Source organism: Alligator mississippiensis, chromosome 4 (genome assembly GCF_030867095.1).
Source record: "Alligator mississippiensis isolate rAllMis1 chromosome 4, rAllMis1, whole genome shotgun sequence".
In the NCBI taxonomy this organism is placed as follows: domain Eukaryota; kingdom Metazoa; phylum Chordata; order Crocodylia; family Alligatoridae; genus Alligator; species Alligator mississippiensis.
Genome location: NC_081827.1, coordinates 221,039,930 through 221,267,076, shown reverse-complemented (window position 1 = coordinate 221,267,076; position 227,147 = coordinate 221,039,930). Strand labels below are relative to the sequence as shown.

The 227,147-nt window shown below is 44.3% G+C and overlaps 2 protein-coding genes and 1 long non-coding RNA gene across 6 annotated transcripts; 1 reads left to right on the top strand and 2 right to left on the bottom strand.

Moving 5' to 3' along the window:
• Positions 1 to 1,786: 1,786 nt before the first annotated feature.
• On the bottom strand, positions 1,787 to 14,354 carry LOC109281348 (uncharacterized). The gene is made up of 3 exons (XR_002087962.2): positions 13,756 to 14,354; positions 2,334 to 2,466; positions 1,787 to 1,991 (listed from the first exon to the last, which is right to left on the bottom strand). It is a non-coding gene; the product is annotated as an uncharacterized LOC109281348 (long non-coding RNA).
• Positions 14,355 to 14,435: 81 nt separating this feature from the next.
• Positions 14,436 to 50,184, top strand: MARCHF7 (membrane associated ring-CH-type finger 7). Of its 4 annotated transcripts, none has more exons than XM_006273815.4 (11): positions 14,438 to 14,531; positions 25,216 to 25,372; positions 31,852 to 32,010; positions 33,916 to 34,087; positions 38,268 to 38,435; positions 40,933 to 42,043; positions 42,285 to 42,454; positions 43,738 to 43,847; positions 45,415 to 45,528; positions 46,932 to 46,980; positions 49,257 to 50,184. In XM_006273815.4, exons 2-11 carry the CDS (start codon positions 25,226 to 25,228, stop codon positions 49,280 to 49,282), a joined length of 2,226 nt encoding a protein of 741 aa, XP_006273877.1. In that variant the 5' UTR covers positions 14,438 to 14,531; positions 25,216 to 25,225; the 3' UTR covers positions 49,283 to 50,184. The 4 variants fall into 4 exon arrangements, 3 of the variants coding, with proteins under 3 accessions (XP_006273877.1, XP_059583333.1, XP_059583332.1); XM_059727350.1 differs by lacking the exon at positions 14,438 to 14,531 and adding an exon at positions 14,717 to 15,445; XM_059727349.1 differs by lacking the exon at positions 14,438 to 14,531 and adding an exon at positions 16,143 to 16,262.
• A 4,391-nt stretch (positions 50,185 to 54,575) lies between these two features.
• Positions 54,576 to 189,690, bottom strand: LY75 (lymphocyte antigen 75). The gene is made up of 43 exons (XM_059726274.1): positions 189,588 to 189,690; positions 177,565 to 177,945; positions 172,466 to 172,639; positions 170,414 to 170,578; positions 169,630 to 169,740; positions 166,205 to 166,348; positions 164,302 to 164,505; positions 163,245 to 163,402; positions 161,738 to 161,848; positions 160,322 to 160,410; positions 159,758 to 159,930; positions 159,418 to 159,614; positions 155,921 to 156,063; positions 145,873 to 145,954; positions 143,342 to 143,410; positions 138,076 to 138,199; positions 134,204 to 134,239; positions 133,774 to 133,949; positions 130,696 to 130,754; positions 129,828 to 129,904; positions 127,147 to 127,283; positions 124,260 to 124,365; positions 120,652 to 120,812; positions 119,882 to 120,011; positions 116,522 to 116,754; positions 114,143 to 114,311; positions 112,708 to 112,872; positions 111,411 to 111,533; positions 106,198 to 106,392; positions 105,370 to 105,590; positions 104,631 to 104,805; positions 102,616 to 102,783; positions 101,341 to 101,463; positions 99,191 to 99,358; positions 96,942 to 97,122; positions 95,464 to 95,633; positions 91,873 to 92,181; positions 73,474 to 73,587; positions 71,375 to 71,497; positions 67,960 to 68,130; positions 67,152 to 67,343; positions 62,402 to 62,428; positions 54,576 to 55,768 (listed from the first exon to the last, which is right to left on the bottom strand). Exons 1-43 carry the CDS (start codon positions 189,688 to 189,690, stop codon positions 55,566 to 55,568), a joined length of 6,540 nt encoding a protein of 2,179 aa, XP_059582257.1. The 3' UTR covers positions 54,576 to 55,565.
• Positions 189,691 to 227,147: the final 37,457 nt, after the last annotated feature.

The window sequence follows — 227,147 nt, the reverse complement described above, 5'->3', positions numbered from 1 at the left end:
CTCTGGCTGGTGGGCCAAATGTGGCCTATAGAGTCCTCAGATCTGGCCTGTAGGGTACGCCAGGGTTCAGGAAATTTGGCAGCAGGGGAGCAGTGGCAATAAATGTGGCCACCCTCCCCCCTGCCAAATTCCCAAACCCTGCACAGATGGTTGGAGCCTGGCCACATCTCCTTCCCCGCATGGGGCTGAACTAAGCCCTCCCCCACTGCAGCTGGATAGGGGCCTGTGAGGCTGTGTTGGGGCCAGATCATGTCCGTCCCCCCCCGCCCCGGGCTGGGTTGAGGCTGGGCCATACCCTCTTCCCCCATGGGAGCAGTTGGGGCTAGGCTGCCTTGCTTCACACGGCTGGATGGTTCCTGTCACGTTTGCCCTGGGTGCCAGATTGGGACCATTGGCTGGATTTGGCCCACAGATGGACCGGGCACTGCCCATTCAGTCCACTGGGGAAAAATATTGATAAAAAAACCCTAGTTACATCTGATGTGATTTGCATTTCCTAAATGCATCATTTAAATAACAGGCTAGTTTTGCATTACTCTGATCTTGTAGAGGTAAAAGCTGCAGACAGCTCATGGAAAGGTTAAATGATTTGCCCAAGGATGTCACATAAATCTGTAACACAGCTAAGATTAGAAGTCAACACTGCTTGCACAGTCCTGTGTTCAGTCTACAAAACCTAGCTCCCTTAATATTTGATTTCTTAAGTGTGCCACGTACAGGAACAACTGGCACATTCCATTATTTTGATTTTTGAAAAGCATAGCAGGTCACATTTGTCCACCTTGACTTTTTCTTATTTGAGTCTCTAGCAAGAAGAATTATCCTGTCATCAGGTATGACGGGTAAAAACTAGAGGCAAGCATGATGTATATCAATTGTTGGAAATACCTATTGATTGTAATTTTTGCCCCGATATCAGAATGATAGACAAAATATAAATGAAAGAAATAAAAATCAAAGCATTTTTACTGTACAGCTGCAGACACTACAGTATGTCAGTTGCAGGAAAAATTGAATGTACATACAACTAATAATTCCTGAAGCCTTGCTCCTCTCTCTTCCTGATCTCCTTAGAGTCAAATTTTAGACCATTCACTATAAACAAAGCAACAATCATTATTCTGTCATTAGAAAATACACCAATGTGTTGTGTTTTCTACCTTCTTACATAGTGGAAAATTTTAAGGCTCAAAATAAAACTCTGCCAAAATCCTAGATTGCTATTGAGCACATCCAGAATTTTTTTGTTTATAATTATATATACTTTTCCCAATACCACTAGGAAACTGTTCTTCATGCATGTCAAGTTTTTAAAAACTGTGGAGTTGTTTCATTCCCTTTAAGTCAGATTGGATACTTTAGGGTAGGCCAAATTCCTGACTAAAAAAAAGCAAGGAGATTTTCAATTTCAAAAGAGCACTTTCCATTTTTCAAGTGAGAGTTAAATAATACAACTTGACTGCCCCTGAGGCTTTTCTCAATCTACAGCTGAGATCACTGTCCCCTTTTTGAGGATGTTACAAGATAAAGGAGGTTATTATGTAGAGGAGTCTGCTGTGAAAGCAGCATTACAAACTGACCTGCTGTACACCTATGTCGAAGAGCACTGTCTGCTTATTTAAGACATCACCAGGGAAAAAATGGTTGAAAGAGAAGACTGGTATGTGAGCAAACCTTATTTTCTTCTTGATAGTTTATTACTTTTAGTTGTTAATGTTATAAATGAATTCTTATATATCTTATATCGGTCTATTTAATAGAATTGAAAGATTTTGTATAACTGTGTTTAACTTTTATTTGATATATAATTATTTTGGGGGAAGCATACAAGATTCCTTTTTTCTGTTGTGAGATTTTCCAGGTCCCAAATAATTTATTTTTTTTTAGTGTGTGTTGCTTAAGTCCATTTGTAGGTTGTTTTAGATTTGTATTAGATTTACAGGGAATGCTAGTTATCTTGGAAAAAATGAGTCGAAGACAATACGGGTCACCTGAGAAAAAAGAGAAACAGGAGCAATTTGATTAATATATTTAATGTAATGTTTCCTTGGTGAATGAAATATTGCTAGGGACTGCAATCTGCATCATGGGCAGATTGAACCATCCTGCATGTAGCTTAAGGGAAATGGATGTAACATTAAAAACTTTACACGGGGTTTTAAAAAAAGATTATTAAATATTTGGCTATTCTCCCAATTATTAATACAACCTGGAAACAATAATACAACCAATGGAAAGGAAACTATTTTCTGTAAAAAGTGCAGGACATATATTAAGATTTATTTGAACAAGTCTAAAATGTTATAAAGCATGTTAAGATAACCCTTTATTACCTCATAGGTTTCAGGTCCCCAGAGGCTATATTTGTAGTCTCCAAACATCATTATTTAAGGTGTAAAGAACCTGCAGATGTGGATGATCCTCTGCTCCTTAGCTGAAGAATTATGAAGTGACTAGTTAGATCCGCTATAAAAAATATAATGTGCTTTTAAATGACCTCTTCCTTATACTTTTGTATAGTAAAAAGGGGCATTGAGAAGAAAAAGTGTGTAGAATATTTCAGGTTACTTTTAATCTGTGGCAGACTGAAATAAGTATTTTGAAGGTGATTCTAAACATTATCAGCAATACTGAGTTATAATTTTTCCAGATGCTGCAAAGGAAAGAGAGACATAAGGAAAGAGAGACATGTAAGCTAGAGCAAATCTTAAGTAGAAATTTCAGTAAAGTAGGTGCTCATTACAATGTTTTATCCCAGAAGATTTATTGGAAAAAATTAGGTCATCTTGAGTTTGATAAGTTTTTCAAGATTTTAGATCTCAAGCCTGCTACAGCAACATTAGTTAAGGGCTAAAGTTTGGGAGCAACAACTTTGACTTCACTAAAAATTCTTATATACAAATGTTTTAGTAGTAAAATGCTAGATATAGAATTTGAGTCTGGACAGACCTTTTTGATATAAGATTATTTCCATTGGGATTATGTAATGTGTCTTTCTAGCAACATCATGGTTCCTTAAAGGCCACACCTGCTGTAAATTATTTTATGTTGCTTCTAATTATTTTTATTATTACTAGTCACAATGACAGCCTATATTTTAATTGATAACACAAGTTCATATGTAACCTTAAGTAAGACTTTTATAAAGCAAAATGAAAATAAAAGGGAATATTTAAGGCTTAACTGATATTTGAGTCATCAAGATTTTGGCTGTTCTTACAAAACCTTCAGCTTGCTTCCTCACACACGCATGGAGCTGGGAGTGTGCACCAGGGACTCTAGCTAGTTTAAAGTTGCACATTAAGAGGCTGAACAGGTTGCACTATGGATGGAAGTTGCATTCACTTATCCCTAGGCTATGTTACCTGCTGTTTACTAAGTTCCTGTTCTTGTATGGGCTTAACTTTACACACAAGATTTATATATTGAAGTCAGTGCGGCTACTTATATATGAAGTTAAGCATGTTCATAATTGTTTCTGTATTGGGGCCCAAATTACTGCCATCACTTACTGGACCTGGAGGGTAAGCCCCAAAATTAATATTTATTTGAAATGTAGAGTAGATATGTAAACATTCCAAAATTCATAAAAGGGATGGAGCTGAGCACCCTCTAATAAAAATGCTTACAGCATGAGACAGACATAAAAAAAATCTGTTGGGAAAATGTCTACTTCCATATACTTATTAAAAATAAATTTGCAGCAAAGACATTTAAAGAAAGTGATGAGATGGAAGTACTCCTACTTGTCATTTACCAACTTTAAAGCATAATGCTACTTTAGGCTTTTTTATGACTTCACTCAAAAGCAACCCACTATTTCTGGTGTTATTCTTGGACCAGATCCTAAATAAGATTTAGGTATATGAAACAACATCCCACAATGATGATTCAAAAGGTAATAAAATCTTGGTGCAATGTAGTGATATAATAATAGAACAATATTAGATTTTGCCTTTTCACTTGGAGTCCTGATGTTTCTATTGTAATATGTTGGCATGCCATAGGTATGCTAATGTTTTATTCTACCTAACAATATTACAAGAAATACATTTGTTCCATTGGATACACTTACAAAGGTCATAATCTTAGAATCTCATGTGATCCTTAGTAGAATTTTCTTGTCCCCTAAAGAAGGAGAGTAAAAGAGTGACAAAACCATGGTCAACAGAAGTCTCAAGGATTAGGGCTGAAAGAAAGATTTTGGTGTATCTGAACATTAACGGATGGGCTCCAACTGAGAACACAGGGTACTAGTCATGCAGAATCAAGAATGAAAAACTTGGTAAGAGCTTTAAACCAGGAAATAGAGGAAGAAAATTGGAATAAAGTTGAGTCGGTTCCATGCCTGTTTTTAATACAGAAAAAATCATGTAAATATAGATGATAGCCAGATAGAGGAACACTAAAGGGCAGGAGGTTGAATAGACAGAAAGATTAGATCAGGGGTCAGCAACATTTGAGCAGAGTGCCAAAAACTCCCACAACTTTGACTTGGAAGATGCTGGCGTGCCAGGGGCAAACAGTGGGGGAGCTGTGAGAGTCCTGATCCTTGTTGTGGCAGTGCAACCCTGGCCCCTTCCCCATCATCTGCCTCAATGTGTATGTACCAAGCAAAATGCCTCTGAATGCCACACTCTGGCACCTATGCCAGGAATTGCCAACCCCTGAATTAGACTACTAGTACTGATAGAAGTAGGAAGTAGATGCAAAACAGTTATTGGAAGGATTGAGCCTAATCGAACTAGGGAATTGCGTTTGATCATTGAGAAATAACTAAAAGGGTTGTAAACTTATTCAAGAAGCTTGGGCAACAAGACACTCTTCACCAAACCATTTCAGATCATCAAATTGCACACTACGATCTTTCATCTCTGGAAGATGAGAAACAATGCACAATGTGACTGTTAATATCAGTTGCAAACTACAGACTCCACTGTAAATTGTTGCTTTGATCACTGGCGAATGGTATCTCAGACACATACTAAACTACTTCTAGAACTATACACTTGCATATTAATCTGGACCTTGTTATTTGTACTTTGGTTATCACTTCTGCTATTCTAAAGAAGAGTGACAAAATGAAGGGACTGGAAATATTGATGTGGGATATGAAACCAGGTACTATTAAAATAACCAAGATTGTGCAATAGCAATCATAAATACAACAGTAGTATTGAAGAGTATGCACTGCACAGCAAAGAAAGGAAAAGAGAAAAGTGGACGGGTCATACTCGACCTGGGGGGAAGTGGGCAGCAGAGTCCCCCAGGGCTCGGTCCTTGGGCCCGCGCTGTTCAGTTTCTTTATCAGCGATTTGGACGATGGGGTGAAAAGCAACCTGTTCAAATTCGCTGATGATACCAAAATCTGGGGTGAGGTAGGCACGCTAGTAGGGAGGGAAAGACTGAAGCAAGACCTGGATAGGTTGCAAGGTTGGGCTGACAAAAACAGGATGCGTTTTAATACGGACAAGTGCAGGGTACTGCACTTGGGCAGTAGTAACCGGCAACACACTTATAAGATGGGAAACTCCCTTCTTGAGAGCAGGGAGGCAGAAAGGGATCTTGGAGTCGTCATTGACTCCAAGATGAACGTGGGCTGACAATGCGAGGTCATGGTCAGCAGGGCTAACCGGACCCTATCGTGCATCCACAGGTGCATCTCAAGTAGGGCCAAAGAGGTGATCCTCCCCCTCTACGCAACACTGGTCAGGCCACAGCTGGAATACTATGTCCAGTTCTGGGCGCCCCACTTCAAGAGGGATGTGGACGACATTGAGAGGGTCCAGAGGGGGGCCACCCGCATGATCCGGGGACAGCAGGGCAGACCCTACAATGAGAGACTACGGGACCTGAACCTGTTCAGCCTTCACAAGAGAAGGCTAAGAGGGGACCTTGTGACCATCTATAAATTCACTAGGGGGGACCAGAAGGGTTTGGGGGAGACCTTGTTTCCCCCAGCGCCCCCCGGGATAACAAGAAATAATGGCCACAAGTTGTTGGACAGTAGGTTCAGATTAGACATCTGTAGGAACTACTTCACAGTTAGGGCGGCTAGGATCTGGAACCAACTTCCAAAGGAAGTGGTGCTGGCTCCTACTCTGGGGGTCTTTAAGAAGCAGCTCGATGCCTACCTGGCTGGGGTCACTTGAGCCCAGTTTCCCTCCTGCCCAGGCAGGGGGTCGGACTTGAAGATCTACAAGGTCCCTTCCGACCCTACTTCTATGATTCTATGGAGTAGCATTGTATATTCATTATATGCAAGATAGCCAAAAAATAAGACTGGTAGTGCCAAGAAAGAGTATGATAAAACAGCAACTCTTGAGCTCAAAATCATTTTGAAGAAGGAAAGTGGTTCTACTGTGGTAGGACTGAGGTCATTTAGAGATCCTTCATATAGAAATCCAATCTACTGGATTCCTATACGGAGAGATTTCTGTAAGATTTCCAGAGAAATTAATACTACCAGATATTGCTATTTAAGGAGGCGAAATTCTTATATAGGTTAAGGACAAAAATTACACATAAACCAGTATAAGTGATCAGAAACTGGTTCAAATATGTAACACAACAGAAGTTCAGTGCACATAAACTGTTTTCAAAATGGCTGAAACCAGTTTAAGATAACCTGAACGGATGTAGTATCAGACTTAACTGATTTAGGTCAAAACAGTTTATTGAACTTCTGTCCAAGATCCCCTCCAGCTTTAAGTTAACTCATAGTCCCCCAGCATCCCAAGATGCTTTGCAAGACCCCAGCATTCCAAGTCCCCCAGCATCCCACGATGCTTTGCAAGACCCTGTCCCCCTCACAGGGTGGGTGGGTTAGCCTTAGCTCAAGGGCTAAATACAGAGAGTCAAGGCTGAATTGATTCAGTCTTTGCAGATTAATCAAAGCTTCAGAGATAAATTGAGAAGTGAACACACATTCACTTTTGATTCAGGAAATGCAGCCACATACCTGCAGTGGCTCAGGCCAGAAGCTGGGGGCAATAAAAAACACATCCCAGCCTGCCAGATACTGCCAAAGGGAAGGGACTGAAGCACCAAACGCTTTTCCCCAATCCCTACTTGGGCAGAGGGGGTGTAGCCAGGCTCCAGCCCTGAGCTAGCACGCTGAGGCCAGGGGGAGGGGTGCTTTAAACCTCCACCATGGCCTGCATGACACCCCAGCCTGAGTCCCAAAGCATCAGCTGTCAAGGCACTAGCTGCTCCTGCCCTGCACCTTTACTACCTCTGTTCTCCCCTCTTCTTCCCCAACCAAATGACTGTTGCTAGCTACTGCAATGCTAAATCTTGCACCCAAGCTCTCCAGCGACCTTTTGGCTGAAGGGGGAAGTGTGAGGAAGGTCATCTTCAGCCTGCCCCAGGTGCTCTGAGTCAGCCAGGCTCAGCCTCTGTCTCATCAGCACCACTTTATCAGCTTTAGCTAGGCCTAAGGAGGCTTGAGGCTGGCAAAGATGAGAGGAGAGGGGTGAGCAGATCTCTTGCAGGGGCAGCTGGCAAAGCCTAGGCTGCAAACCTCCCTGGGAAAGGAGTGGGCAGCTAGTCGGACCCACTTCATTTTCTGTTTTGAAGTGAAGCATCGGGTGGGGGAGGGGGGGAGCAGAAAGGAGGCAGGGGGAGATGGGCTGTGGGGAATGCTCAGCCTGTGTGATTAGGCAAGGGAGGATTTGGGTGGTATGTGTGTGTGTGTGGGGGGGCAGTGGGTGTGTGTGCAGGGAGTATGTGTGTATATATGGAGGGGTGTGGGGGAGCATAGAGGTTGTATGTGTGTGCATGTGGGGGATGTGTGGGTGTATTTGTTTGAATGAGTGTGTGCACATCTGTGCATGGGTCTGGAGAGGGGTCTGCATGTGGGTGTGTGAGCATGCGTATGCACATGCATGTTTCCAAGCATGGTTCGGGGGGGGGGGGTGTGCACATGTGCGTATCTGGGGGATGAATGTACACGTGCATGCATGCAGTGGTGGGTGTGCAGGTACCATACTTGCTTCCTGAGTGCCATAAAGGTGGTGCTGATGGTGTGCACGTGGATGCACATCAGGTCTGCTGCAGGGTTTGAGTGTGGAATGTATGTTGTGGGGGGTAACAGCATGTGAGGGACTGCTTCTCCCAGACAAACCCCGGATGACAGACTAATGGTTCCAGGGGAAGAGCTGGGTCCACCTGCTGGTCCAGCTGGGGTAGGGCTGTATGTATGTGCCTGATTGGGGGTGGGGATGGCAGCGGTGACCTGCGAGGGACAGAGAGCTGGAGCGAGCCCCGTGCCTGGCCGGCAGCATGAGGAACCTGCAGCTGGCAGGGGAGGCAGTGTGGGGCAACCTGTGCGTAAAGCAGTTCTGCTGAAGCAGGAGGTTGAAGAGGAAGAGCAAGGCACATGCCCTAATGGTCCTGGGACCCCAACGCACACAGGCAACAGCTGGCTAGGCAGCAGCATGCAGGCAACACTGCTGCAGCTCTGGGCAGGTGCCCTGGTAGGCCGGACTGGCCATGCAGGACACGCTCTTTGTGCCTGCTGCTGCCTGAGCTGGTTTCGTGTCCATGGGCATGAAGGGCTCATCCCACACAGCCAGTCCAGCTGCCAAGGCACCTGCCAATAGCTGCAGCAGCAGTGCCTCTGTGCTGCTGCCTGACTGGCCACCACCCGCACGCGCTGGGGCCCCAGAACCTGATGCTGCAGAGTTGCTTCATGCACAGGTTGCCCGATGATGCTTTCCCTGCCAGCTGCAGGTCCCTCATGCTGCCAGTGAGGCACAGGGCTTGATTCCATTCTCTGCTGCTCTCAGGTCACCACTGCCACCCCTGCCCCACAGCCAGGCACACACATACACTCCCCTTGCTGCCTAGCAAGATGAGCAGGCAGACCTGGCTCTTCCCCCTGAACCATCAGGCTGTCAGCTGGGGTTTGCCTCAGGGTGGCGGGGGGAAGTCCCTGCTGGGCTACTGCCACCCCCGCTGCTAGCGAGGAAAGCAGGGGATGTGGCCACGCCCCAGCTTGGGGTCTGCGCACTGAGGTGGGGAAGGGAGTTTAAACCCCGGGCCAAGCTCTGCCGAGCCCAAACTGGCCCTGCACCATTGGGGGAGCCCCCTGCTGGCACAGGAGCGGTCCATGCATGTCCACTGGTGCTGTGTCGAAGGGATCATGGGGGGGGGGCACATTCCCCATTCCCAGATTTCTGTGCTGACAACAGGACGCGGAGCTGCAGCCTGGCCAGATCAGTATTTGGCAGGAGCTGTTTCCATGGCCCAGCAGGTGGGACCCGGCATGGGAGGGTGGAGCAGGGCAGAGAGACTCAGTGCTGGCACCACCAGTGCTAGGATGACAGGGGGTGACTTACCATGCCAGCATGGCTGATGCAGGGCACCCAGTGGCGGCATCACTGAGTTTCCCTGCCCTGTTCTGCCCTCCTGTGCTGGGTCCTGCCCACTGGGCCCTGGAGGTGGCTCCTGCACAATGTTGGTCTGGCCAGGCTGCAGCCCCATGCCCTGCTGTTGATGCAAAAAACTGGGGGAACGTGTGCCTGCCCTCCCATGACCCTTCTAAAACCTTGCCAATGGGGGTGCCCAGATTGCCCCAGTGCCATTGTGGGGGTTCCCCCAGTGGTGCAGGGCCACTGTGGGTCTACGAGAGCTTGGCTCTTATGGCTCGGATTGGCCATGTGCCATCGGAGCTGTGCACCAAATTGTGGTGTGCCCGGACCACCCTTGTGCCATCAGGGAGCCCCTTGATCTGCAGGGCCAGATCAGGCTTGCCAGAGCTCAGCCCCTGGCCCTGATGGCAAAGGCACAGTCCCCTAGCCCTGGCCCTCCAACCCCACCCCATCCCATAGATTTACCTGCATCTAGCTGCTAGGGCTGCTCCCACCACCCTGCCTGGCTGTATTGCTGCCCGTGTGTGTGTGCATGCTCACATGCACGTGGTACCCCTTATCTCTGATCACCTTCCCCCCACTTCCCCCAGCTGCAGGCATCTCTTTGCAGGCTAGAACTCTGCCAACCTGCAAGGGGAAACCCACAGTTTCTCACTTCAAAGGGTAAAATCCATATTTTTCCATGGGATATGTAACATCTGGATCCCTGTTGATCAGCAGAGATAGCTATTTGTTACTGGTTAGAAAATGTCAGGGGAAAAAAAGGGAGAAGTGCCAAAAGCCAAGCTGAGTTACAAACTGCAGATTAAAACAAATGGCAAAAGATTATTCAGGCATATAAAAAAAAAAAGTGAGCAAAGAAAGATGAAAGAGTGGCTTTATAGTGGTGATGGTACTGAAATTAAATGACAGTATTAGAATGGCCAAAAACCCAAAATGTTTTGCCTACATTTTAAAGAATGGTGATACTATATATCAGGCCAAAGGCTGGATGGAAAATTAGACTGATACTGTCATGGAGTGCTGGGGGGTGCTTGCTCAGGAAGTCTTGTCTGGTCTCTAGTACACCTTGAAGCTAGCTCAAGCTTGGTTTCTAGAACAATGGGGGAGCCTGAGCATTTTTCCATTCTGCGACCCTGGCCGTGCGATTCCTCAGCCTCCCAGGTTCTCTGTAACCCTTATCCAAGGAACTAGCATCCAGTTCTGCTCCCAAGAGACAAAACTTCACCTCCTCTTGGGGTGACCCAGTGTAACTCACTGTTCCAAGTAGCACAAAATAGTCTCTTTGGTAATGAGACAATGGCCAGCCAGCCAAGGTCCCTCTAACTCCAAAGTCTCTCCACTCCTGATCTAGCCTGCACAGCTTGACCACCGCCAAAGATACTCAGCTATTCCCTTCCAGTCTTTTCCAGCTCCCCATTGCTCTTCCAGCTTCTCTCATCCCTCCAGACTCTACTGGTCCAAGACTTGCCAGGCTACTTTTTCCAGCCTGTTCTCCCTTTTGCCATGTTTATCTGCCCACCCACTTCTGGGTACTGGCCATCTCACCTGTGTTGATAAGCCAATACAGCCATTCCCAACTGCTGATGCTAAAGGGCCATGTCTTCTCTTCTGTGGCCAGCTTTGGCACTTAAATCCTCCTTCTCTGTACACAGGCTAAGAAGGTAACCAGAGCCATACAATATTATAACAACGTGAATATTGTGATATTTTTATTAACTACAAAGCATGCAGTCCATCACAGGAGCAAAGGTAGGATGGAAAATTACAATGACGGTATGGAAATGGAAATGACCCCATCAGAAGCAAAAACAAAACTGGCTGAACCTTATGTGCTTAACTGGAGAGAAATAGGTGGAATGGGATAATCTCCCTGCCAGTACTGGAATAAATTAGCACATTAGATCACAGGTCAGGTAGCAAGGATTTTTAATAAACCTATCGAGCCTTGTGTTATTGGAGAATAGCAAATATAGTACTGATACTTGATATGGTACTTAAATTGTGAAAAAAAGAGATCTGGGGAACTACAACCCCACCAATTTGACTATAACATTAGGTAAATTTTGAAGGGAAAAATAAGTAAAGGCATGAAAATGAATAAAAAATAGGATCAAATACAACATAAATTTACCAAAGGTAGATTTACACTAGACTAATCCAATCTGTTTGTTTGATAAAAGGAGATACAATTGATTGAATATGTCTAGACTTCATTAAAACCATTATTACAGTTCCACATGAAAAGTTATTAGTTTAAACTGGAGAAGATGGAGATTATTAAATAGCTTAAAAACTGGTAAAAAAGGAGATGACAACAGTTCATGTTTGAAAAAGAACTATCTTGCTGACTGACATTTAATAGTGGAATTCCTCAAAGATCAGCTTTGGGACCAATCTTGTTTAATATTTTAATTAATGACCTTGGCACAGAAAGTAATCTACTAATTAAATGTGCTGATGACAAAAAATTGGGAGGCACTGTCAATGATGAGAAGGGTAAAAGTACCATACAGGAGGAACTGGGCAACCTTGAAGGCTTGGAATAGAAAGTTTGGTAGTATAAGGTCAGGCATTTGGGGAACTAATAGCAAAATACTGAGCTATCAGTTTGAGAGCTCATCTTTTGGAAATTACAGAGAAAACATAAGGCCTGTATGTGTACTGGTCAATTACAAGCTGTCTATGAATGTAACAGCCATGAAACAAAGCAAATGTGATTCTAGGATGTAAGAGGTGAGGTATTCCCAGGACAGGTAGGGAAGTATTAATAGCATTGTACCAGGTCCTGCGAGACATCATTTAAAATACTATGTACAATTGTGGTCATGCAGGTTATAGAAAAAATGAATTCAAATTTGATCAGGTACAGAGAAGGTATACTAAAATAATTTGAGAAGTGGATGGTCTATCTTGTGAGAAGATATTGGAAAAACTTGACTTAATTAGCTGCAAGGAAAAAAGTTGTCTATAAATACACCCAGGGGGTAAACACCTAGGAAAAAGAACAATTCAAGCTGAAGGACAATATTGGCACAAAACCAAATAGACATAAACCAGCTGTGCACAGATACAGGCTGCAAATTGGTAAAAAGTTTCTAGCCATCACAGGACTGAGATTCAGAACAAAAAACTAGAGACAAAAGATTAACTAGTTTTAAGATGGAACTTGACCAGTTTATCAAAGAGGTTGTGTAAAATGCGGTTGTCTTTGACAAGGACTTGGGCTTCATGAAGCAGGAGATTCCTTCTAGACCAACCTTTTTGGACTTGAGGCACTCTACATTGGACTCAAGGAACCCGTCCATAACGTCTGTGAACTTCAAAAACTAATTTATTGTATTTACTCAAATCCAAAATGAGGGTTTTTTTCTCCATTTAACATGGGGGGAAAAAGCAGTTTGTCTTGGATTCAAGTACAAAGTGGTGGGGCAGGGAGAGAGGGAGACCTGCTACAGCTCTGACTTCAGCTGTGACCTGGAGTCAGGGCTGCAGTTGCAGCCTGCCACCCCCACTGCTACCACCTCCACCCCTCTACCTGCTCCCTTTCCCTGCTGCTTACCCTCTGGCCCTAGCTCTGTCCAGTAACCTGCCCCCACCTCCCACCTTCCCCACTTCAGCTGCAGCGGTGGGGCTGGTAGCAACTGGAAAATGACCCTCCGATTTTATACATGGAAAATTATAACAAATTTATAATTTTTCCATATACAGAATCTAATTACTGGGGGGTCACCTTAAATACAGAGCTGTTTTGAATTTGGGTAAGTATGCTAGATATAGATAACAGTCTATATAATATATAAATATATCAGTGTTTACTTCCTTGTAGAGGGACTGGGCAGTGGGGGTGGGGAATCAGCCAGGCAGGGACACGCCTAAGCCTTCACTTATTTGCTTATCTCCTCACACCTCATGCTGTGAAACCCTGGCTGAGAATGCTGTTCTAGGCCTATGATGTCATTCTATCAAACAGGAATGAGATGAGCAGTCGGGCTCCTTGGCAGGTCACAGCTCACCACACCCTAGCTACAAAATTCTCTGAAAAGGAAAACAGGTGTGATCTACTTCGTGCAAAGGGGTTTGAATCCAAAGAGGAATACAGCATTATTTCCTGTTCAGAGCTGGAACAAAAGCTCAGAATTGTGTTGTTGCTAGAAATGGCAAAAAAACCCCAACCCCCAACAACCCCAAAACACTGGTTATCCACCTCTCTTTCAAAGTCAGCACTCTCTTAAGAAACAGTTACTATATCCCACTCCTTTCCTCCCTTCTCTCTCCAGCTGTATTTTTAACTCTCCGGTTCATTTCCCCATGCTTATTTTCAACCTGCTGAGAGACTGGCTTTATTTTGTTGGATACTCCTTTTAAGAGCATTTTCTACCTGAGCATTTTTCCCTGCAGCAATGTCACATCCTGGTTGCTCTTTGTCTGCTTTTCTGGGATCCTTCCTTTCTCAGTTCCTTCTCCAGTCCACACCACCCGGGCGATCCTTGCCTCTGCGTGCGCCTGTGGGGCAGGGGCAGGGGCAACAGGCCCTGTTCGCGGCCCCAACGCAGGTGAGCGCGATGGTGAAGTGCGCAGGGCCCAAGTGAGAACAGAGGGACCTGGAAGGGCACAGCAAAGGCTGTTTTGAAGCAGTGTCTGCACTGCTGCTTGGGACATGGCTACTCTGCTATCCCTCTTTTAACACCCTCTCTCCTGCGTGGGACCCGAGGGAAGAGGAGCTCCCTCCCACGGCTAGGGGCGGGTGCTACAAGCATAGGGGCTGAGAAAAGGCTGGGGCTGGAGGCCAGAGGCTTGCCCCAAATGAAGCCAGGCTGCAGGGGGCCCCCGGGAGGAGCTCTCCCGGGCCTGCCCAGCCTCTACTTCCCTCACAGCCCCTCCCCGGGGCTGAAGGCGGCGGACAAGGTGCTGTCCGCCTCCGCTGCGGTGGGGCGGGGACTTTTTCCTCTCGCAGCGCAACACACACGGTACACAACACGAGCAGCAGAAGACGGAGGGCGGCACCTTATCCCTCCGCCGTCCCGCCCCGTTCTCGCGAGAGCCGCGCCGGGGGCGGGGCTTCCGGGCGGCGACCACAGCTGCTGCCGCTCGGCGCCGCCGCCATTGTGCCGTACGGGCGGAGGCGGCCGTGCTTTCTGAGACGCGGGCCCTGACGTGAGTAGCGGGGCCGGGGCCGGGGCCGGGGCCTGCCGCGGGGATCCCTCTCGCCTGGGGCGGCGGCGGCAGCTTCGGGTCGTGGCCTCGCCCGGCGCGACCTCGGCGGCCAGCGCCGCCCCTGGGCGTGGTCCTGCTCCCCAGTCGGACCGGATCGGACCCTTCGTGCGGTGCCGTCGCGGCCCGTCGGAAGGAGTCGGGCCTCCGCTTCCCTCTCACCCGCGGCCTCGCAGGAGGCACCTTTGGCCTCTAGTCCTGACGCTTCCGGTCTGAGCCGAGCCCAAGCTGCGCCCTTCTGCTTTGGCAGCATCGAGGCTTCAGCTCGCCCGCCGGGCCTAGGGGTGCCGAGCAGGACGCTCAGCCCGATCCTCTCGGGCAGGCGTGTGAGCACGAGGTGACCCCAGAGATTTGGAGCAGGAGCCCGCAGTGTCACTGACCTTCGGACCTGCTGCGTGGCCGTCTGAGGGCCTTGCAGGAGAATTGCCCAATTGTTTTTCTGTAGTAAGAAATAAATGAAAATAAAAAAGAACAAGTGAAAACTAAAAGGTGGCATTTTCCTAGAGGTACCTTGAGAGCCACTGACTTAGCGTTTTCAGGGTTCGGTCGAATCATGCTTTTTGGCTCTTTTTCCCCTCCAATGACCGAATACAAAAGTTGAGCATTTTTCAGATTTAAAAAGATGTAGCTCCTCTTCCCCCCCCCCCCTTTTACACACTACTCCAGTGGTTAGGACTTCAAGAAAATAGAGGTGCACTGATAGATCAATCCCAGTTGGATTGGCACCGATAAAAGGAAAATTGACATTATCGGGCGTCGGCTGTTCTTCCACGGTGTAGCCGATAATGTCACTGATAAATGCTGCGTGCACACAGCCAGGAGTGCAGCCTAGCAGCATGGGGAGCAGCATCCGACTGGTAAGTCTGGGGGGGTGGGTGGGAATGACTGATCAAGGCCTCCCATGGTGAGGAAGGGAGTGGGGCCGGGGTCGGTGCTGCCCAGCTGGGCCAGGGTGGGGTGTGGGATGAAGCCATGGGCAGCTTGTTCAAGAGGGTGGGAAGCAGGGGTTGGCTCCCCATTGCTGCACACGCCCCAGGGGAGGCGTGGGGGACATGTGCCCCCCTGGATTTATGCTCAGAGCAAGGGCAGGCTGCTTGCTGTGGGCTCAGAGGCTGTGCTGGCCTCTTCCCAGTGCCCAGGGCAGATGGGGGTGAGGTGGGTGGCAGTGGTCCTGGGAGGCAGGGCTACTGAGAATTTTGGGGTGACTAGCATTCTCTCCCCCCCCCCCCCCGAACCTCCTTTCCCAGTTTTGCCACCCACCACAAGTACAGCCCTGGCCTAGCCCCCTTGCTGGAAAAAGGCTGGCACAGCCCTGCAGCAGGCAGCTCGCCCTCACCCTGCCCATAGATCGGGGGGCACATGCCTCCCCTGGGGTGTGTGCTGTAGCAGAGAGCTGCCCCTCCGCTTCCCACCTTCCCTGGATGAGCCACCTATGGCTCTATCCTATGCTCTGCCCCTCCCTGGCTGGGCAGTGCCTGCCTCTGTGCCAGCCTCACTCCCTACCACACCATGGGGGCCTCATTCTGCCCCCTCCACATCTCTTCCCCACCACAGACTTATTGGACAGATTCTGGCCTTCAAACTAGGATTTTGGGGACTAATACTGATAGCAGATTTTTAAGGAGGCATACTGGCTGATACCCATCTGATTTCTGATACAGCTGCATGGAACTGGTAAGTCTGTTGTGGAATGGGAGAGGGGAGGGAAGGGGTGTGGAGGGGCAGATCAACACCCCCTGTGATGAGGGACAGAATGGGACGGGTAGAGGCTTCCCAGGTGGGGCGGGCATGGGACAGAGCCGAGGCTTGTCTGGGTGGGGTGGCTCCCACCACTGTGCACTGCTCTTCTGGGGGGGCGGAGGGGTGCCCCAGATGTGTGGAGCGGGCAGCAGCTGTGGGCTGGGGCAGTGCTGGGAGAGGGCTCCAGCAAAATTTGGGGTGGCTGCAGCCCCCCCCTGCCCTCCTGGACAAGTGGTGCACAGCAGTGGGAGGCACCTGCTCCAGCCCCACTTCCTCCGTCACTATGGGTGGGGGGCATTGATCTGCCCCTCTATTCCCCTTCCCTTACCTTCCACCTCAACAGACTTACCAGCTGGAGGTAGCTCTCCAGGCTGTAGAACTGTGCTCCTCGCTGCCTGCATGCTGCACTGCAGCTGCGCACATGCATGGGCATTTATTGGCCACTTCAGTCTGATTTCCAGTATAGTCAATTTTCTTTATATTGGTGTCAATCTGATATCAGACCAACGCATCAGTGTACCTCTACTTCAAACTGCTAGCCTACACATTGGCAGTTTGATTGGTATCAGCTGATGTCTGGTTAATAATCAGCCATTGATATTGGACAAAAAATCTTTATCTGTGCACCCTTATAAATTAAAAAAATAATGAAATTGTGGGACTCATAGGTGCTACTGCTCACCTTGTTTTATTGCACTCCCATCTGTAACTTCTCACAGTGGAGAGGTGCTGTTATTTAGACACCTCTTCCTTTTTCCCTTCATTTTCCCTTCCTAGAGCTGAAAACTTCTTGACTTGGAGCCATTTCCAGAATTTAGGTCTTCTCCCATTAGTTCTATCTGTGCCATTACACCACTCTGTATTTAAATATTCAGTGAGCTTTTGGATCACTTCTGCAAAGATGGCTTATTTAAAGCATGCTTTTCCAACTTCGAGACTTAAAATACTAGTTTTGCTTCAGCTTAGGTATTTGCTTGTAGCAATGCCCTTTAGTGACAAACTTCAAGTGCTCCTATCTTGTAGGAAATCAAAAATCCAGAACTCTTGATTCAGAACCAGAAGTTCTAGATTTTTGCATTTCTTTTAGTCTCAGACCAACATGGCTGCCAAATACATCCCTATCTGGTAGAGGCTTTCAGTTGGCATAGGCAGCTCTCTGCCTTTCCAGGTGGTAAGCACTAAGTTGGCTGTTTTAGTTTTGGGCTAGGTCTAGTCGCTTAAAAGTTAATGTTGCCTGACATACAAATTTAATTAAATTAGTTCTGTTGCATTTCAGATTTTGAACTTTTCCCCAATGTTGAGGCACATCTCAAGAATACTTTTTTTTCCAACAGAGGCAATTCTAACTTCTCTGAGCATAGTTGTGCCTCCAACCTTTTGTAAAAGTGATAGAATTCTTAATTCCTTCCTCAAAATGAAGTAACTTTTATGTATATTTTTAGCCTCACTTGCTCTTACATAAATGGGGATCACCACTATTTTGGCACACGTTCCTTTACACGTCATTATAATACTAGCCAATTGCCCTTCAAGAATGATGGGGGGGTGGAGTGCTGCCACCTAATGCCCCATGCTGCCACTATTCCCTCTTGCAGGGAGTGGGGCGGAGGAGCCCTGCAAGAGACCCTCCCTCTGTCTGGTCCTCCGCACAGCTTCGAAATCATGGCAGCGCTCCCCACCATGCTTGGAGCACTCTGATTGGCTGTTTCCATCAGCCTATCAGAGTGCGAATAAAGTGTGACAAACAGACTTAGGCTTTTATAATATTAGAATGGAAATTGGTGAAAAAGCAGCTTTGGGGCAGAGGCAAGAGTAAAACTCAGTTCTCCAAGGCAGTACTCAATAGTCTTAACTGTAAAACATTCTTTTTCAGTACAGTCCAATCTCTGCAACAAATAAAGCAGGGTTCTTATAGATAACTGCCTCTTACTACACAACACTGATTAATCTCTGGTCTGCAGAAACTGAGGCCAGGTCTGTGAAATGTGTAGTTGTTGAAATTAAAGATTGATTGAACAAGGGGATTGAATTTGGATTGTGCATCACATAATTCTGGTAGTTCAAAACCTTTGAGTGCTTGATTTTCAATATTAATGTTCTTGTAAGCATTGTTCTTTATATGTATTTTTATTTCTTTAAAAAAACATAGGGAAACAAGAGCCATATTGAAACCACATGGTTCATTAATAGAACTGAAACCTTTGGATCCATCACTTAATGCTTTTTTTTAAAGTAACTCAATTAAATAGTCTGTTGTAATTCTTTGGACCAGTGCAAAGGATAGGATACTGTCTCAGTGAGTTTCATAAATTTGCTGGCAGTAGAGAAGTACCAAAATTTGGTAATCTTCATTTCCATTCCAGCCTCTCAGCAACTCCCTTTTGCCCCATCTCTTCCATTTGGTGACAGTCCTGTCTTTTCTCTTATGGTATTATGTCTTGGTCCTATTCTCCCAGCTGAACTGGGTCCACTCCTTTTGTTTCTCTTCCCAGCAGTCTCTGTTCTGGTGATATTAATGGCCCTGCCACCAAATTTCCTGACCCATGGTGAAGCCCACAGGCCAGATGCTATAGTTCTGTGAACTGTATTTGGTCCATGAGCTGGAGGTTGAGCACCCCTAATTTAGATGGTCCTTCTCTTCCCAAGCCCAAGTATTTTCTGCTTCGTTCACTGGCTCCTAGTGTCTGCCTTTCCAGTTTCCATCTCCCCCTCTGCTCATTCCTTCATTCAGAATGGACTTCTTTATCCCTCATGTTTGTGCACAACTAAGGTTAGGGGACATTATTGAGAGGACAGGGGAATCAGGTTTCCCACTCAGGTCTGGTGTTTGAACCCACTTGAACACAGAGAAGTCATCAGCTAGGGTTGGAGCATACTTATTTGCTTAGTGGTCCTGGAAGTTGAAAGGGGAAGGAGCACGCTCTGAGGATGGATTTTAGGAAATGTACCTATTAAAATAGCATAATTTGTATTGCAGCTTTGCAGTTGCATTGTTAGAATAATAATTAACCATGCAAATCGTTTGGCCCTCCTTTTGGTAAGAGGCAAAGTATTAGTTGTGCCATTTTTTTTAAACTACTGCATTCTGAAGACAATAATTAATTAATCTACACTCTCCTCTAAAACAGTTAAGTGTAATCTTGTTAAGTTTCTTCCTCTCAAGTTTTTACTTTTTTGCTGACTAGAAAAGTAAGAATCTTTCCCTGCTTAAATTAATCCCTCCTTTCCTATCTCCCTCCACCACCCTTCCCTCATATCTCAGACAGGCATAGCTCCCATACATTACTTTTCCTTTGGCTAGAAGGGAAGGGACTTCTATCCTCTACCCCTTGTTGTGCCAAGAGCCCTTTATTACACCTAGAGCTATCAACGCTAGTTTGTTTCATGCTGAGTAGTGTCCAAGTGCTCCCTAACTGAGGGAGATAAGTAAACCAACCTATGCTGTCTCGCTGTTCTGATTTACCTTTCCACTTGAAAAATAAGTCTCCTTTAGTTTTAATCTTTTCAGCCCTACTTGGGAATGTCTTTATCCATAGTTTCAAAGCCCCAGTATGAAAGTAGCTGAATTTTGTCAGTTCCTTTGTGATGGGCTCATCAATATAAAGATTTGGGGTGCTGAGAGAGAGGAAGATAGGAGTCTGATTCTCCAGCACCTAGTGTACTCGCATCAGATCAAATGAAGGCAGCCAGTATCTAGCATATTAACTTAACATGGGGGTTTACTGGCCATATCCCTGCATAGTGACCTTGCCGTCGGGCAGCTGATTTCAAAATTCACATGAATGGGAAATGTCACATCTTGTTTCATGCCATTGGCAGCTTCAGACAAGCATTGGATATACTATTTGCATTCTTAAGGGTTTTTTTGCATCAGGGGCTTGAAATGTGCTCTGATTTGGTAGTGTTTTATAACACTTCTTTGCATAACTGCACAAGTTACAAAAGCAGGCCCATTATCTTTTTCAGGCCCAATAGCAAGTTGGACCTGCTGCACCAGTTGTGTATCCAAATTACAATTCCATGCAGCTGGTGCTGTTTGAGACGTGCTGTATTTAAAAAAAGAAAGAAAGGAAAAAGCAGAGGGTGATACTGTCCTTGCTTGCAGCATAATTGGGGTATGGAAAGAAAGGGACGAACTTGAAACTAAGAGAACTTGGAGACCAAGTAAGCAAGTGAGGAATTTAAGTCGTAATCAGGGTCTATAGCAAAACCTTTGAAAGCACCAGTGGCTGTGTTAGTCCTGGTTGATATACTGAAGGTAGTTTTAATATACTTAGAAGAAGTGGTATTTCTATATGGTTTCAGTTCATATTTTGATTTTACAACTTTAGGGTTTGTTGATGTGCAGAAGTTATTTCAGAACAGAGTAGGTCATAAATAAGTATCCATATGCTGAATTTTAAGTGGCAGAGGTGAGGCCATTAGAGAATTGTCCAGTCTAAAGCTGGGGTTGGCAGCCTATGTATGGCCTACAGGAGACTGAATCTGGCCCATAGTTAGGGACCTATTTAAGTTGCGGTTTTGTGATTTTTGTGGAAACCTTGAAACATGGCATTGGCTGCAGTTTCCCAGGAAATCAACCAAATCCTCCCCCCTCCCCCTACCCCCATCATAAAAATAAAGTGCTGGGTCACCAGTGGGAGGAAGCAGTTCTCACTGCTACTACGGCCTTGCCTTGCAGCCTGCCCAGGAAGGGACAGCACGAAGCGCAGCCAGCAGTCAAAATGGCCTTGTCCTGCTTCCACCCAGGGCCTCTACTGATCAGTGCTGAGGGGCGGGGCTGCTGCAAAATTGGCTCCAGGCAGAGACCAAGCTGTAAAAATTGCTTTTTCTTGCTGCAAGTTAGGTGGGCCCCTACCACACAGTGGCTTAGGGAATTGGCAACATGCTCCAGCCATACCTGCAAAGGAGTTGTTCCTTGGGTCCTAGCACCTTCTGTGTTCAGTTTATTCCTACTGCTGCCACAGAGGCAGCATCCCAAGAGGTCTTAGTGCCTGCCTTTATCTAGTCCCCTTGCAGCATTTGCATATTGTTGGGAGGCATGGGCTATGGTCTGTGGTGGGGCTGGGTCTTAGGCGGTGGTCCGCAGTAGCAAAAAGGTTAGACTAGGGGCTGGCAAAGTAATAAAATTAATAGATGAAGTCAAAAGAGACCATAGGACTTTGTTCGAACATGAACTGCTTGCAAAAGAAGCATCTAATATAGATTAAAAAATTGCTTGGGTAGAGAATCCACTACAACCCTTTGCAGCTTATTCCAAATTCTGGTCAACTGGAACTTCATATATAAGTATTGCTTTATTACAGGTATTATTTCAAAAGCCATGCAAGGAAGTATATTGGCTGTAGTTATATACTTAAGCGTTCCTTTGGCTTCTAGTATGATGATTACTAGGTTTGACCATACTTAAACATAAAAAGAGACTCCATTGACTGACAACATTCCTGTCTCCTGAAGCACTCTGAAGTACTTTACTAGGTAGAGCAGTATCTACAAGCTCCAAACTTACATAGCATTATATACGTGTTTACTTGACAAACTACGTTAAGTGTAATTTTAATTGACAGATTTAAGTATCAAACTAATTTGGATTCCTAGTCGGGGAGGGCCACTGAGACTTTTTTTGTCACTCAAATATAGGTTGCTACTGCTCAGAGTTGCATTGTAAGCTACCTCCTGGATTGATTTAAAACTACTCAGTATAATGTTGCAGTCTTTTGGGGTCTTAAAATCCATTCATACATTTAAAGATTAGTGGAATAGTCAGCCCACTTAAAAACTTGAACTTTATTTTAATTGTTAGTGACTGGCCCGTCATTAAAACCATGGTTTCATGCAGCAGATTTTATTCTAAACATTTTTGCAACATATCACTCATAGTTGCATCTTTCTGTGGGACTTTCATCTGTGTTTGCATGGTAATTTGTAATTTTAGCAGTTTAGTAGACTATTCAGTGCAGTGTGACAAAATGTACTCCCTCACTGAGCTAAGTTTAAGAATTCTGATGTACATAGACTCAATCCTTAACTGCAAGAAGTCACCAGCTTGTTACAAGACTGTTCAAACTTTTTCTAGGGATGTTTCTATTGATATAGGTCAGTGGTGCTCAACCTTTTTCTGTGGCAGGCTGGATGGACAGTGCCCCATCCATCTGTGGGCTGGATCCTGCCTGTGGTTCTAATCTTGTGCTGGGGACAGCACAAGGGGTACTATCCAGCCATGCAGAGGTGGGGAGCTCAGCCTTGGGTCTGGAGGGGAACGGGAGCATGGTTTCTCCCCAACTCAGACTTGCGGGGGGGGGGATGGCCAACCCCCAAACCAGCCCTGTGGGGGTAGAAGAGGGCATGGCCCAGCCCTGCAGGGAAAAGAAGTTATAGCCTGGTCCCAACCCAGCCCAGTGTGGGGGTGTCTGGCTCTACAGGGAAAGTGTGTAGAAAGAATGCTCTGATCTCGTAAGTAGGGACCTACCCAAACTAAGGAGGCCAATTTTGTGGGCAGATTGTGGAGACTAGCTGCTGTTTTTGTAGGTTTATTGCAGTAGGGCCTCCCCACACTGCTTATTGGCTGAGGGGCCCTGGTGGCCCTGCCTCTTGCTGCTGATTGGCGGAGAAGAGTAGGGCCACATGATAGGCAGCCCTCTCAGCTGATCAGCCATGGCAGCCAAAGCTGCCATCTTGGCTGCTCCCCTTCATGCCAGCAGCACATCATCCACTCACTGGGGAGCCAGCATTTTATTTTTAATAAGCTTTTTTTTTTTTCTTCAGATTTCATAGACATTGCCCAGATTTCAGATTTCCACAAAATTGTAAATTGAATCAGTTCCTACTCTTAAGTCTTAAGTCATTCTGCATCCTGTCCACAAAAAGGATGTTGCACACCCCATTCATCAGCTGGTAGTCGGGAGTACCTGGCTTAAAGTGGCATTACTAGCCCAAGATTCATCACATAAGGAGCAAAAGGGGGAACAACTCTTTATGTGGATAAGATACAGGTCTTAAAGTTATAGTGCCACACCAGAACCAGTGCGTGCCAGTTCCAGTGACCTTTGTGAAAGCAAGAGGACCCTGGATTCTTCTGCATCACTGGAGTTTTTGGGGGATGGAAGGGTGGAAATGGGAAGAAAGGGATTAGCTTAATGCATATCAGGGCCTGTGGAGGAGGAACATAGGAAAGTGACACAGATGTTGACTGCCTAATTAGAGCCCAAGGCAAGCTTTATGTGAAAATTATACATTTTTAAATATAAGCATTTTGACACACCACAGTGCTGATGTGGAGCTCCCAGCAAATTTCTTTTTTTAAAGAAAAAATGTTAAGCCTCTGTTTTGAAATGCCTACACTGGCTAGAAATGCCTTCAGAGTTAACATGGCTGTCATTTCAAGGGATGCCACTTAGCCTATGGGCATAAATCTACTAGGGATGTAAATATTGATTTTAAAATACCTATTTAACTTGTAATTATGATGTTCAGATGATTAATTGGCTTGGCAACCCCCTGCCTGGCCCACATGGAGCTGCTCTGGCTCGGCCTACAGGCTTCCCAGGCCCAGCTTCTAGCCCCTCCTGTGCCCCCCAAATGCAGCATGGACTCAGCAGTTTATAGGACTGCACCTCATGATGAGTCAGGCCGGTGGCCAGGTTGTTTCTGGGTACGGATGTGGTAGGGCACCCTTGGGGCTGAAATGCAGGCCTGGGGAAGCCACCCCATACCCTCTTACTTCCACTGTGCCCCTGCCAGGCCCTGCAGCTGCTGCGAGTCCGGCGGGGTGGGGGGGCGCATGTGGGTGCCACCGGCAGTGGCAACTGCAGCAACAGAAGGCTGCACTGGGGTCAGCAGAGCCCAGGTATAAATACTAGTCCCTCCTGCCTGCCCTGCTGCATTTTAGTTCCTGCTGGGATACTGTGCAACTCTCCTTCCCCCACTTTCCCTGCCAGACTGTGCCCTGCCCCTTAAGTGATAATTGGTTGGCTATAACTGGTTATCACTGGGCTTATCAGTTAAATGATTAATTGTTTAACGATTCACATCCCTACAGTAGTAGATGTTAACTCTTTTGCAGTAGAGCGGAGATTTTCATCCAAGGTGCTGCAAGATCTTTTTAAGGATGATGTGGGGTGCCATGCAATATTATTGCTTGTTAGGTGTGCAGACACCTACACATGATTCACAAATCCAGAGATTTCAAATAGGATTTCATAGTGTCAAACACATTCTGACCTGTTGTGGTTTCTGTGTGTTTTGCAAAAGAAGAATTGCACTATTAATTTTCCATAGCCAAAAAATGAGTGAAAGTTAAGATTTGATATTTTTTGAGAGTTGCCTTGTGTTTCACAAGGTTGAGAACTACTTCACTAAAGCATTTAGATTTAAAAATGGGTGAAAGATTCTGCCTTTAGGAGTTGGAGTTTGGATTTTATCCATATTAGGAGGTAGTTGAAGTTGAGGAAGACTGGTTTGCTGTGGATGTGCAACAATAACTGAATTTCCCGAGTTAAATAGCTGTGTCCCCTACCATGGCTTTCTCTTCTTCCCCTACTACTAATTCTTCTTAAAGGAAGGCTCTAATATTCAAGATTTCTTAAGGGAATCTCATTCATGTAAAACTTATGTAGGTCCTCAGGATCTTGGATTCCCATGCAAACCTAGGAAAGGGTTGCATTATTTGACGTTTTTAAATGCATGCAGGAACGGGGAGAAGAGGGTGGAGTGTGATTAGGAGACAGCAGAACTACTGCCTTCTCCCTACCTCTTGCTATTTCACAGTTCATCCCTACCTCTTACTATTTCACAGTTCACTAGTCTGACACTTGATGACAAACTTAAACAGATACATGTGCTTTCCATCTCCTGCTTTCTAAATAAAGGGAATTTTGTTCTCATGCAGAAGTCTGAGAATGGAGTCTAAACCCTCAAGGATTCCCCGAAGGATCTCAGTTCAGCCCTCCAGTTCTTCTTTAAGTGCTAGAACATTGGCTGGAAGCAGTTTAAGTGATACATATGATACAAGAGATTCTTCATTGAGACTGGAATCTGGATGTCAGGTAAAGCATTTTATATTAACTTTCAGCAATCACACTTTAGCCCTTCAGAATCAACTATCCATTTGGGCTCACTAAAACTTAAGTACATAGAGCAGGACTGTTCAGCTGTTAAGTGGCTGGGGGCTGCATGCCATGTGAGCTACACCAGCAGGGGATGCATTAGCACAGGCTCTGGGCCCTGGCTTCCCCCCTCCCACCTCCAGCTACTGTACCATGCCATGAGCTGTGCCACTCCACTCCCTGGGGTGGGAGGAGGAAGTGAAAACCAGAGGTGCGCTGATACATTGGCCCATATTGTATCAGTGCCAATAAAAAAAACATTAAATTATCTGCAGTTGGCTTTTTTTGGCTTCTGTGACTGATAATGCTGCTGGTAAATGCTGCATGCATGTGTGGCCAGGAACGCAGCCTAGCAGCTTGGAGAGCAGTGTCCAGCTGGTAAGTCTGGGGGGAGGGGGAAGCAAGGCCCCCCCCCCACAGTGAGGGAGGGAGTCGGGCTGGGGCAGGTGCTGTATGGGTGGGGCAGCAGGGTTGCTCATTCAGGTGGGGGGGGTTCTTGTGCTCCCCTGGGGGAGGCATGGGGGGGCACGTGCTCCCCAGATCTGTGCACAGGGTAAAGGCAGGCTGCCTGCTGCAGGCTTGGGGCCGGGGCTGCATCAGCCAATTGTCAGTGGTGGGGCTAGCCCAGGGTTTTGAGCGGGTGGCAGCAGTGCTGGGAAGGTGGGGGGGCTATGGCAAATTTTGGGTCGGCTGTAGCCCACCCCATAAACCCCTTCCCAGTGACACCACCACCATCTGCCCTGCCTGAGCATAGCCCTGGCCCAGCCCTCTTGCCAGGAAGAGGCTGGTGCAGCCCCAGCCCTAAGTGTGCAGCGGGCAGCCCGCCCTCACCCCCTGCACAGATCCAGGGGACATGTGCCCCCCATAACTCCTCCAGGGTGCACACAGTGGTGGGAACTAAGCCCCTCCCCCTCCCTGCGCCCTCTGGACAAGGTGTCCCTGGCTCTGTCCTGTGCACCACCCCAGTTGTGCAGCATCTGTCCCTGCCCCAGCCCCATTTCCTCCTTCACCGTAAGGGCCTTGATCTGCCCTACCCCACGCCCCTTCCCTCCAACAGACTTACCAGCTGGATGCTGCTTTCCAAGCTGCGGGGCTGCATATCGGTAATCGGATTGGTATCCGCCGATACGGCTGGTCAATAATCGGCCATTAGTATCGGCCCAGAAAATCTTTATCGGTGCACCATTAGTCAAAACTGAAAAAGGAAGGGGAGCCTAGAGATTCTGGCTGTAGCAGCCTGGCTCATGAGCTGCATGCGGCCCCCCCAGTTGGACAGCCCTGATCTAGAGAAATGTAAGGAGTTTAGACTCTCTAATCCTTTTTGCATCCTTTGAGACCCCCCCCCCCCCCGGAGAAATCTTAAAATACCAGGTTTTGACTATGGTAGTTGATGATGATGAGCAATGCTGTGCACTTTGTATTACCATCTCTCCATGCCTCCTTTTGTTTAGGTAAAACAAAGTTACTTATTGAAAAAGAAGCATCATTAAATAGTTCCAGATCTTTTGTCTGACAGGATGGCGATCCTGGTATATAGAATCCTAAGGTGACACATTTGAAGAATGGCAAATATGGGATCTTTAGGCTTAAGAGGGAGATGAAAATAGTTGGGATGGGTACAAAAAGCTTTGGTATTGTTGGATCACAGAACTTCATTTATGACATAAAGTGTCTTCTCTAAAACCAATAATAAATCCTAGTCTGTTACTGACCAGCAACATTTATCTTAACTAAAGATTGTAAGGGACACTGAATGTGCCAGTGGCTGTGCTGTCCTGAGATTTCATTATGGGAGAAGGGAAAGGGAAACAATTCTTTTATACCTCTTTAGGTGGATAAGTTCTAGGTCTTAAAGTTATAATGCCACACCAGAAACAGCTAGTGCCATAAGTCTGAGCTTTAGTAGCATGCCAACAGAAGTAGGATTTGCCTGCCATGAAGGTAAAGAAAGCATAAGGCTGAGTTGCAGTTGGAAGATTTTTTGTCTTGCTAACTAGAAAAAAAACTTTCTGCCAAGGACTAAACCTAAAGTGATTCGTCTTTTTGTGTGATTTCTCCAATACCTGTAGGAGGAAGTATTTGAATTTGGGCTGTATCTGAAGCTTTTAGTTTTAGTTTGAACCAATAAAAGTAAGACAGCATTGAGAGAGAGATGTGGGTCCCATGCAAAGGGCAGTTTCCTTATAGGAGTCTATTTTTGGTAGGGGGCGGGAGGGGAGGGCGAGGGTCCTTGGCAGCCATGCGTGTTATAGCAACATTTGTGCTATACACACGAGCCTGATTGTTCACCCCTTCCCCACCCCACCAATCAACCCAACTGTCATACAGTCATCAGTGTAGAAGCTATTGTTTTCTCTAATTTATTTATTTTGGTTGTTGTTTTTAATTCTGCAACACTGAAGGACTTCTGTATAGATACAGGCTGACAGACTTCAAATGGTGAATATTTCTCCTGTTCCTAAAGCACAACTAGTGTCTCTCACAAATTAAGCAAGCGTAAGAAATTATCATATGCATTTCACTGTAATATAGACAAAGAGGCTACACGAAGCCATCTTACAGAAACCCACAAAAGCAAGGAAGTTAAGCCACTTGACAGGATGTACTCTTTACTCCACCCAGCAATCACACCTAACAATTACCTAAACTTCCAAATACTGCAGTGTAACTAGGCTGTTACTAACTTACAGTACGAAGGCTCTTGCTTAAGAATGGCAACCATTCATCATCCCCTTTACATACAACCTTTCCAATTGTCTTTTCCTGAGAACAGCCAACTGCATCAAAGATCTACAGCTATTGTTGGGAAATGCAAAGGAGTGATCTGGACAAAGGGTGAATTATGTTCAGAAGGTCAGAGTAAACAAAAGTCTTAAGTCAGATGGTTTTGCCTCTCAGTTTCAGGTGCATCTATAGAGAGGTCTAACTACATCACAGATAAGGATAAGTTTTATATTGCAGTCATATCTTGCAGGCCTCATTTAGGGTTGTGTTGTGCAAAGGCAGACCACTTCACAAGAATTATCCTGAGGGTACAAACGGTACAAGGCTGCGGGTTTTTTTTGAATTTCTACTTTCTTCACATTCATTGCCACCCATAAGTTTGCAGTATACAGTACTCCTATACTGCTTGTCAGGTGCCCACAGAATTGCATTTGTCCTGTATGCATCTTTATTAAACTATCTCTGGGGTTTACAGTCAGTAGCATAACTCTCCTACCCCTGCTCTTAAGGGCTAATGGGTTTTTATTTTAAATGAAAAGGAGGTATTGTCTAATATGGGGAACTGCAGGGGAAGAATAACTATGGGTGCCAGTCTCTCATCTTTTGGTAACTTAGCAGCATAAGAAGTCTAAAAATAGAAGTACTCTAATGCTACATATAGTTAGTCTCTTGCTCTGAACAACTAAATCATTATATACGGTGGCAGTATTATGGGCTGTTCTTTCCTAAATTGCAGTAGGTTTTTTCAGGGCTGACTCATTTTACAAGAAATAATACATGCTTAGCAAGATGTCTGACCAGCACTAGATGTTGCAGGTAGCTGGTTAGCAGAAGATCTTTACACTTTCTAATCAAGCAAATAGTATGTAGAAAAAAGCAGTGCTTAAGAGTGACTGGAGAAATTCTGCTGACCTCTCTTTACAGCTGTGAAAGTGACATGGTTATTGCAGATCAAAATACTTCAACCATTTAAACTTTTGGGCTTGTAAACAGCATGCTTATTCAGGGTTATTTGACTCAATGTACCCTGGCTGTACTGATTCTGCTTCTATAAACAACACCGGTACTATTTCCCTCCCCCTTGTGTGGCAGGAATACAGAAATACCAAGCCACTTCAACCTTTGAGCCCAACAAATCTGGCCTTAACTGCCAGCAGAGGCTCATAATTTTAGATCCAGCAGTCAGGAAATCAGTACATGCTGATGTGTCTCATGGACCTTGTGTTACATGAAGAATTTTTTAAAATTTGGATCATATGGTTATATTTATCACAAACGGTATAAAGCCATGCATTATGCACAGAAGACTGGAATATACATGTGACTTTGAATGTATATTGGCTGGACAAAATGTTTAATTTAGGCTTAAATTAGAACATTTTAAAACACTTTCATTCATAGAAAGGCAGTGTGGTCCATGGTAGTAGGTCCTAACCTTTACCGGCCCATGGGAAACGGTACTAGGCAGGTAATGCATTGTTGACAACAGCATACATTCTTCTCCTTATAAGCCTCAGTTTTAACTTTCTAATTTTCTGTGGCTGTTAAAAACATGTTGCCTTTGAGCCACGGGTTGGAAACTGCAGGTCTGTGGCTTGGGACTGGAAGCTAGAATGCCCTTTTCTACTGTTAACTGCTAGCAATTCATGACAAAACTGTGGGTGGGTCACTTACTACATGCTCCTTTTTATTGGTATTCATAAATTGCTGTGAAGTGTAGTTATGGCTAATATAAAACGTTTACAGTTTACTCAAAGAAAATGATCACATTTGAATATTAACATCATTGCCCTTCCCCTACTTAAGTTTGAGTACTATTATTAGATTTTGCCACTACACAGTGTAGGCCCTACATATTCCAGGCAACATCTGTTATACATGGATAATGCTTTGTGCCAGTGAAACTTATCACAAATCGCATACACTTGTACTTGGAAATAGAGCCAAGCCCGCATAACAGAGTCAGCCTCTTGATCCTGATAAAACCACAGCTATCTACAAAATCTTAAGGAGCAAATTCCACCGTTGCCTGCAATTTCAAGATTTCTTTTGAGGGCTAACTCATAAAATATCATTAGAAGCTTCTGCAGTTACACACTATTTTTTTCAAAATAAATAATTTTGAAATAGGACAGAAAATGCATGTGCCCACTTAAAAAAACCCAACTAATCTCTGAAGCCAAAATATTTATAATTGAATAGCTTGACTTTGTCTTTATGAAGAGACAGAAAAAAAAAAAGTAAGTTCTCCTTAGGTTTCCACCCTGTTGACTACCTGGTAAAAATCTTTGTGCAAAATTGAATTCCTGCTTTAAATTTTACATTTCCTGACTCATGGTACCACCATCCTAAAACTTTGAGCAGCAGGACAGAGTAGAGACTTAAACCTACACATTACGTTTTAAATGGGAGTCGGTAATAAAAATAAGTAAGTCATTTTGACTTGGGTACTATAATTTCCTTAGTGTAGTATCAGAGAGAGCCTTCTAAATTTGTATAACGGACCTCTGAAATGGTTACCCTTAATTTGTCAGTGGAGAAGAATTGGAGAGTAAACAAAAAAGTGTGTGTAAGAGTTTGCTGTGTAATACAAAGCAAAATTAGTATGTTCTACTTTGCAGGTCTTTTATGCTCACAGCTTAATGATGCATTTTTAGGACAGAATGAAGAAATACAAGGAAAAAGATTTTAAAAAATGCTTCTGTATTCTGTAAAGTAATACAAACCCTTAAGAAACAGGTTCATACAAATTTAGCAAAAGATGATGAATCTTTTAGTTAGGCATTGCCTTACTTTCTTAATGAGCCATCTTTACTTAGAAGTTGACAAACTGCTCTCTGGCTGAAACTTGTTCTTCCTGATGTTAGGACAGGATTTCTTTTAATCCAAGGTCCACACTGCCATTAGTAGTCCTTGATGAGCAATTTTATGTTGGCCATAATACTCTTAATAGCATGTATAAAAAGCATGCTTTTGCCATCAGTTACTACTTTGATGCCAAAAGATTTTATTTTTTTAATGCTTGAAATGCGATCTCTTTGCTCTGTCTTACTGTTGCAAGATCTGACTAGCAATGTATCAAAATTCAGGCCTCAGCCTCAAGTTCCTCTTTCCTACTTGCAAATGAAGGGGGATGGGAGGTGTAGACTTGGACTTCCTCAAACTGAAATTGCTGCATTAGGTGATAATTGTGTGATAGTTGCATTAGACTTCATTCAGATCCTTCAGCAAGAGGAGAGAAACAAACCTAATTAGGTAAATTGTGAAATCTAATTTGTCTTTATGAAGAGACAGGGGAAAAAAAGAGAGTAAATTCTTCTTGGGTCTCTACCCCATATCCTACTGAGTACCTGGTAAAAAGCTTTGCACAAAGAATAGATGCCCGCTTTAATTCTTACATTGCTGACTCATGGTACCACCATTTTAATTTGCACCCAGTCTACAAAAAGCGTGCCTAAGAAGGCCACCTTGAGTTAGAACAGGGGTGGCCAACTTGTGGCACGGGTAGCCTCTGTGTCTGGCACACAGCAGGCTGGGGAGGGGACAGGCAACATTGATAGTAGATAGGGCAGGGAATCAGAGCATCAGATCAGGCAGGTGAAAGGGATCAGAGTGGCACTTGGGGGGGCATGTGGGGCTAATTTGTGGCATCCACTGACTTAGAAGATGCATATGATACATATATTGTTCTTTAGGACTCCCATCTGTTGCATGGTTCCAGTAGAAATTGGGGGATTGGAGAGAGAGAAGCCCATGAAACTCCTTGGAAACTTACTACTTCCTCTCCAACTCGCTACTCAGGGACACTTGATCGTCCATGGTCTGGAAGATTTTTGGGAAGCAGAAACAGATTGGTGAGAACTCTTAAATAAAATATCCAAATGCTTCTGTTGAAGAGGCCCTGGGGTTCTGCTCATCTACTAGCAGATTTTTCAGATCTGAGAGTTATCCTGTGTTAAGTTAAAACTGTTAATCTCAAGAGGAAGGGAAAGATAGGGGAATGATATAGTTAAGACCATTACTAATTACAATCATACTTTAAAATTTGTTTGCTTTGTATGATATGATAGGAGTGGAAGCTGAGCTCTTCCATCTCCCTGGGTTCAAGGAGCTGGGACCTTAAACCTGTGCCTAAAATGTCCTTTAATCCTGTCTAGTCATCCTGCAAAATATACAGATTGCTAGTTGCAATTTATTGTGCACAAAAGATTTAAAGAAAGACAGTTTTAAAATATTAAAGCTGTAAAAACCTAGGGTGGGGGGCAGGGACCAGTAGCAAGAAACTTGTAGAAAGGTCTGTGGTCTATTAAAATTGGGAGATGTTTGGAAACTTTGACAAGAGAACTTACACTTTAAACAGGTGTTTGTTTTCTTACAGCAATTTAAAAGGTGGAGGCACTTTCAAGGCAGTCAGTATGGGTGAGAAAACAAATAGTGTGGGGCTGCCAACCTTCAAGGGAAAACATGGTGAATGACTGCACATGTAGTCGGAATGCAAGCTGAGCCTCTGCTTATAAAAGGCCTATACCTCTAGGTAGTAGGCGCTGCAGGCTTTTCAAACTGGTACGTTTTCTTGTTAAGATTCGCTTTCTTTTCTAGCATATGACAAATATGTCCTTGCTTATAAAAGCTCATGCCTCTCTATCTAATCGGTCTCTAAGGGCATTTATACACCTGCTTTTTCATCCTGCAGTGCACTGGAGATCTGGTGGGTCAGAGAAGACTCAATTTAATTGAGTCTTCTCCGCACGTGAGCCGACGGGCACTGCAGGACGGGTGTCTGTCAGGTGCAAAAAATGCACCTTAGCCCTGATGTACATTTCGCTGCTTATACAACTGCATGCGCCACAGCACCAGACCCTTAATAATGCCTGGTGCTGCAGTGCAAGCATATGTACAAATGCCCTAAGGTGCCACCCTGCCCTTCTTTCTGCTTTTTTAATAAAGAGATTAAACTCCAGTACAAAGGAACATTGTACCAGACTTCCTGAAACTGTTGATTTTTGGAATAGTTTTTAGTTGCAAAGTATGAGAATCAATGTGATTTATTCAACAGGAAAATTAGGTGGTTTTTATACTTACTGCAGTAAGCTAGTTTTTAGCTGTGTCACAAGAAGTGTCTAGATCCAAATAAAAATCCAATTTTGGCCCAAAGCATGAAATAAATGTTGGTCCCCTGTTGATCTTACAAAGTTTAAATACTGTCCACATTTGTTATATTGAAAGTGACAGTTAACATCCAGTTAAAACGAACTTTAGGTTGTTAAACAGATAAGTGTTTTGAGGAAAAATACAATATGAATATTATTATGTATTTATTAAGTATAGAATTGATTAGTTAACGCAGTTTATGAACAATACAAGCAGTCCTAACATTATTGAAATTTTCCCTTAAAAATGAGGGGATGTGAAAAATCAGATAAGATGTTCCAGTAACATCATGAGGATTAGACACGGTTTCCCAGCGTTGTTCTCTGTCTTTGTTATAAAATAGTGGAAAAAAGAAAAAGTTCCCTGAGTTGGGCTACTAATTAGCAGTACTGGCATAAGTCCTAACATACACTAAGTCTTTTTACTGCTTAAAGATCCACATGCTTCCCTTGAAGTACATTATTTACTGACTTTATCAGTCTGGTTCCACATATGTCCTGGTAGGTATGTTGTATGTTAAATCTTTGGATTGCAGGTACTCTCTCATAAAACTACTTCCCTTACTAACTTTTTTCTTTTTTTCATTTAAAAAAAAAAAAAAAAATCAGTCTGCCTCTTCCTCCTCTCCTTTTACATCTACTTGGTATGGTGAATCTGAGAGAACTCAGGGAGCATATTCAAGAATACATAACCAGCAGCAGGATACTGATTCAAAGAGACCTAAGCTTTCATATACATCTACCTCTTCTGGGAGAAGTAATGGTTTGAATGGAATTTCAGGTAAGAAGTGCATTATTAAACAACACTTCTACAATGTCTTTAAAAAGCTTGCAGTTCAGAATAAAAATTAATACAAAGTTGAAAAGATTATTTACAATGTTCCAAGATAATCTCTTATTAATATTATATACTTTAATATCTTGAATACACAAATTCATTTTATGTAGTTAAAACAAAATGGCTTTGCCTTATCCAAAGCATCCAGAAGAACATTAACTGAATATTTTGAAGATAACACTGTATCCCAATAAGTTTAATAGAAATTCTCCCTACAGTTTTATGCTTGCACTAAAGGTGACCTAAGCAACTCTAACAGATAAAGTGTGACTTTTAAGAAATAAAATCACAGCTGTTTAGTAAATTGCAGCCTGGTGCTAAATTTAAATGGATTTTTTTTTGTGAGAAAATTCATACTTTATACTCTAGCTCTGCTGCCCACATAACTAAGCATCTCAGCAAGCTGAAGTACTGTGGGCAAGGGTGGGTGTGTAGGAGGAAAGTAATTTGTTAGTATGGACTAAAGATGGCTTCTCTTTACTGGCCAAAGTAGAGCTTTCCAGGTGTCACTGAGCTGACATTTTAGCCTCCCTGTTTTCTCTTTCAAGAGCAAACTAACCTATACTGGATTTAAACAGTAAATTCATACGTAGTGCACATGCTTTCTAGGGTAAGTATAAAACCTAGGAAACTGAGGTTTAATAAGCCTTTTTAAAATTAGAAAGTTATGGATATACACCATAACTAAGTAATACACAAAATTATGTTAGCCCAATCCATGCTTTACCAGGAAGTATGCTGGTCCTCTTCAGAACTGATCACCAGGGATCCTGGCTTTCCATGATCAAAAAAAAAATAATCACAAATTCTCTGATTAAAAAATTGTAAATTCTCTGATAAAAATCCCAAAATCTATGGTTAAAATTAAATGCCCCCCAGCCCTGCTGGTGGGGGCCCCCAGCCGCCAGGGCTATGGGGCCAGAGACCCAGGTCCGCAGCCCCCTACCCCCAATGGAAGGCAGTGGCAGCTACAGCAGGAGCACCAGCGGGGTGGGAGACCCCCCCCCCCCCCCCCCCCCCGCTGGCTTGGGCAGGGCCAGCTCCCAATGGCAGTATGCACTCCTGGAGGGGAGGGGGGATCCACACCCCCCAGATCTGTGGGGGGTGGGTGGGGGCAGGGCAGATGTGCACTGCCCCCATGCACGCAGAGGAACTGTGGCTAGGGCAGCACAGAGCTTGCAGCAGCAGGCAGCTTTCGTGCATGGCCCCGCTGTGCCCTGCCACACCAGTCGTACACGCTGCACTCTGGAGAGCCTGGGGGAGGGCAGCAGGGCAGGGAGCTCAGTGTTTGCGACCCAGGGTTTGCAGCTGACTGGGCACTCCGGCCAGCAGGGGTTTGCAGCCTGCCTGTTCCTGGCCAGAGTTCTCGGCTGGCTGCAGACCCCTGCTGCTTCCTGCCAGCTGCAAACTCCCACTCCCAGCCGGAGTGCCTGGCCCGGGAGTGCCCAAGCTGGCTGAGGGCAGAGGGAGTGGGGAGGCTTGCAGCCAGCTGGGAGCAGCAGGGGTTTCCAGCTGAGTGGAGAGGCTGCAAACCTCCTGGCCAGTATCTTGCTGGCTGCAAACCTCCCCACTCCCTCAGCCCCTAGCCAGCTGCCCCTCCAGACCTGCTTTACAACCCCCAAGCCCCACTTACCTCCAGCAAGAAGTGAGCCTGAAGCAGCCTCATAAGTGTGAGTGTTGGGCCCTGCCTCTCCCTCCCCACAGGGTTGAGGGTTTCCCCACCCTGTTTGCGAACAGCTCTTGTTGGCTGGAACTCAGCCAGCCTGCAGAAATCTTTTCAAAAGAGGGAAATCCATGGGTTTCTCTTCTAAAAGGCAAAAATCCGTGTTTTCTCTAATAAAAAAAATAAATAAAGGAAATCCGTGGTTTTCTCTGTTTTCCTGTGGGAAACAGAAAACCAGGATCCCTGCTGATCACAAATCACATACTCCACCCCACTAGGTAGAAAATAAAACTTACTCATGAACCACAATAGCACATACATGGAATTGTCTATCACTGCTCTGCCTCTACAAACTAATAGTACCAACAGATCTCTTCCTCTTCAAGTAAGTGCTAAGGTGAAATATGACATCCCAGTCTTCCCATCTATTTGCCTCATGTTAGTATTGGATTGCTTTAAAACAGTGTATGTACCCTTTTTGCCATGTTCATTGATTTGGTTCCTTACAGTTTTAGAAAAATTCTGCTAAATGCAGAATACTTCCTAACTTACTTAAATACTGTGCAATTCATGGGTGTGATTTTTAAGGTGGTAACAACCCCATGTAAAAGCTGTCATATAGATTTTAAGATCCCAGGAGCCAGGCACCCAGACCAAATCAACAAGATATCAGTGTCTGACATACTTACGCTTACCTAAGATGTAGAGTTACAGGACAGAGTTAATGTTGGTATTGGGATGGGAGAGGGGTTATGGCTTATTTAAGAAAAATCTAGTATCAAACAAGTCTGTTTAAAAAAAAAAAAAAAAAGCTAGAGACTATCATTGACACTTTAACTCAAGTTAATGGATTTATCTGCTGTATTCCAGATTGAATTTACCTTGTATGGTTAGTTCAACCTCTGGAATCGGTCATCTTTTTTGTGGTCTAAAGGTCACTAGAGGAAAGAGCCAGGAATTACAGATTCTGATGCAACTTTCGGCTGGATCCTACAATCAGTCTACAGAGAAATCTCATTTTCAATCAGTAGTTGCATCTCTAGTCATATGTTTTATTACTATGCTGGCTTGCTTTCAGATGGATGGCCTATTATTTTCATTCCGAAAATCCCAAATTGGCAGTGTATAATGAATAAATTCAGAAGGCTTAGGGTTGCGATAGTATATAGCAATGCATCGTTTCACACAAAAGAAAATTCACCTTTCATAATATAGCTTCAGAATATTTATAGTATTTGCTGAAACAGCTTCCCTTAACAGGATATCATTAGCTATCCAAGATATCTTTCCTTTGTTCTTGCTTTCTTGGATTACTCTGTTTTTCTTCAGTAATGTGGAATATGCATGCTGAAAAAATTGTATTTTTAAAATATCAGTGTAACTAATTACATTAGATTTCTATAGAGCTTGCTTGGAACCTAAGTGTCCATACCACATATGAAGTACATTTTATGTTCCTAGATGGTAGAGCTGTTACCTTTAAAATAAAAAAAAAAAAAGAAATAAAAAAAATTCTTAGTAAGAACAATTCATGTCAGACTACTTTCTAAAAAAAATTGATCATGGGTTGAGAATTAAGCTTGGAATAGCTCATCTTGTAAACTATAATAATAATAATCTAAGAAGCCATTTTTGAATGGAAACGCTTACTGAGAGTCACTTCCCTTATATTGTCATACAAGGGTGTTGAACTCAATCAGCCCCGTGGGCCTTTGGCTGGCCTATAGGCTAGTTTGGGCCATGTTGGAGCCAGCACAAGGTCCATCAGGCATGCAGCACACTTCCCTGTGCCAGCCTTCTATGCTGTAGGCAGTGTGCTTTGGCCTTGCCTGGGGCTTGTGTTTAAGGTGGTGTGTGGGCTAGACCCATCACTGTAGGCTAGATCTACAGCCCAGGGGGCCAGCATGGGAAGTGCACTGCATGTGGTGCCTTGCTGAACCAGCCCTGTGTCTGACTCTGACATGGCCTGATGTGGACCAGACCCTACGCTGCTCAGGCAGCATCTGCGGAGCCAGGTCCAGCCCATGCACCAGGATGGTATGCTGCATGTGGAGTCAGTCTCAGACATCAGGGGCTAGATCTAGCTCTTGGGCCTATGTTTTACACCTCTGTTGTAGTATGTTAAGTCAAGCTAGTTGTTTGAGTAAAGCTTGGACTGGTTTCAGTGATAACAGGTGCATCTACATGAGACACTTAATGCACAGTAGACTAATTCTAGTGTGTCATGGCAAAAACCAACAATAGAAGTAGTCTACTGCGCATTAAGCATCACAAGAAGACCATGAGCCATTGCTGCAGCTCATTACTGCCAGCTACTGCACATTTATGTAGTACCTCATATTAGAGGGACTAAACTTAATGTGCAGTAGCAACAGTGCATTAATGCACATATATATGCACATATTAATGCACCCAAGGCCATAAAAATTCTATTCGTCTAAGTTTTCTCTTTGCTTTCAGATTCCACGTGGCGGTATAGTCAAGTTCCCAGATCTTCATCAGTGGTACTTGGTACTCTGGGAACTGAGCTAGTGAGAGAGAGGAGAGAGTTAGAAAGGAGAACAGACCCATCTACTAATAGTCTTGTGGATTACAGTCACAGGAACAGTGACTTTTCATCTTCAACATGTAGGTATTATAGAGGTGAAGGCTTGCAAATGCATATAGGTTGCATATTTTTTTTTTTAGTTATTCCTTTCATGTTTTATGTCGCATGTAAAATCTACCATCTGTTTAAAGATGATACTTTCTAATCTCTTTGCTCTTTTACTCAGTTGACTAAACATTTAGCCAAGTAGAATTTAACTCTTCAGCAGTTAAGTTGAATGCAACTTTATCTAGATTTGTAAATGCTTTGGTATCTATTTAATGGTAGACATAATGGCAGACTATTTGTACTAAGCTATACTAATTCCCTTATTTGAACATTTAAATATCCTTTCTGTTCCTTACGCTTCTGAGCCTGGTTTTCACTGAGGTTTGACAGTGGATGGAGATTTAAAAAATGAACTGGGTCACTTGACTCCTAAAAAGATGTTCTCATGTAGTCTTCTGTCTCAGTTGTTTGTGACCTGAGTGGAATCTCTCATACAGCCCCTTTAGTTGCCAAGATTTTCAGCATGCACAACTGTAAGATTACAATGTATAGAGAAAAAATAGGGTGAAGCTGAAATTACAACTGTGGCAGTTGTGTGCATACTTAACCATGCTGAACTGAAGTTGGCTTAACAACAAACATAACAAACTCAGAAATCAAAGCTTCAGTCTTTGTCGACAAATGCTTTAGCACAGCTACATACTCCTTGTATTAGGCTTTTATAATTCCTGTTTAAACTGTTCTGGTCTTCTAAAACTGTCCCATCTGTTAAAAAAAAAAACAAAAACCTACTCACTTCCTTAACCTCACCTCTTCATAGATGGTTTTTATGCAGCTTAGATTCATAATGCTGAAGAATCCCTATTCTCACAGGCAGGGAAAGCTAAAAGGAAATGAAACCCTTAGCCCTCAATTCTGACTGTGATCTGGGTGGCCAGACTGCTGGGGTTACACCACTGTTTATTCAGGTCAGAGCAGCACTTGTGCAGAGAGAACAATTGAAGTTTGAAGGGCCATAGTACAGTTATGGACTCTTATTTACTTTTAGTGGGATTCTGCCTACAGTTTTTTCTCAGTGAGGAACCTATATGTGAGACTGGAATTCAGAAACTCCCCAAACAGTACAATAGTGTCTAATTGTAGAATATTTAGGGAAGCTAAGGCAGCTTTTTTTTGTTAACTGCAGTTAAATATCACTTTAAAACAGGAAGTAAAAGAAAACCTTTCTTACTTACTTACCCAATTGCTCAGCTTGTTGCTACTTCTTTTTAAAGAAGCTTTGTGGTCTTCCAAGCTGTTTCCAAGGAAGAGAGACTAACTTCTGCTGCTGATGCTGGTTTCCTTGGGCTCTGGCATAGAATGGGAACCATGTTGCAGCCATTGCATTGTCTGCAGAGTTGCTCTGAATTTTTAAGCATAGCACTTCAAGATAAGCTACAGAACCTGCTTCCAAGGAACCAGCATATCAGCAGGGTAACATTTAAAAGGTTAGCTGATTAGAAGATTCACAAATAACAATGTAATTGGCTGAATGGATCACATGACTGTTAAACTAATTGATGTTTAGGTGGGAGATTGAGTAGGTGAGAGCAGTAATACTAAATAATTGCTCATATGATCCTCTAAACTAAATTGGGAGCTGAAACATTGAATTGTGTAAATAAGTTATAAATTATCACACAACTTTAATAGTAATAAACTGCTGGATAACAATTCATCAAATAGCTTAAGTTAATTTTTATAGTTAGAATACTTGGATTTCTTTTTTGCAGTAGTAGAGTTATGTTAGGTCTTTAGTAAAAACAAAAACCATCCCTTTTCATTTAATCTAATTAGAACATTCAGATTAAAGCCCTAGTTCATTTTAAGATCTCGAACTGAATTGCTACTAACCTTAGATAACTGGTAACATGCAACTTTTAAGTAGCTTTTGTAACTACAACTTTTGTGTAATTTATTTCCTGTTTGTAGGTGGCCTTACAATTAACCAGTTTACAAAGCAATTTGCTGTCTTTTGAGGGGGTTTTGTTAGTAAAGTACCTGGAAAAGTAATTATCAAATGTCTCTATATTGGAGGAGAGGGAAGGAATGTTGATATTTTATTTGTAAAGTTGCATTTTGGATATGTTGATGACTGTTACAGTTTTCACTGAAATTATTTGTCTAATCAGGTTGGAAAATGAGGAACAGGTATTAAAAGTTTTTTTAAATGCAGCTTGCTTTTGCTAAATTTAAACATTGTGCTAATGTGACATACAGGTGGTTAATGTTGATTTAACTGGATTTGTACATAAGGGAATGCTGAATCATAACTTGATAGTTTTAATGAGATGGTTTCAGTTTATCTGGAATTTAACAATATAATCCTTTTCACTAAGACAACCTAAACTGAATACTATTCCATAATCTGTCAACTTTAGGCTTCAAAAACAAGTCCAACATAAACCTAGACTTGCATTATGTTTGATAATATTAGAATTGTCTGTGTGCATTTTGCCATTTTATTTTTCTTCAATCCTTTCATAATAGATCTTCAAGACAGATCTGCTTCTTCATATGCACAGGGAGCAAGACCAAAAGATAATTCATTGGGCACTTTGAGGCTGAACACATCCATGAACCGCCAGTTGCCTTCTGAACAGCAGCCATCTGTATTCTCCAGAGACTCTAGCAGGAGCTCTTCAAGATCCAGCTATTCTTCAAGGGAAATGGAGTCTCCTCAAAGGAATATACAGCCAGAAGTTACCCCTGTTGCCATTAGAGAGGAAACTCCTTCCACAAGCAGTTCTGAAAGGGTTACTGCTTCTCAGAGGTCACTGAGCGAGCCTACATCCGATACTGAAGGCAGGCGTACAACCAGACAGCTATTGTCTCGTTTAGCTTCTAGTATGTCATCTACATTTTTCTCACGAAGGTCTAGCCAAGAATCATTAAATGCAAGATCATTAGATTCTGAGGATTCACGTGTTGTCCCAAGAGTTCAGGCTTCTACCCCGTCAAGTACTAATGCATCTGCAATTCCTGAGGTTCCAGACAGTCAGACATCTGAAGCTTCTCAGGGATTTAGCTTTCTTAGACGAAGATGGGGTTTATCAGGGGTTTCACAAAACCATAGCTCTGATTCAGATGCTGAAAGTTACAGACAAGAGTCTGAAAACAGAAATACAGGGTCTTGGTTATCATCATCTTTAAGGAACAGATGTACACCACTGTTCTCTAGAAGGAGGAGAGAAGGAAGAGATGAATCTGCAAGAACCTCTACCTCTGACATACCTGCCAGGTCATTACACCTTTTCAGGAGAAGAGAGTTAGGTGAAGAAACTCCTCTTGAAGCACACAGAAGTTCTTCTGGAGGTGCTTCTAATAGACCACCAACACCTGCAGTATCTGGCAGCCCTACAGCTACTGCCTCCGCACCAGATTCAGCCCACAGAAGTAGTTCGGGAATGTCTGGAATTCTACCTGGCTCTCTCTTCCGCTTTGCAGTGCCCCCAGCCCTAGGGAGCAGTCTGTCTGACAATCTTATGATAACTGTAGATATTATTCCCTCAGGCTGGAATTTGTCTGATGGGCAAGAAAATGACAAATCCAAAATACCCCCTTCAAGAGATCCTGAAAGACTCCAGAAAATTAAAGAGAGGTAAATCAGATGTATTGTTTCCAAGCCATACAACCTACCTGGATGAATCTTACAAAATGGTTTTGTTTTAAAGTTTGAAAAGTGCAGTGGAGTTCCCTGCCAGCTATGATACCACCATTTTCTTAAATTGTTTGGGTCACTTTTATGTTTGTGGAAGTTTATTGAAAGGGTTAGCTTGGAAAAATACTAGGTATATATCTCTGTCACATGAATCTGATACAATCACTTTCTTCTTACTCAGCCTCCTTTTAGAGGACTCTGAAGATGAAGAGGGTGACTTATGTAGAATCTGCCAGATGTCATCTGCATCTTCTACAAACCTCTTAATAGAACCATGCAAATGCACTGGAAGTCTGCAGTACGTTCACCAAGAGTGTATGAAAAAATGGTTGCAGTCCAAGATTAACTCTGGTAAGGTAGACTTTAGGATGAGTGCTTTTTCAGATTAAATAGAAAATGTGGCGGGGATTCCAGTGACTTTCCAGTACGTACTGTTGCAGTAAAGTTCAGGCAAATCCTTGTTAATGTAAATGGACAAAGCAGTTGAAGACCATTCTTAAAGGGATTCCATGGCAACTCTTAAGTTTGTCTTTGTGCAAGTAAGTTTCAGTATATCACAAAATGCTGGGATTTTCTGATATAGTTCATTGTTGATAGGATTATCTGGTAAAATGTTAAAGTGCTCTAAATATATTTTTATTTACTTACGCATATCTTGGTATTTTGCTAAAGTAGTATACAATCGTGATTATTGTAAGACACAAACAAGGCACAGTGAGACAGAATAAGCAGAACTGTGGAACAATAACTTTTTTATATTATAAGCTTGCTAAAACATGGGGCATTTATACACACAAATTTGTCTGCTTCGACGTGCCAGAAATCCTGCGCATTGGAGCAGACTTGACTAATCAATCATGGCAGTAGTGTGCTTTTGAACTAAAACACCTGTGTGTTAGTTCAAAAGCACTCCGCCACCATTTTTTCAGTGCTGACATGCATTTCACTGTTTATACAAATGGATTTGCTGCAGCGCCAGGCACTTTTAAAAGTGCCTGGAGCTGTGGTGCAAGTGTGTACAAATGCCCATGATGCCCTCATCTTGTGGTATACTGGCATTCAGCATACTCCGAATTTTAAGCTAGTATTTCAGGTGCAGACCACACAAGTGAACATTTTAGGAAACCTTTCTGAAAAAGGGAATGTTCACAGTTTTCAATGTGGTATTGCTGTCCAGAGTTTTTGCTGCTTTGAAAAAACACTGCTGTATAAAACTTGTATTTTGATATTTACTATAGAATTATAGAATAATAACTATTTTAACTTTAGTTAGCAATCTGAGGGATGTTCTGTTTCACTACACTTTTCCATATTACATGTATATGGATAGCGTTGACAGAGTAACACTTTAAGGACTGTTTTTTGCTGAGTTATGAGAAAAATTATACTATAATATGAGATGAAACAAGTAAACTTTGCTAGAAGAGTAAGTATTCCATTAGAATTTAACTGTTGGCACCTGTTTGCTACAGGAACTTCAATGCTACTACTATCAGATTTGCTTTCTCTTTTTTCCTAAATTTGGTATAGAAAAGCAAATCAAGAAATGGTCACAGACCATATCATCAAGTTACATGCAACTGTCTAATTCTAAATCCTGTTATAATAGGGGCTGTCATTTTTGTTTCTGTCAGGTTCTTCGCTGGAAGCAGTAACTACCTGTGAGCTGTGTAAAGAGAAGTTGCATCTTAATCTTGAGGATTTTGATATTCATGAGCTCTATAGGGCACATGCAAATGAACAAGTTAGTATATTTTGCCTAATTTGGTAAGTGTCAGGTTGGTGCTGGGAGGACAGCTTTTTTTGTTTGTTTGTTTGGGCTTTTTTGGAAAGAAAATAAAATCGGATCTCTTTAAAATATCATGGGTTTAATGTAAATAAAGCTCACATGCAGAAATTGTCTCCTTTATTGTAACAGAAGGAATAGACCTTGGCTGTAGTTTCTTCTGATGTAGTCCTCAGTAGGTGTGTAGTATGTGTAATTCTTTTTCAGTTTTGTTGGTCTGTCAGTACCGTTGGTGAAACTGCAGAGGACAAATTATGAACCTAGGAGTGGTCTTGACAGGCTGGAAGTGGTGATCTAGCTTTTGGGTGTGTTTTTTTTTTAAGCCCAGGTATGCAGACTTAAATGGCCATATTTTGTGTCATATAAATGCATGTAGCTCCATAATCTCTTATTTGACTAGTAGAGATTAAACTGATATTAAATTTCACCCCAGTGCTGCTCTCTCCCATCTAGATGAAAGGAAATTAGGCCTTGAAATAACACACATTTTAGCCAGAGTATGATTTTTCTTCTTTTTAAAGCATCATGAGAATCTTCAGTGCATGGTTTCTACTACTACTAGGTATCCTAGTTATGGTTTAGAGGAACTGTTAGGAAATTACAACTTTGATCAGAGGTCTTTCTTGTTTTTTCTAACTTGATACTTTGTGATTATAGCAAAACTTCAGTTATAAGTATTTTATGAATATTAAAAAAGAAACTAGAACCCTCATTGTAATTTTAAATATGGAGGTAAAATACCCAATTTTTGGATGACAAGGAAACAGAGGATTGACATTTGAGTAATTCATACTCTGAATCAGATGTCAAGCTAGACTGTTATTTATCAACAGAATAAAAGCATACAGGATTATCAATGAGCCCCAAATTGCTTGGGTCAAATGAACCTATGACTGAGTGGTTGAGAGTAAGATCACCATTCAATTCAGTGATATTACTTCTCTGAGTAACTGAACATCAGCAGGCATAGTAGATCTGTCCTTACGTACTGACTCTTTAAATAGCTAGTAATTGCTTAGCAAGTAATATTTTAGATTTTTTTTATTACTTTGAAACTCTTTTCTCTACCAGTAACTACCACAAATATTGGGAAATAAATAATATAGTTTCCCCTCTCTGTTAATGTAATTGCATGTTTCTCCTATTATCTTTTAATGGCTTGGCAGTAGGGAGTCCGGAGGGCTTTTACTTTCTGCTCTTCAGCTCTGAACTTAAGCTAATAGTTTTTGGATCTGTGAAGGAGGCCTTTTAAGATGTAAGACTGATCCTCAAATCCTTTGACTTCAGTGGAAATAGTTGTGTGAGTAAAGTCTATTTTCACGAATAAAAGTCGACGTCAGGCCAAAATATAGCTTTTAATTACAATTTTTCGGGTATGCTTTGTCACAAGCACATTATGAGATCTCTGCAAGCTTCTACATCTATTATCCTTCCATGACACACTACCAGGAAGACTTGACAATAGTTATGCTTTTCAAGTTGCTTATGCAAAAAATGGGACTGACATTTTGGAATTTTTTTCTAGGCAGACTATGAATTTATCAGTTCTGGTCTCTACCTTGTAGTGCTTTTACATTTGTGTGAACAACGCTTTTCTGATATGCTGGGAACTGCAAGTGAGGCCAGTACACGTGTTAGGGTAAGTCTGTCTTGTTTTGTGGGAATAACTAATGGTGTCATATTGCTGTTCCTACAATGTGTTACCTAAGACATCCTTGCTCTGGTGATAAACTTACATTTGAAGCTCTTTTTATTTATTTTTATATATATATATATGCAAAAGAATAAATAACATTATTTGTGTGTGTGTGTATCTCTTAAGATTTTAATCTAAAATTTGGTCTAAGAGCATCTAGCAAAACGGTGCCACAATCTGATTGTAGCAGTGCTACTGTAATACAAATATGGAAACAATGGTATGATGTAATTATAGGTAACCCAGAAATTTTCTAAACAACATCTGATGGTAGGTTTACATTTCAGAATATCTGAATCTTGTGTGACCTGTATTGAATTACTACATTATACCAGAGTGATGATACCCTTGATTAGAGTGCTACACCTGAACCTCTAAACATTTTATAGAGTGCAATTCAAGAATTAATTAGAGGAAACTTTTATTGGTCATACTGTGGTCAAGCAAGAGTTTACTAGTAAGCCAGTGTCATCTGTAGTTATTTTTCCAATTAGAATATGTTTCATGCAGCAAACTAATATCTTGTTTGAAGTAGTTTGGTATTGGATAATAGAAAAACCAAATGAGCCAATGAACAGCTAATTTCTTCCTCTTTTCAGATATGTGCCCTTGTTTCAGGAAACATTCAAATTCTGAAAACACATGACAATATTGATTTTTATTTTGGACTAGGTTGTACTTCTACACACAAACCTTTGGGACAGGAAATTTATTTGTCCATAATGTGCTACTGTGCAGAGCCATCTACACTTACAGTGTTGTGTTATATGGACAGTGTTGCCACAACAGTTTTCAATTTCTGGCTTGTTGAATGTGGTTTTGATGGTAGTTGTTCTGTAATAGCAATGTAAATTTATTACTAAAAGCTTAGCCTGAGATTTTTTCAAAGCTGCCTAGGAAATGTGTGCCCACTTCTGAGAAGTAATCCCTTAATAACCTTTTTCTTAAATATTGAGTATTAAGGCTAGAATTGGCAGGTTATTTTACTGAATAGTTCAACCTTATATTTACTGTAGGCTAGATAATTCCTTTATCTACCCTGTCTTCAGTGAACTGGGCTCTACTTACCCATAAAATACCACCATATTCGCATGGAAGTATGTGGAACTGGTTCAAACCATGGAGTCATCGCTAATTAAATCAGCTTTTATCAAGTTACATTTTGCATTGTTAGCAACTCCAGGAAGCAAACATGTTTGTTTAGTTTTTGCTATTCCCGTTACTACTGATGTCTGTTTGACTCTTGAACTAGACATGTTTTACAGAGTATAGTGCATGAAGATTACATCTTTAAATTATGATGCAAATTTGCAATGTTTAATCTGCTTTTTCTGCCTTGTTTCCAGTTTATTAACCTTGCAAGAACTCTTCAGGCACATATGGAAGATATTGAAAGTAGGTTGCTTTTTCTCCTATTTGTTCAATTTCACTAAGGTTACATTAGCATAATCCTTTTTGCTGAATGTATAGTACCAAACTTCAATGCTGAGACCTGATTTTTATGAATTCATAGCACTGGGGTTTTTTGATCGAATTCTATTGGAATAATTTTGTAAAGGGAGCAGGAAGTGGGGGGAGGTAAATTGGCATCTAGATTAAAGGCTAACGTTGCTTTTCCAAAGGTGGTATACAGTCTTACGGGGAACAGTTATTTTTATAACTATGGAACTGACTTCTGTAACTGAAGTCTTAGCGTAACAACATTACCAGGTTTCTTTACTAAATAAAGACCTGTTGATCTCAATGGGTGCATCTATACATGTGCTTTACTGCGGAGTTGACTAAGTAGCTCTGCAGTAAAGCATCAGTCTACATGTGCTGGTATTAAGATGCAGTAAATTAACTCCACCACAGGCTTGTACTGTCAGGGACAGTACTATCTTATAGCAGAGTAAATTTACTCTGCTGAAACACGTATAGACAGTGACCAGGGCTGACTGGGGTATGAGGGTGCTAAAGTGATGGGGCTGCCTGCCACCTAGCCCTGCACCTTAGTACCCGTGTGCCTCACCCAGCCCCTCCACTGCCCAACTCTGCCACCCAGAGCCCAGAGCTGACGCCCTGGACCCTCTACCAGCCTTGTGTTACTCCATGCCAGCTCAAAGTTCTGTGGTCCTGGGCAAATGTGCAGATGCTTCACCCACAAGCATTTTGCACTGGAGTTTATCATGCTGCATTAATTGCATGTGTAGATGCACCCAGTAACTGGTCATTTGTTTGTTTCTGTATATCTAAATGTTGTGTTTAGCCATGATGGGGGAGAAGAAAATAATTTTCTGCAAATTAATGTATCAGCCTCACTATTTAAGTGCATGGCTTTATATAAAAAAACAAAATCTAGGTTATAGTACATAAATAGGATTGTTTCAGTTCAAGCCATACTCAGAGTAGAACAGAGATGTATTTCTTTTGTGTACAATAAACACATTTTAATTTTGTTCAGTGAGAATTAACTTACAAATGTACATGTTCATTTTTTTTAGTTCTTAACTAGCTAATGCTTTTCTGTAATATTGGTAACTGCAGGATGTTGGGCTTTTTAAAGAAATGTATGTATTTTTAGGATTCTTGTTCCCTGTTAAAGTACAAGTGAATTTTAGAATGAAACTTGTTTATGAGGTTGAGTTTAATTTAGAGCTAGTTAATCTGAAAGCTGATTATCATTTGACATACACATTGAGTTGGGAACACTGAAATTATGGTGAAGGAAAACCCAATTAATACCCCCTTTTCAAAAAGAGAAAAAAGAAAATGCAGTTTTTGAAGGCAAGAATTAACCCAGGCTTCCTTCTCTAACTTTCTTATAGCTAATGCTGAACAAGCTTCTTGAATGTACATAAATTACCCAAAAGAGTGCAGAATTCCAAATCTTGTATGCACAGGTTCCTAAGCTACCTTCCAGTGAGGATTTCTGAAAATAAATCTGAAGTATGCCCCATGGGAGCATATTAGCCAATAAACAATAACAGACAATTGTAGTTATGTGACTACAAATTAGTTTATCCCAGGTGGTTCAAGTGATTCCTGATCACAGGCATCCTAGACCACTCTCTGTTTAAACGTTAGGCAGTGCCTCTTTCTGTGTTTTTCATAACTGACATATATATTCTTCCACTTTTTCCATCAAGGAAATGCTACCTAAATTTTACTGTGGTTTTTTTACAGAATTTACTTAATAGTGGAGAAAAAAATGGGGAATTGATTACATCTAGTCAGTGAGACAGCAAGGCTGTGATTGGGCTTCATTAAATTACCAGTTTTCTAAAGCATCATTTCAATATTAGGATAACTGGTATTTTTCAAATACTTCAGAAATACTTGAGGGTTAGTTATACAGTAAATTTTTCTCTCCCTCTTGGGTCTCTAACGTGCACTTCTGTACTGTCCCTTGTAGCCTGCTGTTAAGTCAGAAAGAGCAATGAACAATTTAATCTGAGGCATAAGACAGTGCAGTTTCTTTTTGATTCTTTTAAGCCAGGGGGAGCTACACCTGATGTCTGTGCTGAATTTGTTTCTACAAGCCTGTATTTCAGATTGGGGGAAATATACATTGTAAAATCCATTTTCTTATCTGATTTTCTTTTCTTTGGGTTTAAACTAAAAACTGCGTAGATGCTACATTTTACAGACCTTTAATAAAGGCTTTTGATTGTATTGTATTATTCCAACAGCTTCTGAGGATGATTCTGAAGACTGATGCTGGTTGAACTTTTGATACTTCTTAAAGTTGAAAGAAACAAATGGAACTGCTGGAAAGATGGTGAATTGGCAAGAAAGTACCATCAATGTGCATTTATTTTTTGCTTTCTTTAGTAAAAAACACATTGAATATTACTATAGTTTTTAAAGCATTGTTGAATTCAAAATCTGCTGCACACTGGAACACAATGAATACAAAAACTATTCAGCATGTGCAAGTTAGATACACAAAGCTGTTTCCTCTTCAGGGTGACACTGAGGGATGCTATGCTTTGTCTGGAAAGATACCAGATTTTGAATGTTTGAGGAAGTCAGATCTTGCTTTATGTTACCTTCTTGCTGTAGTCAGATTTCTGATTTTGTCTATCAAGTTTTGCTTCTCTGCTGGCACTAAATGGTAATTGTGGGTTTTGGGGTGGAGGGTGGGGAGCCATGTACTTAAATAGCATACATTTTCCTTTTAAGAAATGCCTGTGTTAGTCTCTCTCAGTTGCTTCCAGTGTTAACATAGGATGAATGAGGGGATGAATGGCTACTGTAAAGCTACAATGTTTGGTTTCCAAATTTTATTTGAAGAGTGTTTAATTCAAACAGCAATAAGACTTGCAAGGGGCCTCTAATATTTAGTGTTGATGATGGCTTTTTTATGTACTGATTTGGAAATTGGAGATTATATTTGATATTATGTGGATATTCCAGTAAGGAATATTGCAGCTATAACCATGCATTTCAGCATTCCTGGCAGAAATGCAACTTGATAACATTTAAAATCTTAACTAAGCTGTTTAGTTTAACAAATCTTTTTTAGATCCCACATTCACTCTTAAAGCACTGGTTATCTATGTGTTTTCTAGTGTTGTCACTTCTTTATAAATAAAGATAATGATGAGATGCACACAACTGCTCTGGCATTTTCCTTTTTTAACACAGATATTTTGGAGCAGATATATGGTGCAGCTGTCTTGCTAATTTAAAATGGTAGAAAGTAGGAGTGCACCAATAAATCGGTTGGGTTATCAGATCAGCACCAGTAAAAAGAGAAATGACGTTATTGGCTATCAGCTTTTTTGGTCATTGTAGCTGATAATTAAGGCCACGTACCTAGAGCAACCTGGTGAGCATAGTTCTGTTGCTGGCCCAAACCTATGGCAGACTACAGGTCCCAGCAAGCAGTGGGAGGGGGAGGGGGACCTGGGATTCAGTCACAGGGCACTGTACTCTGCAACAAAGGGACGGTTACTGGCTCTTGCTGCTGCCACTGCCATGCAACACCATGGGTGCAGAAAGGGCATGAGCACCCAGGGCTGCTGTGGAGACATTGGGCTGTGTGCAGGCAGGGGGAGACACAGCCATGTGAGGGACATACTGCTCTGACGGGTACCTTTGCAAAAGTGACTTTGGGACTTTGGCTGTGTGGGGTTCGCCAGTGCTGAGACAGTGGTGTCGGTGCCGAGACAGTGGTGTGCTCGGGGGCTCTAAATGTACCTGGTGCCACTGTCCATGCAAGGGTCTGCCCTGCCTGCCCAGGACGGCAGCATAGGTTGCACAGGGAGTGGGGCTGTGGGTAGGAGCTGTGGGCAAGGGGGCGATGTGCATGAGAATAAGACCGTCACCACCTTCCTCATTCAGGACGGGAGCAGGCAGAAGGCGTGTATGCACATTATAAATACAAAACAAAAATAAGGTTTATTTATGTCAGTAGTTTAAAATGCCTTGCAATATTACTAAATATCCATTATTGGATTTGGCATCAGCCAGTATGGTTGGTTAATCATTGGCTATCAGTATCGACCAAGAAAACCTTCATTGTATGCATTTTCTACTAAGGGTGCACCAACTTTCCTTCCAAATCTGGTTTGAATATTCTGTGTATTAAATGTAGCTTTATTTGAGAAGTGTATAAAAAAAAATACTACTACTATCTACCTAGAGCTGCAAAAAACATACTGATTGTTACACAGATGTGGTAGCCTTTTCTGTAGCTGTGTTGCACTAAGCAAGTGAGTGGTACTCAATCACTGGCCCAAGGGGAACAGTAAAGAGCAAAGTAATGTGCTGTGGGCAACATCATACTTTGTTCTTCATGTCAACTTCTTTCCTATTTCTACTTCTCTTACCTTGTAGCTAATGATAGTAGCTTGGAGTTAAGATGTTAGTGACCCTGGGGTTGTAGACTACAAAGCTAAATTAAAATTATTTTGTATTTGATTAAAATCTAATCCAGTACTGGAAAAAATGGCACATTTATTGTCCACAAACCTGTCATCTTATTAGTGGTAGATAATCTTATTTCCATAATGAAAGTGTGTACACCAGATAGAATGGGGTGAATGCCATGTCCAGAGTGTATATGCTATAAGTCTCCCTGAGATAATATTACAAGTGGAAACTTTTCCTTCAAATTCAATTTTTAAGTACACCCAGTGTCTACTACTTTGGGAACAAGAGATGGAAAAATACCTGTTGGATCATTTTAGGAATCCTGCTGCTAATCCAAGATAATTCTTGATACCATTTAGATGAGTGACATGGCTTCTTCTGAGAGACTATAATTTGGTATCATGCCATTATTTCTGATAATCTGATCAACCTAGATTTCTCAATTTATTCCCTGACACACTTGTATGCTTCATTGACTAACCCTAAATTCATCCTCTTCCAAAATGATACCCAAGAAAGTGTCAACAATTTTACCATTTTCGTGGCTTTCTTCTTAAATACCCTCCAATTCATATTTACAATGAACACCACTAAATTATGAGTGTTGTAAGTCTTACTATAATGAATACTCAAAGGCCGTTTAGGACTTGGCACTATTTCATTGCTTTCCTACCACATGCTGCTGCTCTAAGCATCTCTTCTACTGATTATTTTAAACCTCATTAATCAATATATGCAACTACCATTTCCTGACATCATCGCATGCTTTTCTGTTAACCTGCCATTATCCAAAGGAAACACTTAAAATGATTATAGCCCAAACTAATTTGACAGTAGATTTAAATGTTTCTTTACCAGTGTTTTATCCAGTTTTAACAAAAATAAACATCTAGCTTTCATTTCCAGTGATTCTATATTTCACTCATCTTGAGCAGATTAAGTGTAGTCTACCTCTACTGAGGTTTGCTTTGTCTTGCTGTATGGTCATGATATGCTTCCCATAAAACAACATACCCTTTATGTTTGCAGTCATTCAACAAGAGTTGACTCTGTCACAGCCACTTCATGAACAACATGATAGAAGACACGGAACAGCATTCCAGGGTAATCAGGGTAATGGCACAGGAAGGGTTGTAGGAATGAGTCAGTAATGTTTATGCAGTCTAGATTTTGTAGCTTGATTTTTTTTTTTTGAGGAGACAGCTATGACAGTTGAGATTAGATTAAATCACTTAAGGAAGTTAATGGCGAGAAGGAGAGCCCATGGAAGACCAGGAATGGCAAAAGACTTGGAGATAACCAATCCACAGCCACTTACTGAACTTCCTACTACTGCCACCGTCTTCAGAAAACTTTTATCTAGGCACAAGGATTTCAACAGGTTTCCAGTATCTGTTAAAAGCCAATGATATTTAAGTCAGTGGTAGTCTAAAGAACGCCTAGAGTATGGCCATAGAAACATGCTCTTCTTTACTGACCTTTGTTTGGTGTGTGGCAAATCTACCTGCTCCAATGGTTTTCTAGCACCAGCTCCTTTGCTTCACAAAGATGTGGTCCTCTCTTCAGAAGTCCTGATTTAAGGTTTCAAAAAAAACTCAAGGTACAAAATCTAGACTGCACAAACATTACTGACTCATTCCTACAACCCTTCCTATGCCATTACCCTGGAATACTGTTCCATGCCTTCCATCATGTTGTTGCCTCACTTTTTCCACTCGGATTCCCTTTCTATTCTCATTATGCTCCTGGGGTTCATGTTATTTGCTGAACCTCACATGTCAGTCTCTCTCTCAAAACACACTGGTCTTTTTAAAACCAATTTAAAATGTTAGATGAAATGTTTTAAATATCACCATACCTGGCCCTATATAAATGCAGTCTGTTGCTCCACTTTTTTTTTTTTTTTAAATTCTGTACAGGACTTTATACCTTTGCAGAAACCATTGCAGTTTGTGTGTCAAGTGCAATGACTAGAGCACACAAAGAAAATGGTGGCAATACAATACAATAACCACAGTGTCACGGAGCAGCGTCCCCAGGGGTGGCCGTGGTATCCCTAGTGGATCCATGACTCTGCTAGTTCTACCCTGAGGGCACCCTCTTGCCTCACCTACCATCTTGTTGGTAAAATAAGCCAGGAGGCTGCCCATGGGCCTTTGCTTGGTCCCGGTCTGCTGAACCCTACTTAAGCTCATTGGTCTTCGAGTCCTTTTGCTGCGCCTGTCTTTAGTACTGTGCTGCATGGGGCACCTCAGGCCTTATGGGCCAATTGCATGGATCCAACCTCCCTTTTACCACACCCCATGCCTTGTGGGTGTTACACAGTTGTTATACCCTCTGTCGAGGCCTCTGCCTACTCAGCTTCTGCCCCTTATACAGCTAGGCTTTTTGCCTAGATCCACTATGTCAGGCCCGGCTTTGAGGCACTAGCTCTCATCAATCTCATGTCACCAGAACCCTGGCCCTTGTCTGCTGTTCCCCCCAGGTGCTGGGCTTCACACAATCAGGTGCCCCTCTCTGGGCACTAACAAGGCCTCCTCCTCCCCTTATAGCCTCATCCCAAAACCACCAGTACAAATAATACAAACATAAGCCCTGGGCTATAGCATAACCACAACCATAAAGGTAGTGCTCTGCCCCTTTAAGGGGGCAAACTTCAACCTTTAGGATTAGCCCTGGGTACCCTGTGAGCTCCTAGAGTCCTACTATGCTTGGAGATGGCAAAGCAGGCAGTACAATGTCTCAGGTAGCTCTCTTGTGCAGGAGCTCCTTCCCCTGGATGTGGCTAGGGAAAAAATGAACCTGCCAGCCTCAGCCCTGAGCTTATGTTCCCTGGGCTCTGACTCCTTGATTGCCTGCAGGTGCCAGCTAATTACCATGTTACCCTGTTACTCAGGCAACCTGCAGCTGTGGGGCTCTGTGTAGCCTGTCCCCCACTCCTTTGCTAAACTGCTTTTGCCCTTAAAGGAACAGGCACACCTTAGTGCCCTGAGACGCACATATTGCAGCGATCTGTTTATATACATTAAAATGGGTGGAAGTTAGCCAACAGAACACTAACAAATAGTTAATTCTATCCCTAAGAGTCCCATGAACAACCCTGTGTAGAAAAGGATAACCACACACTGAAGTGGGTAGAGACTGGCATATTTTCATTGGTTTCTATACAGTGCAAACTAGTTACTAATTCTGTAGTCACTGAAGATAAGCAGAAGGCATGCAGATGGCTATCCAGCAGCCAACAGCACTGAAACATGATCAACACAAATAGACCCTCTTTGCTGTCCAACTTAATATGGATTTAAGGATCTGACTACAAATATCAAATTTGAAGGTCGGGACCATGAATTACACTTCAATCATGTAGTTAGAGTCTAAATAAGAGACCTTTTTGAAAAGCTGGACTCAGAATTCTAACTGCAATCAAATAAAAATGTGATTTTTTTTTCCAAATTCTTTTTATAAGTTACCATCAAACAACTAAAATGTGTGTTGCTTAAAATTATTTACTACAATATTTGACTTATAGCTCATCTTTAACAAGCCCTGTAAGGCTAAATAGTTTCAAATTCAGACTGTATTTTAGCTGGCCACAAGTTAATATAACTTGTTTCTATGTAATCAGTAACTCTTTGAATTAGGACCAGTGCAAATACACTCAAAGTTTTCAGCAACATTAATTCCAAATTAACCATTTTTTCCAAATGTGTTTTACTAAAATATTCACAGGAATGAAAAAGGAGATCATGAACAAAGATAATTTTGTTTTTAAAAAAAACCTTCTTTATAGAAAACTGCAGAATTTGAAGTTTTAACATCTGTGATATAATTAAATGCTTACTCCTTTCAGAATGTCACATCACTAAATCATACAGTGAAATACTGCAATATACAGTCAGTATACTTTATGAATATGAATGCTTGACAGCCCCATATGAGATACTCTGATGTTTGTCTTAAACCATCTTTTCTATCCATTTCCTAACAACAGCCAGCACATTACCGACATGAGCAAAGTTATGCACATATTTAAGTAGTTGTACGTCTGAAACAAATCTGAAACAGATGACAGGTTGTCACTTTTTGGTATTTAAATATGAAATTTTACAGTGATTTTAAATTTAAGCAGAATATTCATTTTCTTCTGCATCTACAAGAACAGTTTCATCACTGTATGGTACTTGAGCTGTTGAATGGCGTGCTGTACATGAAGGTCCAGAAGCAGAAGAAATACCTCTTTTGCATAGGTACCAAACTGCAGCTGTAGAAATTATCATGACTATAGTAAAAATTACAACCACAGTGGTTGTTAAGGCACTTTTACCTGAAACAAAAAAAGATAATTTAAGTGGTCGTTCATATACAAGATTTTTATACTAACAGATAAATGAATTATGTAATTGGCAAATTTATTACAGTGCAGGTAATAAATGAACTGTATACCTATACCACATGTTCAATGGCATAGAAAGGACTGGGATTATTTTGAAAATTTCCTAAACTGTTGTCCTTTTCCTTATCTCTCATTAACTTTTTGCTTTAGTTGTAGTTTTTATTATCATTTGTTGTTCGTCCTCTGCGGGCAAAGATGACCGCATCCGGTGGGGAGGGGGAGAAGAGAGAAAAGAAATGGGAAAGAAACAGGGAGAGAGACCAGAGAAAAGAAGAAAAAAGGAAAAAGGAGAAGAAAGAGAAAGAAGGGGGGTGGAAGATAGGTCGCGTGGGTACGTAGGTGACTTATAAGCCTGATCTTTGCCTTGAATTTTACCATTTAATTGCTTCACAAAATCCTAATAATGAAACTTCCTTTTACATACAAATTCTCAATACAATTTTCTGAAGTTCTTTAAACAAGTCAGTATTTTGAAATCAAAAGGCATAATCTATGCTGGAAAAAAAATCAAACCTTTTCCTAAAATAGTGAACATTCCCTGTGGCAGAAGTATTTTCCAGCCATGTTTTCATTATCCCAGAGATAAACTAACATGGTGGAAGACTGGCTATTTGTTTTATGGTTTTTTGGTGTCCTCTCTTTGGGAAAGAAATTTCTTGGGAAACCTGTATTTATAAATTTATCAGTGAACTCAACCCATAATGTTGGTGCTCACTACCAAGAAATCTACTTTTTATGCAAGATGTAAAAAAAATAAATAAAATTAAAGCACCAGATCTTGTGCCTTTCTTGGTAAATGCAGTAGTCAGAGCACTGGACTGTAACTTGTGTCTCATGAATACTGTAGGCCAGGGGTATCAAACTCATTTGGCCCTGTGGGCACGGGACTGATTTGCGCACATAACATGCACCAGGCTATCTCCACACATCCCATGCAATGGGATGTGGGCCGGCATGTGCTGTATGTATGTAGCATGCAGAATTCAGTCCAAGAACCACAGGCAGCACTGTGGGCCTAATGACAGAGCTACCATCCAGCCCATATCTTTGACACCCCCTACACGCCATGCTATATGGAAACAGAATGAGTTGTTGCAAACTTTAGTCTAATTCTTTCCCTTCTATCCCCTTCCAAGCCTATCCAGAGTTTAGGTGGCCCCCAAGAGAAGAGAGTAGGGCCTTCCCTCAAGGGAGTTATTTGTCCTATCTCCAATGAGACTAATTCACTTGGGGTTTTTGGAGATATGGCTAAATCATGATCACACAGATCTAATAGGTTGTATTAAGGTTTCAGATCTGTGTAAATACAGAATAAATCCATTCAAAACAATGGAAGTTGCTTCAGTTTCACAAATATGCAAGAGGAGGATTTGGCTTTGATTAAAATCCCCACAGAGGACACATGAAAATAATTATACCAGGTATATTTAAGTTGCTGGCTAAATTCATACATAAAAAGTCCATTCCTCCCAGAAATACCAATGTGACTACTAGTTTTTTTCTGATATTTCTGTTAACTGTGACACATTTTTGTTATATTTTCAGGTCACCTACTTAGTCTGCAGAAAAGGCGGGGTTAAGTGCCAAGGCTGGCCCCTAGACCAGTGGTTCCAAAACTCTCACAGACTGTACACCACCAATTTAAAATGATACAACCTTATGTATCACCAGTAATTTTTTGTCATATAAAGTAGTTACAACAAATCTGATAATGCATACCACTGACAGGTTGTCTGCGTACCACTAGTGGTACCTGTACCACAGATTGGGAACCGCTGCCCAAGACAGATGGCTCTTTAGTATCTACAGCTGTGAATTGTGAATGGCTGTGCTGGCCTATCAACACCCAGGAGGGTAGGGATGATAAACATGACAAAAGGCAGAGCAGGCTGGACAAGGCAGTCTGGCAGGTTTAGGGCCAGAAGAGTCTTTGGGGAGCTAGAGAGACTAAAGGGAACAGTTGAGTATCTTTGGGGAGTAACTCAGGATTGCGCAGGCTGGATTGGGGACAAGAGGGACTGCTTTGGAAAGGACACAGAACTTCTGACTAGCTGGCATTTACCCCAATAAATGCTCTGACTGAAGAGACTGTCTGCTGTGCTGCATGGAACAGTGGGGTGCACTGGGTCACACTAAAAGGAGGTGAAGTCCCTCTCAGGAGTAGAACTGGATGCTAGCCTCTTGAATCACAGCACAGAAAACCAGGGAAGGTGATGGATAGCAAGACTGGGATCTCAGAGTGGGAAGGAGCTCAGGCTCCCCTCCTTGTTCTAAAAGCCAAGCCTGAGCTGATTTCAAGGGACTTCTCAGAGACTGGACAAAGCTCGAATGGCATCCCCTTGGAGGGCTCTCTGTGGCAACCTGCATAAATCATTTTAGTAGAACTTTCAGTGAGAGGAAGTAGCAGCTAACTTCCATCCTTTGGATTTAGGAAATGAATGCTTTTGGATATTTACATTTTAGAATGTGTTCAGCAAGTTGTTAGGGTTGTTGGTAGTTGTGTTGATCTAAGGACATACGCAGACAAGGTTCTTTGGGTAAATGTGATATATCTTTTATTAATCCAAATAAATAGTTGGAAAAAATTTTCTTTGCAAGCTTTTGGGCACAAACAACCTTCTTCAGGCATATCGAGACTCTCTGATCTCTTCTGAGTAGAATAGAAGCCCAAATGCAAAATGCAGGTCTGTGAAATGCAAATGCCTGGCAGTGAGGATCAGAAGGGTGGAAGACAATAGTGAGAGACAGGAAAGGAGGGGGGAAATGGGCAATGTTGAACTGGTGATAGAATGTAGCTTCTAAATTGCAGACAAGTTACCTGGGGTTATCAGATGTCAGGCAGGTTATAATGTGCCATAAATTCAACATCTATATTTAGCCCATGATTTTTTGCATCCAGTAGATTTATGAAGTGAAGTGTGTAGGCTAGTCTGTGAAAGGTGTTTTGTAAATTCCCTTTGAGGATTAGAACTGAGATTGAAGACAGAGTCATTGTCTTGTGAGAAGCCTGCACCCACAGATAGTTGGGTATTTGTGTCTTTGATAGATTTTCAGTGTGCGTTCATTCTGGTGTGCAGCTGTTGTTTGGTTTCTCCTACGTATTTTCCATCAAGGCACTTAGTGCACTGGATGAGATGTATTACATTTCTGGAGGTGCAGATGTAAGATCCAGGAATGGTGATGGTTCTGTTGTGGGGTGTAGTTATTGTAGGGGTGGTAGTGATGTGTTGGCAGGTTTTACATTCCCTGGCATGGTCTGGATCCATTCGGTGTGCTTTGGGCCATAGGAAGTTTGCTTCTGGTGATAAGGTTAGTGAGGTTTGGTGCTTGTTTAAAGTCTAGGATGGGTGGTTCTGGAAAGATCTCTTTAAGAACTGGGTCTTCTCCTAGTATGGGTTGCAATTGTTTGAGGATTTTCCATATAGATTCCAGGGAAGTATGTCATCACTAACGGTGTGCAATTCATAGGGATTTTCTTTTTGTACTGCAGTAATTCTTCACGTGGTATCTGGGTGGCTCTTTCAAAAGTGCAGTCTGTCTCTCTGGAGGAGTGTCCTTGTTGGTTGAAAGCCCTTTTGAGATTTGTGAGATGACAATCGTGGGTATTCTCCTCAGTGCAAACTTGGTGGTATCAGAGGGCTTGACTGTACATTACAGCTCTCTTGGTGCGTTTAGGGTCATTGATGGTTCTTTGTAGATATGTATATTGATCCCTGGGTTTCTTGTATATGGTGGTTTGTGTTTTACCATTCTGAATATTGATCATACTGTCTCAAAAGGAAATGCTTGTGCTGAAGTATTCAAGAGAGAATCTGCTGGAGTGGGGATGGTTACTAAATTTGTGATGGCAATCAATCAGAGACTGCAGGTTTTTGGTCCAAATGATGGAGCATCTATATATCTTAGATATAGCATGGGTTTGATGGTACAGTTCTTGAGGAATTCTTTGGGTCTTAAAGATATTACCCAATGTACCTGCTTCATCCTCACACACAACAACTTCTGTTTTAACAACCAACACTTCCTCCAGACCATGGGCACAGCTATGGGCACCAAAACAGCCCCAAAATACGCCAACCTTTTCATGGCGCACCTGGAAGAAGAATTCCTCAAGAACTGCACCATCAAACCCACAATTCACCAGCAGACTCTTGATATCCCTGAAGAAGGGTGTCTGTGCCCAAAAGCTTGCAAAGTACAATTTTTCCAACTATTTAATTTGTCTAATAAAAGATATTACATTTACCCAAAGAACCTTGTCTGCTTTCAAGAAGTTGTTACATTTATATTATGGTTGATTATGGTTAGTTGTAACCTGTTTGGCCTCACTGAAATAAGCAGCCCAACCCATATACTTGGTAGTAACAGTATTCATTTAATAGGAATAACAATTGCTTCAGAGCATTATTTTTATATCCTGAATCAATCCAGATACGATTAAAGCTAGGTGTACATTAGGAGCACACTTGCACTGACACTCAACAAAGAACTCCTGTATTATACAGAGTGGTAACAAACATGCTGATGTAAAGGGACAAAATAAATCCCCATTTTAAAACGCTTTAAGACATTAAAATTCTGTTTTCTCAACAGGTATAAAGTCATAGATTTCATAGACATTAGGGCTGGAAGGGACCTCGGAAGATCATCAAGTCCAGCCCCACTGCCCAAAGGGCAGGAAGTCAGCTGGGGTCATAGGATCCCAGCAAGATAAGCATCCAGTTTGCTCTTGAAGGTGTTCAATGTAGGCGCTTGAACCACCTCCGGTGGCAGGCTGTTCCAGACCTTGGGGGCTCGGACAGTAAAGAAATTCTTCCTTATGTCCAGCCTGAAACGGTCTTGTCATAGTTTATGACCATTCAACCTAGTCATCATCCCTTGGGGCGCTGTGGTGAACAAACGTTCCCCCAGATACTGGTGGTCACCCCTGATAAACTTATAAGTAGCCATCAGATCACCCCTGAGCCTGCGCTTTTCCAGGCTAAAGAGCCCCAGCCTGTCAGCGTAGGGTCTGCTTCCCTGACCTCTGATCATGCGCGTGGCTCTTCTCTGGACTCTCTCAAGCTTCTCCACATCCTTTTTGAATTGTGGAGCCCAAAACTGGATGCAGTACTCCAGCTGTGGGCCCTGGCCCTTCCGGCCAACCGCACGGGTACCCTCTCTGACGCCGGCTCACCGCGCTGCTACTCCCTGTCTTCTCAGGGGCAACCGCAGCGCCCTGCCTCGGTCTGAGGGGTGTTACCGCACTAGCCTGTGGCCAGGCTCGCTATGCCCGTCTCGGGCTCCTCGATATGGCCCCTCTAGGGCTCCTCAGTAATGGTCCCTCTCTAGGGCTCCTCAGTAATGGCGCTCCCCCTCTTTGGGGCTCGCCACGCCCCCACGGGGCTTCTCAATCATATACAACTCTCTAGCGGGCCTCCGGTCCTATGGGCCAACCGCACGGGCACCCTCTCTGACCCTGGCTCACCGTGCTGCTACTCCCTGTCTTCTCGGGGCAACCGCAGCGCCCTGCCTCAGTCTGAGGGGTGTTACCGCACTAGCCTGCGGCCGGGCTCGCTATGCCCGTCTCGGGCTCCTTGATATGGCCCCTCTAGGGCTCCTCAGTAATGGCGCTCCCCCCTCTTTGGGGCTCGCCGTGCCCACACTGGGCTACTCAATAATATTGCCCCTTTCCTGGGGCTGGGGTCTATGTTCCCCCCCACATGCAACCCGGGGTCTAGGTCCCCGTCCGCAACCTGCGGGTTGCACCCGCGACCCACTGGCCGCGCTCTTCGCCGCCAGCTGCTCACGCCCTGGCGTGTGAGCATAACTCATTATCATAGCTCGAGCCTACAGGGCTATCACGAGCTGTACTTGCAACTCAGGCTCCTTCCCATATCTCGGCTGAGGGAGATCCTGCCTCTCCAGCTGCCAGCAGGGAACTGCCAGCCTGGCTTCGGCCCTGGGCTTTATAAGGGCCAGGCCCTGCCCCCTACAGGCAGCTGGCTCCACTTAGTTGCTCCGGCAACCCGCAGCTGTGCTCACTTGGTTCTGCCAGGGCTCTCTCCCTGGCAGTTTCTCCTCTCTTAGGAGCAGGCACTAAGGTGCCCTGCGACAGGTGGGTTAGTATTTTGCATACAAAATCTATAGACATGAGGCAGTAGATCTTCAGGAGTCAGTTTCATCAGACACAATTTCACAGGCTTCATAGCTCAACAATGACCTATTTTGCAAGCAAATGTATAATTTAGTTTAGATGGCCATAGAAAATGGATCATGTTTTAGAATATTCTGTGCTAACAGAGAGGTGTCATAGCTGGTATAGTACTTCTACCAATCCTCCTGCCTTGTGAAGTTCAAATTTAAGTCATAAAGCTTTTCTGCTGTTTGAGAAAATGCATATATCTTAATGAGAGAACATAAGCTGATGTGATAGTTATGCACATTATACAAGAGGCGCTTATAGAAAAAGCATAACCAGGAAAACTGAAGTGTAAGCTGAGAGAAAAGTGAGACATTAAATAATATCTGGAAACCATCTTCAAACTGTTCATAAATTTCAAGCAAAGGAATGTAAACACTCACCTGGTAGATACTTCTTTTCATAAGCAGCTACAAGGACAAAAAAACAGGATCAGAGTTATAATTAAGAAAATGTTTCTTGTTTGTATTCAATATACAACTTAAAAAAATAGCTTTCAAAGTCTAGGCAATGGACAGAAGAACCCAGTCCTATAGGAAAAAGTGTACCAGTTGTACTCGCATATAAAGAAATGCTTCCCCCAGTCATATAGAGCTAAAAGCAGCCTGAACTAGAATGTCTGCCATAATGGAGGATAAAGGAAATTCAGAATAACGTGGCTGAAGTGAAGGCAAAGAGAAGTATCACTTAAGCATAAAACTAATAATATCGGCTCCCTAATTTTCCTGAGAGAAGTCACTTTGGCTCATTTCCATGCCATGGACCAATTATTTTCTTACTCACCAGAGTAAGTGCCCTGAATTCAACAATTTTTCCAACTATTCAGTTGGTCTAAAAAAAGATATTGCATTTACCCAAAGAACCTTGTCTGCCTGAATTCAACAGTAACTCTCAATTTACACAGGTGTAACTGAGAGTGGAATAGGGTCCTAGTAGTACCATTGTTAATGAAATGACCAGCTTTTACCATTCATTTATGGACAACTGGTTTGATGAGGCAGTAACATAATGTATTTTCATATTTTAGTAATACTGTTTTAGCTATAGAAAACTTCAGCTACTTTACGCACAAAAAAAATAATTCCATGAATAGCTATTCTGTTGGAAGAGACAGGGTAAGCTGCAGAGGGATTCCTACCTTGAGCCTGCTCACTCTCTTCTTGGCAGCTTCTTTCAGATTGAAATCATATGTACTGGCATATGGCTAACTATTCTGGAAGTGAGGAGACAATTCCTTTACAGGCTATACAAAGCAAGTCAGTAAATTAGAAAGATGATAGCGTCTCTAATACCATAGTTGGGACCGGGAGCAGTAGTTGGGAGCAGGAGCGGGCGCACATGTGCTGCAAGCACACGTGTGCCCTCAACACACTCACCCAAGACCAGCATCGGCAACGGTGGCAACAACAGCTGCTGAAAGGTAAGCAGGGCAGAGGGGCGGGCACAGCTGCAGCAGATCCAGAGGGAAAGCCCCCAGATCCCATTTAGCAAAAAGCAGCAGGGAACCACGCTCCCGAACTGCGTGCAAACAGGCGTACTCTGTAAGGGCGCGCCAGCGTTTGCGCTGGTGTTTGCACACAGCGGGCATGCAGGAGGAGCCAGGTCAGAGGCTTTGGCAGGGGAAAGAGGAGGACTCGTAGTTCTATGGACATGATAAGGACACAGCGCGTTGCTGCTAGGGACCCTGCCCCGGTGGTGCCGCCTACCTGGGGCTCTTCTGATGCCTCCACCCAGGCAGGGCCTGTGGGGGGGCGGCAGCACCCTGCCCCCATCTGTGGGGGCAGCCTGGCGGGGACCCTGTGGCCAGGGGGCAGGAGAGGGGAATGGGAGTCCCCCCCCGGCCCCGGGAGAGACCCGCTGCAGCGGTATACCAGACAGTTGCCTCCGGAGTCAGAGCTAGTCATACTACCAGTGTCAGCTCCCCCCCAGGTACAGCTGGGGAACAGTTAGAAGGCCCTGGCAGCTGTGGAAGAGGAGGTAGGAGAGGATGCCTCCAGAGGAGGCGATGCCACACCATGCACAGCACAGACTAAGTGGTGCCGGAACACCAAGAGGAAGTGACGCCAGGTCCTTGTCATCGGCGACTCCAACCTGAGAGAAACGGAAGGGCCCATCTGTCGCCCTGATCCCATGGCACGTGAGGTTTGTTGGCTGCCTGGAGCTCGGATTCAGGACGTCACAGAGATGATCCCAGACCTCATCTGACCCTCTGATCAATATCGCATGGTTCTCATCCGTGTGGGAATGAATGACATAGCCAGGGGCAGCCTGGACTGCTTCATGAGAGACTATAAGGCTGTAGGGGTCAAGCTCAAGGAGATGGGGGCGCAGGTGGTTTTCTCTTCTATTCTTCCAGTGAGAAGATGCGGACGTAGCCACGAGGCATGCATTGGTGAGGTCAACCGGCGGCTTTGGAGCCGGTGTTACCAGGTGGGCCTTGGGTTCTTGGACCATGACCCACATTTCTGCACAGAGGACATGCTTGGGCGGTACAGGCTTCATCTCTCTCCGAAAGGTAAGTGTGTTTTTTCTTCTAGGCTGGCTGATCTCGTACAGTAAGCTTTAAAATAGGTTCACCAGGAGACACGGACACAGAGGAACATGAGGACACTTTGCCGTCAAGCCAGGAGACGTGTGCAGGTAGTACCCAGGTAAGTGACAGGGGCCAGGGCAGGCTTAGGAACAAAGGGGCGGTATGTGCACCTACAGGAGGCCTCAAATGCCTCTACACAAATGCTCGAAGCATGGGGAAAAAGCAGGAGGAACTTGCTCTCCTGCTAGCTAGCAAAAACCCAGACCTAGTGTGGCTCACAGAGACCTGGTGGGATACTACCCATGACTGGGCAGTAGGCATCGAGGGCTACAGACTGTACAGGTGAGACAGAGCTGGGGAAAAAGCGGGGGGGTGGGTAGCACTCTACATCAAAGAGCAATACACGTCCTCGATGATCAGGATGTGGTCAGAGGAAGGGAAAACTGAGGTGCTCTGGGTAAAAATACAAGGGGATTGTGGGGGAAGGGACATGATAGTGGGCGTCTACTACAGACCACCTCACCAGGGGGATGAGCTGGACCTGGAATTCTCAGGTCAACTCACGGAGCCTATAAAGCAGGGGCGGGCAATTATTTTGGGCAGAGGTTTCGCTTACTGAGTTTTGGCAAGCCATCGAGGGCTGCATGATAGGCAGCCCATGGCAGATAAATATTAATTTTCTACATTTTTAGGGGCCCTGCGGGCCGGATAGAATAGCCTGGCGGGCCGCATTTTGCCCACTCCTCCTGTAAAGTCAAGGGATGTGGTTGTCATAGGTGACCTAAACTACCCAGACATCTGCTGGGAAGAGCAGTCAGCCAGGCCCGACTGCTCATGTAGGTTCCTAGCCGGGATACAGGACCTCCACCTAACCCAGGAGGTGCATAGTCCCACCAGGTGAAATGCCTTGCTGGACTTGGTCCTTGCCACAGGCGACAACCTGGTGAGGGGTCTGTGGGCACTCGACCACCTGGGCTACAGTGATTATTGCCTGCTGGAATTTACTATCCAGCACAGCGTGGTGAAAGCAAGCAGTAAGGCAAAAGTCCTTGACTTCAGGAGGGCCAACTTCAATGACCTAAGATTAGTAGGAGAGGCACTGAGGTCTCGGAGCTTCAATGAGATGGGAGTCCAAGACAGGTGGTTGTTCCTCAAGGAGGTGATCCTCCAAGCTCAAAAGGAGTCAGTCCTAATGCGTACCAAGGGGGGCAGGAGTGCTATAAAGCCTCCATGGCTCGGCAAAGGCATTCAGGAGGGCCTGAGAGCAAAAAAGGTGGCATACAAACAGTGGAAGCAAGGGGATATCACCAAGGAGGATTACACCTCCACTGCTTATGACTGCAGGGAGGCTGTTAGCAAGGCCAAGGCAGAGATGGACCTAGAGCTATTGACCAGAATTAGGGATAACAAAAAGTCCTTTTTCAAATACATAGGGAATAAGAAGGCGGCACCAGGTAACATGGGGCCCCTACAGGACAGGCTTGGCAATCTGGTGACTGCAGCAAACAAAAAAGCTGACCTCTTTAACAAATTATTTGCCTCCATATTCCTGAACAGGGACTGGGACATTTCCCCCACTAGGATTATCGACAGACCCAGGGGAGGCACCGCCATGCCTAGAGTCAGGGACAACCTAGTTAGGGAAATTTTGGAGGGGCTCGACGTGTTTAAATCAGCAGGTCCAGATGCTCTTCACCTGAGGGTGCTGAGGGAATTGGCAGGGGTCATAGCAGGGCCCCTGGCACAGCTTTATGAGCACTTGTGGGGAACTGGTCAGGTACCAGAGGATTGGAAAAGGGCCAATGTGGTCCCGATTTACAAGAAGGGGAGAAAAGAGGACCCCGGCAATTATAAGCCAGTCAGTCTTGCCTCGGTCCTTGGGAAGACCTTTGAGAAAATTATCAAGGAACATATCTGCAGGGGAGGTAATGCTCAGGGCAACCAACATGGGCTCATTGAGGGCAGATCCTGCCTGACTAACTTGGTTCCCTTTTATGACCAGGTCACCAAGTCCTTGGATGTGGGCGATGAGGTAAATGTCATCTACCTGGACTTCAAGAAGGCCTTTGACACTGTATCTCATCCCACTCTCATAAAAAAAACCTAGGCGACTGCAGCATTGATGCCTACATAGTCAGATGGGTGGCAAATTGGCTAGATGTTTGCACCCAGAGAGTGGTGGTGGACAGGTCATTTTTGACCTGGAGGGATGTGGGCAGTAGAGTCCCCCAGGGCTCAGTCCTTGGGCCTGTACTGTTCAACAACTTTATCAGCAATCTGGATGTAGGTGTGGAAAGCACGCTGTCCAAATTCGATGATGACACCAAGATGTGGGGTAAGGTGGGCACACTGGAGGTAAGGGACAGAATCCAGGTAGATCTAGACAGGTTACACGACTGGGTGGATGAGAATAGGATGGAATTCAACACAGGTAAGTGCAGGGTACTGCATCTAGGGAGAAGGAACCTGCAACACACCTATAGGCTGGGGAACACCCTTCTTGTCAACACAGTCGCAGAAAGGCATCTTGGAGTCATTGCTGACTCCAGGATGAACATGAGCTGCCAATGCAAGGATGTGGTCAGTAAGGCTAACCGCACCTTGTTGTGCATCTACAGATGCATCATAAGCAGGTCCAGGGAGGTGATCCTTCCTCTCTATGTGGCACTGGTCAGGCCGCAGTTGGAGTACTGCATCCGGTTCTGGGCGCCACACGTCAAGAGGGATGTAGCTAGCATTGACAGGGTCCAGAGGAGAGCCACTCACATGGTCAAGGGGCAGCGGGTCAGGCCCTACGAAGAGAGGTTAAGGGCCTGAATTTATTCAGCCTCCACAAGAGAAGGCTGAGAGGGGATCTGGTGGCCATTTACAAACTCACCAGGGGGGACCAGCAGAAATTGGGGGAGGCTCTGTTCCCTCGGGCACCACCCGGGGTTATTAGGAATAACGGCCACAAATTGTTAGAGAGAAGGTTCAGGCTGGAAAACAGGAGGCATTACTTTACAGTTAGGGCTGCCAGGCTCTGGAATGGACTCCCAAGGGAGGTTGGAATAGACTCCCAAGGGAGGGGGTGCTCTTTCCTACCATACGGGGTCTTCAAGAGAAGGCTGGATAGATATTTGGCTGGGGTGTTATGACCCCAGCACTCGTTCCTTCCTGGGGCAGTGGGTTGGACCTGATGACCTGTTTAGGCCCCTTCCAACCCTAAGCACTATGAAACTATGTAGACCTGGACAAAGCTAAGGGACTGTAGATTCTGGAAGCACAATTTAAAATCTAGGACTGTTATAGTTATTTCTTAGCATATCATGAAATCTAGTCTGGCAGCTCCTGAACACCTAATAAACAAATAGTGCAACAGAACTAATAAAATAATACCTGTGTGATGTAAAGCCATGTTATACTTACAGGCTGTTTTACAAAGGGTCCCTGTCAGAGGAAACTCTTCACAACTCTTTTTTTCCCATTTCCCCGACTTAGTGTTCATAAAAGCACATGTATTCATGAGCACTTCATCAATCTCCTCAGTCCACTTGGTAAAATTCATTTCTGACTCATCATACCACTTGAAAGAATTATCTGTGATTGAAAGAATTGCACTCGTGTTGTTCATGTAGAAACACTTTTTTCACATTGCCTAATCAAGTAACTGCCCTTAAAAGAAAATGGAACATTCTGAAGGTATTGTTTGGTACGTTGTTTAGAAATATGTTCAGAAAGTTGTTACGGCTATAGCTAATTATAGTTAGTTGTAGCCAGTTTGGTCTCACTGAAATAAACAGCACAAAAAACCATGCTGTGAATTTCATGCAATGAGGGCAGCAGTGCATAACCATAATATGCTCATAAGAAAGACCATCTGGGGCAAGAGACCTTTCTATCATATACCAGTACTTGGGCACTTGTTACTGCTGTTTTCCCAAGAGCAGAATACGCTCACTGTATTTGGACAGTGCCATCCATGGTTGCCAATTTGGGATAACCTTCTCTTTCCTTGAGACAGTTCTATTTAAATGAATGATGTAAGTCCAGTCACATTAGGTATGTGTAAGTATTCCCTTATATGCCATAAACAGTACACACTTATATGCCACACACACTAGGATATAATCTGTAACTCACCTAACTTACATTGCTGCTTAGACATCAGGATTTAAAGTCTTTTTTCTCCTCACACCCCTGCTTTCTGCTTACAATAGCAACAAAAGAAAAGGCTAACTTGAACAAATCTGGCATCAGTATACTAGGCTTTCCCATTACATCAATATTCCTTGAGCCCACATATTTTCTTGGAAGGAGAGGCTGTCACAGGTCTCAAAGTTCATCTTGAGTCTGTCCTCGGCTCTTTGTGGCTTTACAAAGCTCCTAAAGCAAGTAGAATATTCTTCAGGTACAGGGGCACTAGGACATCTGTTTATTTAGCACATTTATGATAAGCTCTACTTAATACAGGAAATGGCCCTGACCATCTCTGACCTAAAAGGTTTAATTGTAAGCTCAGCTGAGAGAGTTTTAATAATCTTCAGAGGGGACAGTGAGAGCTTCTGGCAAGGTAAATAAACAGAGCAAACAAGGGGATAAAATGCACCCTTAAGGCAGTGACCTTTTCTATTAAAGGCAAACCCACAATGCTGGTATTGGGAATTACAGGTGAGGAAAGGTGGTTTTGCGGTTAAGGCCTGAGCTTTGAGTTTCTGACCTAGAAACCCACAGGGGAATGGGGATATCAAATTTACTTCTGTGTCTTTAATAAAATCTTGATTTTTTTTCCTTTATCCCACATAGGAAAGATCACAGTTTAAATAAGGGTTGGAAGCTCATTATTACTCACTAATTGAAAGCATGCTCTCTCGTACACTAGAAGTACGAATGTTGCAAGATCTGTTATTCTGTTTTACAAATGCAAACCTGAAGCACACTATGAAGAGTTAACCAGGGTCACACAAAAACTTCCACAGGCATGCAGATGCCTGAGCACCTCAGCTGCCTGCAGTCATACAATCAGCTGATTGGCAGGAGGAGAGCATTCTCCCATGGTGGGGATCCTCCTGGTGCTCCCCTATAGGAGAATAAACCCACTCCTTGCACTCCCTGGGCTGACACAGAGGAGTGCAGGGAGATGAGAGCCTTGGCAGAGGGGCATGGCAGCCTGCTTTGCCCCATGTTGCTCTGGGCTGACCCAGAGCAGTGTGGACTGAGGTGGGGGCATTTTGCTGCAATTCTTTGCTGTTGTAACACAGCAGCCTGCTTCACCTCGCACTGCTCTGGGTCAGCTGGGGGGCACAGGCAGCAAGGGGAAGTTGGAGGAGCAGGGAGCCAGGTTTGGGAAAGCCTCCATACACCTAGATCCTGGTCCCTCTGGCTTCTGTTTGCCCCACCTGCCACTCAGCTAAGTGGCAGGAGTGGCAATTTAAAAGTGGGAAGCTTTGCCCAGCCTGATTCCCAGCTCCCTGGAGTCACACTCCCATCTGCTGGCCCTTAAATTGCTGACCTGTGGTTCAGCTGAATGGTGCGGGTGGTAAGAAGAAGCTGGCAGGAGCTGGCAACGCCTCTTGCCTCTTCCCAAAACTGGGACTGTCCAGTTTGGGGAAGAGGCAGGGACTGGTGGCTGCCTCACAACACCTTGTCAAGACTGGAGTAACCCCAGATTTGGGAAGGCAGAGAGCCTTTCCTCCCACTCCACAATTCCTGAATCCTGGGAGGAGTTAAGCTGTGGAAAAGTATACAGATGTTCAGTCTCCTGGGAGAAACTCTCTCAGGTGCGAATTAACCCTGGTTGTTGCTGGATTATTTTCTCCTGGAGTGTCCATTTTTGCTGTGGGTGAAAAGCCCTGAACATCTGCACACAGTTTCTACCAGGAGAATGATTCTCCCAGTAGAAACTGAACATCTGTACATGGCCTAAGAGAGTGACCAAATAATGACAATGGGTAACTTCATCAGGACCAGTCATCTCTAAGGCAAATAGTACAAGCAGTTCAAGGCCATAGTCCCAGTAGGAACAGCATAAGGAGATGGCAGCATACTTAGGGCTAGGACAGCACTAGTAGACAGCTATCATTAGGATACTACTATACTAAATAGTGGAAAACTTAAGGGCTTTTAACTTTTTCTTCTGCTGCTATGCTGGAGCAATGAAAGTAGCATACAGTAACAACCCTCTTTTTAATTAAATCACAATTTTACCTAGAATAATCTCTGGAAAAATCATGTTCCATTCACTGAGCTAAATTCTGTTCTTAGATATGAAAAGCCCAAAGTAATTTATCCATATCCAAAATAATTCATTAATGTGTTACTCTGGCTTTACCCAGTGCAGATGAATCTGGAACCTGTCCCTTTTGTATATGCATACTAGTTAAATCTTTCTCAGCCACTGATGTGAATGGAGGAAGGAAAGCCAGACTGTTTCCATAAATATGCAACCAACAAGCTGGTTTTACTAATTTTTAAAGCAAATATAGCACTTGTCAAAGCTGTTGGATTGACAAGCCTGGCCATCATTCTATACTGATCCTTGGCACAGGCACTACAGCACAAGTAAGGGCAATGCAAACTTTATATCTTCCTCTGCCCCGAAGTGGAAGAGGGTATTTAGGGATAAAAGTCAGTTGCATATCAGTCCTTATTCATTCTTTGACACTGCCAACCAATGTTCTGGTTAGCCTGCTGTTGGTTTTTCAATTTGGATACTTGTCTTACAAGAGCTGAACTGAGATGGCCACATAATTAAATAACTATTTCACAGACTGGTATTTTCTGAAATCATTACAATCAAAGTATTAAGACAACATCAACATGGTAAACCTCTCACTTCACTTACCATCTGTATCAAAAATCATGCCCAACAAAATGTAATCAGGGCCTTGCCAGTGAGTTTTGAAAGTTTCCAGTATAAACGTATTTTCCTTTTCATTTTTTATACTAATAATATCTGCACCAGAAGCTGTATTTAAAAAACAAAGTCACCTTATTAAATCTTTCTTTTAACATGCATTTCATATAACTGTTCTATATATAGTTAAAATGTTTAAAGTATAGTTTTTAAATATAGTTAAAATATGTATTACATTTAATGTATCCAATTAATTGTGTACATACATTACCCACTTCCTAGCACTGAGGTGGCACGCTGACAGGAAATAAAATATATGCCCATAGTGCCATATGGATGCAACTTAAGATGAGATTTAAAGTATGTAGGTACTTAGATTGATATATATGTAATTTGAAAAGAAATCTAAGAAATTTAGTTAATTTAATTAGATCATGGAACTGGTGTCTCAGATGTGTCATATTCCCTTGATGGGTTTCAGATTTTGAACACAACAATCATTTAAAAGAAACAGCAAGCAGTGCAAATTTAAACTCTTATTACTTGTGCATAACCAATCTGATCATGTACATGTTATTTATAAGTTGTTAAAAATATTAATAAGCAGTAAAAAAGTTATCTATATAGATACGCATAAGCCCAATCCGACCTTGTTTAATACATAAGCACTATTTTAAAATAAGTGTTGGCACAGCAATTTGCTTCTAAAATCCCCCTGTCAATCTTGAGTTTAATTTTCACAACCACTTTTTTCAAATAATGATTTAATATCAAATAAAATTCAAAATAGTAAATTGAAAGTTAAATTAATGCTGAATGTTACATCACATTCTCTTCAAGCCAATGGGAATTTTGCCTTTTTCCTTCAAAGCGAGTTGATTTTCCATTTTCTTTAAAAAAAGAATTATTTCTCTACAGAACAACTTGTTATAAGTGATAGGTTGCTTTTATAACCACAAAGACCAGATTACTACACCTACGGAGATGAAGGTCAAATAACAAAAGATATTTCCAAACCCTACTCAAAAATGTTTTACTCCATTCTAAAAGTTTCTTACACTTCAGAAAAAGAACTATAATTGTGTCTAGGCTGGGGCATAGGCACTACGGGAGGGGGGAGCGGGGGGGAGAGACTCTCTATGCCTCCACTGCCACATAGACCTGACGAGGGCTAAGTGGAACTAGTCGTATACATATAATACATATATAGTATTTTACCAGGTAGAAAAAAATAATAATAGAAAATGAGTTTGTGGCATCACATGTAGGCTTTACAGAGAACAGCAAGGTAAGGACAGGGATCTATGGGAACATAGTCCTGTATATAGAACAGCAATACATAAACCAATGGTTCTCAACCTTTTTTTGACTTAAGGTACCTGTCAATGGACCTAAGCACCTCTCCCTAACTTTTGAGCGTTGAGTGCACCCAATTTAAAAAATGATTTTATACATTACAGTGTTTAACTTGAAGTGCTGGGCAGAAGAGGTAGAGGGATAAGCCAACAGGGACAAGCCTGAACACGTGCTTATCTCTTCAAACCTCCTAGCATCTGGCAGCACCCAGGGTTCAAAAGTACTGGCATAAACTATGCCACATTCCTGTTTTCACATGGATTAGGAGAGTGTTTCCAGGGAACCTGATTGTCACTGTGGTCTACATTCACAGATAAATACCAATTAAACTTTAACATTGGGAAGATCATCTCCAGAGGTCAAATATGAAAAAAAATAATTGCTTACTACTGTACTTCAACTACTATGAGGCTCCTGCAGGCCATCAAAAACCTGCTGAAATCAGCTTACATCAAATGACTCTGTGTCTATCGCTTCACATGACAATATCAGTTACAAGAAATCCAGTATTGGATAAGAGCAGAAAAGTACCAGTACCTGATGTTTTAAGGGAAGACAACCACACGGGTATACAAGGGAGAAAACTCTTATGTTCTGCAGCATGAGGTTTAATTACTTTCCTATTTTAGTTTATGTAATAAGACTAAGGTAATACACTACACTTGTGAAATGCAGCCACAACATTTATCTCTTACTAATACATCAGAAACAAGAGAGACTGCTTACAGTACCATTGCCTTTACAGAGATCCCTGGCATCCTCAACACTCTCCACATTGTTTAATGTTCCTTGAAAAAAAGCATAGCAGTAACTTCCAAATGGAATCCAGACAGATGAAGGGCACTCTGCACAGTAAAGAAGAAAAATTATTCTAGGTCTTGTTGTTACAAAAGAAATTACCTTACTGGAGTTCTGCATTTTCCCCACACAGTATGCATTTTAGATTAATCACAAAAAACATTGCATATTCAGTAGTACCTGAAGTTAGCATACATAAAATATACATAAGAATCTAATTTAGCAAGTGAGCTAAAGAACAAGTGTGAGACACTAAGATGCGTGAGACAGATGAGAAAATTGAGACACAAAAGACTTAGACTTAGCCAATATTTTGATTTTTAAGGATTAGCCCCCTTTGATCTAGTCAGGTTAGCTTTTATTCCCTTATATTGACGTGGTCAACCTGCAACACAGGTGCTACAAGTGGCGCAGGCAGGCTCTATGTGTGGATCAAGGGCAGGACAAGCAGCCCAGCAGCAGAAAGCAGAAAACAGGATGCATCTACATGATGTTCATACATCTGAATAAACTCCAGCTTTGCACCAGAGTTTCTTGCTCATGGACAATGGAATTAATACGCATGTCTGGGACCAAAGCATGTTGAGCGAGAGCAGCACATCCCTGGCTGGCAGAGGGTCTGAGGGTCAGCCTGCCAGCTCTGACCTGACTCAATGTGCTGCGGAGCAGATGGGCTGGGGCATGATGGTGCTAAAGTGTGGGTCTAGCCAGCAGGCAACCCTGCACTGTAGCACCTTCATGCCCCAGCCAGCCCCAGTCACTGTCTAGACGTGTACTGTGGTGAGCTAAACAACTCTGCCATAGGATGGTACTTGTATCAAGTAGCACTAAACTACAGCGGAGTTAATTAATTTAATCTGGCCTAATAGCTCCACATGTGTTGATGGAGATGCTTTGCTGCAGAGCTAATTAGGCAACTCCACAGTAAGCATCACGTGTACATGCTCCCACAAAGTAGCAGGTCAGGCAGAAAGCAAAGGGCAGGAAGCAGAAAGCAAAGCAGCAGATTGGGCAGGGGAAGGGGCAGAGAAGGAGAATGGGAGGCTGCAGGGCTAATTTGTGGCATGCCTGCCAAAAAGCTTGGTCCCCGCTGTCCTAGGTAATAGGGCTTCTACCATTTCCATTAGACTACTGACAAATAATCTCACGTCACTGCTAGATTTTGTTTATTCAATTTATTTTGTCCTTTGCTTTTCTCCTACATGTTTAGAAAGCGTCTATCACCATTGTATTACTACATTATTCTTAGTTAAATCACCTTTGACTGCCTTCATTTATTTTTCTGGATCACTGGTATTTCTGTTTCTTCAGTTCTGAACAATGGCCCAAAATCATCCCCTTTAGCCATGAAATCAAGTGAGATATATATATATATATATATATATATATATATATATATATATATATATATATATATATAATCTTACATCCTTTTCTCTCTGGTACACAGGTACTAAGAACCAAACAGAGTAATCTGGGAGAGGTTTCATCAGTACCAAATGGGGATGGCACCTCTCAGCCTTATGATACACTGCACCTGTAAATGCAGCATAGGATTTTACTGACATCGGGGGTGGGGGGGTGTTCAAGTGTCTTTGTTTTTGGACTGTATGCTCATTTACTATCCAGTCTCACCCTCTGGGTTTCTTGCATCATTTCAGCTTACTAGTTACTCTCCATAACAGCTGCAGGAAAAGAGAGAAAGAGAAAAACACAATGAGAAATATATGACGGAGGACACACCATATAATAGATACATGTACATGCTGAATGGGCAAGAAAATAAAGGAAGGAAAGGCAAAGGAAATAGCACAGCAGCTAGCTAATTTTTTTTATTTTTAAAACATCATCTTCTCCTCTGGTCTGTGTCCTCTTAGGAGAGATCATACTCTACCAATTACATTGCTTTACAAATAATTGACACTATTTTGAAAGATGTGTGACTCTATGGAATCAAAGATGGCATGAACTTAGGGGAAACCCTCAGATCTGTTTGACACCTTCTAAGAACATATTTCACTCCTCAGTCTAGCAGCACAGGTCAATGTGAATAGCTTCATCCCACCAGTTCTACTCTCTATGTTGATTTCTCACTGACTAGAGATTCCAGTTCAAGGTCCCTGTCTTGATATTCAAAGGCCCCTCATTTGATTGGCCTCATTTAATAGAAATCACCTCCCTGTTCATGACTAGGCCAACATTATAATGATGCTGCTGACCAATAGCAGGAGGCACACGAGTATAGGTATTGGACCTAGACTATGGACCTTATTCCTGCAAGTGACGTGACTACAAATCTCAACATTTTCAGAACAAAGGGCTCAATATAAGACACAACTGGAGCCTTTCTACTCACTTGTGTCAGCTCTACGATTGATCTTTTTACAGTAGCTTACCTTCAATAAGTTACATTTCTCCCTGCATTCCAACTTGTTTCATACAGGAAACAATCATAAATTAATTTATTTTAAAACTGGAAAGGAATGTTCAATATTTCTGCTTCTTAAATGCTTGGGAAGTGCTCAGACACTACAATGATGAGGGCCTTCTAAATAGATTAAGTAAATAGTCATCAGCTTCAGAAAGGCTAAATAATGTTTCAAAACAACTGGATTTTTCTAAGAAAAGAACCAACATAGGAATAAATCATTTGAACCTTGACCTGAATGCTTACCTGGGGCCATGATATATGACATGAAAGACTCCCATCAACAAGGTCAGAAATTACTGTGTATTAAACTTTTGTTTCTTTCTAGACCTAGGTGTGTATGGTATTTGAGTAAATAGAATGTTATGCAATGTATAGAATTATTTTGCTATACACTATAGAACCATGTGACTGTTCTCATCCACATACTCATAAAAATGAGATTATCAAGATTTTTTAGTAAGAAAAGTTTCATAATTAAATTAAAGGGAGAAAAAGGAATGGACATGAGAAGCATGGGAAGCAAGAATGAATAAGTGTACTTAAAGTTGCTGACTTCAATAGGGCCTGTGTAGAAATATCAATACGTAGAATTTTCTCCAAATCAGACAAAAAAAATTGGATCAGGATTTGTCATAAAATAATGGGACATGATTTATAGTCTCTAAAACCTTTGAAAAGGCTTCAGAAGGCATTATACATTTAAACGTATAAGTGTGATATGTGAAATTATAAGATGGGCTTCAGAAACCCTTAGCTGGGCTTTTAAGCTGTTTTTTTTTCAGATGAGTGTGGAATGTTGATTTGGGTACATGTCATTTTGCTACCCATTTGTGCACTGACTAGCACAATGGGGCTCTGACCTGGAGGCCCTAATGCAGTACAATAAATAGTTTCTGTTGCAACCCTAAACTATGACATTACCCTAATTATTCCCCCCCATTGGTGGCTTAATTTCTATTTTTTAGAAGGAACTTTGGAATTCGGGGGTCAATCCTCATTCCCCAATTCCCATCACAGGATGAGGACTAAATACCTACCAGGTACTCCAGGCACTAAACACAGATAGAAAATTATTTTTGGTCCTGTTACTATACAAATCTTTTCTGCTCTTTACCAGGAAACTGCTTGTGAATATTTTATATACACACTAATTGTCATTATCTTACAATATTGCTTCAGGCTGTATAATTTTGTCACGCTGACCTTCATATGAGGCTTCTGAACTATACCAGAGAAAAGGGGAAGAACAAATAGACTGAACTCAATGCCAAGAAAATAAAAACAAGCTCCCTTATGAAATCCCCACCACAGAAAACTGAATTATTCTACTGCTATAGTAAATAGCATTTTACAATTACATATATATCTAAAGTATTAATACATTTTTGGAAGGTTTTATTTTGTACCCAAAGTTAATGCCCAAAGTCATGCTGACTTCAGTGATGAGCAAGATAAAAGAACCCAGGCAGTTACAGATAAATGCATTAAATATTGATTTCAATATTGACTAGTACTCCTTACCTTGATTCTTTTAAAAACCCACTTAAAGCAGTTGAATACATAGGAATCCTTAAATACCCAACTTTCAAATAAAGGGATCAGTCCTTTCCTCAGAGAAAACTCTTTATTTCACTTTTATTCAAGTTTTACTTAGACACTACAACAGGGGCAGGCAATTATTTTGGGCGGAGGGCCACAAGTTTTGCCAAGCTGTCGAGGGCCGCATGGGTAACCCTGCCCCTTGACAGGTGCCCCGCTCCTGGTTGCCATCTTGGGACTAGAAGTCCCGCCCCTGACCTTTGACCCTTGCCACCGGAAGTCCCTCCCCTTGCCCCTGGAAGTATTCCTTCAGAGAAGAAGGTTTTTGCTATCTTAGAACTGGGGAAAAAAAAACAAATTATGTACTAAAAATCAAATACCCATAATATTATATTTTAATTTAATTAAAAAATATATTTTTGTCCTGATACTTGTGTGTTTGTGCTTTATATGTAGAAGTGATTGCATAATAGCTTAAAATGTAGTCATACTCTTGTATAGCGTGTGGGGTGTGTTGCGGTGTTGGGGGCTATGGGTGGGTGGGTGGATGTGGGGTTTGTGGGGAGCTGTGGATGTATGTATGTGGTATTTGTTGGATGTGTGATTGTGTCTGGATGAGGGTGCGGCTGTGGGGTTTGCAGGAAGGGTTGCAAGGGGGGAGCCAGCTGGGCACTTGCTGCCCCAAGCCTCATGGTTACGTTTGCACTCTGGCAGCTGCCAGGGAAGGGCCTGTCAGGCTTGGGAGCAGTGTGGGGGGCTCCTGGAGCCACTGGGGGTGGCACGAGTCAGTGGGAACATGGCCTGGAACATGGGAAGCCCAAGGAGGCGGTGCAGAACTTGCATCGCATGCGTGAGGCTTGGGGTAGCAAAGGTTCGGCTGCCCCACCCCCCATGGGCAGCCTGGGGGTTGCCACCACCCTGGGGGGGATGGCCCAGCTCTCCCACACCCCACAGGGACACAGCAGCCTGACAGCAGCTTGCCCCCTGGCCCTGGGACAGACAGGGAGGCTGCACCAGGAGCCAGAGCAGAGCAGAGCAGAGGAGCGGCTGTTTTTGTGCTTTAGAAGCTCCTGCAGCTTCCAGAAAGCTGGGGGAAACTCCTGGCCGGCCCTGGGAGCAGTGCAGGGTGCCACCTGAGGCTGCTGGTGGCGGCACGTGGCCCAGGACACGGGAAGTCCAGGGATGTAGTGTGGAAGTTGCATCCTATGCCTGAGGCTTAGGACGGCAACAGCCTGGCTGCCCACACCCACAGGTGTCCCCGGCAGGTGCCACCACCCTGGGGGGAAGGCCCGGTCCCCCCTGCCCCACAGGGGCCCAGTGGCCTGGCAGCAGCTCACCCCCCCCCCCCCAAGGATGTGCGGGAGACTGCGCCAGAAGCTGGAGTGGAGCTGCAGCTTCTTTTTTCCTCTGAAAGCTCCTGCAGCCTCCCTGAGCAACCTGTGCCCTGGGCTGGGACCCTGCCAGGTTGTGCTACCCCCAGCAGCCTCGGGAGGTGACCCATGCTGCCCCCGGGGCTGGCCAGGAGCTTCCCCAGGGCCCCTGGGCTCCTCATGGCCACAGGAACTTCTGGAGCAGAAAAGCAGCTACGGACCTGCTCCTGCAGGGCGGGGGGGCCCAGGCCTTCCCCCCCGGATGGCAGCACTCACCGGAGTCTCCCGTGGGGATGGGGCAGCCAGGCCATTGCTGCCCCAAGCCTCAGGCGTGGGATGGAAGTTCCGCGCTGCACCCTGGACCACATCCCCACCGGGTCATGCTGCCTCCAGCAGCCCCTGTGCTGCCCCCAGGGCCAGCAACAGCCAGGCAGTGCCCTGGGTCCAGTGCCAGTGGGGCCCAGAGCAGGCTAGCAGGAGCCCAGGGCACAGCTGGCTGGGCTCTACGGAGCCCGGCCGGACTGCCCCAGCACGGAGAGGGGAGCCACCCCACTCTGGCCCCCACCAACGCTGGCTCCCACACGCCCCTTTGCTCCCAGCCCCCCGTCCCAACCCCGTGGCCAGACGAGGACCAGCGTGCCCCCCAACCCTCTCTTACCTAAGCTTCCCACTCCAGCATGGGTAGGAACAGCCTCATGCTCCCTCTGGCTGGGGGGGGTGGGGCAGCGCGGGCCCTGCTCTTTCAGGGGCCTGCTGTGGCTTCCGCTGGGTCCTAATGCCCCTGGCTCCTGTCACTTCTGACAGGAGCCAGAGGCAAATCAATATTAATTTTTAAAACATTTCTCAGGGCCCCACAGACTGGACAGAATAGCCTCATGGGCCAGATGCGGCCTGCGGGCCATATTTTGCCCCCTCCTGCACTACAAGATTGGACTTAATGTCCTTTGGGGGCAATTCTAAAAATACTTAAAGGCCTTCTCACCACTAGAGAAATATACTGTGCTAATTTTTTTTTAAAACTTCTAGCATACTTGTAACATACGTAGGTGTTAACTCATATGGAGACAACTGACCCGCATGATCTGGGGACAGCAGGACAGACCCTACAATGAGAGATTATGGGACCTGAACCTGTTCAGCCTTCACAAGAGAAGGCTGAGGGGGGACCTTGTGACCGTCTATAAACTCATGAGGGGGGACCAGAAGGGTTTGGGGGAGACCTTGTTTCCCCTAGCGTCCCCTGGGATAGGAATAACAGCCACAAGTTGTTGGAGAGTAGGTTTAGATTAGACATCCGTAGGAACTACTTCACAGTTAGGGCGGCTAGGATCTGGAACCAACTTCCAAGGGAAGTGGTGCTGGCTCCTACTCTGGGGGTCTTTAAGAAGCAGCTCGATGCCTACCTGGCTGGGGTCACTTGAGCCCAGTTTCCCTCCTGCCCAGGCAGGGGGTCAGACTTGAAGATCTACAAGGTCCCTTCTGACTCTACTTCTATGATTCTATGAATTTTTAGGACTAAACATGGGTTTAGCCTGCACTGCTTCAGACATGGTAAGTGGAGATTTGCCAAAATGGCTCAATTATTACCCTATTTCTTTCCCTTTCACCAAGTCAAAGCAACATGGGAGAAAACTGATTGGAGTACCATGCTCAATGAGCAGTCATCAATGGCCCAAAAATTTAGTGAGGAGGAGGCACTGACTGGAGTTCCCTGAGGTGTATTTCCAATCCGCTTCTGGGTCTGCTGGGGAGTGTGCTGGGGGCCCCCCCCTGGCCCGACGATCAGCTGCAGGGGGACCCCGGGTGCCCCCCCAGACCCAGGAGGCACCAGTTGCCAAGCCGGGGGGAGGGAAGGGGTGTGGGTGGGCCCCCCAGCATGCTCCCCGGTGGACCCGGAAGTGCTTCTGGTCCACTTTCAGGTCTGCTGCTGAGCGTGCTGGGGAACCCCTTGTGCTTCTGTGGGACACTGAATCTGCCCCAGCACCGAAGCATTCAGAGCCCCTGCTACCTAGAGGTATGTAGAAAAAACATTTAAAGCTGTATCTACATCCAAATCACTGAATCTGTCCGAATCTCTCCAAATCAATTCGGAGGGTTCCAAATCGATTTGGAAAGATTTCAGGATCTTTTGATTCGATTCGGAGATTTGGCCACCAAATCAGGCCAAATCTCCACCGAATCGAATCAGGGACTGAAGCTTCACACAGCCCTAATCTCCACCTCCCTGTTTTCACCCACAGGAGGACTTCTCCAGCATGTGCACTGTGGAAGGAGCTTTAAGGCTGCTCTCCAAGGTTGCCCAAAAAAACCCCTTTACTGAGGAGTTATGGAGAAGGCTACGCTTAGTGTCTAAGCAGTACTGCAATCTATGGGATAACCACCACATGCTCCTTTAACTTATACATGCTTCCAGGACACCCATGGTTTATTAGCAGGTGTCCTTCCAGTCCTCGGAGCAGTCCAGGATTGGGAGGGAAACTAAAGCCATTTTAACCCAAAGCCTACCTACCAAAGATACTCATATGCAAGCAGCTTTTGAAAACATTAAGCTTACTATCACCTACTTGAATCATCAACATACAGTGATAGGAAAACAAACCTCTTTTTTAATATGTACTAAAACCCCCCGTTTTTCTTTTTTTTAAATTTATTTTAAAATGCATTCCCTCCCCTTCCCCAACCATTTCTGACTTTTTATCACCCTCTCTATTTCCTATAGATAAGTATAAGTAAGCTTAGATGTAGGATAAACTTTAACATTTTAGGTAGTAAGTTTTATTTTTCTCTTCCCTCTTTGCAATTAAGTGCCCTGCTATTTTGATACAGATAGCCACTGTTTTATAAGTGACAATTATTATGTTTGTATTGATTTTTTACTGCTTTTATATTGTGTGATTACTGTTTTAGGCCTATATATGTAAATTAGCATAAGTCATGTCAAGTTTCCATCTTGTAATGTCAAGCCTCCATCTTATCCCCATGCCCATTTGTGTAACCTATGACTCATACCTACCCCTCCTATGCAACTTGGTTCCTGAATGAATGGTGATGAATGAGGGTGCTTGAGAGACAATGGCAATAGGTCTAAAAATAGCTCCCTCTGAATGACTGAACCATCAACACTAATACCTGGACCAACGACCCAGCCCTTGGAACCACCCTCAGCATTCAAGAAACAAAAGATGAGGCAACTCACCATTGTGCCAAGCTGCACATGCTCAGTAAGAACACCTGGAGCACTCTGGAACAGGGCTGACCTTGCCTGGACAGGCCCTCCCCATAGGAGATCAGAGGTAGTCTGTCCCATAAAAACAGGTAGTGAAGACTGACTCCTTGGGAACGCCATTTCCATCTGGACCAGCACCATGCCACACCACCTATCTACCCAGAGGCCCTGCCAGTGACCCCCTCTGGACAACACCTACTGGACAAGGACCCCTTTCCAGCCTGGATAGGTAACTATCACCCCCACTCCCTCTTCAACCAAGGACTTGGATTCTGTTTCTCTTCTCTACCTGGACTCCAACCCTTCCACTGAGTCTCTTTCTCCTGCTGCCATTGTGAGTGCGTGTGTGTGTGTGTGTGTGTGCGCGCGTGTGTAGGAACCAATAACTTCATGGGGCTGTGTAGTGTGTTGTCTAATAAACCTGTTATTTTGAAACCCCGAGTTGGGTTTTTGTCTGTTTCCTGACTGTTTCCTCCTTGCCACCACTTATCTGCCCCCCCCAGTCTCTAAGCTGTCAGCCTGTTTCCAGCCCCAAGCTTCCAGATTTCTGCCTCTCTCTTTCCTGGCTGTCTCCTCCTTGCCACCACTTATCTGCCCCTTCCTCCCCCCGCCAATATCTCAGCTGTCTGCCTCAGTTTCCAGCCCCAGTCTACCTTAAGTAACCCCAAGCCTCAGTTCCTCAGCCAACTTCTCTCTAGTCCACCAGTTCTAATCCCAGTTCTGGCAACTTTCACTCCCGACACTTTACCTCTCTCTCTCTCACCTTAATCTTCCCCCAAGTATCTCAGGTACCCCAAGCACATACACACACATACCGTACTATCTGAGTTAGGAACTTACCTATGTGTAAGTGGGTTGCATGTGTGTGAACTGGTAAGTGTGTGTGTGTATATATATATGTCATTGTGTGTATGGTATATGAATTAGTGATCTGTGTATGTGTACTGAGTGTGCAGGTATGGACAATTGATTTTTGTCTAACTTTTGGGGTGTATAGTGTATGTGCTTGGATTGGTGATAGGTATGCATGTGGCTAGGCTAGTTTGGATGTGTATGTGCCTGGGTTGGTAGTGTGTGTGTATACAAACCAACTTGATTTCTGTTTTTATATGTGCAATTGCATCATATCCTCCTGTCTAACTGCACAATATTGAGATCCTGGGAGTTGGCCTGACCCCACAGGGCAACAAATAGACAACGTAATTATGAAGAATGTATATTCTGCAGCAGTTGTTTTGATTTATACCAGTGAATCTACTTTTCATTCAGAGGGAGCTTTGGAAAATGAATCTTACTGATGCTAAAAAGGAGGCAAAGCCCATAAGCGGTACTGTTTGAATAATAAATCATTTTGATGCATCTCGGTATCACAGGTACAAACCAGGAGTAATTATAATTTGCGTTTCATCATCGTGTAGCCACAATAAAAATAAAGTAAGATTTCCTTACTTAATTCCTTCTCACTCCTACTAATTCTACCACTTGAAATGATGCTAAATGATTTCTTTCTTGGATGTTTGGTCAGTAAGTTTCACATACTGGCTGAAGGCAGAATAAACCGTACTAACCACAGAAATCTGAACATTACATATTACGCTATGAGAACCTGAACAGTACTGCAGAAATGGTGATGATAAAGCCGCCATTCACTTTTAGGCATAAAATCTAGATGCTTGTTTTTTGTTTGTTTGTTTACAACTATGAAGTGAACGAACTACTCACATACCACAGAATTTATTTCACCCTTTCAAAAATGTTAGATATATAGCATATGCCCAGGGCAAGGAACAGATGGTACACTTGATTTATGAAAAGAAGAAAAGTAAAGAAGATGTAGAACCACCACAAATTCTTCAGCCCTAAATGCAACACAGCCAGTTGTGCATGAATTCCCACAGCCAGAAAGAGGAACTAATGCAGCATAAAAGCAAAAAATTCAATAAATAAATGATGGCTGACGTAAGACTTGCTTTTAAGTGTACAAAGGTCATAAATTTGTCAATGCTCAGGCCCAGTCAAAAAAGGGTTTGGGACACACTTCTAAGCCACTAGTACCACACCCAGAGAACAAGACAGAGAAGTGTGTGTCAATTCCTTTCTCTTCTGCAGCAGTGAGAGCTGAGAGAATTCACAACCTAGCAGAAGAAATTGGAAGTGTGCAAGAAGAACCAAGTAGAATTATCACTGGCCCCTCCATCCCATCACGTGGATTTCTCAACAGGAGGGGACAATCTGTACAGTGGTATAAAGGCTAGAACATATAGCCCTATCTGTGCATGTAAGAATGTAAGAACTGCTATACTGAATCAGACTACATGCCCACTGAGCCCAGTACCGCACATTGGCACCAAGCCTATTTATGCACGGCCTATCCATACTGATATATCCCCTACCCTTCTTTCATTACAACTTTCAGCACTTAAAGGTTTAGGGCAGGGATAGGCAATGTTTTTTGGCTGGAGTGCTGAAAAACACCACAATGCCTACCTTGGAAGGTACAGGAGTGCTGACATGCCAGAAAAACAAAATGAGGGCAGGGGGTACATGGCAGGATGTCCTGCTTATGCCCCTTGCCCCCCACCCAAAGCCCCTGCCCCCCAGCCCAGGCTCTCTGGCTGTCAGCAGCTACCCTGGCTCTGGGTAGCTGCTGGAGCCCAGGCTGCTCCCAGCATGGCTTGCAGCGTCCCAGCTGCCTGCCTAGGAGCAGCCTGGGCTCTCGGCTGGCAGCAGCTAACCAGAGCCGGGGCCAGCTGCAACCAGGAGGCTGCAAACAGCTGTGCCCAGCTCCGGAGCCCTGGTATCAGCTCTGTACCAGCAAGTGCATGCGTGCCTCAGAGCAGGCAGCGGGGGAGGGGCCTGAGGCAGCGCAACCCTGGTCTCTCTCCTGCTCCCAGCACAGAGGTGGTGACTGGGCTCCTGAGCCTGGCACAGCTGTTTGTAGCCAGCCTGGGCTCTAGGAAGCTGTAGCAAGCAGCGAGTCTGCAAACAGCTGTGCCGGGCTCTACAGCCCTGGCATCAGCTCCATGCTGGCGGTGACTGCACGTGCACCTCAGAGTGGACAGCAGAGGAGCACAGCACGCCCCAAGGTGCACGCACAGTTGCCTCCAGCATGGAGCTGATGTAGGAACTGTGGAGCCCAGTACAACTGTTTGCAGCTTACCCTCTACTTGCTGCAACTGCCCAGAGCCCAGGCTGGCTACAAATAGCTGCACCGGGCTCCGGAGACCCGTCACCAGCTCTGTGTCGGAAGCAGGGTAGAGACTGGGGTTGCACTGCCTCAGGCCCCTCCCCCACTGCCCGCTCCGAGGTGTGCGCGCACATGCTGGTACAAAGCTGATGCCACTGCTCCGGAGCCCGGCACAACTGTTTGCAGCCTCCTGGCTGCAGCCAGCGCTGGCTCTGGGTAGCTGCTGCCAGCTGGGAGCCCAGGCAGCTCCGGAGCCCGGCACAGGTGTTTGCAGCCAGCCACGGCTCTGGATAGGTGCTGCTAGCCGGGAGCCCAGGCTGCTCCCAGCAGGCAGCTGGGATGCTGCAAGCCCTGCTGGGAGCAGCCCGGGCTCCTTCACTGGCAGCAGCTACCCAGAGACGGGGCTGGCTGTAGCGTACCAAGTAAAATGGCCTTGCGTGCCATGCTTGGCATGTGTGCCAGGGTTGCCGACCCCTGGCTTAAGGAGTTCTAATTTAGAAGGATTAATACCTACTGATGGACCTACCTACCCTGCCAGAATTTGTCTAATCTTCATTTAAAACTGGTTAAATTGTTAACCTCTACACCATTTTGTGGTGATGAATTCCACGTTAATTAGATGCTGTGGATAAAACCTACCTTTTGTTAACTTTAAAACCTGCTTCCTAATCGTGTCCCTGTACATCCCCTAGTTCTGGTATGGTGAGAAATGGTAAACAGTAAACCCCTATTTACATACCTTACACCATTCATTATTTTATAGCCCATTTAATCAAAATGGCTTTCATGGTCCCTTTTTATTCCTCCATCCTGTTACTTGTAAATTGTAGCATAAACCTAGCTGCTTCCTCAGTTATGGCAGTTAACATATTGGGGTCCTTACATCTTTTCATACTGTACTGCTAAAGTTATAAAAACTGATACAGGCCCTCTTTCAGTTTTGAACTTAGGCAACTTCTGCATTATTTACTTCTACAGACCAGTCTAAATAAGTACTGGAAATGGATTTATCACTGGTTCCACTTAACTGTAGCTAGACATTGTGACACTGCTCAACTCTGATGCAAAAAAATGCATTATAATTAAACTAGAATTGATTTTAACCAATATTTTTGAACAAGTACCAAAGATTATTGCATGTAAACTCTGTATAGTCAAAACCATACTGCCCAGCCAGAAAAATGTATCTGCATTCAGAAACAGGTCATTTCTTTAGCATAGACTAATGCGACTAGGTCGCCTTGCTAGGTGCTGCTCATGCATACATTTCTGATGACAGGATTGAACAGTTAGGAAAAATATTTCCCAATGGCGTCAACACATAAGTTTAATGCTTGTTAATGCACTTTAAAATTCACACCTTCAGTTAATTTGACTTAACTGTCCTTGCTGTCCCCGTGCAGCCATACTCTAGTGCAATTTGTTTATTCAAAAATATATATCTTGATTCTTTGAAAAGAAGTAGAAACAAAAAAGCAAACACTCATTTTCTGAGCTCAAGCCCCAGATAAATTACCTCTACTTTGTCCTCAAAAAAAGCTCTCTCTACTTCACTGTTTCTGTCTTTACTTCACAGTTCACTATTCCTGCAGCAACTGCCTGCATTTTACACCTGTGAAAATACTAGGAGAAAATAAAAAGAACATAAAAGTGAACTGAAGCATTTACCTGTCTACTGGGAAGCTGCTTTGCAATGCAAAGGAACTTCAGAACATCAATGGCAAACAACTGCAAGGACTCCTTTGGGTACAATTATTGCAGGCTATTTTTAGCTCTTTCTATGGGGAGTCTCATGACATATGTCAGGACTTTGGAAGTGCAGGCCATTAATAATTTTTACCAAAATGAGTCTAAGAAATGCCCCCCCACCTTTCTTAAAATAAATATAAACAGGTTTTTTCTTTAATTCTAATTTAAACATTTCCCTTAAGCACTGGAAAGCAAAATATATAGCACCGTGCTTGTGCATTAGAAGTAACAAATTAAATGGATTTTATTACAGAAAGGTAGTTAGCTATGTTACTCTGAAATGAGGCAGAAGTCTGGGTAGATATGCGCCTTACAGACCAGTGGTTCTCAAGGTTTGGGCTTCACAGGCCAGATGAATGGCACGAGGCCAGTCTGGGCCAGACTGGGCCCTGCACTGTTCCCCCTGACCCTGTATACTGGGATCGGGCCCTAGGGCCCCATGCTGCCCCTACCTGGCACTGTGTGCTAGTATCAGACTCCAGAGCTCTGTGCTGCCCCCACACACCAGGACTAGACACCTATCTTCCACATTTGATCTAGTGCACAGGGTCAGGGCTCACAGGGCTGCCCACAGACCCAGATGGCATTATGTGGAGAGCTGGATATGACCTGTGGACCAGGGGTTGAGCATCCCTTTTATAGACTAACTAAAGAAATACACAGAGCACAAGCTTTCATGAACTCTCATGGGCCAAAGCTTGTGCTCTAGATCCACTGCATTGGTTTAGTCATCCAGTAGATGTGAAAAAACAAACAGAACATTAGCCTGAGATACAGAAAGAGGAGCAAATATGGCAGGCGACCAGCTTGGCTTAGCAGAGAACTCTTCAGTCAGCTTAAACACAAAAACGGAAGCTTACAAGAAATGGAAGCTTGGACAGATGACTAGGAAGGAGTGTAACAGTACTGTTCAGCCATGCAGGGATGAAATCAGGAAGGCCACAGCACAACTGGAGTTGCAGATAGCAAGGGACGTGAAGAGTGACAAGAAGGGTTTCTACAAGTATGTTAGCAACAAGGTCAGGGAAGGTGTAGATCCCTTACTGAATGGGGGAGGCAACCTAGTGACAGATGAAGAGGAAAAGGCTAAAGTACTCAATGCTTGTTTTACCTCAGTCTTCACAGGCAAGGTCAGTTCCCAGACTACTGCACAAGCAGCACAGTTTAGAGAGGTCAGCAGTCCTCAGTGGTGAAAGAACAGGTTAGGGACTGTTTAGAAAAAAGCTAGACATGTACAAGACTATGGGGCCACATACAATGCATCTGAGGGTGCGGAGGGAGTTGGCTGATGTGACTGAAGAGCCGCTGGCCATTATCTTTGAAAACTCATGGGGCCTGGAGGAGGTCCCAGACGATTGGAAAAGGGCAAATACAGTGCTCATCTTTTAAGAAAGGGAAGGAGGATCCAGGGAACTACAGACCAGCCTCATCTCAGTCCCTAGAAAAATCATGGAGCAGGTCTTCAAGGAATCCATTTCAAAGCACTTGGAGGAGAAGGTGGTGATTAGATCAGTCAACATGGATTCACCAAGGGCAAGTCATGCCTGACCAACCTGATTGCCTTCCATGAGATAACTGGATCTGTGGGTGCAGGGAAAGCAATGGGCGTGATATACCTTGACTTTAGCAACGCTTTTGATACAGTCTCCCACAGCATTCTTGCAAGCAACCTGAGGAAGTACGGGTTGGATGAACGGACTATAAGGTTGATAGACAGCTGACTGGATTGTCAGGCTCAATGGGTAGTGATCAATGGCTCAAGATCTAACTGGCAGCCAGTATCAAGTGGAGTGTCCCAGAGGTCAGTCCTGGGGCCAGTTTTATTCAATATCTTCATGAACATTCTGGAAGATGTGATGGAGTGCACCCTCAGCAAGTCTGTAAATGACACCAAGCTGGTGGGGTGTAGTAGATAGGGTAGGGCTCTAATTCAGAATGACCTAGACAAATTGGAGGATTGGGCCAAAACAAATCTTACAGGCTTCAACAAGGACAAGTGCAAATCCTGCACTTAGAACAGAACAATCCCATGCACCAGTACAGGCTGGGGGCTGACTGGCTAAGCAACAGCTCTGCAGAAAAGGACGTGGGGGTTACAGTGGACAATAAACCAAATACAAGTCAACAGGGTGCCCCTGTTGCCAAAAAAGGCCAACAGCAGACTGGGTTGTATTAGCAGAAGCATTGCCATCATATTGAGGGAAGTAATTATTTGCCTCTATTCTGCACTGGTGAGGTCACATCTGGAGTACGGTGTCGAGTTTTGGGCACCCCACTAAAGAAAGGACATGGACAAGTTGGAGAGAGTCCAGCAGAAGGCAACAAAAATGGTGAGGGGGTTGGGCCATATGATTTCTGAGGACAGCCTTGCGGAACTGGGCTTATCTAGTTTGAAAAAGAGACGACTGAAGGAGTTTAATAGCAGCCTTTAACTATCTGAAGGATGGTTCCAAAGAGGATGGAGCTACTGTTCTCAGTGGTGACAGATGACAGAACAAGGAGCAATGGTCTCAACTTGCAGCATGGGAGGTTTAGGTTGGGTATTAGGAAAAAAATTCTCGCTGGGAAGGTGGTGAAGCACTGGAACGGGTTACCTAGAGAGGTGGTGGGATCTTCATCCTTGGAGGTTTTTAAGGCCCAGCTCGACAAAGCCCTGGCTGGAATGATCTAGTTGGGGATAGTCCTGCTTTGAGCAGGCAGTCAGACTAGATGCCCTCCTGAGGTCTCTTCCAACCCTAATTTTCTATGATTTTATGATCTGAAGAAGTATGCTGGGTTCTCCTCCTGACCCAACCAAATGAAAGCCTTTTTCCTTTAAAGTAATTTTTAATGTCAACTAATTATGCTCCGTGAGGTTGGAGGTCTGACTTCCAGGATTCCCAATGCAGGAAGGAAGGGGTTTCCAGCACAGGTGCAGGATCCTACCATCCTTTGGCCCTTCTTGCTGTGCATTTCTAATAGCTAATCCTGATCATTTAGGCTATGAGTCACCTGGCTTGGCATGAGGGTCTGTGACCCCCAGTAGGACAGGCACAGCCCAGCCATTTCCCCATTGGGCTGAAATGGCCTCTTAAGTTGAATTATCATGGGAAGTGATAGAACCTCCCTATTCAGGACTGGTTAGGGCTTATCTGGAGTACCAGTTTGCAGTGCTGGGTTTCACATTTTGAAAAGGACATGGAGAAGTTAGAGACGGCCCAGAGGCAGGCAACAAAAATGATCAAGTGCTTGGAAAGCAAGTCATATGAGGGGAGATTGAAGGAGCTAGGCATGTTCAGCTTGTAGAAAAGGTGCTTAAGAGAGGAAATGATAGCAGTCTTCAAATACCTGAAGGGCTGTCATAAAGAAGAGGAAAAGCACCTTTTCTCTCTTGCTTGAGAGAAGAGGATGTGGAACAATGGCTTAAGTTGCAGCAAAGTAAATTTAAATTAGCTATCTGGAAAAACTTCACTGTGAGAATAGCAAGGCAGCAGCACAGCCTGCCTAGGGAAGTTGTGGACTATCCATCACTGACAGCGTTCAAGAAGTTGGACAGCCACTGGTTGCGGATACAGGCATAGATATGCCTATTTTCAACCATGGGTATTTTGTATACTTCTGGGATTTTCTGGTTTCTCCCACTGCCCACCGCCCCCCTTTTCTGCTGAATGTGCCCGGGTGGTTTTAAACCTTCCCAAAGGCAATGGGTGTTGGCTATAGCTAGGGCCGTCCTGCCGGGGGGGGGGGGGGGGGGGGGGGGGGGGAAGCCCTGCACAGGCTGATTTGCCCCAGGGCCCTGCTTGGGTCATCTCTGGCCAAAGCTAAGACTGGGGGCTTAAACTGGCGTGTGCCAATTCCCTTGCTAGAAACAAAGCCAGAGGTCCCTGGCTAGGGGGGTCTTGCCCCTGCACTCAGGGTCAGACTGATTGCCATATTTGTGGTCAGGAAGGGATTTTACCTCATGGTCAGACTGGAATGGACTGTGGGAGGTTTTGTCTTCTGTAGCCAGGTGTGTGACCCTCTACCCAGGACCCCTCGAGTATATACTGTAGTAACAATCTTTTATAGAAGCAGACATTTGCTGCCATGGTTCCCATGCTTTACCTGTGCGGGTAGCATGTTAGGTCTGTGTTGTGCCTGTGTTGAGGGTACTCTTACGTAGAGCTTAGGTTATGGTTGTATGGGATGGTTTGGATAAGGATGACCCTGCCTCGGGGAGGGGGGTTAGACTCACTAGATGACCTCTGGAGGTCTCTTCCAGCCCTATTTCTCCCTGACTCTAATCCAAGACAGCAAAACCTTAATTCAAACAGGTTGCAGGCATAGGGGTGCCTGACCTCTGGTTCATGAGCCAAGCACAGCCCTGGAGCTGGGGCATCTGGCCCCTGGGGCTCCCCACAGGTGGGAAATGTGGCAGCTGGGAAGCAGTGGCCATTAGTAGAGCCACTGCCTCAGCTGCCCCATTCCCACCCCCTCCTCCCACAGGCATTTGAGGGCTGGTCCCAGCCCAGCTGATGTCTCCACACCTGAACTCATGCTTTTAGCTGGGGTTAAAAACAGGCTTCCGGGCCGGCGAAAGACGAGCTCCTGAGGGGAACGGAGACCCGTGCGGAGAGGGGCCCGCAGCCCGCGGGCAGTGAGGACACGAGCGGGGCAGCGGGCGGGTTGGGGGCAGGGACCGGGGCGGATCCCGTCGCCTGGTCCCGCCCCGCGCAAGGGGCGCTTGGTCACGCGCAGGCCGCCCTGCACCCTGCTGCTCACCCACCCGCCCGCCCGCGGCCTCCGCCCGCCCGCCCGCCCGCCCTGCGTGTGTGTGCGTCTGCGTGTGGGGGGTGGGGCGGGGGTCCTTACCCGCCGCGGCGGGAAGCGGGGCGGCGAGCAGCAGCAGCAGCAGCAGGCGGCGGCGGGCGGGAACGGGGGCGCCCATGGCTCCAGCCCCAGAGCAGGGAACCGAGCGACGCGGAGCCTCCCGGGCCCGCCCCCACCACCAGGGGCCTGCCCCGCGGGCTGGGCCGCCGGGGGGGCGGGGTGACCCCACGAGCCAGGATTGCAGCCCGGCCCCTTGGGGCGGGGCGCTGAGCTCCAAAACACCTTCCAGGGGCTTGTGGGTAGAAGAGGATTCCTCGTAGATCTTGGAAAAGGAAGACGATCCTAAGTTTTCTAACATAACGTGTCACCTTTTACATCATCCCGAAAACATCCCAGTGCTAGCCTGACTACACCTCCCCCTAGGTTACGGGAAACGCCCGTGGACACGGGCTTTATAGCTCCCTGACATGGACAAAAAGGAGACAAGGTATCAGTGAACCAACCATAAAATTTACATATAAAAAAAATGCACGCTTTATATACGGACCAGATTTTTTCTCTAGGTTTTTAGCTCCTGGTAGTAAAAGCCCGGGCAGGGGCCTCGGCTACATATTAGCTGCCCCCTGCTCCACAGCAATCCCGCTTTCGATTGCAGAAGTCCTTAGCGCGAGTTCAAGACTTCCTACCAAGCACCCCTGCCCAACTCGTACTGGTCTGGCCCTAGTGCCCCATGACCCCAACCAGGGTTCAGAGCTCTCTCTGCTAGGTGCTATAGGAAACATCTATGCAGCTGTTAGTTATCCCTACAAATACAAGAACAGTAGCAATTATATTGACACCGTTATAGATGTATTTTATTCTTCCAACTATTAACAGCATACTTGTATATTATCCATACTATACACTTCAATCCAAAGAGTGGGTTACTCCCCTAATACAACAGCTGTGCTTTTTCAAAGTTACCAGTAACCAGGCATCTTGAGTACATTGCAAAATACATCAGATGTGCACCTTGCAAAATAACTTACACCATTCACAACAATATACAAATAAAACACTTTGTAAAAAATATTTGAATTCTTTTAAACTCTTGAGACCAAAATTATTCTGGTAATAAAATTAAAAAGACCCTTTCTATTTGAAGATGCACATCCAAAAAAGTTAGTGGACTTTTATTAAGTTTTATAAAGTTTATGAACATTTATAAATCTAGAAGTAACGCACAGGTATCTATCCGATTTATATTTGTACAAAAATACTTTAATTAGAAAAGAAAACTAAACAATATAAAGCTTTCTTTAACAAAACATTTTCTAAGACAATTACTGTAGACCCCATTAAGCAAGGCACTCAAGCAAATACATAACTAAGTTCTTTTAAAGTTATGCATGTTTCAAGTTTAATTATTTTTCTGGATCACAGCAGTACTGCCTAACACTTTTTTTTTCTCCATTTTGTTACTTAGTGTTTGGCAATATTTCTCATTAAATACATAGTAGCAGCAAGGACTGTGTCATCTTGTCTGTTTGTACAATATTTTGCTATGCTGAGTCCTAATCCTTTGTTCTACTGCAAGACATTTTAACTAAAATAATGATGACAAGAACCAGATTCAGTCTCTTAGAGATCAAATGAAATAGCGAAGAATTGTTTTTATATAAAATTTACTCTCCAAGTATTGCAGTCAATGGAACAGTTGAGTTCTGCTTAAATTGTTACAAGAACATCTCTTAATTTTTCATAATTGTGCCCAAGTATTCTAACCCCCCCCAACAAAGTGCTTGTATTATTTCTTTGATCAAAAAATAACAAACTAAATAAGAATAATAGTCTTAAGTCTATTTGTTATTAAATACAAAAAGGGAGGCAGGCACTGCATTCTTGTTTGCTTTCTTGCAATAGATGCATCTAACCTCCCAGTATTGTTTTAAATATCTGCATACCAGAATAGTGCAAAGAGCTCCCCCCGCAAAAGTGCTGCATCATCAATACAAACATATGGGTCACAGTTTTTGGCTGTTACACTCAAATGTCTCTCTAAAAAACCAAACAAACCAAAACAGTAGTATTCCCAGTGCATTAGGCCAAATGCACTCCTGGTTGTAACAGCACCGATGTCAGTGGAGTTACATTAGGAATAAATTTGGTCTTTTATATACACTCCTTCATAACAGTAAATAAGACTGATCCTAAAAGATCATACTGTACATTAAAAAACATTTTTCCTCCAATAATTATTCTAGTTGCAAAACACATTGACTTTGTGTGCATGTGGTATAGTAATATGCACTACTTTATGTACTACACAAACAAGTGTATATGTAGTATTATGTGTGTATGTGTGCATCTGTACACACACACACACACACACACACACACACACACACACACACACACAATGCTCCCCTCTTCACTAATACCTCTTTCAGTGTGCATATGAAAGAACATGGTGACGCGTGACAAAAATGAAACTTAATTTACTGGTAAATTAATCAAGTATTTTTAACATATAGGCACATAACTTAAGTGACTATCTATTTCCTCCCACTCACTACCTGAGAAAGATTTTCATTTAATTCCTGAAACTGATCGTAGAGGAAATACCTTATTTGTTATTGAGTTGTATCAGTGCCAGATTTAGGCTTAAACTACTTAAGCTACAGTTTAGGGCCCTGCAATATGGGGAGCCTCGAAATAAAAAAAAACCTGGACATTTTCATTCCAATGTGATAAAAATACACATATATATGGCTCCACAGTTATTCATATTGAGTTAATAAATTTGTGCAGAAATAATAATTCATCTTAAAATTTCATGAAAATCCATTGTGATGGATTTCATGGATTATTTTTATTGTATGGGGCCTCTTAAGATAGACATAGTTTGGGGCCTCTTAAAATGGATGTAGTTTACAGCCTCAGCATGTCATAATCCGGCACCAAGTTGTATCTTTAATTATAATATAGGTGATTTACAGTTATCATTCATTAAGACTAACTGCAACTTCTACCTTTTTGTATTATATGATCAGAAGAGCCATGCTAGATCATACCTAGTAAAGTAAGTATGAACTTCCCCTTGCTCCTCCAGTTACAGGGGGACTGCTTGAGTACAGCACTAATTCTGTTTTCTCCTACTTTGTCCGCTCTGCTCCCCTCCCCTGCCCCTCCCCCATCCTCACCAAGTATTTGCTTAGGAAGTACTCACTAAGTCTCCTATAATTGCCTGGCAGCACTGCTGTTTAGCAATCTTATGGATGCCCTCACCATAAAACTGGGGACATTAGCTCTGTAACACAAGGTCTTCCTTGCGCACTGATCTGATTTCATATTAGCTTAATAAACATAAGAAAGAATTTGGTATATTTAAGGTACATTCGCTAAAGACAAAATAAGATTTTTCTTTTCCTTTCTACTTACTCCCTATGCCAGGAAACTGATTTCCAAAGTAAACACTTCAGCTGCATCATTGCATAGTACAAACTGTGAAAGGAAGATTCTGAAACATCTCATTTGAAAGGGACAGTTTTCACAGTAAGAAAAACACAACATTCATGCTACTGCTCTTGGAAAACCAGACTGTGTTTATGTACATCTTCAATTTTTCTCATGTTTGTATTTAGCCCTTAATACCTGCTGTGTTGACATTCACTATCATCTTTGGAAGACATGACTGACTATTCATGTATGAACCCACAACAGGCTCTGACTTAAATATGGCATGGGTATTTATTTTTAAAAATTTTATTTCATTTGAAGATAGTGGCTCTAACTCGTGATATTTCCCTTCACTCAGAATAATACTATAAAGGAGGGCAGCCAAACAAAAGTTTTAGCTCTGAAGAACACTTACTGAACTATTGTAATATGACTAAAGGGATGGCTTTTGGTGACTTCTGAAGAAAAAAGTCAAGTGATTAGATTTATTCCTTCCCTCTTGCCCCAAAATGAGCATACGTACCAAATTCTAGGATTCTGAGTAATTAATCAGTTAATTAAAGGCCTTCCATATTATACAACAGTTGATACTACATTACAGGCATGGTTATTCCAAAACCATGAATCTGGTTATCAAAGTATTATCATGCATTATGCTAGCCGTTTCATGGTGATCCAATGCTACAGCAACAAAGCATATAATATACACACAGAATGGTATGTCTTTTGGCACCAAAGATGTAATTAACAATTGCCTGTACAAAGCTAGATAGTTTCTGCACAATTTAAAAAGTGTTTAAACGTGAAGCGTATGGTTGATTTAAATATTTTTTCACTTAAAATACTTTATAGCAAAGGAAAAAAGGAAGGATAGTACTGTAAGAAAAAGAATTTATTAGGCAGTATCCAAAACTAATCTGGTGCACTGACCTAGAGAGGCTCAGGGAAGTTGTGCCTTAAATAAAATGTACTGACGATCCAAATTCAGATAGCTACCTGTAATGTGAATGAAAGCTGCACACTTACTATATTTACCCACATCCAAGATGACTGAAATTAAGATGACCCCCCCAAAGCTTAAGTTCTATATATGGAAAATGTATAAATGTGTTATAGGCAGACAAGGTTCCTTGGGTGAATTTGATATCTTTTATTGTGTTATACATTTTCCATGTATAGAATCTAATTATTGGAGGGTTGTCTTAAATTTGTTTAAGACAGCAGGGGGGCAGGTGATGGGGCAGCAAGTGATGAGGGGGGCAGTAGTGGGACAGGAAGAGAGTCAAGCAACCTGATCCCTACCCCTTGTCTCCCCACACATTGCGCTCTGCCACCTGTCCTTACTTGTCCCTCCTGATGCCTGTATGGTCTAGTACCCCCCCCCACCGCCCCACTAGAGAGGACTGGAGCCGGAGGTGGTGGAGGGGCAAGGGTGGGCAGGTGTTGCAGCTCTGACTCCAGGCCTGACACCCTCCCCATGTAAAATGAGGAAAAAAAATCTTGTCTTGGATTCAAGTAAATAGGGTATATCAGAGGGTAGAATATCACCTCTAGGTAATAAACTTTTTATTCTGTTTTTGGAAAGATCTAGTAAAATATATAGTGGCTGGTTTCCCCATAGCTTCACATAGTGAAATTTGTAAATAAAACAGCTAGCAAGATTAGTTTCTCATTAACCATCTTTAGCAAACATGTTATCAGTTTCCTCTTCATTCATCCCCCTTTGATAACGTACTGCAGAGAAGCCACCCCACTGAAGCCGTTTCTTTTTATGGAGATACCAAATTAATCCAGCAATTAGGATTATGATTATGAAGAGAGCAAATGCTATGGCCACACCAGCACGATTAGAACCTGAAAGAGACAAAAGACAGTCATCTTCTATTCCTAGATAACAATATTTATTGAACGACAAGGATTTTACAGGGCTGCCATACTATATTTCTATTGTACAGCTTTAATGTAAGGCCATTTTATTGAAGTTAAGGATATCTAGTTTAAATTATACAGGTACACAATAATACTCTTCATTCTATTGTTCTAAAAGTTAGATTATTGTAAAATGTCGAATCATTAATAGCTCATTTTGAATCACTTAAAATTTCAATTGTGACACTCTTTTGAGGCTAAATGAACTAAAGAGCCTACTTGGTCTTCAGAATCATTTTTCTCCGCTTCTTAATATCTTCTGTACCTCAATGCATAGCTAAGCTGGCCCCCAAGTTTCTCAGATAAAACTCTGCCTTTATTTCTGACGTGGGAAGTTGCTGAAGTTAATTTACCCCTAGCAGTATTCAGGGAAATCCTAAGTTCCCATTGTTTCTGTCCTCAACTTGTATATAAGCATCAAAAAGATCCCACTGCTTCCACATCTGCTTTTCCTGACCTGAACAACAGACCCTTGCTTTGGATGAAGTAGTGTGGGAGAAAGTGTCATGGGTACTGATTCCTCTCCCATGAGGCTATTTTCAGAACTAATGACTTGGACAGAAGAGACAACTCACAAGTCCCATGGGTTCCTTTAACTCCTTCTACAATAAGCCTGTGCAAATAGGGAGGTATAGGGACAGTGATTCAATTCAGATCACTGTCCTCAATCAATTCGGCCAAAACGTCTTTGGAAGATTCGGCGCCAATTTGGTGATTCGGCCATAGACTCTAATGGGGAATCACTGAAATACCTAATACTATCATTTTTTTGGCAGATTTGGATGAAAACAGCAGAGATGGTAGCCCCTTCTGAGGGCATAAGACCTGCCAAGTTTCAAGGAGATATGAGCAGGGCTTTCAGGGAAACTGCACCTCAAGCTTCTGAAAGCAAAACTCATGACATGTCACTTTGTGTGTGTGTTAATGTAAAGCAGGATGAAAACAGCAGGGATGGTAGCCTGTAACAGGGGGCCTTCCTGGTGCTGGTTAGATCTCCGCCCACCCACCTGTTTCTGGGCCAGCCGCCCACCCCTTTTGCTCAGGCAGAAATAGCTCACAAAAGGGACAGAAAGGCTGCAGATACAGGCTTACATGCTGATTCTATGTCCCTCCCCCAGAGCACTGTGATTGGAAGGGGACTCAGAAAGATCAGTCACTGGCTAGCTACAGATGTCAGTTCCACCCCTGCTTCTCAGTTTGTTCCCCTGCAAGACTGCCTTCCGAATCGCCGAATCTTTGCCTAATTGGATTTGGAGGATTTTTTTTTGTCCCCCGATTCAATTCGAGTTCGGTAATTCAGCCTCTGAATCGGGCCGAATCTTCTCCAAATCAAATTGACAACCAAAGCTTTGCACGCCCCTACTCTACAACACATGATCTTCTCCCAGAGGGCAGCTTTTCTCTTCTTATTTGCTACTCTTGGAGGGTTGGCGAGGGGGATATGTGGAGCTGCCCAAGGATTCCCATCACAGAAGGAGTTGCTAATCATCTTTCTGCCCCAATAGGGACAGAGAGATCCCACTGCTATAAGATTTGCAAGCACAGCAGACCAAAAAACCTTTGATTTCTCTCCGCAAAAGGAAAAAAAAAGAGGAGCTCATGGGATAACTCTGCGAGATGGGAGGGGCAGGGAGCGAGAAGGAGCAATTGAGGTAACTATTCACGCTCTCTTCTTACTGGTGGAAAAGCAGCTGTGGCTCAGCTCCCCTGCCCCCACCCCTCCTGCAACTCCAGGAGGTAGGAATATTCAGGAAATCTCTCAGAGGATGTCTCCCTGTTTCTTACAACTAAACTGTTGTATATTAAATTATTCTCTAGGTAGAAAGCCCATAGAAGGCCTATGCAACAGCTGAGACCCACTTAAAACAGAACTTCAGCATGCTCTGAAGTAAATTTAAATCTCAACACTTTTTACACAGGACTTATGGGAAAGTCTTTAAATATAATAATTAGAAGAATTATGAGCAGTCTACTGAAACCAAGGCTGACATACCTAGAGGAGCTTTACATACAACTCTCCTTTGACTATTATTGCAGTCAACTGTAGACCATGCTCCATTTGTGGATACGATAACACTGCATTTACCACTAACTTCTGAAGTTCCATTTCCCCAGTTGGCATAATTAAGTGCTGAGCCATCAAGCCAGGTCAATGACTGATCTGTAGAGAAAAGTATTGCCTATTAGATTGCTTTGTCAGATTACCATTGAAAGTTTCTATATTAATAGATAATGTAAAAACTGATTAATTTAGGTCTTCACTTTTTTAAAAAGTGCATATTATAAAAAGTAAAAAAAAAAATCTAATTTTTAAAAACAATACTTACAACATATATCATATTTGTATTTATTATTCCTATACACATATCTACCCTCACACACCATCCTCAGCAGCCTTAGGGAGCAGACAGACAACTTCTGAAATGCTTTACATCATAACAGGCTTGGAAGTGTTTTAGAAATGTAGCATGTCAGCTACTGAACACACATACAGCTCCTGGCTGAATTGTTGCAAAAATCGCTGTGGCTGTATGCAGCGATGTATTTTCCAGCCAACTTATGTCATAGGGGGTTACAGTAATTTGCAGATTTGCTGTCCTGCTACCTCCCTCCCTTTCTCCACAGGGCAGGGAAATAGAGTGGACTATCAGTGCTGTTCTGCAACCTCCATCTCCCTTAGCATGGTAAAAGGCACACCAGTTTTTGCAGCCAACGAAGGAGGAATGTATCCAGTCAGGCTTGATTCTCCCTGGCAAATGAGCAGGTACCTTTTACAGCTGGTTGAACTGGAAAAGCCTTTAGTAAATTCAGAGCAGGGCTTGAATTCATGCTTCTCAAGATATAGCTAGGTACCTCGGACCCACTCTGCCATCACGTCCCACCTCTCAATGTGCAGCTCCATGTAAAAAAAACCCACAAAATGAAGAAGAAAAAACAACTGGAGCAATATAAGCACTTCAAAGGAAGGATAGCACCCCTCTTGCCAGGCACAGATTGAAGGAAAAAAAAACAAAATAAGACATTCAGAAGCAGCTCCAGATCCAATACAACCTCCAAGTTTCACCCTATTTTTCAAATGGCAGTTGCATGTTCATATAAGTTTTACCAATTCTACCCTTAAGGGTGTGTAAAACGGGCCACATTCGATTCGGATTCTGCCCGAATCGGGATCAGTGATTCGATTCATTGATTCGGATCACTGTCCCCTATTTGATTCGTCCAAATCCAAAGATTTGATGCTGATCCGGAGAATCAGTGATTCGGCCATAAACACAGCTTTACATTTTTTTTTATTGTTTTACGTACCTTGAGGTACCACACGCGGCTCGTAAACGCTGCAATGCTGGGGCAGATGAAGCATCCCATAGGAGCATGGGGGGCCCCTCTGCACCTCCCTGGCTCGGCAATTGTCCATGGGGGGACCCCAGGTGCCCCCCCAGATCCAGAAGGCACCAGTTGCCGAGCTGAGACACAGGGGGCCCCCTGGCGTGTTCCCTGGCAGTGCTTCTGGTCCACTTCTAGGTCTGCTGCTGAGTGCACCGGGGAGCCCCCTGTGCTCCTGTGGGACGCTCCATCTGCCCCACCATTGCAGCATTCACAAGCTGCCTGGTACCTTGAGGTATGTAGAAAAAACATTTGAAACTGTGCCTATGTCCGCATCGTCAAATCTCTCCAAATCGATTCAGAGGGTTCTGATTCGATTCAGAGAGATTAAAGGGTCTCCTGATTCGATTTGGAGATTCGGCCACTGAATCAGGCCAAATCTCCGCCGAACTGAATCAGGGACCAAAGCTTCACACAGCCCTACTATCCATCACTTTTATCTCAATGTTTTCTGGATTAAGTCAGCCAGCTAACCCTTATACAAGCCTTTCCATGCTCTTGTCCTTTCCTTGGTGATCCAGTTTTCAGTCCAAAGTCTCAAGGATTCAAGGGATAAAGAAATCGTAAAAGAAACTGACCAAATGTAGGACTTGCTGTATGTTAATTAACACAATGCAATTAGCACTTGGGCTTTGCCCTTCCAAGTGTTATTATGTTATAACAACATTCATCTTATTTACAGTGAACACTCTTGTGCTCAGACACGCACACATGCACAAACGCGCATGCACACGCACATGTTTGGTAACAGTTTCTTACCCTTGGAGTTCTGAGACAATCCAAGCCACACACTTTTAGTGATAAGGTCATTTTCTCTTATCTGTGTGCTGACAAATTTATTTTCATCAGCATCCTTTATAGTGAGAAGTGTTGCAGATGGATCTAAGGAAAAAGAAGTTTTACTTGTCAAACAGAAGTAACATTTAAGTCTTTCCTTATTGTCTTCTTACACTTCAGTGAATTTTATACACATCCAAAGGGCTAATTTAACAACAGGCTGTCCAACTACTGGCTTAACTCATGGCTCCCAGTCCAGGCACCACTCTCCACGTTGCTCTCCTGCTGCTGCCACTGAGGTCTCCAGGCTCTCCTTCCCTCCTCCAGCTATCACTTCTTGTCCCTGCCCCTGCGGGTGGTGTAGCATGGCCCATGGGGCATAGGGAGCCTGTGGCCCAAGAGCCCTGCATGTATGGAGTAGTATAGCAGGGAGGCCTGTGCAGTGCAGCAGGGAGTGCTATGGCAGCTATGGTAACACAAGTTGGATAGATCTGATTTAAGGTATAGGAATAAGAAAACAAATTTATAACTTTAGCTTCCTAAAAATTTAGGTGAGAAGATATAATGCAAATGTTATGAGTAGCCTCAGATGTTAGTTAACTTATTTTTTGTCATCCAGGTAAGTGAAGAAGAATAAAACAAACACAAGACTCCTGCAGATTGTTTGTGTGGGAGGTATTGTATTATATTTTATGGAAACTGAAGGATCGATTTTGCCAGGTTACAGATATCTACTGCAAGACACTATTTCCATCATCCTAAGCAGAAGCTCGGCATCTTGTAGAACCACATTAATATTGATATAGAATGTCATAGCAGATAAGGTTAAACAGCAGCAGATGTGACAAAACTAAGCTTCAAAAAATCTAATCTTTCATAAGCAAAAAGAATTTTAGCCCAGAAACAGAACATGGAGAAGAGTCCCTCTTGCTCTAACTCACACTAAGGCCAGGTGGCCAGTGGTAAGAAGTCACACTTGAAAGTAGGGCCATGTATCCCTTCACATTTCAGACCACCCTACTCTGTCTAACTTTAAATAAATAAAATATATTCCTATAATAAAAAGTGGCAATTTGCAGCTCTGAAAACTTCTGAAGACAGCAAAGGATTCTGATCAGATCAAAGGATCAAAAAAGAGCAAATAAAATCTTCCATTACAAATATTCCTAAAGAAATATAAATCTGAAATATTGCCAACTATCCTTGAACAAGGGACTGTTTATAAAACGTAGCACCTTATAAAATATCCAAACATACCCAATTTTTGGCAAACGTTTTTAGCATCTTCTGCAGTATATACCGAAAAATTGTAAAATGCCATGTCAAATGCATAGCAGTGCTCCTTATATTGAAGCCACTGATATGTTCCTGTATTCTGTGGACATCTGGGAGAGCCTTTTGTTTGCTGCAGTTGTAGTTGTCTCTCTATAGAAAAAAAAACCCAAAGATGGTGCATTATGCAAATTAACAAGGGATTTGCACAGTCAAAAACTTCTGTTGTGGAAGTGATGCCCAAGAAAACACACAGAGTCAGGGACTACTAACTGGTATATGACAAAAAATCAGAATATGTTCCCTTCAGTTTGTTTCTTCAAATATAGCAGATTAATTCATTACAATCAATTAGTATAGGAAAAATCCCAAATATTTTGGACACCGACTCTTCCATTAGTAATGGTGGCCATTCCTTTTTACTGAATTTCATGTGGCAGTGAAATCCGGAATCTTCAGTTTTATGGGTTTGCTGATCCAAGGTACTCTATAGAGACATTTATGCCATACATCAACAAGAGGTGCTTAGTCAAATAATTTAGGAAAAGTATATTTATTTCTGTGAAATGTTGGGTTATTTTGGAAATGATTCTTCTGGTTTGGAGAAACTAACGAAGACCCCAGTTCTGTTGATCAGATTTTGCCTTACATTGGGGTATGAAACTAACACAGCTGCTGATAGTCACATCTGCTCAGAGCGCATAATTTACTACTGACATTAATAAATTAATACAATAATTTTCTTAGCACCTTTTATCCAAGGATCACAAAAGGGAGATGAAAATGAACAGGATACAGAAAGGCTGTGCTTTACCCAGGCCAGAAACCAAATCAGTAGTGGGACTGAATATAAAAGCCAGGTCTCCCAATTACCAGTCTTGTGTTCTAAATACTAATCTCAACACTGCCCAGCAAGAACCGCTCAACAGTTCACGATCAGTGCATATTCTGTGCAGGCTCAAACAGAAATCTAGTGATATTATTATATGATTATTTTAGAGAACAAACATAACACTTAAACAAAAGCTGAAGTGAAAACATTTGAGAAGAAACAGAACTCTCTCTTTGATCAGATTATCTCAGGAGGAGGGCAGTTATTTCAGCTGGAGGGCCACTTAATGAGTTTTGGTGAGCTGTCGAGGGCTGCACACAAAATCTTTTAGAAGATATAATTTTAACAAATTATAGATAAAAACAAATCCTATACTAAAAAAAGAAAAAAAAAAATCAATCTACTATATTATAATTTTATTTCAAAAAATAATTTTTGTCCAGATCCAGGATTTGTTTGTTTTTTTGAGTAGCATATATACAAATGATTGCATGATAGCTCAAAATAAAGTCTTATTTGTACATTGTTTGTGAAGGGATGTAGGTGTGTCGGGGGGGAGTGGGGTGGAGAGGGGAGTGCAGGTGTGTATGTTGGGGCTGCCCGTGTTTTAGGTCCCGGGGGTGGAGGGAATGACAGATGGGGACAGGGTAGCAGAGCTCACCTAGGAAGTATAGGTGCTGTCTGCATCTCCCTCCTCCAGCCTGCACTGCCCCTGTGCACTCAGCAAGGGGCTGAGCCCCACTCACTTCTGTCCACAGCAGCCCACACGATGCTCCTGCCTGTGCTCACCAGCATGCACAGCTTCCCAATGGAGCTGTTCCCCGCTAGGTGCTGCTCAGCTCCCCCTGCCTCCAGAGGCTCCTCCTCCTTCTACCTCTGCTGTGCTGCTCAGGAGGGGGGTGGGGCAGGGAGGGAAGGAAATTTCAGCCAGGTGGCTCCTAACCCAGAGTGTGGGGCTCTGGCTCCAGCTCCAGGCTGCCTGCCACCCACAAATGGCTTGTCATACTGCTCAGCAGGTGGAGTGGATGGAAGGCGGCCAGGAGCTAGAGCCAGAGCCCCGTGCGCTGGGGCAGGAGCCATCTGGCTGAAGCTCTTATGTTAATCAATGATAATGCAAGCATGTGAAAAAGTAATTCTGCATATATTCTAAGAAAACAGTAAGTCTTACTTTTTGAAGAGGTATAGCAAATGGCACCCTCAGCAACATCTGTACACTTTGTACGATTCCAAAACCCTTTCAGATCCAACAGAACACAGTTCCCAGTAGATGCTGAGCTTTCTAATTCCCAGGGATTGTAGTCAAACATACTTCCATCAGACCATTCAAAATTAGATTTACTTCCCTGACAAAAGAATAATTACTCTGGTCATCTACTAATTAGTCAGACAAAAATAGCTAAGAGGGAGCTAAAACTTTGAAAGCATTGGTGACTAATGACCAACACCCTCCAAATCAGTACGGAACCAATGCCTCACATTGTAAGTAGGTGCTGATACTCAGGCACTACTTAGAACTGAGGCTCTGGTCACTCAAGGGCATCAAGGAACCTTTGATATCCTTTGTAAGTGCACAGCTGTGCCCAGACCCAGTTTCAACATAGTCAACAGTTTCTCTTTAATCGAAATCACAGGGTGAACTTAAATAAGGTATTTTTCACTTCCTGTCGTAAACTCTACAAAGTGCACTTCTTTATGCTAGCAGGCATATATTTGGGCAACATACAATATACAATCAGTTGTTCATTCTAAAGTACATCTGGGTATTGGAAAAAAATGTAAATACAACAACATACAAAAAACTGACATTAGTGGTAGGTGACTAAGAGTATGGAAAGATCATAACAATAGTGAAGCCAGTTTAACAATTATTGTTACAAGAAGGTACAGTCATGACAGCACAAACTTACATCATGGATTGACAACCCAAGCCACAGTGGGTAACCATCACGTTTTACAATATCATCCAGAAACAGCTGCTGGGATTCATTGTGTACATTGGCTAAATCCATCCCATTTTTTTTGCATTCTTTCAGTGCCTCATACCAGGTTAATTTTTTCTGGAGGATCTTGTATGTGTTATCTCCATATGGTATAGAAGCAGGCAATGGCGGTTTAGTCTCTCTTGGCCCTATTTCAAGATTAAGATTATAATAAATTCTCTGCACTTCATTTATGTTACTAAAAATACAAGGAATAATGAAAATCCTATCAATCAATAACAACTCAAGCACAGAAACACTGAATCCAAATTACTTAAAGGATTCAAAGCATTTTTTTCTTATACCTACTGTCAAGAAAAATATTGCAGGGACATCCATCTTGATAGACTGTAACAGTATCAAATGATACTGATAAACTGTTACAATATAACTATTAAAGTTACATATTCCTGTAGCAATGCAAGTGTAGCAAACAGTTTGCAGCTTTAACCTTGTTTAATACAGGTATACAGTTACGGTTATTTAACTAACTTAAGAGGCTCATGCAAATGTAACAGTTATACTAACCGCTGATGCAAGGTTCTCTTCCCTTTTTAAACTAGTTAAAAGTTACATTTGTCCATATCTTGATCATAGTGCCAGATGGTTTGATCCTGCACTATAAGAGTTTTGCCATTGACTTTAATGAGAACAGATATAACACTTAATGGGATGGCTGCAGGATTACATGCTAAATTAAGACCTCCTTTCCAGCCTCCAAAATATAGGTGCAACTTAATTTTTCATGTTACTTACCCATTTCAATTTTACAGGCAAGAATACTGTGCAGATTGAAGTGCTGAGGATGCCAATCTGTTGTGTAGTTGTAAATATCCCAGAAACCATCATAATTTATACCAGCAAAAAACTGATTCTTTTTTACATTAGGTCTGCCTTCTCTCCAGTTTTGGTAAGACAGGTAAGTTTCATCATACCACTTCAGAAAATTATCTGTGGAAAACAGGTTTCTGTATTTAGCCCTGAGTAAAGCATGTTTTTTTAATAAACACCATGATCATCTAAAAGTGAAGATGGTGTACTCCTCTCCCAGTATTTGTAGACATTCACTTCAGAACACAAAGCCTAATATTACCTTTTTATCCTAAAGGAAACCATAGAAACTTTAAGTCCTCATCAAAATTCTTACTGTCAAAAGAAAATATACTTGAATTTTCAGTTCCAATCTTGATAATTTCCAGATTACAGAAACAAAACTGAATTAAAAGCAAACAACCAATTCCCTAGTAAGTGGCCCTATATTAATTTTCTGAGGAAAAGAATGGTTTGATAGTCTGAGAAACACCTGTAACTGGGAATCAGGAAATTCTGAATCGTATCCTGGCTATAATTACAGGCCATGATCCCCTCTATAACCTAATAAAACAACTCTTTTCTACCCTGTTCTCTCATGTTTTTAAATGATTCTAAGATTATCAGGACTCTGTTCTGCAACCAGAAAATATGCAACACAATATACTCCTTGCCACAATATTATGCTCCAAAACAACGGTGCTCAACCTTTTTGCCTGGCAAGCCAGATAGGCAGTGTGTGGTCTATCCATGGGCTAGATCCAGCTGCTGGTCTTGATCTGGCATAAAGAGGCAGGGCACAGAACAAAACCATCTGGCCTTGTGGAGGGGGGCAGAGACCAGCTGGGCCCATCCCCAATTCAGTCACGCAAGGGAAGGAGACTCGGTTCAGCTGTAACCTAGCTTTGTGGGAGGAAGAGATCATGACCTGGCTCCAAATCCAGCTGTGCAGGTGAATGGGCATGGTTTAGCCTCAATCCAATTTAGCAGGGGAGCGGGGTGTAGTCGGCCCCAATCTGGCCACATGGAGGAATCAGGGCATGCTCTGGCTCTGATCTGGCCATGGGGCTTGGGAATTTGGCAGCGGGGGGCAAGGTGTCAGTATTAATTATCACTGCTCCCGTTGCCAAATTTCCTGAATCCCACAGTCCAGATGCCATGGCTCCATGAATCGCATTTGGCCCACAGGCTGGAGGTTGAGCACTCCTGCTCTAAAATATAATTGGATTTTTTTATATTTTTAGTCTGTGATATAACTGATGCAGTGTTATCTTTCTGTCTTCTAGACAGCCTGAAATACTTCCTTCAGTAAGCAGGTCCAAGACCTAAGAGGTGAACATGTTGAAAATCACAGAATCAGATCTTTATTCCTGAAGTGTCAACTTCTATACTATATTATTTAACCAAACAGAGTTAATGTATTCATAGCATCACTGCTCTACTCCTGGAGTTGTATCTTACAAGATGTTGAGCACATCTTTCAGGAGTTGAGCTCTCTTAACTTCCAATAAACTTAAGTGATAACTGAAAGGGCTGAACATTTGATAAAACAGTCCCAGATGTTCAAAGCCCCAACTCCCCTTAAATAAATGCAGTTGTGTATTATCAATAATTTAAAAAGCTTTAGAATACAGAAAATGTGGGGAAAGTATAAAATGAAACAAATAAATGCAAAACCTACTGAAATGACCGTCCTCTAAAACTAAAATTTCAATCATTTTAATTTAAAACTGCCAGGGAATTTTTAGTTTGCTCTAGTGCTGCAGCAGAGTATATAGGTCTTTGAGGATAACAAGGAAAATACTGGTCTGCTTTACAGAATATCAATCATTCATCTTTGTAAGGATTGAGGTTGAAAGACATCAATACAACTATTCAAAAGAGACAGTAGTTCAGGAAAGTTACTGCATTTAACAGAGAACAAAGTGTTAGTTATAAGTAGAAGCTCTAGGAAGGGCACAAGTTTCTTATTCTCTCTGGGCTGGGAAGTCAGTGGTATGGAGCACTAGGTGACTTCAGTAGAAGTTGGAGGTGACCTGTAGATTACCATATACAGTAAAAGCTTTGTTATCCGGCACCTATGGGGGCTGTGGGGTGCCAGATAACAAAACATGCTGGTTAACTGAGTGGCTCAAACAGGTGTCTTTGCCTGTTAAGGCCGCCACCTCTCCCGCCGCGTCTGGGGTGTCGCCGCCACTCCCATCGCATCACTGCCCTTCCCACAGGCCCCGAGGGACAGGGAGGGGGGCCCCATGCAAACTGCTATGCCCCGGGCCATGGGGGCTCAGCGAAAATGGGAGTGCCATGGTGGGCACTTCCAGCTTCGCTTTTCCCTTACAAGCCAGCACGCCAGTTAATAGAGCATGCTGGCTTGCGAGGTGCTGGATAGCACAGCTTTTACTATACTTCTTTTAATTATGGCTCTAATTCAGGGGCAGGCAATATGTTTTTGGGCGGAGGGCCACTTACCAACTTTTGGCAAGCCATTGAGGGCTGCATAGGTAGCCCCGCCCCTTGACAGGTGCCACGCCCCCTGGTCACCATCTTGGCACTGAAAATCCTGCTCCTTAACCCCTGACCTTTGCCACCAGAAGTCCCTTGCCTCACCCCCTGGAATTATTCCTTTCAGCAAGGGGATTTGCTCTCTCTGGGCCAGAAATATACCAAGTTATATTCTAAAAATGAAATGTACTACAACATTAATTAATTCCATTAAAAAATAATTTTTTGTCCCAATTTACATGCACTTGTGTAGCGTACATAGAGGTGATAGTGTAACAGCTTAAATTAAAATCTTACTCTTCTTTATTGTGAGAGGGGGGTGGCTGGGAGGGTGGGTATAGGTATGGGTGTGTGGGGGCAGTGGCTTGTGGAGGGAGGTTTGCCCACAGCCTGCCCTCCCTCCTGCTCCCCCCGCTGCAGGCACAGTCCCTGCCAGCACTTCTGCAAGCCCGGGCTCTGTGCTTCTGTTGCTCCTGGTCCCGGGGCACCGGTGTGGGCTCCATGCTGCTGCTCGCTGCCACTTCCTCCCTGTCTGCCACTGCTGCCTTTCTGTTCCGTCCCAGCTGCTCCTGTACGGCTGGCAGTGGGGGGAGGAGGGAGCGGGGAAATGGCTAGGGCAGGTGCAGGGGAAGGGGCAGCGAGCAGGCACGTGAAGCACAGTGACAGCCAGGTGGGAGTGTGGGGCCCACACTGGTGCACATGGGCCAGTGCAGGATGGCAGGAGCACAGAGCAGGGGCTGCTTGGGGCTCTATGGAGCTAGGCTGGTTCCCTTCGCTCCTTGCTTCAGCAGCGCAGCCCGGCTCCATAGAGCCCCAGGCAGCCCCCACCTCATGCTCCTGCTACCCTGCTCTGGGCCCCACTGGTGCTGGCCCCAGTTCACCAGTGCAGGCCCTGAACTCCAGCCCAGCTGTCGCTGCACTCCATGTGCTCGCTTGCTACCCCTTCCACCTGCCTGCCACAGCCATTTCCCTGATCTCCCCCACCTGCCTGCCTGCTGGCACCACATGGTTCTCAGCTGCAGCACTGGGACTGCAGGAGCTGGCCCAGCTGGCCCTGAGGACTGGGGCGATTGCCTGCAGTCCTCCCCTACCTCCCTCCCCCACCCCTTTTTTATCTGCATTTCCCCCAGTGCGCAGAGACAGGAACACTCCCAGGCCAGAAACCTCCAGAAGCCCCAGCTAGGCAGAGGCTTCTGGCTGGGGCTTGGGGTGGAGGAGAGGGTGTAGGGCCATGCCAGACCTCCTTCTTCAGCCACTTGATCCTGCCAGAGGCTCCCCCGGGTCCTACTTCCCCTGGCTCCTATCATCTCTGACAGGCAGCCAGGGGCAGATTAACAGATTCATAGATGCTAGGGTCAGAAGGGACCTCAACAGATCATCAAGTCTGACCTCCTGCCTGGGCAGGAAAAAAAGAGAGCTGAGGTCAAATGATCCCAGCCAGATACCTATCCAGCCTTCTCTTAAAGACCCCCAAGGTAGAGAGAGCACCACCTCCCTTGGAAGCCCATTCCACATTTTGGCTACCCTTACCATGAAGGAGTTTTTCCTGATATCTAGCCTAAATCTGCTCTGCCAGTTTGTGGCTATTGTTCGTCATTACCCCAAGAGGTGCCCTGGTGAACAGAGCCTCTCTGATCCCTTGCTGTGTCCCCCTAATGAATTTATAGGTAGCCACCAGATTACCTCTCAGCCATCTCTTGCAGAGGCTGAAGAGGTCCAGGTCCCTCAGTCTCTCTTCATAGGACTCGTCCTGTAAGCCTTCAACCATGAGCAGCCCTCCTCTGGACCCTCTCGAGTCTATCAACATCCCTCTTGAAGTACGGCGCCCAAAACTGGATGCAGTACTCTAACTGTGGTCTCACCAATGCCTCAGAGGGGAAGTATCACCTCCTTGGTTCTATTTGTCATGCATCTGCTGATGCACGATAAAATGTGGTTAACTTTCATCAGTGTGATGAAATCATCAGCACTCATGTTCATGCTGGAGTCCACTATGAATCCAAGATCCCTTTCCACTTCTGTGCTGCTGAGAGGGTCATTTCCCAGCCAGTAGGTGTGCTGGATATTTTTGCACCCAAGGTGCAGCATTCTGCACTTGTCCTTGTTGTACTACATCCTACTGTGTACTGCCCACTTCTCTAACCTGTCCAGGTCTGCCTGCAATCGTTCCCTACCCTCCGGAGTGTGCACTTCACCCCACAATTTAGTATCGTCCACAAACTTGGACAGACTACACTTCACACCCACATCCAAGTCACTGATGAAGATATTGAACAGTACAGGTCCAAGGACCAAACCCTGTAGGACCCCACTACCCATATCCTTCTAGGTCGATACCAACCCATCTACTACCACTCTCTGGGTGTGACTGCTAAGTCAATTTGCCACCCACCGGACAGTGTAAACATCTGTTACAGCCTCTTAATTTATTTATGAGAATAGGATGAGATACTGTTAATAAATTAACTAATATTCATTTTCTAAATTTTTTAGGGGCCCCACAGGCCAGATAAAACGGCCTGGTGGGCCAGATCCAACCCACAGGCCATGTTTTGCCCACCCCTGCTCTAATTGTTAGGCCCAGACATGTGAGAAATATGCCAATGCAATGATAGAAAGTTAAGAAAGCACTTAAAAAATAAACCCTTTCAACTTACCAGCATCATCATAAATTAAGCCCAACCATACCCATGTAGCTAGGCCACTTAAAGAACGAAGCTGTTCAACAACAAAGTTGTTTTCTTCCTCATTTCTAATATTCAAAACAAATGCATCCGGATCTGTTGAAACAAATTTTTAAAATGATATTTTATATCATTCATTACAAATTTCAAATACATCACTGTTTTTATTACTACTGTTTAATTAGCACATGTGAACATATAAAAATTCTTAAGAATGGACAAAATAGGCAGATACTAAAATGTTAAGAAAAAAAACACTAATTTTCAACTCTGCCTGTTTGGTACACATCCTGTAGATAAGCAGAGAATTTAGCCCACTGAAGCTCACAGCTTTCATGAACATTATATTCATTTAAAGCCTTTAGGTAGTAAAAATTGGACCTCTTTTTCAAGAAAATGGATCAAAATGTCTTCAGTTGTTCAAAATGCCTTGTGGGCTTCATATCCTTTGTGTTACTATAGCTGAAGTGTTGTTGTAGTCATGGTGGTCCAGGAAATGTGAAAAGCAAGGATTTTTAGCAATACCTCTTATTGGACCAAACGAACAAACAAAACAAAAAAAAAAAGTGTTTGCTTCTTGTATGCCTTGTCAGTTTGCTTATGGGCAGCTGAAAAAGACACTCAATTTGAAACCTAGTAACTGAAAAAGTTAGGAAGTTTTTATCCTTAAATTGTCCTGGCCAAAGTTGGTTAATATGGATAAGAAGATACGCTTGAAGTAAAGCCCGTGCTTTGTTGAGCAAGCCTGGGCTTACTCACATGTTTAAGTGCTTTCCTGAATTAGGCTGCCACAAAGGAAACTCCTTGTTTACATGCATTCTTTACACAGAAACAAGCGAAAACATTTTTAAAAGCTTGGCTGTAAGCAAGAAAATTGCCAAGGGAAGCTGAAGGACAGTGTAGTATCCAAAAAAAGTTTATAGCACTTATTTTGAAAGCATCTAAATTTCAGTTAGACAGTGTCCCCTTGTGTCTATCCTTTTTCATTTCTAAAGCAATTTATTAACAGGCTCTCAAAAGCAAATAACTCCTATTCAAGATTTTTTCAAATTCTCACCCATTTGCTCTAGCATCTTTACCACTCTGAGCAGCTTGTAGAAAAGTCTAATAGGAACCAGGGGTCAACAACAGGAAAGACTCTGCAAAGCCACACAAAAAACCCTACCTGTTCACTTAAACATACCTCTGTATGTATAAGATCTAAAAGACTTCATACAAAGCAATACAAAAGTAAAAATAAAGAAGTTAATTCTTAGTATGAAGTACTTACTCATTTTTTTGCATAAATGATGAGCTTCTTGAGATCTCAGTTCTCGCCATCTGTCATTTGTTACCATGAAAGTGTAACAACTGTTCTTAAATGATATCCATGGTGTATTTTTAACTTTGTGTGGACATGTAATATGTTCAACAACTTTTTCTTTTTCAGTTTCATCTGGAAAGAAAAAAAAAAAGAGACATTCTCTCAGGACATAATTTTAAACCACTCAACCTATTCTTCACAGAAAATTCTTATGTAACATTAATATCCATTACAAAACATAAAACTAAGAACCCAGACACATCAACACCAACATAACTTACATTGACTTTGTAATCCTATACTGATTCTAGAGAGAACAGATAAACAGCCTTCTGGGATAGCCAGGGGTGAATTCGGGTTTTGGCAAAGGGGAATGCAGAAGCAGCCATGCCCACTGTACAGGCGACTGCACCCCTCCTCCTAGCCTCCTCCCCCTAAACTGGTAGGGATATACCTTGCTGTGGCAGGCTCTAAGAATCCCCCCTTTCCCCTCCATGCTCAGAGGCACATCCTCTCCAAACCCCAAAGTCTCTACCTCACCTCCTGCTGTTACTGCTTTCTCCACTATCTCGGTGAGCTGAGACGCTACAAAGCCACTCCTGCTCCCTCCAGCTGGGGTACAAGTGGTAGTGAGATGGGCAGGGGGTGGGTAGGTTCCCCCACCCTGTCTAGTCCCCCAGGAATCAGGAGCAGGAAAAGGGAACCCCTTGCCCATGCTCTCCTGCTTTCACTAGTCCCAGCTGAGTCTACCCCAGGAACAGCTTTGAAGCTTTATCCCAAAGACTGGGGGTAAAAGGGGGAAAAGCAGCAACAAGAGGGTAGGAAAAAGGTAGGGAAAGGGACATGTCTGAGCACAAAGGGAAAGCAGGGGGACTCTTATGTGCTTTGGAGACTTTAAAAAGTCTCTAGAGGCTCCTGGACTGGATCCAATCCAAAAGGGGGTGCAGCTGTACCACTGTACCCGCTCTGGATCCACCCCGGAGGTAGCTGCTATAGTATGTACTATTATAGTGTCTTGCCACTAGATGGTGGAAGAACTGGTAATAGCCTGTTTAAATTGAGCAAACAGCTGGTCTGAGAGCAGACACACATCTGCATCCAATAAAAGAACTCATCTCAATAGAGTTTTATCCCACTTTCCCTTAGGGTAATTCTACAACAGATTATTTAAAAAAAAAAAAATCACCCCAGATTAAGGGTTTAATATCATATGTCAAACAACACTGCTCTGTATGCTGGGCTGGGCCCCAGAACAACCCTGCAACACTCATCTGACCTGAGGGGGAGAATTTGGGTATCACTGTTCAAAAACATCTTTACTACTGAGTTTTACAACTGTATGTTGTTGATGAAAATTCTTTTAAAAAAAAATAATGCGAACGCATTATTTCAGAATACATACTTTGTGGCAAGTAGCAAATAGCACCTAGTTTTTCAGAGGAACACTCAGAAGTTTTCCAGAATCCATCAGTATCCAAAAACACACAGTCTTCACTTGTTTCTTCATCTTGTTCAGACCAGTGACTGAAACTAATGTGCTTTCCATCTGACCAGTCATAATGTTTTTCATCCTGGAATTATACCAATAAAATAAGAGGTTTTTTGTTGGGGCAGGGGGACTGGTAATCCAAATGACATGATACTATATTCATACAGGGTGAAATGCAGCATAAACAAGAGATGTCAGCAGTTCACATTGATGTTCAATGATAAAATGCAGAGCATTAGCAGCAGATTTTGCAACTTACTCTAGTGCTCATAGTATAAGGAACCTTGTACATTGTTTTGCAATTAACTGCATTATCTATGATGGATGGCAAATGATAATACTTTGATACTATGTTACCATTGTTGCTGAGGCCAGGCAAAACAGAGGTCTAAATGGTATGATTTGCATCTGGAATTAGCTGAAGGCACAACTGTTTGCTCAAGGAAAATCTGTATCAATTCTTAGAAGGTGCTTTCCCTTCCAATGTTTTTCTATATTGAGTGTTTAAATATGTATTTATATTTAATATCAAGTATTTTAAAGGATTTGTATCTGAGCATATTTAAAAGTTTTCTTCAGTATTTCAGTCCTGTCCCCAATTAGAAATAGGCCCCGTGAACCTTTTTTTGGCCGTGTTTAGAATTCTAGTGCTGCTATCACAAGCTCTGCTGGCACTTTCTCAGGCATGATCTGCTAGGAAATAATACCCCTTTATACAACCCTTGCTGTTTGGGCCCAATTCAAATTGACACAATAGCAGAAAGGTAGCGTGCTTCAGTGTTGTATATACCAGGAAGAGGCATTTGAACCCCGTTTAAAAGGTCACTCACGTAAATGGTAGGGAAAAAGGTTGCGAATCAATTTTAGTCATTATAAAATATAAGTAAGAACAGAGACGTTTGTTTTTGTAAAAATTCCTAATATATTTGACACATCAAAATAGTCTTCTCTTTTCTATTTTTTTCTGTGAAGACTCTACAGACAGCTACAGAAGTAGCAGTGCTACAAGGTCACAGATACCAAGCAAGATCAGAATGAGTGGGGAAATTATGTTTTGTAACAATGTTCGAAGCTTATTTTTTACTTGTTTGTTTGTCCCTATTTAACTTAGGCCACTAAAATACATTTTTGAGAGAAATTCTGTCAAAGATAAAATAATGAACTCCAAATCCTTTACTTAACAGCTGAGAAAGTTCCAACTCCACACTGAAGGTATATCTACACTGCCTCTAGATTACATTGGATGCCATGTACCCATCAATAAACTCCATCTTGACCGTGTTTACTGGTATATGCCTAGCACCACACTAAGGCAGCTACAATACATTGGTTTCAGGGTCTAGTGTGCATGAATTTGCATGTTGTGCATGTCTGTGGCACTCCCTGATGTGATATGTAGGTGGTAAAGGCAGGCCTGAGATCTCTAGAAGACCTTCAGTAATCACGGTAGAGATGCCATTTGATGCTACTGACCCTTCTGAGGGTCAACAAGCTGGGAGAAAAAGGGTTAAGAATCTTTCAGCACTTATTTCTCCATCATAAAGAAACAAACAAAAAAAAGGATATTAGCTTCATTTAAAACAAAACAAACAAAATCACTTCAGTTTTAAATGAAGCTTTCAGAATACCTTTCAAAGAGTTTTTGCAGTTACTTTGGGATGTTATGTGACATCTTTCTGGTTTTCCTCTTCACAAGAGACATTTGGCTGGCCTTTCTTAGCTTTGCTCCAGAGCTGCTGTTAAATACCCACTAACAATAGATGGGCAAAGATGGTAGCAAAAACTCTCACTAGAAGGGTAGTAAAACATTTGAATAGGCTACCAAGAGAGATTGTGGAATCTCTATCTAGAGGTTTTTTTGACCTCTAAAAGATGATATAGTTGGGGATGGTCCTGCTTTGAGGAAGGGGTTGGACTGGATGACCTTCTGAGGTCCTTTCCAACCGTAATTCTCTATGATTACAGTGCTTTAATTAGCTGCTACTATACAACATTTTTCTGCATCTTAAAATAAGGGAACAGTCTGCTGAATCAGGCCATTAGGGGGAGTTGACTATACACCTTAGAGAAGTGACAATTAAGATATAACTCTGAGCATCAGGGCTTGTTGATCTTCAACATCCAAACAGCTCTCTGTGAGTGGAAATGGATGCCTCTGGTAGCATCTATTGTTTAAAACTAACCCAATCACTTTCATTTTTTTTTTTTTTGTTTCTACAGCCATTCCTTTCCTACTCTACCTAGACATAAAAAAAGATTCTAAATAGGATTTGAGGGAAACAGAAAACTTACGTCAGTGCTGGAGAGTCCAATCCAGAGTGGGTAATTGTAATGGGCAGCTTGGACAGCAAGAAAGGCCTGTTGGTACTGATCTGTGATGCTAACCAGCATCATGTTATTCTCCCTGCACTTCATTACTGCATCATACCAGGACAAATTTTTCAGAATTATTCTGTACTGGACATTTTGATAGTTCAATGTTTCCTTAAGGACTGGCTGTGTCAGGTTTTCAGCATGTTCTAGGTCTAAATCAAGAAATCCAGTCATTAGTAGGATAAACACTGGAATACATTTTGGTTCCCAGTTTATTCCATACTTACAGTGGCTAAACCCCTTTCCCTCCTTTTTGGGATTAACAAGATAGAATAAACAATTTAGGCTGCAGACTGTTCTTATAATTATTGTTAGGAACAAACAATTAGATCACAATTGCTAGAAAGTGTGTTTGGGAGGGGGAACAGGGTAAAGTGCTCTTTAATATAAAAGTTTTTAGCCATATATATGTGAGCTTGGCTCTGTGGCTTTCCAGATTCATTTAGGTTTCAGTTAAAGTTTAAAGTTATTAAAGAAAAAGCATAGTGTTTGGATTAATTTAATATGGTAGCCTTTGCAGGACTGGTCACAGGTACTGTGACAATGAATACGGGCAGCAAGCTCTGAACACTGATGCAAACATATCCAACTCAAGACTCATTGGATCTGTGTTTATATAAATTTAATGGGCAGTAACTCTTGTATAGTAAACCTTAGCTCTCCAGTCTGCAAGAAGAGTAGCCCCAAAGGGCACTGCTGCAGTCTTACAGGTAGGAAGTAATGGATTTTATCTTAAGAATGCGCACTCAAAATTTCCTGCACAAAACTAGTTGACTTGGTTATTGCACAGGGTGGGATGAAATTCACCAGAGTTCTAATTATGGAATCTCGGACTGAACTGCATTGCAAGTAAATGCACACAATTAAATAATAATCTTATGCAACTAATTCAAAAAGCAAAATTTACATGGGTGAAGAATGGAACTGGAGAATGTGGATTTAATAAACCCCACAATAGTTTATGGACAGACCTCAGGTCTATATTTGGCCCTATAGTTTTGTCAGAGAATCATTAGTGTTTAAAATATTGGTGTCTCAGGCACACAAAAGCTCACCAGGGATAAAAATGACTCAATATAAAAGGGACTGATGGATGGGCTGACAGGCCATTTCCCAAAACACACACACAGAGCCAGGCTATTAATTTGATGTTTATGCACCATTTGCAGCTTTCAGTGGATTAGAGATGTGACATGAAAGAAACAGATTATTTGAAGTAGTTTGTGACTGTTGCCAAGTACTTTTATTTAGTAAACTACCTCCAAAAGGGAATAGGAAGACCAAGAGGCTTCACACACTTAAAGATGAATGGTGAAGGGTTAATGCGGAAGGTATGCATTTCCCAAATAATATACTGTTTACAAATTTAATTAGCATAAGATTTTGAAACAGTCATTTTGTATCCAGAATCCGAAGGAATCTGAGCTGCTGATTCCTTTGTTCCTCTAACACAATAAATTACATCACAACCATAAATGTCAAGGCCATGAATGTCCTGGCACGGTGGAAAGCAACTTCCCTTGCTGAGTCAACCTGAAATGTGGCCAGACTCAGCTTCAGTCTCTGCACCCAAGACCCAACTGACTGCTCCTTCCCTGCATCCTTGAGGGCTTAGGGCCTCAGCAACTCAGAACTGGCCAGACACAGCAGGGATAGTACTGCAACATGGAAGGCGCTTCTTTTGCATTCCATGTCTAATTTTTAGAGTTAAGTACAAGTAGAACCTGCAATCATTCTTTTCTTCCTCTCCCTAAGTCCTGCAAGCATTTTAAATGTCCAGAGTCTTTTTAGATAATTTTGGGGTATATTTACAGCAGGGCCCACAAAGGGTTAAGCTGCAAACTCCAGGCTCCTGCCCTGCCACCACTCTCCTAGTTGCTCTTCCCATAGTGGGAGACATCCATGTAGTGTGTGGCTCTGGGGGCCCATAGTCTGCTCTGGTGTGGGGGATGCACTCTCACTGGTGTGGCCTGTGCGGTATTCAGTTTCCAGTTGCTTAGAAGTTGGACTGCCCTGGCCTGTCGGGGGCTTCTCAACATCATACAGTTCTTTTCAGCAGGATTAGTTAACTGGGTAGAGCACTGTATTATGCTACTTCTTTATACTCTCTTAATTTATATATAATTTTTTAAAAGGCACACTTATTTAGGAACACACATCCAAAGTGGGTCTATTACATATTAAGTCCGTAGCTGTTGAACTACAGCTATTAAGCTATAACTATTCTAGACAGGGAATCTGCTCCAATCCCAATAATCTTTGGCAAGCTACCTATACTGCTACACTGGAGCAGTCTTCCGAGTATTCCTAATGAGGAAAATCTCACACCTCTGGAGCTGACCCCCTACTTTAAGTCTGGGCAAGCATTACACATGCAAACTGCGATTCTTCTTGTGATACTCCTTGTCTACATAATAGTTTGCATTAATACGTTTCACACATGGCAGGTATCAGGACTATATCCAAGCGGAGATGATTCCTAAAATTACTGTATTAATACTGTTGAAGCCCAAGACACTCCACACTTAGAGATGCTCCAATCTTATTCTGACGGGGAGGAAAGATCATTCACTAGATTTATTTATTCAATTTATATGTCACTGCTCCCAATAAGGATCAGGGTGGCTTGCAATTAGGCTCCTGGCAGATGTTCAGCTGAAGATGCCATGGAATCTCATGCAAGATCACAACAATTGTGCTATATTGCCAATGCAGGGGGAGCCCAGGATCATGGGAACAAAACTAAACAAAAGAGGCAACAAGATGGAGGAAAGGTCTCAAGGGAAAGATGAACACACACCCTTTACAACTTTCTGGGAGCTTCCTGCTAGGAAGGCATGGAGCCAATTTAGAGTGGTCCTACAAATACACACCATGTTATATGAATGAATAGGACCTATCCTTGAGACCTGTGGGTCTCCAGAGTATCCTCTGAAGATCAGGGCTATCTCCCCTCAGGAGCCTTGTGCCTCATGCTAACAGCAGGGCCCTGGTGATCCTCCTTTATTCTCCTGCAGCAGTTTTGTTGGAGCTACATTACCAGGCCCTCTTAAGGTCACACCTTTTATCCTTAACATAGGGGTTCTCTGCTGTGAAAGGGGACTACAAAAAAGGGAAATTCTGTAGTGAGAGATGTATTTTCCCCAAGGCCTACCATAGTATGACTTTTTCCAGCAAGAGCTCAATCAGTTCCCACAAGGCTCTCGTACGTCAGAAGGGACAATATCCATGTATAGAGGGCATGGTCACAACCAGACCTTAAGCTAAATTCAGACTTACCCACTGGCTTCTGGCATACGCACAAAAAGTGTGTGTCACCACATGAAGTGAAATTCCATGCTCCAACACGCATCGTTTTGGGATCATTGAGTACTACAGCACACTGATTGTTCATTTCCTCATCAAACAACTGAAAACCAGAAAAACTCATTGATCTTATGTACAATACAAGCATATATTTTGTGGAGAACATAAAAGAAGGTCCATTACTAAGTATGCAACCATTTAAAAGGTATTAAAAAAGCAGTAGTAGAATATATAGTTAATTATTTTACAAATGTTACCATGTTGCTACATTGTTTCTTCAGCAGTAATTTCTAAGTAAAACATATACAAACACATGGAATTATGTTAAATTATTTAAAAATTTTAACATCAATTTAAAAATCAGTGTTAAATCAGCTGGGTTCTACTCCATTTCTTTACTGTTCTGTGGATAATGCAGCCCACAATATGATGTCTACTGGTTAGTTAACTCATGTATTCTGTATAAGACTTCCCTTTGCTGTCTGTGTTTTTATGGAATGTGGCCTTTTCACTACACATTGAAAGTGATGTAACAAAAGAAATCTCCTCTTTAAATCTTCTTAAACTTATTATTGTTCACAAGATAATGTCCAAAGAAATGCCAAAACCAGACTCATTGCTGATCCTCTTGTTTGTCACTTAATACACACTTTTGGTTTGGGTTTTTTAAATAAATATCCTGTTTTGATGCAATAGGACAAAATATTAGCAGGATTCGCATGTCCAAAGAAAGCACAACTTACATTAATTGGAATCCTCCTTTGCTTTCCTTTTAGCAATGGATGAAAGTTGCTGTATACCAATTTACTACCATCTACCCATTTATTTTCCTTTGTGCTGTACAAAATCTGCAAACCAATCCAAATGTTTTTTGGCATATCAGGAAGCAAAGATGTTATAAAATCTGTTGGGCAGAAAAGTAAATATTTATGTATTATAGATTAGACAGTCACATAAACCTTTCAAAACAGCCTGCATAAATAATAATGCAACCTCCATGTCTATTAACTTTGCATCCCTCCAGGGGCAATGCATAGAGGATGCAAAGGTGTGCACATGCACCCCCTGAGAGTGCTGGTGCACCCCCTGTCAGGCCATGCTCCCTGTTTAGCCAGTGGGCAGGGTGGCATGCAGGAGCACCACCAGTGCCCCCTTGCGAGTGCTAGCCACTGGAAGTGGCTGTGGGAGTTCCAGAAGCGGTGCGGCTGCTTTTATGGTGAGTGAGATCGGCTGTGGGTCCCCCTGGTCAGTGGGATCAGCCTCCGGGGGACACCCCCCCTACCCTTGGTCATTTGGATCAGCCGCCAGGGGTGACCTCCTCCTAGTCAGTGGGATCAGCTGCTGGGATACACCCCCCACCCCCGGGTTGCTGACTGGTGTCAGGGGAGGCACATGCCCCCCTGACTCGAGGCACCAGACCCATGCACCTCTCCCTGGTCCTTGTAAAAATAATAATAGCTATTTTAGTAGCATGTTAACTATTTTGCAGTTCTGTCATTAACCTCACTTCCATATCCAACAAGAACATTATTTTAAAAAAATCATTTGAGAGGCCCAGCATTCTAAAAGATTATAGATGCGCATGCTTGCCTCAACATTCTAAGCTGCAGGATGGCAAGAATTTAATTTGCCATTCCACCCAAAAGTCGGAAGGTGCCTCCTCACAATTGTGTAGGGCTTTTTATTGATTTCTATAGAAGCATCAAAAATGGACCCCTCTGAATGGTGAAGAAACTCCTGCTTCCCACCCCTACTCTTTCCCACTGGTACGCTTGTAAACGCCACTTCTTGGATCTTGGCCTGATTTCTGCAAGCCGGCAGTGAAAGGAAGGATTGAGGGGAGTCCGTTGCAATTAAGATTGGCTCCACTCAGAAATCCAAAGCCAATCGCCCTCTGTGTTTCTTTTCACAAGGCTCAGTGCTGGTTTCAGCAAATTTGCAGGAAAAGGGCACTGAATCTGTCTAAGATTAGGAAATAAGACTTGGGTCAGACTGGTGTTAGTTAAAAAATATGTCAGAACTACCTATGTTCCATTCATTAGCTAATCAGACTAGCCTTAATCCCTTCTTCCAAACTAAACAAAACTAGTAAAAGGTTAAGGTCTCCTGGATTAGTCATCCGAAGGCTGGCTAGACTAGTAGGGATACCCAGCTACAGAATGCAACACTGTACTTATGGGATGAAATGGGGACTGGCAGAAGGGGGCGACTACCGAAATGCTGAAGTTTCTTGTCTGAATCACATCTTGGCTACAACCCTAACTTGCCTCCAGAACTAATTAACTATGCTAAACCCTTCTTTCAGCTGAAATGTACCATCCATCCACCCAAAAGTTGTTCAAAACATGAAACAATCGTGCTAAAATATTACTGCAATACAGCATGTTTTTTCCTAGGGGAAAAGTTCTGAATCATGCTAGGCCCAGTCATTTTTATCTCAGTGTGGGAACAACCCTTTTCTGTTGCAGCAATTCTCATTGCTGTCTCCACATTGTTACTTATGGTGTGCCCTGCACTCTGCATGCCACTGCTCTGAGATTGCTCATGTATAGAAACAAACAAACAAAAAACACACAAACGGTGCTGTGCTTGGTGCAGAGATGTGACATAAGCCACTATCATATTTACTCAATTCTAAGATAGGATTTTCCCCCTTTATTTAACATAGGGGGAAAAAGCCCTTCGTCTTAGAACTGCATACAAGGGTGGTGGGGTGTGGGGCAGGAAGCTGCTGTAGCCTGGATTCCAGGCTGTACCCAGGGTTGGGGCTGTAGCTGCAGCTGTTCCCTGTACCCCCGCAATCATTTCTCCACCCTGCCATCTCTCCTGCCTCTTCCCTTCATCTCCCCTACCCATGCAGCCTTTATTCTCCTGCCTTTTCCTCTCCTTCCTCATCTTGCCCTTATTCCACATGGGCAGGCTCTGTCCATGCTGCAGCTTAGGGCACTGAACATGACCCAGCTTGGTCCTGTAGCAGCAGCACGCAGCCTATACAACTGCCAGAAGAAAACCACCTTTTACATGGTTACAGAGACTGGGCTGGGTCCATGCTCAGTGCCCCAGACTACAACAGGGATGTGTGGAGCCTGCAGGTGCAGAGCAAGGGTAGGGGGATGGGTTGGGAAGGACAGGAGAGCAAGAAGCAGAGGCTGTGGATGGAGCAGAGACAGAGGGGGGTGCCCCAAGACTGCATGGGGGGGACGACGACGCACAAGTGAGAGGGGCAAGCACAAGCAGGGGACAAGCTACTTGACCTCCTCAAACCACCTGTCCCCCCGCAGCAGCGGAGAGGATGAATGAAAGACGACCCTCAAATAATTAGATTCTACATAGAGAAAATTCTACCAATTTATACATTTTCTATGTACAGAATCTCATTACTGGGTGGGTCATCTTGGATTCAAGTAAATACAGTAATTTCTTAGCTTTGGTTTCCTAGCATGTAGCTTGTGCGATACATCTGTAGTCACTTACTTGCAGTTCATACAAATGTTTTTCTCTTCACAGTATTCACTTCAATGAGGTTTTAACTTCCCAAGTAAAGCACGGGGATTCTTTCAATCATTGCCCTTCTAATCCTCATAAGTCTCTGATTAGACTCTTAACAGTCTCCAATTCCTTTCACATGGCTAGTTATAAGTGACAGCCGGCATATGCTGGTGCTCTCAATGATACTTAGAGACTTCTCAGGTTCTTGGGTTGACTGGGCTGACTCTGATGAACAGTGTCAAATAGAACTCCAGATCTGAAGCCAAGAAGGAATTTTTCTCCAGCTCAAGACTGTTGTGGGGTTCGTTTGTTTTTATTTGCCTTCTTTCATAGCACGAGTGCTTCCTGTTCCTAGAATCCTCTGATTTCTTGCCTCTGCAGTGGCATAGCACTGGTAGAGCCTTTGTCTCCCTACTCGTTACCTATGGAACACTGAAAGGTGCATACAGGGCTTTGTGACTTATGCAAGATATGCAAGAGTGCATCTTGCATCTTGATGTACAAGATGGGCCAGAGTACATAATCTTGGGGACCAAATGGCTCTTTTAGAAAGCAGGACACTGAACTCAAGGGTGTATGAGGCCCCTTCCAGGCCTTTGTTCCTATACTGATCTTTCAACAGGTAGTATTCTTCTGGCACAGTGAAAGCAAGGAGGCATTATTTACAGGTTTTGATTTTGCCCTGAAATTTAGAGTTATTTCAACAAACTCGAGATAACTGAATGATGTTATAATTAGTTAACACTGGTACACAGCTTCTAGTCTGCTGCATAATTTGCTGTAGTCCTTATATATAAACTGGCCCTATTATTTTGATCTAAAGGGCTGCATACTGTAATAGGCCTCCAATTCAAGAGCATACCTTGGTCAGCTTGGCTTGTGATTGATGGAAGAGTGCCTCCAAAAGTTTCACACATTTCATTGGCAGCTTTAAATGTTAAATATCTACGTTTGAGCTTCAGAAAACACTGCAAAATAAACATTGTAAAAGCTTACACAGTGTACTGAGATTTCACCTTCTCTTTGACATTTACTGTACTTTAGAACTATTTTATAAAACAATGACTTTAAAACCCCCAAGTCTCACTTCTAATTTCTGTGAGAAACTGTTAGAAAAACAATGACAGATGAGTTCAGATTCAAATTCAGGAAGGTGCCTATGTGTAGTAATCCACTGAAGTCTCATTCAGTCTGGGACATATCGTTCAGAAGTTTCAGTTTTGTATTTAGTAGTATTTTAAAACAGTGCATTTGGGCAAGTGCAACTCTGAGGATTTCTCTAAATTAGTCACGGTTTTTTAGTTTATCAAACTTAACTTTTAAAGTCTTGTGTGTTCTCCTTCACCGTTTTCTACACAACTTTGAACTCTGAATCTCCCTCTCCTGAGCAGTGTAATGTGTGTACATCAGAGGCATCCCTTTACCAAGTACAGAAGCAGTCAGTATAACAGGATTGAAAACTGATGCAAAGAAATAGGTTTTAGGGGGAAAAGACACTTAGCTTCTTTTACTAGATTTAAAAACCAGAAATAAGGAAAAGAAAACAGAATTATGTGATTTGTCAGCCCCCTGAAGACCACACAGGATATCAAAACAAGAATGACTACATAATCAGATGCAAAAAAGAAGAAACAACTGAAATCCACAAGCAAATTCTATTTCTCTATTTAACACAGGGGTTTTAAGAATGATAATTCTTCCAATGACAGAAGACTCATTCAAAAAAACCAAGGAGAAAAACTGTGCTTAATCTTGGGGATAAAAACAAAAGCAAAGATTTTTTGTGATCTTTTATTGAACCAACTGTATAGTTGGGAACACTGTTGGACAAGCTTTTGAGCATAAAGTGTTCTTCCTCAGGTCTAAGCAGAGAAGTGAGACATCAAAAGCAAACATACATTGAAGTTCTTGCCTGGGCAGTTTGTACCTGCCTCTGCCAAATACTTGAGGATTCTTTCTACTGCACTCTGGCAATTGGTAAAATTTTTTATAGTGTGGTCGATAACCTAATAAGAAGCCATGCGTGCTAGCTCCCCTATTGTTCACAATCACATAAACCATCTGTCTTCTTTGAGTGACATCCATGTAGCAACTACAGTAACGGCTTAAGTGGAAAACTTCCTAGTGGTAAATAATGCATTTTGGCTTCTTTAAATACAATTTAGCAACTAGAAGTAGAGCGGGCCATAATTACGTGACCAGCTGGCTCCCCTCAAGCCACAAGCAAAGGCTCTACACTAGGCCTGTGTAAAGCAGCTAGTATTCACTATGGATTCAGATTCAGCCGATCTGGGGGGCGGTGATTCGGTTCGGTGATTCAAATCACTGTCCCAAATCAATTCAGCTGAATATGATTCAGAGATTTGGCTGCTGCCAAGTCTGAGTCACACAGGCCCATCCCCCGCCTACTCTTGCAGCCTGTCCCACCTGCCCCAGCCTCCCAGAACTTTGAAAAAAAAAATAAAGGCCCGACTCACCAGGTGCTGCCCAGCAGGGGGGCGATCCCTGCTGCTCCCTACTGCCGCACGCTGCATCAGGGGCCCTGAACAAGTCCCCCCTGCCCCCAGCCCTTTAAGAAAAACAAAACAAAACCCCAGACTCACTGGTTCCTGCCTGGCAGGGGGAAATCCCCACTGCCCTCTACTGCCCCACACCAAGGTGGGGGCTCTTCCAAGAGCCCCCGAAGCCTCAAGGCTGCTGCAGTAGCTGGTGAACTCAGAGTTTCCCCCCCCCTTTAAAGGGGTGGAGCTGGGGTGGGTGGGGCAGCTGTGGGGGGGCTGGGGGAACAGACAGGGGTTGGGGGGGCTCATGGCAGAGCCCCCCCCCCACAGCATGGGACAATGAGGGGCAGCAGGGATTGCCCCCCTGCCCGGCAGCACCCAGTGAATAGGGCTTTATATTAAAGCACCAGGAGCTGGGGCAGGTTGGGGGGGGGGCGGGCGCTGTGGGAGTAGGCAGGGGATGTGGCCTGGAAGAGGTCCCTCCATGGTCACCTCCCCTGCCCCCTACTTACCAGCTCCAAGTCCGGCTCCAGCTCCCCTCTGCAGCAGGCGGGGACTGCCTGAATCATCGAAGGTCTCCAAATTGATTCAAAGAGTTTCGAATCGATTCGGACCTTTTTATTGGTCCCCTGATTTTGATTCGAACTGGGAGATTCAGCCACCGAGACAGGTGGAATCTACTCCAAATCGAATCAGCACCCGAAGCTTCGCACAGCCCTACTACACGCCAGTTTTAGCTACAAGGAAAAAGAAGTTTCTTTGCTTTGGAGAGTTACAAAGTAACAGCTAAAACTTGAAAAAATGTACTTCATGTTTCAGAGACTTTGATTCCACAAGTAAACATCATGACCACTTTTGATTTTCTAAGATGAAGACACAATGATACTTTTTTGGCCAAACTATAACCAAACTGATTTTAACCACGTATTCTTAGAAAGCAGTACTCTGAAATGCAAGTCATAAATATTAAGGTTTTTTTTTCCATCTAGTGACTCCTATGTGAAATCCTATGAAATATGAACTTTCATCTTTACCTAGGAGAACTTTTACAATCTTTTCTCTGATGTCTGATGAAAGGTATTTGTGCCCAAAAGCTTGAAATTAATTTTTTTTTTTTTTGCAAAAATCTTGTTGGTCTCATTAAAGGTATCACCTCTGTTCACGCGCCCTGATTGCTTTTTCCTCTAAACCAATACAGTTACAACCTGGATACCAGTAATAAATGCTTGCCTTTTATTTTCCCTTTACCTTGTTCCGAAACTGAATCCAGTCTTCAGGACAGCCTCCCTTTGTTGGGCGATATTGTGGATCATGTTTCTCCAGTAAGGATGCATTATATTTTTCACAAATGAAGGGCAGTTTCAAATGACAGTTTGTTGGGTAGCCTATAGAAATACAAATATCATATTTACTTAGTATTTCCCCCAGTCAGCATGGGGAAAAAAAAGCCTGGTCTTGGATTCACATACAAGGAAGACAATTTTTTAAATTTAGTTATTTTTGAACTGTTGCACTGAGCATGACTATCTAGATTTTTTCGCAACCCCCACCCCCACCCCCGCAAAAAAGATATATAAATAAATAAGTCAATCAATCTTTACCTCCAACACCCTGCCAAGCGGCCACACTAAAAACCCGCTACACAGTTTTTCACCATGTGTCCACATGCCCGCACACCCATACCTGTACCCCCACCCACTGCCCTCCTCAGAGGGCTTGCCCCTAAGAAAACAGTCTATGCCAGACCCCTCTCCACCAGATAAGGTCAGTCATTTCTTTCCTGTTGTCCTCTTTTGTCTTCCTGTAGCACCAGTATATTTCACTTAGTCCCATTTTAATACAGTCCTTGACTGTGGAGTCTGACTCTTATGACCTATATTGGGCAAACATGTTATTATAGTGCCCAATGAGTACCATCCCCCTGAGTACAGACTGTTTCCCAAGTCATGGTGAGCCACTACACCAAATACATTTTTACTTCCCCTTCACTCCCACAACTGAGCTGCATTTTTTATTTCCCATTTCTAATGATTCCTGTTTCTTCACCAGCCTTAAATGTCTGGCAAGCATCGTGAAACAGGCACCAAACAGGTCACCCAGAATCCCTCTCTTGTCCCCTCTCTCAGCCTGGCATATATAACCAGTTGTCCATGAAGTAAAGTTGGACCAGGTTGCCCTATGCCTCACCTGCATATGTTTTTGGAGGATCCCAGGACTCATGACAAGAACACCTGGTTCCAGTCAGGAGTGGGAGCTAAATCAGCACATAGTCTTCTAGTCCCCGTCCTCCTCCTCCCCCCACACCCCACAAAGATCTATCTGGAGTACATACATATACTGAGCAGTGCTGAGCTGTGGGGTCACCATGGCTTGAAATGCTGTTAATTCTACTAGGGCTCAGCCCAATCTAATATATGGTAAATCATGAGCCTTTTGGCTTTAGACTAATATAATTTATAGTTTGTATTAAAAAGCAGCAGCCAAAGTGCTATTTAAAAACATGTTTAAGGAGTACCTGTGCTAAAATTTGCAGCAGTTTCAAAAAAGGTAAAATGAGTCAATTCTGGATGAATTAAGTCTCTGCGTACTATATGCAAATTACAACAGCTATGTTTATTTCAAGATTAATTTTTTTTTAAATTTGCTCCTCACTTCCATGTCCTCAGAGAGAACAGGGTCTGAGAGAAAGCACGGGGAGGAGGGCAGAAGCCAATGACTCCCCTCAGATTTATTTTTTCTGCTGTAGCAGTAAGAGAGGGACAAATTCAAGGCAAACCTTCAATAATCGCATTCTATCCTTGGAAAGTTATAACGAATTTATAACATTTTCTATATACAGAACCTAATTATTGGGGGTTATACAATCAAGGTCATCTTATATTCAAGTTAATAAAGTACACAGAATTATTAGCATTATTATTTATATTATGATAGTGGCAATAATAAATAGTAGCATCATTATACATTTTATCTGCACTTGCTTTTTCATACAGTATTTATGTTTATGATAGGAAACAGTCCTTTTCCAGTCTGATGCAACTACAAAATACAACAAAAATACAGAGTATTTTGTACATGGCCTAAGAAAGTACATGGCTTAAGATATCCACAAAACAAGACAGCCAGATTTTGAAATCCTTGTTCACTTCCGGCAGCACCTTTCTCCAAGTGGTCTCACTGTCCTTAATGGACAAGACGTTGAATAAAATATTATTCAAGAACAGCAGAAGCTTTGCAACCAGGCCCACAGGACATGACCCAGTGCTTAATGAATAAACATAATTCCCATCTCAGTGATTTAAATAGGCATTTGATAAGGCCCATTATACTTCACAGAACTTGAAGAATAAGTTTTGAGGAGAGGCTGCCCACTAACAGAGACAAAAAGAGGCAAGGTGACCAGCATACAAATCTGCAGAGGAATTGGGTTTAGGGGGTAGGTGAATATAGAGAAGGGACATTATTGGTGAACAATGGGTTAGCTTTTCCAAGTATACAGTGAAGCTGATTAAAGGAAATCTGAAATTCCTTTATGAGCTTTTTAGTTGCTTGATGAACTTGTTCCTGTACAAGCCCTCAGTTAAACCAGATTCACATCTGCATTTGCAAGTTACTGTAATACCTCAGTAGCAGATACTGAGGTATTACAGTACCAGAAGGCAGAGTTTGAGTTGCATACAAACATTTGACCAGCACAAGTAGATTTTATTTGTTAGTTTATTTTGTCTTAAACAGGCTAATAACCTTGCACAAAATTCTCTACTCCTCCATCTACTTTATTTCATTAATTAAAACCAAGGTTCTTTATATGGAGAAATGGGTTACCAGAAACCAAACCAGATCATATTTCCTACAATCAATATAAAATTTCTAGACAGCTACTTTTTTTTATATATATATAAAAAAAAATAATGAAGTAACAAGCTTACCTTTATACCAGGTCCTTCTAGAAATATACACACAATCCCTCCAGAATCGACCATAGAAACGTGGATGTAACTGTAAACTAGACACAAACATTTCAAAGTCAACCTCTGACAAAATGTGCTCTTTGAGGGGAAAATCCTGGGCAGGAAGGATTCCGATGGCAGGAGAACCACTGCAGCTTTGCTGCTTGGGAGACAGATAGTGCCAGGAGCTTCCACATGCAACTGTACACCAGGGAGCTGTCTGTGCATTGATAGGCAAGAAGTCTGGAGAGAGGACCAGCATATGGGAAAGTGGATGGTAAGATCAAGGGACCTATAGAAATAGTCCTAGATCTACTGCCCAAAACAATCTGGCAGAGGAATGTGCTACAGGAGCTCTGCCCTTGCTCAGGCTAGGATAAAAATGTAATCTTTACTTAAGAGTCTAGTATGTAGTCTGACTCCTCAGGAGCTGTTAATTTATTATCATGACCAGTAAAATATACAAGAGCCTAAATTTTCTGTTTGCAGTTATTTTAATGTGGTTTGAGCTTTACTTGTTAGGATGAGAGTTCAATCATTCAGGCGTTCTAATAATCCATTAATACTTCTAAGATATTAAAACCCTGGCCATATTTGCAGGGCTGGTTCAATATTTTAAAATACTTGGAAGAAAAAGCTCCAGGTAAATGTTACTATTACAGATTTAGGGGGTTAGTGTTGATAACTCATAGCTTATATTGTAGATATGTCAGAAGTGAGCTCTGTTATTAATTTGGAATCATGTAATAGTAATTTTAGTAATACCTTAATTAAAATTAAAAAATTATTCTCAAAATTAATGTCAACAAAAGCTTCTAATAACGTTGCTTGGAATCACTTTACTTACGGTGAATGATATTCATAATCTATGAATTTCAACCACCATTTCTGTTCTTCACCTGCCAACTGCAAATAGAAAAAAAAAAATAAGCATGAGATTTTAGCATCACATAGTCTGTAATATACCATGATGGATCACTGGCTTTTACCTCTCCCCTCTAAATTATACAGTAAGACTTCCCATGGCTTAAATGGTTTAAAAGAAGCAAGACTGGAACTTGCATTGTAAGAATCAGTACTCTTATAATTTAAATGACTTCTTGATATTAGACATAGACTATATACATTGGCAAGTCACAATTTCCTGTTCGTCTTACATTGCTGTGCAAGACAGGGCCATCCAACTGGAAGCCTGGGAGCTGCATGCGGCCCTTCAGCTCCCAAAATTTGCCATTCCCCTGGCTGCTGCTGCTGCACTTGGTGTCTCTAGGTTTCCCCTTCCTTCCTCTGGCTTCCAATTCCTGTGCTTGCCCCAGAGGGTGGTACAATGTAATGTGGTGCAGCACACAGTGCTGGGGAAACCCAGAGCATTGTGCAGTGGGGAAGCCCACAGCTAGTGAGCTGCAGGTCAAACGCTGGCTATGCTGCCATGTAGCAGGCAGGGTGAAAGGGGGGAGCTGCCCATGCACATGGTGGAGGAGCAGGGGGGGGGGGGGGGGGCAGGGGAGGCCACCCACACGGTTGCAGCCTCAGTGGGCCCATGGGTTGAGGACCTTGTAGTATGATGCTCCCAGCTGCTTAGAAGCTGGACAGCCCTGGTACAAGACATTAAAAAAAAAAATACTGAGTACCTTCTGTTACACTCTTATTACTAAATGAAAAAAAACTTGAAAAATATTTTCTGCTACTTACTATACTTTTTATGTTTACCCATTGTTGATAACAAGATCAGTCTTGTCAGTTTCAAGTCTGAGTTCTCATATACCAACACAGGGATTTTCAAATTTTTTCATGGTGTAGATAATATCTTAATTGTGATCTTACTGTCATCTTCACATCTTCTGCACACCTCCCCTACCATTCATGAAAGTACATATCACTGGATCTTCTATTCAAGATCACCAGTGAGAATTGGGGGTGGCTCTGTTCCCCGAGGCACCACCTAGGGTTACTAGGAATAACGGTCACAAATTGTTAGAGAGAAGGTTCAGGCTGGACATCAGGAGACATTACTTTACAGTTAGGGTTGCCAGGCTCTGGAACAGGCTCCCAAGTGAGGCGGTACTCTCTCCTACCTTGGGGGTCTTCAAGAGGAGGCTGGACAGATATTTGGCTGGGGTGATGTGACCCTGGCACCCATTTCTGCCCAAGGCAGGGGGTCAGACCTGATGATCTGTCTAGGTCCCTTTCGACCCTAAGCACTATGATACATAATATATCTGGTGGCAACTATAGAAATTGCAAGGCTGAAGGGGTTAAAAGGGACATTAATTCTCAAGCCAGGAGAAAGCAGTGTAGTGGAGTGGAGTGATTCCAAGAATTTGACCCTTTAAACCACCAGAACTCCCAGGAAATGGGAACGTCAGTTGGCACACTGATGTAATGTTTATATTACAGGAACATAGGGGACATTTTAGAGTAAAGATTAAAATTGTTTTAACTGCAATAAAAATTACTATCATGACAATATTTCTTTTAATTAGGGGTCAATTAGCTTTTACATAAACATAGGGTAAAGAAAAGGAAGAGGACAAGGACAGTCATCACTGTGGCACTGTTCCCCTTTTCTTCCAACCCCAAGGAAGGTTCTCTGAGAGTCACAGGATCAATAGCTAGGGAGGACACAGGGTAGAATTGAGAAGCATCTCTTACCCTTGTACCTAGCAAAACATGCTATATTAGTGCCCTATAGGCCATAAGAAACACTTTAAACAGCGATTTTAGGGATAAGAGCTGGAAGTGTTGGCCCTAACAACTCTAATGCAGTCAGACTACTAGGGACACAGGACAAGGTGCCCAAAGCTGATCAAGTCATAGCCTTTTTGTGGATGACTTTCTCCAAGAAATCCCCCAAACTCACATGGATTATGAAGAACTGGTAGGTCAGGCCATTAGGTTTTCCTTCCTGGGGGTCAACTACTTAAGGAGTTTTAGAGTGCTGCTGCAGGCCAGGAAGTAAGGGGGCAGTGTGCTGACCTGGCTCAGCATGGTGGGGAGGGCGCAATTAATCCTATCCATCCCCAGGGCTGTCCACCCTGCACCTACCACCAGAGGCACCAGATGGAGTGGGTGGGCAGGCAGGGTCTGCAAGGAGACCAGCCCTAGACCCCTGTGGGCAGGGCATGCATGGCCAGGTGGGATGGGGCTACGGGCAGGTGGTGAGTGGCGGCCCAGAGTGGGATGGGTGGGTAAGGCCAGGACTAGGATCATGGGCAGGGACATGCAGGGAGTTGAGTCTGATCACTCCGCTTCCCCTGCCCCACCACATGCCTGGGGGTGGTGGGACTGGCTGCACATGCCATGGCCCAGGCTGTTTCCCATGCCTGGGCCAGGTGGGGCCAAGGATCCACTGCAGACTGGATAGAATCCCTTGGTGAGCTGGATGCAGCCCATGGGCTCTATTTTGTGTACCCCTGCTATAAAAGAAATGCTGTAATCTTATCTGTTTTGTTGTTTTTTTTAAACAAAGATTCTCACATAAGAGCAGATCATTTTGTTTATGCATACTATACACATTGCCCTCCTATGATTAAAATCACAGAAACCTGCCACTGATTTCTCCTCTCATTCTGGTAAAGCAATGTGTTGTGCCAGTGTTGGAATTCACGCATACAGTTTCTATACACTGTTACAGTCCACAGGAACTATGGGGGGCTTATGGGATTCTTGCCGAACATCAACGTCCTGTACGGGCCTTGTAGTCCGTTATCAAAGAGATTTTAAACTTAATTATTCAAGTGATTAATTACAATACATTAATAAAAAAAGACACAAAGCATTTGAGTGATCTCTCCCCTTTTCAGGAAATTTAAAAAAATATAAAAGGGTTATGTGGCAGCACGACAAATGAAGAGAAAAAGTAACTTTATGCTCTAAACATTGCAATGAAAACATTTTCATAATACAAAGTAACAGATTTGATTACCATATCTATTTGACTTAGGACTGCCCTTAGTTTTGTATAAGATTCCACAGATGCTAAGTCACTATCATTTTTTTCACAGTAGAAAGAAGCTTCTTGGTAGCTCAGGTGCTTGTCCAACACAAACCAATATTCAGATCCATCAATAACCAGCGATGGTCCATGAATTCCAACTTCATCTACAGAGAAAGTAACAAAAAACAACAACAAAAAATCAGATTCAAGGAATTAATCCTGAAAAGTTATTACACACAGAAAAGGAACATTGAACAAAGTTTGTTCTGATCCTGGGAGAGCTGATACTTGCTTCTCCTTCCAAATATTTTTGGTATTATGCACTCTGCGTGATCTACACTAACATCAGAAAGGATATTATCATAAAAAATACTATATACACAAAACTGAAGTATATGTAAGAAGTAAATTTATTTACCTGGTATGTACCACTCTGGCGTCTTTGGAGTGCTACCTGTTCCAGGAAAAATATATAATTATTGCAGGGGCATTTCACAACAAGACCTAAGCAACAAAGCATTTAAATCCCTATACCTTCTTTTTGGCAAGAAGAATTTGGAGTAAATTGGTTTTACAGTTTCCATACCCAATCTTGCATTCCTAATGGATTTACATTCATTTAAAGTAAATTGGAGTTTTGTCTAAATTAAGTAAAATGTATTATTTTTCTCCTCAGTAGAGAAACGTGCAAGCATCAAAACTCTAATAATGTCAATTCTATCCTCATGTAGATGCTAAGATTTGGCATTTTAACTAATTTATTCATTTTAATTGAATATTTCCAGTGAATCAAGAAAAGTATGGAAAGCTATTTGTCTGATCAACTGAAATTACACAAGAGAATGACACTTTTAACGGCTCACAAAACGGCAGTGTCTGTGATGCTGTACTATCCTTTTTCACTCCAACCAAAGAAACCCTTTTCTGGCTACCTTGTTACTCTGGAGAGCCTAATTACAAATTTTACTGGGATACCAGAGGTCAGTTTGGGTCTGGAGGATATCGGTTACATTTCTCAGCTGTCTATACAGTTTTCTGTACTTATAAATACTGGTTACAAATGTTAAAGCATATGCTCAAAGTCCATGGCCTGTATCTCTCACTAGGTTAGGGTGACTATCTGCACTATGATATATTTTTTACTCCAAGGGACTTTCCATAAGAGCAAAGTAGAATTGCAAAATAGGGATGCATAGGTGCTTCCTCTTAAAATACAAATCACCACCAAAACTAGAATTTCACAAGCCTTCAGAAAGTATAATACTCACTGTTGTTTAGGCTTCAGGCCTACACTTTTTAGGATCATAGGAAAGTAGGGCTGGAAAGGACTTTGTGAGGTCATCTAGTCCAAACCCCCTGCTCAAGGCAAGATCAGCCCTGACTAAACCATCCTAGTCAAGCATCTGTCCAATATGCTCTTAAAATTTCCAGGGATGGAGTTTCCACAATTTGTCCATAGTCTGTTCCAATGTTTGACCACCCTCAATCTTCAAATTATATTTCTCCTGCTGCAGCTTGAGGCCATTGCTTCTAGTCCTGACCCCTATGGCTGGGGTGAACATTTTATTTTGAAGGAATCCAGGACAGGGGGCACCACCCTTTCCTTCCTGACCCTGCACAAGTGCACACCCCCTGACCCTTCATGTGCACTCCCTCCTTCCCTTCCAACCCTGTGGCTCCCAGGAACCCTGACAGCAGAACAGGGGCAGGGAAGTCTCTATCCCCCATGCACAGAGGCTGGACCCAGTGGGAGTAACCCTCATGCTCTGCCAGCCCACATTCCAGTCACGTGGCACCTACCCCCTGCTGATGGCAGACACCCAGAGCCGCCACACACCGTGAGCCTCTGCAGTGGCTGCAGCAGCAAAGCACGAGACAGCTGGTAGTGGGTGGCCATCCTGGCTTGCACCACACAGGCATCCAAGCCTCAGCCCAGGCTATCTTCGGCAGTCCTGCCCCGCCCTGGCCGATCCTCACCCCAAGAAGGAACAGCAGTGATCAGTCCAGCCTGCCCCCCACCCGGCCTCAGGAAGAGCTGGGCTGGGCATGTTTGGGTAGGGTGGTACCAACCTGGGACTTTTGCTTCAAATTTTAGCCAACCAGCTGGGACAGCCTACGAAATGCAGGACTGTCCCAACCAAACTGGGATGTATGGTTACACTACCTACAGCCACAGAGAATAGTCTAGCTCCATTCTCTTTGTAATTAACCTTCAGGTATTTCAAGACTTATCAAATCCCCCCTCATTCTCCTTCTCTCCAGACTACATAATCCTAATTATTTTAGCCTTTCCTCATAAATCAAGCTTCCCAGTCCTCTAATCGTTTTTGTCACTCACTTTCCAATCTGTCCATATTATCTTGAAGTTTTGGGCCCAAAACTAGACACTGTACTCCACGTAAGCTTCACCAGTGCCAAACAGAGAGGAAGAATCACTTCCCTTGATTTGCAAGAGACACTCCTGTTAGTACAACTCAGCATATACTGCTGGCTTTTTTGGCAATGTGATCCCACTATTGGCCCACAGTCAGCTTATGGTCCACTACTAGTTTATGGCAACCTAAACAATCATTCCCCAGTCTGTATTTATGCATGCAATTATTCCAACCCAAGTGCAGGATTTAGCACATGTCCTTGCTGAATTTCATCTGATTGATTGAGGACCATTTCTCCAGTCTATCCAGGTCATCCCAGGCCCTCGCCCTACCTTCTAGAGTACAACTCCATCCAACTTGGTGTCATCCATAAATTTGCTAAGTGTGCACTCACTGAATATCTTCATTGATAAAGATATTGAAGATATTTGCTAACTATCTACAAGATGGGATGCGGTGCATCCTCAGCAAATTTGCAGATGACACCAAGCTGCAGGGAGTAGTAGATACATTGAAGGACAGGGCTAGGATTCAGAGACACCTAGACATACTGGAGGACTGAACCAAAAGAAAGCTCATGAGGTTCAATAAGGACAAGTGAAAAGTCCTGCATTTAGGACAGAACAATCCATGCACCAGTACAGGCTGGGGACTGATTGGCTAAGCAATAGCTCTGCAGAAGAAGACCTGGGGGTTACAGTGGACAGTAAGCTGAATATGAGCCAGCAGTGTGCCCCTGTCACCAAGATGACTAACAGCATGCTGTGCTGCATTAGTAGGAGTGTTGACAGCAGATAGAGGGGAATAATCACTTCCTTCATTTTGGCACTGGTGAAGCCACATGTAGTACTGTGTCCAGTTTTGGGGCCCCCGCTACAGAAAGGATGTGGACAAATTGGATAGTCCAGCGGAGGGCAATGAAAATTGAGGGGGTGGGGGGACATGACTTATAAGGAGAGGCTGAAGGAACTGGGCTTATCTAATTTGGAGAAGAGAAGATTAAGGGGGGGATTTCATAAATAGGCTTCAACTACTTGAAGGGTGGTTACAAAAAGGATGGAGCTAGACTGTTCTCAGTGGTGGCAGATGACAAAACAAGAAGCAACTGTCTCAAGGTGCAGCAAGGGAAGTTTAGGTTAGATGTTTGGAAAAACTCTCTAGCAAGGAGGGTAGTAAAGTTCTGGAACAGGCTATCCAGAGAGGTTGTGAAATCTCCATCCTTAGAAATTTTTAAGACCTGGGTATACAAAGTTTTGGCTGGGATGATTTTGTTGGGGCTGGTACTGCTTTGAGCACGCAGTTGGACTAGATGACCTCCTGAGGTCCCTTCCAACACTAATTTTCCAGGATTCTATGAATCCCGTCTTCCAAATCATCAATGAAGATGTTAAAGCAGGGTTGTCCTAAGCAACCCACCATGACATTCCCCTGTTGCTCTCCTCTCTGACCTTTACCCAGAGGCTTTCAACAGGCCTACCCTTCCACTTCATATTGCTCATTAGAAATCCAACTCCTCCTTTTCCCTCATCTGTCCTTCCTGAACAAAAGCCATCCAAGACAGCATTCCAGTAATGTAAACTATCTGCTGACATCTCCATAGTCCCAATTATATCTTAAGTCCATGATCATATTAGGACCACCCTCATATAGCAAAATCCATTTCAATTTGATATAAACAGCATTACAAATGCGACACACTAGGTGTTCTTAGCCATATAAATATTAAAAGGTCAAGTCTCATTTTTGAATTCTATGGACTGTAGGTCTCAAGACTATTTTAATGTCTTTCTGAGTTACTTATTTTAAAGAGACCCTGGGTTTATTGTTAGGGCTAAAAAAAGTGAAAGAAGATGCAAAGATATTTTAAACAAAAACAATAAAATTAGATAAACAAATGGACACAAATGCAGTTTACCTTTTGTTATCTGACAAACCCACTCAAGTTTAGCATCACAGTGGAAAGGTTTCAAGTAAAAATCCAATTCTTTGCCTTCATATGGATAAAATCTCCAGTACTGTCTACGCGAAATTCGAATGGTCTGCATAAGAGTAGAGATGGGAAACTGTGTTGGTAGAGTCAGTACAACCCTCTGGAGTTATAATGCTGTTTATAAAAATCTACTTAATAACAAGATCATTTCCTTTTTTGCTAGTCCCAGGCAATTTTAACAGAATTTTTAAAATGATAAAATACAGCATTACCCCCAATGCCATCTGAGCTGAGGAAGCAATCAATTTAAAGTGTGTCCTTTTACGGACATCTGTTCTTGCAAATGACTACAGGTTCTTTTTTTTAAATCTACATCTCCTCTGTGTTATCACAGAGTAATACAGTATAATTTACTGTGCTTCAAATGATGCACATTTCTACCCAGAAAGAAAGATATGACCTGTCCCAGAAATTATTCCTTTTAACATAATCAAGAGATAACATGCAATGCTGTGTGGAGTTTTGTACTGCTGGCAAGGCCATCCATGGCAGCAGCGTCAAGAGTGAGGTTTGCAAGATTTCATATTTCATAGACGTATAGTGATCCAAAAATAAGAAAGTCCTCAATGGTGGAGTAAGTGGATGAAGAAAGAATATTTCACAATGGCCACAAAAGTGAATGAAGGCTGCAGTGGTGTAGAAACTCCTGGTTACTTAGGTTTTCCTTGCTGTCAGATTAAGGTTGCCTTCCCAAGAAGTACCGTGTGACTGTTGATCCGCAACATCACCCCCACATTTAAAGATGACATGCACAGCTGTCTTCCTTTAATAGCCACTTCTATGGTGATGGAGGAAGGTCCTAGTGATTACCAGAAGCCCCTAATCATGGATTTGTGTGGAGGCGATGATTGCATGGTGGTCATTTTGTACTTGGAACTGAGACAGGATATGATTCAGCAGCTGTAGTCACAGTTGAGCAGGCCTATTTAGGATCTACTCTCCTTACCCTGTATGGGGAGGGGGACCTAAACAAAGTCCATCTCTGACTGGAAAACTGCAAGTAGTGGGAACGCTCTATCTGCAGTCCAAATCAAGTAACGAAGTTTGTAACTGGGACAACCATACCCTTATGGACAAGCCTAATAGGGAACGAGTAGACTGAAGGATAACACTCATGGCCAGAGAACTTGCTTAATTTGATACTGACATTTCTGCACTTAGTGAGACCAGATGCACAGAAGAGAGGCAGCTCGCAGACTATGGTGGTAGCTATGCTTTTTTTTTTTTTTTTTAATGAAAAGCCAAAAAAACAGACACATCCATGACATTGCTTATGCCATCAAGACCAAGATAGCTACTCAGATGTCAGAGTGTCTGGCTGGCATCACTAAGCATCTCATGATCCCAGCCTCAAACCTGGGCCTCAGCCTGGCAGCACAGCTACTCAACTCAGCCTGCCACCCCTCGGCTAATCACTCCAGCTGGTCAAGGGCAACTTAAAGCCTCCAGTAGGGCCTAAGACTCTGCCTACTCCCTGCCACCTGAGTGGCCAGCTGGGTTTAAATAACCTTCCACTTCCAGCATATAAATTCCTGACATAGAACAGGAAGCATCAGGGCAATAGGGCTTAACTTGACTGAAGATCACTTCACTGCTCCCCCTGGCTTGTGATCTCTGATTCCACTTTCTGCTTGATCTCCTGGCTCCTCAACCCAGCTTGCTCTCCAGCTCTGCTCTCTGATTAACCGCCCAGCTTTTTCACCCAGCTTGCTCCTGAACCTTGCTGTGTGTGTGGCAGGGCACTTCGGAGTGCTGCTATTTTAAAAGGCCAGGCAGCCTGCAAAAACTGCTAGAAGGTACAGGCCAGGGCTAATGGGGGGGGGGGGGGAAAAGGTCAGCTGACCCAGGGAGCTGGCAGGTATAAGTTCAGGCCCTGAAAGAAGCTGGGAGTAATATCTTGGAGCCTGCTGAGAAAACATCTCCTCAAAGTGGCTGCAGCCCCAGAAGGCCATCTTAGAGAGAACACCGAAAGCAGTTTGGAGGTTTGGGGAGGAACTGAAGGGAGGAGGAGGATCCTAGGGATGCAGGAAGGGGTCCAGAGCATAGTGAGAGGCTGAGAGTGAGGGACCAAAGAAGGTCCAGGAACCCCAAAAGTGGGTTTAAGTGAAAGAAAACATCCATGAAGGATGGCATCTGTGAGGAATGGGGCATGGTGTAAGGGAGGAACGGAGCCATGCAATTAGCTCATAAGGCAGAGACCACATGCACCCAGTAGTCATTTAAAAGAACAATTTAGGAAGCCCTGGAGCAGCCCCCCTCATTAAAATAACCAGCATCAAGGTGTGGTGGGTGACTAGAAGGGGTGATTGCCTACACTCTAAGGGCTGCAGAGACCCCAGGGGCTTCACAGCCACCCCCTGTAGGAGGCACTCTACCAAACTCATCTCTTAATTCCTTGAGCTTGCTTGCTCTTGGACATTGTTCTCTGTTTAATCTCCCAGCTTCTTGACTCTGCTCATTCCTAGACCCTACTCTTGGATTGATCTAATGGCTTCTTGACCTGGTCCAACCTCAGATTCTGCTCACCCATCCTGACTTTGATCCCCAAATGGTCCTAGACCTAACTTCCCATGTCCTAGTATGGCACTCAGTAACACGCAACACACAACAATCATTAGTGCATATAGCTCAATGCAGACGATGAAACAAAAGGAACGTTCTATTCGAAACCTGGGCAAAGATGACAAGATTATTATTTTTGACAATTTTAAAGCTAGAGTGAACAGGGACTTTGAGCTATGGAATGAAACACTTAGAAGGGAAGGGGTGGGGAAAGTCAACTCAAATGGAAGTCTTCTCCTAAGCTAATGGAACATGATCTCATCATCATGAACTCCTTATTCTGCTAAAGCAGTAAATGGAAGACATGATGAATGCACCTCCACTCAGAACAATGGCACTTGCCTATGTCATAGTGGCACCTGGGACCATCACAACAGCCATACCATCAGAGCTATGACCAGTGCAGTTGACTGCTTGATGGATCGTCACCTGATATGGTTAGTCATGTCCTTTCACATCACCCCAAAATGATGTAAACAAAATAAGCTATCAAGGAAGAGGTTCCATCTTGATAGAGGTTCAAACAGTGATCTCCAGCAGTGCCACAGTGAGAAACTCTAGCCTCCCTGATGATCTTAACACTACTTGCTCACTGGGAAAACCCTCATGAGGTGTGAAAGAATCTCTAGGTTTCACCACAAAGACAGACCAGGACTGGCTCAGTGAAAATGATAGGGAAATTCAAGCTCTGACAGAGTAGCTTTCAAAACTTGGCAGAATTACATCAACGATAAAGCAGATTAAGAACAACAAAGCAAGTGGTACTTATGTAATACAAGATGAAACTTATAAGCAAAGCAGAAAGCAGCTCTCTTACCAACTGCTTGCATTTATTTTGAAGATCTGGAACACAAACAGATTCCTAGTGACCTGAGAAATACCAAAACTGTTACCACACCAAAGAGAAAAGATAGAATAGAGTAGCAGCAATTATTATGGTATTGCACTCCTGTCCATAGCTGGGAAGATCCTTGCCTGCATTTTCCTCAATAGATTCACTTTCCTGGCTGAAGACATTCTACCCAAGTCCCAGTGTGATTCCAGACCATTCATACCTACAATAATTGTTGTTGCTAGACAGCTGTAAGATAAGTGCTGCGAGCAACATGAAGATCTTTACATGGGACTTGATTCAGGTCAACAGCGAGACCTCATGGAAAATCCTGACAAGATCTAGATACCAGTCAAAATTTGTTACCAGAGTCCTTCACGACAACATGACAGCAACCATCCTAAACAACGGCTTGGACACAGATGCTTTCATTATTACAACTAGAGCCAAGCACCAACATTCTTTTCTATCTATATCACAGTTATTTCACATTTCATTACTGATAGGCTTCTATCTGGGTCAGAATCCAGTAATCACAAGGACAGGAGTCAACCAAGATAACCAACACGAAGATAACCAATGCCTGCATTACTGATCTTCAATATGCTGACAATTGTGTAGTGTGTGCCCACTCAACTGAAGCGCTCCAGGTTACTCTTGATTGCTTCTGTGAAGGATGCAAAATGCCTGGACTTACTATTTCACAAAAACCAAGATCCTTTACCACCCCACCTCAAGCCAAGCAGCTGATCTCCGAATATTCAGCATTTCCCCTACCTGGCTAGCTACCATTCCCGAAAAGTAAATATAGATGATGATATTCAACACCAGATAAAGTCTGCTAGCGCTGCCTTTGGACTAAAATAATGTCTTTGATCATCATAACATCAGGCCCCAAACCACACTTTTTGTCTATTAATATTTCTACCATGCTGTATGGGTGTGAAATCTGGACAAAATTTTGGAAACACCTGAACGCTTTGGAATGTTACCACCAATTATGTCTTTGGAAAATCCTCTGCATCAATTGGAAGGACAGAATAAGTGCCAGCATTCTGGCTCAAGCAAACTTTTACCAGCACTAAAGCTATGTTTACATGGCACCAGCTCCAATGGACAGGACATGTTGTAAGGATGCCTGACAACCAGCATCTCAAAACAGGTCCTATACTTCTAACTTACCAATAGTCATCTCTCTAGGAGTGAGCAAAAGAAGAGATTTAAGGACATTTTGAGGGCCAATATGAAGAAATGAGATATTAACATTGACAGAATATTAATGATGTTGGAAACTCAAACACTGAATTACCTGCAATGGTGCCATAATATATATTAAGGTATCAGTCACTCAAAGCAAACTTGCCTCACAATGGAGCTAGACAGATGAGAGAGACAAGGGGAAAGAGCTGTGACCCAACATTACCAGGCCCCACTCCTTCCTCCCGGAACTATTTGCAATGTCTGCAGTTGAATATGAGGATCTGATTGGTTTCTTCAGCCATCTCCAGACTCACTGAAGACTCCCTATTTATTAGAAGAGTGTCATCCTTGAATCAAGGGACTGCCGATGACAGTATCATACTTAGTACAAATTTTCTGAGCAACAGTGGCAAAACTTCTGTTTTGTGAAGATGAGAGTTTGTAGATTAACAAAAAGAAACGTAGCAAGTTTTTACTGCATATCACTACGAATACACTGCAACTGTCAGCCTAAACTTAATATTTATACCACAAAAATCTTTTCAAAATGACTAGGACTTTCACTTATAAATACATTATAACAGTCTTGAAACTAACCTTTAATGCAGCACAGTCTCTAGTATCATAGACATCTTCTTGGTAATCAAGTGGCATAACAGTGGTCACCTACAGAAAGTACAGAATGACAGAATTGTAACGTCATCATTATTATTTGTACTGGGGTAGTACTTGCAAGTCCCAGTCAGAACTGAGTCCCCATAATATTGGGCAACTTTCAAACAGATAGAAAGATGCTGAGAAAACTTATGGAGCAACCTTGCAAAGATATACGAGTGAACTTAACTTTATAGATATACACCACTCTAAGATAGTTACTGGAGAGGTGTGAACACACCAAGATGCTTAGACTGAGAATATGTAGTGTACTTATAAATTGTATCTGTAGTTACATATACATTGTAACAGGAGGCCCCTACCCTCTGTTATTTTGAGAGAGGAAAGAGACAGAGTACTGGGGCCAGCAGGGAGAAATAGGAAGCCATTGGGGAAAAAGACCTACTCGGAACAAGATGGAAAAGGGAATAGCCTACAGGGGCTGGGCTCCAGACAGTATGTTAAAGAGGGACTGCAGCAGAGCTGAACAGGCTGCCTGATTAGGAGAAGTTGGCTATAGAGTTGAGAGCTTGCTAACTGAGAAGCAGGCTGCTGACAGAAACCTATAGATCGCTTAATGAGAAACTCATGTCTGGCATTGTGAAGCAGGGGTCAAGTGACCAGAAGGGGGTGTAGTTTGGAAATGTATAGGGTTGGACTGTAGGTGAGAGAGTCATTCTAGTCCTAAGAACTGCAGTAAGATGAGCCCTTGTGAGACCAGGCTGAGATAATGAGATCCACAGAAAGATTAGGTACCCCAGGTAGCTGGCAGGGAAAGAGGAAGATTGTCTCTGTAGTGAGTATATGCGGATGGGCTAGTGATTTTTGTTTAAGTGTTTTAATCCATGGTTTTAACTGGAGATTTAGGTGTGGCTACAAGGGTTGGTGGAAGGCACTCAGTGTAGGGGTGCATTGACAGATTTTGGGGGCCAATACCAATAGCCGATTTTTAAGGAGGCATATTGGCTTATACCGATCCGATTTCTGATACAGCTGTGTGCAGCTGGTAAGTCTGTTGTGGTGAAAGGGGCACTGGGGGGGGGGGGCAGATCAACACCCCCCGTGGTGAGGGAGGGAGTGGGGTTGGGGTAGGCGTTGTCCAGCCAGGACGGGGTGGGTGTGGGACAGAGCTGCAGCTTGTCCAGGAGGCGCGGTGGGGGCAGGAGGAGACGGCTCCCACTGCTGCTCATCCAGGAAGGCACCGGGGGGGGGGGGGGGGCGGGGGCGGGGAAGAAGGTGTGTGGCCCTGGATTTGTGCTGGCCAGGCCAGGCAGGCTGCAGTGCTGCGCTCATAGCAGGCGGTGGCAGCACTGGGAGGGGGGGCTATGCAGTGAGGAAGCCGTAGTCCTCTCACTGCAGGGGGCTTTGAGCTACGCCCCCATGCCCCTTCCTTCCCCTTCCCTTTTCACCACTGCAGGTTTACCAGCTGCGCACATGCATGGGGCATGTATCAGCAAAATTATCAGTCACACCAGGCCAATTTCCGATATAGTCAATTTTCTTTATAAATCAGTGCTGATCCGATATTGGACTGAGTTAGAGGTACACCAATGCATCAGTGCTTTAAATCCTGCAAGGGCCAGGGGGGGGCAGAGGGCTGAAGACTGAGGGTAGCAGCCAGCAAGGGTAAGAGACTGACCAAGGGTGAATGAAGGTGGGCTGAAACCATCATTTGGGCCAACAGGTTCATTAGTGCCAGCAGGGTATCATTAGTGCCTGCAAGGCATGAGGGGTCTAGGGCCCAAGACACTGAGGCAGGGCTGGTAGGTCCAGAGGCAAGAGGGATAGCAAGGCAGAACTAGTGAACCCAGAGCTGAGAGAAAATTGAAGAAGAGTAATGCCTTACACAGGCAGGAACTAGGGTCAGAACTCAGCCACACAGTGGATGAACAGGGCTAAATTAGGCACCCAGGTCTTACTTTGGACTCTGGTGGCAGCCTCCCATGTTTATATTAAACATTAAGGTATGGCAGGTGAGCAAAGGGTGGAGCCCAAGAGCCTAGCATAGGGAAGACAGGGTCAGAGTGGCCCCTAGGAGGTGCCCCAGCTGTCCCCTGGAAGGTGGGGGGGACTGTCACATACACCTTCCTCTATCCAGCAGAATTTAGATCCTCACCAAATTTAAAAATATTTTAAAATCAAAATATAGGATAGGAGTAGAGACTAAACTAAACTAATTTTATTTAAGATTATTTTAAATTGAGAAATTCTGATTGGACTCCAGTTCTTTCTTTGCCCAGGTACAAAATTTTACATACAAGCATTTTCTAGATTCTTTGGGTTAAAAAAAATTCTTTGCCTGCCTATGTCCTTAGACCAACATGGCTACAACCTACACCCCTTTTTCTAGATTCTTCTTCTGTTCAAAGAAGAAGATAAAAATTATTTGCCTGATGGTTTAATTTTCAACTGAATCCAAGTTGAATCCAATAGGGGTATGGAATGTTTTCTGGATGGAGCTAAATTTAACTTACAGAGTTATCATCACTCCACTGCCAAGTTCCTAGAGAATCTGGATCCCTCTTGTTCAGTCCAACCCATACCCATCGATCATTGCTGTAAATAAAAACAACGACAACAAATCTTAGCACAAGATTTCATTAATTTTAGTTAAGAGCAATCTGAATAATTTATAAAATCTTTCTTCTAACTGCTGCTAAGAATGCAAGAATCATGGGCCCCAAAGGAAAACAAAAGTGTGACAGTGGACCACCAGGGAGGACACTTGTCCCAGAAGAAAGGAGTTCTTGAACCCAGGAATGTTTGTGTTTCACAAGAAAAAGTCTTTGGATTAAAAAAAACAAACAAACAACCCACCCTGGAAAGAACCAAGGAAGAAGGGGGCAGAATTCACATCTCTCCCCTCCTCAAGGGCCCAACTATAAGGCTAGAGAATCAAGCTTCTTCCTGCTTTCTTTGTTTCTGACCCTCTGACTCTGGCATTCTTAGCTGCAGAGTAGCCCAGGCTCAGTTCAGACCCAATGCCTTTTAAGCATGTAGGACTCAAACAAGGGCATTTAAACCTTTTTTGAACTAGGATTTTGGTTAGCAGGAAAAAATATAATGATCTCTTGGCAAATATTTTGCCCATCTCTAACAATGAACTTCCAATATCAGAATTTATCAAGGTCCTTGTTTTTTGCTCTGCTATAATGATATTAAATTAAAAATACAAGTGGAAGCACCAAAGAGTCTAAAATACTCTGTATCTCTCTACAGGAAACCTTCTAAACCCAACATTTACATTCTTCTAACAACTAAATTGCTTCCGGCAATTTGCCCTGAGGATTTTATTTTTCTACAATTGTCCATCTCTGCACAGTTAATCAAACACTCTCTGCCATAACCCAGAGCTTAGAAAAGTTTAAGCAATCTATCACCATAGAGGAACAAACCTACTAATGAAAACCCTTGAAAAACGTATTTCAGAAGACTTCGTAGTAATTACTTGAGGGAACAGAGCAATTTCTAAAATCTTTCAACTTTTTGGTTTGCTTTTATTTTTTGAAAAAGATTCCAGATTTAGAGTTTCCTCAATTTAATTCCCGATTTATATTACCCTGACTTTATATTATTTATATTATGACTTTGTCTGACTTGGCATCTATGTCAATGCATATTTCCACTCGTCCTTTAAGGCAGCTCAGACACAAACGAATCTCATTCAACAACTGATCCACTGTTCTTGATAGCACTTTGAAGAGGCACCTGTACACTGCAGCCAGCACCAACCATACCTGGCACCCCTCAGAGCCACTCCACACAACCCATAGCAAGAGCAAGGAGTGGCTCTGGGGGTCCCTGCATACTCTGGTCAGGTGGGGACAGCAGTGGGACCCCCTTCCTGTCTCCCCCAATGGCCCTGGGACTCCAGCTACAGGAAGCAGCTGTGCAGGTTACTGGGCTCTGCAGGGGACAGTAGTAACAAATGGCAGCAGAAAAAGGAGATGCAACTGAACTGCCATACCCCTGGATCCAACCCTGATTGTGACATACATTTACAAGGCATTCTCTGGTACAGAAACCCTGAAATACAGATGTGCATTAGTACTCCATCCCCGCTGCAGCTGCTATTGTATCACGGAATCTACTGATACAATAGTGACATTCTCTGGTTGCACATTTTTAAGACCTGTGTGGTAGAGTGCACCAGTGTTCCAGGGCTATAAACTGGATAGTACAGCTCTTTATGGTGGTTAGAGTAACAAGATTAGATCATATACTACTGTAGCACAGAAGGAACCTAAAATGGATTCAGTCTCTGCTTGATCAAGGACTCAGACATGGCAGCCTGAAGGATTCTAAATCTGATGTTCTGGTGCTGAAGACTTTGCACGTGGATGATGAGGACTCATACAGAACTAGCGTTTGGTAAATGTTGCTTAATATGATGTATAAATTTTTCTCCCCCATCTGCACAGTAGCACAATGCTGTATGAACCATGGATAATATGCAACAGGAATGGGACTTACTCTTTTCTAAAGTTCTGATTGCTGGAATAGAAAAGGGAATTTCTGTCTCTCATATGTAGACAGAAGAAAGATCCTATACAGTATTCAGAGCATAAGTGAAATCATATTTAAGACCTTTAACAATCTAGCAATTAAGGGATGGGAATACAGAACAAAATAGTTATGGCATATGTGAGCCAGCTCCAAAACTGTGCTATTTAGATCAGATTATGATCAGTTTCTAAAATCTAATTTCAGCTGCTGAACTCTACAGTTTAGGGGGTGGTAAAAGACCCTGCATGTAAAAGTGAGAGCCAATAAGCCAGGGATTAAGACAGGGGTGGGCAAAACACAGTCCATGGGCCAGATCCAGCCCACCAGGCCATTCTATCTGGCCAGCAGGGCCCCTAAAAAAAACCTAGAAAATTTATTATTATTTTCCTGTGGCTGCCTGTCAAAAGTGACAAGGCACCAGCAGCAGCAGGATGCACGAGGAGCCAGTGGCAGGCAGCAGCAGTAGCAGCAGCAAGACCTGCCCAGCCCTGCCCCACTCTTAGTCCCCAACCAAAAGCTTCTGCCTAGCAAAGGCTTCTGGCCTGCTGACCCTGGGGCTGTTCCCTGCCTTTCTTTGCCTGAGAGGGAAACTCATGTAAGTATAGGACTTGGGGGGGAGGGGAGTTTGAGGATCACCAGCCCAGGAGCCAGCCCAGCCCAGCTGGCACCACACAGCTCCCAGCTGGATCCTGCTGCACCATGAAATCCCGGCCCTGTAGACGGGAGCCATGTTCTGCCAAAGCAGTGGGCAGGGGAAGGGAAGCAGCAGGGGAAAGGCAGTGGTGGCGGTGGGGTGGGGTGTTAGTGGCAGCAGGCAGGAGTGTGGGGTCCCAGGGCCAGGGCAATAGGAGCCAGCTGGGAACCATGGGGGCTGGGCTGGCTCCTGCTGTGGTCCACAGTCCCAGCTTTGCAGCTGGGTACTGCACACTGGTGAGAGATGCCAGCTGATTCTGTGCTGCACCATAAGGTTCCCAGCTACAATGCAGAGACCTGTGCAGTGCGTCTCAGAGCTGGTCGGCCAGACCCAGTGGTACTCAGTTCCCATGCCATCAGGCCAAGATGGGAAGGGCCAGGCTGGCTCTGTACGGGTCCTGGCACTGCAGCACGGAACTGTGCCATATGGCAGAGCTGGTTGAGAGCCTCCTGACACCACACAGTTCCTGGCAACATGGCACTGAGCCAACCTGTCCCATCCTGGGACCCATGAGTCATGAAGAACCCAGGCAGACCAGCCCTGTGGTACACGATTCCCCGCTGTAACACCGGGACCTGCACAGAACCAGCCTGGCCCAATGGTGTGCTAGTGCCAGGAGCCATGTGGAATCCCACACCATCAGGCTGGGCCAGCTCACAGGGTTCCTGGCACTCTAGCCAGGAGCTGCACAAGAAGGCACAGAGCCAGAGTCCCACGAGCCCAACCTTGCAGCCAGGAACCATGTGGTGCCTTCCCTCACACCCCACATCCATACACATGGACACACACACAGACAAGCACCCACAGTCCCCCACAAAACCCATACCCACACACCAACACCCCCCCCCCCAAAAACCTCATACCCACCCACCCACCCATACCCTCCTCCCCACAATGTACAAGAGTAAGATTTCACTTCAAGCTTTTATGCAATCACCTCTACATACACATCAAAACACACAAATCAGGACAATTTTTTTTTTAAATAAAATGTTATTGTAGCTGTGTAATTTTTAGTATACAATTTAGTTTTTTTGTGGGTTGGAACACAGTAACTCCTCCTCACAAAAGGAGTACTTCTGGGGTAGGGGAGGGACTTTCAGTGGCAAAAGGTCAGGGATTAGGGGCAGGACTTCTGGTCCCAAGATGGCAGCTAGAGGGTGGGGCACCTGTTGAGGGGCAGGGCTACCCTTGCAGCCCTCAACAGCACACCAAAACTTGTTAAGCAGCCCTCCAGTCAAAATAATTGCCTGCCCCTGGATTAATGCCACAGTTCCTTATAAGGCATCTTGAGCTCTATGGAAATACACACACCTGCCTCTCAGATTTTAGCCTTTCCTTTTCTGAGGCCTCCTGAAGCAATAAAAATGTAATTAGTGGCATTACTGTCAGCCATGCAGCTTATTATGATTTTTTGCTGCAAACATTGGTGCCTGAAAGGGTTGACTCCTTCCCTGGACCATGCCCTGAGATGCACCCATTCTACACAGGAGACAGCAGTAGCAGTCTGTTGGAAGAATATCATTCACAGTAAACTTCCTTTCTCTTCATGCCGAAGTCTACACAGGTTGGCTCCTTTACTCACTATGCAGCCAGAACATTAACCCTTTGAGGACATATGTACAAAGGTAGCCTAAATATATAAATATTGTTCTGGTGATTTCCTGCATTTTGTTAGATAGGTGATTGCCATGTAAAACTAAGAGATAATTAAAATATGTTAGCTAAAACCAATCAAGACTGGGTGAACAAGGTCATCTTGTATTCTTTGACTAATTCATACAGGACTAAGTTTTTCACATATTAATTCTGAGTATGTGGGAATCAGATAAGACTACTTAGTCTTAGGAACTGTTTCTAAACATATATTCTGGTAACATTGCCTTGTTCTGTCATATAACCTGAGAATATTTTTAAGGTTCTTTGAAGAAACGTTTTCAGAACTGTTGAAAACAACTGAGAATGGCCAGTTATTTCCTTTCTAGTAAGGTATAATATTTTTCAGTGAGACTTAACTTAATTCAAGCTGCCATTCTCTAGATCTGTTTTATACTAGCTATATATCTAGAGAACATGCACACTAAATACTTTGACTCCTTTAGAATTTGATCAACTACACCTCTGCTTCAAGTTGGTCGCTGCATCCCTAGCCAAGTAAAGAAGCTAACTTATTTCATGACACCTAACTAACTTAAATCAGAGCACGTGTGCTGCCTCTTTCCCTTCAAGGTAAAATCTGAGTGTATAAGCAGGCAGACTAGCCTTCTCTCTCTGTCCTGTGCCAAACAGAAGACCAAACTACCTTTATCAAATGCTTACATCTCAATGAGTCAAAGGAGGGAGGGATAAGGGAAAAACAGTGAGGCATGTTTCTTCCTAAATTAAAACCACTTTATCATCATCATGTTAGGACAGACTGTGATTGAATACAACCCAACAAAATATTTCACAGATTAGTCATTTCTGCTAGAATGTTCTTTCTCTATTAGCCAAGTTCGTTTTTGCTGAAAAATTATTTTGTACTTTTTTATAATGAGTTTTTGTTTACAGCTAAGCTGCATATCTCCCGATTGCTGAAATGTTTGTTTATATAATCACCAGCCCTGCATAATTTTAAGATGTAAAGCACCAATTAATAGCTCCATATAAATATATTTAAAGAATAATAAAAGGCTGCTAGTCTTTGGAAGCACTATTAAAGATTTAACACCTCTACAAAAGAAATAATAGAGTTCTTGATCAATATTCTCTTTGTCTTGTGTTAAAGTTGAGTGCATACAGCTATTATTATTGACTACATAAGTCCAAACACTAATAAATTCTACTCAAGCATTTATTAAGTTGTCACTGTGCCAGGCTAAATTTAAGAGTTCTAGAACATTAGAGTAGCAATAATTAGCATCATGCATTAATGCAGTCTTTGCAAATAGTAAATCTTCACCTTTGGACTCCTAACAAAATAAATATGGCTATTAACTATAATTAATCCTGGATAGCTAGTGAAGAAATATCAAATCTGTAAAGCAGTATTAAGGACTATACTAAAAACAGGGAAATTAAAAGAGAAAAAATTTTAATTACATTTCATAGTGGATCAAGAATAGAAAAACAAAATCTGCAGTAGTATAAAAATAAAAAAAAGACACAGCATCTACATACAATGAACATGTGTGCTACACTACATTTCAGGGACATGGGTAAGCTACAGTAGCAAAGAAGTCACAAGCACCTTTTTATGGAACATACAGTCTATTTATAAAGCATGTTGATGTCCTGTTTTCTTTTATTAGTATAAACATTGGCTAGATGGTTTTCATTGTTTGTAGATTTCTAAACAAAACAAATGGAATTCTCAGTACTGCCAGTCATGAGCTACTAACTTTGAAAATTGCTGACAAGAGACTGTATATTGGGAGCTTTTAAACAAATCTCAATGTAGTTTGTGAAGGAAAACGTAAAGTTTGGTGCAGCTGGTTGGCAGCATCAAGTTTAAACTGGCAAGGGTTTTGAACAGCTAAGCTGTCAATCGAAAACCTTATTATGGATCTGACATCATAACCATGATATAGCACTGCTTCTCAGTGACAGCTTCTTTGACAAAAATCCAAGATTCATAAATTATGTAGCATTTCATTTTTTTATACCAGAGAGACCAACACACTCATCTAATGTCTGTATAGTGTTATCGCAGTTATGCCAAGTGGAATGTGTGCCAGCCAGATTGCTGGATGGCATATTATTCACTGATTACATTTAACCACCCACCCCCACAAAAAAAAAAACAACAACAAAAAAAATAACCAAAAAAACCCCCAGAACCTAATTTAGGCAGAAAGCATCTTGTGTGTAAAAAAATGCAGCTTACTTTAACATTTTAATAAAACACTATTCCTACAGTAAGTTTTTTCAAGTCAACCAGAATGCAGCAGTCAAGAACATGGAACAACTGTCACTCTGCTATGCCAAAATTCAGCAGAAGGAAGCAAACATTTTATAAAAACAACGTAGATTTAAAGTCATTTTAAGTAGGAAACTGAAACCAAGTGTCTTTGCTTTGTCTCTACATTTCTATGATGCTGAAAAACCATTGCTCAAACTGTGTTCCTCTGACACTCATGTCATGTCCAGCAGATTGATTGCCATGACATAGCTCTCCTAATTGACTCAGCAATCTGTGAGGTGTTCAGTGAAGCATTTGGGCAAACCCCTGAACTTGACTGCCAATTAAATGTTGGATGTCTCCTTGCTACACACTGCTAACATGCAAATATTTTGGATAAGACAGCAATTAAGGTAGCCTTTTGACACAGTCATGAAACATTTAAAGGAACACAAATGGTGAAATTAACAGGCATTAAATCTAATCCTTTTGAAATCAATGAGAGTTTTGCCATTGATTACAATGCAGCCAGGATTATATTTAAAAAAAAAAACAAACAAACCCCCCCCCTTTTTGCTACCACTACCACAACAAAGATGACGACTGAAAAACGTTACTGCTTTATTTAAAATCACTTATCCTATTTAAGTAAGTAAGTAGAATTTTGTAAAATTGGTTTAAGTGAAATCACTACTTCTTTGCAATTAAAAATAAATGGCTGCTGAGACTGACTGCCTCTTCTTTGTGTGAGATTTAATCAATCTCAAAAGCCATTTATTGTGAATGTTATAAAGCATTTTCTACTTCACTGAATGTTTTTCAAAATGCAGTGTTGTCTTTTTCTTGACTACCTATTGATATACACCTTAGGGATATGTCTAGAATGAATTCCAAAAGTGATCAAGGACAGTCCAAAACATGTCATCAGCTCTTCATAGATCTGACTTATTTGGAAAAGGGTTGGCAGCTTGTTAAATAGAACCAAACTGACATAAGACTGAAGTCAACAGAAGCCATACCCACTTTTCTCAAGCTAATTCTGCCACTGCTTCATTTCAGTTTCATTCTTGAATGGACTTTGATTAGTGAAGATGTCATCTACCAAATAAGAAGCTATTAAGAGTTAATCATTTGTCAGTTACACACACAGGTGCAGATCCTGTTCTTCCTAGTAAGGTTTTGCCACCACTAGCACAACAAGTGTCTGCTTCAGTCCTGCCCCAGTGTTTATGTATTTTATTCAATGACTATTTAATAAAAATACATAAATAAAGATTTCTCTCACTGGCAAGGGAATGTCCCTCTCCAACTATAAAGGCAGATTTCCTCTGGCTTGTTCTCATTCTGGCTCATGGCTCTTGTATTCCTTTCTGCTAGAGGGCCAGATTCATCAGGAGGAATGGACGATACCCTCCAACCTGTCTAGCTTAATGCCCAATATTTAGAGCATGTTCCTGTGAAGTGCTCAAGTTAATTGGGTCCTAAAACCCTGGTCTCTGATGTCCACAGCAAGTACCCTGACCATTAACCTACTGGGCAAGTCCTCCTCCTTCTGAAGGCAGGGTAGATATGCACCTTATAGATTAACTAAATAAGATACATCTAGAGCACAAACTTTCATGAACCTCCTTCTCTGCCCACGATTTCAGCATCAAGCTGTCTTTTTGCATATTATTCTCCATCTGAGGAGGTGAGAATGCCTAAGGATATTGTGTGCTTCCCAGATGTAACCGATTAACAGCTAAGCTTATCCAGAGGTAAACTTCTAAATGGCTGTTCTGAATTGTCAACAAGCATGCAGAGTAGGCTATGAGTACAAATAGCTGATCATGTCTAGTGGTGGAAATTTCTCAGAAATGTTTCTGGGACAGCATGTAGTACAGGTGGTTTGCCTGAAACTACCCCTTCTCTCCCTGCTCCTCATGCCTTCCCCAACCCAGGGCAAGAGCCTGGGGAAGGCATAGGGAGCAGTGGCTGTTCCAATTCTCCCATTCCCATGGGTAGTGGAGCAGCAAAGTCTGGCTCCCTGTGCTTCTCCAAACTGGGGACATCCTGGTCTGGGGAAGGAATAGGGAATATTTCCCAGCTACTCCATTCTCCTCATGTAGACTGGAATGGAAGGATATTAGAAGCAGGGCAAAGCCCCTTGTGCATTCTCCAGAATGGGAACTTACCAGAACATAGAGGAGTCAAGCAACAAGCAGCATACAAGTGTTCAATTTCTCTCTTAGGTGCCAACCTGGAAGATCTTTCTCCTGGAGGGAGCATCTTTCCTCCAGAAGAAACTGAATTAATTCTTGCATGCTCCTACTTTCTATTGGAAAAGGGGTAACTCTCCCAGTAGAACCAACACCTGTATATTGCCTAAGGCTGTGTACATGCATTCAAATGATCTGGGAGAATTCTCTCAGGTTTTTTCTCCCAGTAGAACTTACCTGGAGAGCCCTGTACACACACTGGAGCTAGGCAGCAAACAGCCACCAGTCCTAAAACTAGCCTGCTAGGGGGTCCCAGAGCTTCAAGTACTGCAGTCTGGAGGGTGGAGGGGGGTGGGGAAGGGAAGTGTCTGCCCCATGCCCGGGTCCTCTAGCCCCTAATTGCCCATGCTATGTCCAGCCCAGTTGCAGAAAGGTAGGAAGCTGTCCTTCTCAGCAGCAAGTGCTGTAGTCTGGGCAGGGATCAGCTGGGTCCAGGTTGGGGTGAGCAGGTCACTCAGTTTCACTCTGACCTCAGCGAACCCCAGGCTCTTCGGGTCACAGCAGGTAGGGTTGGCTCCGGTTGAAAAATCCAGGAGCAGAACATCCTCCCCCCTCCCCCCGAGTGCTTTGACACTGGGTATTCAGGGGGGGTGTTCTGCTCCCTGCTTGGCTGGGATTGACACAGTCTCCCTGGACCCAAGAGGGTGGGGGAAGCAAGGCAGGGAGCAAAGCTTGCTGCCATTCCAGAGAATGGCTCTGCAGCTTCTCTCAGATGTGTCCCTGTACAGATGTCCAGGTCTCCTGAGAGCCATTTCACTTCAGCCATTTCAGATTTGTTTTTCTCCCAGAGCAGACATTTTTGCTCTGAAAGAAAAACACATGAACATCTATACACTTGTGGTTTCTCCTAGGAGAAAAGCAAAACTCCAAGGAAAAACTGAACATCTTCACATAACCCAAGTCTAGTTACTTAAGGATCTTTCCAGGTAAAAAAGGGGAGAACCATAAATCTAGATGTTTTAACACTTTAATATAGTGGAAGAGGATCATGTTTACTGAGTTGTAAACCAAAATCCCTGTAAGTGTTACTTCTACCTCTTGGATGTAGGAAAGATCTGGGCCAAGATGCATTGCATTTTAGACTTCAACATATGGGATCAAAGCCTATGTAAACTCACCAGCAGCGCTCTGGATTTACACTAATGTGCAATGGAAATCAAATAATGGGATTTCCAGATAGTTACCTGATTATGTCTCTTAGCATAGAATGGAGTTCCTTCATTTCTTCATGGTGACTAAAACTAGGGAGATGCCCTCCTAGTGCTTCACAGAATCTCTCTGCCTCTTCCCATGTCCTGGTTCTCAGCACTCTCTCTCTATGAAAGAACTTTACAAAGAAACCAAATTACTATTAAATTCACTTGCATGAGAAAACTGCAGCATTTTTAAATCATTGTTGTGTGAGATAAACTATTTCTCTTAAGGGAAACCTTCCTTTTGGACTGTATATATACTTTCAGCTTTAATTGCAGGAATAGTTGAACTCTCTGAATTTTGGCTCACATTTGACAGTCAAGGGAAGTGAGGCTTTCCATTCAATTTGATGGCATTTCTCTATCTGTTTACATGTACTGCAGTAATATCTGAAAACTATATCTAGTCAACTTCACATATTCCAGGAATGTTCTACATATCAATGTGAAGAACCCTTAAGATTTTTAGAAAATCAAAATAACATCTGCTCCAAAACCAAGCCCAGAGGTGCTGAAAGCAGATGCAGGTCTCTAGCACCCTCTGCTGCTGTCTCCTTATAATCACAGGTAGAAGCTTACTACAGTGCTGCCCACTTGACCTGAACAGACCAAGACTGGTCTATCACTAACTACACAAGCCAACTTTCCCTCCTCTCCACTACTCCAGCTAGTTCCCAACTTCCAGATACTCCTCAGGTAAAACTCTACCTCCCTTATCAATCAACCACCTCCCTCAGCTGGACCTCATTCTCCCAATGGCTAGTTACTCTTCATCTAGCCCCTGCTCCTCCATTTCAGCTAACCCCTTCAGACAGACCATTTCTCTCCTTTCCCTTCTCAACTATCACCAGCTGATGCCAGCCAGGATCATCATCCACACTCCAGGCAGGCTCTGCTGGCCAGGGCCATACTTCAGCCAGATCTCTCCAACTGAACCCAAGGTGTGGGCAATTATTTGGGCTGGTGGGCACCTCGCCCTCCAAATCCGGATCCAGCAGCTGCTGACTGCACTCACAGCTGCCCCGAACATGGATGGCAACTTCGGGGTTGGGGTTCCAGGTGCAGGGGACATGCTACAGCTGCAGGTAGGTTTCTTGCTTCTGCTTCCATACTTGTGGCAGTCTCAGCTGAGAGAGAGAGTGCATACACACAGCACACTGGAAGTAACCCTGGCTGCTTGGCACCATGTGAATGTTGGAGCCAGAGCTGCTGAGAACCCATGGGCCACATCCATTTACTTGGCAGGTGCCTGTGGGTTGGATCCAATCAGTTAGCAGGCTGGATCTGGCCCACAGGCCATATGTTGCCCATCCCTGCATTATCTTCTTCAGACCAGACCCTTCTCCCCCAACTCTGGTCATTCTAGCAGGTCTCCATTAGTACTCATAAGCTGGATAATGCATAAAAGTTCAGCCTATGTGAGCATTAAAGTGTGTTACCCTCTAATTTTTTTGTGTCTCAAGTAGGAACTTCATCCTAAACAGTGAATCCAGAAAGAGCAGCTCTAATTTAATTAACCATTCTGCTTCTTACTTAATTTGATTCCAAGATGTTTTTCAGGAATTTTTTAAATACAAAAAAAAGTATTAACATCTTATATATCCAAAGTCAACAAAGGCATTCTAGCAAACACTTTGACTCTGTAAGTCAGCCTTTTTCTAGCTACCTTACAATAGCAAATACGTTTTCAAAAATGTGCTTATATTATTTAGTAGGTTTAACTCCTTATTCCCCTCCCATTCAGACTGGGGGCAGAAATCAAGTTTTCCCTGAGAGAATATAAAGAAAATGTTAGGTGGGGAAAAATCGGCACCAATAAAAGGAAAATTGACATTAGTCGGCAATCAGCCTTTTTTTGCCTGATGTGGCCAATAGTGTAGCTGATAAATGTCTTGTGCATGCATGCAGCACACAGGAAGCCAGGAGCACAGACCAGCAATATGGTGAGCATCAACCAGCTGGTAAGTCTGTTGTGGGGAAGGAGCAGACCAAGGCCCCTGCACTGAGGGAGGGAGTTGGGTTGAGGTAGGTGCTGCTCAGCCGGGCAGGGTGAGACATGGGAAGGAGGTGTGGCTTGTCCAGGGGGCACGGGGTTGGGGGTGGCTCCTGCTGCTGCACGTACCCTGGGAGGACATGGGGGGGCATGTGCCTCCCAGAACCGCGAGCAGGGAGAGGGTGGGCTGCTGCTGCGGGCAGCTGGGCCGGGTCTGTGCTCAGGGCAGGTGGCAGCAATGCTGGGAGGGGGGCTACAGCCACCCCAAAATTTCCCATAGCCCCGTGTCCAGCACCATCACTACCACCCCCCCACCCCTGAGCACAGCCCTGGCTCAGTCCCACCACCAGAAATAGCCCGGTGCCACCCCCAGCCTGCAGCAGCAGCCCTCCCTCGCCCTGTGCACAGATCTTGGGGGCACATGCCCCCCATGGGGGTGTGCAGTGGAGGGAGCCACCCCCCAGACAAGCTGCAGCTCCTTCCTGTGCCCCACCCCTCCTGGGCAGCACCTGCTTCTGGCCTAGCGCCAGCCCCACTCCCTCCTTCACCATGGAGGCCTCGGTCTGGTCCCCCACACTCCACCCCTCCCCTCTTCCCCCTCAGCCCACACTTACCAGCAAGACGCTGCTCTCCATGCTTCTGGGCCACATATCAGCAATCAGATTAGTATTGGCCAATACGGCTTGTTAAAAATCGGCCATTGATAAATCGGCCAAAAAAATCTCTATCAGTGCACCCTGAGAAAATCCATTTCATGCCTCAGTATAAAGCTAGGCAGTCATGCCATGGTACATACACTTCCTGCTCCATGGCATATGATGAGTAGGACTTACCTAAATTGCAGTGAAAGTGTTCTGCACAATGGCTTCTTTAATTATGCTCTTTTTACACCTGCCTCCCTCCCTCCACTGAAGGGCCCTGGCAGTCCTGCCACTTGCTGCTCATAGGCTAGGAGACAGAAAACATGGTTTAAAAATATGCCATGGTTTTTGCCTCCTGGCTGATCAGTGGCAGGGCCACCAGGGTCCCTTGGCCAATCAGTGATGGGAGACAAAAACTGCAACGTATTTAAAAACTGTGGTTTTTGCCTCATGATCAAATCAACAACAAATGGCAGCGCTCCTTGGCCAATCAGCAGCAAGGGGTCTTGTGGCAAAAAGAGCAAGATTAAAGGAGCCACTGCACAGTGCGCTTCCGCTGTAATTTAGATTAAGTCTCCTGAGCAGTGCCAGGTTAGCAGGGGCAGAGAAGTACAAGTTGCCCCCTTGAAAGGATAGTGCAGCTGCTGCTCTAGCGTGTAGTATCTAAAAGCAACCAGAGGAGGGTTATTCAAGTCAGCAGGAATTCTGATTGGCTCCAAGTGAAGTACCTCGTTCATCACAACTTAATGCCAAAACACAGGTTACTAATCTAATCTCTCTTTCGCAGACACACGGTAAGAGAGAGTAGGCAAGAGGGATGGCAATAAAGCCATTTAAGAGGGATAATGTATTACCTTATAGCAGGCAAGGCCTGATCCATTTTGCCATCCAGGAGGACACTGATCAGTTGGCTGAGGCAGTACTTTTGGCTGTTTGGGTGGCCCAATATTTTTTTTGCAAATAGAAAAAGCTTTAAATGTTTTACAGTCCTTGGTTTCCCACTTTCCAAGGGATTTCCCATTTGACATTGCCACACATCCTCCTGAAAATGCTAAGATTTGAGGGAAAAGAGAACATTTTGAAATCCGATAACTAGATTTTCAAAGTTCACAGACTCTCAAACAGCTTGTTCATGCAAGATTAAGAAATGTACTTTAACATATCATTTTTCTTTTCTTAATTGTTAGACCTTACCTGGCTGCAATGAATTCCAGTTTGTATATGTCACAGCTTCATTTTCTTCCCCATCTACATTGCCCCAGGTATACCTTCCTGAATGACTGATATCTTGTAAGCCAATCCAGAAGTATTTTGCTTCAACTTTACTATATTTTCCAATCAAACTGTTTATAAATTCTTGCTCAAATCTGTAACATTCACAATGATGTCATATCAATATTTCAATTATCAAATCAGTTGGAAAACTAAGGATAATCTCACCTAGATAAGCCTAACTGGTTCTGATAGATTAGGTATATTATAATGGTTTTAATTTGTATGCAGCTTGAACTATCAAAGCACTAACAGTTGCTAACAGCTAGGCAGATGGCAAGCTGAGACTATTAATGATATTAAGTAAAACAGTAATACTTGTTTTACTGTTGTTAGGCCATGTAAACCTGGTTTATTAGCTCTTAGGGAAGGAACTCTGCCCTAAATCACTTGTCTGTACAGTGCCTAACTGAAGAGGACTTTTGTCCTGCATTGCATTTTCCAGCATTACTATAATACAAATAAATAAATAGGGCTATACTGTACCTATTCATTACTGTAAGATTGCACTGGGCTCCAAATGATACTTCACTGTTACGAATGGTATAACAGTAGTCTCCATGTCTCTCCCACCCCTAGAAGTTTAGAGAATTAAATACCTTTACTATTTTAAATACCAGATTATAGCTAGTAACTTTCCAGCTCTGCAGAAAAAAAATTTCTGACTATTTCATATCTATGCAATGAGATACTGTTAACAAGACAAAAGCTTGGAGTGCTATAGAATTCATACACTAAACCAGAGAATAAATAATATACCAAAGAATAGGACACCACTGTCTTATTTCTACATCTAATAACCTTATTTTGAGTAAAGACCACTAGATCAGACCCAATATCCATTGTTACCAGTAAAGCAAGGAAAGTAGATGTAGCCACAGGAATAACGCACACCGTAACATAAGCAATATTATGCAGAGAGAGTACTGTCAGTTGTAGGTATTAGGATGAAATTCTAACATCATTAAGGTTAATGGGAGCTTTGTCACTGGCTCTCAAAGAAGCTGGTGTTAAAAAAGGGGTCACTGCTTTAAAAAAAAAAACCAAACGATTTATATAAAATAATATAAAAATGTAGGCATTTATGTTACTAGTCGGTTTGATAAGGTGTTTCTCCTTACACGTCTGGTGTGGTTTTAACTCCATGACTCTTTACCGATGTTGCTGTGGAGCACAGGAACTGCACTGGCTAACATGGGGTAATGATACTGACAGACTCTGAAGTAACAGAGTCCAAGTACCCTAGGGCTGTGTAAAGAACAGTGATTGAGGGTGAGGATGTTTTTTCCTGCAGGCATTATGTTACATTAAGAATAAGTTTTTAAAATTCCCTAGCTGTCTAATAATACCATCCCTAAGTTAGTAAAATGGCCTTTTTAGAAATAAAATTTTAAGAATCTATAACATACATTTTGGACTCCCCCCCGCCACTCAGAAAACAAACAGGTTTTGGTCATGGCTTTCTAATCTAATCCATTTAATTTCTATGTACTGTTTACCAAGCACACCATGAATGCAATCTGTGTGTTGCAAAACATATGCATGAAAATGGTGAAATACAATGAATAAATAATACAAAAACCAAACAAATGGAATTAATTAGAGCCCATCTTTTAAAACCATTTTGGGTTTTTTTGTTTTTTTATAGTCTAAAGATACTACAGCTTACATTTCAGCCTACTTACTAGTTTCACAATATTTTCTCTGATCAACAGAGTAGTAACAAGAACAGAAAAAAAGATGCATCCTGGTAAAACAAGGACTATGATATTTTTATTAATTCTTTTAAAGTTAGAATTCAATTAAGTAGACATAACTAAAAGAGTGAAGAGATTATTTTACGCAAAATGTTTAACAGACCTAAGATTAAAAGACACAAAGTTTTTAGTTGTGAATAATTACCTCTTTCAGGGAACAAAGTCTATCAGATTTTGTTTCATTCAAAATCTCTCCTTTTTTCATGCACACGTACTTGAACTTCTCTTCACAGGATTTGATTCTCCACCGGCCCAACTGTCACAAAGATGGAACAAAGGAATTTAAAAAACAAACAAAACAAAACAAAAACAAACAAACAAAAAAAACTTTAAAACATTTTAAAATTTAGTCTTTGTCCAGGCTTTGCTTTAAAACTATGTATTGTCCCTCATTATAATGTAGACACAAAATAATTAAAGTTGTTGGACATGATTCCAGAATTGATCTGCTCCTTTACAAAGGTAGGAGTCTTCTGGCCCTACAAAAACCCATTCCCAAGTACCCTAAATGTCAGGGTACTGTGGTATCCCTCATTCTACCTCACCTGATCTTTGTCTAGCTCTTCCAGACATAGCACTCACTGCAGTTTCCTTTACATTTCATGGACTCTCATTTGCTTTGAGATTGTTTAGGCCTTTTGTGACCCACCTTGAAAGCACCAGGTGTATTGATTGCTAGATTAGCGATGTTTCAACAGCATGGATTACTCCATCAGACCCTTCCTCTGTGCCTTGACTCCCTGTTCCCAAACATGCCAGATCAAGGGCAATCCATGTCATTATTTCAAATGTATTTGTAAAAGTCTTGTTTGAGAAAACCAAACTTTTGGATTTCACCATCAGAAACGATGGTTAAGATGAGTGTGAAGAAGTCTGGATATTCCAAGAATTGAGAGAACCTGCAGCCATGTCCTACAGCCCACGGCCATTTCACCAATCCTGCCCCAAGATTCCACAACTCCCTCAATCAGTTTTCTTCAGGGAGGCCTTCTTCAATGTGCTGGAGGCTCACTCCAGTTATTCAATAGTCTTCAGTGCCATCTTTGTGGTGGTTCCTCCCTTTTGCCTCCTGTTCAGCCATTCTGTCTTATTTCAAACCAAATTCTCTTCTCCCTCCACCACCTACAACATCTCTCCACTGCTTTTCACCCCAAGGATCTCACTACCCATCGTTGAGACATTGGACCAGAGCTACTCATAATACTGAGAATCCCTGCGGCTTGAATCTTTTGCATATCTTTACCTGTCCCCCTGCTTGGATTATTGTCATGCAAAATATAGTAAGAGCTATCACTACGAAGGTAGAGCAGAAAAATAAAAAACCCACAAAACCTGAGGAGCAACATGGATAGCAACTGGCTATCCAACAACAGTCAAAGCAGTCATAGAATCCGAGAACTGTAGCCAATGCTTTATAATCCTTGCAGCCCAAGACACATACATAGTGCCCAGTTTTCATGTCTAATTTCATGAAGTCTGCTGTTTTGGGAAAAAAAAGCAATCACACTTTTAAACAAAAAAAATGCTTTCAATCTCTATATTTTTCTATTAAAAAAAATTATTGGGCTGTCTTGATTTTCTCTTTCAGCCTCCATACATGTATGCTGTAGAACACTTCATCCACTGTGACTGAAAGAATACTGTGTTCCTACCTGTCCCGAATATGATACACAGTTCGGAGTGCTGTTAAAAGGAATGTTTGGTTCATTCTGATCCCAGTAAGTGAAAACCACTTTGGATCCATCAGACCATTTAAACAAAGCTGGCATATCTTCATTCATGAGACCCAGCCACATTTCCTCTTTAGTTTCTGTAAGTTAAAGTGGGGACAAAGATACAACTTCAATAGTTGCAAAGGAATATTAACCCAAGAAATATGAAACCAGTGTGTAAAAGAGTCCAAGAGCTACAAAAAGCCTGCAACTTTCTCAGATTATTTGCAAATGCCCCTTTCTTGCAATGAAATCATAAAAGTTTGACTAGCACAGTGCATTTTTTACCATGCTGTTTCTAAGACCCCCCCCTCCCAGATGCACACTACATTTATGTAACTAATTACAGCATCCTATACATTCAACCAATATATGGCACCATAAATGGAAAGCCAGCCACGGTCTGTATGACACTGAATGTGTTGTGTTCTAGGTTGGGGCTGCCCAAACTCATGCCAACAGTCAGCTGATTATTGGCATCAACTGGGGACAGGCTGGCTCTGGAACCAGACTCTGGTTTTGTGGACAAAACAAGCAAGTGGTAAAAATATATTGCCATCTGGTTTTAAACATAATTAAATATAAGCTTTAAAAATAAATCAAGCACAAGCAACCCTACAATACAGGAAGCAAGAAAACAAGAGGTTGAGCTTCTTTTCGGGCTAGTTCCTCAGTTGATATGCATTCATCTAACTCAATGGAAGTTAATGCAATATTATCATTGAAATCAATAGAGCTAGGCACTTATACAAGCTGAGGATTTGGTCTTGTAGCTCTATCTAAACAGCTGCTACATTAATTTATAGTCTGACAAATATTAATTTTGCTCTTCCAACACAGCCAATATGGAGGAATTGAGCCAGCAGTACACTCAACATGAGAATCATGATGAATTTGTGGTATAGGATAGGGCACTGACCGACTGGCTCCTACAATTTCCATGTTAAAAAACTACAGCCCTAGACCCTGGTCCTTTGTATTAAGTATCCAAACTTACCATTTTGAAGCTTTGTAACAATCAATTCAACTTCTGCTAAAGAATGTATGCTGATGAGGTCACTGTTTTTTGCTTTGCAAAACTGATCTGCTCCACTCCAGGAAACCTGGTTATTTACCAGCATATAGCAAAACCCATGGTGTGGGAGCCAGCCTGAATCGCACCGAGTCTCCATGTATTTCCAAACATCTGAGACTGAAGAGGCTGTGGATTACATGCCACATGAGTTACCAGAATACCATATAAATTGAAATTTGTAAGACATTTTGTTGCAGAACATTAAAACGTCCAAGAAAAAGCAATCAGAAGGTGTTAATTCAGTTGGGAACTGTTATCCTCCTGCTCTTTGTAAACTTCTGGTTCTGAAGTACAGTCCAACTCCATTCCCATGTCACAGGAAGCATACAGAAAAGGCACTAATGACTACCACCAGTTTGTCAAATTGACAAATATTTGTCAAACTATTACAAAAATTATGGGCAGATGTCATTTAAGAAATGTTGACTTTCTAACATTATAAAACATAGTTTAGGTTCTAACACAATAAAAGCTAACGATCAAGTTATAGTAAAACATTTAAAGGCTTGTGACTGTCTAGTTTGTCAAGAGGGAAGATTACTCTATGGGGATTAGTAAAATTTAGGGGTACTAGTGAAGAAGCAAAGAAATATAATTAGTTTGCAGTGGAAATGAAAAGTTGGGCATTAACTTAGCTGTGATGCAAAGAAAAGGTGTGTTTTTTTCCTGAAAAACACTCACATTTTCCTTGCAAGTATATTTAAGTACGCAACTTAGAAGTGAGAAAGCAAAGCAAGTTGTTTTGTTCTGTGCATACTGTATCCTCTTGCTCAGGCTCAACTATTTGAATTTGGAAGGCTTTCATTTTTACTGTAAGTCATTATTTATGTATATTATAGTATCACTCAAAGGCCCCAATTGTGAAAACAGAAGAAGTCACAGGCCTGACTTTGAAGAGCTACCATCTGTTCCTCCTAAGGAACCTTCCTGTAAACAACCTCCATCTTCAATGAGGTTTAGACGGACTAATTGAAAACAAAGGGATTTTAAAACACTTTAAAGTCTTTTCTATTTTCCAGTTATTTTGTGAAAGAAAGGTTGATTCTTATTACTTGGTAATCATTAAAATGTGTTGACTTACATTAAACATGCCCTTCACTTTGACAAGTTGCCTCTGTTTCCTGTACACAACATACACATTTATTACAATATTATTATACCGAAAGTTAACCTGCAATATTATTACTATACAAGTTAACCTGCAGTTATTCACTTTTTTAATTTTTAAAATTAATTAAAAAAAAATCAATCTTTTACTATTATCTTTTTTCTTTAAGTTTTACTTATGTTTTAAGCTTTATTTGGATGGAAAATGGAATTTAATTAAAGAGAGAATTCCAGGTTCCCAGTTCTGAACTCAATTCAAATCCTGCTGAAAAAAAAAAAAATTATATTGGGTTCAATGGACTTGGATCCAGGTTCCTATGCTCAATGTACCTAGACCCTGCTACTTCGGACAAAAATGGGATTTAAGGAGGATCTGGAGGAGTGAGGGTGCATGAAGAATGGGATAAGCAACTGGTAAAATATGGAAGAAGGCAGAAGCTGAAAATGGGAATATGCAACAGAAAGGACAGTAGCGCCAAGGGAACTAGAAAAAGGAGGGAGTGAGTAGGAAAAGATGGAGTTAATGCTCCTCATTAAAAACAAAAAGCTTGAACTTGATGTGGCAAAAGACAGGAGGCCAGCACAAACAGCACTGGGAGAGCATTTCTGACGTGATCAGAATGAGGAATGATCACCGATTGGAGGTGATCACATCATCGTTGTATGTTAGCATATAAATTCTTTGACCAGAAAACACAGATATGCAGGGATGCATTACCTGGCAATTCTGAATTTGTATTGTTGAATGGTTTCCTGCAGATGTATGGAAGTGGAGTATCACAGTGGAAACTTTGCCACTGACCAAAGGTAGCATCCATCGTTACACAACTTGACCCACCCAAAGGAGATGAATTTTGCATGTCTTGAGAGAGAAACAAGTACTTGTAAGAGTGCAAGTTTTATAGACAGTACAATTATAATGCTTCTTTTATGTCATGTTTTTCTGATACAAGGATAATAATACCTTGCGCTTCTCAGGTCCTTCCATTTGAGGATCAAAATGCACTGTGCAGTCCCTTACCCTAGTTTGCATAGGAAGTTTTCTAAACAAGCCAAGAAATCCTGGCTCCCAGTACTATGCCTTAACCACAAGACCATGCAGAATATTCTATTAATACTAAAACTAAATAACATTTGAAACTACAATACAAATTCGTTTAACATTACCTGAAAGGAAAATAATTTTCCTGTGCATTTTTTATAGCAATTCAGCTACAAATACCTGATTTCATGATAGTGGAATTCTGTATTTGGAAATCACAGTTACAATTCTTTAGACTCTTTCAAAAACACATTACAGACAGTTTTACTCCTGATTAACACTCTGTGCTACTTGGAAACTTCTGTCAAACAGTAATTTAATTTAGTTTCTTGATGAAAGACTCATTCCTGCAGACTTAGAAGGTAATGAGAATTTTGCTATCAACTTCAACAAGAAGTGGATCCAGATATATAACTTATTGAGTTCAGCCAAGGGAAGATCTAGGGGAGATGCAACAGTGCAAATATATCCTCACGTTTGCCACTTTCCCCAACTGATCTGGGTGCAAGGGAGACCCAGAGCTACTCCTGCTTTGCTCCAGCCATAGCTATGTGGGTGACAGTCACAGCAGTGGATGATATAAAAGTTCCTCTTTCCAGCACCTGCTCCCTCTCCACCCCTCCCTGTAGGCTTCCCCTGCTGGCCAGAATCAGGTGCTGGAAGCAAGAACCTGAGTGCTACTGCTGCTGTCCCTGTCACACAGAGCACCCCAGAGCTGCTCTTGACCTACTCCTGCCCTGTGCTCCTGTCCTGCAGGGAGCAGCAGTGCACAGGTTCCTCTTTCCACAGCTCCTCCTGGATACCTGTGGGGGAGGAAAGGCAGACAAGGAGAAAACATTAGAAGGAGGAAACTGTGCCCTGCAGCTGCTGTCCCTAGCTGAGTCTGGGGCTCTGGACAGCTGCTCCCTGGGATAGCAGCAGTGGTATCAACGGGGGCCAGGTCTCCACACCCTTTCTGTACCTGCTCCCTACTTAGCTCCCCAGTGTCCCCTATTGACCTGGGGGAATCCAACCACACCTCAGTGCAGCACCCTCATGCTCTGAGGGGCAGTGTGCCACACCCTCCTTTAGTAAATCCTGGATCTACATTTTGGTTAGGCTTCTGTTACCTGAAAGTTTTTAGTTTTGAGCTACATTGTCTAAGTATTTACACATTACTGCTTAACAGTTCCAAAGACAAATACTTGTGGATAGAGATGCACTGATACATTGGTCCCATATCAGATCGGCACCAACATAATGAAAGTTGTCAGTATCAGCAATCGGCTTTTTTTGGCTGATGTGGCCAATACATACACTGTACATATGTGCAGCTGCAGTGCAGCATGCAGGTGGTGAGTAGTGTAGCACAGCAGCTTGAAGAACAGCATTCAGCTAGTTGTGGTGGAAGGGGTGGGTAGAGGAAAGGGGCATGGGAAGACAGATCGAGGCTTCCGCAGTGAGGGAGGGAGTGGGGCTGTGGCAGGTGCTGTCCAGCTGGGGTGGCACAAAGAACGGAGCTGTGCTCTGTCTGGCATGGGGAGTGGGGGGAAAGCTCCCATCACTGCACACACCTTGGAAGGGCATGGAGGAGTATGTACCCCATGATCTGCGTGCAACATGAGGGCAGGCTACTGCTATGGGCTGAGGCTGGGGCAGTGCTGGGCTCTTCCCGGCAGGGGCTGGGCCAGGCTGTGCTTGGGGTGGGCAGCGGCGCTGGGAGGCAGGGTTGCGGGGGGCCCCTACGGCAAATTTTGGTGGGGGCCGCAGCCTCCTTCCATAGCCCCCTTCCCAGTGCAGCCACCACCCATCCTGAGTGTAGCCCGGCCCAGCTCCCCCGCCAGGAAGAGCCCAGTGCTGCCCCCAGCCCACAATGGCAACCCACCCTGACCGCATCCAGGGAGCATGAGCCTCCCATGCTCTCCAGGGGTGTGTGCAGCAGCAGGAGTCGTCTCCCCCACGCCACCCTGTACAAGCTGCTCAGGACACCGTCCTGTGCTCCATCCTGCCCCCGTCCCACTCCCTCCCTCACTGTGGGGGCCTTAATCTGCACCCCCCACACCCCTTCCACCACAGACTTACCAGTCGGATACTGCTCTTCAAGCTGCTGGGCTGCATATTGGCAACTGGATTGGTACTGGCCGATATGCCTCATTAAAAAAAAAAAATAAATAAAAAAAATCGGCCACCGGTATCAACCCAAAAAATCTCTATTGGTGCACCTCTACTTGTGGAAAAAGTATATATGGTGGCAGAGTAAGTACTTAGACTTTGTAAAAAGAAAGGTTAATGCAGCAAGTCTTATGAAAAACTCTACTTAGTAAACTTGTTAAAAAATGATAGACTCCCAGAGAAACCATGTCTTATCTGTCTTCTTACTCATTTCCTTAGGCAGACAGTTTGAAAGGAAATGTTCACCTCAGTATTCACACTGAACTATATGACAAAGATTTTCATACATAAATATCCACAACAAATGAAATCAGAGTACAAATACAGAAATGCAAATTCCAAAGGCACACAATCAAACAAAAATCTCATTAGTATCAGTGGGAACTTTGATCAATCCATATACATTTCCTAAAATCTCTCCCCTTTCCTAACCTCCTCTATAGAAACAAGCTATTATAATTTTGCAGTTGATTTTAAATGCATGTCAGGATGATGTAGCAATATACCTCACCCCCCTTGCATATATGTATTATTGTGCATTTATGATGCATGCTGCTAAAAATATGCTTAAAAAATATAGCAGCAAATGCTGTCCAGTTGAAGTGTTCGAGAATCACATCTAAGAATGCTTTAATTTCTGTATTAAATCTCTTCCATTCTGTCAGTGGGGAAAGGAACTTGTCAATTGAGCCTGCTGCTGTACAAGCTACGAGGCAATTTCAGAGTATGTTTTTAAGCTGTTGTTTTTATTGTCAGTTTATTAACCTTACTCTTCTATAGTTTAAAACTTGTACAGATGGTGAGATTTACCTTTAAAAGAAAAATATTTAAAGATATTTCTTAACTTTTAACAACAACATCTGCTGTGATAAAAATCAACTGAAGGAAAATGCAAAATAAAAGTTCTAACTTGTGCAATAATTAGTTAATAGAATTGATAATACGATTACCTGAATTCCAGTTAATAAAATTCAAGGGTGTGTGGTCTGACCATTGCCAACCTCCAAAAATGTCCAGCTGGTTTAAACCAATCCAAAATCTCTCTGCAATGCCATCTTTAGCTATAGTTATTTTTGGAAAAAGCAGTTAATGCAAAATGTTTATACATTAAAACAGCTGATTTAAAGTAAGGAAGCTATCTGAACAAGTCTGAAGTTTTTTGCCACTGGATATGGATGCACAAGTTTTATTAAACTAAATGGGAATTAAGCACATGCACTTCTGGGCAGAATTTGTATTACAGCACTGAAACATTCCCTTCCTGCCTGCTCCCTCTTTCACTTTCCTATATTATTAACAGCATGCAATGTTTCCTCCAGTCCAAGTCTGAATGTCTCTACAAATGATTATAAGACAACGGAACAAAACACTCTTAAGGGATGAATGCACTATTAGAAAGTAATTAATTTGATTTCCAGATCAAAGGTGGAATCTGGAATCCACATAATGTGCTGACACTAAACAGTCATGCTGACTCAACTGTGGACATTTATCATCAGTTCCCATTTACATTCATAGGACACTGCAATGAAAGCAGTTGAGTTATAGGAGAATCTAAGACAATTAATTCTAAGTATACAAGTTACAGTACCCAGACAACTTAGGTGCCAACAAATATTAACCCAGAATTTTAAGAAAGACTATAATATGCTACCTTTCAAATGACTTGCTTGTCAAACGTTCCCGAGATAAATATGCCCACCTCACCCATATACCATTGATAACAACACCTACCTTGTATGTAAGTTAATTCAGTTGCATTTTGGATGCTCAATAAATTTCCCCCTTGTCCTAGGCATGAAATATAAGCATCTTTCCAAGAAAGAGCAGACTGTGTGTTTAACTGGTAACAACTTTCAGCTCCTGGATCATGTTCCCAGATATCATGACAACCATCCTCTGTTTAATACAAACACATAATACCAATGACTATAGTAAAAAAATAGCCACATTTGGGCTTTCTCCTCCCAAAGCTTTTGTAAAGAGAAAAGGAAGCAGTTTAAGATGAATATTTAAATCATTCATACTGCAGAGTTTGTGTTAATTGTTATATCACACTACAATAAAAATGAGACCAGATTCACAGTTTACAACCAGGGTGGGGCAATTATTTGGGCCTGGTTTTGATGAGTTGTTGCAGGCTGGGTCAGCACTGCCCCTGCCCCATGCAACAGTTCACCAAAACTCCCTATGTGGGGGGCGAGAAGCAATGTTAGAGAGTAAGCCAAGCTGGCGAGGCTAAGATCATGGGGCAGGGTTGTGGGGTGGTCTCTGCCCTGTAGAGGGGATTGTGGGGTGTTTGTGTGAGGAGGGAGGGCTCCCAGGAGTCGGCTGGGGACGAGGGTGGCGGGGGAGGGAGCAGGGGGCATGTACAGCAGAGTTCACCTGGGTGGCGAGGTCCGTGGCTGCCCCTGTGGCATTCTGCATGGGGCTGAAGCCTCCCCAGGGCATCCCATGATATGCTCTAGCCTGCACCTGCTGGCCCAGCCCTGGCCAGCATGCATGGCTTCTGGCAGGGTTGCTCCTGGTGCAGGCAGCTGAGAGCTGGAGCCAGAGCCCTGTGCAGTGGCGCAGGAGCTGCTCAGCTAAAGCTTTCTCCTAGCCTGGAGCAGTATGGCAGAGAGCAGGAGGCAGCGCTGCTGGAGGTGAGGGGAGCCAAACAGTCAGGGTTTGCAAAGTGGGCAGTATTCAATTCGGATTCAGCCCAATCTGGGGGACAGTGATTCAATTTGCTGATTCAGCTCACTGTCCCAGTTCGATTTGGCTGAATCTGAAGGTTCAATTCTGATTTGGAGAATCAGCGATTCTGCCACAGACACAGATTTATATGTGGTTTTTTTTTTACATACCTTGAGGTACCAGGTGTGGCTCATGGACACTGAGATGGTGGGGCAGATGGTGCATCCCACAGAAGTGCGGGGGGGGGGGCCTCCTCGCACACTCGGTGGATCCCCCCCCCCCCCCATGCCTCCCCAGTTCGGTGATCGGCTGTGGGGGGACCCCGGGTGCCCCCCAAAACCAAGAGGCACCAGTCACGGGGGCGGGGGGGGGCCCCCCGCGGCAGAGGGTCCCCTGCATGCTCTGTGGCAGACCCAGAAGTGGACCAGAAGTACTTCCAGTCTACTGCCGAGTGTGCGGGGGACCCTTCGGTGCACCTGGGGGATGCTCCATCTGCCCCAGCATCTCAGTGTTCATGAGCCGCACCTGGTACCTTGAGGTAAGCAGAAGAAGAAAAAACAAAAACAAAAAACAAACCCCCCCCCCATATAAAGCTGTGTCTATGGCCAAATTGTTGAATCTCTCCGAATTGATTTGGAGACTTTCAGTTCAATTCGGAGAGATTAATGGGTCTCCCGATTAATCTGGATTCGGAGATTCAACTGCCGAATTGGGCCAAATCTCCTCCAAATTGAATCAGTGACCAAAGCTTCGCACAGCCCTACTAAGCAGTACTTGGGTGGCTGCAGCCACACCAGGAACAGCCCTGCCAGTAAGCTGTGCACGCTGGTTGGGGCTGGGTAGGCGGGCGTGGGCTGCAGCGTGGCACAGGCTGCCCCAGGCAGGGCTTGGCCCCATGAGAAGCGCTGTGGGGCCAGCCGCTGGCTGGATCCACCCAATTTGTGGGTGGCCCCCATGGGCTGGATCCAATCAGTTGACAGGCCAGATTTGGCCTGCAGGCTGTATTTTGCCTACCCCTGGTTTAACAAATACTGCACCAAAAATGGAGCTGCATACACATGAAACAGCAGAAGTCCCTTAGGATATCCATTTAGAAACTCTATATACCTGGTTTTAAGCAGATTCCCCAGGAGCCATCCCGAGTATAATTGTCAGATGTGGCGCACCATTCACCACCTGTATGTGCTTTGTCCCGAATACAATCATGATACCAGGTCTTATTAACTAGAAAGGGGAACTCGCAGGGCTTTCCATAGGAGTTGCCATCCTTGGTAAAGATCTCTGTAGGAGAAACAACCAAACAGAGTATTTAGTTTGTTGAAAAGAAAGATCAAAAAGAAGTTGCTATTTATACAGTAGTATTCTAAAAAGTTAACTCAATCTATCAAAACAACAGTTTAGAGGAAAAAATTCTGTAGCTTGTTTTTCTTGCACTGGAATATACCAACACAGAGGTGTACTCCAAACGATAGATGGGGACAGGCCATCCTGGGGAAACCTAGACAGGATGCATCAAATATTATAGTGTAAGTTGTAATGCGTGAACCAATAATACCTAGAACAGGAAAACTCTCCTCCTCATATGGGACTGACCGAGCTTATTCTTCTCAGGCAAAACTGTTTAGGGGAAAGAAAACCAGGTAGACACATCTTTTCTAAGACTTTTCAGGCAAGTCTGCCTAGAAGAGGAAAATTCTTTCTGCAAATCAGATCAATCCAAGCTTATTAACCTTGAAAAGGTTGGAATTGCCGACGTCCACACCAAACAGTCCAGCAGGCTGAAATATAGTATTCCCATGAACTGGACTGGACTAATAGGTTATTACATTCAAAACTTAGAAATTGTTTAGGAGCTAAAACGATTTATATCGATATTTACTCAGACCTATCAGGCTTCCCTAACTGAAATGGTTATGGGTTTGGGACAATAATTAAATATATAACCCTTATTGTAATCTGGAATATTAGAGCTCCATTTGCTCTACGCCAGACTGAGACAGTAACATAAGAGTTAAGGAAGCTACAAGTTCCCTTGCTGCCACAGAGGAGATATATTTGTAAAGTACAGGAAAGATGACAGTTGAAAATTACGCTGTTTTTTATTCTGGTCATGCAAGTGGACAAGTAAAGCACAGAGCTGGAGGTCCTATAACAGAGGACAAGAAAACCCTTACGTCAATGACAATCTAGGTAGTTTTCAGCTGTTCAAAGTGAGACTCAACTGCCTGCAACATGCATAATTGTTACCCAATACTATAAACTAAAAGCAGAAGCAGTAGAGGAACCTAGTTTCCCCACTCCCAGAAGCATGCCATAACCATGAAGTTACAAAGTCACGCTTACTTTTGATCTCTCTCTGAACCAATGATTCTTGATTTTTTTCTGCACAGTGCTAGATCTTCAAAGGAGGGGATGACATGGTAGAGCAAACTAGAGCCTGGGACTTTGGGCATTCTACTGGGGGCGGGACAGTGGGGAAGGTGCAGATTTGAACTTGCTAAGGTGGAGGAAGTCCAGTCTTTAAAGTCCTGGGTGAATGTTGTAATCATCAGGCCATGGTATAAAAGGGGGGGGACCACCTCCCACTACCTCTTCTTCTTGGTGTTTTAAATCATAAGAAAGTGATCCCCGCCCCATTTTTGATAGAAGAGGTCTAGGAGAAGACTCAGAAGAAGATTCAAGGCTCTAAATTACAGGTAGATGGAGATGCCTGAGCTGTGGGATGGAGTTTTTACTGACCACTTTCATCTGCCTGCTTAGTGCACTGACTTCAGACAGCTCAGTGTGCAGGTTGTCTTGGATCTTACCCCATCCTGAGTTGACATTTCCCATCCCCTGCAGCAGCAAACTTCTGCTCACTATACTCTCTCTCAGGCAGCACCAGGGGGGCTCCTGCCCTGCTCATCCACCATTGTCACACTACTGTTACAGAGAATCTAGCAGAGTTCCTTCAAGCCAGGCAGTTGCTGAGCTGTTTGGAAGGAGCCACTGATCTCTATATTTCCCCACATCTTAGCTTCCCACAGCAGGAAGACTACTCACATCTGCACTAAAGAAATAGCTATTATGCCAAACTCTTCAGCTATTACTGAAGCCCAACTCCTGTAGATTGCAACAGGATTTTGCAATCCTGTAGACTGACTAGGTGACGACTACAGAAAATGACAGTTACTAGAGACTGTGCTTAAAACTATGTAATTAATGAAAGAGGAAACCAAGACCATTATTTCATTCCTGTGCAGACTACATAGATCTTGAGTCCAAGTACAGAGGAATAAGAAAATACTGAATACTCTCACTTCTCTGTGGAGCCAGTAAATAGGAAACAGACAGAGGGTGTGATGAGCAGGGATCTTGATTTTCTCTGATAAAAATAGCAAATTCTCTGATAAAAAAAAAATCCCTGATAAAACCCCCAAAATCCATGATTAAAATGAAAGGGCACTATATTATAGTGTATTATAGTATACATATATAGTATACTATACTATATCACAGTATACGTATATATAGGCATCAGTTGAACACAATGTTTTATTGATATATTTACAGTTTTAAAGCAATTTGGAAGCCTACCAATGCCTCAGTCACTATAGTAAAATAAATACTAAGGGTGCACCAATACATATTTTCTGGGCTGATACCAATGGACGATTATTGACAAGCCATATTGGCTGATACCGATCCAATAGTCAATATTCACCCTGACAGCTTGGAAAGCAGCGTCTGGCTGATAAGTCTGCTGGGGGAAAGGGGTGTCGGGGAGGGAATGGAGCTGGGGCAGGGACTGCATAGCCGGGGTGGGGCAGAGCATGGTGTGGGATAGGAGCTATGGGCAGCTCATCCAGGAGGCATGGGGGATGGAGGGTGGCTCCCGCCACTGTGCACACCCTGGGGAGACATGGGGGGCATGTGCCCCTGGATCTGTGCACAGGGTGAGGACAGGCTGCCCGCTGCATGCTCAGGGCTGGGGGCTGTGCCAGTCTCTTCCTAGCAGGAAGCCTGGGCTGCAGCTGAGTTAAAGGTGGGCAGGGGAAGGGCAGGCAGTGGCAGCACTGGGAGGGGGCACTACAGGGGGCTACAGCCACCTCAAAATTTACCGTAGCTCCCCTTCCCAGCACTGGTGGCACAGCTCACCCTTGCCCAGTGCACAGATCTGGGGGGCACATGCCCTGCCATGCCTCCCCCAGGAAGCATGTGGTGCCGGGAGCTGACCCCTCTCCTTACCCCCCCTGCACTCCCCAGACAAGCCACCCGTGGCTCTGCCCTGCACTGGGCTGGGCAGCGCCTGCCCCAGCCCTACTCCCTCCCTCATCATGGGGCCTTGATCCGCCCCCCCACATGCCTCCCTCCCCTCACAGAATTGTTCACTGGATGCTGCTCTCCCAGCCACTGGACTGCATTCCTGGTTGTGTAGGGATGTGGGGGGGGTACATGGGTGTGGTTGTGAAATGGCATGGGCATGTGTGTGGAGGGGGTTTATGGGCAGGTGTGGAGTTTGAGAGGGTTGTGAAGTGTTATATGATGGTATGGGTGTGTATACAGAAGTATGTGGGGTTTGTGGGCGGGGTTATGAAGGGATGAGAGAGAGACACACACAGAGATTTGTTGTGCCGGTGCCCCACCACCAGGGGCTCAGCAGCAGCAGGCCCTTGTAGTGTTCATGGCTGCATCAGGCAGAGGCCCTGAAAGAGTGTGGCTTGGCTGAGTCCCAGGCCTTACACGTGCTGGCATAGAACTGGCATACAGCTTTGCACTGCACTGAGCTGGCTCCATGCCAGCATGTGCAGATCACAACACTGCAGGCAGAAGCCACACACCATCAAGCTGGGCAGGCTCCGTGCCTCCACATAGAGCTTGCAGCACTCCAGCAGGAAGCCACACGTGGAGGCAAGCAGAAGCCCACCCAGCTCAATGGTGCACAACTCTGTGCCTCCATGTGTCGCTTCCCACGCAGCCTGATGGCGTGTAGCTCCCAGTCCATGCACCATGGGGCCAAGCCAGCCCTCCACATGGGGCTTCCTGCAGACATCTCCCCACTCCCTCAGCACCCACCTACACCTCCCACCCTGGCAGCTTTTCCCACAATCCCCCAGCCCTGGCAAGCCCCACTGCAAGCCCCACTTACCTCAGAGGCTCCAGGAAGGAAAGTGAGCCTGAGCCAAGCCCTGACTGACAGTCTCATGCCCTACCCCTTCCCCCTTGGGACAGGACTTAGGGTTTGCTGCCCTTTTTGCAAGAAGCTTGCAGACAGTTCTCTAAAAAAAGTAGAAAATCTGAAGGTACTTTTTGTTAAAATTAAAAACCTGCTTTTTCTCTCTGTTAAAAAGGGGAAATCCACATTTTTTTTCTGTTTTTCTGTGGGAAACAGAAAACTCAGATCCTTGGTGATGAGTCAGCATTGGAAGGAAACTCTCTCTCCCCGTCTTCCCAGTAGTACTCCTGGAGTGTTGTAGCTGCTTTTGCCACCTTTCATACAAGGCTTCATATAAAAGTCACAGTATAAACCTATATTTATTTTTTCTACCAAAAAGTGAGTGGATTATTGCAAAAACATTACTAATTTTTAATATTTAAAACAATGCTATTGTTGGGTAAAGTGGGGAATGCTGGGAAAAGTGGATAGACATTTTTGCTAGGAAAAGTGGCTATTTCTCTACATTTTCAGAATCTGTCCAAAAAGTAGCAGTTATTGTGGTTCACAATAATCTGTAGATAAATACTGTAAACGCTGCAGGTAAGCAATCATGGCATCAGAAAAGTAAGCTGTAGCTTATGAAAGCTCATGACTGACTGAATTAGTCTATAACATGCTACTCTTCCGTGCCTGAATTATACTAGTCAGATCATACTACTAATCAGTGGCAAAAAAATAGCCTGAAATCCTGCTCTCACAGAAGTTAATGGCAAAATGCCCATGGCTTTAACCAGGGACAGAATCAGGCCTATAAGTATAATCCTGGTGGAAGGTATCTAACATTTTATACATCAAAGAATGGTGTTTCAAACTAGCTTCTCTTGATGGTGCTCTTCTGTGGTAAATAGCTAAACGCCATTCTTTTTAAAATTGTGCATTGACTGAAGGAGATTATTTTTTTTTTTTTGTCACAGCACATTTTATTCCTTCAATCAGACTTAATAGATACCAAAGCCATGGCAAAAATCAAAGCACTTACACTTCTTCCAAACTAAAACCACAGACTTACCCCGATAAGGCTGTTGGCAGATATCATCAGAAGAGTTGTTTCTTCTCCAGCAGTCTGATGAATTTATACTTGCAGTTACAACAATTTCATTCTTCAAAGTCAGCTTGTACCGGGACGCACCAACTACAGAAGCATCAGCACATCGCCACCATAGCATAAGCATAAGCTGGGAGTTACAATCAACCATTTTCAAAGGAGATTGAAGATTGGCTAGATTTAGTCCAAGGCACTGTTTGGATCCCAAATTGAAAAGGCGATTTCGGGAGACCCATTTCCATAAGGTCTCATGTGTCTCTTTGCAGTCTGCTGTCACTATCCGTGAGTTTTTAACTTGTAGGCACTTGCTGGTTCTTTCATGGCGAATAGTAAATGCACCACTACCTGTATAAACATATATATTTTTAAATGAATGCGTGTGGGTGCATATACACATGCATGCACATATACATAGGAAGTTTTGTATTTAAAACTGACGTCCAGTCCTCAGAAAATCTACCATAAAGGATTAGACTTACAGGACACTTGCAATGGTGGCTTCCTGGATCCGGGACTTTTGTCTGTAAAGAAGGGCCTGTCTGTAAAGAAACTAGCTCCCTGCAAATGACCCAAAAGTATCAGTTCTAATACCCCTCATCTGCTAGCCAACAACTGCCTCATACTATGAGTCTTGTATGTGCACAGTCCAATGAGCTGCGCTCCTGAACTGGGGTCTCAGGGTGTTACTGTAGCAGAAAGCCCCCTTTTCTTCTTGCCTGCATTTGCTCTCCCCTTTCTGGATATGTTTCTCTTTTTCTACCTTTTCTTCCTTCCTCTCTCTTTCACTTTAAGATAAGGAATTGTGTTTTAAAATTTGTATGTGTGCATTTTGTATCTCCCCTTGTATTTCGGTATTTTTATCTATGTGTGTGCCATGGCATTTGTAGCTTATATTTTATGCTCCTCACCTTTCAACTTTCAACTGAATGTGTTTAGTTTCATAAGTAAATTATACATTGTAACAATGTTAACAGGGGCAGGAATCAAATTGCCCTTGCCTGTATCAGGCTGGCCCCTGAAAGAGCGAGTGAATCAGTGATTGAATGTGTAACGTGACTGAATGTGTAATATAGTAGCAGACAGCAATTATCACCTGGAAGCTGCAGATCAACCAAGGGAAGAACTCAATAGAAGACAACGTAACAACCGGGAAATCTCTAAACCTCACTGATCAAGGGCTAGAAGCCCTGGCCTGAGTTAATCAACGCCAGGGACCAACTTTTGGGCTGAGTATCTCCAGATCAACCGCTCCCAGAGCCCTATTCTAAATTCATCAATGGACTCCCAAACCTGCACGTACTTGCGGACGACCCCTGGGGCTGACAGATGCCGTTCAGTAGCCACCGGGGGGGGGGGGGGGGGGGGGGGGGGGGGAGTCCCACGAGGGTCAATGACCCCTGGATTGGGCAAACCTGAAAACTGGGGAGTCACCAAAGTCTGCCAAGGACAGAGAAAAGGCAGTGAAAAGTGACCCTCAGGGGCGCCCTCTTGATCTCCAACTCGACCAGACCTGTCCAGCCAGAAGGACCAGCCAGCGATGCCCTTCTGGAGGATAACACCATGCTGAAAGAAGCCTCGACTGGCCATCGACGGCAGACTCCAGTGCTTGTAGGATAGGTATACCTGACTGTAGCTTGCTACTCTGTGCGCGCGTGTGCGTGCAGGGACCAGCCCCAAGGTTTATGATTTAACTCATTACAGTGTTTCAATCCGCCTAATAAACCAGAATTTTAAGGTCCCGAGTTGGACATTTGTAGCCAACATTACTATTCTATTAATTAATAATACAAGAAGGGACAATCTATTTTTTTTAAAAATGGTTTTAAATACATCTCCAGCCTTCTACAAAACATATGAAATAATAGTAACAGGGCTTGGCATATTCACTCAACTATTACTCAGCTTAAGACAGGACAATAACATTTTCAATAGGATGTGTGTGTCTAGGTCCCACTTTTGGATGGGACTCGGCCCTATTTTTAGTGCAATCTAATTTGTGCACTGAAACCAATATAGTTATATTAACACAACTCAACATTTGGTTGATGCCTGCAGTATAACAGGACACTAATGATTAGACATCTATCATAACAATCCATACCATAATCCAGGGGTAGGCAACGTTTTTTGGTCGGAGTGCCGAAAAAACCACAATGTCTACCTTGTAAGGTGCCGGAGTGCCAGTACGCCACAAAAACAAAACTGGGGTGGAAGGGGTACGTGGCAGGATGCCCTGCATATTTAATACTATGAATAATCTTAATGTTGCTTTTATTTATTTATTTTTTTCTTACAGTAAATTGAGAGCTGGTGTCAGGCAGGGAGCAGGGAGCGGGGGCTGCCCCAGGGCTCAGCTACTCAGGCCACAGTGGGGGGGCCCCAGCAGCACCGGAGGTGGGCTCCAGTTGGCCTGCACAGCTCCGTGGTGCTGAGGCACAGCCACCCTGCCCACAAAGGGAGCACGCTGCCTGGCTGGGGCAGGATGTCGGGCTCAGGGAGCTCCTGCTTGGTCTCTGTGTGTGCCAGGTACAGTAAGAGTGCGGTCACAGGCTGTTCCCAAGCGCTGGGAACAGCCGCCGCAGCCAGTACTCAGGGCCAAGCCTGCAGCACAGTGGCTCTGTGCAGTGCCTGCCCCAGCCCTGGCCCCTTGAGGGGAGTTGAAGGTGGGCAAGGCCAGGACCCGGGCAAGCTGAGGCAGCCACGGTGGCTGTTCCCAGGCTCCAGGGGGCTCCCACGGCCGGGCCCCTGCACCAGGGACAGCTCTGCCCTGCCTGCACTGTGCCCAGCATGCAGGGATGCCAATCCTGGGGAGGGAAGCCCCCCGAGCCCGGCATCCTGTCCCAGCCAGGCAGCATCCCCAAGTGCACAAGATGGCTAGCCATCCCTGCTGAGCTGCGCGGGCTGCCCGGGCCCCACCACGGGTGCCGCTGCGCACCCCCGCCTACCACAGCTTGAGCCTGCAGAGCCCCAGGGCAACCCCTACTTCCTGCCTAGTCCCCGCCTTCCTAAGGGCCTGACTGGACTGGCTTGCCCGCAATGCCTCCCCCCCAATGCCACCCAGACCCTGTCCCGACCGCCCAGCCCCAGCACTCGGCACCTCAGTGCTGCCCCGGGTGGGACAGAGCATCTGCCTGCCTGGGCAGGTCCCTCCAGGGGCCAGCTGGGCTGGAGGGTACAGCGCAGGAGCAAGGGGTGGGGGCAGTAGAGCAGACAGCCTCCCTGCCTGTGTTCTTCTGGCTCCGCCCCAGTGCCTGCCGCGGCACTGAGACTTGTGGCTGCACAGGACACCCCGGAGCAGCAACTTTAAAAAAACCCAAAAAAGCAAAAAACCCAATCTTTTTGCGTGCCTCCCAGCGTGCCAGGAAAAATGTCTCCGCATGCCACTAATGGCAACCCCTGCCATAATCTATACCAATAATGCTAGTCAATAGGCAAAAGTTTATAAGATGACAGGCACATAAGAATGTTTGCCTGTCACAGATTCACCTCAAAACCCAGTTGCATTTGGGGCTTACCATGCCACATGCAGAAGTATTTTGCCAGATAAGATTTACTCCTGTGGTGTTTAGTCTTTATTTGCAGCTGGTGTGAAACTGTGTTCAGTTTTGTCATTCTTAAGCTTATATCTTGCATAGGATTTGATAGAAATGTACTTATGTGATTTCATAGATTCTAGGGGACCTCAGTGGGCCATCTAATCCAACCTCCTGCCCCTGGCAGGCAAGAAAAGGGTCAGCAAACCTGGGATCATGTAATCCCAGCCAGGTGCCTGTCCAGTCTCCTCTTGAAGACCCCCAAGGATGGGGCGAGCACCACCTCCCTTGGAAGCCCATTCCACATCCTGGCAACCCTGACCGTGAAGAACTTTTTTCTAATGTCCAGTCTAAACCTACTCTCCAGTAACTTATGGCCATTGTTCCTTGTTGTTCCAGGGTGTGCCCTGATAAACAGATTGCCGCCTACTTCATGTTGCTCTCCCCTTATGAATTTGTACGCTGCCACAAGGCGCCTTCTCAGCCTTCTCTTGGACAGGCTAAAAAGGTTAAGGTCCCTTAGCCTTTCCTCATAGGGCCTTCCCTGCAGGCCTCCAATCAGATGAGTGGCTCTTCTTTGGACCCTCTCCAGGTTGTCTGCATCCCGCTTGAACTGTGGCATTCAGAACTGAACACAGTACTCCAGCTGCGGCCTGACCAGTACCGCACAGAGAGAGAGAAAGAATCACCTCCCTGGACCTATTTGTGAAGCACCTACGGACGCGTGACAAGGTGCGATTGGCTCTGCCAACTACTTCATCACACTGATGACTCATGTTCATTCTGGAGTCAACAGTGTCTCCAAGATCTCTTTCTGCCTCAGTGGTGCTGAGAAGGTCACCCCCCAGGCTATAGGTATGATGGCAGTTCTTTCTTCCTATATGCAGCACCTTGCACTTGTCCTTATTGAACTGCATCCTGTTGCTCTCTGCCCACTTTCCAAACCTGTCTAGGTCAGCCTGGATATGGTTCCTCCTCTCCAGGGTGTTAGCTTCACCCCATATTTTAGTGTCATCCACAACTTTGGACAGGGTCCCACCCCCTCATCCAGATCACTGATGATGTTGAATAGCACCAGCCCCAGAACTGAGCCCTGAGGGACTCCACTGCACATATCTTTCCCAGTTGACACCGACCCATCCACCACCACTCTGAGTGCGACCCTGTTACAGTTCATGTTATAATTGTAAAATAATCCAATAAAGTATTTTAGTGCACACCCAAGAGACATCCAGCTGGTATGCATCTTGGACCAGGCAGGGTGGCCATGAGTGTTCCTTTGGGGGGGGTTGCTGTGGGGCTGGGCTACTGGCACTAGTGCCCATGCTTGCAGGGGCAGGGCAGCTGGGAGACCATGCTTGGTGGTGGATGGGGGGGGAGGCCACAGCCAGTCCACCTGCTGCAGTAGAAGCCCCTACCCAAAGCAGGGGGTGCCACAGACATCTCCTCCTCCTTCCTCCAGCCTGTACCCAGGCCAGACTTGCTCTGCTACTGCCAACATGAGCCGCAGCCCCCATCCTCCAGCTCACGCAGGACAGGGCCAGGAGACCCTCCCCCTCTTCCTGCTGCCTGCAGCATGGCTGGGCCAGTTTTGCTCTGCTTCATGCTGCTGCTACAAAGCACAGCACAGCACTGGTCCTCCGTACCATGCTGTGCTGTACCCCAGCCCAGCCAGCGGTGCAGGACAGCATGTGGTGCCCCAGCTGCCCGTCTTTCCACATGAGGTGCACTGCACGCACCTCATGGTGGAGGCTGTACCCACTGTGTCTCCCCAGACCACCATCCTGAGAGTCCATCCAGGACCAGGCAGGATAGAAGGCAGCTGGGCAGGGGGGGGGGGGGGGGGGGGGGGGTGTGCGGCGGCAGGGGACTGTGGTTCAGAAGTGAGGGGCACCAGCAAGACTAGAGGGAGTGGGGGGCAGGGGACTCTGCAAGTAGACAGTGAGGGCCTGGGGGGGTGGGGGATTATGGTTTGTAAGTGAGGGGAAACAGCACGGACAAGGACAGGGCAGTGGCATATCAGGCTGCTCAGAAACACAAAGCATCTGGGAGGGGGTGGGGGGAGGAGGACAGACAGTCGCAGCTGGACTCACATCCTGGTGAGCAAAGGGGACAGGGGGAGGTCTGATTTTCCATGATAAAAAGACCAAAATCGAATGCCAAAGTATATAGGTATTTAGAATTCATTTGTTATAATAACTGAGGCACTGGTAGGCTTCCAAATTTCTTTAACAAGAAGTTTTATTGATATATTTACAACTTTAAACTGAAACCTACACACACACACACACACACACACACACACACACCCCCCCATATATAGGTGTGTGTGTTGTGTGTATGTATATGTGGTATTTCATTTTAATTGCTGGAAAATATGGATTTTGGGGTTTTTAAATCTGAGAATTTTGAATTTTTAAAATAGAAAAAACCAGGAGGCCTGCTACAGTAAGAGAGTACTGGCCAAACAAATTTTTCAGTGCATTCAGGTGAAATTCACTGAATGTGAAGAGTACCAATCACCAGCCTTTTGCAAAAAAACCTCATTTGCTTTTATCATATCTTCTCAGCCAATACCTTACGTTATCATTTATCCTTTTTCTTCCCCATAAAAGTTTATGTATTTTTACAAAGCTGTTTTAACTTGCTAGTTCCCCTCTCCCTTCATTCTCCAAACACTTCCCTCTTTCACTTTCTTTTTTATTCCCCCCACCAAGTCATTTCTCTCCTCCAGAATTTTTCCTCTGTTCCTTTTTCACTTCTTTCCACAAAATCTCTCCGATTCAGAATGCATGAAAAATACTTTTTTTTTTTAAAAAAAAAAAGGGAAAATGTGCTTTTCATTGAAAATAATTTTTTTTGCAAATTTTCTTTTGAAATTCTGCTTGCCAATGAAAAACAAGAAGAGTCTGGTTTTCAGTATGTTATTTACTACTGTTTTAATTTTTTTTTTAATTTTGCCACTGCAAAAGAGGATCATAAATGGAGAAAATGCCAGAGGGATGGAAGGAGAAAGAGAAGTGGTGGGAGGCAAAGAAAAAAACATCTGGATTTCAAAATGGCAAATCTAACAGAAAATACATGTTAGCACTTCCTCATGAGAAGCAACTATTTTTTCCCTATGAGCAATGTCAGTAGATCATTTCTCTTTTCTTACTGATCCCCAGCAATTTCTCTTATCTGCCAACCCTCTTGTCATGGAAGTTTTACCAGACACCTTTTAGCTGCAGAACTAAGCTGACTAGCTCTGGAAAGATACCAAGAAATGAGCCTCTTCCTCTGTCCCCCAATTTGGAACACCACTAAAGTGAAAACCAAACTCTGCTTCACAACTTCTGGGAAAAGAAGAGACTCCTGGTTCATCACCAGGCTTTATTAGTAATATCAACCTGTGATTAATAGGATGCTGGTAAACTTGAATCCTATTAATCACAGGTTGATAACACTAATACAACTGGTAAACCTGAAATCCTCAATGCCATTCAGTTTTTTGGAACAAAGAAGCATTTTATGCCAATGCTTCCTGGTTGATAAGGTTGCTACACCTATTATTCAGGGCTCAGATTCAAAAAGGCACCTGCTGTGGCAACACTGTATATCAGTAAGTGGAATTAAACAAAAGCTGTCTTTGATAGCCATACTGCAAATAGAAAGAATAAGTAGTGTTCTAGTCAGCATTCACATCAACCAGCACACTGTACATCCTCCCACCTGGACAGGCCAAAAGGAAGTGCAGAAGAGGGACTCATCTGGAATCTGGCCCTTCCCTGGAATTACCATGTATGCTATTCCCTGCAGCCCAAAGTCAAGCATTTCTGGTAGTGTGAGATTTGCAATCTAAAACCCTTGCCTACACTTATTGCCCAATATCATGACATTATTACAACAGGAAGATGTTTATTAAATCATAGATTATTAAAACAGTAGGTGTAGGAAGAAGCCTAAACTCTGTAGTACAGTCAAGACAGCACTCTCCTGGTAGGGAGGTAGTCCTGTATTATTGTTCCTGCAATTCCATATGTTTTTTTTTTTCCCTCCAGTAAGTTATTGGATATCATGCACAAGTAGCACTGAGAACAGAACAAATATGTTTCCTCTTCCCATCTTGCTAGGCCACAGAGTACACTCCCTTTTGCTTTCAGGCCCATGTTTCTTGCATTCCTTTCCATGCTGTGGCTTAGATTCATCAAAAGGGTTACAGATTCCCCCAAAGCCTGCCTAGGTAATAGCCTTGGGGGTAGGGTACTTTCCTGAGAAGAGGTGTATACAAACCCTGTTAGCTTGAGGAAAGCCTAGGTCCCATCATTAGGCCAAAGATTAGGAGATCTGTGAAATGGCAGCACTTCGAGCAAGGGCAGGAGGCCCACAGACTGGGCAGCAGCGAAAAGCAGTGCCAATGGTAGAAGCTGGGTTGGAAGCACTGGCCCATCTTGGAACCAAACCAGATTGTTCTGGCCTTGCTGACTCCTGCATTAGGCTACTGGGCAGGCAGCTTGTTGTCCCATTAGAAATCCTGCAAATATATTTGTCAAATTGAGCCCCTTTGAGGACTTGGGCACAAGGATGGCTAGACTGCAAATTCAAAAGACCCTAAAAGCAGAATTCAGGCACTAACATATCACCTCGTATTTTAAATAGTAGATATACTAACAATGCACAATACTTTTGTTTTCAAACACCTAAATCCATTCTTATCTGAGTGTTAAAAACACACAGAACTGTGCTGGAATGCCTAGTTTTTCACCTGGGCATAAATATTTAAGCAGGACTTTAACTCGCTCGTTAGCAAAAAGGCACATAGATTCTGACTAGAGTGCCTAGCATCCATAAATCCCTTTTTGAATCAGGTCTCAGCATCCTGGTGACACAATGCAGGGAAGTTGGCAGAGCTGTTATTTCCACTTAAATCCACTTTTCAAGATGTTTCCCCCAGTGAACACCTCTCTGCTCCAAACTGTTCAGTTTCCTAAACAGCAACCAAATAAAACAAACGTGGGCCTTCTTAGCCACAGGGAGTCAAATAAAGCAGTAAAAAAAGTGAAAATCCTGGACAAGTTGCATTTTACTGTATACCTTAGAAAAGCTACAGGCATCAGTAAAGTACTTATCCAAATATTAATTTACAGTGTTTTCTTTGCAATGATAAAGGCTAGCAAGTTCATCTTCTCATTAAGTAGATCTGTGATTCCAATTCTTCCTAAAAAGCATCCTATTCAACCTATACAGGCAGATTTTTCAAACCCTGAAATTCACCATTACTGAAAAAATGATGTTCATCACATTCTAAATGAAGAAACTGTAGAAGTATCTTCCACTGCAATTAAATAAAACAGAACTCAAAGCTAAAATAGGCAGAATGCAGTGAAGTAGGAGAACCAAGTACTACAGAAGGTGAAGTATGATATTAAGGGGTACAGTTCATTAAGCAGAAAACCACATCCAACCTAAAATCATCAACTACAAAATCAAAACCTGACAGCTCCTTTCACTGAAAAAGAGAAGAAGACAGCACTCTCTCATGTTAAAACAGGCAAAGCTGCTGGCCCTGACTACATTTTTCCTGAACACCTCACCAAACTCAGGGCTATAGCCCAAGACTGGCTATGCAGCTTTCTGTCAACATCCATGCATGATTGCAAAATACCAAAAATCTGGCGCAAAGCCAACACCATTGCAGTACAGAAGGCAAGGAAAGACCTGACAAACCCATATCGCTTCTATCAGTAGTCTATAAACTCCTTGAGTGGCTTATCCTGAACTGGATTGCACCAATTGTTGACCAACAGCTGCCGTATGAGCAAGCAGATTTCAGAAGTAACCAATCAACCTTTGGTCGTGTGGCAGCTCTTACAACTCGTATTGAGAGTCTTTGAGCATCAAGAAAAGGTTGGAGTGATTCTAGTTGACCTAACAGCAGCCTACAACATAGTCTGGCAGCCAGGCTTTCGGTATAAGCTACTTACCACACTACCAGACAGAAGTCTGGTTAACTTCATTACTCAGGAATGGAGTACCATGAGACTCCATTCTAGTTCCCACCCTGTTTAACATCTACACAGCAGACTACACAAGCACCACATTGACCAAATATATGTATGCAGATAACCTGGCACTTGCTGCTGCCAATAACAACATATTATCAATAGAGGCCAAACTGAATTGTGACATGGAATGCGTAGCTTCCTACCTAAACAGTGGTGATTGAAACTGAATATACAGAAGACTACCTCAACACTTTTTCACCTGAATAATCATGCTGTGAACGCCAAGATAAGAGTCGCCATGGAGGGAAAAAAAGTTACCCTTTGAGAAGACACCAACCTACCTGGACGTCACTCTAGAAAGAAGCCAACCTTCTGCCTCAACTTCTCCAGGTGATGTGGAAGGTAACCTCCAGGGCAACAGCCATTAAGAAACTAGCCCGTACAACATGGGGAGTCAACTTCTCTAACCATGGTTTACACACCAGCAGAATACTGCCTCACTTTGTGAGGTAAATAATGCCCATGCCCACAAACTAGACAGTGCCCCAATGGGTAGACTTGAATGGACTGTGATCAGCCTATGGAGCCTTCAACAAAATCAAACAGAAAATGAGCCTTACAAACTCACCATTGTGCCCCTGTAGCAAAGGAGATCAGACAGCCCAGTATATACTAACTGACTGCCTTCTATATGGTCTACCCAAGACAGTGAACACTCTGAAAGACTGCAGTGATATTGATGGATCTACTCTTAAATGGTTGGAGGAGTCAACTTTCTTAAGTCATATGCAAGAAGACTACCAAGGAGCAAGGCTCAGTGAATACCAGACTTCAACATTTTATATTAAATGCAAAACCAAGAACTGGACTAACTAGAGACTTACTGTGGAGTTCGCTTTAAAGTATATGCTCAAAAAAAATAACCTTTGTCACTGATAAAAGTTATCTGCTTCAGAGTCTGCGCAAGTGTGTCTGTATATTTCTGTACTTAACACTTTCAAGTGCAGCAATAAAACAGAAGCCCTTGCCATTCAGGATGGTGTGCGCACAAATGTGTTTCTACTTCCCCTATAGTTCATTCCCAGTTATCCAAACCCCTTAATTACTGTAATCAACAATTTCAAGTTAGTTTTAAAAATGTTGCAATACTATACGACAAACTCTTCTTTTTCTAATCTCTATTTAATAGTTTTGTTTGTCTACTTTTAACATTTGATACAGTACCATAACTTGGAACTGTTGGTACTGCATACTGTTATCTTTTAAGCTTTACTTAACACAACACTATATCTGTAGTCTTAAATTTGATAGTATGTGATACCGGTGGTATTGTATGACAAACAGTTCTCTCTAAAGCTCCGCTGTATTTAATATCTCTACGGTTATGTTTGGTATGATTTAACTCTATGCATCATAACTAAACATCAAACATCTGTCACAAGACGCCCTAGTTTCACTTAGCTGAATTAATTCACCTATCCAAACAACTTTTTTGCACGTAACCAAAGATGTACTGGAAAAGATTATTCTCTCAACGTAAGTGAAAGAAAAACCAAAACATTAGAACACCTTGTAAATCCCCTAACTCCCCATCCCCGCCATTAGCTCCTTGAACATTTCACCTTTGTTAGTTTCCTTTCCATAGTTTTTTGGGGGTTTCTCCCCCTCCTCTTTTTTCCACTGTCTCTCTACAATCTCCCTTTCCAACTTCCACCCCAAGTCCCATGAGAAATAAACCCTTTTTGTACAATGTTCTAGTCTAGACACTAGCTGCCGGGGGACAAGTGGGGAACACACCAGCAGCAGAAGCCTGTGCTTCCAGCCCAAGTGCAAAACAGATCAACAGCTAGAGATCCTCTGGGTCAAGAGCCCACTGCACCGTCTCCATTCGCAGCAGAGGGTTTTTGGAGTTCCTGTGGAGAGTTGCAGCCGAGAGCTCTGTGGTACCTGACCCCAACCAGGAAGCCGTATGAGGTAAACACCCGAGTTGTGGCTCTGCCACGGGCACCGGAGAAGCTGCTTCTCTTTTCCGGAAGCCCCGGCCAAGGCATGAGATACTTTCAGCCTTAGAAAGAGGCTGGACAGAGACCATCCAGCTGGGGCTTTTCCTCTTCCATCTCTACAGCTCGAGGGGCTGACAGCAAACCAAGCCCTCTGCCCAAAGGGACCACAGACTTCAGTGGGGCCGGGACCCCGCCGGCACGTGGAGGAGGCTTCTGCGGCTCGGGACACGCCCGAGGGGGAGCCTCCGTCCCCGCCCGGCCCCGGAGCCGACACAGCCCCGGGCTGTCACAGCGGGGGCCCTTCCCCTGCACGCGGGGCAGCTACTCCGGGGCCGAGCCCGGGCCCCACCCGAGCGGCGCCGTAGCGCGAAAGCGAAAGCCCCGGGCAGGGCAGGGCTGGGGGCTCCGCGGGCACCGCAGGCGCTGCCCGCCCCGGCCGGAGCGAAGAGGCAGCGCGGCCGCGTTACCTGAGGCTGCGGCGGGCCCGAGCACGAGGCCCCCGGCGGCAGCGAGCAGCAGCACCCCGCAGGCGGCGGCGGCGGCCCGCGCGCGCCCCGCCGCTCCCGACATCCCCCGCGCGCTCTGCGACCCCCGACAGCCCCGGCTTCGGCACTCTCCCCGGCAGGAACACGCGCCTCGCCCCATTGGCGGAGGCCGGAGCCAATCGGCGGCCTCCCCTCCGCCCCAGCCCCGCGGGTCAGCAGTTGCCAAGAGAATGCGGAGCCTCAGAGGTTACGCCGAGGCTTCGACGCGCGACGTCACGCGCCAGATCACCAGCCGCGGGGGAAGGGGGCGGGGCTCTGCACGGGTCGCCACCTGCTGTGCTGCCAAGTGCGCCGCCGTTGTTGCGTTTGTGCAATGCTTTCAACCCTGGCCCGATCGATAATAGTAGAAGTGTTCAAAATGTACCATCGTTTTTGAGGCAGTTTATGGATGCAGCATATGCAAAACATAAGTGACTCTCAAAGAGTCTGAACTGACTCCTGGGTTTGCTGTCAGCACTTTCTTACACCCGCTTGCCGCCAAAGACAGCGACTCCTGCTTAACGTCGTAGTTACGATCTTGAAAAATGCAACTTCAAGCAAAAGGATGTTAAGTGAATCCAATTACAGCACAGTGGTTACCTACTAGCAGGCAGCGGCCAGACAGCGTTATAACCGAACATTACACGACTTTATGTTCTCTAATCGCTCAGCGACATAATAACGAAACAACGTTAACCAGGACGACCTTAAGTGAGGAGTACCTGTAAAGAAATGCTTCAACTGCCGTGACCCGGTTCTCACTCACTCACGAGTTATAGTGAGCAACATAAAGTCAATAAGAAGACTTTTGCATATTTTTCCAGGGTACAATAGTTTTTCAGCAAACACAATAATTTTGAGCTTCCAGTATGATAATTTCATATTTAAGACCTGGTGACGCTGCAGTCAGTTTGCTGCTGGCAAAACCAGAGCCACAGACTTGCAGCTTGCTGTGTCCTCCAGCAGATCCAAGGCTTGGAAAAGCAGGATGCAGGGGCTGGGGCGCAGCAACACAAGACACAGCCCTCTCCAGTCAGGAAGCAACTGGAAGGTTTAGGGACATGCTGGAGGCCCACTGCTGTGTTATGCGGTTTAAGATCAAAGCAAAACCTGGTTTAAGATCAAAGCCATCCGACTGTAGTAGCATGTGCAGGATGGTATATTACGTTTAAAAAAAAGAAAGAAAACGCACAACAAGCAAGGCAAAAACATCAGGAGATACTGTTTCAGCAGTCCTGTAGCCATTATATCTCAGGGTATGTCTCTTATTCAAATTAATAATGCAAGTTCTAGCTCTCAGGCCGGGCCATAGGCAGCCAGGTCTGGGGGTCACCTTAGGATCAGGAGAAGCTGCTAAGGTCCAGGGGGAGTATGCCAAGTCAGAGCCTGGGGAAGCCAGAAACCAAGAGATCTGTCTGAGGAACCAGAGGGTCAGACACAGCGCAAGGACAGGAGACTAGCTGCGTCAGACATCCAGAAAACCAGAATCAGGTCAGGTATCCAAAGTATCGGGCAAAACTCAGGGTCTGTGGGCAAGGTATCCAGAGGTCAGGTATCCAGAGGGCACGTCTACTGGTTGTTACCGTGCAGTCATTCAGTACTTGCTAAAGCCTGTGCAGCAACAATTACATGTGTTGCTCAAGCAAGTGCTAAATGACTGTGTAGTAACTGCCAGTACTGTGCAGTCCGGGCACTGCACAGGTTGTTTCCAACCCCACTGTGTAGTCCAGCATGATGGTTTGTGAAGAACAAAGGGTAGCTTGTTTAATCAAGGACGCTAAAAAGGAGAAAGAGTTGTTAATATCTGTGAAGTGGAGCAAGATTAGCAGGAATCTGGTAGTGTCACGAGGTCAGTTGACCCCCTTAACACCGCCTGGGTAGAAATGCTGCTGTCCCTCCCAGGCAGTTGGTTTTAAAGTATGGGTGCAGCAGGATTCAAGGGGAGGGGGTGCAACTGCACCGCTCTGCTCCCTGAATCTGTCCCTACCTAGGTCTGAGTTTTGTGCCTGGAGCCCAGCATGTTTACCAGATACATGCCAATGCTGGGCCAAATTCTTTGCTGACATAAATCTGTTTCACAGCATTTAAGGGCAAGGAACTGTAGTAACTTCTGCAGGGGTATAGTAACTTTTGCTGCTGATGCACTTCATATACAAACTGAATAACCAGTGTGCAAGAACCATAGAGAAAAGAGTCCTGTATGTAGGAGTGTAGACATCCAAGGTGACAATCCCACATGATTAGCTGTTCTGCAACATACCTGCACAGCTTCTGTTTCAGCAAGGCTCTTTGCATCTGCTGGGAGGAAGCAGAATCAGTAGTATAAGGTTACTAATAAAGCAGACTGAAGAAGAAAAAATTCACAAAATGTGGTAGCCAGTACACACAAGAATAGGCAGATTCCTTCCTTCCACACAGTGGTGATGATGGAATTTTAGCTAATGAGAAAGATTACTCCATTAAAGGACTGCTTGAGGAATTACTAGTACAAGGTTATAAATGTAGACCTAAAAAGGGGCGGATCCAGGAGGGATGCAGTGGTTTAGTTACACCTCCCTCCCCACTACCCTACCTTGATTCTTATTCTCCCCAAACTTTAAAACCAACAGCTGGGAGGAGAAGTGGCATTTCTATTTAGGCAGTGCTGCGAAAAACAATGGTTCATGATCATCTCCCTAATTCCTGCTAATCTCTCTCCACTGCACAGATGTTGAAGTCCTTCTGTCCTTTTTAATGGTCTTGATGTTCCACTATTCAAACTATCCTTTCTTCTGCAATTTTGCTGTCTGTTACCCATTCCTGGAAATGCCTCTCTTATTTCACAGCATTGAAGACTGTTTTTACTCTAGCTAAAAGCTTAACTCCAATGTCGGAACATTAACTCAGGTGTAGACATGACAAACAGTGAAGTATAAGACTCACTTTTAAGACACTCAAGGATAGATTTTGTTTTATGAATCTTCATAAGAGACATACATTCAACAATAATGATTTCTGGAATAATGACATAACTTTTGTCTATTTTTAACTAGTGTGTTGTGTTTTTTAAACTTTATATAGCATCTAGCAAATCAGTGCACCATCCAATAGTTACATTTATTTTTGCTCTAATCTTAAACTGAATAATATAGTGTTAGCCCCCTAGCATATTAGTAACGCTTCTAGTTTTTCTTTAACTGGAGAAAAATGTGTGTTGTGTTTTATGTGATGTGCCATACCATCTGCAGCTCCCTTCATAAAGTCCTAGATCTGCCCATTGGCATCTCTCTGGCCTGTTTGGAGTGGAAATGACTGCACCTAAGAATATTAAGATATTGAATAAATAAATCACACATACAAAAAATGGCTTTTCAAAAGAAGATGCTTGCAAAATAAAATGGAAAAGAACTGTTTATGGAGAGTTATGCATTTAGTGATCAAAATTTAACTCAGGAGCTCTAAATAGGTGAGGTCCCAGTTGGGAAAGAAAAGCCTTTCTTCAAAAATTTCAGAAAAAAAATATCTGAGGAATCTCCTTGAATTACATTTTGAGGACAAACTTCAAAAATGAGAAAAAAATGCCAGCTTTTCACTAAGGGAGTGCAATTTGTTTTATGCATTTCTAATTCACCCATCATGTTGGAACCTGGACTCCAACCTGGGAATGGAAGCACACTGAATAGAACGCCGGCAGATCTGCTGACTTTAGAGAGGAGAGGGATCCAAGCAAAACTGTTGTAAGGTAGCAGAAATTCTGTTTTTTCTGAAGCAGTGAGATCTAAGCCTGGAAACAAATGTTTCCAGTGATCAAAAAACAGATTCAGACACAGGCAGCATTTACTGCCTGCAAGTTTAAGCAAAGTTAAGACTACTTTACAAGGACAGGATGTTTATTTTCTGAGGTAATACACCTGTAAACTACTAACACAAAGAACAGCAGAGCACCTGCTGGATACTCTGAAAGAGAAGCAGAAGAATAAACCTACAACATATATTGGTTCATTCATATATTAATGAAATACCATAACAAGAATGCAGTTTAGACACCTGAACCAAGATTAATCTAACCGAGTGCAAATTTTTAAGATGTTTTCCTCTGGTTTTATGACTGGTTCTCTCTGGTTTGGGTGAGAAAAAAATATAAAATTTAACTTCTAATTCAGTAGTGTGTGACGTATAGTCACTGCACTTGTGACAACAGTTATATATATATATGAAATTAGGAAAAGAAAAGTCTCATTAATAAAATCTAAAACCCTATACAAAGAATCACCCCCTAAAATTAACTTCTAACTTGAGATTCCTTCTCATTATCTGTCTGCTTATTCAATATGTATCTGTCTGCACCAAATCATAGACCACATCCTTCATGTCTCAATATGCAAGAGTACCTGAAGATACTCAAGATAACTGTTCTTACAGCTTTTTGTTTTAGCAATGGAGCTTGTTTTAACTTAGTATTGTGAACTCATTTATATAAGTGAGTTGCCTGCATCTGAGGTGCCTGCAGATTCGTTGCTTGCAGCTGTTGAGTTGTATTCAAACACATTTTATTCTGTTCCCCAACCCAAACAGCTGAAAATATAAAGTCAGACGAAAATACTTAACTCACACCTGCTTTCAGTTACATGGTTAAACTGTTTTATTGCTTCATGTGTGAACCTGAGAGGTGGAGCATAGACATTTGTCCCCAAGAAAACAACTAGCAATGGGACACCTTGTGCCACTGCTATTTGTTCCTGGGGAATGCCTGTGCCATGCACCCCGTGGTGCGCGGAAGTTATCCCAGGTGGAGTAGGGGAGGCTGGGGTCAGCACTAGGCTGGCTCCAGCAACCTGGGGCTGCAGCAGCAGAGATCCTGCCGCTTGGAGCCTGGCCAGCAATGAGAGCATGGCTCCAGCTGTCCAGGCTCCAGTTTTGGGTGGCATGTGCTGTCCCCGCATGTGGTGTCCTGCTTTTTTCTCTTTGAGCAGGTCAGAAAACCCTGCAGTGCTTCTACCTTGCAGTGCAGAAAACACCTGAACATGCAGTATGTGGCACAGCAGATATGTTTGCGGTGTGACATACCACACTGCCACGCTCATCCGGACACGGTCAATTAGTCTATTCCACAGTAAAAGACATGGCCATGCGGCATCCACTATGGCCGGGTCCAGTGGCGACATGTAGAGGGTGCACAGGGGTGCAGGTGCGCCCCCTGGGAGTGCCAGTGCACCCCCTGACAAGCCGCACTCCCCGCTCAGGGTGCCCCCCCTGTGAGCGCTGCAGCCTCTTCTGGGAGCAGTGTGGCCACGTCCGAGCTGGCATGATCAGCTGCGGGAGGACCTCTTCCCAGCTGGCATGATCGGCTGTGGGGGGACCTCCCCCCCGTCGCTGACTGGTTGCTGGAGGGGCACGTGCCTCCCTGACTAAGGCAGCACCAGTCTCCCATGGCCTTGTCTACCCACGCACTTAACTGTAGAGTAGACTAATTAACTGTGGAGTAAAGCATCACCATCCTTATGTGTAATGCTATTAGGCCGCAGCAAACTAATCAACGCCCGCATAAGATAGGCCTGTCGAGGACAGTACTATCTTACAGCAGAGTAATAAACGCCAATTAAATGTACGTGTACACGCTGACTGCAGGCATACATATATTATACCCAGTCAGCCCAGGCAGCAGGGGGCCTGGCTCCTGCCTGCTGCTTAGCCACACAGCTCTGTACTTTCAGCACCCTTGTGCCCCAGCCATCCTCTCCACTGCCCAATGCCAGCACCTGGAGCCCAGGACTTACCCCCATGCTCCTTGCCAGCCTGGGCCTGCTCTACTTGGGCTCAAATTGCTGCTGTCCCGGACACAAGTGTAGATGGTGCACCTGGGAGTAGTTTACTCTGGCTCAAACTGGTCCTGGAGTTTATTGCTTTGAATTAATTGCACATGTAGCTACACCTAGTATGTTGCATCACTGTTTAAATGCTGGAGCACAGCCAGGTTTTCCCTTTTTGTACTGGGAGTGTCCAAGAATCAGCAACTTGGTAGCTTACTTGATTTTTTGTTCCTGTTAACTCTACAAAACCCCTGCTGATTGCACTTATAGCTGTATTTATGCCATGGTCTTGAACCTTCTAACACTGTAGGGTGAGACCAAGCTGCAGGAAGCCCTTATTCTCTGCAACTGCAATTAGATGTACAAAAACCATTGCCAAGGAAATGACAGTGCAGCCCACATTGTGCTCCACTAAAGCAAAGGACTTGAACCTGGCCTAAAAGAAGGTACAGATCCTCTGAGCCCATTTGGAGAGGTGCCCAAGCAAGAAGAAGCTGAACAGGATTTTGGCATGAGAGGTCAGCCACACACTGTGGCAGACACAGGAAACTGAATGACAAAAGACAGCAGGGCAGAAGAATCCTTCCAGTATATTGTGACCATCAGCCAAGGAGTCTAAACAGAAGCCCCTACAGCCTGGCTTGGACATCAGTCCCCTGACCTTGTTGCTAACTAGCCAGTCTACTACCCCTAGCAATACCCAGCTCCCAACAGCACATCTGAGGAGAACAGAAAGGTACTTTCAGTTGCAAAAAGTGCCATTTGTTTTTACTATAGGCACTGGGTGCTGCCTTCATTGCTAGATGTGAGCAAATACCTTGTCTCCAAGTTTGGTTCTCCCTGCTTTTGAGTACCCCCTCTGCATACTCAAAATAGTGACTACTGACTGACTTGGGAAAATGTCACTCTTAGTCCTGTTAATTTTTCCGTTCTTTTTGACTGAGTTATTCCCTCCACCTATGTCACAAGCACTGGAATCCCACTATGTGCTTTCTCCAGGGCTGCCCCTCCTGTGACACTTACTCTTTCAACCAATCATTAGGCTTTGGCCACACCAGATGTGCAAATTGATCCAAAATATTTCCTTAATGTAGATATGCCCTTCAATCTCCTCCCTCAACCAACAGCAGGTACAGCAGTCAGAAGATCTGCCAGCTCTGGTTTTGCAACCACAGAAGCACTCTACATTACAGGGATCAAGCATTTACCAGTAGGAACCCCAATCCCAGGGACTTCCTGGCTGACAGAACAGCTGTCTATGCAGCTCCTTCAACCTCTCCAACCCACACACCAACCTGTTGATGTAGCACTTCAGATCCCAAGGCTCTTGCCCAAGTACAAGGAGAAAAAACTAATTACCACTGTGGCTTTTTCCACAGACCTCTTAATTCTTTTAGAGTTAGGTTTACCTTCCAATTCAATCCCCACCCTCCCCATGGTTTGCACTGCTTGCTTTAGCCTGAGAGGTTGCACTTTAATAACACACAAGGTCTGGGTTTGGTTTTTTTGTAAGAAAGGTGTATTTTCTCCTGTCATCCAGGCAACTCTTGTTTGGAGAATGCATAACAGACCCCTCATGTAGAAAATGCATGACAAGGAATTTACATTGACAGTGATCTTTAGGGTAAAAGTATCATATCTGAAATTAATCAAAGCAAAAACTTAGGCAAGACAGCCCTACAAGCTGAAGGCACACGATGCTTAAAATTCATATTATAACTGAAAACATGTACAGTACAAAGAAGAATGAACTATTTAGGCCTCAGCATCTCCCTAATGAGTGAACTGAGAATTGAAATGTGCAATGTTTAAAATCTAGGAAACACGCAAAGCCTGCAAAGCAAACACCACAGGTCCATCACACACAATAGTAATTGTTATGCAGTATTCTACTGAAAAAGTTAGTAAAGTGGCAAAAGCAACAGCCTGTGGCCAGGACCATATATGATACTACCATATCAAACCTTTAGGCCGTTTCCCTTGGAGTAGACACACAAGGCATCCTGATCAGGTGTCTTTGATGGTTGTCATTAGGGACTGCATAGGTTCCTCAAAGCATCCTGAAACTCTCTAAACATCTGCCATCCACCCTTTGACAAGGTTCTCTCCCCTGTTTTCACAGCTGTTCTGCAGGACCCTTCATGCCATTATAATGTGAGGCAGGCATATAACTTGGCTGCCTCAAGCCTTCCAGTAAGCTTCCAGCATCTACCTTTCACCTCTCAGAGACCCACTTCACTCTTATCTTGGGGCTGCCGAGGCTGTGACTAAATTGTTTTTTTTCTGCAATTCCAATGTCCAAGGAAAGACTTCATTAGTAGAAGGGTGCCAGGTCCCCAAAGATAAGAGGGATGCTTACACCATTCACAACAATGATATTTGTCATTACAGCTAATCCCCACTTTTTTCATTAAGGGAAACAGGTTAAAGGTCCCCAAAATTCTAGCATCATGAACTTTTTCAAAGCGACCCACATTTTTTCCAGGAACCTGGCAGAATAGTCAACTAGGCCCCTGAACACAACAGAGAATTAATCCTTTCTGTTTATGAAGTCTGAGTCTTGGAACTGAAAGGGGGGGGGGGGCGGAAATACAAGCAACCCTCGCTTAGCACTCTTAATTGGTTCCTGAAAAATTAAGCATTAAGCAAAACGAGTGTTAAGTGAAACTGAAAGTATTTGACAACCCAAGATGGAGACTGCAAGTGTTTTTAATGACCCAAGATGGCAACCGCAAGCGTTATAATGAAACTCACTGAGCACTAAGTGAAATCAGGTATCAATTTATAATGAGCATTATAGCGAAATAGCGCGAAGTGAAACAGCATTAAGTGGGGGTTGCCTGTATGGGTTCTGTCACAGGGAGAGACAAACCGGGGAGACCCCAAAGCTCACAAGGGAAACCCTAGGGTCAGGAAACGGGGGAGGAGCAGGAAAAACAAAAGTAAAAAAAGAAAACTTACCCACAGCAGGACTCGAGGAAAAACAAGAGCGATGGGAAAAGCCCGCATGGATTATTAGCTACGCCTTTATTCAGCTGTGGCCGGCAGATGATGTCAACATCAATTACCGGCCAGTGGAAACAAAAGGGACGGCACGCAGAGAGGCAGGCGGTGGGTGGATACCGAGGGAAGTCCCGGCTGGTGGAGTCAGCCGGAGGCACGGGACAGTGGGACAGTTGACGATTGCTGAATGAGGAGGAGCCGATGACTGAGGCAACGAGCCAGCGCTAGGACCAGGAGCTCCAGCGACAGGCAAGGCAGAAATAGGTGAGACGGTGAGAGGGCAGCTGCACGGGGAAGACCCAGAGAGAGGGCCGCTGCGCTGAGAAGACCCAGAGAGAGGGCAGCTGCACGGGGAAAACCCAGAGAGAGGGCTGCTGTGCTGGGAAAACCCAGAGAGAGGGCAGCTGCACTGGAAGTCCCAGAGAGAGGGCAGCAATATTCAGAAGACCCAGAGGGAAGACAGCAATAGTGCGAGGACCCAGAGAGAGGGTCACAATATTGAGAGGTTGGAGGGAGAACGGCTCTAGCCCAGGCAGTAGGAGTTAAGCCACAAGGCTAGGTGGTTTAGAGAAGACCCTGTGGGGTGAATAGGAGTGCGGAAGGGTTATCTGCGCTCCACAAGGAGGCACGGTGTTGGTGTGGTGGTTTTCTTGGATTTATTGGCTCTTTTCCTTGGCTAGAGAAAGGGTATTTTATGTTTCCCTGTGTTGGAAGGGGTTGAGGAAGAATGGAAACAAGAAAGGTGGGAAGACGAGCTGAAGGTTTGCTGTTTGGGTGGGGATCGTGGAGCACGAGATCGGCCACAAAAGCAACAGTGATCTGCTGGGCTGGGTATAGAGCGAGGTATAGGGGAGGTGGAGCCTCGTGGAAGACCCCAAGGGAGCAGGCGTCTAAAGAGGGTAACCGCGCAGTACGAAGCCCCCCACTGTAAGAGATTCAAAGTTGTGGCAGACGAGAAAGGGACGACTTGCAGCACGTGTGAAAACCTCCCGCAAGACCACCTGCAACGGCAGGGCGGGTCCCAGTGAACACCCGAACGAAGGAAGCACCGAACAAGATGTTCGAGGCCTGGTGGACACAGATTCTATTAATCATACCCATACAACTAGGAATCCTTATGGGGGGGGATGGCCATAGGCTTTTGAAGGGAAAAGATAGTTTTCATACTGGAGTGCTGCCTCTACAACTCTGGTGGCATATTCCATTGACCTCTCTAGGAAGATCCCATTTGTTATCCTGAAGTTCACAGCTACTGCTGACAATTTGCAGTTCATGCTTGTTTCTCAGGCCTAGAAGCTGCACTTCACAGAATGACTCTATCTTAAGAAAACTCTTTCCTGTAGCATTTTCTTGATCACATGAACCACATCCTCAGTATCAGTATTCTCATCTGTTTTTCTGTTCCTTTGTTACTTCAGGTGCCATCAGAGAAGGACACCTGTAACAGAAACTGTAATGGCTGTGGCCTACTACAAAGTCCTATAGAACTGCTTGTTAGTTCAACAGTGGGTTTGCAGAGCAGCACTTAGCTGATAGCAGCATGCTATACATGCTGTACACATATGTATAAACCAGCACATATTCAAGGGGAAGGAAAATGCTTGAAAATGGCACTAACTACCAGAAAAGAGGCAGCTCTTGTAATAGAGAAAGTGGAATGATGGGACTTTTAGCTACTGACTCTAGATTTGGAATGCAGAGACTTCCAACTACTTTCTCGTACTAATTCCAGCACAATCCATGGGAACAATCCCACAGTGCATGGCAGAAGTACAGAAGACCATGGGCTGTCTGCTGATAATGCTGCACATTTACTTTTTAGAAGCAATGACACAAAAAGTAGGACCTGTCTGAGTATTTAGACACATTTCGATGGAATCGATTACAATTAAACTTGTTGCTTCCATGCTGCTCCTTTTGAGTGAAATCTGTGTGTGTGTAGATAAGACCCAGCAAAGATTTTGTGGTGCCAGAAACCACATGTGCCTGCACATTCAGATCCAGCCTACAAATCCATACCAATTTGACCACTGGGTAAAATTCCTTACTGATCCCAAATGTGATGACTGGTTTGACCTTTGGCAAGAACCTCTACCCAGGAACCTCTAGGTTTTAGTCCCAGCACTGGCACACTACAGCCAAAATCCTCACACTGACTATAGTCCACACACAATGCTTCTGAGAAAGACAACCCCCCTGCACCCAACGTGTAGCAACAGAAGGGAACAAAATTAATTCCCAGGCCCATGTGGCAACCAGCAAAACCTGGAAATATGCTAGGGCTAAACCAAACACCCATCACTACTCTGCAACCTAAGGACAGCAAGCATGACTCCATATATTACACCCTCTAAGTGGAGAGCCAGAACCCCTCTCTGCATTTCTTCTATAAATTTGTTCCAGCTGCTTTAATCTTCTTCCATAACCAGGGGTCCTGGCTTCCCATGATAAAAAATTGCAAATTCTCTGATAAAACCCCCCAAATCCGTGATTAAAATGAAAGGCCCCTCATTGTGTCTGTCCCCCCGTCCCCCCCCCCAGCCCCTGGCCCTGCTGGTGGCCCTCCCTCCCCCCCCACCCAAAGCTGCCTGGCCCTGCAGGTTCCCCTCACTCCCCTCCCACAGCCCCCTGCCCCCGCAGCCCTGCCAGAGGGGGCCCTCAGCTGCCAGGGCTATGGGGCCAGGGACTCGGGTCCACAGCCCCCTGCACCTGGCAGGAGGCGATGGCTGCTGCAGTGGACTGTAGCCTGGCTTCCCTGCTGCCGCCTGCTGCCTGCCCACTGCGGGCTGGGGTAGGAGGGCCGGCTCCCTGCAGCTGTGCCCTGGGGGGGCAGAGGTGACCTGTGTCCCCCAGATCTGTGCATGGAGCAGAGGCAGGCATGGGCTGCCTGCTGTAGGCTCAGGCTCCCGTCCTGCTGCCCTCTCCTGGGGCCTCTGCAGCCCAGCAGGTGCAACCTGGCATTGCAAGGCAGGAAAGCTGCTGCTGTGAGCTCCGTGCTGCCCTGGTGAGGCATTCCCCATGTGTGCAGCAGCAGGGCAGCAGCCAGAGCCCAAGCCCGCAGCCTACCCCTACCTGCATGCACAAATCTGGGGAGCAAGGGTCCTCCCTGGCCCCTAGGAGTGTGAGTAGCTGCAATAAGCTGGCCCCAACCCCTTGTCCTCCGGACGAGCTGCCCATAGCCCTGTCCCTCTCCCTGCAGCTGCCCATTGTGGCCCCAAGCCCCACACACCAGCCCCAGCCCTGCCCAACTCCCTTCCTCGCTATGGGTGCCTCAGTCTTCCTCTCTCCCCTCCCCCTCACCTGCAGAAGCTGCTCTCCAAGCTGCCTGGAGACCACATGCAGGTATGACTGTGAACAGGCACCTGACGCCCCCTGCCTGACTGCCCTCTTCCCACTCCCTCCCAGCCCCTTGCAGGCTGGAGCTCTGCCAGCCTGCAGAGAGCTCTTTGCAAAACAGAAGAATCCGTGGGTTTCTTTGGCAAAATGAGAAATCCACAGTTTCCTCCAGTGAAGGGGAAAATCCATGGTTTTCTCCATTTTTCCATGGGAAATAGAAAACCTGGACCCCTGTTCATAACTAAGCAGGTTGTGGAGCTCTGCTTCATTTTATAGCTGCTGAGCATGGCACTCTAAAATATTTACTTGCTCTGGGCTGGAAAGTTCTTGTGGTGTCACAGTGATCTGTGTTGTTGGGGCAGGGAGAGAACTCCTGGGCTTCCAACTCTTGCTCTTTACAGAGCATTTCAGGCATAGCTACTCCTGGATCATCCCTGACCAATGCCTGTCCAACCTCTTAATGAAACCCTCTGATGATAGGTAGAGATTCCACAACTTTCCTGGGCAGTCCATTCAACTGTCTCACTGCTCTAACAGTGAAGAAGTTTTTTCCAATTTCTAGTTTAAACCTACTTTGCTGCAACTTCAAGCCATTGGTATGTGTAGGTGACATCAGGGTTTTTAGACTCTAAATTTGATCTGCTTTGGCAGTGCTCCTATCTGGACTGTTTTTCTTTTGAGGATTTTTTTTTGTTTATTGGTATATGTTTTTAACCAGTGTTTTCTGTCATTACCCAAAGGTCTGATTTTTTTTTTTCGTGTGTGCTTCGGCACTAAGAATTATCCCCGTGGGTTTACAGCTTCATTGCACGGTGGAGTTCTGCTGCGCAGAGAACCCGCGTGCAAAGGAATGTTCCCGCCACTTTGCAGTGGTCTTTGCAGGGTGCATTTTCTTTGCAGCACAGAAATGCACGGTGCAAAGGAGTTCCCGCTCTTCGCATGCAAATTCGTGCCCTGCAATTGGCTAGTGCTAAATTATTCACACGTGGCGGCTAGCGACTGGCCTGCTAGCCGTATAAGAGGCTTGAGCAGTTTCCACCCAAGCCGAAGAGGACTCCACATCCATCTCGTGGGGACTCTGGGTGTGCGCGGCAGGGTAATAGAAACCCTGTGTGTTGCTCAGAGGAGTTTGGCGGCCTGATCCACCGCCCACCTCTTCCTGTCTTCGAATGGAGCCTTTTATAAGATGTATTAACGAGTTTTATGCGTGCTTGTCCTAGACATCTGGAGTTCTGTCTGCGTGGAGCCTAGCAAACTCCACGTGATTGTTCGAGTTCTGTCTGTGTGGAGCCTAGCAAACTCCATGTGTGTTTGTGTTTTCTGTTGTAACCGCAACTCAAGCAAGTTCTCAGCCTGCACCACGACCATCTCGGTGTAAGTAAACAATCTTAAAATCAACCGTTACGTGTCTGTGCCTAATTCTAGCTCGGCGCCCGCCCTCTCCGACCCGGCCTGCCCGGGCTGCCGGCCACAGCCCGTGTGTAGAGCGACGAAAAGGGCCCGGGGCCTGACCCGGCCTGCACATGGCAACAAGGATGGGATCAGGAGAGGGCTCGCTAGAGTTAGAATTAGTTGAGAACTGCCCTTGGAGAAGTGGGAGACGCAGCATAGCAAGCGTCACAGAATTGGAGGCGCACATCGCGTACCACCAGGCGGGCGGAATGGGCAGGAGATGTGTCCGTGGACACCTTTCGCTAAGGGGAGAAGAAGGAGCTTCCGAAGTCGGAGCCCTAGAAGGGAAAGAAGTAGATCTTCACCCCGCGGCGTTCGGGTGTATCATGAGCGATGAGCGGGTCCTGTATAGGCCCCTCAATGCTGTGACCCTTGCCGAAGTCAACCCGGTGAGCGCAGTAAGCCCGACCCCCACCCAGGAGTGTGTCTGTTGCTCGCGGTGTGCCCGGGAGATGGGAGAGCCGATGCCGATCGGCTGGTTTTCCCCTTGCATGGTGGTGCCTAGACTAAGGGGTCGAGATCGTCTGTCTGAGCTCCGCAAAGACCCGGAGACGGAGGACCGCGCCGTAAATGAGAGAGTGGTCCTACGGTGCGACAAGGGGGGAAAACTAAATGCAACCTTTCAGACTATGACTGATCTGATGAATAAAACTTTAAGCTTGAAAACCCAGCTGCGTATGGCCGTTCGGGCGGTCGGAGAAGCAGCTGAGAAAGGGGATCTTAAACTGCCCCGACAAGATGGCGCCGAGCAGAGGGAAGACCGCGTGGAGAAGCCGGAAGAGAGGGATGGAGCTTCGGAAGAGCCCGCGAGGGTTTGGCCAGTAACCCCGCCCAGCGACACAGCGTTGGTTCTGCCGACCACACCCCTCTGCCGAAGGGAGGGGGAGTCAAGCGGAGGAGTGCATCCGCCCCTCCCGCCTGAAACAACAACAACCCCTACTGTAACAATGACTACAGCTCCGACAGAAACAGCAACAGCAACAACAACTCGCGAAGAAATTGATCAGCCTGCAGCATCAAGCAGCCCAGTCATCGGTCCGCAGGGTGCAGTTCATGCTACCACCTATTACGCTCGTTCCAGAGCCGAACTGCAGAATTTGTGTAGAAAATCCAGGATCCGATCCGAAGAAACTCTGGCTGTGTGGTTGGGACGTCTGGTCATGGAACTTGGGTCTGACCTCCTGGACCAGGAAGAAGCAAGCTTCTTGGTGAGACAAGCTTCATGGAGTAGGGGACATGTCACCGACATCGACATGGTGGCGTTTAGCGTCCACTGGCCTATTCCTATTCCAGCGCTTGTGGCAGGAGTGATTGAACAGAAGGCCCATGCATGGCACGACGGACGACCAGAGCACACCAGTGCAGAACAGCTTGTACTGGCTATTATTGGAGTTTCGTATTGCGCCTGGAACCCAAGAGAATGCACATTGGGACTAACAGCTCCAACGAATGCAACCATGGCCTCACCGTCACCTGCGAGACCCTGGAACCGTTCCAGTGACTCTCAACAGCATAGATAGTTGTCTTAAGGTTTACGGGCAAAGAAACATTGTGGTTTTGCGAATTGTGCTGAACCCACTGGTCGATCATCCTGTGAGTAGTCTCCTTCATCAGTTGTCAAGACTGCGCCTCCTAATGGAGCCAAGACTATCCAGTGATCGGGAGTGTCAACGCCCGACTGAGGCTCAGAACATGAAACACCGCGAATCCGAGTGTCCAGTATTATGCCAGAGAATGCAAGAGGAGCGATACATGTTTGGATTCCTCCTGCAGCGTTCTGGACTTAATAAGAGACAGCTTCAAATTTTGGGAGACGCGGGACAATGGCAGCTAGCCTACGAGTTAGGTTTTCACTATCTAGAAGAAGGTGACGATGACTCCTCGACGATTTCGTCGAGTTGCTGAGTTGGAAAAGAGAGAGAGCTGTCCAGTATAGAATCATGTTTACATATCTGTATTTAATAGTAATGATAAGTTTGATCGACTGCATTATCGTGCGGTCCTGTGTGATTTTGTAAATAGTAGTGAATAACCATTTTAAGAGAGTTCTTTTACAGATCAGGGATTCGGAGTGCGTGGTGGAGAGAGGCCCCGAGAGGGACAACATCACCGAAAGGAACAAAGGCCTGACACGCGATTCCACCATGACGCCCACCGAAGTCATGATCATTCAGTTTTTTGTTATGAATGTGATTTTATGTATATGTGTGTGTGTCGGTTATTATTTGATTCGATCCCTTGAGGACGAACTTTTATTGTTGACTGATTTTGTTTTTGCCCGTTTAGTTTCGCGAACCGTTGACAGAGCTATGAATAACCCGGATGATAGGTTTGAAGTATAATTCTATTGTGCCTTCAGCAAGGGGGGATGTCATGACCCAAAGGTCTGATTTTTTTTTTGTGTGTGCGCTTCGGCACTAAGAATTATCCCCGTGGGTTTACAGCTTCATTGCACGGTGGAGTTCTGCTGCGCAGAGAACCCGCGTGCAAAGGAATGTTCCTGCCACTTTGCAGCGGTCTTTGCAGGGTGCATTTTCTTTGCAGCACAGAAATGCACGGTGCAAAGGAGTTCCCGCTCTTCGCATGCAAATTTGTGCCCCGCAATTGGCTAGTGCTAAATTATTCACACGTGGCGGCTAGCGACTGGCCTGCTAGCCGTATAAGAGGCTTGAGCAGTTTCCGCCCAAGCCGAAGAGGACTCCACATCCATCTCGTGGGGACTCTGGGTGTGCGCGGCAGGGTAATAGAAACCCTGTGTATTGCTCAGAGGAGTTTGGCGGCCTGATCCACCGCCCACCTCTTCCCGTCTTTGAACGGAGCCTTTTATAAGACGTATTGATGAGTTTTATGCGCGCTTGTCCTGGACATCCGGAGTTCTGTCTGCGTGGAGCCTAGCAAACTCCACGTGTGTTCGTGTTTTCTGTTGTAACCGCAACTCAAGCAAGTTTTCAGCCTGCACCACGACCATCTCAGTGTAAGTAAACAATCTTAAAATCAACCGTTAAGTGTCTGTGCCTAATTCTAGCTCAGCGCCCGCCCTCTCCGACCCGGCCTGCCCAGGCTGCCGGCCACAGCCCGCGTGCAGAGCGACGAAAAGGGCCTGGGGCCTGACCTGGCCCGCACATTTTCTACATAAAAAATATTTTTAAATGGTAAAGAATACTTGGCTTTTTTAACTGAAAGGGAAATCAAAGACAGGCTGTCTTTTTGTTTCTTTAGATTTCCTGTTGCAGCAGTAACAACATAGTAAGAAATTATGGTACTGCCGGGTAACTGAAAGCTGGGAGACCATTTACTTTTTCTACACTTCTGTTATTTCTCTTAGAACGCTCATCCAATTCTACAGGACGAGTTATATGTCTGTGCGACTCTTCTGATGCTTCAGATTTTTATTTTCTTTCTTTCTTTATTTTGCTGTTTTGGCAATTTACAAGCAATTACTTAACATTATAGTCAGTAACCGAAAGTCTGGTAGGCACTGCCCAAAACAAATAACAGAATGAAGTCCTGACTGTGGTTTCACTTTTGTTGTCTTTACACCAGTATCATTCTCCTGATGAAAGTGGTGTAACAAGAAGATAGACATACTAGGAACAGGTTTGAGGAGGCATGGAAAAGAAAGGGATAAGACCAGTAAGGTAGATCTTAATCCAACTCCTTTGAAATCAGTGAGAGTTTTGCACTGACTTCAGCAGCCTTCTGTATCAAGCCCGGATGTGTGGAAGCCTCTCCGGACTACCTGCAGCATGGGGAAGGATAATGTAATTAATGGTATAAGTAAATAAGTGTCTTTTTAGATAACTAATCATTAGCAGACCTTATATGATGTGGATTTTCAAGAGGGCTTTGAACATGGAGACAATGGTAAGTTTGCAAGGCTACTCAGGAGTGTGTTTCAGGCAAAAAAAGATTTGACTCTGAACACAGTTTTCATTTTGAAGTTGGTACTATCGGTATTCCTCTGCATTCTCGTACTGCAACAGATGAAGCAGGTGAGTAGAAACATACAGTATTGATGGAGGAAGTCTACAATATACAGAGTTTTTAAAATCATATGCCATGCTTGTGTGGGAAATCAAGGAGGTTTCTTCACCTCCAATGCAGTGTCTGCAAAGTCTTGCAAGGCAGGATAGTCCTGTGTGGCTGACCGCTTAGCAAATCCTCACTGTTTTCACCTAGCTGATAATTTGAGTTTTTCTTGCTGTGAAGAGTTTTCATCTCACTTTGCAGATAAAATTGATGAGTTTTTTACAGAGCTACCTGGAAAGAGTATCTTGGAAAAATTGTGGAAACAGTATTTTGTCACGGGACAAAAGTTATGTTTTCTCTCTTTGAGTTTCATCTATTAAGTTACTGAGGTTATGGGGCAGCATGATGAACCTTGGTTCTTCTGTCAGTTGAAGGCCAAGGAGGAAACATGGAGTTTACTGCTTTTCAAGATTGCTAGTGTTTCCCTTTGGGGAGTGCAAAGTTCCCACACCTCAAAGAAACTATTCTAACACTGACAGTCTGGCTAGCCATCTGACTTTACAGAAGAACACTGAGAAAGTTGTGGCAAGGCAACTCTTAACAGTTTCTTGATGGTTAGTCTAATTACATGTTGAGTTTTGGGATTGAAACAGTACTGGATGCATTAGTTGATAATGTCATCCTAGTAGCTGATGAAAATAAGAGCATCCCAGTTGATACATTTAGATCAAACAACAGGCTTTTATACATGTTGACCACAAAATCCTGTTTAGCTGACTGTTGACACAAACAGAATTCAGAAGAGCAGCTGTTTGAAACTGTTCCTTTGCACCAAGTCTTTAGCTATTCAGGTTGGTATTGTCACCAACCTTCTTTAATGTGAAGGAAGGGCTAGTGAGGGTTACTGAGAAGATATGGTCTATAATGCACTTGGTATGTTAATGACCCTCCAAACCCTTTGACAGAGGCAGCATGGAGCTGCTGGCTGCTTTGCCTGGCCAGAGATGGGGGTGGGGAGTGGGGGAGGAGGATGATGAAACAGATGGGTAGCTGGGGGGGGCAGCCTGCAAGGATGAGGGGGCTCCGTTCCACCCCCCTCCAGCTCTGGCCTTGCAAAGCACCTGGCAGCTCTGTGCTGTTCGCCTCCCCTTCTCCTCCCTTCCTTGCTGACAGCCCCGGGGCAGAACTAGTCTGATGCTCACCAGCATAAGCACCAGCCCAGCCCTGCCACGTGGGAAAAATTAACCCTGGAAGGAATACAAGTTCCCTAAGACGCTGCTTTAGAGCACCTTCATCTATTACCTGATTTAACTTGAGTTAATTTTTCATGCAATTGGCCATTTTAAAAGTGCTCTGCAGCCATGCATGTGTGTTACATCACGGCTGTAGAGTGCTTTCAGGAGCCCAATCATATTAAAAATGTAACTTGTGAAAGCACCCTAAGTGCAAGGTCTGTACCTGTGCCTACTTTTCCTGGGTGTCAGTTATCAGTTGTCCCCTGATAAAACAAATGGGACAACTCATAACTGACACCCAGGAAAAAGCCAACCTGCTTAATGGGTAGTTCGGGTCGGATTTTCATCAGCCCAAAGAGACCACCCTGCCTAACATGATGTGGGATGGCCAGGGTGAGGGCGTATTTATACCCACATCGGTGTAGACCTTGTAAAGGAACACCTTGTGAGGCTGGACACCTTCAAGTCAGCTGGTCCTGATAGCTTGCACCCCAAAGTACTTAAGGAGCTGGCAGGTGTCATAGCCCAACCATTGGCAAAAATATTTGAAAACTCATGGCACTCAGGTGAAATACCTGAAGATTGGAAGAAGGCCAATGTGGTGCCCATCTTTAAGAAAGGGAGGAAACTAGATCCAGGGAACTACAGGCTAACCAGCTTGACCTCAATCCCCAGTAAGATTCTGGAAAAAATTATCAAAGAGACTATTCTTGATAAGCTGGCTGAGGGGGGCAACATCCTGAGGGACAGCCAGCACGGGTTTGTTGCAGGTAGGTCTTGCCTGACCAATCTCATCTCCTTCTATGACCAAGTGACACATCACCTGGACAAGGGAGAAGTGATTGACATCATATATCTGGACTTTAAAAAAGCCTTTCATCTGGTGTCCCATGATCTCCTCATGGAAAAATTGGCCAACTATAGCCTCGGCTACATCACAGTCAGATGGCTGGGGAATTGGCTCTGAGGTCGGACCCAGAGAGTAGCAGTCAACAGAAGTGAATCATCATGGTGCTTTGTGAACGGTGGTGTCCCCCAAGGCTCCATCCATGGACCAGTTCTCTTTAATGCCTTTATTAACAATGTGGACACTGGTGTTAGAAGTGAACTGGCTAAGTTTGCTGATGACACTAAACTTTGGGGTAGAGTGTCCACAGCTGAGGATAGGCTTAGAAAGTGGGCATATGCTCGCTAGCACCATGGCTGAAAGAGACTTGGGGGTCATGATTGACCACACGATGAACATGAGCCACCAGTCTGATATTGAAGCTGGTAAAGAGAACAAAACTCTGGCTTGCATCCATAGATGCTTCTCAAGTAAATCTCGGGATGTCATCCTCCCACTGTACTCAGCCTTGGTGAGGCCACAGCTGGAGTACTGCATCCAATTCTGGTTTCCACAATTCAAGAAGGATGTGGAGAAGCTTGAGAAAGTCCAGAGGAGAGCCACACACATGATCAGAGGGCTACAGAATAGGCCTTATGAAGAGAGGCTGAGAGCCATGGGACTCTTCAGCCTGGAAAAGCGCAGGCTCAGGGGTGACCTGGTAGCAGCCTATAAATACATAAGGGGTGTGCATCAGGATCTGGGGGAACGGCTGTTCACTAGAGCGCCCCAAGGGATGACAAGGACCAACAGTCACAAACTCCTCCAAGACCGTTTTAGGCTGAACATAAGGAAAATCTTCTTTACGTCCAAGCCCCCAAGACCTGGAATAAACTCCCTCCAGAGGTGGTACAGGCACCTGCTCTGGACTCTTTTAAGAAATGTTTGGATGCTTACTGTGCTGGGATCCTTTGACCCTAGCTGAGTGCCTGCCCCTGGGGCAGGGGGCTGGACTTGATGATCTTTTGAGGTCCCTTCCAGCCCAAATGTCTATGAAATCTATGAAACTAAGTTAGTTTGGTTAGCCATTTTTAATGCGATCTAAACTCCCTGAATGTTTGTATTCAGCGTGTAAGAACTTTTTGGTCATATATTAACTATAACCTTAACTCTGGCATGAATACTGACGGTAATTTTAACCTTACCTTAAAACAGAGATGCTTTTAAGCTGCCTTGCCCTGCTTTCTGCCTGGATATAGGCAACATTTTACTATTAACTCCACCCGCAAATGAGGTCCTTATGAAACAAGAAGCAGTACTGTAAAAGAAACATTTATCTTCAACCTTTACTCCTATGTGCTTTCTGGCCCTGAACACTATCAGGTAGGGCATGACTCAACATTGTAGGGAGGAAATAAGCTAGCATGAAGTCAAGAGTCTTGCTTGGCTTTAAGCGTCAAAGTGTGAACAGAACCTCAGAATCATCAGAGTTTATTATATTCGTTTGCCAAAACATGGCCAAGCCCAAACACTGGATACAAAAAGAAAGCTTGGGAGAAACATATACTTAGTGTTAGAGATAAGTTTAAGTGGAAGTTACCTGTTCTCATATCTTTTTATATAACATTATAGTTTCAGACAACTATTTTCCTGCAACACTTATATTACATCCTTAACAAAGTTCTTGTAGGTAATGCTGTACGCTTTTAATGCAAAATATAAATGAAAAGGTTAATTAGTGTATTCATCTCTTTATAATGAACTAGGTAATTATCCCCTACAGTGTTTTTAGTACAAGTTGGCTACAGCCTACTTCAGGGCTCAGCAACCCCCGGCAAGTGTACCGATCACAGCACGTGAGGCCATTTTGCTCGGCACGCCACTGCCGGCCTGGGCTCTAGGCAGCTGCTGCCACCCAAAAAGCCTGGGCTGCTCCCAGCAGGTGGCTGGGCAGCTGCAACCCCTGCTGCTAGCAGACTGGGCTCCATGGTTGGCAGCAGCTACCCAGAGCCTGGGCTGGTTGCAGCCAGGAGGCTGCAAACATCTCTTCTGGGCTCCGGCATCAGCTCCATATTGGTGGGTGCCTGCGTGCCTTGGACCAGATGGTGGGGGAGGGGCCTGAGGCAGCACAACCCGAGCCTCTCTCCCACTGCTGGCACAGAGCTGATGGCGGGGCTCCGGAGCCCAGCGCAGCTGTTTGTAGCCAGCCTGGGCTCTGGGCAGCTGCAGCAAGCAGCAGGCAGACTGCAAACAGCTGTGCCAGGCTCCACAGCCCCGGCATCAGCCCCATGCTGGCAGCAGCCACATGTGCACCTCAGATCAGACAGTGGGAGGGCTGTGCTGCCTCAGGCCCTACCCGCACTGTCTGGTCCAAGGCATGTGTGCACCTGCTGGTATGGAGCTGACGCCGGAGCCCAGAGCAGCTGTTCACAGCCTCCTGGCTACAGCCGTCCCAGACTCTGGTAGCTGCTGCCAACCACAGAGCCCAGGCTGCTTGCAGCAGGGCTTGCAGCTAAGCTTGCCTGACCCCCACCTACTCTGAGCCCAGCCCCAGCCCAGCCCCCGCCACCAGGATGAGGCTGGCGTTGCCCCTTGCCAGGAGCACTGCACCTTTTGCAGGCTTAGCTGTGCAGGGTGGGTGGGCAGTTGGGCTGATGGGCAGGCTCCAGGCCAGGGCCTTGGCCAGCTGCGCTGCAGCCCGGTGGGCTGGCTCCCCAGGGAGGCACAGGGGCTCTGGCAGGACCAGGGCATTGTTGGTTCAGACTTTGTCCAGTGGCCTATGAGCCCAGCTTCATGCGCCTACGCATCTGGTTCTGTGCATTTGTCTGCCTTGGTCTGGTTTTGTGTGTCTGTGTGCACACATGTGTCTGGTTCTGGATGCGTGTATGCACGTGTCTGTTTTAGGTGTGTTCTCCTTTTTCTCTTGTCTCTTTTTTCTCTCTTATTGCAACATGCTCAACAAAAAAGGAATACACAACAACAAAGGCAACATTTATGATTATTAAATATACTAATATGTAGTGCATCCTGCCATGTACCCACATTCTCCCCCCCGCAACCCTCATTTTGTTTTTCTGGCATGCCGGCACTCCGGCACCTTCCAAGGTAGACATTGTGGGTTTTTCGGCACTCCAGCCAAACAACGTTGCCTACCCCAGCCTACTTTTTGCAACTGAAAGATTAAAAACAGTTGGCCCCACAGTCTAAGAGAACTTCTACATTTTGTGGCACCTTCACCTACTTAAGATAAGAGTTGGCCCCCTTGTTTGCATTTTTTCCCCTTCAGAAATGTGGAATCATGTTAGGAGATTCACATTATTCATCTCTGTCAACTGTATTATGAACATTTACTATACCTTGTTTGTTGCAATCCAACTTCTTGGCCCAAGGAGGGATGGAGTCATTACGGTGATGGCTCAGACTGTAATTGCTTTAGTTCATCATTACTAATATCTGTCAGTATGCACTGCACATGTGCACTATCCAGACAACTAGAGAGTTGTAAATAAACAGAGAAAGAGAAGTGTGGGAAGAAGTTACAATAATCTCTGGATGTACATTGGTGTATTCACTACATAATGGTAGTTTTTCACTTTAAGCAGAATTATAATTCAATCTACATTTTTTAAACCAAAATATCCAACAGTCCAATATTAATTTCATGGTCAAGCAATTAAGTTTCAAAGAGTTTGCCAAACAGTAATGAGATTTTGTCTAACAATCTGATACTTAAACTCACTAGGCCTTAAATTATGGGATACAAAAAAAATCAATTCAGCATCCCAGGCAATTTATACATTTAAAACAATAGTTAATTCAGTTAAATCAGGGCTGGCACTTGCTTGCTAACAGCAGATGTCTCTGTGTTGCAACTGATGTATCAAACAACAAAATAACTAGCCTGTTAAGTAAATAGTATAATCATTTATACATTCTGCATTTATTTTCTATATCTTAAAATTAAATTACTTCATTCTTATGTACCCTTTTCCTGTAACCATTCTAGGTTTTAGTTAAAACTAAGCCTGCCCTTTCTCCAAACACTGACATTTGCTGTAAAGCCCATCTCTATACAGTCCCTTCCATCCCCAATCTCTAAATACCACCAATAGGAGAATAAATAGCTGTATATTACACAAAGCCACCTACCTGGGCTGCAGGGGAAAGGTTAGGTCTTTTAGGTGGAGTGGAATGACAGTATGTCACAGGTCACTAGCAACAATTTTATAGGTGCCCAACCTTGACTGAAAGTCAGCAGCTAATTCCCATCTGTACCTTTGTAATCTTTTATTTAATTTTTGTCAGGGGGGTAGAGTATGTATAGAGGCATTCTTATCTATATATTTTATATCATCATAATTAAACCATATAACTTCAACTCATTCCTTAGAACCCTCCAGGAAGACTAGTCCTTGTTTCAGGTGTAAGACTGCTGAAGAGCACAGCAAAATTTTGTGAAGAAAATGAATCTAAGACTGAATTTTCCCCATGTTCATTCAGAGAACTGACTAAGACACACTGCATGTTTTTTCCTTTCATTATCAAGGAATGTGTAAACCCAAGTTTAAGTGTTACTTTTCAGAAGTAGCACTTCTGAAACTCAATTGAAATTTCAATTACTTTTGATGCCTTCCTGGGACGTTTTGCTTAAGCACTTCAAATTCAGTGATTTCCACAGGGTTAATAAGTAACAAACTGCCTTTAGTCTACATGCCGTCATCCTCCTGAATTCAATCAACATCTATCAGAACAAAGACGTTAAACATCAGATTACGCTACAAGATTCTTTTGTGAATTTCTGATGTCCTCAACAAATTCTTTTTTCTATGCAAGCTTTATTTTTTATTTTACATGCAGTAGTTTCACATGACTCAAGAATACCTTTACTTTCAAAGCTCAGTAATAAAATAAATGCTAATGCTAACACTTATATAGCACTTCACATCATCAAAATACTTATAAACATTAAATTATTAATTAACCATCATATTGACCCCTCTCCTTTATCCTCAAGGTGGTTAATACCCATGGGGCATTTACATCTGTGCTCTGGGAGGCAGTGGGAGTGCTTTAATAAGAGCGGCTCCGAGAGCTGCTCTAATTAAAGTGTCCAGAGCGTCGTGTGCATCAGGCTCCTTGTGCTGAAAAATGGCAGCAGGAACACTTTAACTAAGGTTCGTTGAACAAGCTTTAGTCAAAGCACCACCCCGCACACCATTTTTCAGCGTGGGGTGCTGATACATGTGATGCTGGAGTCTCCTAGAACATAGTAATTACCAAGCTCCAGCAGGCTGAATTAACTGAGCCTGCTCTGATGCACTGTAATTACAGCCCGTCAGAGCAGTGTCAATGCACGTGTGCAGACATGTCATATTATATAGTTTTGGCACTTGGTGGTTGCAGGTTTATCCTTTTTGAGCTCTTTACAATTGTTTTAATTCCCATAGTACAGGCTGGATAACTGAGGCAGCAATGTTGAAAGATGTGCCTAAGTCACAGAAGGAATAGGTGTTAGGACTGGGGTTTGGGACTTTTTAGCCTGGTACTAGGGACTTGAAATACTGTGCTTGGTTCAACTTAAATGTTCTTTTAGTTGGGTATTCTCTTGTGGTAAAGACATGTGGGAGGCCCTCACAGTCACCATCTCAGCCTGCCTAGTGAACAGAATGGGAAGCCTTTATTGGCGGGGAGGCCTTTAGATTAAGGAAGGATCCTGGGGAATCCACAGGTTTGGAGAAAAGACATTTGGATCCATCGGGCCTCAGGGCGTACAACAATTGGACAGCCAAAAGGGAAAGAGGTTGGAATAGGAACTGGTCACCATTCTCCCAAGAGCTTGGGAAGTTCCTAGAGAGCAAGCCCAGGCACTGCATGCAATTTAGCTTCTGTGAGCAACGTTGCCAGAGATTTTAGGAGAGCATCTAAGCCAAAATTCTCTCGTGCTGATACCCAGACCAATAGATAAAACATCTCTATGCAAAGCAGCTCTTTCTTGTTTCTTGTAGTGAAATCTAGTCCTTCCTTCTCACAAGCCCTGTGAATTTGTTCGCTTTATCATATATAGTGCACATATTTTCAATGCACCAAGTGGCCTAGATGAATTGCTTACCCATCGGATATCCAATCACCATTATCACAGATGTGATTTCTGTGTTAAAAAAAGAAACACCAAACCAACTGCTCATCTTACCTTTCTTAAGGTTCCTGTGGTGATTCTGAGATGTTCTTTGCAATCTGAACTTCTTTTCTGCTTATGTATGTTCTTGCAGTTCTTTTTCCTCTTTATTTTGTACCTTTGCTGGAGATTGAAAGGTACAAGTTAGAAAGCTAAGACTCATAGAATGATGTGGTAGCTATTGTATTTACTTGACTGTAAGATGACCCCCAATAATTATATTCTATATATGGAAAATTTATTATCATTTTCCAGGTTTAGAATCTGATTATTGGAGATTTACCTTGAATTTGCCCCCTCCCACTGTTACAACAGGGAAATAAATCTGTTGAGAAAAGGGGGGCAGCCCCTTTGCCCTGCCTGCAGCCCATCCCCCTTTCCCCTCTCCTTATGTCAGATTCTACTTTCCCAGATCACATGAAAGTGAGAGGCAAATTTGAAAACATCAGTCTTGAAATAAACATTCCTGTAGTAATTTGCATGTAGTACCTAGAGACTCAGTTCATCCAGAATTGATGCATTTTACCTTTTTTGGAAACTGCTGCAAGTTTTAGCACAGGTACTCCATAAACACACCTTTAAGCAGCTCTTTTGTATCTACTTATATATGGTACAAGCTATGCACGATATTAGCCTAAAAGAATCCTGATTTACCATGTAGTTCACTGGGTTGGGCCCCAGCAGCCAATACAATTTCAGACTGGTGACCTGACCCCATAGTTGAGCACTGCTTGGTATATATGCATACTCCAGAAACACTGCCCCCCCCCCCCCCCCCCAAAAGGGTCCCTGTGCTAATTAGCCCCAACTCATAAATGGAACCAGATGTTCTTGTCATGAGTTCTGGGATCCTCCAAAAGTTATATACAGATAAGGAGCAGGGCAACCTGGTTCAGCTTCAACTCTTGGGGAGCTGGGCCACACTGATCATATGCAACAGACTGGGGGGGGGGGGGTTCAACAGAGGGATTCTAGGTGAACTGTTTGCGGCCATATTCAGTGATGTTTGACAGACATTTAAGACTGGTGAAGAAACAGGAATCATTGGAAATGGGAAAGTAGGTGCAGCTCAGCTGTGGGAATGAAGAGTGAAGAGATTTAAGTGAACTCAGGCGATTAGTCAAGGACGCACTGCAGAGTAGGAGTTTTGAAATGATGGGAGCCCAAGAAGGGTGGCTGTGCCTTAAGGAAACGATCCTTCGGGCACAAAGCGAGACGATCCGCATGCGGGGTAAAAGAGGGAAAGGGGCCAGGAGGCTTCCCTGGCTGATCGCAGAAATCCAGGGCAGCCTAAGGGCCAAAAGGGGAGCACATAAAAAGTGGAAACAAGGAGAGATCACCAAAGACGAATATACCTCCTCTGCTCGTGCTTCTAGGGAGGCAGTTAGACGGGCCAAAGCTACCATGGAGCTGAGGATGGCATCCCAAGTAAAGGACAACAAGAAATTGTTTTTTAGATATAAAGGGAGTAAAAGGAAGGCCCAGGGAGGAATAGGACCCCTGCTAAATGGGCAGAAACAATTGGTGACGGACAGGGGGGACAAGGCTGAACTCCTCAATGAGTTCTTTGCCTCAGTGTTCCTAAGTGAGGGGCGCGACAAGTCTCTCACTGGGGTTGTAGAGAGGCAGCAGCAAGGCGCCAGACTACCATGTGTAGACCCTGAGATGGTGCAGAGTCACTTGGAAGAACTGGATGCCTTTAAGTCGGCAGGCCCGGATGAGCTCCATCCGAGGGTGCTGAAGGCACTGGCTGACATCATTGCAGAGTCACTGGCGGGAATATTTGAATGCTCGTGGCACACGGGCCAAGTCCCGGAGGACTGGAAAAGGGCCAATGTGGTCCCCATTTTCAAAAAGGGGAGGAAGGAGGACCCGGGCAACTATAGGCCAGTCAGTCTCACCTCCATCCTTGGCAAAGTCTTTGAAAAAATTATCAAGGCTCACATATACGAGAGCCTGGCAGGACAAATTATGCTGCGGGGAAACCAGCACGGGTTCGTGGCAGGCAGATCGTGCCTGACCAATCTAGTCTCTTTTTATGACCAGGTTACAAAACGCCTGGACACAGGAAGAGGGGTGGATGTCGTATACTTAGACTTCAGGAAGGCCTTCGATACGGTATCCCACCCCATACTGGTGAACAAGTTAAGAGGCTGTGACTTGGATGACTACACAGTCCGGTGGGTGGCGAATTGGCTGGAGGGTCGCACCCAGAGAATCGTGGTGGATGGGTCGGCTTTGACCTGGAAGGGTGTGGGCAGTGGGGTCCCGCAGGGCTCGGTCCTTGGACCGATACTCTTTAATGTCTTCATCAGTGACTTGGACGAGGGAGTGAAATGTACTCTGTCCAAGTTTGCAGATGACACAAAGCTACGGGGAGAAGTGGACACGCCGGAGGGCAGGGAACAGCTGCAAGCAGACCTGGACAGGTTGGACAAGTGGGCAGAAAACAACAGAATGCAGTTCAACAAGGAGAAATGCAAAGTGCTGCACCTAGGGAGGAAAAATGTCCAGCACACCTACAGCCTAGGGAATGACCTGCTGGGTGGCACGGAAGTGGAAAGGGATCTTGGAGTCCTAGTGGACTCCAAGATGAACATGAGTCGGCAGTGTGACGAAGCCATCAGAAAAGCCAATGGCACTTCATCGTGCATCAGCAGATGCATGACGAATAGGTCCAAGGAGGTGATACTTCCCCTCTATCAGGCGCTGGTCAGACTGCAGTTGGAGTACTGCGTGCAATTCTGGGCGCCACACTTCAAGAAGGATGCGGATAACCTGGAGAGGGTCTAGAGAAGGGCCACTCGTATGGTTAAGGGCCTGCAGACCAAGCCCTATGAGGAGAGACTAGAGAAACTGGACCTTTTCAGCCTCCGCAAGAGAAGGTTGAGAGGCGACCTTGTGGCTGCCTATAAGTTCATCACGGGGGCACAGAAGGGAATTGGTGAGTATTTATTCACCAAGGCGCCCCCGGGGGTTACAAGAAATAATGGCCACAAGCTAGCAGAGAGCAGATTTAAATTGGACATTAGGAAGAACTTCTTCACAGTTCGAGTGGCCAAGGTCTGGAACGGGCTCCCAAGGGAGGTGGTGCTCTCCCCTACCCTGGGGGTCTTCAAGAGGAGGTTAGATGAGCATCTAGCTGGGGTCATCTAGACCCAGCACTCTTTCCTGCCTATGCAGGGGGTCAGACTCGATGATCTATTGAGGTCCCTTCCGGCCCTAACATCTATGAATCTATAAGAGGAAATTGAAATATATGTAATGTAGTGACTCACTATGACTGGAAAGTGTTGGTGCTTAGGGGAACTGCATGCAACGGGCCCTACCATATAATTCAGATAGGCTGCACTAACCTGTGTTTGCCCAACATAGGCCATATGTTTTATAGTCATGCTCAGTGTTGGCTACAGCTTCATAGTTGGTTTCCATTACTGAGCACATGTTGTTTTTGGAAGCAGTTTAATGATAGTATTTAATACAGATGCACCGATACATCAGTTCAATATTGGATTGGTACTGATATAAAGAACATTTGCTGTATCAGATATTGGCCCAATGGGGCCGATAATTTGGCCGATATATGTTCGTGCTGTGCACAGCTGCAGTGCACCACTGAAGCAGCAAGGAGCACAGCCATCAGCGTGGAGAGCTGCCTCCAGCTGGTCAGTCTGTTGCAGTGGAAGGGGACGGGAGGGAAGGGGCAGATCAACATCCTCCACGGTGAGGCAGGGGCAGAGGCAGGCGCTGCCTGGACTGGGCAGTCATGGGGGAGGGGTGGCTCTTGCTGCTGCTTGCACCCCAGGAGGGCATGGAGGGGCACGTGCCTCCCGGATATGTGCGGGGCAGGGCAGGCTGCAGTCAGGGCTGTGCGGGGCTCTTCTCGGTGGGGGTTGGGCTCGGAATGGGCACCAGCGGTGCTTGGAGGATACTGCATCCACCCCAAATTTTACCACCGCTCTGCTGCCAGCTGCCTGGCGCATCCCTGGCTCTTCCCAGTGTGTGGGTGGAAGCGGGGCATCGGGCCGGACCAGCACCAGGCAGCGGCAGCACTGGGAGCGGAGCAGCGGCAAAATCTGGGGTGGATGCAGCATTCTCCCAGTGTTGCCGGTGCGTGCTCCAAGCCCAGCCCCTGCCAATAAGAGCCCCGCGCAGCCCTGGCTCCAGCCTACCCTGCACAGATCCAGGGGGCACCCCCCCCCAATCCCGGGTTGTGTGCAGCAGCAGGAGCTGCCTCCCGCCATGAGCCGTGGCTCTGCCCCCACCCTCCCCTCCCTGCCTGGGCAACACCTGCCCCTGCTCCTGCCCCCTCCCTCACCGTGGGGGGCCATTGATCTGCTCCCCCCCCACACCCCTTCCACCACACCAGACTTACCAGCTGGAGACAGCTGTATCAGAAATTGGATCAGCATCTGCTGATGTGCCTCCTTAAATACTGGCTGTTGGCATCAACCCCCAAAATCTTTATTGGTGCACCCCTAGTATTTAATGATGTTTCCTTGTATGCAAAAGTAAGATGAAAGGCTTTTTTCTCCATGATGATTGGAGAAAAAAACCCTTGTGAATTTGAGTAAATATGGTAATTTGTGAACTGGGGAGGTAATGGTATAAGTGGTCTGGCAGATAGGATACAGGCAGATTAAGCTAACCATTCCAAGTGGAGCACTGAGTATTTCAAAGCTATCCACCACAGCACAGGCTGGTACTGTGCCAATGACAGCCCACAAAGCTGCTTTGAGATGCCACATTTCTGTTCATGCAATTACTAGGGTAAGGGTGAAAGCGGACAGGCCGGAATGGTGCTTCATCAGTTGGGTAGGAAGACCAAGAACAGATTTCTTTTAAAAATAAAGATTGCAATTCCTTATACAGGATCAGCTGGAAAGGGCATCCAGTAGGGTTTCTAATCCATTCTCCTGCAGTGCTGGTAGATTTGATTATTGTTAAACCATGGTCATATAACCTAACAGTGCATCTTTCACTAAGAGTAATTCTATGACCTAAATTGGTAGCTTGTCTTGCTGTTTGGCTGTTCCTATGGCTTTAAAGTTTTCCCTGCTGCAGTTCCAGTCAATTACTTCTTGTCCCAGTCTTCCTAATGAAAATAATTGATCCCTGTTGTCTTTGTAACATTGCTTTTGATAGTGATTATAGCTCCCCTTGATCTTTGCTTTTATAGTCTTGACGTTCTGTTACTTAGAAACTGGTAGCTGAAGACCCCATAAGGACAACACAAATCTATTCAACTTCTCTGTATATTGTTTATACCAGGCAAAAATAAAGCAACCTAGTAACTGACCATAGTGTAGCATGGTGAGTTTCAAAGCTTGTGTGTAGATAGCAACAGCTAATATCCAGACCATGAACTCGGCATACTTACTGGGCTTAGATTCTTTCAGCTCATGTGTGGATGAGGGCGGAGTGGGGAGAGGATACATGGCATCTTGTAGGTTAGAGGCGGGCAATTATTTCAGCTGGAGAGCCGTTTAGCAAGTTTTGGCGAGCTGTCGAGGGCTGCAAGGGTAGCACCACCCCTTGACACGTGCCCCACCCCCTGGTCACCATCTTGGGACCCCTGCCCCCTAACCCCTGATCTTTCCCACCAGAAGTTCCAGAAATTCCTTCCCTCACCCTGGAAGTACTCCATTTGGGAAGGGGGGTTTCCCACCTTGGAACTGGAAAAAAAGCAAATTGCATACTAAAAATCACCCCACCACAATAACATGGATATTAAAAAATAACATTTAAAAAAAAATTGCCCTGATATGTGTGTGTTTGTGCCATGTATATAGAGGTGATTGCATAATAGCTCAAAATGAAGTCTTACCTTATATAGTGCAGGGGTGTTGGGGGGTATGGGTGAGTGGGTATGGGGTTTATGAGGGGCTGTATTTGTGGAGGGCATGTTTTTTGGCATGTGTGGGTGGATGTGAGGTTTGTGGGGTGAGTGTGGGAGGTTTGGATGTAGTGTCTGTGGGGAATGTGGGAGCACGTGTGTGGTGGAAGGATCATTAACGGGGTCACCGCATGCGGTGCCAGATCAGCATGTATGGTGGGGTGTGTGCACGTAGCAGTGGATGGGGCTCCCCCCAGTGATGTGTGATGGTGTGTGTGGTGCATGTGGGGAGGGGTGTGGAGTTTTTGGGGGGTGTAGGGGAGGGTGTGAGTGGGTATGGTGTTTGTGGGGTGTGTGATTGTGTGGGGGAGGGTTTGTGGGTATGGTGGGGTGTGCATGGGAGCCCCCCCCCACACACCCCCCTGAGCTGGTCAGCACTTGCCCTTGCCCTGCAACAGCCTGGAGCCCATGTGCTCTGTGGTGCCTCCCCGCCGCCGCCAGCAGCATGCAGCCCCAGCGTGCCCCACACCTGCTCTGGATTCACTCTGATGGGAACAAATCAGCAGAGGTCTGCACCACAGCCCTGACCCCGCATGCCCCATGCCTGCTCTGGGCTTGCCTGCTCATGCTAAACAGTAGCAGCAGCAGTGCTGGCTGGGCAGAAACTGTTGCTGAGCACGGGAGAAAAGTGACCCTTCCCCCTCACTGCTGCCCAGGACTCCTTACTACAGCTGCCTGGAGCCCATGCTGGGCTGCCCTGCAACTCCTCTCTGCTGTCCCTGCTGTTCCTTGGGGCAGCCTGGAGGCGGTGATGACAGCAGCGGAGCCTCAGGGCAACTCAGATAGCCTGAAACTGCATCTTAATTACCCTGATTAAGCCATTAATCCATGCTTAATAATGCATGGATTAATGACTTCCCTGGGCTTAATCAGGGTAATTAAGCTGTGGTTTCAGGCCATCCATAAGTGATGGCTTGCTGCAACCCCCCCCCCCCCCCCCAAAAAAGCCAAAACAAATTTTATTGGTAAGCAGAGAAGCCCTGCAGTCTTGGAGTTGGGGGGGGGGGAGGGGAAGCCAGGAGGGGGGTGTGGGCCAAGGTTGCTTGCGGCAGTGAGGGGGGCAAGCAGCCCCGCCCCAGGACCACAGACCACGTACAGAGCATTCACTATGGTGAAAACACATCAGTAGTGGACCTAGTAAAGTTATGAGCCATTGGCAGTAGGCATATCATGCCTGCCTTAATGTTCTCTTCCCCTTTCCTTCCTCCCCAGGTGATAACGGCCTGTTGTCCTGTGGCAGGTTTAAGTCAACTATGTGCTGTGGGCTCACCATAGTGGACGCCCTGTATGTGGTCTGTGGCCCCACAATGGGGCTGCTTCCCTTGCTTGCTGCTGTGAGCAGCCCTGCCTCCCCCCACTCCTTGCCCCTTCTGTCCTTCTGCCCCTGCCCTCCCCCCAGTGCTCTAAGGCTGCAGGGCTGCTCAGCTTGCTGGTAAGGTTTTTTTTTTTTAAAGCAAGACATTCTTTTTTGACAAAGCCCCTGCCTGAAATCATATTTTTTGCAAAAATTGCACAATCGCAATTTTGATAGGTCTCTATCTATAAGCATTGTATTTACCTCTATTCTTTACAGGCAGAAAGCTCCCAGAAGCCACTTCTGGATGTATTTCTCCTCCACTCACTTCAAGCATCTCTGGCATTTACAGTCATAGTGTATTCCCCCGTGTAGACTCAACCCTTGAAAATACATTTGATTTTAACACGAAGATTTGAGTTTTAGAGGTTTAGAAAATACAGGATGTTTTTAAACATGCTGCAGGAGTGGATGGCACTTTAATCAGAGTGGCTCCAAGGGACACTCTAATTAAAGCACCTGCAGCATCTCATGTATCTACATCCCTGTGCTTCAAAATGGTGGTGGGAGCACTTTAACTAAAGCTCACCATTTTGAAGCACGGGAACACTGATACACGAGATGCAGAGGCTGGCTGGAGCTTAATTAAGTCTACTCCAAAGAGCAGCCTCCCTGCATGTGTACAGGCACCCACAGTGATTGGGTACTTTGATTATAGAGTACAGATAAATACTAGGTTAAGTGCATTAGAAAGCATGAGAGAACTTCCAAAAGAGGATAGTATAAACACTGCTAGTAGAACTATGCATGAGAGTAACAGATGTGGGTTTGGGCCCCTAAGTTGAACAGTGTTCTTAGAACACAGATACTCTTTTACAGGTACATTAACTAACAACCAATGAAGTCTAGCAGCTGTGGCTAACATATACTGTGCAGGGCCAACAGAATAGAAGTCATCTTTAAAAAGTTTCTGTTTTCTGTCCAGTTTGCAGCATGCTTGATCAAGCCTTAAAGCATCAAGCCTTTCACTGCAGTACTGAAACTAGTATCAACTATCAACAAATATCAATGAAGCCATCTTTGCCTGAATCTGCTGACTAAATCGAGTCCACTTTTAGTTTATATCAGCCTTTCTCGTCATTATGTCAGCTTGTTTCCTGTGCATTTGCTGCCAAGAGGGAGCTATACATGTGCTTCTCTCCTGCTTTTGAGTAGGTGAGGTAGGGAATCCCCCATGAAGTTCAGCAGAGATTCTAGCAACTACCAGATCGCAGAGTGAACAGTACCATTCCCACGTTTACTTTAACCTTTCCAAGTTGCTCTGTTAGTGCTGTGGCCAGAATAAATTTGAAAATGGGAATTTTTTATTTTTCATAAAAAAATTCCACAGCAGATGGGTTTTTCAGTGTCATGCAGTAATTTCCCCCAAATCATCTGACTAATACATTTATACAAAAAGGAACCAGATTACAGAAGAGTTTTTTTTTAAAGACGACTTCTATTTGGTTGGCATTGTATAATATATTTTTGTCACAGCTGCTAGACTTCATAGATTCATAGATGTTAGGGACGGAAGGGACCTCAATAGATCATCGAGTCTGACCCCCTGCATAAGCAGGAAAGAGTGCTGGGTCTAGATGACCCCAGCTAGATGCTCATCTAACCTCCTCTTGAAGACCCCCAGGGTAGGGGAGAGCACCACCTCCCTTGGGAGCCCGTTCCAGACCTTGGCCACTCGAACTGTGAAGAAGTTCTTCCTAATGTCCAATCTAAATCTGCTCTCTGCTAGCTTGTGGCCATAGTTTCTTGTAACCCCTGGGGGCTCCTTGGTGAATAAATACTCACCAATTCCCTTCTGTGCCCCCGTGATGAACTTATAGGCAGCCACAAGGTCGCCTCTCAACCTTCTCTTGCGGAGGCTGAAAAGGTCCAGTTTCTCTAGTCTCTCCTCGTAGGGCTTGGTCTGCAGGCCCTTGACCATACGAGTTGCCCTTCTCTGGACCCTCTCCAAGTTATCCACATCCTTCTTGAAGTGTGGCGCCAAGAATTGCACGCAGTATTCCAACTGCGGTCTGACCAGCGCCCTATAGAGGGGAAGTATCACCTCCTTGGACCTATTCGTCATGCATCTGCTGATGCACGATGAAGTGCTATTGGCTTTTCTGATGGCTTCGTCACACTGCCGGCTCATGTTCATCTTAGAGTCCACTAGGACTCCAAGATCCCTTTCCACTTCCGTGCCACCCAGCAGGTCATTCCCTAGGCTGTAGGTGTGCTGGACATTTTTCCTCCCTAGGTGCAGCACTTTGCATTTCTCCTTGTTGAACTGCATTCTGTTGTTTTCTGCCCACTTGTCCAACCTGTCCAGGTCTGCCTGCAGCTGTTCCCTGCCCTCCGGCGTGTCCACATCTCCCCATAGCTTTGTGTCATCTGCAAACTTGGACAGAGTACATTTCACTCCCTCGTCCAAGTCACTGATGAAGACATTAAAGAGTATCGGTCCAAGGACCGAGCCCTGCAGGACCCCACTGCCCACACCCTTCCAGGTCAAAGCCGACCCATCCACCACGACTCTCTGGGTGTGGCCCTCTAGCCAATTCGCCACCCACCAGACTGTGTAGTCATCCAAGTCACAGCCTCTTAACTTGTTCACCAGTATGGGGTGGGATACCGTATCGAAGGCCTTCCTGAAGTCTAAGTATACGACATCCACCCCTCCTCCTGTGTCCAGGCATTTCGTAACCTGGTCATAGAAAGAGACTAGGTTGGTCAGGCACGATCTGCCCGCCACAAACCCGTGCTGGTTTCCCCTCAGCATAATTTGCCCTGCTGGGCTCTCACAAATGTGAGCCTTGATAATTTTTTCAAAGACTTTGCCAAGGATGGAGGTGAGACTGACTGGCCTATAGTTGCCCGGGTCCTCCTTCCTCCCCTTCTTGAAAATGGGGACCACGTTAGCCCTTTTCCAGTCCTCCGGGACTTGGCCCGTGCGCCACAAGCGTTTGAATATTCCCGCCAGTGGCTCTGCAATGACGTCGGCCAGTGCCTTCAGCACCCTCGGATGGAGCTCATCCGGGCCTGCCGACTTAAAGGCATCCAGTTCTTCCAAGTGACTCTGCACCATCTCAGGATCTACACATGGAAGTCTGGCGCCTTGCTGCTGCCTCTCTACAACCCCAGTGAGAGACTTGTCGTGCCCCTCGCTTAGGAACACTGAGGCAAAGAACTCATTGAGGAGTTCAGCCTTGTCCCCCCTGTCCGTCACCAATTGTTTCTGCCCATTTAGCAGGGGTCCTATTCCTCCCTGGGCCTTCCTTTTACTCCCTATATATCTAAAAAAAAATTTCTTGTTGTCTTTTACTTGGGTTGCCATCCTCAGCTCTATGGTAGCTTTGGACCGTCTAACTGCCTCCCTACAAGCACGAGCAGAGGAGGTATATTCTTCTTTAGTGAAGAATTGGAACTTTAGTGAACTTCATTGGATGTTCCCATCAGCATGGTTGAGTTTAAAGTGCTAGCTTCTTAGTGGCTGGACAAATTAATTGCATTCTGGCTTATCCTGCAGAGTTATTAGTTATAGCTTTACTGGGTTTGACTTTCTTCCGTTTACACCAGTGTAAATCACTAAAGTTAAAGGAGCTGAACTTGAACAAGAATAAGAAGAATCAGATCTACACTGGTTCTTTATACATTTACCCTGAAACACTAGTGTAAATCCCAGAACCATAGCTGTAATCAGAGATCTCATCTTTGGCACCATGGGATCAGTGCCAAGTGCATGAAAAGAAAAAGCCCTGGCTCCAGTCTGTCCATGTCATTCACCTACTTACACACACAGGTGGAGGAGGGGAATATCAGGTATACCTCTGCTCTTTTCCAGCATGCTCCAAACCAGGGATTATCTTCATGATTACCTGTAAGGTGCTCTGGAGAAGGGACCATATTCCTCCTCTCTTCCCTGTGTAACTGTGTTAAAGCAGAGCAGAGTCTAGTCATAAATCATTTTAAAGATTTGTAGCATGTCCAGTTCAGTTTTGTTCCACTAGGGATCTGTGTTGAAGCTTTTGTTTGCTAAAATTGTGTTGAAGCTTTGGTTTGCTTAAAAATAAAGAAAACAAGGCTTTACCCAGAGTAAAACAGAAAAATAGTAGTAGGTCAATATTTATTTCTAACAGTACTGCCCTTGGATATGCATATAATATGTAAGATATATTGCAGAACACTAATACATTAAGATATTATCACTTGTATTAGGCCAAGCTCCTGGCTTACTTCCTTTTCTTTAATCATTGTTGCTAATTGAATCAATCACAGAATGATCGAGAACATATAGAAAATTTAAGGCATAAGAAAACCCAAGAATATCAGAAGTGAACCTTCCCCTCTAGCTTAAAGTTATGTAATGTTGTAGTGTTGTGCAAAACCTCTTAGTAAGGATTTAGGATCTGAATCTTAATGTTAGTTTCTGTTTAAAGTCAATGGAGACTGATGCAGTCATCTCTAAGGCTTAGCTCCTTACTGCAAAAGC

Excerpts from the sequence above, each read along its gene's own strand:
- LY75 (XM_059726274.1), bottom strand. The coding sequence starts at position 189,690 with ATGTCGGGAGCGGCGGGGCGCGCGCGGGCCGCCGCCGCCGCCTGCGGG. Across the intron at positions 159,931-160,321 it reads AATCTTACAGTAATGAATAG|ATTTGAGCAAGAATTTATAA; the intron begins GTACAGTATAGC and ends TGAATGTTACAG. Across the intron at positions 124,366-127,146 it reads GGATTCAGTTTCGGAACAAG|TGTTTTCTGAAGCTCAAACG; the intron begins GTAAAGGGAAAA and ends TTTATTTTGCAG.
- MARCHF7 (XM_006273815.4), top strand. The coding sequence starts at position 25,226 with ATGGAGTCTAAACCCTCAAGGATTCCCCGAAGGATCTCAGTTCAGCCC. Across the intron at positions 42,044-42,284 it reads CTCCAGAAAATTAAAGAGAG|CCTCCTTTTAGAGGACTCTG; the intron begins GTAAATCAGATG and ends CTTCTTACTCAG. Across the intron at positions 45,529-46,931 it reads AGGCCAGTACACGTGTTAGG|TTTATTAACCTTGCAAGAAC; the intron begins GTAAGTCTGTCT and ends CCTTGTTTCCAG.